The sequence below is a fragment of the Symphodus melops genome (assembly GCF_947650265.1).
Source record: "Symphodus melops genome assembly, chromosome: 19".
NCBI lineage: Eukaryota > Metazoa > Chordata > Actinopteri > Labriformes > Labridae > Symphodus > Symphodus melops.
Genome location: NC_136709.1, coordinates 17,461,075 through 17,749,432, shown reverse-complemented (window position 1 = coordinate 17,749,432; position 288,358 = coordinate 17,461,075). Strand labels below are relative to the sequence as shown.

The 288,358-nt window shown below is 41.6% G+C and overlaps 7 protein-coding genes across 12 annotated transcripts in view; 1 reads left to right on the top strand and 6 right to left on the bottom strand.

Annotated features, from left to right (window-relative positions):
* Positions 1-25,144, bottom strand: part of efna2a (ephrin-A2a) — an 80,826-nt gene extending 55,682 nt beyond the window's left edge. Inside the window, exon 1 of one of the 2 annotated variants that reach the window (XM_079370047.1) lies at positions 23,758-25,144. In XM_079370047.1, coding sequence (XP_079226173.1) covers positions 23,758-23,900 — 143 coding nt within the window. In that variant the 5' untranslated portion in view covers positions 23,901-25,144. Of the gene's footprint in view, positions 1-16,454; positions 18,295-23,757 lie in introns of those variants that run through there. The other variant, XM_079370048.1, reaches the window with a different exon arrangement.
* Positions 25,145-28,354: 3,210 nt separating this feature from the next.
* ptbp1a (polypyrimidine tract binding protein 1a) lies at positions 28,355-42,192 on the bottom strand. 4 transcript variants are annotated; one of them, XM_079370410.1, is made up of 16 exons: positions 42,080-42,192; positions 41,218-41,271; positions 40,934-40,964; positions 37,480-37,540; positions 37,142-37,314; positions 36,554-36,700; positions 36,203-36,373; positions 35,666-35,776; positions 35,348-35,528; positions 35,139-35,207; positions 34,824-34,981; positions 33,462-33,495; positions 32,325-32,417; positions 31,862-32,078; positions 31,479-31,556; positions 28,355-31,218 (listed from the first exon to the last, which is right to left on the bottom strand). In XM_079370410.1, exons 1-16 carry the CDS (start codon positions 42,085-42,087, stop codon positions 31,086-31,088), a joined length of 1,719 nt encoding a protein of 572 aa, XP_079226536.1. In that variant the 5' UTR covers positions 42,088-42,192; the 3' UTR covers positions 28,355-31,085. The 4 variants fall into 4 exon arrangements, with proteins under 4 accessions (XP_079226536.1, XP_079226535.1, XP_079226534.1 ...); XM_079370409.1 differs by having other exon boundaries at positions 35,139-35,216; positions 40,934-40,961; XM_079370408.1 differs by having other exon boundaries at positions 35,139-35,216; positions 42,080-42,190.
* Positions 42,193-48,730: 6,538 nt separating this feature from the next.
* palm1b (paralemmin 1b) lies at positions 48,731-72,980 on the bottom strand. Its single transcript, XM_079369488.1, has 6 exons — positions 72,385-72,980; positions 58,291-58,333; positions 57,636-57,716; positions 52,722-52,837; positions 52,107-52,177; positions 48,731-51,891 (listed from the first exon to the last, which is right to left on the bottom strand). The coding sequence occupies exons 2-6, from the start codon at positions 58,330-58,332 to the stop codon at positions 51,512-51,514; spliced, it is 690 nt and encodes a 229-aa protein (XP_079225614.1). The 5' UTR covers position 58,333; positions 72,385-72,980; the 3' UTR covers positions 48,731-51,511.
* Positions 72,981-85,012: 12,032 nt separating this feature from the next.
* Positions 85,013-105,423, bottom strand: plppr3a (phospholipid phosphatase related 3a). The gene is made up of 9 exons (XM_079369747.1): positions 105,341-105,423; positions 98,610-98,713; positions 98,014-98,199; positions 96,607-96,736; positions 95,557-95,752; positions 93,450-93,507; positions 91,617-91,790; positions 89,981-90,808; positions 85,013-89,194 (listed from the first exon to the last, which is right to left on the bottom strand). The coding sequence occupies exons 2-9, from the start codon at positions 98,688-98,690 to the stop codon at positions 88,133-88,135; spliced, it is 2,715 nt and encodes a 904-aa protein (XP_079225873.1). The 5' UTR covers positions 98,691-98,713; positions 105,341-105,423; the 3' UTR covers positions 85,013-88,132.
* A 3,983-nt stretch (positions 105,424-109,406) lies between these two features.
* Positions 109,407-187,476, bottom strand: LOC306840450 (glutamate receptor ionotropic, NMDA 3B-like). Its single transcript, XM_079369743.1, has 12 exons — positions 186,431-187,476; positions 145,210-145,910; positions 139,493-139,989; positions 138,012-138,283; positions 137,088-137,324; positions 133,394-133,540; positions 132,942-133,087; positions 129,241-129,356; positions 117,001-117,152; positions 115,612-115,776; positions 114,047-114,114; positions 109,407-112,796 (listed from the first exon to the last, which is right to left on the bottom strand). Exons 1-12 carry the CDS (start codon positions 186,971-186,973, stop codon positions 111,821-111,823), a joined length of 4,020 nt encoding a protein of 1,339 aa, XP_079225869.1. The 5' UTR covers positions 186,974-187,476; the 3' UTR covers positions 109,407-111,820.
* Positions 118,127-232,149, top strand: cldn11a (claudin 11a). The gene is made up of 5 exons (XM_079369752.1): positions 118,127-118,260; positions 215,944-216,061; positions 227,191-229,251; positions 229,454-229,618; positions 230,907-232,149. Exons 3-5 carry the CDS (start codon positions 229,026-229,028, stop codon positions 231,173-231,175), a joined length of 660 nt encoding a protein of 219 aa, XP_079225878.1. The 5' UTR covers positions 118,127-118,260; positions 215,944-216,061; positions 227,191-229,025; the 3' UTR covers positions 231,176-232,149.
* A 1,857-nt stretch (positions 232,150-234,006) lies between these two features.
* slc7a14a (solute carrier family 7 member 14a) lies at positions 234,007-261,560 on the bottom strand. Of its 2 annotated transcripts, none has more exons than XM_079369749.1 (10): positions 261,310-261,560; positions 247,204-247,761; positions 246,689-246,925; positions 244,393-244,610; positions 244,111-244,257; positions 242,292-242,500; positions 242,062-242,209; positions 240,828-241,323; positions 240,512-240,748; positions 234,007-239,492 (listed from the first exon to the last, which is right to left on the bottom strand). In XM_079369749.1, exons 2-10 carry the CDS (start codon positions 247,508-247,510, stop codon positions 239,194-239,196), a joined length of 2,298 nt encoding a protein of 765 aa, XP_079225875.1. In that variant the 5' UTR covers positions 247,511-247,761; positions 261,310-261,560; the 3' UTR covers positions 234,007-239,193. The 2 variants fall into 2 exon arrangements, with proteins under 2 accessions (XP_079225875.1, XP_079225874.1); XM_079369748.1 differs by lacking the exon at positions 261,310-261,560 and adding an exon at positions 260,912-261,275.
* Positions 261,561-288,358: the final 26,798 nt, after the last annotated feature.

The window sequence follows — 288,358 nt, the reverse complement described above, 5'->3', positions numbered from 1 at the left end:
ATGTCATCAAGCTACATCTTTTGTTGCATTTCATTGGGAGACTCCTGATAGCAGAAAAAAAAGACTTGTTATGATCCTTTGTCACGTCTTATTGTATCACATGTTGGTTAAGATCAAATGTTAAAATGTTTCTGAAACATGAACTGACCTTTAAATATCTGAATATTACAGCGGCATCATCTTCTGAGCGTCATGAATTTTAAAGCTATTTTCAAATGCATGGCTGTTATACAAGACTCATCTCAACTGTATTTACCATAACTTAGAAAATTCTTAAAATACAGAAGAATGTTCTCAGTACCCTTTCGATGAACTGCCTTTGGGCAGTGAGCTTTTTCAGTGGAGAAACACGACTCAGTGAGCCACACTCGAAGACGACATAAAGAGCTGCACTTCCAGAGGTAACTGTTAAATACTGCTTTGCTGTGCTACTACTCGCTCTTTTAAATATGAGAGATTTTAACTTGATGAACTTATGCTATGATGCTAACGTGTTTGTGTACCTGTGTGAATTTGCCTGGGTGTATGTAACTTAGTATTATGTGCTTTAGTTAACTCAGTATTGTTTTATAACTGTGTGGATCTTTTAACTTGCCATGGAAGTGCAGATGAAAACAAGCCAAAAGCTAAATCTGGTAATGCATCAAATAGTCCCTGTGCAAAAACGACACATGCTGATTCTGGTTGCAGGTTCTAGAAACAATTTTGCAGCTGCTTTTTATTTTCTGCATTTGCGATGTAGTGCCAGTAAGCGTCACGACATTTGTGATTGCTATGAATGTGAGCACTCTGGTAGCCCCCAGGCTAGATTTCCAATCAGGCGAGGCAAACAAGTGCCCCCACGTGCCCCTTGGCAGTGAAGAGGTCACTTTGTGAGTGGGCGAGCGAGGGGTTAATAGCATCTCGGTTTTTTTGCCCCTGAGCAGCTTAACACCATGTAGAGCTCTTTTTCTGTTGTTGCTGCTGCTGCTATCTGTCACCAGAAAAACATGGCCACATGGTACTAGTAATGTCTGCTGAGACTACCACATTAATGTTTATGACTAACATGTTTCAGATTTGCATGAACACCTGTTCTTTCCTTTTGATAACTGCATATCAGCAGGCGCTGTAATGATGTGGTTATATTCTGGGTCTCTGACAGACGCGTGCGAGTGAGATTTTGCTCGGAGACACTTTTCTTTTTTTTCCCCGTAGAAATTTAGAATTTAATTGAAATTAACCATTTAAGAATATAAAAATTAAACAGTCAAGATTTAACCTGCAGTTTTCCACCACTGACAAATTAGTCTTCCCAACATTGTTTCCTTTTTTAGGCATTTTCAATATCTTCAGACGCCTTATTGTCTTTTGCTGTTGCACAGATTGATACACGAGTTAAGAGAATTTGATTCTACCAAATATGAAAATCTATGAGGTTGAGGAGAAAATCACCCTATTGATATTTGCTGTTCTCATTTTAATAAACTTGTTATTGCAGGAGTTGGTAATATGCTGTGTTAGTATTAGTTTTTATCTTCCCCTCTCCATCCATTCTGCCTCACATCCATCGAAGTGAACGCTATAACCAGTTGAAAACACAAAATTAGCTTGGAGACGCTTTCTCCCTCCTCTGTCCTTCTTCGCTTTGCCGTCCATTAAACACAGAAACTAGGCTCTTGTGCAGCACGTGTCATTAGCCGTATTGAATAGAATCAGCCACGGTCACACGCTCTCCTTATACGCCTAAAAAAACACCCTCAAAGTAATAAAAACACCAAGATCCCAGGATAGGACGTGGGGAAAGAAGTGTTAGAGCTTTGAAATTCCAAGCATCAGGGCTGTGCTTATATCTAATGCATTTCTATCAGCAGCAGCACTTTGATGTAACTTTCCCTCTCCTCTGCCCGCCATCTATTAAACAGAGCAACAGCCGCAGCACTGAGTTACCCTAAATGAGTTTGGAGACTTTTTTTTTAATCAAAGCATCTCCCACGTGGATTCCTTCGTCCTGCTCTGTTTGCAGTTTATCAGATATTGCGCCAGCCGACTCAATCGCCACATCCAGCTACGCTAAGACGTACTGTGAAGAGCGTAGCAGCCGGCTTTTTTCTTCTTCCTCTCCCAATCTCTTTTCAAACCCACCCCCCCCCGCCCATCACTGCCCGCTGCAGCGCTCTTGCTTGCCGTCCATTAGTGTGCCGGATGTCTACAGCGGTGTGGCGGCGGCCTTAAACTGCGCATGTAAAGCCCCGCTCGCGCTAGGTTCTTTTCTTCTTGACGTGGACTCAGCTGACTGTTCCCAATGCTCACTCACCCATTAGAGGGGAAAGAGTTGATTCTCCCTCCCTCACCCTCTTGGTTTCCTCTTTTTGTCTCTCCGTGTTCTCTTCTTGGCTTGTGCCTGCAACGCTTCCTTTTTCGCTCCTTCGCTTCCCCCCCCCCGCTACATGTATTCTTGTTTCTGCCTCTCATCTTGTTCCCTCTTCTTGCTTTTGGTGGCTTATAGCTCTTCTCTTCTCCATCTACCATCTTTTCCCCCCCCCCACTGTTGCTCTACATGTCCTCTCCATTACTTTGCTCTCAGCACCTATAGCTCCCCTGTGTTCCCGCTCTTACTCTCTCCATCTCTTCCTTATCCGCATCAGCAGTTGTGGAGAAAAGTCAAAGTCATAATGCCACAATTTAAAAATACTCTTAAGAGCAGAACCCTGCACTTGAGTTTTTTCACCTGACTTCAAAAGCACATTAAGATTTTGTGCAAGGTGTCAAAGAACCTGCAGAAGCAAGTTTATGCATTAACATTTATTGTTAGAGCGAAATGAGTGGAGCTAATGTCTTTTTAAATTTCCCAATACGCTGAATATGTGAGAGTAATCAATATCATATTAAGGCCCTTGTTTAGTGTTCACTCTGTAAACGTGAATCAATAAGGACGAGTCACTAATGTACTTTTTTTCATTTTTAGGAAGCCAAACTGTTTTAAAGCAGCACTACAGCTTTTAGTACATGTCACTAAAAAAAGGGGGTAAAAGAGGCATTTTTTTGGGACTACTTTGTGCATCGTATTCATACACAAATGGTGCCGGAAATAAAATAAAGTGTCCATGTTCGGGGTAATTATGTTGAACAATGAAACAGCGTCCCTCACTGATTCCTTTAGATCCTTTCTTTAGATCAAAGTTTTTGGTTTGTTTGTAAATCAGGTTTTATATGACATTGAAAATGACAAACCGCAGCACATTTTCTTGATACTTTATAATTAAAAAAGTTCTTAAAAGCACAATATTTCCCTCCCGAATGCAAGTTAAAGAGCATTTATTAACATTTTTAAATGTTGTACTCTTCACCGCCCTGCAGCAGCCTTTACCCAGCATCCTCTCCCTTTTCTCACCTTCCTCTTCCTTGCGTCCTTTTTTCGGCCATTTCCCTCTCTTTTTTTTCCTCTGCACTTTACGCCCCTCTCTCATCCCTTCTCTCTCTCTCTCTCTTTTTTCCTCCCACTCTCTGTGCCTCGCTCTCTCTCCCTCTCTTTCCTCCCCAGAGGGAATGAGTAAGTGTATGGTTGAGTGGAGAAGAGAGGTGGGTCTTGCCCTCCCAAATTCTATTTCAGAGAAACTCGAGCTCAGAGAAGCATGTCTGCCTTCAGAGAGCAAACGCTGGCCTGCTTTTTTTCACAGTTTCATAAGCGGCACGGGAACGCACGCCACGCCGAGATAAAAAAAACGAATCCCAACACCAATAAACACGCCGAAGGAAAAAAAAACCCAACAGATGTCAAAGTTATGGCCTGAGCTCGCTGTCTTTAACCCTGCGACACGTCATTTACATAAAACGTACAAAAAAAGTCAGCAAGCAAGCATTCCCACGGCGATACATGATTTATATCAAAGCGAGGACACAAGGAGGTAAACAAGCATGTTCTCTCACACACACACACACACACACACACACACACACACACACACGTACTCAAATGACCTGTTCTTTCCACTTTGCTTCTTTGGATGAGGTTTCTCTCTTCGGCCTGACAAGAAATGGTGGCAGAAGCACACATACACCGTGCGCACACACACACACACACACACACACACACACACACACACACACACACACACACACACACACAGAGGAGTGCGGCTGGCAGAGGGGGTATGAATTATACATCTACCCTGTCTCTATGCATTAGATAGAAAAAAAAAGGAGAGACGGAGGGAGAGAAAGAGAGATGGAGGGGGAGAAGGGAAAATGGCAGTCATGTAAGAAGAAGAAAACATGTTCCAGATACATAACATGTTCTCCTGCGATGAAGAGGAGAGAAGAAAGAGAGGGGGAGGCAGAGGTTACGTCCATAAACTATCACCTTGACAGTTTGGCCTTAAGACACTCGTTTGTTTTGGGTGTGTCCTAAATGTGTGTGTTTGTGTGTGTGTGTGTGCGCGCGTGTGTGTGTTATGCACAGGTCCACAGCTGGATGTAAAAATCGCTCCCAGCAACATCTTTCTGCTGCTGTGATGCTCATTGGTTCACAGTTCAAAGAGTTCTTTCCTCTGCAGCTGGGGGATGGCACACATTCATTCTCACACACATTTAATGGTGTGTGTGTGTGTGTGTGTGTGTGTGTGTGTGTGAGAGTTGCAGGATTAACGGATTTTGGGATTTTCTTCCCCAACTCCACAAAAAATCTCCAACGTGGGTTCAGATGCGTCTGCTCGATGGAAAAATTGGTACCCAATCGTAGCTAAAACGCTTCAGGGATGGGTGTGTGTGAGTGTGTGGGTGGGTTTTTTTTTTTTGGCAAAATCATCTGTGGAGAAAACGCGGGAAGGACTTCCTCCCCGTCACTGCTCTCAGGAGAAATGCCTCAGATTTCTAAAAGAGACAGCTTCTTCGGAAAAAAATAAAATAATTTAACATGTTTCCAGATTGAGAGCAGTCCAGATTCAGCTGGCAGTCACTTACAATGCTGGCTGTTTTTTTTTAACAGGTTTTTTTCTGTTCTTTAAAACTTGGTTTGTGTTTTGATTCGATTTTTTGTTTCTTTTGTGTTTGCCTCATTAGCTTGTTTCGAGAGACTAGAGAGTCCTTTATCAGCTTCTTGTTCTTTTGTTTTGATCTCAGGCTACCAAATTGGGTTTTTTTTCCCCCCCTTTTACATCGATTCCTCAGGGCCTTGCAATTCACTTGCTACATCCATCTATAAATCCAGGAATCTCAGTGTGTGTCTGCGTTTGTTCATCGACAACCATTTATCTGATTGACGTCACACTGCGCTTGTGTATCGCTCAGGACCCAAGGGAGTGCAGTACTGATTGTGAAGTTAGGATGAGCTTAGATCTGTGGCTAAAATATTGTTTATAGTTTTGCAATGATGAAATCCTACTATAGCGTACCCTACCAGAAACACCAGGGAGTACGCGACAGTAGCCGAGTTCAATCAGCTTCGTAAAAGATTTGCTCACCGAGACATTCTGCCAGCGTTCTTTGCGTTTCGACTGGACAGGACACACCCAACGACACTTCAATTTATAACCTAAGATTAACGTTACCATATTGTTTTGCTAAGTGGACGCTATCTTTACATAATACTCTGACTTTCCATTTCACTGTAAATACTTTCCCTTTTTCCCTGCCAAGCTTTTGAATTTAAGCTAACGTTAGCTAACCGTCGTTAACAACAGCCGAATAAAACATTTGGCCCAGATGAAACCACTCGGCCAATGTTGTGTAGCTTTGTTTGTTAACATACCACTGTATTAGGTCAGTTTTGTGATTCCCCCTTGAGTAGCTGTTATTTAACGTCCATATAAACACTATCAAACTCTTTGTTTTATTTTTATTTTTAATCGTGTCTGGACACTGTTTTGTTTTGGTGCCTTGAGTTGTAATGTGAGATGACCGAGCAGTTCTAGACAGTTTATCTTTAATCTTCTTTTTGGCTTGTTTTGTTTTAATTGGTCTTATCAGCACCATGGTTAAAATAACAGTTCAGGCATGAAAAGGTTTTGTGGGACATGGGTAAAAAAAAAAAGATGAATAAATCAGTGAAACATCAGGAACGATGACCAAACATGAGTTGTCAAAGTGTAGTGAGAATGAAGTGTTTTTGTTTTATTTAAAAGCCTCTGTAAATCCTCTTGCTCTGCTATGATATAATCCAAAGACTGGGAGTAAAATGTTTTTTTATGATGCAAACTCAAACGCACCCTGCATGGTGCATCTGCATGGTAAAGAGGGGAGACTTTGCTGTATTCAGCAGTAAATTTACTTTCATTTATAAATGGCCAGCTATAATGGAATCGTCATGGTTCCATCGAGTGCTTTGCCCTGCAGTTGCACACACACACACACACACACACACTCATCCATGCATGTGCACAGGGAAACACACAGCCACAGCCAATTCAAGCACCCATATTCACATTTGAATAATTTCTTTATTTCCGCATTTTCACAGAGGAGTTAAAGTGCTTTTATTGAGGATGGAGGTGTTTTGAAAGACTCGACGGTGCTCTCTTGTATGATGGGAGTCAAGAGCGGAAAACCCTCTGAAAAATGGCAGTGGAAAAGTAGTTATCATTAAAGAATAAAAAAAATGTAAGGTAAAAGCTGGAAACCTCGCATCATTGAAACAGACGAGCATGAGGTACATGTGTAATGGAGCCAATTCAAGCTCAGCCAAGGGAACCAAAAGCATCACCTCCGTCACGTTGTCTCTTGTCAATAAAAAGGAACGACAACCGGAAACTTTTCATGTGTACGTTCTCTCCTCTCAAAACTTCTGCCTTCTTAAGGAAGTTAAAAAAAAACGCCCATGAGCGTGGCCCATGGGTGCGCACCCAGCAAGCAAGAACTACCCGCGATGGATTTGATCTGCACTGGTGGCCCTGAGCTATTTGAATTGGATTATCTCAGAACTTTCTTGGTAGGAGCATGAGTTTCTCTTCAGAATGTGAGACTTCTGACTTCTCTGCAGGCAAGTAAGTGTGGACGCAGATGGTGGCGTTTGACGTCACAGCTGAGGAACCGAGCGAGAGAAATAACAATCAAGGCCATCGACAAACACGTGGCTGGACTTTCTGCAGAGCGAGAAACCACCTTTGTCATTACTGGCTGAGTTTTTGTTTGCTAAGTAGCTCCCCAGATGCTTCTGTGTTTCAGTACAGACACACAAAAAAAGCCACTAAATAAAAGACCACTCACGCCCCATTTGTGTTCTCTTCACAGGGATGAAGCGAGCAGTGTTGTCTTTTGATTTATTATCCTGTCACCACAAAAACTACTTGCGCTACATTTACACACCATTTCCTTGTAAGACTTACAAAAGTGTTTGTTGCAGTTATTTTTCCCCCCTCATGCGGCAAACTTTTTACATGTCCTGAGATGGTGGAGAGTCCAAAGAGACATTTTTATACATCATATTTAAATGGCAAATACCATCACATGTAATGTTTCTTGGTCTTTCTCTATAAAGTTAGCATAATAAATCACGCAACAATAACCACATCACATTGAAGCCAATTGGATTTGGTCTTAAATAAAATGCTAAAATAACGCACTGTGTCGCTATATTAAAAGGTAATGTGCCAGAGAAGCTGGGTTTGAATGCTTTGAAGAGTTGATAAGAACTTATTTTATGGTGAAAAACTAAATCCACTTTTCGTACGTCTTTTCGATGAGTCAACAACCTGACAAAGGGATGCTTAAACATATCTGCTGATTATGACACTCTTTTTAAATGTGTGTTTTAATGTATTCTTATTAAAAAAAATAAAATTTAAAAAAAACTCCTTTGATTGGATTCTCCAGCCCTCAAATTTTTGGGGAAATTTTTCCCAGCAGAGGCGAAGGTCTGTTAATGATGGCGCTGCAGCTTTGGCCTTTAAATATCCTGTAAGAGAGCTGCTGACTGTGTGACATCACACAAACTCCACCAATGGTTCTCGACAGTACGGACGGCCCTCTGGGGACATCGCAGGTGCGTTTACGCTCTCCTCCCCTGCGCACCTATTTATTTTCACATCATCTAACACCTATGCAACGCCGCAGCATTATTCACACCTCCGCCCCCAGCAGACGGAGCTGACCAACAGTTACACAACAGCTACAGTAACAGTGTTCTGTTAGCGCTTCTGTAAATAAAGCCGTTACCTGCATTTCCCTGTGACGGATTAGAGGCTCGTCCTGGATTGGAAAATAGAACCTTTTGCACTTCATTGTTGAGTCTCAAGGATGAGAAAAAGTATCAGCAGTTTTTTGCCTGTGTGGAAATGTTGATGTGTTGACGCAAGGTTAAAGTGTCTACCGTAACATCAAAGAGCATTTTAAACTATCTCCTAGAACAGAATCATTACTGACTTACCGTCAGCCGCAGGCGGAGTTTTCACTTACTGTCATGCTCGTGAGCAGGTTTTTTTTTTTTTTTTTTGCTGTTTCTAGCACACAATGTAAAACACAAGGACACACACTCCATCAGAAAAAACCTGACAGCACACACTAGCACCTGATCTCTCTCACACGCTTAGTATACATACTCAATTACACACACGTGCTCAAACGCACACATGCATGCGTTACCCACCCACTCACACAAACACACCTCCTGGCCCGTGTCTAATCGACTCCCTGCAGACTTCCCACCTTGCCAATCAATAATTCATCAATCTAATCTTCAATATTGTTCTGAATCAAACATTCATGTGACAGTATGACGTGTGCTGGAGGGATTTTACTGCAGGGAAATTAAAGAAGTCGCTGCGAGCGTGCCGTGTGCGGCGTGCAGGAGGAGGGGGGAGGCGACCTACAGGAGCTGAAGGCCGAGCAAATGTGAGCGGAGGAGTCAAAGGTTGGCGTTTCTGCACGGGGCGGTTACAGATACGAGAGGACACAAAAGAGAGGGAGAGAGAGTGACTAACTATTGTGTGACTGGGCTCTCTGCTAATGGCTTTAATGAGCTCTCTGGAGTCGCAGCTCTTTAAGACGCAGAAATGCAGAGGAGCTCCACAATGGGGGCAACGAATTAAGACATGAAATGAAGTAGATGTAGGGAAGCGATTAATAGGGAATAACTTAATAGAGGTGGGGAAAGTGGCAGGGGAATGATAATGGAGAAACAAGTGCACATATGCACACTCGCACCGGTCCACACATGATGCACAAAACACACACCGGGGGTCATTCATCACCATTATTTATCGGTTTGGGAGCCGCAGATTAACGCACAGTCAACGTGGCAGCCCGCTGTAGACGCTGCGCTTGTTTTGTTTAAGCTTGACCCATTTTAGATAAACAAAACATCAATAACGCTTTCCTCAGCAAACACGCAGCCATGCACACGCATTGGGGGGGGGGGATATAGCGCTCCTGACTCTGTGCTAGAGGAAGTCAGCGCGGGTGTTTGAAGTGTGTTTGATCAAACAGAGAGTATGCAGCACCACTAGCGGATGCCACAGTCTATACTCCTCAATGCACCCAGAGACAGCCGAACACGCCTCCTGTCAATTTTTCCCTCTCTTCCTCTCCGTCTCTCTCACGCTCCTCTCTTCATCCTCATCTCACTTTTTCTCCTCCCCTTTTTTCCCTCCGTCTCTTTTTCCTCTGTCATATCCCCCCGTTTAAAAAAAAACAAACTCTTCAAACATGTTCGCGTTCGTTGCCTTAACAAATCACATAGTAATTGCCTCTGACACTAATCTCATTAAGATACATGGCTGACAGATTTTTTTTTTTCCCACAACTTTTCTTTTAACATATCCTTGTCTTAAAAAAATAAAAGAAAGGGGAATCTCCTCAGAGCCAAATTCCTTGTTAGGCAAATTTAATCACGACCGTGGAAAAACTCTAAATATATCCATTACTTCCTTCCTGCCTCTCACTTCACCTCCGGCTCTGGATGATTGGTGCCACAGTGGGCTTCATATCATTCGCTCGTGTCCCTGCTTCCACAGTAGGAAATAAGAAAAGCAGACATTTGCGGCTTCTGCAGACGGCTGAAAAGGTTGCCTTCTCCGGTAAGAATTCACAATCTACTGGTTGCAATAGCTAATAAGGATGTCAACACAAAGCACCGGTGAAGAACAGAGCCCTCCTGCAGCTCCTTCAGTAATCAGCGGTGAGAGGAGGTGGATGAGGAGCGAGCAGCGGAGGGGGGGGGGGGGAAGCCGGGAGAGGCGAGGAGCCCTGCAGTTGCTTCAGAAGTACACACGAGGCGAGGAAAAATTTGCCAGCCTTTGATTAGGCTCTTCAAAACGATGTGAGGATCTTTATTTCTCCCCGAGTCAACACAAGCGCACACACCTGAGACACGCTTAGGCACCCGCGCACGGGCAAAGGAATACAAAGGCACACATACGGGATCTCCACACACATTTGGCAGACGGGTACGTATGAAGAGCCCAAAAGTGTAAAAAGAGAACAGGACACAACAGAGGAAATGAACTGATGTTGTGACATAACACCTCTCTGTGGCTGTGTGGACTAATCTCATCAGTGGAGAATCTGCTCATATTCCACATCCAGTCAAAGAGGAGACAGAACTAATAATGTTCTCACATCTCCTCTCTTCTCCGTCATGGAGAGGCGGCAGAGGGGAGAGAGGAAGAATCTTAATAGAGTGCTCTGATTCTCTTCCTTTATAAGAAGAGAGATGAGGGAGTTTAGGGGGAGTTAAGGGGTTGTTTTGGGGCTAGAACAGCAAAGAGGAGGTGACTCATCATGCTTCTTTTTATCCGTGAACTCATTTATAATCACGGCGTCTTTGAAACCGCCGTCTTCACCATCGTTCCTCAATGATTACTGTTGTCGACATCATCTCCATCCTCATTATGACCGTGTAACAGTAAACTACAGAGCCGCCACTTAAACAGCGACGAGGAGTTTCTAAGTTTCCCTCTTGCTCCAATCATCATCGTCCTCATCGTCTCCATAACAGCAGTCCAATCACTTGTCATATTCATCGTCTCCAACAGCAACGCTGTCATCGTAACTGCTGCTTTTTAACGATCCCTGTCATTGCTGTTTTTTTTTTTTTTTAAATGTATGAGCAGGTTCCACTCTTCATCCTCCTCGTCCTCATCACTGCCATCATCACGATCCTCGTCGTCTTCAGTCAATATCTATGACGACGAATTTCACGGTGCAAACAGTGATTGATGATGACATGCACTGAGTTGATGAAGTTAACTGGTGTCGCAGTGCTACGTACTCAGCACTTCTTCTCTGATATGTGGCGAACAGTTGAGGATTTTTTTTTCTGCATTATTTTTTTTATAATCTAAATACATTTCTGATCACCTGATCGAGTTAACTTCATCAGCACCCACAAACTGATCCTTGGATTTCTTTATATAACTTCATCCCACGTGTTGGACAAAGTAGCGCACAATACTCTTGTCACTAGAAGCAATATGCAAAGTTTTGTGTGACCAGAAAAACAGAAAATAAAGTTCATATTTGGGGGAATTTGAAGTTAGTTTTAAAATACTTTTGAAAGGATTTTCTCCATCTCTCTCTTACCCTGATTTCTGACTCTACCCACTCTCTTATCTCTGCAACAAATGCACAAAAAGCCAGAAATAAATCTTTAGAATAAATAATTAAATAACCATAATATTAACTTTGATTTTATTAGTTTTGAATAATACTTTGAACATAGATTCAGGACGAAGACAAAACTGCTGTTAAAATCAAAATGACATTCATCGTTACAGTCACATACACAAAGCTTTCTTTATTAGAGCTCTCTGAATCATCGCCATCTTTATAACTGAGGACCTATTCATCAGTATTCTCATCATCCCAGTCTAATGACATTAATCATCAATTTAATCCCTGTTAATGTCATCTTCAGTATTGGCTCCATCCTCGTGTTGATTTCTGCCCGTTTTAATGTGCCATTGACAATGAGGGAAACCTCGATGTCCTTTGGAGAATAAATAAAGGTTTGAATTGAATCCGAGATATCATTCATTTCCTCTCAATGTCCTCTGATACAGAACACCACCTTCATAATCATCATCATCATTTCTGGTGTTTTTATTACAGTGGTTAAAATCAATTCATTCATATTTTTCATAAATGGTAAACAGAGACAAAAGTCGAATGTGCAAATCAAATAATAAACAAACAGCATTAACCTAACAGAAACTGTTGTTAGTTAGATCTTATTTTGAAAATATTAGCTGTGAGGGGAAAAATCAATACAGCATAGCATCGAGATATTTTTCATGCCGGTATTATTTCGATTCAAGTATATTTTTATTACATCAACAACAATGCTTGGTGTCATTGCTGAAGGGGGTGCACAATTAATTCTGAACAAGTTTCATTGTTACTGCAGTTGTTCAGTCGTCCAAACATGTTAGTGTTCAGTTAACTTGTAATATATATTGCAATATATTGTATCGCAATTCTGAACATCGCAAAATGTTTAAAATCACAACGTTGTATTGTGATGAAATCGCATCGTGATTTTAGTATTGTTTTATCGGGACTCAAGTATCGTGATATATCGTGACTCAAGTATGTTGACGATATCGCATCGTGGCTATATCATATCGTGATGATATCATATCGTGATGATATCGTGTCGTGGCTACATCATATCGTGATGATATCGTGTCGTGATGATATTGCATCGTGGGGCCTCTGGTGATCTTGTGTATTCTGTTTTTTTTATTCAATTATTAGTTTTATTATACTTAAAGACACATTTTCCTCCATATTTGGACGATCATTGTCCTCTAACACTCTATCCATCCCCTTCATCACCACTGCCATCGTCGTCACCATCATGATCATGAGCATTAATATAATCAACATTGAATCATAAACATTGACATGGCCCTCACACTCCTTCTTATAATCACTGTCAGCAGCCGCCTCATCAAAACTGTAATTACTATCGTTATGTTCCCCGCTGTTCTCATTATCCAGTCATCATCCTCATCAAAATCATCATCATCATCATCATCGTCATCGTCATGAGCATCATTAGCATCATCATCTCGATTCACTCTTATTTTATTAGTGTAAATAAACAGATGAGGTGTTTGGGTTTTTGGGTTTTTTTTTTTAAAGTAAGGATGCTTTGGGGATATGAGCTGGTTTGAAACTTCAAGTCTTACAGCAGAAACAAATCAAACAGCATTGTTAATAAATCTGCAGGGAAACTCACAAAGGCAGCAGATATTACAGAGTATAACTCAGACGGAGAAAACTGACAATAGTTGTCCCTCCATGAGTTCGAGATTCCTCCTTTAGGATAGTGCTGGTCTTTAGTTCCTGAGGCTCACAGCATCCTGGACAAGACCACATGAGCTATTACACCTGCACTGAATGGAATGGATCTGTACCTGTCATGAATCTGTAGTGTATGTGATGTGGGGAGTTAATTTATGTGTTTGCCATGTGACTGCGCTGAGATTGATGACATGTTCCCAGCCTAGATTGCGGACATTGGTGACAGATTCTATCACCTCTGCTGCCATCAGTATCACCTTCATCATATCGGAACGATCAATATCATCGCCTCTGTCATCGTCATATCCTCTCATCCTCTCTGTCTGCAGGCGCATCAGATTAGACTCCGGTTTTCTAATAAAAAGCCCTCTGAGTCTCGCTCACAGTCAGACCCCAGGTGAGGATTATTCTGCGGGTTAGACGCTCTGATAAAATTACACTCTAAAGCAGAAGGTGGATACATATGGATACCTGGGAGAGAGTCGTATAGGAGTCAACGTGCTGAGTTCGTTAGCACCGTCTGTAGCAGGCTGATTTAAACTGCGACAAAATCACAAGAGTGCAGCAACAGCTGTTGGTTCTGCCTTATTATGTCCCATTAGCATAGTGTTAAAATGAGGGGTTTGTTTGCAGATGCTCCATCCTGGATGAAACCAAGGTAGCGGGGCGTCCATAGCTGGCTGCGATTTAGACGATTTCTGCCTGGCTTGTCTGATGGATTACAATGCAAATGACTCACTCGCTGCTTCTTTTGTTTGACTTTCCACTCCCACTGTTTGAAAATCTACCGGGGATTCTTTTTTTTTTTTTTTTGGATGAAGATGAAAAACTGGCTTTCATTATTGCTCCAACGCATGCACACATGCAAAGTAACACACGCGCACACACACACACACACTCAAGCCAAGGGTGTTGTGATGCTATTGTGTAGTCTGACGGGGAGAAACACAAACCTATTGTTCATAAATACATACACAAATTTGGTTGTTTGCAGAAAAAGAAAAAAAACACGGCGTGAAAGTTTGCGAGGTCACCAATTCATCGAGTTTAAGTCTCACCTGATGCCAAGTGGAAATCAGAAAGGTTGGCGCATCCGCATCCATCCGTCACATCCTCCCAAATCTTCACTTCGTCTACTTTAAATGCCAACTTTTCTCATTCTGAAAGCTGCGAGCGCCAGAGGGCATCTTTAACATCGGGCGCCTCGCTAAAGGCCAGTGTTTCCTGTGTAATACCAGCCCCCTGACATTCACCTGCTGGGACCATCCAACCATGTGCTTATCTGCTCTCTCTCCCATTACAACGCTGCATGTCTGCCCTCAAACTTCAAGAAGTTAGCGTCCTTCAATTTCCACCTAATTTCTCTTTCATTTCCATTCCCTTCCCCAAACCTCTCATCTTGTGTCTTTTTTTTTTTTTGCCTCGTCTCTGTAATACTCTCAACTTTTTGTCCTTCTTCATATTCATGCTCCCAGTGTCCCTAATCCTTCAAGTAGATCTCTCCATATTCCTTCACATTTTATGTCTTTTTTTTTTTTTCCCCCGGTCTCCAGGGGCAAGTCCGAGGCGTAGCCAGACAGAAGAGTATGTGTTATTATCAGCCTCCAGCTGGTCTATATGAAGACTGAGCGGCTGGGCTCCCATCAGAGCATCACACAGGCAGAACTGAAAGAGTCCTATTCTCTTTTTTGGGCAGCTAACACAATCAGCACAACCAGCCGGGACCTGAGGAAAAGTATTAGAGGGGAGCGGAAACAAGGATGGAGCACGAATGACAATGCCTATTGTTTGCTATGTATTGAGTGCAGCCCGGCATCTTTCATATTCTGGACTTGTATCTGCCTATTTTGTCCACTCTTATTCATTCTTTCATCCAGTCCGTTGGCCCCTCCGTCTCTTCTAAAGACCCGCAGCTGGCTGACTTTCTCCATCTCCTGGCTCCAACTGTTTTATCTTCCTCTCTCTCCTTCATTAAAACAACAACTCCGCGGATCTCCCCCAGGTTGTTTCGAAGCACTTACATCACCATCACTGCCATAGTCATTACCATCAACAAACCTCATTAGTGCGAGGGAGCAACACTGCAGCGTAAGTCTTTAAACCTGCACCTCTCTGCATGAACAATCAAAAATGTGGAGGGACGTTAAGTAAACATTTCAGATAGCATTACAGATTCAGTGCCATGCTGCAGACATACTAGAGATCACTGCACTCCTCCGGGCAGATCCAATGATGACGATATTTTGCAGCTCGCACAGACACTCTAAGGGAAGGACTGAAAACTCAAAACATGGCACCCATCTAAAAAATGCATGTGAGGGGAGCTGGAAGGGATGAATTTTTTGGCAAGCATGTAGGCAAAAAAAAAAAATTAAGACAAGGATTATGACTCTAAACCTCAGCCTTAAAAACAAAAGAATAATATTCTTAAGTAAATGAGCAAAGATGTCAGCACCATAGAGACGTGAAAGAATCAGGTGGGATATACAGTATATGAAGCTGAATTGTCACCACAAGGTCAAAAATAAAAAAAGCAAAGGAAAAACATGTCACAGATGAAAATAATAAAGCACAACTTTTCTTCAATCCATTTTCAATACTAGGAATACAATGATTGTGTATATCTATGTACTTTTCTATATGTGTTTATTTCTATTCAAAAGAAACTAATGAGGCAAAAATAAGCTATAAAACCTCATATGGCATCTTTTTTTCTCCCTAAAGAAAGGGCCCATGATGAAACAAGGCGGCGTATATGTAACGCATGTTGTGTGCAGTAGTTTCCCCTACATGTGAGATCATATTTGTAAGCATTTAACAACACTTGGACCGCTTTAGATGCTTTCAAATGTCAACAATATTCACATTTTATTTCTAAAATAGAACATCGGAAACACCCAGAAAAAGAAGATGGATCCGGCAAAGTTTCTAAGTTCGTGACGGGTTATTATTTCCTGGTAGAGACATTCCCGTGGGCATCGAATGATTGACAGCCAGGAGAAGAGGAACTTATGCAGCAGTCATTTGAGAATGTTTAACTCCGGGAGAGCCGAAATAATAACACAAGAGACAAAAATATGCTTGTGAAAATTAAGTTCAGTTTCTTTAGAATGCCATAATATATATATTTTTTTTGTTGAGAGTAGCTGAAAACTCAAGTCAACTTTAAAAGTTCTACTGGTTTGTTGAGGTCTCGGACTGAAATGAATGCACTTATATCAACTTAATTAACTTACTTGTTTGTTCTGTAGCATGACAACAGCACTAAAGGCACATCCCTCGCTGCACAACTCAAGCCGACATCTTTCAAGCACATTATTTGTTTGCCAGTTGCAGCATGTTGTCAAAGCACAGGTGTAATTAATCACACTAACAAAGCTGAGCCTGTGAGTCACAGAGCCTGCCTCTGCACCTGAATGGAATGCCGCCATCGTTAGTGTAATCAGCTACACCGGTGCTGGGACAAATCTAGGATTATTTGTCGCTTTATTTGACCAAAAATCTAATTAAAGATACCCGACTAAGAAATGCAAAAGAAGAGAATTTTCACATGACAAAGTACCCAAGAATGATACACAGCTAAAAAGACCTTTACACCATGTGAGTGTGACCGTGCAAACAGTTAATATTGCAATCAAGTACCATCAGATACAATCAGAGGCGCTGCTTGTCAACAGGCAAGGCAGGCAACTGCTTGGGGCCCCAGGTCAGTAAGGGCCCCCCCCCAACGGCTACCAAAATTTAAACCACAGCATAGAGAGACTGGGGACCCTCAATGCCCTGGAGGTGCTTAGAACATTTGACATTGCGCACACTATTCGACCTCTCCAAACATGGGCATTAGAACACCACACAACAGTTTAAACTAACATTTTTTTGTCCTTTAAGATCGAGCCAAATACTTAGTGAAATATGTATATATGTAGTGAAATGAGATCGGCCATTTTCAATATTGCAGTATTTTCCTATTTCAAAACATAAATAACTTATTTTATGTGCTGCATTTTTAATTGCTGCAAAAAAGTGTTTCATCACACACATCATTATACTGCTTGTTTTCGCTCTTAATAAATATATAATGAATCAAACACAAAGAGAATAAAGCTTCTTTGGTCAAAAATAACAGGCGTTAATCCTGTTTTGAATTGCATGTGTAATTAAAAGCGGCTGGCGGTGTATTTAATATCAGCAGACAAACTGTTCCGCTCTAACGCCCCTGAACATTTCATTGACCCCCACCTGCCAATCACCGCATTGAATCTGCTGATGACTAAAATCAGCTGCATTAGATCCCGTTATGTAACTGTCACTCCTGCAGAGCTGGGAGAAATCATTTGCATCGTAGGAGCCTTGACTTTAATTACTCATTTTCACATCAATGTGAGACGCTGAGCATGATAACTCCTGAGACTGCTTCCTCTCAGCATGAACCTCAGCAGTACTGACATCCTAAACAAACATACACCGTCCAATCATGTGGGTCATGGCGGGAACGCATCACCCTTGATGTACAGCAGCTTTATGTATATATGGGAAGAAAGAAGAAGCCCGAGGCAGTGGGCAAAGTTCAGACTCCTGGACAAGGAAAAACATGCTAACCAAATCCCCACAGGATAAGAAAGAGAGAGAGGGAGAGAGAGAGAGAGAGGGAGGAGGGGGAGAAAGGATGCCAGAGAGGGGAGATAAGAGAAAGTGGACAGTGGAAGATGAGAGCTTGATAGGGAGACACAAAGACAGAGGAGGGGAGGAAGACGGATGAGGAGAGAGCGAGACACAGAGAAGGGTGGAGTGGGTGGCGTTGGTGTTGCTGTGGAAGATGGATTTAACCCAGGGGCAGGTTTGAGTCTGACAAACTGTCAGTAACTGAGCGGGGGTGACTACAAGTCTACATGTAAATGGAATGCAAATCTGAGTGCGTGTGTCTGAATGTGTGCGGTAGGAACGAGGAAGTGCTAGTGACAACACGCATCACGCGGCGCCACAGGGGACGCGACGGGAACACGGCGTGTGTGTAGGTTGACGTGCAAGGACCCCCGTTGTGCGTTAGAACAGCGTGTGTGCGCGTACACGTGCACGTGTGCGTGCGTGTGCGATCAGAAACTTTGGTGCAGCAGTCTATGCACTGTGCATATGCACGAGTGTGTGGGTGCTCCGCGCGTCAGTCACTGCTCCCCCTCCAAAGGCTGTGTGTGGGTGCATGCGCGTCTCCAAGGAGATAGACTCCGTCCCCTAGAATGAGGGTGTCGTCAACCATCAGCGCTCCTCGCTGACATGAGGAGTTCCTCAAAGACACAGAGATGAAGAGAGACGGAGAACAAAGAAGAAAAGGAAAGAGAAAAGTCTTTTGAAGGATAAACCATGGGATTAGATAAGGTGCTCCTTCTGGACCATTGAGCCACTTTGTGTGTGTGTGTGTGTGTGTGTGTGTTTGAGGGTGTGTGTGTGTGGACGAGAGCCCATTGCTCTGAGCACATTAGCTGCTCGGGGTGAACAAAGCCCCCTCACCTGCAGGCTTTATAAAACGGGCCCGAGAGCCAGAAGGGGGCTCAGTGTGTGTGCGTGCATGTGTGTGTGTGTGCTGGCCAAAATGATGGGTTTTTATTCAATAGAGAGCCAGTCTGGGTGCGTGTGTCCCATATTTGGCTTCCACTGACTGTGTTTGTGTGTAAAAAGAGAGTAAATAGAAAAATGGAGGCTGCATAACCTCGTATTGAATGAACAGCCGCTCTGGTTCTATGTGATTGGGTGTAATAGTTGTGACCTAAATCTCGCTTCCACTGGCGTGTGCGTCCATTCATACATGTGTGTTCCTCATATATTCCTTCCTGCTTGTGACTTAATCCGTTTATGTGCGTCTGGGAGATTTTCAGATCCTGTTTTTTTCTCACGTTGTAGTTTTGGTGTGATAATGCGCGTTGTGGTACTTGGTTGACTGTTCCCGGCACCACGTATCTCATCGCAACAGGAGAACGGACAACACGTCGAGTGTGTGTTTGCACTGCGCCCCGCCGTGACCGAAAGTGGCCGAAGCGGTTTGAATTGGATTATCTCATACATTTTCTATTATCCAGGAAGACCTTGAAAGTGATAGACCCCTGCTGAGAGCCGGAGCCTTTCGTATAAAAGGGTTTGGCCAATTTGTTATGTGCCTTCTCTCTCAAGTCAGAACATTTGTTTAACTCACTTTATTTACCGCGACTTATCGAGGTCAGATTTGTTGAGATCAAGGCGTTGCTCAACAAACACCCCCCCCCCCCCCCAAAAAAAAAAGGTAGACCATGTCTATGTGTATATTAATTAATCCCAATCCAATGTATGCAATGGAAAAATAGAGGAGGCAAGATGAGGCAGGAAGCAGGGAAGACAAACACTCAGAAACAATCGAGAGAAGTCGAAAGTATCGGAAAAATATTGAGCATCCTCGAACATACAAGCACATTTCCCCAGAATTGCGTCAGACTTTCCGTGTCTCGCAAGTTGCCAGATAAAGTTTCACCTTTCTTTGCCGAGATTTTGAGATACCAGTTTCTGAAACTTTAACTGTCACTCCAGTATGATGGGGGGAAATAAAATTTTTATTTGAGTTCAGTTTGGAACAGCTTCTAAGTCAGAGGTCAATAGATTCTTTTTCTGAGTTATAGGCACATCCAGAACACTGCTGTGGAAATGTTCGGTATTTTGTGCTCTAAGCCTAAAAACCAAAAACTACAGCCTGTGCACGGCTGGACACATCTAGAGCCAATCGAGAAAAGGTGACCATTTTGGGAATTCTTGCAGGTTCATTTTCTACATCCCACAGATACACAAACTCTGATGTCAATAAGTTTCAGGAAAAGGACTAAGCCTCTTTTCACTAACTCTTCTTCTCCATAGAAGGTAAATCACAGGGAGAGTAGAAAGCATCACCAGTATCCAACCTTGGGTTCGGTGAGTCTCCAGTCATGGAATATGAAAAATAATAATTTATATCCACCAACGCAACCCAACCTTAAACAGCCTTTATCCAATCCTTCTTGAATCCTTTCACCTATCTCAATGAACTACCTTTCATAAAAAGGCACACACTGCCAGGGCTTTGTGAGGAAGCGTTCATTTTGAATCTTGTTTCTGGCCAATCGGCAAATGTCCAGTATTTACTCTCCTGTTTTTAGTCTCCACCACTCCCGAGGGAAATATCTGGCTCTCAAGCTGCCAAATGCTGCACTGTGTTGGCCAGTTAGTCGATAACTTCGTCCCTCTGCAGTTTGGGACTTGACAGGTAGCGTACAGTGTGTTTGTCTCTGCTGAAGACTACACTGGGGCGAGTGGTGAGAGTGAAAAACAAAGATGTGAAAGGACATGATGCCTTTATAGTAGCAGGTATTTCTTTTAAGAGTTACGATTGGGTTTCAAGCACACAACAAATGGAAACTGGAGCATTGGATAACTACATACATACACATGAGCTAGGTTAAATGGATGATTTTTTATGTCTTTTAATGAAATGACACACCGAAGCGCTCTAGGACTTTAAAACATGGAAAGAGCCTGCATTATTTCTGCTCCCATTTCACAAGTGTTCTCACATATTCTTTCACTTGTCTTCTTTTACTTGTCACAGTCCCGTCTTTGAAAAGAAAAAGAAAAAAAAAAGAAATTCTCTTTTTGGCAGGGGGAACAAAACAGTGACTGATTATCAATCCTACAAATTCTACAAAGTCACTTGCACACTTGTGACCTTGCACAGAAAGTCCTTCTGAAGTTGTTTGATTCAGAGCAAACTTTTGATGGGCACAAGTACAACACATACTGATCGCTCAATACAAGCTGTGTGCTTGATGTTGTGTGATCAATTAAGACAAACAGCTGTTCGTTGTTAGCAGCTGTTTGTGTCATTTCGTTGCCTCGGAAATTTCCCTACAAGAATATAATACATTAAGCACCATTCAGGCTCACTACAACAGGTTCACTCTGTAGTGTAAGTGTGATGGTTGGGGGTGTTTATAATGTTAGGACTAAAGCAAAATAGGTGAACAAATCAATAGAAAAACATTCAATTGTACAAATACTTGAGTGAACAGGATGAACATTTCTTAAAGCCTGATTCATAGCATTTGGTGTAGATTTTTTTTTCTGTGTTTTCATCAAAGGAGTTGCTAAGATCTTGGGATGGGATGAGGCAACATCACGACATTTATGTCAGTTATGAAAACGGCATGATTAAATGATAAAACTGGTTGAAAACAACCTCACAAAAAAAACACAAGTTATATTTTATACAGGTCTTTCTTTGCACAGTGAAATTGCGTGCATGCCGAAGTCCAGATGGTACACCATATATAGTGAGTCAAGCTAACCAAGATGAATAAGTTGTTCCGAAAGCAAACGAGGCCAACAGGTAATACAAGTAAGGTAAGGTCATCCTAATATGATACAGCAATATCCAATTTTTACAATTATCAAAATTGTAGGAAATCTGAGAATGATTAAACCATAAAGGGAGATAGTAGGATGTTTTATTGTGTATTTTTTTTTTTTGTACATGTACTCCCCCAATGGTAAACTGTACATCTGGTTTGGTTCTGCCTGGACAAATCAGGAAGTTCTTTCACTGCCCATCGTTTGACTACACTTCACACACTCAGCTGTTTTCCTGATAAAACCTTTAAACTTTGACTTTGCTGAGATTTTTTAAAACTCATGTCACTGTCTGTGTGGATTCATTTGTTTTTTTTCTTCATTGCTGTTTTGATGCTAATTCCTCCAAAACTTCAATCTGGCAAATCGTTTACGATCATTTCTTCTTCCCAGTACGTTTGTTTATCCGTCTGATCTCCTGACTGCTCGCTTTTTCGACCCTGCTGGACTTCTTTTGGCAATTTCACAGCATTCATAAATCACAGCGAGCGACTGGGCGAATACAATCTTACTATTATTATGGCTCAAACATGGTAAATAGAACCCTGAGCAGCAATAAAACCAGAATCCGCCGATTAATTTTACATGAGCAGGGTTGATTTTAGTGTCTGGTGTTTGGTGAGCTGGTTTCCTAACAAACTTACTCCATCCTTGAGGTTTATGAAGAGAATTAGATGAACGTTTAGAAATGAACGTTGTTAGTGGCAGGTCCTCAGAAGTGCAGCAGGACGGAGTTATATATGTGTGTGTTTGTGTGTGCAGAAAGAATTCACAGCATGAGCACCGACAGTGCCAGGGTCTAACAGGGGGAACCAACCTCGCAGGAGCTCCAGAGCCTAGATTCATTGCTTTAGCAGCAATGCATTTTTGATGTGCCCCCTTTAGTTTCAAGTTCTCCATACAACGCTGACGGAATAACAGCGCCCCCAGCATCCGTCCATATAGCTTAAATTTATCCGATGACGTTTGCAATGTGTAGGTGTGTGTGTTTGATATTGTGCGTTTGATAGTGTGTGTGTGTGTGTGTGTGCGAGAGTGTGTTTGTGTGTATATGTATGTAAGGAGCACAGAGACGAAAAGAAAGACCAAAAGAGAGAAACAGCGAGAAAGAGAGAAAATGTTCCCCCCTGCCTGTTAAATATTTGAGAAGCCTTCTGTGGAAAAGTGATGCAGTCAGAGACGGGCCTGTAAGCTGTGTGTGTGTGTGTGTGTGTATGTGTGCGCAGTGTTTGGTTGAGGCAGAGAGAGAGACAGGGCTGTTAGTTTGGACTAATTCAGCCGTGAGCGAGTGAGAGGGAGCACTTTCACTGTTTATTTATCTACCTGGGAGAGAGAGAGAAAAGGGAGGGGGGGGGGGAGAAGAAGAAGAGGAAGGGGTGGGAGACGGAAAGGAAGAGAAAGAGAGAGAGAAGCTGGCCAGGTTGTCACAAACCATTAGACAGACGGGCCCAGTGTGCTCTGCCCCATGTCAATGAGTGAGGCCCGGCTAAAGACAAGAGTGTGTGTTGTTTTGTGTGTGTTAATGTGTGTGTGTGAAGCCTGTATGTGCATGTTTATGCTTCCCCTTTGTTTATTTATGGATGTGGGTTTTAGCACAATTGCTTGTATTTGACAGAGTAATAATGCACACTTGTGTTTCCTGGCATGAGAGGCCGATATTAGTAAAGAGAAAAGGTAATGGCTGTGTGTGTGTGTGTGTGTGTGTGTGTGTGTGTGTGTGTGTGTGTGTGAGTGAGAGAAGGAGACAGGGAGAGTGAGAGCGAGAGTAAATCTCTAGACACTGATGAGAAGAGGAGGCAGGATGCCCTCATTGTCTGAGACAAAAGAAGCTCCCTGTGCCACAGAACAACATATCCACTGTGGTTTACTTATGATTTACTCGCACACTTCCACTTGGGTCTGTGTGTCTAAAGGTGCGCATGTACAACAAACAAACAAAAAACAATCAGCGACAACACCGTTCAAACCTGAAGAGGACACACTGTAAGCAAAGATTGATGTGAAGAGGCAGCACGTGCAAAAACAATGTGTGTGCTTCAGATTCCATGCTCTCAGTGTTTATTAGCATGAGAACCATTATGTCAGACAGGTAGATAAACAATGTTCAAGCACACTTTAATAATTAATCTGAGAAAAACTTACTTGGGGTTGGAGCTGTTCCAGTACACAGCGTGTCTGTCAAAGATGATCTTCTCCTCTGCCCACACGGACACCCAGGACAGGATGGTCAGCAGCACCACCTCCATCGCACACCTCTGCCCGAGCTGGCACAACATCATAGACATCCAGGAGGGGAATCTCTCCTTCTCTCGCTGTCACTCAGTGTTTGTCGCTGTTGCTGGAGCTGCTGCTGCTGTAGAAATCCTCTCTAGATCATCAATGCCCGTCTGCGCGTCTTTGGACAAATCGGGTCGGCGGTTCATGGATCGTTAACTGGCTTAATGCGCGTTCTGATAACCCCGAGGCTGTTTCAAGTCATAATGGATGACTCGAATTTACTTACAAACTCCCGTCAGCCGCGGCCGGATCAGAAGGGGGGTTCACATGTTATTTAAAAACGATTCGTCGGCGGGATGCTGCGAGTACGACTCCTCTGCAAGGGTCCGAAACTTTTCTCCCATTACGCACAGGGATATCGATGCGCCACCGGAATAATGTCCCCTCTGTCTCCAAAAAGAGGACAAATATAATTGCAATCCAGAATCACCCGAGGCTTGTAGAACTGTCCTTTATTTCGTTGCACATCAGCAGTCGCGAGAAAACGTCAAAATCGGCCGTCATATTTGTTTACCCAGATTCGTGTTCAGCCTGGCGCACGCTTTGTTCCGCTCTTCTCGCACCTCAAAATCTCCCCACAGCCTAAAATTGCCCTATATAACAATTTTCCTTACTATAGTTCACAGAAAATACATCCCAGGTAGATAGGCGCGCTCCTGTCCTTTAATTTTTAGTCCAAAGTTGCCAGACAATAACAAGCGCGAGACGGGAGCATCCTCCTCCTCCTCCTCACACACACTGTACCACGAGCTCTCACAGCATCTCAACTTGGTGCTCCCTCCGCTGTCTCTGGCTTTAATCCAATGTGACTCCAGCCGCGGTGCGCCCTCGCTCTCTGTGCGTCACGCTGGTGTCAGCGCAGCCGGGGGGAGCTGCTGATCAGCACAGCTTTTAACCGAATTCCGGTGCAATCTCTACCTATGGCTGCAAAGACACTCACTGGCACCCTTATTCGGTCTAAGGACCACCCCACCACCACCACCACAACAACATAACACACCACCCCCCCTCCTCTTTTCCTCTCCCTCTCTATCTCGCGCTCGCTTTTACTTTCTGTGCGGGCGGGGTTTGCAGCCGTGCCGTGCCGCGCCGCCTCTGGGGACACGGGGCTGGCTGACTCACTGCGTCCCGGTGATACACAAACCGAGGATGTATGGAGGAAAGCCTCGAATCAGAAAAGGACATTTTTCATTCTGGAAAGTTAACCTTCCATTTTGTTGACTTGAATTTACTCAAAACCGAAACAAGCGGATGATTTATTGAGGGGTTCTCAAAGAGGCATGCAACTGTAAATAAAGCGCGTCTTTAGGAGCGTTTAGCACAACCATCTGTTCGACTGGAGGCGGTTTAGAAGCATCGCATCTGAACATGTAAAGCACCCATAAAGTTCACGAGCTTGTTTGAAAGCCACGGCCTGATGGATGGCCTCCGAGAGAGGGGAGCGCGAGGAGGGGCCGTCTGATGGATCGCTGGAACAGTGGAGTCATTTTCCATCAGTGTCCATTAGGCCCAAAGGGCACGCGTAGGCAGCACAGAGTCTAAAACCTGTGAGCCATGAACCCTCTGGATAGCTCTGTCTGACAGAGCGATGCCACCCTTGCTGACTTTGTGCTAAGAGTGTCAGCAGACTGTTTTGCACAAACGCATATCCATCTTGACATGTGTGGTATTTGGGCTCAGCACCGACGGAGGACAAAGTGCTCCATGGATCATCCCATGTGTCAATAACCTCTCCTATAATGAGGATCTCAACACCATGGGAATTGATTTAAGGAAATTATTTGCAACAACCTCGTTTGCATTCTTTAAAAGGCAATTAAAAGTGTGAGCAAGCAAAACAATCCATAGAGATCGGAGGACTTTCTGCAGTGTACAAACACACAACACATGGCAGTTTTTAAAAATCAATTCGACTTGTAACGATCCAAACAGACTGCAGTTATAATCTTAAACTGCTGCGCCATCTTTCACTTCTCATTGTGCCTCTCGGTTGGATCCTTTATGCAAAGTGTCCTAGTTTTTTTGCTTTGCCCTGCTCTGCCTGCAAAGTAATGCCTGTAATTTGGGCTGCGTGAATTCAGGCAGGGAGAGAACTCATGCACCCCCATAACCCAAATACAGCTGCATGTTGTCCGCCTCTGTGGATGAATTATTCAACATCTGTCTGAGGCGTGCATATGTAAACAGGTGGATAGTCTGCGGATGACTCCCCCCCCCCCATTTTTTTAAGGAGAGTCACTGTAGACCATAGACGCATCGTTCTCTTCAGCTTCAGCCTTCATCTCTGCTGCGTCACTCAGAAAGGGAGTCTAAATCTCGTGTGAACTGTGCAGACTGCACATGATTGGATGTATTCATTTATAAAAGGCCTTTTAAGTGAACCTCAATCTAAAACGAATTTGGCTGTAAGAGTATGGAGGAAAGCCTCATTTAAAGGGTGTAACATCATGCGTGTTGAAGCTGGTCTCGTCTCTGATTCATCACGTTGACTCTGCACATAAAGACATGAACTAGAAACATTATCTCACAGCTCTAGATTTTATAATACGAAATAATTAATGTCTTCAATCTGCCGACTAAAAAAAAAAAAAGGCAAATCTGTCAGAACAGACATTTTTCTGAGGCTAATGTTGGGATCAAACATGACACAAAGTATACACCAGACCGTCCCTTGCACCATTTGACCCCTGGGGTTTCCATTTGTGAGTGTGGCCTTGTGCGTTTTGGGGGCATTTTGCTTGATTAGAGGCCGCAGCGCTAATGGAAATAAATGTTCCCAGATGTGGAAGGATCGCAACCTCACATGGTTTCATTTAGTCCCCCTTTTGCGCAGAGAGCGCTGGAGGACGCCAAGCTCTTCCCAAGGGTCTGGAAACAAATGCCAGAAAAGGAGGTGGAGTATGGTGACATGCACGACATATTGAAATGGTTATAGAAACAATTGGAAGTGACATTTTGGATGACGTAACGGAGCGAAGCATGTACAGAATTGCATCTTTCTTTGGTGTCAAATAACTTTTGGATTAGAGCAGTTTAGGAGGATGTTTGTGTGTCCCTGATGGACTGCTAGTGCCAACTAGTTCTTTACCTTTAAAACGTCTCAACAGATTAATAATTTGTGTGCAGTTGACTTCTTAAACGTGATATAACCCAAAACACATCACAAATCTATGTTTGGATCGTTTTACTTTGAGTTATCCTTCCACCCAATTATGCAATCTCTTTGCATTTCAGTGTATTCCACAGAGGACGCCGTGTAGACTGCTCCCTGCTCTAAATTACTCTTGGTGCAGAGCAAGATACTAAAGAAGCTGCAAGTAAACAAGAGTCTGAGGAATCAAAGCAGCATCAAAGCCTCCAGTTGCTGCCATTGAGTTTCCCTGACTTGTAGAGACACACTGAAGATGTTTAAAGAGGATGCCTGAAGATAACTTTCTAAGGTGACTGTTCTGAAACCTGAAGGGAAACATTCAAATGAAGTATCTGCTTTTAGAATCCAACAGCGTGCCGTTATCCAGCACGTAGGATGCAGGTATCTGTCATTTCTACGACCTTCAAGCACTCGTGCTTATGCCAAGGAACAGGAGAACAAACAAGTGCCTTTACTCTGGTATTCACGCTCAGTTGGAGCACACCACATTCAAAAACCACACTTTGAAAGCCACTGGGTTTATGTGACAGACATCCAGCACGACTCTGCCACAAATACAGACAGCAGTGGACTCGTTCTCCTTTTCTGTCATTTGTGCCTCCCTGTAAAGTCGGGGAAGATCTGAGGTTAATCCCCTCTGCAGCTCTGTAAGGAAGTCGAAGAAAGAAGGAAAAAAAAGGGTATAATGCCAGAAAGCCCAAGGAGGCACTTGAGATTAAGCCACTAACTATTGACTTTGTGTGAGTGGCAGGTAAAGTCACCTCTGCTCAAGCGTTTGATTGCCAGCAGAGAGCAAGACCTCCCCCTAGTGGTGCAGTAGATGTACAGCTAGTCTGTCATGAAGGTTTGTTTCACACAACCTCAGGAAGCAATGCCAGTTTCCCCCATGAACATGCTTGGGTTTTATCTTCATTATTCGTCACACGCCATACAGGTACTTGGTTTCCACGGCAACCTGGCTCTCCTTCTAAAGACAGACCTGCTAAACCGAAAAAGGTCAAAGAAGATCACAGAGGGTTTTTCCAGCATCATCGAGAACGGCAAGTATCCGGCGCTGCATATCAAATGAACAATCCGCCCCGCCATCGACATGGCAGCAGTTTCATCGAGGGATGGAGCAGAGCTCAGATGAGCAGTCAAGTTTCAGATGGGATGAGTGCAGAGTGGGGGAAATACAGTGAAAGAAATAAAAACAAAAACCCACCAGGAGTAAACAGGATGGGAAAAGTGGAAAATGTTACAAAGTGTTACCTGTTAAAGAGCAGTAGTGTCACAGCAAAGAGGAAGAGACAGAAACCAAATGAGGCCAGATGAAAGAAGGAACAAACTAAAGATTTATTGAAGGCAGCAGAAGATGCAAGAGACAAGAACAGAATGGCAAAGGGGGTGTTGGGGGTGGGGGGGCACATACAGAGACTTTGTGTGTTCAGATAGTTTAATGTCTTTGAGTTACAAAAGGATTGTTTCTGTTTTTACAGCTCCCACGAGCCTAATAGGTCTGCATTGTTTTATCAAAATATACATGTTTTGAACTTAAAGTGGAAATAATCCAAATGAATTTGTGGTACAAAAACATGAATATGTACAACCATCAACCCAACTTCATACAATAACCCCACCCCACCCCCGATAAAAAAGGCGAGAAAATAAAAGCTTTTAACAAAAATGGAAAGGCATATAAACTACAGTCAACATCACAGCTAGGACTGTGGTTCCATAAGTGTCCTTTCTAAGGCGATCGCTACCAAAGTAGGCTCTTTGTAAAGTCAAACAAAACGGGCAACAGTTTACAGTAAAGGTTGAAACTACAAGAGATTTCAAATTCATGTGACTTTTGTCATCTGACTGGGGAAAAAAAAAAAAAAAAAAAAAAAAGACAAAACGTGTTTGTGGAATAGCAGGAATGTTGGGGAGGGGGAGAAACATCACAACACATCATAACAGCGGGGGTAGAAGATACTTTGGTCCTTAACAGCAATAACCGTCTGTAGCTACATGAAGCTTCGTTACACCATGCATAACAATCTTTTACAAAAATAGAGACAGAGCTCGTCTGCATCTGGTCCAAAACTACAGTGGTCGAGGTTGTGGAAACTGGTGCTTGAGGCACGCAGGAATGTGACGATGTTTAAGACTTCAGCGTGATGGTGCCAACTTGGACCTATCATTGAGGAAAAGTGCACTAAAGAACCTGACTGTGGCACAGCTAGGCAGACTGGGAGTGGGCGAGGGCTTCTCTCATCTTGATCTCAAGCAAAAAAAAACAACATAAAACTGGGTTGTTGTTTTTTTTTTTAGGCAAAGTCAAAGGCTGTTGGTACTTTGTGTTGACAAATGCCTCCAAGCTGCCCTCTCACAGGTCGGGTTACCTGAATAAAAATGAAATAAAGGCATCTTTTCAGACAGGTCAGATGCACCTGAATGAGAGGTAAACAAAGTCCACTGACAGGGGCCAGAGAGTGTTTCAGCCTCGCACTATAAAAACGTAAGGAGTCAAGGCACTGTGATAAAAATCAAACCCAGCCACTACATACAGGCATCAGTTAAGCGTAGAAGTGATACACATGTAAATGCTAACATTTAAAGAAACGATAAATGAATATATGTGTCCACATATAGATGAACATAATATGGTTAAATGAGGCCCCCCCCATCACCATTATCCCTCCTGAGAGAGAACTTAATGGAGGTGAGTGGGGACTGTAAGACAGGAGGGCTGGATCCAGCTCAACTCGTGCCACAAAACAGCTAACAGAGCTACACCACCTAGTAAAAATATAAGGCATCTAACTGACTTACATTCATAGTTTCTACATACATAAAACAGGGAATATATGCATACAAAGCTAATGATACAATTTTGTGATCTTAAGGGAAAACTGAATATTGATGACCCTCATCCTGTGTTCCTACAATGCTGGTACATACCAAAGATATTGGGGGGGGGGGGCATTTAAAGAGCCATGTCCTGTCCAAATTAAGCCAGAGCGATGCTCTAGGCCACACAGTTGGGGCAGAGTAAGGCACAAGACTGTATATAAAGGCATTGAAAGAAAACTGTCCTTATTGAGTAACTTCAGATAGTGGTATGGATCCCCCAAAGCAAAAAGGCGCATGTGTTGCCAGAGAGAAAACAAATCTAAAATGGAAACTAAGGAAATAAAATGCTGTGAGCCAAAACAAAATATTTTTGTGTAAAACCGTTTCTAACTGGCCAAACAGGTTCAGAGTGGCATTTGAAAAAAAAGAAAGAAAGAAAAACAGGCACACAGATATATCCACAACTATCATAGTACAAGGAATGCTGAAGTGTGTCTGGTATGGATGTGATTCATCCATCGAAGCATACATCCATGGTGGAGGGTGTCTTTTCTTACATTTTTTTCTTGTGAAGCGATTTGGTCTAAAGTGACTGTTCATCGGCTGCCTGTACTCGCCCTCCGAAGTGATAACAAGGTTCATTGCAGAATGCTGCCCCTTCCCTAAGACCCCACCTGAAACCATATACTGGTTGTGATTTAATTAGGCTGGTTAACAAAGAACTACAGAGACTACTAACCGATGAGAAACGCGCTTGCTTTGATTGCCCTAACCGATTCCTGAGTAGAGTAAGGGCTCTTTTTGTGCTACCTTTAAAGTCAAACAGATCAATGTAATCACCAGGTTAAGACAACGCTCTGCAGAAACTGTCTGATATTAAGGTTGGTGCAACAACGCAAAGTCTGATGACTGAAAGAAAAATACCATCAATTTAGCAGGGCCAGACAAAAACTACTCTCTTATTAATAACGAGGGACAGAAGCTTGAATTTGATTTATAAACAATTTGAAACCCAGAAATCAAATATCTCTATTTATTTTACACCAACGGCTAATACTTATCACTTTAAAAGTAGGATGTAAGTAAGAGTCGAGTTCAGGGGAGCAACATCTACAAAGAACCACAGCCATAAATATGTGATGGTGGCCGTTTCCACTGAAGGCAAACTTGACTAAAGTAGCATTCAGGTGGCAGCCGGCTTGGAGGGAGAAAGAGAAGGCACTCAGATGGTGGACTTGGAGAAGGACACTCGAAGGTGGTGGTTCTCTCCCAGGTCGTGGTTGTGGAACTCGATGAGGGACTCAATCGCCTCCTCCACTGAGCCCATCTGGATCAGGGCCATCTTGCGGTCCTTTCTGTTCAGTTAAAAGAAACATTTTGTGTTTTCAAAAAGTCAAAACGCCACCTAGGTATGAGAGGGTGGCATACAAATTTGTCACAATGTACTTGAGGAGTAAAGTGAAGAACATTCAGACGGCTTTTAGTATTGAAAAGCACTTAATGGGAAGGAAAAGTCAAAGAGGGAGGCTGTCATTTCTTCTGAAGAAAGACGAATTTATCAAACCAAAAAGGATATTTAAAAAAAAAAACTGAGCACAACTGGAACGACACTTACTGAAAGAATTTGAAGGCTTTGACTGTTGCTCCTGAGCTGGCAAAAAGTCTCCTGAGGTCATCCTCCACCACAGAAGGCCTGAAAGCAGAGAGGAAAACCGAGAGTCAATAAGAAGCACTTCTGAGGGTTTACAAAGCCTGTACTTAACAGCAGATCTGAGTCTGGTATGGAGAAACAACACACGGAGGACATCATTAAATGTAAAACCCTTTGACATGCACCTTTAGAGTTGCATTATTTAGAGAATACTGCTACAGCTACGTAATCCCAGGCACTTCATAAAAAAAAATGACTCAGGACTACAAAGCAAAAAAAAAAAAAAAAAGTTTAAGAGTGCAAACGCTGCCAGGGAATGAAAATGAGCGTCTTGAGGCAGCACTCACGGTATGTTGGAGAGGTGGAGTGTTGCAGAGGGTGGGAAGATGTTGGAGTAGTTTTTGGAGCCGGGCTTCTTGAAGCGATGCAGCGGGGAGTTGCTGTAATCCTTGGTGAGGCCCTGGTCCTCGTGGCCTTCTCTGGGCAGCTGCACGGTGGTGTGTTTGGAAAACGTCACGCGCATGTCTCTGCCGTGAAGACGCTGGCCGCTCAGGTGGCTCATAGCTGAGAGAAAACCAGGACAGGTCAACATCTGTCTTCCAAACTAGACTCACCAATGATACGGTTTGCTTCTGCTCAGTTGAGGCACAAGAACAAGATTTGAAACCTAGGTACACAGTGAGGTAAAATAATGTGAACAGAATAAAGGAATAATGTGAAGAGGATAAAGGAACATGGTAGATCAAGGCTTGGCTTCTTATTGGCTATTAGAAGAGCCAACGATGCTTTGTAGAGCCGGCGTGTAGCTACCTAGCTGTGCCTGAGTGCTGTCAGACATCTGGATCAGGGCATTCTCCTTTTTATTGAACAGGATCTTCACTCTCATCACGTCGCCATACACACCTGAAGAGGAAGAGGAGGGTGTCACAATAAGAGCGCAGCATGGAAGACCTCGACCTTAACAGGAGCTACACAACCAATCACAGCAACGAAAACAGTTTCACTTATCAAATCTAGGACACAGATACAGACGCTAAATGAATACTGTCAGATAATTAAGTCATTGTCAGGCTCGTCTATTTATTTAATGTTCAGTGGACTCGCTTAAAATCAATTCTACAGGAGCCTTTCTACAAAACAATTACATAGGAGATGATTGCTACAATGGGTATGCTTGGTGGGGTGGTGGTGTGGGGAGGGGTGATCTAAAGGCATAAATCAAACTGTAGTATTGATTAAAGTTGATTATTTAACTAAGTTGAGGGCCTGAGACAGAGAGAGAGACATGCAGGGATAAACTGAACATGCACATACCTACATTAGAGTAACTGAGACAAACTGTCGAAACATAATGATATGGTGACATAATCCAAGGATATGTCAACTCATCCACACTAACAAAGCAGCAGCATTTCATTTATGTACTGTTAAGTGACTTGGGGCACCCGCTCATAAAAAAATAAAAAAAGGAAATGATGAATTTTTATGGTTTAAAATTGGACCATGCAAAACCAAATCAAGTGTTGACTTTTATCCTGCTCCTCGGGGGTGAAGCTTTAGTATTTAGGTTGGCTTCTCGCCTCATCCCTGAACAAAATGATCCCCATATTTCCATTTAGTGAGGCACTATTTCCGTTGGGCGCTCTTTGAAGATGAAAAACTGCAAATGTTTTTTTTTCCGCCTATGGATGTTTAAATGTTAATGAAATGCTGCGGCTTCGTGAGGCATTCTCACCTTACTTTCCTCACACAAACCCACAACAACCAAAAAAGCTCATACAAACCCCCAAACAAAGACACCCCCACCCCTCATTGCCCTGTAGGCTGATGACGAGACATCAGTGGTTAAAAAAAAAAACAAAGCCAACAACATGAGACAAGACATGCCCACCTTGCGAGGTAACAGTAGTAATAAATAAAAAAAGAGATGAAAGGATGATAACGTACCGAAAAGAATAAAGAGGCAGTGTGGCGTAACGCTCTTTAGAGACAGCAGGGGGAGCAGCGGGGCAGGGGGCCAAAGGGGGATAGGGTACAGGGGACAGGGGAAAAGAGACGGAGCGGAGTGGAGGACAGTGGAGTGGAGTCGGGACATGTCCGCAGGCCACAGGCAGCGAGGTCCACAGGAAGGCCACAGTACCATGGAGGAAGGAGAGGCATGAGGGACAGAGAGAATGAAGAGAGGACAAGAAGAGGAGGAGAAGAGTCAAACAGCATGAGAAAGGTAGAAGAGGAGGAAAGAAAGAAGAGAGTGGAAGATCATATGATGGCAAAAAAATAAATAAAAAAAATAAAAAGGTTGCGTATGTTGCATATTTGAATTTGTGGGTGGAATCCAAATTGGGGGAAAATGAATGATGGAGAAAAAGGGTGGGTGTATGGAGGGGTTGTAGTTGTGGTTACAGAGGAATGGCGGGGGAGGGAGGGGGGGAGAGGAGGAGAGAAGGAACAATTGGTGGTGGGGCGTGCAGTCAGTTGGCAAGAGTTGGGATGAGGGGTTGTTTTTAAAACACAAAAAGAGGGAGAGGGGGACAGAGAAAGGAGAGAGAGAAAAGGAGGTAAAAAAACAAGGTCAGTATACACAAAGAAATGTAGTGCTTCAGACAGTAGAACTGGCTAAATTAAAATGCACTGTCACTATGGGAACACTAGGAGAAAAAGAAGAGAAACAAAAGATTAACAATGAAAATACAGAAAAAGGCAGAGACAATATGTACTTTTAAATTACACGCTACGTTGTTCTGAATTACTTGATCATGATAAAACAATCTGAATATCAGTTACAATAACCCTAAAAGCTACGCTAAAAAGTTAACATGCTGAACGTTACAACTACACAGCTACACAGAGTGTGACAGACTACTTAAACCTCCTGAAGACCCTGATTACAGACATGGTGTTTTTCTTTCAAAGTATCTAATAAAAAGTAATATTGTCTCTCCAACAACTCAAGAATGATTTCAACTAATGGACAAAAATGAAGATATGAAATGGTAAGTTTTAAAAAAAGAAGTTAGTGTTTTGAATAAACTTAAAATTCACAGTGAGCAAAGTGGCAGGTCAGAAATGCAGCAGGTTTGGTCAAACACAGAGAGGGCCTGGAAGAGAAAGGTTTGGACTTGATGACCCCCCCCTTTTAGATTCTAAACTTTGCTAAGAGGACTCTTAGTTGTCTGATCTAGACCTGATTGGATATTTTGGGGCAAAAACACAGGAACCCGTGAACAAAGGGATTCATGAACCACAGTGTAACATTTTATGTTTTATCAGCACAGTACAGATTTCTGTGAACCGAGCATGCTTACTGACCTCAGGGTTCAGATTGCTGACCAGTAAGACATTGTTTCCCGCAGAGGGAGCGAGTCCAGACAGGCCGAGCCGGCTAGCTGCTGCTGCTGCGGCCGCCATGCTTCCGTGGCTCATACCAAGGGAAGCCAGGGCACTGGGCATACCAGGCATGGACAGACCTAAGAGGAACAAAATAATCATCGTGTTTCACATTTTCAGGACAAGATGACGGGGAAATACACGAGTCAGCGCAAAGGCTCATTAGTTTCCATACATGCAGACGTCTGAAGACAGGAAACAGGGATCATTTTAATGGCGAGAGAGAGTTGTACTAACCTGTCTGCTGGATAGCAAAGGTTGGTGGAAAGGTATGAGCTCCACCATACGGAGAAGCTGAGATTAGGCCTGGAGCAGCTGGGACAGGAGCAAACAAACAAATTAAAAACATGTGTAAGCGGTGCTTAAAGAAAAACTCCACTATGAGTAAATCGACATGTTTACCATGTGATGAAAAAAGCTTGACTTAAATGATGTCTCATTCTCACCAAATGCAGCAGCTGCCATGCTCTGGTGGTCAATGGAAGGCTGTGAATCTGCAGTTGGGAGGTCTGGTCGGGTGTAATCCCTGCTCTTATCATTGTTGTACTTGACATTGAGGCTGGTGAGCTTGGAGAAGCTGATTCTCAGCGTACAGCAGGCATTGTAAATGTTCTGCCCATCCAGAGACTAATAAGAAGAAGCCATTGTTTTACAGGGGTAATTGAACTGGAAATGTCATGATGCGCACAACAATATGTTTTAGTAAAAAGGAAACAACATTTGACTGAGAGCTTGGCACCAATAATTTGTTTTACACGTCTTACCAGTTTGGCATGCTGAGCAGTCATGCCGTCGGCATACTGGATCAAAGCCTGGAACTGGTTGTTCTTAGTGAATGTGATGATCTTCAGCACAGTGCCGAACTTCGAGAATATCTGGAGGGAAGAAGGCATGATCAGAGATACCACAAGACCCTTGTAGAAAAAAATAACACTAATTGATATCCTCTTAAAACAAGATTCAATTACATGTTTTTGTAGCATTACCAGAATCATCACGCAAAAAAAAAAAAATCTAATAAATACAAGCAGACAAATTTATTGATAAAATAAGTGAAAGGAGGAAAAAGACATTAATGCAACAACATCCAAATAATAATTTGTATAAAAATAAAGAAAAAGAAAATGGAGCCTGGAGCAGACTGTACTGTGCATCAGTTTTAAACAGTCTGTATGGCAGTTCACATGATACAGCCCAGCTCCACAGTCCACTCATTTGAATAATAGAGAAGCAGAACGTCATAGTTTATCAAAACAAATGAACTGGTGAAGTCACTCAGACACATTACAAACTGTCTGTACCTGGTGTAGTACGTCCAAGGTGACAGGGTAGAAGAGGTTTTCCACGATCACTCTGAGGACAGGACTTTGGCTGATAGCACCACTGAGGCTACTGACGTCTGCAGGAATGGCCATGCTTCCCATCCCTCCTCCGTGAAGTGCATTGACCGCCTGCAGAGCTGCCTGGGCACGCTACACAGAAAGGATGACAGTGTATTTCACTTCCTTGTTAAAGGTTTCTCTGGTTTTTTTTTTTAGTATTTGCAACCAAATTTTTGAACACAAACGTTACATTGCTCCGTTGAGGTGTCAAATTAAATGTAGGTCAAGAAGAATTATAGCTTGGGTGTATGCATGAACACACACTCTTACCACTTGGTTGGGGGAGTTGTCCGTCTTGAGCTCCTTATGGGTCGAGTACTGCATATAAATGGGGTGGTTTCTGATGACAGGAGTGACAGAGGAGTAGTAGCTCACCATCGTCTGTGCACACTCCTCGCTGTTCAGTTCCAAGAACGCCTGCAGGAGGGGATTAGCAAATTGTCACATTTATTTCTCAAATCACGTATGCTTAGATGCCAAACACAGGCAATATTTAATAAGCTGTCCCATTAACTTATCAGACCTGTAGTCGGCCCTTTAAATCACGGCCTATTTCAGTGCCAGTTAGTATTCACTGCCCATCACAGTTTAATTTAACATATTCATAGATTTTTACACGGTGCTTGTGGTAATAAAAAACCAAGGAGATAATGAAGACATTCAAAGAAATTACACTGCATACGTCTCTCGGACATTTCATTAAGTCCACCTTCTATACTACAAGGATGTAACAATAGAGTCATTGTTGTTATCGGGTCAGGACTGAGGGCTGGAAGCTGATCCTCTTTCCCACGTCTTCTCCCAGCAGAGGCAGTCACACAGGTTTGGTGAGGTGACCTGTGTGCATGTTATCCTTACCTGGTTCTTTCCTTTCAGCATCAGCAGATTAGTGACCTTCCCAAAGGGCAGTCCCAGTCCAATAACCTCCGCCTCGTTTATGTCGTTGGGCAGCTTGCGGACGTGGACCACGCGTGATGGAACACCGGGACTGCGGACGTCACCTTTGAATTTTTTGCTGTCGTTGCCATTGGCTGCAGAGGAAAACAGAAGCAGATACAATCAGGGAGGGAACAGAAGGCTCTGGTTCGTCTTGAATAATGGATTGATCACCGTGGCAACACAAACAACACAGACACGACAAGCACTTCAATAAAAGAGGATGCTACCCCCCCTCCCCTCCATGGCAACAGCCCTACCTGAGCTCATGATATAGGGCCCGTTGGATATGCAGGAAGAAAAGAGTTCGTCGGATCCCCTCTGTAGAAAGAGAGAAAACAATGGTTCACTTTAGTGCTTTCACCAACGAGGGCACAGCATGGCAGGTGGAGAGCTTGGCTCTCATATTACAGAACCATTGTGTGATAAGCAGGAAGTAATCTGATAACCAAAAGAGGATTGTGCAAACACGCTTGAGGAGAACTCCACCTTCCCCACCAGCAGGAATAAAGTGAACACACTTTTAAGAACCCATTTTTTACTGTTCCCCAACAGCAATGTCCAGTTTAAAGCCTTAAAGCCACAGATGGGCCATTATTTCTGACTTGAGCCCATGTGCTAAGTTATCATTCTTCACACTTCATGAACAGCGACTGTTCAGATTTAAGCTCAGAAGACAGCAGTATAAGCTTATCTCACCAGCAGCTGTCAGTCAGTACAACCCATCTTCTCATAATTCTGTATTAGGAGGCTGGATAACAGTCTGAAGCCCTCTGCATAGGGAGGGAGACAAGATTGGGATACATCCAGCCCACACTAGTTCACTGTCTGCCGTCTATCTCGCTCTCTATGACTGGTAGATTTAAAATGCTTTTCCAAGGCTGTGTGTGTTTGTGGATGTGGGAAATGAAGTATAGCAGTCACAAGAAGTGGCTCAGCAGTCTAAGCTCTACAACACTCTACAATGGAGGTCCTGTTCTGGCTGAGACTAGCGGCATTGTTATATGGCAGCGCACACACATATGGAGCCCTAAGGACTCTCTGGGAGTTGAAGAGCCTTGGAGCACTTTTAAAACAACCGGTCATGCAGGTTTGTAAGCATTCTTCTCTACCTTGCGAGACTTGGCCTTTATATCTGTAAGATGGTCACTATTCAGGGGTTGTTTCGAGTCAGGCTGCAAAATCTTTTGATAAAAAGCTGGGTTAATTATTCTGACAGCAAATGTTTAGTGGAGGTACAGAGTTAGTGGCTCAGAGACCACCACACGGTTAGCAGTAGTATAAACTACCCTTTGACTTCCAGATGGTGGAGCTTAGACAGCCTCACTCTCACTCTTGAGGCCCAAACAAACAGGGTCTGCTATCTCAATTCAGGAACTTAAAGTAACAACACACACTCCTACATTTTTTAATTAAGGATTGAGGAGCAGGGTTGCATACCATTTATAATCTGAGTGCAGACATGACAGGAGAAATGACGAAAAATGATTAAAATAGACTACAACATCCAAAGGTATGTATGCAGAAGAGAGTTTATGAGGGGGGAAATGGGATTGGGCTGTTTGTTCACATTAGTGTCAGAGCAGAGGAAAGCTTTTGCATTAATATTAACAGTAAGGAGAGTGACTCTGTGGATAGCGGAAGGAAAACATAAGGGTCCACATGTTTCCTTGATAAAAGTGCAGGGGCCACATGCAAGCCATGAGAAATGAAGGAAGTGGCTCCAGCCTGACTCAATGCTCGTGGGCGGGCTGTGTCACATTATCAGTCAGCAGACCAACTCAAAACAGGAAGAGCAGAAAGATCAGGCCTGCTTCCAGGGTTTCGCTAAACTTCCTCCTGGGGACTGATGGTTACTGTTCTACGGCAAGACTTGCTTTCTCTCTTCTCTCCCTCCCACTCCCTTCTTCCTCATTCTAATAATAACCACATAACTAAGGCTGTATACAGTGCAGAGCAGGGAACACCAACTCACATGCAGAACAGAGGACTGTGTAAAAACTGACTGAAGAATATTCCTATAGCTCTGGGAGTATGGCAGGGAATGTAGAGCAAAAACAAAGGGAAACATTTTAGAGCCAGTGGAAGAAAAGCAGCTTATAAATGGTTTGTTAGTTGACTCCTACACAGTGCAAAACCTGTTTTTCCATCACAAACCCACTAAATGTGTATTGACTCGCTCACATCCTTTGTTTGCACAGGACGTAACAGTATAATAGTAGCCTTCAGGATACGATGACACGTTGGCCGACATACTAAGAATGGGTCGCAGCTTCCTCTCACACACAATGGCCTCAATGAGCGAACGTTTAAGGGCTTTAGAATCATTTGCAAAGCATCAAATTAAGGGAAAGGATACATATACATATAAAAATACATGTTAAAAAAGTTGTTATTTGTGAACATTTACACATGTGTTGTTGACTCTGTTGCAGGGATTGTTGGGTGGTAATGACGATGGGAAAGCACAAAGGAAAAGAGTACAGGTAGAGACATGCTCTTTTTCTCACTGTGATCTGCCAGTGTAGGGGGGCAGGGAGCTGTGCCTCTCTGGGGGGGATGGAGGGGGGAAGATTGGAATGTGACCGCGGAATGCCAGACGCTCTGCCCAGACGGAATAATTACAGATTCCAGCAAAGCAGCTCTCCACAACTCAGCATCATTATTATTGCAGCACATTAAAATCACAAAACAAGTTTAAAAGAAAAAAGATGCCTGCAGGAGTTTCATCTTGTGAACCGATCAACACCCAATAAACCAAACTGTTGAAAACACAGTCCTTGTTGATTTTAATGGAGGGGGTGGTGGGGTGTGTCCCTGTTATGGGCGTGTGTGAGAGAGCTTGTTTAAACAGCAATAAGGACTTTGGTCGGATGGATGAGGACAGTTACGGGAGGATGGTTACAGCCCTTAGTTCAATTACTCCACCTACACATAGCTGCCCCAGGCCCTGTAACCAAGGATGACTTCTTAAAGAGGCATTTTTATTGGGTACGTGAGTGAACAACCAGCACTTTGCCAAAAACAAATGTGCAGCATTTTAAACAAGTGTGCACACAGAATAGGACTTGCATTCCTTTCACAAAAGCTAACAGCAACTACTCCACTACTAGAAATGGTAAAACCACATTCATGCAATAAAGATTAACATTGTACTAATTTTTTTGACCGGTACAAGTAGTCTGGTGATAGAAGTAAGTCTGCATAAAAAGGATCAAGGCTGTACATTCCAGTACAGCCAGCGGGCTATTAAAGAACACACACAAAATAAGGAAGGAAGTTTCTTTTCCCAACAGTCTCACAAACCAACAAAAGACAGGAAAAAAATAATAAAACCCTCTGTTTGATGGTCTAACCATTGCCACTTAAAATAACAAATATTCCTTCTTGACAGTCTTAATAGTGGGTGCCACTTCTATGAACTGACCATTTGATTGTATATTGTGACTCTTTAAAGGAGAAACAGTCTGCAACTTCTAACTCTACATGTGAGAAATGGTTTGGCAGCGGTTCTGTAATTACACAGGAAGCTGAAGCAATCTGACAAGCTAGGATATTCAAGCATCTGACTTTTTTTCTGTTGCAAGTTGAAGTTAATCTTCTCAAAACTATTTTGACATCGATGTTTAGTAACTTAGAAATGTTAACATTCGCATCACCTCTGAAACATTGACAAGTCACAACAAACTTCAAGAAGACTTAAGTGTTGCCTACCTTTGTGCCAACTGATATGTCATGGACACTGCTGTGAAAAGAAGGAAAAGTTCATTAATACCAAAGAAAATTTATCCATTTCAATACTGTAAAGCACTGTGCGCATTCAGGAAGCTTACAGTCCTCACAAAATGACTCGTGTTAAAGCTCAAAGCAAATTTAACTCGCTTCCTCATTTGGGGAGAAGACTATATAAGATGCTTTTAAAAAATCAGAAATATCCATGACATTTAAAAAAAAACTCAATCTCACGTCAATCATGCATAAAAATACAAAATACTTACTCAATTTCAGGGACGTAGCCGGATCCCAGAGGGTACAATTCAGCGTCTAGGCGGCTGAAAAGGATTGAAAATAAAGAGATATTTTAGTAGGAAACCTGACGAAATAAAAATGTAGAATAGCAAATTCACTAAAAAGTATCGCAAAATTATTTCGAGGCAACGTTAAAGCTCCATCGGAAGTCGCAGAAAACCATCAAAGTCGGATGATCAAAACAGAAAAGTCCACTCGCGAAATACGATCTACGAACGAAACTAAACACTATTGTGTGTCCTACCCTGTATAGATAACCCGGGACGAAGACGTCTCTTAATTCAATCAACATGAAATGTTCAGGCCAGACATCTTCAACATGGCCCTGTGCAAATCCGCTGCCGACGAGTGAATGCGGAAATGAGACACGTTGCTTTAGCCAGCGCTCGAGCTCCCGTGAAAACCAAGTTACCAAGGTACAGTTAGCAACACTTAACTAGTGTCTACGTTAGCAAGAGAACAAGTATCGGTACCATTTTACAAAGAAAAACAAGAAAGTGGTCGAATATGTGAAAACATTAAGTTACAATATGTCTAACGTTAGTTCGGTTGTTGTAAAATGATGATTAAAAAATGTCCGTTCAAACGGTTCGCAAAAAAATGTTCGCTAGCAGACTAGCCGCTGCTAGTTAGCTTACCTCCTAACTGTTGCATGTTTTGATGAAAAAACAAATGTTTCTAAACTTTCCCGTTCAAACGCCAAACCGCTAATAAAATCACAAGGCCTCAACAACAAAAAGTCTACCGACGTGTTAAGATAGGACTACCCGTTGCTGTGAGTCTTTTTCTCGTTAAATTAAGTCTTAAAGAGTGTTTCTTTTTCACACTTACCCGTCCATTGCACAAGAAAAAAACTGCAGGTCTGAAACGAAGGTAGGGCGGCAGACTTGCTTGATTTTTTCTTACAAAATGGCTGAACACACGGAGGCGAGCGCTGATTAGTCCAGGGACTTTCAAGAGCCAAAAAAGAGGCGGGGACAAGCTTAAACTCGAGTCGTGATTGGACAAGACGGCTATCATTTTGTGAACTAAGAAGGCCGCGGCAAATTTCCAGTGCATCGTATTAAATGGTAAATACTGTCCCCCCCACCCCCCCCAAATGTGATGAAACGTTTTAACCACAGAGGGGACTAAGTCAATACCAGGTGGGCTCTTAGAAACCATAGAAAAAGTGATGTATCGTATTCAACAAACATGCTGTAAAATTTAGGGAGGAACAACAGGTAGAAAGTGGCTGTAGGTAGCCTAATGCTGTGGTTCCTGAAGTGGGGGTCGCGAGACACTGAAAGAGGAGTCCGCGAGATTCCTTCTAAAAACATAAACATGTAAAATAGAATTTCCACTATCCACTTTTTGGATGTGCCCAAAAAATGTAATGCCTTTGACCACCTCCAGAGACTTGAATTTCCCTCGGGATGAATAAAGTATGTATCTCTCTCTCTCTCTCTCTCTCTCTCTCTCTCTCTCTCTCTCTCTCTCTCTCTCTCTCTCTCTCCTGGCTGTTTATCATCTGCTGGAGTATACCCACTTCTTTGCACCTCTACACCTATAGATAAATTCTTGTATCCAGTTAATACCATGTCATGTAAATTCTTTTGCTGGCCATTGTATGAAATGATGCTGAGCTCCTTTACTGTACACAGAAGTCTCATGCTGGATCTAAATCTAGGAGACTTAAATCAGAAATTGAAAAAAGTCCCCTACTCAGACAGAAACATGGCCACAGTGACTTATATTCACTGTGTTTAGTGACTGATTTTAAGCTTTATAGACAAGCGAGAACTAACACATTTGTGTATATATATATATATATATATATATATATATATATATATATATATATATATATATATATATATATATACATACATATGGAGTATGAAGGGGCATCATGGAGTATGTTGGCTCTAAAGTTTGCCTCCCGTGTAGCCTAATGTTGGAGTCAAGCCAAGGACCCCCATATAGTTCTCATCCTCCGACGGGGCCCCCTCCAGCATATTTTCATAAACTCCTTTGATGTTACGATTGCAAGTATACAGTTATGAATACTAAACTCCTTAAAAAGGTTTCTTTATTTTATTAACACTTAGAAATATGTCATTCATGTCTTTCCTGTAAACAGTCTTTTATAAGTATATTCTGTCCCACCATTACAAACATGTTAACAGTAAACATTTTGATTTCAATTTTTCTCCCTTGTAAGTCATTGTTTATCAGTTGTAGTTTTGTTGTGTTATTTTATGATATTTTCATGGAAGAAGGCCACACGTTTGAATATGCAGTGATCAATAACATCTAAAAAGGCATGAATAAAAATTGTATTTAAAGTAATATTAGGTTAATTTTTATTTTTGTTCCAGTTAGCTTTTGGTGTGCTGCAACAACACAATCAAGATGCTTTTAATCCTGATACTGAGACACTGTCAGCACAGTTGATTAAATCAGGAAAACAGATCCTGCAGAAAACTTTATTGTCATGTTTGTAGCAACAAATACGGTTGATAAGCAAGGCAACATCTTTACATCCAGCTTTACATAAACTGTTGAAAGTTCATTTTAGCTCAGTTAATCATTACATATTAAAGTTACCAAGCAGGGATGTGTGTTCACCCAAACCACCTTAAATTATTCATTAACAGTTGAACATGTGTTTTTAAAGGGAATGAGCTGGTATCCTCACCATGTTTTCACCTGTGGGATAGGTATTGTTAACTAAATAATCAGTGAGTGAAGTCTGTGGAGCTTAGAGAATGTGTCAAGCGTTGCAAGTCTTTCTTCAGCTGCACTTTCACTACCCCACCCCACAAAGCTTCTCTGACTTTTCTAATTGATTCAATGAAGAAGAAGGTGATGGGGGGGGGGGGGGGGGGGGTGAAACTCCTGCAGTTCTCTGAATTAGCAGCTTGTGGTATTGGTAGTGAGCACGCTGCAGATTAGGGTTAAAGAGCATCAGAAACGATTGTGTCTATGTTTCCTATGAAGAAAAAAAGTGAATGAAACTATATTTATGGGGAAAGTACATTTTAATGTTTCATAACCATGTATATTTTTGGTTTCATACTGTGCTAAATAAAGCTTAAACTTTAGAAACTTATGACTGAAGGTAATTACTGTTAGCTGTTGCCATAGCAACAATTCGATTTAGCTGTGCGTTTCGCAGGGCTGAGGATTACTTTATTTTTGTTGACATGAAAACATCGTCCTCTGTGTTGTTTCCAATGAATCTAGAGTTCACTGGTAGAATCCATGAAGAAAGGCTTTCCTTCTGTGCCTCCGTGTGTGTGTGTGTGTGTGTGTGTGTGTGTGTCTGTGGGAATGTGGAAAAGCATTGTCACGGGTGTGACCTAAAAACAGCACACAACATATTCTGTGTCCTGCGATGTGGAACACTGATGCCCCTTCTATTATATTCTCCCAACACAGAACATGTATCTCCCAATTAGATAAGCCACATTCATAGTGGGCTGGCGAGAGTTGTTGAGGTTATTTACAGGCAGCCCTGGCAAGTATGTGTGTATGTTTCACCTCCATCTGATGAATGCATTACCCAGAAACCCTTGAGGCCTTATTTTGAAGGCCTGAACACAATTTGGAAGGCTGAGTTTTTAGTTTTTTTGATAATGATGAATTTTAAAATTTAGATCTCAGGACTGATATTTATGAGAAGTACATTATATTGTACATGTGTACTTATCTCCCCCCCCCACACACACATCCTCCCCAGCTGCAGGTGGACAACAAAACAAACTCTGCTTTTGTTTTTACGACAATGGCTGCGTCTAAAAATGAATACTTTGGTACCCAATGTGACCTGAGTGTTTAATATGAGCCGACATCATAGTTTGCAACTTTCTGTATGCGAGAAATAACCGCCTTGATTGAAGCATACTGGTAATACTCAACTGCCCCACCCACAATGCATTGCAGCAATTCAGAGCACCCAACTAGAGACTTAAAATAAAAGTTCCATTTTAAAAGGTTTTTTAATTTAATAATTTAATTTGAAAGGTTACCACATAAAATTGAATCAACGACGTAGTTGTAATATTGTAATAGTAATGAACGTTGCATGTTGTTGTGCATGTCAAATATTGGTCCCTTATTTTAGTCGTCTGTGATGCTCACAGGCAGGGACGTTATACAAACGGTCAGGTTCAATGCAGTATGTGTTTTTAGACACAGCCTATTTCTTTGTATACACAGGTGCTGCAGCAGCAACATCTGCAGTTTTAAGTAGCTGCAGCTTGGATGGCTACCCATTGCATTCCTGGAAAGATGAACAATGAAGATGAGGAGAAGGAGCAGGAAGAAGAAATGAATGAAATGACGGAGGAAGAATCTGAGGAGGACTCCTCTGAGAGTGATGGAGAGACAGAGGAGACAGACGACACAGCGGGATGGGGGTCCAAGAGTGGGATTTGCTGGTCCCCCAACAATTCAGAGACGTTCCAGTACAAACCTGGGCCCACTTGTTTGACCCCAGGGCCGACTAATTACGCCCTTTCTCAAATCAGCACCATCCAGTCCGCCTTTGACTTGTTTCTGACAGATGATATCATGAAGCTCATCCTCACAATGACAAACCTGCAGGGGAGACGATCCAGGAAAGACTGGAGGGACATTGATGTCACGGACCTCCAAGCATTCATCGGCTTGCTCATCCTCTGCGGTGTGTACCGCTCCCACAAGGAAAGCCTGAGCAGCTTGTGGTATGACCAAACCGGACGGGCAATCTTCCGGGCCACGTTGTCAATTAAAAAAATTTAAGCTTATCGGGTCCACCATCACATTTGATGACAAGCTGACGAGGTCAACGGAGAGAAGCCTGGACAAGTTGGCTGCTGTCCGGGCGTTATGGGAAAAGTGGACCACTCGCCTCCCCATGCTTTTCAACCCGGGCCGGGACGTTTGTGTCGATGAGCTATTTGTGGCATTTAAAGGCGACTGCAAGTTTGGCCAATACGTGCCACAAAAAAAAGTGCCAGGTATGGCATCACAATCTGGGTCACCTGTGATGTTGAAACATCTTACGCCTGGAGGATGCAGGTGTGCACGGGCAAAGAGAATGCTTCTAAGGTTGGCCAAGGGAAGCAGGTGGCTCTAGATATGCTGGAAGGGCTCCGGGGCCACACTGTCACCTGTGATGAATTTTTCACGTCACTTGCCTTGTCCGAGGAGCTGCTGCAGAAGAGGGAAATTGGTCTGGTTGGGACCATCCACAAAAACGACACGGGGCTTCCCCCACGCCTGCTCGAGGTACTGCAGCGTGCAGTCTTCTCCTCAGTCTTCGCCTTCACCAAAACACACACACACTCGTGTCATGCATCCCGAGGCGGGGGAAACATGCACTCCTGCTCAGCTCCAAACACCGGGCCCCAGAAGTCAAAGCAGGGAGAACGCCAGTGATCGTCACAGACTTCAACAGCTGTAAGGGGGCTGTAGACCGCCTCTGTAAGGTATGTCGCATTACGCATCAATAATTCAAATAATGTCAATAAATTCTCATGCTGAATTGATGTGCTCATCTGGGATATATCACATTTATTGCATTTCTATAAAGAATGGAATGAAGAAGATAGTCCTCATTTGAGCGTGTGTGTGCCTATCTTCTTCCTCATTTCTGTTTGATGAGGAATGTATAAGAATTTATTCTTTTTTTCTGTCCTTTTGTTGCAGTTTGTAGGTACATACAGCTGCCGCATGAAGACCGCTTACTGGCCCACGGTGATATTTCATAACATCATTGATGTCTCTGCATTCAACGCGTTTGTGCTGTGGACTGCAGTGGATGCTTCAGGTCAAGATAAACCTCACCAGTGGAGGGGTTTCCTCGAGGAGCTGGGGAAATCCCTTGTGGCCCCTCAGATCGCCAGAAGACGCCGTCTTCCCCACGCTCCAGTCTCTGCTGCCATGGTGGAAGCTGCGCAGCAACCGCCGGACGTGCTAGACGAGCTAGCCCCGGTCGAGCCCTGCGAAAAAAAATGAAAGCAGTGCAATTTTTGCCAGGACAGAAAAATAACTTCCAACGTCTGCTACAAATGTGAAAAGCACATTTGCAAGAAGCACACGGCCTTAGTTTGCGTCTCCTGCTTCACCTGAACACCCTCTGACACATGGTAAATGGACTTGAGCTTGTATAGCGCTTGAAGATGAAGAAATGTAAGTGTAATATTCAGGGTAAGTTTATAAAAACAAGTGGGGTATTATGTAATCAAACTACAGTTTAAAATGTATTCATGATCAGGATTGCTCTCGGAACTCCATCAAAGTGGGAAAAAACATCTTTTTGTTTTTTTAAGTGATCTTTTTTTCTCCCAAGAAGTTGCCCAATGAACCGTTTTATGGAAGGTACTCTAGGAGATAAATGCCCCTCCATCTTTGTCTCTTTATTTACTCCCATCCCCTCACTTTACTTTACACAATTCAACACGTTGGTCTACATTCAAACAGCGTTAACTTCCAATACAGTGAATATGTGCCCTCTAGTGGTATGTTTGGGGTATTGCAATTTAGAGCCCCCCCCAAAGGGAAGTCAAATTTATGCTCAAGATTCCTTTAGCTACTTGTGAAGTTGTTCACTAATTCATGTTCTTACAGTCACATTTCACTCCTGAAGCGATCATACAGTATATAATGTATTAAAAGTGGTCCATTAAACCAAAATTCTAGCCTCATAATTTTTTTGCTGTTCTGTTTATTGTATAACTTAAAACAAACAACACTGGCAGGTTCTCACTACTGCTCATGAGGGAACACAACATATTTGAGGTGGAACTATTGTATTGTACCCTAGTTTTCCTTCTTCATATAAACCTTGAAGTGTCTTACCAAAGTATCTTACTTTTACTTTCACTGACCAATCTCTCAAAGCATCTGCAACTTTGATCCATCACATTTTTCTCTATGCATAGGGTTGGGGTACAGTTTCCTTTTTTTTTTTTCAATTTCTCAATGCTGGATCTCTGTACACTCAGGAACATCTTCTCACAGGAGTTTTTAAAGTAGTTTTTATTCAGCCAACTTGTTTACATTGTTATATGTATACGAATCAATCAGCATGTTTCCAAGTTGGTAATTCCTGAACATTTATAATAACAAATGCTTTTTGTTAAAATTTGAACCTAAAACCTAAAGAACATATTCAAAAGATGTTTTACCAAGTTTGCAATTCGATTCTCACCACTAGGGGGAGCCACAGCTGTGATAACTTGTATTTTAAAAACTGCTTTGCATTCAATCCTGTCTCTGCAAGACATACACCCATGGGTCAGTCTTTTTACTAGCATTTTGAAAGTATAGGTTTAATTTTTATTTTTACTTACCAATGGCAGGTCTTCTCCCCAGAGGTTTTTTTCCCCCTCCCAGCTTTGACTTCCATAAAATGAGAGGCCACTGCCCAAACACACATTAGAGCTTATGAGTGTGTGTATAGTCACAGAATGTGTACACTCTGTCGATTAAATTAACACGTCTCTGACTGGCTGTAAACAAACAGTAGTTTTATTCGAGATTAAACATTGAGACAACCACAGAATAGATGAACAGGCATTGGTCTAACACAAGGTTGCTTTTTCTGCTGCTGCCCCAGAGACCCACTAGTTAGCATAGCTTAGGCTCAACACGTGTACAATGTGTACAGATGTATACCTATAAAGATGCACACATATATACATGTGTATAAACAGTACATTAACACATAGACTGTCAGTTTAGTCTCCTGCATAAAGTTTGTATCCTGGCAAAAAATTAGTCTTCCAGTAGTCGAGTATTTTAAAGACGCCAACAGAAATGTGCAGTTATATCGTCTATTGTCTGAGCTGCATTTCTATAAAATGATTGCTATATTCTAGCATTGTTAAGTAGTATCAGGAGATTAGAAGGCAGTGGGTCATTGTGACCAGGAGCAGAGCAAGAAAAGCCCCGGCCTAAAAATGGCGGCAGACAGACAAGTCCAACCAACTGAACCTGACAAAGGCACCAACAATACACAGATGGAGTCATCTTTTTTTTAAAAATACACACATCGAATACAATATACTGCCTTGCAAAGAGGCCATAGGAAAGAAACAAAAACATGAGAGTCAATATAAGAAACAAAGTTGCGAGTTGTACAATTACATTTGAACTGCACATATGGAAAGCATAGGCTATATATCATCGGTCCACGCCTGCTGACCTCCCTGTGGAATGTAAGAAGGGATCATTTCTCTGGTGGTAAATGCAGGCAGGACTTGAGAGAATGCATCTGGCACTAAAGGTTGCAATAGACTCTCTTATCAACAAGTGTATGCAGGAGGCAGTATATTCCCACAATCCCCCCCGTGAGTAAGACAAGAGGGAATGAGTTGAAAAGAAAAATAGTTGGTGGATGGAGTGCGTCAGACGAGAGTGGATTAGCACCAACTTCACAGGTTTTTGGACGACGTGTTTCTCCGAGCATAGAAGGTGGGGCTGTGTGCGTTTGGTGATGAGGTTATAAAAGCGTGATAATGAGACAAAGGTGATGGTGAAGGGTGAGTCAGAGACATGGACGAGCCTGGGGACAGCTGAAGCATTGATGTCTTAGCATCACTATCATCGATCATAGCACAACCTGATCTGTCTGCCAAATGAGTGGGGAGACACGGGCCAAAATGTATCTCAATAGGCCTCCTGGGATTGGATTTGCTATTGTAGACCTGCAAAATTGTCTTGCAAGCCAACTCTACAGTTAAGAATGGTGACTATAAAGCTGTGTTTACTGGACATGACTACATTCGTTTTCTCTTTAGGATTTTTTTCTTCCTGAACTGTAAATCTATTCAAGTGCTATGAGACCCAGGACTACAAAGAGGCAGGGGTTAAACTGGGAGCAAGCAGAACAGAAACCAGTAGCCGACCAACAACACACAGTGAAATTACAGTATCATCAGATTTTATTTGGTTCATAAAGAGACAAAAAAAGCTTTGATCTTTTTTCCTTTTTTTTTCACGGTGAGCTAAGCACGCCCGCCTCTTCTTCTTCATCTATGGTGGAACGAATCCCAATTTAACCCCTGGATTTTACATTCATGTGAACGTGAATTAGCGTAGAATAAAAAGACCTGACAAGTGACAAGACGGTCCAAACAGTTGCAAGGCTTCATGCAGTGCTACCTCATAAGATTTACATTAGTTCTACTGTTGAGAGAACATAAAATATTTGAAGCATTTCCAACGCTTGTGGAACGGTTTTTGCGTGACTCTAATGACCATAAACTAAGTGTCTCCATCTTATTGAAAAAATACAAACGTTGTGATCTCCATGTACACGTTACATATAGTATCTATGAGAAGCTAATGCAATATGCACACAGCTCTACTTAGCCTCTTAATCTCTGTGCTGCAGATGTTTTGAAAACTTTAAAAGCACATTTCTAACACTGCCGATTCTATTGAGTGTTGCTGATTTGTGTGACTAAAGATAGAAGCACATGAGTCGAAAGAAAGCACGGACACATTGTTATGATTGTAACGCAAATCTGGAAGTGCTTTACAAGCTAACATGCAGTTAATGATTGGAGGTGATATCGAGAACCCGAAACAATAAATACCTTGTATAAAACATAATTTCATATCAATATATTAAAATACTATTTAAAATAATATCTTAGACAATATTGCAATATGAAATTGACCGATAAATAGTTGGTAGGCCTACACAGAGAAATATAGAGATATATTTAAGTGTCTGTGTCCTTCATAGTTTGATGTTTTGACTTAAATGATTTGACGTTTCCAGATTTGCTCCAGAGGGCAGCGGTACAATCCAGAGAGCTAATACATTTTCTTTTTTTTCCCAACAATAATAACAATGAACTTACAGTACACAGTCCCATAATAAAGATATACATACTGAATACAATATAAATGTCAAGACAGAAAAATAGAAAAATATCAATAGAAATCATAAGTCAAATACATATCAGAGAAAGTATACAGAGTAAAGTGTACTTATGAGTCTCTGTGGTTCTTGTTGTTGTTGTTGCTGGAGCTCATCTTGGCTCTCATTGTTGGTATATTGGCTGTGTAACTGTACTTTTGTTATCTTATTCCAGTCCTGACATACACGCGTACTCCCACACAACACAAAGTAAAACACATCTGCAAATACAGACACATGCAATGGCGCACATGCCTGCACTGGAACAGGTGTGCAATCACCCAAACACACACGCACACTCCCACACACACACTCCCACACACACACACACACACACACACACACACACACACACACGCCCCTCACATGACCGTGCAGCATTTGCAGGTCTGTTTCTTCTCCTTTTCCTTCTCGGCTTCCTCTCCGCCTCCGTTGGCTTTTTCTTTCTCCGCCATGCTCCCGTTCGGTGGAGCCTGCTCGTCTGTGGCCGCCTCCCCTCCCGCTTTCCCCTCCCCATCCTCGATGACGACAAACTCGGCCTTCACGTTGCCGTCCACGCCTTCCATCCCCAGGGCGGCGCGGTTCTCCTGCTCCTCCTCCACGGTCTTGTAACCCATGAACACAAGGGTGACGGGGTTGTCGGCGCTGGCTTGGTCCGGACTAGGACCCAGCAGTTTGGCCTCGATCCCTGTCACCTCTCTCTTTGGGGTCTGCCCAGACGACTGCACTACCCCATTCTCACCTACAGGGGGCACCAGAGCATCATTGAGAAGTGCAAAAGGAAAGAGGGTGAGCAGAGAGACAAAGAAAGAAACAATGTTTTAATGACCTCCTCCGGAAAAGTAAAAATTTAATAGAGCAAATGAAGAGGCCATTAATATCTTGCTCTCTCCTTCTGACGAAGGTGTTGTCATGGTTTCCTATGTCATCATTTGTTGCCATGGGTACTCCACCTACCTCCATTTTCTTTGGCCACACCCTTTTTGGCTGGAGCGTCTGTCTCCAGTTCTTCAATCTCTTGCTCAAGCCTGCCCCAGAAACACATACAAGCGTACATAAATCATTTAAATGTGTCATTTCTCTGCATCACATCGACTATTATAGATATGAGAACACTTTAAAGTACATAAACAGTAAAAAAAAAAAGTAATATTCCTTTTAACATTACATTGAGCTGACTGTGTTAGCCACATGAACCTTTGCAAATTTGTAGTTTTTATGGTGAATATGGCATCTTTGGGTGGATTTGGAACTCTGACATGTCGAGAGTAAATACAGATTTATTACTACTGTACCATAAATCACATTTCTGTGGTCTCACTGTCTTGTCGAAAATCACGTTTCTTGAGATTTGTAAAGAAAATTGTCAATCAAACAATATTACATTACTTGTAGCTCAATGTTAGCACACATGGCCTCATCCGCCCTGTGTGCTCACTGTGCCACACTCAGTGTCGTCTGGGGCACCACAACACTTCTAATCCATCATTAATGTAGTCACAGCTTGAAGAACGAGAGAGCATGTCTACACAAACATCCGACCCATTCTGTTTCAGGTTTGTATTTGCTGACCTGAGGATGACCTGCTCCAGAAGTTTGGTCTTCACCTCGTCCTCATGCAGACGCTTCTGAGTCTCCTCCTCTGCTGGGGCGCCGTCTAACAACCAGCGCTCCCTCAACGCCTTTGACTGCAGGAGGGGAATTTAAAAAAAAAGAAAAATGACCAGTCAGCGCAGAGAGTTTCTTTCCTCTATGAACTCATTAAAATGTCAGTGTACATCGTGCTTGTAAATCGTAAAAAGGAGAACACATTTCATGATCATCGCCCCATGTGTTCAGTGTAAAAGCCCGGAGTAGACCTTTGATCGTGCTTCATTAGCAGAACGTCCCAAAATGCCACACATTCCCCCCCCCCACTCGCTTTGCTCCCTTGGACACCAGTGTAACTCTTTGTGATGTGATTAGTGGCACTTTCACTGAGAACAACAAGCCCTTTAGCTAATCTAGAACATTAAAATCCACCAGTGTGAGCGTCCAGCACGCCCCTGCTGACTGCTGCCACTCACTGATTCTGTCAAATTCTTCCGCTGCGGCCAACTCGTTGTTGCCAAGTGGACTGTGGCAACCGGCCAAATCATCAAGGCCTCTGGCACGGAGCAGAAATCTCCAAACTGAGATATCGTTCTCCCATTATACTCAATTGTGCATGTGATTGCAAATCGAGATAAGTCACTGAAAGATAAACAACAAACTGGTTCTAATCTCAGGCCACATCACAGAAAAAATGTGACTGTGACTAAATCCACTGATTCGAAATCACAGGACAAGATAACCACAGCAACATGAGGGAATAACATGTATGCATGTTGTGCTGCTGGAGATACTTCACTTTTACAGTTTCCTTCCCTGCCACTCTTTTTTTTTTTTTAAATATCTTTCTACTCCATGTTTATTTCCTCTGTCAAGCTCTGTATTCTTATCTTGACTCCCCGTCCACATTCCCTCCTGCAGATAAGCTAATATCAAAGCAAATACTTGGCATGCTTTGAGGTAAATATAACAGTGTGTCTTCCTCGCAGCTGTTAGAGCGTGCAGTGAAAGAGAACTCAGCGTGGCCGTATGGAAAAGTGCTCGAAAACGCTTTTTGCTTTTTTCCCTGCTTGGACTGAAAATCTGGACCTGTGCTTGATGTGAATTCTTCAGCAGTGATGCAACAAGAATTTGTCCAGCAAAACCCCCTTTTTTTTTTCTCCCCCCCCCCCCCCCCCCCCCCCCCCCCCCCCCCCCCCCATCTGACTCGCCCCTTCCCCGCTCTCGTACGCATCTCTATAAAGTTCATGAACTTCTGGTTTGGGAATGTTACTTTGACTGAGACTTTAAATGTCAGGCTGTTTTTGCCCCCATCTCACTTTATCTCTTGCAATCTGTTGACCATCCCTTGTGCTGTCTCAACTCCTGCTTTCCCCATTGAGTCATTGAGCTCCAGACATCCAGAGCTTTACAGCACACACTCACACACACACACACATTCACACAGTGTAATTCAACACTCTTCTTACTCCAGCCCTGCGTGCTCTCCTGGGCCCTGAGTCTAACCCTGTTTTCTCTCCCTCTCTACTCACTACTAAATCTTGCTCACTCTCTCGCCACACCCTACTTACCCCGACGCCTGACATCACTTAATGTACCCACTAATGCATACGCAATCACGCAAGCATGCCGCAAACACACACCCTAACACACACACACACACACACACACACACAGTGTGTGCGCCGACAGTCGTAAAGCTGGACGCTGGAGCTATGTCTCTCTCCATTGTTCTTTCGAGTAAAAGCTGCTAACGTAAGCTAGCAGACAATGGGCGGAATTGTGACACTGGCGCACACACACACACACACACACACACACACACACACACACACACGCACACACATGCACACCCAAAACAAAATGAACTGACCAGCTGTAGGGAGAAGGACTTATTCCCAAATTAACCTGGCATCTTTCCCTTTACAAAGTGTCATCTGTTTTCCCTGAATAGACATTCATTCCTTGAAAAAGTGAAATCCTGTTTCCCGAAAAATAAAAATATCACGTTTTTCCATCATATTATCAACTCTTACCAAACTGCTGAATCAGCATTTTGAATAACTCAAATGAGTGGTGATTATTAAAAAAAATAAAAAAAACATCATAAGGAGCTTATTTACTGACTTGCCATTATACAGATGAGCAGATAAACAGCAGCGTCACATCTGTTTGGTGAATACTAAACTCGAGCCAGTAGGTGCTAGGATTAGCTTGGCGATACACAAACAGCTAGCCTAGCTCTGTCCAAAGGAAACAGGAATAACATCTGGCCCTAACGTCCATAAAAAAACAATCTTTTGTTTTGACATCGGAGTATTTGTGCTGACATGTTTCTGATTAGTGCTGAATGCTCTCTTCTATAAAGACATCGAATTCAGAGTGTAGCATTAAAAAAAGATGTTTAAGTTTGCACTCTTATTATAACCTTCTACAAAGAATAGCAATGATAAGTCATTACATAATGGACTGCTAATATTCACATACTCCTGTATAAACGGTGTTTTATTGAAACACCGTGAGATGTTGACATTTCAAGGTTCTAATTGAGACCTCAAGCTGCTGTGTGTGTAATGATATCTGCCCTTGCTTGCTAATTAAAGACATAACTCCTACTAATGCTCACTGTGTTAACGCCATGTTACATCATCTCAGTACTCTGTTACAGTGTGGCTGTGTGTGTGTTTGTGTTTATCATCCAGCATTAGCGGGCAGGTAAACTCTTATAAAAATGTGGCGCGTAAGCGAGACATTTATTGGGTTTTCCACATGAACGCCGTCTGTGGAATAAGCCGTAGATGCTGCGGTTTGCACAAAGAGCTTTCTAATGCTCCTGTACAGCGTGATTACACTTCCCCTCAGTGCGCGCGCGCGCGCGTGTGTGTGTGTGTGTGTGTGTGCATGAGACGAAAGTGGGGTGCGGCGGGTCTAAGAGCTGTTTCCTGTTGGTGGGAGTGGGACAAAAATCTGTTTCCTCTGCCAAAGCCCTCCTCATTGTCTGAGGCTTCTGTGTTCTTCTATGAAGCACCGCGCACACACACACACACACACACACACACACACAAGTGACACACACGAGAACACGTACAGATACACACTTACAAAGGTTTGCTCTGAGAATAGAAAAAGTGGGAGAGCATGCGAGGGTAATGACACAGGTCACGGGCACCCGCCTGCACGAGCTTGTACACACCGCAACCTTTTCTCGTATCTGTGACCTGCTGGATTGTCCGGTGCTGAAATAGCTTTGATAGTGCTGACACATACGCTGACAAAAGCTTTGGCTCTGATATAATGCGTGTGTGTGTGTGTGTGTGTGTGTGTGTGTGTATGATCAGCATGTGGAGGAGCTGTTGGTGTTATCTGCCGTCCGTTCTGAACATTCCGTGACAGCAGCGGTTAGGGAGTGTGTGTGTGTGTGTGTGTGTGTGTGTGTGTGTGTGTGTGTGTGTGTGTGTGTGTGTGTGTGTGTGTGTGTGTGTGTGTGTGTGAGTGTGTGTGTGTGTGTGAGTGTGTGTGTGTGTGTGTGTGTATGTGTGTGTGTGTGTGTATTTGAAAGGAATTGTTTGATTTTTTGATTTTGCTGTTCGGGAGTGTAAAACCACTGACATGTCAACTATAATTCCTGAAAACACCGACGTGCTTGTGTCAAGCTCCGGTAATAGAAAGGGAGCGGTTTGTTCTGGGTTCAGGTTGCTCTTGGAGAGAATTGTATTCATGAAAACATCTTGATGTCAGCAGAGGGAGGAGGGTTTGAGCCCATCATAAACAAGGTGGAATGAAGGTGTTCTCAGAAGATGTTTCAGCCCGGGCTACGGGCAAATATTTAGAAATGCCCACATCGTCTATGGCAGCAGTGAAGGTACAGCTAAGATGATTTGAAGTGATCCAGATTATTCTTCCTCTCGGTCACGTATAAAAAAAAGTTCCTTTCTCTATTGGACAGGAGAGCTGAAGGGAATAAGGAAGTGTTGGAAGGAGAGAACTTGGGGCAGCGTGCAGCGAAGGGCCGAAGGTCGGATTCGAACCCGATGTCGCTGTGATGCGGACTCTAGCCTCTGTACAAGGGGATGCACAACCTGAGTACCGATCTGGACTGTTTATTCAAGAAATGACACAGCACTGGGTGCCAACATTTTTTTTTGCGTGTTTGTGTCATGTGCTCTTTTAAAGGGACTGCCTCTTACATCTGAGCGTAAAGAATGGAAACATGTACCTGGCATCTGTTTGAACGAGGACTGATGAGTTTGTGTTACCAGTAAAAAAACAAAACAGGTTTGAACATTTGTTTCCTCCTCTTCAGATCCTTGTGTTGTACTCACTCTCAGATGTACGCTGCTTTGGACAAAAGCGTCTGCTAAATGACTCGTGGAACTGGAAGCTGACCACATGAGGGATCAAAGGTTTTTAGTTGGTGAAACGCCCACTATAGAAAGTGGGCTGAGGAGCAGCAGGGGACATGGCATCAATTAATAACACGTTTGTAATAAACGTTTGTTAAATTCAATCCATTCCTAATTTTTTACCTTCTAATATACTGAAATCACGTTTTTATTAAGACGTAAAGTAAATGTGGCTTGTAACACATGTAATGACACTTTTTGATAACAAATTAGACATGAGGGTTTTTGCAATGTAAAAGTAGCTGCTTCAATAACAAATAGAGGCTGCAGTATAATGAAAAAAAAGCATCCAAACCACTGTGACTGAAATAAAACGTCATTAACCTTCTGGCATCTAAAGTGTGTAAGAAAACACTCAAACAGCTTTCACACTATTTAGACGTTACGTTTTCAAATAGCCTATAACACTAACAGCCGTCCCTTAAGTACACCAGTGCAAACAGGGTGGAAGTGTTCTTATTGAGTATTTATGGGAAGGTGGGCGTGTGCAGACCTTGAGATGCTGGAGTTGCCGTCGGTCATCATCCAGCTGCCTCCTCTTGTTTTCAATCTCTGTCTGCTTCTTCCTTTTCTCCTGTAGGAACACACACACACACACACACACACACACACACACACACACACACACATTATGATGACTGTGCAGATGCAAACAATAAATTCAGTTATGAATCACCACAACGTGCCCATGAAGTTCATATTTTGTCCAAATGACATTTTGAATCCAGACATTAAATGAATTGAACTTCTCTATTATACAAAGGAAGTTGACATAAGATGAATGGAATTGGAGATTTATTGAAATATTTGGGGTTTTTTGTCAACCGCAGCCTTGACATTGTGCGTCTAAAAGTCAAATTGAGATGACGAAGTGGAAAGAATGGAGAGAGAGAGAAAGAGAGACAGGAAGGAGAGACACAAAGAGACGCACAGACAGACCAGCATAAAAAGTGCAGTGAGCTGTAGCTACTACATTAGCCCTCCCTGTCCTCTAATGGGTGAAGGAGATGGGATTTAAAAGGTTGAGTCGTTAAGACGGGGCGGTCAGACCCTGACAAGCTGCAATGATTTGTTGTTTCTACGGCCATCAGTGTGGCCTGATGTGCCCTCTGGAGAAAGACAAGTGTGTGTGTATGAAAGTTACTCACAGCGATGGCCTGGAGTCTCTCCTCTTGTGACACCTCAGCCATCCTGAATGACAGAAAGAGACGGACAGAGATGGTTATAATCACACTAACATCAGACATTACACCTGGTGACAAACAACTTTCCTTCAACGCAGCGTTCACTGCACATTTACCTTCCAACGACTTCCCAGCGGCCGAGGTTAAATGTCTGTCTGCTTGCACTAAATCAGTGTCTCTTTCCTGTCAGCCACAGTCAGCATGGGCATGCTAATGTGCGAGTGGGACGCTGCTGGAGATTCCTGCTCTAATGCTTTCCAGATCTGAGCTACAGGATGCAGGACGGACGGAAGCAGAGATGAAGCAACAGTGGAGGGACTTTAACTCAACAAAGACGGGACAAAACTATCTCAGTGTTACTGTCCCTTACGTAAACTTTCTACAGAGAATTACTGAATTACTTGCCAGTGTGGAAAATCTTTCATGGCCTTTGACATAAGTCTTCCAAAAAAAATAATAAGACAAGAAACAAAGATTGGAATATTATCTGAAATGATTTCTTTTCTTTAAGAGGATTTTCAAAGAATTCTTCCCTTAAGGGTGTCATATTCATTCCAGCTACAAAGAGGGCTTTTACTGAGAAGTGCTCATAGTCTCTGAATGAGGGCTGTGTGCTGTAGAAGAGTCCTGATCCACTGCATGGAGCTATCCACACATTTTTACAGTAGTCATGAAAAGCTGTCTTTTAAAACTAAATCACAGTATTCTCCTGTAAAAGTTCAGATTTGATTGGAAGTAAGCAACTTGAAATTTCTTTTCGAGCGCAAACCTCAAAAATATATTTATAATCGAAGCTTTTTATTGGCCAACGAGAGCTAATAATACCGTTCACCTTAACCGAGTCCTGGGATTTGATTCAAAGTCCAGAATCCGCTCTTGAGTTTTTTTCTTTTTTTTTTGGACCTTTTTTTGGACCTTTATTTCAAGAATTTATAAAAAAAGCGTCCTATTTTCATTTACATAACACAAGAATAGTAAAGTATTTTTAATCTTTTTGTTTTTTAATTTAGTGTGTAGTTTAGTTTTTTTTTCAATTAGTGATACAAGACAGTCCAGTTCTAGTGAGAGACAAATGTGAGGATGTGAAAATGTGTGTTAACATTTAAGACCGTAGAAACAAGACAAAACAGAGACCACAACACTATTTGTGAAGTACCACTCCTCTGCCGCTCTGATGGCATTATTTTCTCTTCATTAAAATAACTCTGGCTTTTGTTTGATGAATGTTTCGTAAAAAAAAAAAAAAAAAAGGTATCGCTACCTCCTGACTGGAGGCGGCAAATGCAGCACAAAAAGTGGACTCATCATCTTCGCAGCAGCGTGCCTTTTTTTTTTTTTTACAGCCTGAAGTGAAACCATCACAACACACATATGGGGCTTTTCATTCCTCCGCCCTGGCCCATCAAAACTCTTACAAAAGAGCAATGACACATCGACTCTACATCTCTCCACACCCACCTCTTCTCCACTTCCAGTACAACGTGTTAAAAACACGGTTGATTGTTGATCTTGTTTCTCTCCATGAATGTCCAGCACACTCACCATCACTGTTTAAATTAGCTTGCATCACTTCTAATATGTTCTCACAAATATCGTTTAAAAAAATAAAAAAATCAATAAAAAAATCAATAGAGTCTCATATCTTGGTTTCGCTGCGGGTGTTTGTCTGATTGCTCAACTTTTTATTTCCCCGTACAAAGACGTGACATGCAACAACACTGGCTCCTCTCAGTACATTAAGAGGCATGCTATTTGAGGTCGCGCTCGTGTTCGCTGGGGCCCAATCACAGAAGCTGCAGGACCAAAACCTCAGGCGTGTTCTGTAACATGCACACGCATACATTCAAACACCACACTGCGACTCTCACTCAGCTACCACAACATCACATGGAAGAGCCTTTAGAAACAGTTAAACCACTATCATCTGATCGTCCCCCTGAAACACACACATGAATAAACACACACACACACACACACACACACACACACACACACACACACACACACACACACACACACACACACACTGCATTGTCTAGACACATTCTTTCTAATTTACGCCTCTGATCCAACACAAACAGGAGTGATAAAACATTTGGAGATGGAGGGAAATCAAGGCAGCTAAAAGGCAAAACTCGACATAAAATGATAAATGTACTTTTTAAAGTTGTATCATGTAACCTCGTTCCCTTCCCTCGAGAGTGGAGGCAAGGCAGCGATCCGACTTCACTTCATCTGGATCAGTTCATCAGTGGTATGAGCGAGAGCTGGAAGCAGCAGTGAGCAGAAATGAGGCAGCACACACCCACAGCACAGCTACGCCTGCAGGAAGGTGCATGGAGACTTGAGGTATGGATGCAACTACAGCTTAAAAAAAACAACAACAACTGCATACCATTGTAAGCCAACAAACTTACTCAACTTTAAAGTTAACTCTGCCTTTCTCAAACACAATCAAATAAATATATATATAGATATTAAAAAGTGTTCAAGCAAATTCATCTTGATTCAAAGTGAGAAAATCCTTAGTCGTAATTATCCAGATAGCGCTTTGTTGTTTTACATCAATTTCTAGCTTGCAAACACCAAAAATGACTTTTAATAAAACCTTCCAAACAGAATGTCCCACTTAACTGCAGGACATAATAATCCTGTGAGAGCAGAGTTCAGATCGAAAGGGAGCCGCTTTACGCGGTTCGCTCCTTGGACGCCATGCTTCGGAGGTTTTCTGGACACGCCCAAATGGGAGGAGACTCTGGGGTAGAACCAGAGGTCACTGTATTATTTATCTCGTTTGACCTTGGAGTCCTTCGGAATCCCCCAGGAGGAGAGCGAAGTCTGCGTTGACTTCCTGCGCTTTCTGCCACCTCGACTCGAACACAGATAAACTGAATAAAGTAGACGGGTGGCTGGCTCAGGTTAAATAGGCTAAGAATCGTCACAAAGTCGAGTCTGACTGTTCGTTATTAGTTTTGAAAACGGTACTAAACTCTTGCTAATCTCTGGAAAGTCAAACAGTTCTGATTCTGCAGCAGGTTACGTGGAGACAGAATCTATTAGCAGAGAAAGCCTTTGAGATCAAATGTACAAAGCAGAGCTGTAGTATAAGAGGAGTTCACACGGCTCTGTGTTGCTCTGAGAAGTAAACAAGTGAACAAATGATCCAGTTCAAGCTAAAGTTAAAAGCAGATGGACAAACTGGAGGTTAAATGGCTGATCCTTCTTTCAAACGGCAGCGGCAGTAGCTCAGTCTGTAGGGACTTGGGTTGGGAACCGGAGGGTCGCCGGTTCAAGTCCCGGCACGGACCAAGTCCGGAAACTGGTCTGGTAACTGGAGAGGTGCCAGTCCATTTCCTGAGCACTGTCGAGGTGCCCCTGAGCAAGGCACCGAACCCCAAAACTGCTCTGGAGCGCTCGCTGTGGGCAGCCCCCTCACTCTGAGACCTCTCCATTAATGCATGTCACTAGAACCCTGTTTGTGCATGAGTGTGTATCTCGGCCTATGTGTGTGTTAGACAGAGTGTAAAAAAAACCGAATTTCCCCTCGTGGGATTAATAAAGTGTAAATTAAATTAAATTAAATTAAAAAAACCTGAAGTAAAAAAAAAAACCTCCTCTCCAACCTTGATGCTGCAGCTGTGATTCATTTTTTCAGATGCACTAGAAGGAAAAAAAAAAAAAAAAGTCCACCTTGTCAGTACATCCTCACACTCTGTCCTGCTGCCGCTCTCATAAATTATGTACAAAACATAGCGATAGGGGAGTCGGCTCACAGACGGTCATTAGATGTCGGAGATAGAGAAATAAGATAGAGATCTGCAGGCGCTCGCAGGCCAGCGAAAACAAACTGAGACGGATAAATATACCACATGTAAGTAAGTCTATACTGCCAGCAACAGACAAACAAGCTAATACAAGAGACGCAGGCAGGTGCACGGCACAAGAAGTGGAGGAAACGGACTAATGACCGGCCGTATTCCCAGTTGGGTGCAGTGCTGCTGTAGCATTTCCAGGAACACATTAACCGCCCGCATAGAGCACCAGCTTCCTCTTCTAATAGCATCTTGCACATAGTCCTCCGGCACCAGAAGTCACACTCTTTATCGGCACTAAAACAGCCTGAAAGTGATGACCTTAATCTCTAATATTGAGCTAAATGAATAATAATCCTGCAGCGTTAAGGGATAACGTGTTGATGCAGAAATCCCCAATTTGAACTTTAAAGTCTTATATTCAAGGGAATCACGCCGTTTTCCTTTCGCCCAATAGATAAGATGCACCCTTGTGCAACATTGTTCTGCGAGCTTCTGTTTTAGAGAGCAGCCAATCATCTTTCAGTTAGCAAACTAGCATTCTTGCTGTGTGAAAAGCAACACTTTTGAAACTTTTAAAGCCTGCTTTTTTTTTTTTTTTTGCAAAGGAACTGAGTTTGTTGCATTGAAACGTTCTGAGAGGTTGGTTGGAGAAACGCTTGAATTCTCCGCCACTAAGTCTCTGAGAGCAAACGGTCAGCGAGTACACTGTACATAACTGCACACGAGACAAGTGGCACTGTGACACCCATGGGCCTGCCATCTTTTAGTCTGTCGGTACTGTACGATCTCACCACGTGTCCGTCACCAATAATCTGGGATTATCTTCAACCAAACGCCGCAGAGGCCTCGAGTTAGACACGCTACCGTATCCTGATCCTTCCTCCCACGCTAACACACACACACACACACACACACACACTCTGACGCACAGATTTCTGTCAAGCTTGTTTGTTTTAGTTTTCAGCATCTGTGCTTAATTAAATAGTAAACACTTCAACGCACAATGCTGGAACGGATCTAACACCTACAACATTGTAGCCATCTGGGCTGCCCTCTTTGCTTGACTGATGAGAACGATGTAAAGAAAAGTACAAATACAGAACAAGACATGTTCACGACGACAAACTTAAAGCAACATTTCCATTGAGACAGTTTCAAAAGTTAATTTATGGCACAGTAACTTCCAACAGGAAAAACGGTGTGTTCCCAAAGTGGAAATTTTACTGCACAACGTGACTTTGACTTTGGCTCGTATGGATCACGCACAAGCCTTCAGTTATGAAAAGAAGCCAGTTATCCTGCATCTGTACAGAGGGCTGCAGAGAGAGGCTGAGGTCCAGAGGACAGAAGAGGACAGTGACGGATGAAGCCATGAAGAGAAAAGGAGAGAAGCAGAGTGCACATCCCTGCAGATATTATTCAGAACAGATCGGGCCGATGCGTTTGGCTGCGTTGTTGTCGGTGTCCTCGCTGTCTCAACTTCACCAGCTGCAGAAAAGGTCAAACCGGGAAGTGGGAAATTCCCAGTTCCCAGTTGGGAAGTGTCAACTGGAACGCCCCCTGAAGTCGTATTTACTAGTCGGAGTAAATTTAGTTGCCTGATTTAGAATCCAACATGGCGGCTACGTGCGTCGACCGTACGTTAAAGCTGTAACTGTATGTTTGTTCGCCGCTTGTTCCTGTTTTTGTGTGATCAAATCAATCACACCTACCGTATCACGCAGGTTGTGTTGTTTTTGTGCACAAACCATCATGTAGTGTGTCGTTAACATCTGGTATCTGCTAACAAAACAAAGGTAATCCTGGAGGTGGCCATGTTGCCGTCCGCCCACGGGCCCTTGGTGAATGTTATCGTCGGCTGTGATGAGACACTTTGCGAAAATGTTCAAGGGGCCGAGCAGGTAAAAGTCCAGAAAACAAGTGGAATGAAAATTCTGTTGCGTGTGTTTTCACGTGCGTCCCGGCCCAGAAACTTTGAGACGTTTAAAAAAATGTCTACATTACGCCTGATTTAAAGCAGACGGCTACAGACAGGCTGAGAGACGTGATCTTTAACTTCGAAGGATTCGTTGACAACGGCGAACAGAATATCACAAGCCTTATCCTGTGTGCTGCTAAAAGGACAGGTTGCAGACATTCAAAGAGAGAATCAAACTAATCGAACACATTTGGTGTCACGCTTCAACAAACAGCCTCTCGCGCCGTTCAAAATGTGGCGTGCACATTCTAATAAAGCTCATTTGTGATCGAGTCCTTTTTGCCTGCTGAAAAGGAAAATGTGTTCGCTCAGGTGTCGACTCAGAACAGCAAGAAAGCTTTTTCACTGATATTCTGCAGCGTTAATGAACATCCTCAGCGCTCACGCTGACAGATGTGTGGAAACGAGATGACACTCAGAGAAATGAGGAAATAGAGAAGGTTAAGGGCAGGGTAAATGACTTAATGCGGACTATTTAAAGCCCACATGCAAACAAGAAACTCGTTATTTTTCAGGCTATTTTTGAATGAAATGGATGGATGCATACACACACACAGAGAAAAAACATACACAGACAAAATAACACCGTCTGACGCCGAAGCGCTGCCTCTTCAAAAAGAATGATGATTGTGAAAATGACTCTCGAGTTTAATGACCCAGAACCTGCTTTAGAAAACTGAGAGAGTCTGCAAGAGGAAAACTAATCTCCAACCCCGTTCACGCTCGCTGTGCTGGAGAGGCACTTCTTTCTCCATCGCTCTACTCCCCACTTCCACAGCTTCCTTCCTCCAGGCCAAAAGGACAACAATGCTCCTCCCTGCGTTTCTGCCCCGGCCACACACACACACACACACACACACAACACATACTCAAACCACACCAGCACACACACACCCCAAATTCTCCACGAACACACCGGCGGCTCGGCATCTTTTCTATCCGAGGCTGGCGCTACACAATTTCTGACAAATACTGCGGTGCCAATAAAAACTGGAGGAAGTCCGCTGAGGTCACATGTTAGTGTTCCAAGGTCAGAGGGTTAAAAAGTCCTTTCCCTCAAGAGGTCGCTCATAAATAACAGGCCTGTCAGAAGAGAGGAGCGTGACATACTGAGCATGCATTCATTCTCAGCAGACAAATGAGCAGCCACACACAGACCGGGACTCGCGTGGTGCGATGAGTCGGTCACAGAGGAGTGAAAGTCACCTCGGATATCTTACTTCTCCAAGTGGAAGAGTGACATGGTAATAAGCTGAGGTCTTCAGTCTGTGGGTCAAGATTCTTTTTAAAATGTTCACCTCAACGCGAGTTCACAAGAGCGGCGTGATCACTTATCACAATATCTGATTCATGAAAGAATCAAAATGCTCCTGAAAAAGGGTCACATGCAGAATTCCTGACTCACTGCAATCTGGTCTCATTTTCCTTTTTAACTCTTGACGACTTCCTCTGATGTCAGACGTTTTCCCGCTATCTTCCTCTTTTCTTTTTTTATCCCCGTCAACTTCTTCTTTGGTCAATCGACTTGTGTTCTCGTTAGCATCCTTCTCACTCTGAGGAGTGATGAACTGAAACAAAACGTCTACATGTGTTACAGCAGGTGATTCAATAACTATCAGCTCTGTCAGGGTACACCTTTGGATATAGAAGGGTTTTTTTTCCAGAGATAAATATTTCTCAGAGGATTTGCATTGGACAGAATAAAGAAGCAGGGACGAACATGTACTTTCATTTTCTCCATTCAACGCATGTGCAGACTTTAAGGCCATACTAACAGACTGTTGCTGGCTGTTTTCTGGATCAACTTATTTACTTTTCTTCTTAACTTGATTTTAACTGTCTTCCCACTTTTACGCTGTTAGCTCGACGTCGCTGTAAATGAGGGAAACCTCAGTGTCTTTCACTTGACTAAACAAAGAAAATCAGAATGTGTGTAAGAAAACGCTTAACTCACAATAAAGAAGCAGCAACTAGGAGGTAATTCAGGAAACTTGTAGTTAATGACACTAAAGTTGTAAAGTTAAAACCGAAATAAGTGCTCCATTTAAAAAAAGAAGTAAAGTGTCAAACTACCACGAACACACATGCTAATCAGCATCCTGGTGCTGTTCCTTCTCATTCCGTGTAGACTTTCCTTACGCATTAAACGCTACTTTTAAAATGGATTATCCTCAGTCTGCACACGCCTTAGCATGTAACTCCAATTTCCTGACTGTTAGCTTTGTAGTCCAGAACAGCTGGATAACCATGGTGACATCATAATGGCAATTTATCCAAGATCAAACATCTGCTCTCACAAGCTCAGAGGCCGAGTTTGGCTGTCTATCGAGTCCGCGTGGGTGTGAAATATCAGTGTGCTGGAGGTTTGTGTTGTGTTGTGTGGATGTTTTGAAATCTTTTAGAAGACTTGGTTTGACTTTTAGAACAGAATCAACCTGCACGACATCACCTTTAAACTTGTTTGTTTTTCTGTGGGCTCAGTTCCTACTTCCTCCTCCTGACTTTAAAGTCACGAAACTTTGAGCCGCTCAATCATGCGTCGTCTGGCTTCTTTTGAAGGCAAAAGCTTTTCTGAACTGACTCACTTGAAGGGTGTCATCAAGGAGAGGGTGTCAACGTGATAATCTTTCAAATGATGTGTATAGCAGCTCGCAGTCTTTCCTTGAAGGCATTCATGATGTTGCCCTCATTTCTCCCAGTTACAGACAGCACTCCTATCTTTCTAGTATTACAGAGTTTCAGACACCCTTAATCAGTCCATGGGCAGGACTTCTTCCTCTACCTTTACCTTATTGTTTTTTTGTTTTTTATACCTTCAGTCGCTGTTCTCATCGGCCTTCCAGACACTTCTTTTTCTTTCCCTCTTCGACAACACTAAGCTCAGAAGACATCCCAAATGTGTCTCTGCTCTCTGTGAGGATTCCTCAGGATCGACCCGGCCTCCTGCTCAGCTTTCCTCCACTTCACCACACTCTGCCTTTATCACTTCCACAACGACAAACCCCTCCAGTCACTCGCCATCCTTGTCAAAAGCACAGGCTCTGCTTGTAGATCGATGACAGATCTGTACACTGATAGGTCTGCTCTGCGTGGTAAGAAAGCTTGGAGATGGAGCACTGAGGGAACGCTGCTTTTCAAAATCATGCTAGTTTTTGATAATTACCAACCCTGCCTTTAAAGAGATGCCAACGATAAAATACATTTTCGTGAATCTTGGGGAAATTTTTTTTAGACTCCAGGAAAATTTCATGAAATGTGCCATATGGTTTATTATCATATTTTATTGCATCATGTTGAAAGAGTCTTTTATTTAATTTAGGACAAAACACCAGGTTACATCTGGGAGTTTTCATAGAAGGGCTCCAGAAAGAGTTCATCTCCAGGCAACTGCTTGCCTCAAAATTGCAATGTGAGAGCAACTGAATGTTTTTTTTTCTTTTCTTTTCACAATGCATCCTTTGTAGAAGTGTTCTCATGCTGAACAGAATCTGCCCCTGTCTATGGATACCACTTCGGCAGTCAATCACCTGATTGTTGGCTGATTGCGAACATGTAGCCCAACAATGCGACACATGCTTCACTGTGTCTCCAGTCATCGAGGTTAACTGTATTTTCAAGAAGTAGAACATGTGGATTCCTATCAGTTCATTTTAAATGCTACCTTAATCCTTAGTCTGCATCTTTCTGTGGAAACAATTATCAGCATCAAGTCAAACTGCTGACAGCTTTGCTTTTATGTTTAGAGGCAGTCAATTTCTATAGTATCCTGCTGTCCTCGTGCACTCTCTGGTCAATCAGCAAACTCCATATAGCCTGAAAATAGGAAGCCTATTGGACCTGCATTATTGGAGCAGCCTCTCACTGTTTACACAGGAACCATTAGGCCTTCCCCTATGGCAAGATCCCAATCCCCACTTACATCCCTCAAGAGGCTCCGGAACTGGTTATGCTAAGTATGTTTGTCCAATATCATCCTGTGCAATCTCATTCTGGATTATTGTCTAAAAAAAAGAAAAAAGAAAAAAAAACAAGTGGACAAGACCTCATATTCATTCTCCACAGTCAGCCTTAAACCACATGTGAATGTGTGCGTGCGTGCGTGTGTGTGTGTGTGCGAGTGTGTGTGTGTGTGTGTGGTATTAAGCTCAGGTTATCTACAGTGCAAAAAGATGGATGGTCCCACTCTGCTTCTTATCAATAGAACTTTTGATACAATCTATGCAACAAAACTGGTGATCATCATATGAGCGCCAGTGTGTGTTTGTGTGTTTGTGTGTGTTTTTCAGGAGGGCTGCATAAAACTCACACAAACGCACAAACACGTATTCCTGAGCACAATTTCCTCTGAGATTAAAATGACTTAGAGTCTAAAAATGACAAGACGGACTATCTGCTGGGAAGAGAGTGAAAAAAACAAATCCTCTTTCGCCTTATCTGTCATGACAAAGCAGCAAGGAGGGGGGTTGTAATGAGAGATAGTCAGACAAAAAAAAAAAAAAGGAAAGAAATGTGACTTTCCAGGAAGAAAAAACGAGGCCGAGAATAATGGAAAGAGAGAAAAAAAAACAACTTTGAGGTGGAAAGGGTAAGGTGGATTGCATCACATTATCAAATCATATCTCAGGTCTCTACACTCTGTCCAGATGTTTCTACTTATCAATGTGAATACAAACTGAGCTAAGCTTTCATTTCTCTCTTTTACTCGACAATACCACCTTTGAGCACAGCACAAAACAGTAACTGTAAGGGCTTCTGTAATGTGTGACATTCATTTTCCTCGACTAGCATACCGCTGTGATTTTATAACCACTGCATAAATGGTTTCTTAATGACAGCAGGGTCAGCGAGGGTAATTAGAAATATCCATCACTCAAGGCCCACTGGCTCAGGGGCAGGGTGGGAAACCCTGTGGTGTTGTACCGACCACTTTTGCTGAAATGTTAGCAAATTGCAATCATGCTAAAGGAGAGGGAGTGCTTTATTAAAAATGAAATAGAAGTTGTTTTGCTCTCTTAAGCAGTTACCCAACACCCCAGCACTTTTCATTAAGCCTACATTAACTGCTTCTGTTTATGGCACCGGGAACAGTACCTTTACAGCATTCATAAAACACGACCTCACATTCGATCATCTTTACAGTTATGGAGCAACATTAGCTTGTATTTGAAGAAGGGCACGACCTTCACAATGGAAGTCATTTATGTGTTTCAGTCTTTGCCAACTCCTAAAAGAGGGGAACAATGGGATTACATTGCTAGTAACTCTTTCTGTCTGTAAGCTAGCCTTGTTCGGCTAACAAATGGTGGTTCTATTGTGAGGCGCTCTTAACAGGAAAGTCATGTCCAAGTTGATTAAATGCCATTTTAAATTCAGACTAGATGGATAGTGGCTAACGTTAGCAGTGATGGCTTACCAGTGCTCTGGTCAAGTACATGCTAGTTTAACCTGACACAGCCTATATACAACTTTGTGTCCATGTTCCTGATACAAACACTGCCAAACGGTTCCGTGCTATAAGATGCAATCTGTCCACTGTGCTGGTTAACATCCTGGTTGTAGAGCTTTATGACAGTATGGCAGTAGCCATTAACTGGAGCTAAAGCTCTTACGATGGTCGGGCAGCTGCTTAGACACGACATCAAACAGTCACAAAGGGCCTAAACTGATAAAGATATAAATGAAGAGTTTAGCATACTGTTAATCCTGCCAAATAGCGAGGGTGTAGATGTTAAATCAACCGCTCAGTGTGGAAACAATCCTGATAAGATTTGCGATACTTTAGCTCAAAGAGATTTGAAATCAGTAAAACCAAAACAAAAGACTGAAAAATGCTAAATCTGATTCTCTACGGCTTTTTTGGACCGGCAAACCCTTTTCACATACAACTAGTGCTACGATCAATTGCTAATGTAAAGATATTGATTAGACCCCTTCCACTGATGAGTTAATGGCATGTATGTGGGTTATCATGTAGGGACAACACAGCAATTTCTCTTTGTCCTTTACTCATGTACGCTTAGTTTAGTAGGGCAGTTGAGTGTTCTTTCCTGGCCACAGTTTTACACTTTCACTCCAAGCAGCGGCTCAATAAGCAGTTTTCCTACAGACTTGCTCATTGAGGATTTCTGTCTGAGCACCTTGGACTTTGGATCTGACTGACTGAAAGGCATTTGACTGTACAGGCAGTTGGTAGTATAAAGTGCTGTTCCACATTTCACAGTTTTTTAACATGACAGGTTAAGATTTAGATACATGATTGTTCAGTTACCAGCTTGTTTCCACTATCTGAATAGTTGAAAGCAGAGCCATCCCAGTGCCCAGCCAGCAAGAACAGATGAAAGTCATCAACACACAAAACACACACACACACACACACACACACCTTTTTATCTTTTTTGTCTCTCATTCTTGCAAAGACTAACTAAAAAAAAAACCACACCCAAAAGCTGCCCAAATGCAAACATACACACTGAGAAGCACACAATAGCTCACACTCAAAAATGTAGCTGTCCAGAGTCATGATGCTGGATGACGATTGGTTGGACAAGACAAGTGCTGTCAGCTCTACTGGGAGTCGCTGACACAACACAGAGCAGCCGAGCGGATATAGAGCCCTCTGCTCACACACCCTGCCAGGCTGAGGCCTGACATGGACTCAACATGTCTCGCTCATACAATAAAATAACAGAAAAGTGTTATTACAGCCATGGTTATAATTATTCATTTGGCACTTTCATTCACTCAGAGATCTGCATTCATGGTGGTCGACAAGGACACATTCAAGGAACTGATTTCTTGGCCCTGACCCTTCTTATTATTGACTCTTGATTTTGAACTTTGACAAAAGCACAAAATACATCATTCCTTGTTTATCAAAAACCTCTGAATACTTTTCATCATTAACACTCTTATTCACATTTTCTCTGTCCCCTCTGACAGAAACCACACTTAATTGAAAAGTGTTTCCAGGATTCAAACAGGTGTTACTGGAACTAGTTAGGAAAAAAAACAACAACAACAAAGAGTCGATGTCCTGCCCTGACTTCGAGGACTCAATGGGCGTGTTGTGTTTACGGACTCCTTGCTATCATCAGGAACTCGATGGCATCTGCAACGAGGATGTGGTCCACGACAGTCTTGCTGGTTTACAAGGAACAATGGACATGAGACCAAACAAAAACACAAGCTTTTGTCTTGTTGAGTCTCTTACCTGCTGGGATCAAACATTATCACAAAAAAAACTGAACGAGGAGGTGTTGGTCCTATAGTGACATTGTTCTATTCAGAGACAGGAATAGCCACAGAAAACAGTTCACACACACACGCACACGCATGCACACACACACACACACACACACACACAAGCCTACGTGATATTCTGACAGCACAGAGGAGCCAGACTCCATCACCATTAGCAACCTGAGCTGTAATTCATTTCAGCCCGTCAGGGATGCACAGACTCATCCAGTGGTATCCTAAACCTCACTGCCTGGTACACTGCACACACTGTGTAAATTCCAGAAAGGAGTATGTAATGGCCATGGCCTTTTTCAGCTCATGCGCGCCATGTTGGAGCAGACTGCTCATATCACAACACACAGGAGTACCCTGTTACTCTCCTCCACAGCCTGTAGCCTGTCAGCATCTCTCCCCCCCCCAGCCAGCGACAGTCATGCACGGCTGGGCGCCACTGCGAATCCACCGTCAAGAGTAAAAACCTCCGGAAACACTCTCCCCGGCTAAACAGATCGATATTACATGATGGACCATCAAAGTCATTCGCGTAAACATGTCGTCCCGTTACACCTGTCTCCTAGGATGTCTCACAGCTTCAAAGTAGCCTACAGGCCTCAGCTGTTTTAAATAGAAGCTGTTGACATGACATAATAATGCAGCTATTTTGTTGTCTTTAATTCCTCTCAAACGTGCGCGTGACTTTGATGTCAGCTCTTGATTTTGAATACGCTCCTTTAAGGACGCTGCGCCTCTTGTGATACTAGTTGTAACCCAGTTAAAGCAACCCTGGTGTTAGTACAGTGATGAATTAACCATAGGGATATTTTAGGGCAGTATGTTTTCCTTTTTTTTTTTTTTGGTCTGGTATCCATCCCTCTATCCTGCTCTGCAACCTCTCCAGACCGACGCAAAGGATGCAACAGAGGCTGGATGCTTTCAAAAATGCGCTGCTGTGGGGAAAAAAATCCCCCCAAAACAGGTCAGATAGAAAAAAAGAAAACAGCTCACTGTAAATCACGATTTACTCACTTGCAGATCCCTGTCGCTTCCCGCCACGGACGTCTTCCACACAGGGGTGTCTCCTTGTTTATTTCTGAACGTCAATTCGCAATATTCTTTCCACCCCTTCCCTCCTCTTCTTCTTCTCCTCCTCCTCCTCCTCTCCCTCCTCCTCTTCGGCTGCTTCTTCGTCTTTTGGCTGGCACCCCTTCTGTTGTTGTCGAGGTGATGCCGTGGGCAGCACGAGCGCTCAGCCCGACAATGATGTGAGAGAAATGGCCTCCTCGCGAGCGCAAAACGACGCGCGACAGCAGGAATCTCATGGGCGATGGGGCGTCGTCTGAAGCAGGTTGAAGTGTAGTTTGGGTGAGAGAGAGAGGGAGTCAGAGTGGTATGTGAAGGGGAGTGGGAGAGAGGGGGGGGAAAGGATACGCCTCCCTGCCTGGTTGAGATAAAGGGGGCCCTGGCTGCGCGCGGTGGCTGACTGAGATACAGGTCCAAGTCTGGCTCTCCTCCAGCGTTATCATATGACGTCCAAGGAACCAAGCTGTCTGCTTCAGGGCTGCAGAGGAGCCGTCGACATGCTGCCTTCAATTCATCACATCCAACTCTACCAGAGGAGAAAGGGGCCGTTCTTTCACTTTTATTTTTTTTCGCACCACTACCCCATCTAGTGGCCAAAAGACTTTATGTCAAGACTCCACAAAGATATGTTTTCAGCCTGTTACGTAAATAAAGTCCAGCTCTGAGGTAGAAGCAGGGATTTGAAAGAGGGATTATCCGTCCTGGGTTTTTTTTTTATCCAGTCAAACATTCATTAAATGTCACAGTGATTTAGGAATATGAACATATTTCGACTACTTTCGAGTCGACTATAGTTGTCTGACCCAAATCATTCCAAAACATCTGGATCCTCAGTTTAAGCAAAAATATGCCGCACCTTCGCTGAGTATCCAGCAGGTGGGGCTCGTGCTCAGGATATATTTATTTGTCAGTCTGGTTTGCTGTGCAGAAAATCTTTTATGTCTGCCAATTTATTGCTGATGGTTGAGCCAAGATGTTGTTGTTTTTGAGCGTTCAACAAGATTTGTACTTTTTCCTTGAGTAGAGGCAGAACAAAAGCAGAGGTTCGTAAATATAACCAACAGCTGGAGTCCAGAAACACATGCCTTTTCTGAACTTGAAAAAAATACTAGCCATCCATGTTTGAATATGGTGGTTGGGAAGACCCAGGGTACAACATCATGATTTGTTGACCTTTCTTAAAGAATTTTGTTTTGCTGTCTTTTTTACAGTAAAGCATGAAGCAGCAATTTCTTTTTTTGTGTTGTTTGGGACATCAAGAAAATCCCAAACGTGAACGGCTTTCAAGAAAAACATCTCATTTCACATCGCCCTGTGCAAATCTGTGCACAGGGCGGTGCACAAAAAATATTTACATGGAGCATGATAGTCTATCTTTGGGAGCAGAAAATGAACACTGACGTCACCATAGAGAAACTACCAGAAAAAATGAAAAGAGCATCACTCTTTATGATACATCCTTGCTTGTCTACAGAGTAATCTGTTTTTTGTTTCTTCTATCCCATCCATTTATCCCCTATCACATCATTTTTTTTGCCTCCTTTTTCTTTCCTCGATACCTTTTTAATTCCTTTTCTTACACTCCCACCTTGTGCTTTGTTTGGAAAGCCAAGTCTGGAGGGGGGGCGTGGGTGGCATAGGCCCCATTTAAAATCTTAAACCCAATTTATACCTCTGAGTGGAATCTACAACATAGTATACGCCAGAGGTATGCGTATAGAAGCGAAGAAGTTTACGTTCATAGCCTGACGTGCACCTCAACGAGCCAACAAACTGGGTTGCAATGTATTTTCTGCGTATACAACATTTCACCTCCACTGTTTTCAAGATTTTGCAGAAAGTAGAAGGACCCAAGCTAGTATAATCATCTGCAACTCAGTTTTTCTACCAGCTCTCGCTCCACTCTCTGTCACTATGGTTTCCTGTACACAACTTGCAGAGAAAGTGGCAGAGCTGTAAATTGGAGATGTACGGTAACAGGCACAGACATCACACTGCCTACCAATGTGTAGGGTTCCTGTGTCTGTTTAGTTTTGCAGAAGACACACCAACAAGTATGAAATGTTCACGATTGCATATGCCACTACGCAGAGCAGCTATGGCGAAGATTCAAGGCAGAAGTATAAACTGAGCTTTATTGGCCAACATTGCCATAATCCTCACCTATGTGTGTCCCCCTGCATGATCAGAGGCTAGACTACGAAGTTAAATCCACTGAAGTCCAAATTCTCTGGTTTCAAATAGAATAGATAGATAGATAGATAGATAGATAGATAGATAGATAGATAGATAGATAGATAGATAGATAGATAGATAGATAGATAGATAGATAGATAGATAGATAGATAGATAGATAGATAGATAGATAGATAGATAGATACTTTATTGATCCCGAAGGAAATTCAAGTATAGAAGTATTTGTGGCGATTTCTATCAGCGTTTTCTTTTGGTACATTGTCCCAGATGTTTAGGAGACACGTTGTTCTCTTTTTGGAAGATTACAATAAAATGACTTTGGCCTTGTTGTTAAAAAAAAAAAAAACAGACTGCTCTTTGCATGGGGGCATTGGAGTATATACAGTATGTGGGAGCTTTTTGCATGCATGATGTGGTCACTGTAGAGAAAACTAAACCATGACGGCCCTCTTTTAAAACGAGGTGCAGGTCTCAACCACGTAAAAACCTGAAGGTGTGATTAAGTGGGGTTATTTTAGGGAGTTCCCTGAGTGGAATCAAACTGGCTGACACTCTGAAACCAAAAATGGATCAGTGGCAGGCATCGCCATGAGATCTAGAAAAAGGTGTAGAGGCAGTGGCTAAGCAGATTTCAGGGAATAAGAAGGATGTGAACCTGCTATGAAAGATAAACTCCTTGCTCTCTGTGTCTTCTCACTTTCCGCACATCATGTCGCTCATCTCTATCTGTCATTCTGGCCATATTAACTGCAGATTTGGCTGCATGCGCATGCATACACGCATATCCATCAGGGAGGAGGGTTATGTCAAAGAAGCACCACCTCTCTTGTGGCGTTTGTGTGTATCTGTCATGACATCACAATAAACTCTGCTGACAGATGAGGGTCAGGCATGTTTCGGAGATGAAATCTTTAAAAAAGCATTTTTCTCCTTGGCAAACAGAAGGCGTGAAGGGGAGGAAGCCCGCTCAGACTCAATCGGAAAAAGAAAGTGGCTTTTCACAAGCGAAACATCTCAGTTTGTACGTGACATGAAACTGAATTCGGAGCGTTTTTATGGCATCATGGGTGCACATCTTCATGTGATCCTGTATGCAAACATGTGCACAAGAAGGAGGTTTTTTTTTTGTTTTTTTTTTTAAAAACGTGTTTATTTGTGTGTGTGTGTTTGCAGAGGATGACTTCGAGCCCTCGAAACCCTCGGGGCCAGCTCAGCACTTGGCTTCTTATCTCTCTCTCAGAACCTCCGTCATGAATAAACATCGCCTGAATAAAAATTACCCAAAATGAAAATAACTGAGTGGAATTTGGAGAGGCGGGTGTAAATCCACAGCAGGGGAGGGGAGAGGAGTGTTGGGGAAGTGAATGGATAAGAGGGTAAGAAGGGGGGCGAGAAGGGGTGAGGGAGCTGAGAGGCAGATGGAGGCCTGGGGGAGATGGAGTATTAAGAGTTCCCTCCAACCTCGAGTACCGTCGGTGCACAAGGCTAGAAAAAAAAAAAAAAAACATTTCAATTTTTCTCTTTAGTCTTTTAGTCTACCGCAGTCTCTGTCTCGCAATGCATGCTTGTTTTAAATGTCATTTTATCTCTCTGTGGGTTTCTGTAGATGCTTTTGTGTTCCCCCTCTGTCATGCTATTGTGTGTGTGTGTGTAGGAGTTTGGAGAATTTTCTTTACTTTTTTGTTGTTTTCCTTTAGTTTGTAATGAGCTGTTCCACTGGAGCACATGAAAAGAAAATGTTCCTCCCAGACCCTGTTTTAACTGTCGAATTTGCATCATTCATTCAGTCTTCCTTCTTATTTTTACTTTGTTCCTCCCTCCCACTGCACGAAAACAGTGCAACCATAAAGCGGACATAAATAATAGAAGATGAACAGTATTTTTGTTTCATGATGCTTCTTCTTAATCTGCCTCTGTCCTTTTAAATCCCCACACAAATGCACATCGCTGTAAATCCACACGGGAATAATGAGGGTCATGCAGTGGAAATGTGTGAGCGGATGTGTCGGCCTCATTATTAGGTGGAATCATTAGTTACACATACTGTCACTGTCCCGCCTCTACACACACACACACACACACACACACACACACACACACACACACACACACACACACGCACACACACACACACACACACACGCACACACACACACACACACACACACACACACACACACACACACACACACACACACACACACACGCACGCACGCACACACACACACACACACACACACACACACACACACACACACACACACACGGCATCATTTTTGGCTCGTTCTCTTTATCATTACCATTCTGTGTCTCCATCGCACTCCTCCTTCAACCTTCCCCCTGCTTGGTGCTGGATCTAGTTGGCATCAGATGTGACAGTGTGTTAATCGGTGGCTGTTATGCAGGTCAGCAAGTATCCTGGCGGAGCCAGTGATCCATTCATAGGCTCAGCTGGGAGCCACAGTGGACTGGCAGCACTTTTATCACCGGGTTTCATCCAGAGAGCCACTTGAAAACTTGATGATGCCCCATTCAATGTGTGATTTCTTTTTCCCTATGTTCTATGTTCCCTCTAGTCCTCAAGACAGTCCCCCTTTTTGTTTCCTTACCTTGCCACCTCACACTTTTAAGCTTTCCATATATCACTCTTCATGTACATCAGTTCTTGTTTACTGACTCATCCGTCTTCTGATGCTTTCACCTTTCTATCCATTTCACACCTCGTCTTTTTTTTTTGCCTATTTGCTTCATTCCTTGAAATGTTTTGCATCCCCTTTCTATCATTATTATTTTCTTGTGCTCTCTTTGCAGATGCTATTAGCTGGCCTGGATGGCTTTGGCCCCTCTTGAACTCTACTTGGCCAACCTAGGTGCCACCCCATCAACCTATCATTTGGCCACAGGCTGTATAAATCCAGGACTTAGTCCTAGGGATGTCACCTTATGTTGTCTGAAAAGGAGAGAGGAAGTCCAAAGAGGACAGTTGCCATATTGGAAATGCTGTCTCCACTTCCTTACTTCTGATCAGTCTAAAACTGGAAAAGAGATGGAGCTGAGGTTGAACTCAAAGGCTCATTTATGCTTCCTTTATGTATGAAAATAGTTACATACATTTGAAACAATACAACCCTCATAACTCTCTCGCGTCATTTACATTAGGATTGATGTTAACAACGCTGTCTTGCACAGATCTCCTCCACCGCCGTCCATCTGATGTTCAGTTCCCGTCAGATCCCAACTAGACCTGTTGTAGTGGCCTGTCTCTGTGCAAACGTAGCATCATATATATGTTTATAATTCAACCAACTCACACAACCTTGCCCTAAAATGTTCCTCCAACTTCCAAAACATTCTTCTTTGTGTTTTGCTCGTCTGTCTTTGACTGCTTGATACTGAGTGTCCATGAGCACACATACAGAAAACAAGCCCTGTGTTAAGTTAGCACCATTATTTTTGCCATACATGGTCTAAAAAGTCCCCTGCCTAATTCTTTATTCTCCTGCTTCTCCCTGCCCTCCTCTTCACATTCTTGTTTGCTCTCTTCCTCTTCCTTCCTTGCCTCACTCCTTCCTTAAATGACTTCTGTGTTCTAATCATTTAATTATGTCCACTCCTTTATTTCTATTTCTTCTCTGTTCTTCTTGACACCCTGATTCCCTCCATTAATCCTCTTTAAGTCTTCTCTCCACTCTTTTCACCCCGCCAAGCATCACACGTTATTTATTTATTCCTTTATTCTTAAGTCTGTGCATTCTTGTCTTTGTCTCTTGTTCCTTTAGTCCTGTCCTCCCTCCCGCCCTCTTTTGATGCTCCCATTTTTTTTTGTCCTTGTAGCTGTTAAGTCTCTGCCCATGAAAGTCCTTTACGAGTCAAATTGCTTGTATGTGTAACCGTACAAGCCCAAAAAATACATTCTGTTTTTCCTCTCTTTCTCTTTGTGTACACTGCAGATCATCTTCTTCTTTTTTTTTTCCCAAACGATTCATACATTTCTCTTCAGATTGTCAGTCTCTGATCTCAACATACCTCCTCCATTATGACACAGTGACGAGATGTAGGATGACTAACATGATCAGAAACACTGTGAAACAGGCAGGCACACTTAGACCCAATTAAACACATTTAGATTTACCCTTTGTCTGTGCTCCCCTGCTTGTAGCTGATATAAAATAGGATGGATCACAAGCACAAGTGCAGAGCGCTCTAATTTACTTATTAAATTGATAATCCCAAGCCGACTGATTTAGACTGGATGGGTGTGTCTTTTTTTAAAAATGTCATTCTGGGTTATTTGCACTGGTTAAGCACTCCTGCAAGCTACAGTATATATATATATACATGTTTGGACATGCAGATTTGATAAATTGCACTCTGATTTTGGCATGGTTGTGTGCAGTGGTGCCGAGTTGGCTAAATGTCTGTAATTTGTGTGTATAATGCAGCATCATTTCCCTCAGTAAACATCTTCACCGTGGTGGTGAGAGGACTGAAAGTGGGTCAGGAGGCTGTAAGAGAGCAGGATCCTCTGCCAACAGCGACCAAAGAAGACTCTGACATGTCTGACAGTTTTTCCTGGCAAGGAAAGACATTTAGGAATTTGATCAGATGTACAGCAGTAGGGGTAAGACGGCACAGAAGGAGAATTCAAGCGGAAAGATGCATACCAACATGAATCCATCTGGAATCAGCAGAAACCTGAGGACACAATCGTATCACAGTGAAATAGTCTCGTACTATATTGTGGCAATATTAAACATTTTGCAGTATTGCCTTGAAAACCTGCTATTCCTAACTTTTTTATCAACTTCAAGTGATTTCCCCACAGGAGAAGAAAAAAAAATCTCAAGATTTGTTTTTTTCAATATCACAAAATCTCATTCCATCACTTTGAATTGCAGAAAATGATGATTGTCAAGCAGATATACTGTGGGTTGTTGTGCAAAATCCAACTTGTGCAACACTGTAATGCAACACAACAATGAAAATTAAATACTAATGCACTGCTTACCTTAACAAAATAAAACATGAAAAATAATCATTTCTATCTTTTTCATACCAAAAAGTCAAATTTGTATTTACAAAGTCATCCTGATAATTTCTTTGATTTAATATTCATACTGGATATCTATGAATTGATCCAACAATACCCACAACATATCTTGATAAGACGCTGTATGGCATCCCCCCCCCCCCCCTCCAACCCCCACCACCCTTACTGTAGTATGCACAAATGCTTACTTTGTTTCCACATTTTTAAATATTAAAAAGGAGAACACAGGGCTGCCAACAGATGCATAAAAGGGTCACACATACATAAAGTCATGTATTTACTATCGTTCTCCTTCAGACATTTACACACACGTAGTCCCAGACTCAATTATACCGGTCTGATAACTGTGTCAGTGTGTTACTACGCTTTACCAGGCCTTTGGGGTATTGAAGTCATGTACTGTAAAGTCTTACTCATGCATGTAAGGCCACAACCACATTAGCCCACTCATGCTCAAACACGCTGCACTGTACCCCCTCCTCTTATTTAGCATGTAGAAAAATGAGAACAAAAGGAGACACGAGTGTGTATTTCTGATTTATTTTTATGTGATTATGTGTCTACAGATGTTTGTCCTAATAGATTCATTTTGAGATCTGAGTTTTAGTTTGTTGTCTTGTGTTCAGGGGAATGTACAGTAGGAGTGTGTTTGGGGGTAAGGGGCTTCGGGGGTGTGCTGTTTCCCTTCCTCTGTCTTTATAGTTTTAACTCTCAGAGGGAAGCACGAGGAGACAGCAGAGCAGACACATCACATATAATTGGAGAAGCAAGGAGAAGGGGGATGAGAGACTTTCAAACTTTCCCTGCTCCGCAGAGTGTATCTTTAAGCTGTCACATGAAAGCCCTGCATCTATGCAAAGTCAACTTTTGAGGAATTTTTAGAGGCTTTCTTATTTACAGACTGTCACCCATGTATTTGATTTAGTTTGCACGGATAACTTCCATGAATTTTCAGCCATGAAGGCATCATGACCCGAGTGATGTACTGTTTATATTGGCTGTTAGTCAGTTACTACTGTGGCCAAACAAGTCATTGAAGATCATATTGAGCTTTTTACTTGTCCTTTAGCGCCAACGGTGGTCTGATGGCCTTGATGAAACTTTTAACAATTATTGAATCAAGTACAATTACCTCTCGTACGGATATTTACATCAGAATAAATCTTAATCATCTTGGTCAGCCTTCAATCTTTACTTACCCAAAAGTTTGGATTACATGCAGGTATCTTTAAAACTAGTTATATTCCAACCAATCCACTCCAGACAGTCAGGAGGGATCTGGTTTGGTTGGTTATGTTTTTCAGTCCAGACAATGAAAGTGATTTCCTGCCTTGTACTGCAGACTTGCAGACCTGCCTGGGATCAAACAGCATTTTAAATCTAAATGGCTGCATCAGAAATAAACTAAACTGAACCACAAAAACCAACGAGAGACAGGAGTCTTCAAGGACAGCAAACCATTGGTGGTGACCGAAGGCCACTGTTTACATTTACAGGCCTGAGACTAGTCAGCGACAGTATTTTCACCAACAGTTCTTCTTGTCTTGAATTCACCCCTCTGAATCCTCATCCAATGTTGTTGAACATTGTGCTTTGTTTTACAGTCACTGCAGGGTTGTTGTCAGTTGCTGTTTTCTTTACATCTGTTTCAGATTACGTGAGATCTTACATGATCACGCGTTGTTTTACTCTGAGCATATGTACCAATATTTTCTTTACTTGTAGTGGCTGTAATTATGAGATAACACTGATTGAAATGCGTAGAGATTTTTCTTCCGTGCATGATATAAGCCAATTTCTAATATCATAAGAATCTTTAAACTCATGTTGTATCTGTCCGGTTTTAGTCTTGTTTTAAAATTCCTGCTGTAAACGATCAGTTTAGGTGATAAAATCCAAAACAGAAAGCTTGTCAGGTTTTGCTGAAACCAAGATGTTGTTTAGCAGCAGTGTGGTAAATGCAAACCTATGAAAGCATCATGCTCCCAGCTGTGTTATAACAGTGTAATTGGTTGTCTTTTATGGCATTTATGACCCTCTATAACCTGCGGGTAGAAGTGACCCTCGAAAGCCTGCTGGTTACAATGTGAGCAAACAGTGTGCATTCATCTGCGTTCCTTAAAAATACATGTCTCCATTGCAAAATTTTGCCAAATAATAAGGTTGGGGATGCTCTGTTAAGTTGCCAGCTTCTCTCACAGATAGTCAGTCTTGATTTTGTTGTTGACTTTTTATTTGGGTCATGGAAAAACTGTCGATTTTGGGGGGGGGGGATACTGTCTTGGACCCCTAGGTAGAAACAAACCTTAGAAAGTCAGAGTCTGACTCAGTGAAGCAGGCTCGTAGAAATGTCAGCATTAGCCCCCAGCTGTGGAGGGAGACGTCTGACTGGCACATTTAGGCTGGTTATCTCGGGATCCGAAGGAACTCACTACAAGGTTGGTGTCTGGTGGCTCGATAAACGACCGAATTTTGAACACGGTCTAATAAACTCATCTGAGACTAAATGTAATCTCCACTGGAGTCAGGGCTGAAGATTTTAACAACCATCACACCAGGGAAATCTGAACCATCACTTTGGTCTCCCTTTTTATAACTGTCCCTTCAAGAGGCCTGTTAAGTATGGGCTCTGATACATGGTCAGAAAATGACTCTTTAAATGTTAAAAAGGTTGAAGCTTGTATTCCTGAACTTGTAGTCGATATTTTAGACACAACCTTTTAACTAGCGAGGACCATACCTCAACAATATGTGAATATTGTGAATATTTAAAGTCATCTGTTAGGCTGGTCTACGATGAACTGAAGGCCCAGCAGAGGGAGACTCCAGATTGGGGCTTCCACCTCAGGCATAATTTTACCCAAGCTGATCTCAGCATCATGACTGTACCTTGAATTAGTCCTATTTTATGCACCTTGGTATATTTGTGTGGCATTATTAGTTTTGTTTGTTTAACTGGTGTTTTAGTGCACAGTCACTGAACTAAGAGTGCTAAGATGAAAGCTGGACAGAAATAAGAATGAAGTATTCATTATGGTGGATTTTTCAGAATAACACAGTTTAGAAATAACATTAGAAGTCACATCGAGTCTTTATGTGTAACACCTATCCACACATTTTGAACTGTATTTATATCAAGTATCATTCGAGTTATTCTGTTGCAAATCATTACTTTCCACAACTTGAGATGACAAAAACAATGATGACAGAACTACATCCACAGACAGATTGACTTTGTTCTTTACTCCACGTCATGCTTTTATGACACTTACCCAGAATCAGTCGTGGACTGGTTGGAGCACAAGTCCTCCATATTGTGTTTCCTTCTCTGAAAACTGCTATTCAAATGATCCTCCAAAGATTCTCCATTCAGGAGTTGATGGCTTTGGGTATTTTAATAAAGAAAAATGAGAAAAATGAGCAGTAGCACATTTTTAGAAACAAAAGACTGACAGCCGAACATACCACGCTACATCCACTTTTTAAAAAATACTGTAGTGTCCTGTCATTTAAAAAAAACAAACAGTATACTGTTCAGGGCCTTTGTTCTGTTGCTTCAAGGTCAGCATCACAATGCATTACTAACTACAGTTCTTCAAACCGTATTGTAGTGTTGGAAACTGGCCGTAGATTAACAGCAATTGCTTACAGTGTGGACAACCAGATATTCTGTCGACATTTCCAGGAGTACTTATGTGAAAACAGCTTAGGTATAAGCAGGCTTGTCAGGGGCTTACAGGTGTGGTTTAGATGTGGTTAGTACATTAACTTCATTTCCTAAATAAATAATCATATTTGATTTTCTTTGCAGTAAAATGACCCTCTTTATTGATCAAATTGAAAGTAAAAGGATCACTGTGACCCTTTAACACCCTTAATCCCTCATTCAAGAAGCCAAGAGCTGGGGGGAGAAATCAGGTATAAGCTCCAAAGCTCCAAATCATCTTCCTCTGTTCACTGGGAGCCAATAGTTGGAAGTAGGAGAATGATTGTGACAAAGTGAGAGAGATAAAAGTCGAGCTGCAGACAAAAGGGCTTTCTGTGCCAGTTTGCAGTGGTATATCAGTCCTGGAGAGAATGTCAGCAGCTTCCCCTGGACAGCACACACACTCTCATCTCTCTCTCTCTCTCTCTCTCTCTCTCTCTCTCACACACACACACACACACACACACACACTCACATAGACACACAAACAGACATAATCATATACTCAGGCACACGGTCACAAAAATAGACACATGCATAAAGACAGCTCAGTCCGCATTTTCTGCTGCCTCCTGTGATCACACACACACACACACACACACACACACACACACACACACACACACACACTTGTTGTGCTTTCTGGGCCACCAAGTAGAAAGGGGGAGAGTAGAAAAAGAGAGAGAGAGAAAAAGAGAGAGAGAGAGAGAGAGAGCTGATGGCTTGCTTGGTGTGTGAGTCATGGACATGCTGACTGTCCTCAGGCCTCGGTACACCATCTGCACCCCCCACCGCCTGCACGGCTTTATCACACAGTTCAATGCTCCAATGCACCAAACACACATATATACACACACACACACGCATGCATGCTGAAATAAACACTCAAACAAGCATGCAGATAGAAAAAAAACACTAATGTGACTGATATTGGGGTGGACATATAACCTGGACTACATACTCCTACAGTCCACCCACACACGCGCGCACACACACACACACACACACACACACACACACGCACGCACACATCTGCAGAATCATCCACCTTAATGCAGGGTATTATTTATATCACAATGAACAAAGGGGCCTGTGTTAAGTTAGCAGAAAACATTTTGTTTTGCATTTTTGGAACAAACGAAAAAAAAAACAGGTGTCAGTTTGATGTTACATTAACATTTTGACTTTCTCAAATTGCCAGGATAAGTTTCTAAATATCAGGAACGAAGTGTGAATGTCAGGATTTTCCACAAGATTCTAAGTCTGTTCTCGACACTCGAAAAATCCCAGAAAACACAGCCGGCACATTTTCTCAAACACAAAAATTCGGATTGAATTTAATACACACACACACGTGCACACACGCAGACACACTCGCCACAGGTCATCTGGGACTGACCAACATTCTCGCAGAATTCATTACAGAAACCTGACACTAGCCTGCAGGAAAAAAGAGCAAACGTTGCATTGCAAATGTGCGTGTGCTGAATCCGTCTGGCTGAGTGCGTCTGTGTGAGAGTGCAGTATGAATGAGCATGAAGGCCTCGTAACCCAACAATCAATGGAGAGGATCCTTTTCATTAGAGTGACGGTAAAAGCTGCTTCGGCATTGACCCTGCTCATGCACTCAAGTAACACAAGGAGAACGCTCATGTAACAAGTCTTCATATTTTTTATTCAACCATGTTATCAATGTTACACAACAACACAGATAAAAAACAGTAGCCCATAAAAAAGGCCTGCGGAACAATAAGAGTATTAATAATATCCGGTAATATCAAGTAAAAGTACAGTCAGAAATGTGGGAAAGTAGGACAATAATCACCAGCACTGAAAAATGCAGCATGTCTGTTTGACTTGAAGCACAGAATTGAAAAAAAAAACACGCTCGTACACACACATGCAGCACAAACCGAACGAGCAACATTATCTATCCTCGTCTGAGGAGATCGTCTACAAAACACAACTGGTTCCATTTAACTCTCCGTCCTTCTTAGCACAACTTTACAAATCACTTCATGTTCCCTTCAGATATTTCAATGCACGGGTGAGAAGAAAAAAAAAAAAAAAAAACAACTTTTGGTGAGTCTGTATCTATAAAAAAGCGAAACGAAGTACTTGTCATTGGAATATCTTCTGATAAAAAAACGTGTATGTACGAAATGATGGACTCCAGTTAATGACTATGTACAATACAGTATAAATAGACACGAGAGGCATGGCATGTAAACATCCATTCAAAGCTTATTTCATTGGGCTGCAACTACTGATTATTTTCATTGCTAGATTATTTCTATCTATATATATATCTTAGGATGTATTGTTTTGACTTTTCATGTAAATCTTTATATGAACAGTTTGTTCTTGAGCTCCTGTCAGGAGTTTTTAAATGGGTTAGGAAAAAGTCTTGATGCCTTTTTTATGAGCCATAAAAGCAAATAAGACCATCAGCATAAAAATGTATTATTTCTATGTAATTTGACTGGCAGTCAATGGTGCCGTGGGCAAAACTTGAGCAAAACAGCTTTTTTGCTCAAACATTTATTTTTGGGCTTTAATTTGATAAGACAGTGGGTAAGAGTAAGAAAAAGGAGAGAAAGAGTGGGATGTGGGAAAGTAGCTGCGGGTAGGCTCAAAGGACTAGTCTCCATACACGGGGCGCAGCCTAACATCAGAGCATTTAGTGCAGTGGTTCTCAACTTGTCTCTGCCTAAGGAACCCCCACTAACTCTTTTACAATCATGACCCAAATTTCAAACCAATCAGATGTATTCAATGACAAATCTTAGACCTCAGATGGAACAAAACCCTGACAGAACGAGAAAAAAAAAAGAACAAGCACACCTTCGCGACATACTGAAAATGGCTTTGTGACCCACCTGTTGAGAACCACTGACCTCGCGCCCCCAAAAACAATTTTTTGTCTCATCTAAAGAAAGAAAAATTAGCTTATCTGTCTCAAAAAAAAAAAAAAAAACCTTACATACTGTATGTTCAGAACAAGAGAGCGAGCAACGAGAGAGACTTTTGCGCACGCATTTTTACACACGTTGCTGGTATTCATGGTGCTGGTTTGGACATTTACACTTAGCTTTTGTTCATACAGTATTTAAAACAACACACATCTTGGTACCACTTTCCAAAAAAGCACAGTGAAATGATTTTAATCCTGTAGAAGAAGATATCTCGATGGTGCACAAGATGAACTGGTGCTGATGATAAGAGTACAGATGGAGGATGAGGAACGTAAATATTGAGCTGTACATTTTGTAAATATTCACTCTCCCTGCAGTGCTTTATGTGTTCACAGCTGACAAAATCCAAATGTTTCCCTGAAGAATGACTTATTACAGACCTTTAAATCAAAACGAATAACAGATAACAAAGAAATGACTTCTTTACCCTGTATGAAGTATGCATGGTTAGACAGTGGTACCAAAATCTTTTAAAACGCTGACTGGTATGAAGTGACGCTGCCAGCAGAATGAGCCAGTTAGCTGCTTTGAATACGCCGTGTGCCCAAGCCACCGAGCATGTTGGTGTCAGCACTGGCTGGGCAGCTTCCCATTATCAAGGCCGTCAATGTTGTGATATGCCAGAGGGTCACATGTGAAGAGCTATGAGGGAAGAGTGTGCTCACATGGTTTGATAAACAAACGGTAATCTCCTTCGAGCTGCTTCGGGGCTCTGCAGCAGGTTTTTTCCAACACAGGAAAAAAAAAAAAAAAAAAAAAAAAAAGGACACAGACTGGCTGCCTGGCTCACTGCGCTGTGCTGCCCAATCAGCCCTCTTCATTTCGGGAGCAATTTCTCTCTTTCCATTTCAACGCCTTCCGTGTTCACAACAGTAATCCATTCAGTGACGTCTGCGTCGGGTTGCCCAACTGTTCGTGAGCCTCCGTATATCCACCCCCCCTCCTTCACACCCCGTCCAGAAGCAACACTTGGTAAGCCGTCTCTCTCTGTTAGTTTCTTTCAGATTTGTTCAGTGTCAAACACAAAATGTCCCAATCGGTTTGCTTATTCACCGGAGTTAAAGACTCTGATGCTTTTGAGGGTTTGTCCAAATGTCCTTGAACCTGTTTTTGAACTCAGCATCACAGCATTCGTCTCTGGATTCATCGCTTTTTGGGTGCTTTGGAGAGTTTTTTTTGAAGTTGGTTGCAACGCCAGATTCAACAGCTGAGTTTGAGGAGAGCTAGTATTGCCTGTAGTTGTTTTGTTTTTCTCAGTCTCACCGCGCCTCTCAAGGGGAGCTTGATTTAGCAAATCCCAGGCCGCTCATTGTGATATCTCTCTTTCAGCTGTGGCAGCTTCCACACAGTCTCACAATGAAGGAACACAAAAGGGTGTGTATGCTCAAATGTTAGGTAAACTTGGGTATTCAATCCTGACCCGCCTCTCTTTGACTCACACTTGTCTCTTGTCTTATCTTTTCTCAGTCCAGGCTGTGGAGCCGGCGCTGTGGGCAGCGTGTGTGAGCCAATCCACTGCTGAGTCTGTTCTCACCTCCCAGTGGTCCGAAACCTCAGCTTTCTTCTCATTTCTAGCTTTTTTTTTTTTTGACTGTAGCTGCGGTTCTGGATTCCAAATCTTTGAACCTTTCTGTCATATTTCAAAAGTCATACCTCCATTCACCCGCCCACAACCGCTTTTTTTGTTTTTTCATTTCCTCTCTCGGCTGCGTCTCCAGAAGTACAATCATCGATGTGACAATGATGTTCGTGATCTTTCCCCCGTCACTATAACATCCGCTCGTTCTGCATGGCCTTGTAGTAGTGCTCCTGCTCGGCGTGGCTGCGGGCAGACACAGAGGGTCTGCGAGGCAGCGTGGAGGAGCGGGACAACGCCTGGCTGTGGGTGTCCATCAGTAAGTCTGGATGAGGAGGAGGAGGGAGCATGCTGGAGCAGGACGGGTGAGGCGGAGGGGGTAGAGGAGAGGAGGACGGATGGGGATGCGGAGGTGGGGGCATTTGGCAAGAGGACGGGTGAGGAAGCAGCGGCATGTGGGAAGAGGTCGGGTGTGGCGGTGGGGGCATTTGGGAGGAAGATGAGTGAGGGGGCGGGGGCATCATTTGGGAGGAAGAGGGGTGAGGGGGCGGGGGCATCATTTGGGAGGAGGATGGATGGTGAGGTGGAAGGGGCGGAAGGGGTGGAGGGGACATCTGAGAGGACAAGTGAGGAGGGGGAGGCATGTGAGAGGAGGAGGAAGGGTGAGGAAGAGGAGGAGGCAGTGGAGTGGAGTGTGAAGTGGAGTGGGGATGGTGGGGAGGCAAGGGCGAGGAAGACGAGTGAGGAGGAGGCGGAGGGAGCGGGGAGGAGGACAGCTGAGGAGGCGGAGGCAGAGGGGAGGAGGAGGTAGGGGGAGGAGGCAGAGGCAGCTCTGCTCCTCCTTCATTGGCTGAGGAGACGCACATCGAGTCCGTTTTCACCGGAAGCGTCCTGTAGTCCCGGTACTGACTCGCATTCTCCTGTCGCTGCAGCGCCACTCTGTGTTTCTCTCCCGCCGCGTCTGCTGTCATCATGTTTCCACTGATGGTGTTCCTCCACTCCCACGGCTTGCCGTTACTGGCAGACACACGCACCACCGGATGGTGAGGGGCGTGAGCGTCGATGGTGACGATGCTCCCGCTTCCTGCGATGCTCCCCGGGTTGCTGCCGGTGCAGCTATCTCGATCTGACGGGATCCTGTAATAGGGCGATTCGGAGCAGTTGGATCCGCCTCCAGAGGAGGAGCCGCCCTCTGAGGTCTTCGTGGACACAGTGTGGGGTCCATGACCCTGCTGCTTGGACAGAGCTATCACCTGGAGGACAAGAAGATCTTTTTAGAATGTGCACAGATGCTACCAATGCTAAAAGCTATGCTCTTACAGCTGATCCAAAACAGCTAACGCCAGCGAGGCCCACTTGGTTAAAACTTTTAACTTCAATGAAATATGAATATATTTTACACTCAGAGCATTCACAACAACTGGGAGAGTGTATCTGCTGAGGAAGGGCTTAAGCACCATAGCTGCTTCTTAATGATCCTTGTCCTGGACTAAATTCCTGCTCCTCTGTGGAACGCTCTCCCCGACCAGCTGGGGGCGCCACAGTTTGTGGACGCTTTTATATGGACCCTAAACGTCCACATGCTTTTTTATTTAAATTTCCTGATATTGTCTCGCTTAATCCAAGGTCAAGGATCAGTTACTAAAGAAATCAGCGGACGTTCCTTTGTACTACATAAACCAAAATTCTGCGACTTTTAGTGACGTCAACATTGAAAAGGGGAAATGGTAATATATTTGACATTTATCACATACATAAAGTAAAATTCATCTACAACTGTAATAAGTGTTGGTAACCCTTGTGTTGGTACTTCAATCTGAAACTAATCTGTGAAATTGCGTGCACTCGAGTTGTTCCGCTTTTATTTGACCATCATATAAATCAGATGTGGGTGTAACACACACCGCCTTTGGGCCTGTCCAAACTGTACATTACAGAACTGGCTAAATGCCACTTGAAATAAAAAAAAAGACAAAGCTCCAGCTCAAGTTGTTGTAATGTTTGTCCTAATGATGATGGTTTGAAGGTGTTCTTTCTACCTGAGTGACTCTCTGCTGACTCGGCGGCTGGCCTGGTTGCATGTTTGGCACTCTGGGAGTCGACACGGCGATGGGCCCCTGTCCTGGCTCTTTCACCCTTCCTTCCTCAGTGAGCGACAGCCACTTGGCACGTGTCTTGGCGCTCTTGGGAGAAACAGGCGGAGGCCGAGTGGCTTCCTCTGGGATGTGAACTAGAGGGGGTGCCACCACCATCCTGGCTCCGGTTGGCGTGGCGATACTCTTGTTGGCTTGCACTGTAGGATATAGAGAGGAAGGCATCTCCTGGTCTCCTCCTTCTCCTCCTCCGGCTGCTGCTCCTCCTTCATCGCCCCCATCCTCCTCATCCTCATCTCGGGAGCTCTGGCTGCGGATCTCCATCGAGCGCTGCTTCCACTCTGACACCAGCTGCCGAGACCTTTGGGGGTCAAAGGGCACGTGGAAGGTCATGTGACGCTGCGTGGTGGCAGGCTCATCTGAAGGGGAGATGGGGCTATTCCCGTTTGCCACTCTTGGTAGGGTGTTGCTGAAGGTTACCATGGTTTCCTTCCCCATGGGACCTCGAGTTGCAAGTAGCTCCACATCGGCGCTCGCTCGTTTCAGGGAAGCCAGTGATGCCTTCTCCCTTCTCACCTTACTGCGAGCTCCGGAGCCAAGGCCTGCACCCAGCTCCTCCCTGCTCTCCGACACCCTGGGGGTCTTCCTGTAGAGCGAGTCATGCCCGCGCTGACTAAGCACCCTCAGGCTGTCCTTCTGCTGAGCCGGTGTCAGTCTGTGTAAAGAAAGAGCATCTTCCTCTGATGCTTTGAAGTTTCCCACGGCGAACACAGCCTGACAGCGGACAAAGGGATACACAGAGGAGAAAGAACTGAGAAGATGGAAGTAGCCTGAATGTTAAATAAAGACGGAAGCGTGATAATCTATTTTCCTTAATCTTTTATAAATTAAGGAATAACTTCATGAATAGGCATTTTTCCTTCCACCTCGTGTTTAGTCTGAGGTCAGCATGAATCCCTCTCTTCCCCTTTCTTAGAATTTATCCTTTAATGAAAGGGGGAAGTCCCCCCCCATTCTCAAAAACTGAAAGAGGAGAGAGAATAAGACTAAAAGGAAGAGGGATGTGTGGAAAATTGCTACGACAAGTTTCCTTAAATGAAGTGTGAAATTGTTCCAGAGAATTCTTATCGGATTATTCATTTTGTCTCCCTTTCCTCCGTAATAGAAAAATTCTATATATAGAGCCCACCCCACAAAAAAAAAATGCTGGGAGAGAAAATTATGGAAGCCACACGAAGAAGGGAGGTGATGAAAAAAAAAGGAGGATTTGTTTGAACACATGCTGTGAAATGGTTAGAACACAATGGGACAACTCTGTCACAGCAACAACTACAGTAAACAAGCTTATTTAAAAAAAATCTATTTATGTCATTCCCATTACGCTGCACGCTGACTGTCTGCTATTGCCTTGGGACAAAACAAATCCCTAAATACATGAATTCATGTACATGCACAAGTTTTACAAAATCCTGAAACAAGAAATCCATATTGAGAGAATTTCAGTTGCTCGTTTGGCTCTTGACCTGCGTGATTCATTTGATGCTGTTGTCACACACGCTCTAGTGCACTTTGTTTAACTCACCAGATAGACTCCGATGCCAGCTCCTATAAGGTATCCCACATAGACGTCTATCGGGTGACTGCGGTGCTGCGTGATCTGCGTCAGCCCAGCGAGGCCCGCCGCCATGCAGTAAGCGAACACCAGCAACGGCTTCAGGAGTTTGGTTGTGCTGCTGATGCTCGCATTGAAATACATCTGTGGAGAGAGGGCCAACACATCAGCTAAACATGCAGAAGACATGCAGTGAGAGGTCGTGAAGAGACACTCGGTCTCACACAGCAACAAACGTTTGACCTTTACAGAGGGAAGATTTACAGTGTACAGGTAAAAAAAGTGTTGCGTCTCTTTTGAGGAAGATTGTATAGGAGGCTAAAAAAATTGTCAGAGATCTCTGAAAATGCTGTAAACGGTACCGTCTTAACTGATGATGTGGAACTTTTTAAAGAAAGGATTGCATGCTGCATATGAGATGAACTAAGTCATTAAAATTGACAGTAGAGAGGAGAGAAGAGAGGGAGGGTCAAAGGAAGGCAGAGTGAGTATATGTATGTATACATTTTAAATTCTCTGCATGCACACTATATTTCATTTACATAAAAAGGAAGACAGCTGAGTGACAGAGAAGCCAGCTTTGCAAAAATATCCATTTTAACAAGCCTGTCCGTCTTGCATTGAGCATAGAAAGCCCTACTTTTCTTGAAGTGAGACAGTTGGTGGAGAATCTGTCAGCGGAGTGACATTTCATATACCTCTCAAATGTCTGTTTTTAGAAGAGTTTTTTTCAAACTTCAAGTAATGCAATTTCAAGTAATGTATTTCACATTGACGTTTCCCACAAAGACTGACTACAAGACATACGGTTCATGTCCCAATGTGGTAATAAAATTCTGACTTCAGGGTTTTTGATGTGCTTCTTAACTTTGCGGAGATCACAACAAATTGTTGTTTCTCCAGCTGCCAAAGCAGTTGCTTCTCTCCTCCCTTCTCGCCTTTTCTCTCATCAGAAATCTGTTTTGTGAGCTTTAATGAGCACGCTCTGCGCTCAGTGAGGCAGCAGTGATTCGGCCAGCAGCTCGCAAAAGCCACTGAGGCTAGAGGCTAGAGAGTTTGCATTTGTGTGTGTGTGTGTGTATCTGTGTGTGTGTGTGTAAGGTTGTTACCTCTAGGAAAAATGACAGTGCTACTTTGTCAAACAGTTTACAAACTGCTGCGGTCAGTACAGGACTATAGAATGGAAAAAAGTGCAACTATAACAGCGATGTAAATATAAGCACTAGAATGCAGTCTGACCCAGAACGGTTTAATGTTTAATAAAACACTTTTATCACCTGTTGGAATGGCAAAATTATTATTAGATTATGGTGTGGGTTTTCCATGATCGTGAAAATAAGATAATCTCGATCAAACAGTTACTGTGCCGCTTGCCGTGTTGTACTTGTTGTCATGTTTTAAAGGCTTTTTTGTTATATTTTGGTCACATCGTCAAAACGCAGTTGAAGTTCGATTCAATATCAATCCATTGTGATTACAATTTTTGTCGTACCTGAGCAGCCCTCCCTGAATTGATCGAAAATTGTTCAATTTGTTATTGAATTCTGGAAAACTATCCGCTGATATGCAGGTTATAATTTGAGGTTGCCACCAGCAGCGTTTGTTAAATAAAGGTAGGAGCATCCAGTCGGTTATCATGAAAACAAGTAATGAAGCAGATGAAGAATTTCATCAGCTGCATAAAACTTGTGAATTTGTAAAAGACAAGTGCCAAAACTAAATGAATCTGGACTCCTAACATTTCAAAGATCGCAGACACGGTCACAGATACATTCATGCGTATAGAACACAGGAAGTGCTTACTGAGATATAGACAGCAGCGAAGCCAGAGAGCGTTGCATGCTGGGATGGAAATGTTTTCCTGAGGGGAGAAAGGGGGAGAGTTAGGTATGAAAGAGTGAAGGCAGAGAAGAAATATGAATGTTTCCACAGAAAAAGCTGTGTGGATTCTACGTTTGGGCCTCTTTAAATAAACCTAAATAAACCTGTCACAGTTGCTGGTGTTAGTTTTGATGTCTAGTTTTAATTTGACATTGAACCTGAGTGCCTGCCTGGCTGTGTTTGTCAAACCGAGCGAGCATTATCAGATGTGAGCATTAATAAACCAACATAATACTGTGGGGCATTACTAAGAAGAAACATTAAGGGGAAGGCAAATTAGTTATTGTCAAAGCCACTCATTTAGATTTAGATCAAACCAAATCCCAAATCTTATTTAATTTCGCCTTCAGAGGCACTCTTCATTTCAGCGTGTTAATCATTGTGAAGTGTTTACTTCACACTCTTTCTTGTTTTCAGTCAGTCTTTCAAAGACCTGATAGAGAACCTTAAAAGACAAGGAACTTTTTAAAAGTTATTTAGGGCAAAGACTAGAATTACACTTAAGTTAGTTTAAGCAAAGTGTCAGGGCTAGAACTAAGCTGTGATTATTGTTTGGCATTTCTGAAAGAAACTACTGAAATAAATAGTTGAAAATCAGATTAGATGACTCGGTGTGACTCACACATTTTCCATTCAAGCTAAAGCTGGCTGGCTGTTAGCTTTCCTGATCACTAAAACTGGTCACAAAGACAAGGCTAACCAGGCTGGTGTCAACAGTAAGATGCCAACACATTGTTCACATTTTAAAACCTGTATAAAAAAACCTGTCGTGGTTGAACAAGTTGTACAGGGGTTATCAAACGTTAATACATTTTTGCAGTTACCACGACAGCCCAAATGCAAAGTGCTCATACAGTTATAATTGATTATATGATAATTAAATTATTGCTACGTGTCTTGGCTGAGCATTACGTTATGACTTCAGTTTTTCAGTATTTAAAAAAGATCTTTTTGTCAAGATTAATTATAATTTATTACTCTCTTCTATATATCCAAAGTATTGCTTCAGCTAGCAGTCAGCTAACTTTGCTTATCACACTGCTACATGCTCTGTTCGACACTGTTGTCTTGCCATTTAAAACAAAATTGGCAAAACAAAACAAAAACCTGTACGTAAAGCCAGTGCATTGTGACTTTGCAGGGAGGAACAGGGTACATTTTTTGGTCTTACATTAACCATTCAGTCTTTATTTTTTATATAAATGCAAAGCTAACTGACTGCTAGCTTGATCCTCGTACAACTAAAAGTCAAACTATTTCTTTAGAGTGTAGGAGCTGAGGCATAAAGCACTTTGCCAATATTGGTCATCAGAGTTATAGAAGTGGAAACATTTGTTCATTTGTAGTACAGGGATAATCCCCGTATCAGTTATATTTAGCTGTAATCTTTTATGTCTGCAAGCACTTAAAACGACTGTCTAATTCCCATATGCTGTAGCTTGACCTTTGTCCTTTACTCCCTGCTCTGCTGGAGAAGCTAATCTGAGCTACAGCACCTGTGATTCCAACATCTGGACACAATGAACATTTGTAAGGACATATGACGTCTTGCTGTACGAACAAACTTTAAAAGAAAATATTACAGCATATAAACAAAAAATACTCTCTTTTTGCGGCTAATCTCCCTTAATCCACTTCAAATGCTAATGAGTTTGGATGACGCCTGCCTTTTAGATTAAACAGTCCTTCAAGATAGTGATGTGAAGCAATGAAGGGCAAACTGTGCAACTACTAAAAAATAAAAATATATATTTCTGGGACTCAATTAAGTGTGATGAATTTTATAGAACATAATAGCATGTAGCACAGAAAATATACATATAAGTAAATGGTTCTATCCATTAGTACACAAAAAGGTATGCTGTATTTTGATTTCATTAAATGAGTAGACATATTGAGCTGAAGGGCCTCCATTTCAAATAAAGTGATTATTCATAGAATATACTGTCTTCAAAGGTTGTGTTTTCTGGGGTTGCAGCTTTGGATTTCAAGGCTGATTTAAATCTTTCCATGTATGTGTGTGTCTCACCTCGCCGACATGATGGCATACTGGTCTTTCCCCATACATATGTCCCGTGTGATGTAGGCGTTGTTGTCACATGACACCCCTGGCGCTGTGTAATTGGGCTGGCAGACGGTGAGGAAGAAAGGGGCGTGGTAACCGGTCGCTAACTGGATGACATCTGTCACCAAGGCTGTTGCCAAGAGACCGAACACATGAACACCTGAGGGACAGGGAGAGGGAGAGGGAGAGAGTTACAGGAGACAGATTCAGAGATGGTGAGGCAGCCTTAGTAAATGAACTAAAAAGCCCCTGGAGGGTTTCTACAAATTGAGCTGTATATTTGTGAACACCTGCAGTGAAAAACAAGGCAAGATGTTTCCTCCGACAACCTAAAGTGACACTACAAACCTTCAGCCTCTTTCATTATAAAGCTTTTTTTTGCAGACGGTTAAATTTGGCAAGGTGAATGTCTCTTTTCACTTCAAAGCTCAATGTCAGCCTCCAGATATTTCCCGTGGAGCATTATATCAAGTCTGTTTCATTTTAAGTCACCCTTCATTTAATGCATGTAATTAGCTTATTTCCAGACTCTGTAATGAAATAGTGTCGGGGGCTCAGCCGGTGAGTGGAATTACTCTCAGCCAAAACTGATTTCCATCTTAAGAACAACAGCAATTGGTTCGACATTTCCTCAGAATGTAAGCTATATGGGTATCCAAACTACGATTAATCTGGGGACTTATTATTATTCTAAAACTCTATTTTCAATTATTAATCATCCACATTTTAGATACTTAGACAGCAATATAAATGCAGAAGAGGAGATGAATGAATGTTCTTGTTTAACAAATGAAAATGTGTGATTAAAGCGAACGCAGAAGTGCTGCTTGTCAACCGGAAAAGGCAGACAACTGCATGGGGCCCCAGACCATTAGGGTGACCCTGAGGGTTGACAATTTTTTCACTACAGCAAATCATCAAAGCAATTCACTAACCATTAAAACGTTATGGATTAGAATGTAATTTTGATTCATTAAAAAAAAAAAGTCCTAAAGGATGGGTGGGTGGACGCACCGACAAAGCGTACGGTTCTGCGTAGGAAGGAATTGAAGCTGCAGCCTCCAGCGTTGATGCTGCTCTCCGACTTGGGACACGACTTGAGTTTGGATTGCATACAGTACATCAGGCCCTCCCCCATCATAATCTGTGAGGTGAGAAGAAGGTAAAAGGTGAGGCACGGGCACATTTTTTGAACTATTCTTCACTTTTTTTTTGTCTCCGAAAAAATGAGCAGGAAGGGACAGAAAGAAAAGAAGGGAAAAAAAGGTTCTGTTAGTGTTCAAATATCCATTCCTGTGATTGTGATCTACAGTGAGCGAGAGGCACGGACAGAAAATGGAAGCAAGGTGCTATTGAATAGAGATCACTTCCAATCAGAGTGACAGATGAGTGTTGGAGAGGTCTGCTCGTTTCCATGCTGCTGATGGATTATCAGTGTGAGTGTGTGAGTGTGTGTGCATTGATTTAAAAGTCCTATGCCATGTCCGATGGTGTGTATTGGAATGTCAGGTGTGTATTCATCAATGTATGCATTGATTCTGCATTTCTGAGGGGACATTGAATTCTCTTTGTGAGACTTTGAGATGTTGCACGACTGTGTATCTGTGTGATCTTCATATTTGTCTTCTTTGGTAGGATTTGTGTGCAACGCTCAGTCACACACACACACACAATCATTTATCCTCTGTGATATCAATATTATGGCTGCAACACCAATATAGGGAGATTTTGTTCTTGTAAAGCTTCATTAGTCAACACATGACTCATGGGTTTCATGTCACTCAGTGACAAGCCCACCAGGAAATTTCTGCTTTCATCAGTTTAGTTTCCTGATGAAACCCATGTAAATAAACACAGCTAAAGATGAAGATCTTTTCTAAGGAGTTGGTGGAAACCAAAATGGAGCTTAAAGCAAAGCTATCCTGAATTTACACGAAGCATTAGGTCAGCAGTTTCTCACACTTCAGTGGCTCTGTAGAAACCATTTATATCATTTCAACTTTTATTATAACCCAATATCAATATGCTGAAACCATAGGCATGTATTCCACATGACAATTTGGATGTAGCCATGTCCATATTTAAATGGTTTGTTGAACACAAACACCATCATGTAAAGGTCCATAAGTCAAGCGATATCTGAAAGACATCTAGACTTTATTTGCTGTAAAATTTGATATCCAGTCCCACGGACATTCATCAATTGAAGTGAGGAAGGGTAACATAAAAGCTCACATATCTGTGAAACAGCATTCAAAGAATTGATTCTGACAAACACTCTGTGCAAACATAAGAGAATTCAATTAACTTATTTTAATTTTACCAGGAAACATCCCTCTTGCCACACCAACAATCTGCCTCTGTGTGTGTGTGTGTGTGTGTGTGTGTGTGTGTGTGTGTGTGTGTGTGTGATTGACTTACGGATGCTGCAGGACCAGCGAAGGCCAAACTCAACAGCATCAACAGTGGGATGAGCTCATCACCCGTTTCCACGTAGGGCATGGAGAGGTCACGGTCATGGCAACGGAAGCCCACAATGGCCGGGGACAACACATCAGTCAGCTCCAGAAAGTACAGGGACACCAAAGAGGACAGGACGATGGGAAGCTACACGGGCATGCACACACACACACCCAACACACACAAATCCACAAGGACAAGGACAAAGAGTGACTAGCATTTAATATTTGCTTTGAAAGAAGTGATTCATCCACTGTTCGAGTCATCTCTTGACTTATACACACCTTCACACAAACACACAAAAGAGAAGATGATGATGATGACACCATCGTATTGTCTAATGAAAAACATTAAACTGCTTTCGGGAGAGGTCCGATGCATCCTGACACAATCAGTCCAAAAATCTGACTGTTAAAACGACTCCATACAGCAGAGAGAGTGACTCAGCTTCTGATTGATTCAGTAAATATAGTGAGTCATTTCAACCAAGCAAAAAAAAAAAAAAAAAAAAAAACTCAGATTCATCATTACATCTACCGTAATCTGTCTACACTCACCTCTACAAAATAAAAGCATGGCAGCAATGTCATGCTGTCTTTGGGCGGCTTCTTCTTGGCTCTGTTTTTGGGGGATGTCATCTTGGGGGTGGACCAGTCAGAGCCTGATGGGAAAACAGATTTGAAGAGGAGTTGGATTTTTTTATCATCAATATGTGTAAAAGCAGCCAAAAAACCCCCAAACATATTTCTGCCAGTCTTGGACTTATCTGATGAATAAAACATAGGAACAAGACGTTTTCAAAGGCTGTTTCAGGTGTAACGGTTTAATGTTGAAAAAATGAAAATGAGTAAGTTTAATGAGTAATACCTTGCAATAGGCAGCAGAAATTAAATTGTGGTCTGTGCATATTTGTAAGTGTTTCTGTTAATGTGGTGAATTAATTGTTTCACACCCATACACATGGAATAATTAAGCCCATAACTCTGCACATGCACTTTTAATAAGCCCAAAATAAGATTTCCCTACACGTTGCAGGTCATTAAGATGCCTTAGGTTTAAAAGTAGGGGTGGAAGTCGTAGGGTATTTGATACATGATTTATGGACCAAGAAAACATACTCTCTGGAGATCTGGATATAACTGATTTATTGGAAGACAATCACATGATGATGCATCGCGATATCCGATTTAGTGCTTCAGAAACGGTTAAGTGCAGGACAAATGTTGTCTGCACTGCAATTCTATTTTACCCCACCCTTATTGAAAAGTATGTTGAAGTCTACAAACAAAACAAGACTTCTTTTAAAAGGATGCTTTTTACTTCCATGAGGGAACACACTGTAAATGTATCTTCCTCACAAACACACTCGCATACGTCTCCTGCTATCAGTAACCTGAAGGCGATCAGAGGCCTCAGAGAGAAGGAAGAGCCAAGGGCCCAAATGGAAAACTAAACAGAGTTAAATATTCACATCTCTCCCTCCAGCTCCCTGTTTCTCTTCATTTTCTGCCTGTATTCCTTTCTCTGCATCTCTATCCTTTATCCATTCCTCTTCCATCTCTATCACTCAATCTCATTCTCATAACCTCTCCCGCTGTGTTCGATTTTACTTATCACTCTCTCAATCACAGTCCATCTTCTCTGCCTTCTCTCCAACACTTTTCGATTGACGTCATTTCTCTCTCCTATATGTCACATTGGTTCCTACCAGACGTTTTCTTCTGTTTGTTTGGCAAGCTGACTTTGAATATAAATGAAAAACTATTAAGATTCTGTTCTCAAAACGGCCAGCTGTGGCACTCCTTTAAGCCCTGGTGAGGAGTTTAAAGCTGAATACTGATGCCTCTAATGACCCCCCCAAAAAAAGCAAACAAGACCTTCAGATTCAAGATAAATGATTTCCATGTAGTATTTTTTACAAGCCTGTCACCCCAGCCATGTGGAAAGTGTCAAACGAGGCCTTAAACAGCAGCTACAAAAATTGCCCTTTTCAGAAATTTCTCCTGCCAAACACTGTGTTAGTCCAACTGAAACTGGACTCTCCCAAAATGACCCAAGAATGCCAAACAGACCAACAGCATAAGTGCAAAAGAAAGCTGTCTTTTTTTTTTACTGCCTTTGGATATCTCCATAAGCACAACAGATAACATGCTTCTCAGTGTTACCAAAAGTACAGTATGTAGAGAATTAACAGAGCTGTAAAGGTGTCCATGTTTGACGTACAACAAGTTTACCACTTGCTAACCTGTTTGTCAATTACTTGGTATCTGACGCAATAGGTCAAGTGGAGGAAGGTCAACTGGAGGAAGGTCCAATTGTAACTAGTTGAAAGAGGGGTACCTTAACGAAGTCGTGCTTCTGACATACTCCTCAATAAATCGATTCTTCTTCGTTGCTTCTACACTGGGACAAGTAATCCAATGAAATGACTCCACAGTATATCACAATTCAAACCTGTGCATGTAAACTTACTGAATGAGAGTTGCACTTGAGACATTTAAAATAAAGAAGAGATTTTTTTTTGTGAGAAAATGATTTACATATATACAGGACTATATGATTCACGATAAAGAGTTCAGGATACGATTCTCTCATGATTTATTTTCAGAGAATCGGGAGGTGATTTGAGCTTCTCATTGTGGGGTCGATTAAATGCTGCATCGCGTTGGTTGTGCTATTTGTGAATTTCTCTGTCTTGTTGTAATATTTGCACACAGTTTTTGTCTGGTCTGCCATCTTCTCAACTTCCACTGCCATGACAACGCCTGATTACTACAACCACACGCCTACAGCTGCTGACGCGGCACGATATTACTGCCGTGAGTAGCGATTCTAACCTTGACACATTTGAATCGATTGTTAGCTGCCTCACGATTATTCTCTACATCCCTATACAGGACACACTGTATTGTCCTACCTTGTCCATAGGGGTCGCCAAAACCAACACAACCTGAAAGTTCCCTCACAGGAGCTCTAACGTACACAATCCAGAATGTGTTTCAGCGGAGAGCTTGGTCTCCCACGTTTGTGTGTTTTCTGGTCATTTTCTACTCAGTTTCCCTTAATTTAGTCACACATCATTTACGATAAAGGCCTGCTTTAAGAAACATGAAGTGAGCCGTACTGAGGCTTCAATCCAAAACATATGGCCCTTTTACAGACCCTTCAATTGGCTTAAAGTTATCTTTTTTCTGGCTTTGCTCTCCTTTTCCCTTTTTATTCTTGCTCCATGTTATTTGCTAAGCTGTTTTTATTGCTCTCTCTCACCTGCTCGAAACCTGTCCTTCGTTCCTGTCACTCTGAAGTCTCTTTCTGCAAATCCTTCCTTACCCGCTGTCTCCACCTTACACCTTTTCCTTCTCTTGCTATCTGTCCCTCCGTGTTAACACCCGTCTCCTCTTCTCTTTCTATCTCCTTCCTCCTTTCCCTGCGCTTGTCTCTCTCTTTCTCGCTGAGATAAGAGGCCCTGACCCTGAGGCGGTCTACGGCACGGAGAATCAAAGACTTCTACGGTCTAATTTCCATGACCGCTAGAAATGAAGAGGCGAGCGGAGGAGAGGAGAGGAGGAAAGGAGACGGGAGGAAAGAGGAGCAGACAAGAGGAGAGGAGCGGTAAGGAGACGGGAGGAGAATAGGAAAGAACAGGGGACAAGATAAGCTGAGATCAAAGACGTATGGAAGTGAAATGGTACAAAAGAAGAGCAGAAGACTGTAGCTTCAGTTTGTGTACTTCTGCTAGATGTGTGCGTCTGTTAGATGTGTACATCTGATGGGGGAGGGAGGTCAGTGGGGAGGGGGTGAGGATCAGAGACAGGGGGGATATTGGGATGGATGGATTCCACTGTAGCTGAAAGCAGCTTAGGAAGACACATGGTCCTGGGTGTCACTCTCCTGGACCCTTGGTCTCAGTGACCTACTCCAGTCATCATTTAAACCTCACCCCCCCCCCCCCCAAACTCACATCACACACACAAACACACAGACTCACACAGAGAATGAGCCTTTTAGTGAAGAATAGGCCCTCGTTTATCTATCATACCAGCATTTGTCCTCTGGGGCACGACATGTGTGTGTGTGTGTGTGTGTGTGTGTGTGTGTGAGATTGCATGCGGTTTGCTGGTGCTTGCAAACATGTCGGCTGTCTTTGCACGAGAGTGTCGTTTAAGCAGTGTGCGCACATTTGGTTCGTGTGGGTTTGAACGATGGGTGTTGTATAGCCTGAGGTAGACAGCAACAGTCCGTCAGAAGGAAGGAAGATACGAGAGTCAGTGACCAGGGAAGGGGCAGAGGAGGGGCGGAGGAGGGAGGGACTGGTATAGAGTGGTAGTGCGGTGTTGTATAGCATGGTACTCCAGGCGTGTGTTTTTATTGCTTTACCTCCTTTGATTGCTTCTGTCTGGACTACTTCTATAATTATTTAGATTTATTTCTGTTACTGTTCCGACACCTTTCTAATAATCTACGAGGGGTGTTCAAATGAACCGTTTCTATGATGCTTTGCTTCTGCTATGATGCAGTGACAGAACATAATCAATTATCTCATACTGACTTTGTTTGTAGAATCTCCAGATATAGAGCTCGACCTCTATAATTTATTTATTGTGGCTTTCAATCGAAAGACGTTGAATGTAGAACGTTGACTTCTTAAGCACTTTCTAAACTCTATGAAATGGAGTTTATATTCTTGTGACCGTTTGTCTTCATTAATGAAAAAGTAGAAATTGTAGAAGTAGAAGTGAGATCGAATCAAATCGTGAGATGAGTGAAGATGTACAGCTGTAGCTTCTACCCCCTCCCCCCTTTTACTGTCTCTCCTTATTGTTTTTATTTCTTCGTGTTTCTGCCTCTAATGAAGACAGAAACACGTTCTTGCATCTTTGGTCGGAGTTTAAGTGGCAGGGTTTTTGTGTTGCTTGGGTCCTTATGATGTTTGAGTTAATTATGTTGGCCAAGCCTTCTTTCATATTTGGTTTCTTTTCTTTGTTATTTTGTATGCCTCGAAGTATGTCAAAGCACTAAACCTCTGATTTTAATGGTTCTATAACTAAAGTTAATGCCAATGCCATATATATTATTATGACACTAAAATGTTCACACCAGCAACAGATGTGAGGGAAACGTGTCAGAGCACCAGCAAAGCTGCTCGCCACACATTCTTCGAGTCTGTGACGTCTTTGGAAAAGAAAATTCTTTCTTCAAGCACCATTTGGAGAATGGTGCCTAACATGCTGATCAAAGAATGTCCTGAAGGAGTTCATTCAAGTGAAGACCCTGTGACTCAGCTGAACACCCCTCTACATCCTCATTAAATCATTCAGTGACCTCTCATGCACTGTTAAGAAGCATCGCCACTCTTTTATCCCACTTACCATCTTTACCAAAACAGACACCGTTTGAACAGACAATTAATGAGGCAACAGACAGAAAATAATCTGAAGCCATTCATCATTGATGTCATGTTGCAACTGACGCTGGCTGCACTCTAGGCAAGGATCAACGTATTTTAAAAAACGTGGGGAAACGACAGAGATGAGGACACTTTCTACCGATCTTTAACATTATAATACTCAAAATGCACACACTAGACAAAGTTGGCTGGACTGCGAGACCAAACACCCGCCATTTGTCGTCACAATTTCATAGTAGCAATATGACGGACACGAGAGCTCACACTTGCGTGATCAAACGTGAGTTCAGAGGCATCATCTGTTGGCTGTACGTGGCATGAATCCATTTTACAGCAAAACAAACAAAAAAAGGAATCAGGCTGAAATCTTGGCTGAGTAGAAGGTAAAGACACTGTGTGTTCACTGCCATGATTGTGAGCTGTAAAATGTGATTAATGACTCGTCCTAATGTATTCACACTCAATGGCTATATCCCATTGGAGGCAGTTCGATATAGTAAATATCAAATCGGTTTGAGCGGGGAGGCTCCGAGTCGACCAGGAGCAGTAAAGCAAATCAAAAGTCATACTGACAAAACACTCTTGAGAATTATTTGGACAAATAGTCGGTTAGGACAAGCCTCGAACACCTCCTACTAAAACGTATAAACCTTATTCAATAGTTGCAAACTATTTGATTTAGTCATTTCAAAGTTGCAGCTCAGCCTTTTTGTCCTCACAGTTAGAAATCCTCACATGGAGCTTTACGTTGTATTGCAATCAACATTTTTTCATTTTAATCAAGAAAATCTTATTTAGGTGAATCAATATTGACATTTGCAGTCTTACACATGAAGATTGGGGCAAAGGATTTCAACTTTTTGGATTATGGAATCTTTATAAAAAAAAAGAATGGCAATCTATTTGATCACAAAATTGTTTCGCTCAGTGTTTTGATGGGATGGGGAAAAGGATTATCTGTCCATCTGACATCAAATAGTGTTGAACAAATTAAATTATGCTGAAGGAAAAGTGAGTTCTTCTTTGAAAACCTTACAATTCTAAAGCCTCGCCATTTTAATTTGGTGACATCCAAGGCAGAAAAGCACCCAATTATATGTCAGAAGAAAATATATTCAGCCTATTAGCACACATCTAATGTATTCCAAGGTCTCTCCCTCAGGCCATTGACTAAGCATTCATCAGAAAGTAAAGTCGCTTGCTCTTTTATTGACCCCTGGCCCACAAACATGAAATTCAAAATTGCAGAATGAAGTGATCATAAAGTGCAACAGGGCAGTGTATCTATTGTCCATCCATTATTTACTCATCCATCCATCAAGCAGGAAAGTTACAGTGCTGGCTGCAGATCCACGTCCTCTGCAGGGCCCTGAGGATGCAGGGACACTACACAGAGCCATATGCTCGAGTTGATGAGGAGGAGGGTTTAAAAACACTTAGCTCATCACCTGCTTGTACACTGATGGAAACAGTTCAAACATCGTTCTGAAATGCATATAATCCTAATTGGATTAAGTCAGATAAAATGACTCCGATTGGAGGCGATGGTTGCATCTTTTCTGTTGGAAAACACGTTTTTTCTTCACATGCAATTTGCTTAACTTGCTATTTTCAGTGTTATCAGTGGAGGTTAAAGTAGCCATGCACTGAGTAAAAAAAGGAGTCGCAGTTTAAGGAGCATAATCCCGCACCCACCGGATAAATAATAACACCTTAGCTGTTACACTTCCATAATCAGAAATCACCAGATTGCGTATAAGATCATCAATTATGGAAAGGTGAAACCATGTGCTGAGGAGCGCGGAGGGATGCTGCTGGTGGATGCATGCATGCGAAGGTGGGAGAGACACCACAAAGCCGCCGGACAGCCCGAGCACTCACCTCTGTCCCGGGGGCTCCGCGAATTCACCGAGTCCCGTCGCCCCCTTCCCCCCCGGCGTGGTCGCGCGTGCTGCTCCAGTTTGGCGGTGCAGTCTCCCTCTTTTTTGTTTAATCCATCTCCATGCGTCTCCCCGAAATCCAAACACACCTTCCCCACTATTATTCTAAGATCTCTGAGTGAGGCTATTCTGGGGAGGAGGCTCGGAGAATGGGGGGGGGGGGGGGTTGGATGGGAGTAAGTGGGTAGACCAACAGAGGAGCAGGGATGGAGAGAGGACAGAGAGAGAGAGCGAAAGAGAGAGAGAGAGAGAGAGACAGGGAGAGAGAGGAGGGTTGCTGATGGTGGAAAAGTCCAATTTGCTGCACTTGCTGCTAACGCGCTCCTTTTCCTCCTCTCTTCTCTGGCTTTTGGAGAAGTGAGAGCTTCACGTGCGTCTCCTCGGTTCCTCCCCTTCACTTGCACCTGCAGGTTTTCCTATTTCCCATTGAACAAGTCACACGATCTATTTGAAATTCCAGGAAAAGAAGCTTCTTCTTTTTTTTTACGCAAAGGCATCCGTCGCACGGTTTTCGGGTACGCAGTCAGCTTCATGGCGTGCACACACAAACGCACACATACACGCACACACAAAGGCAAAGACACGGGGGCCGAGCAGGGCTGTGGAGGCGAGGGGGGTGGGGGTGCAGGGGGGAGGAGAGAGAGTGTGGGGTGTGCGCTTATACGATGGGGGGAGGAGACAGTCTAGTCCGTACACACACGCTCCCCTCTCCTCCTCTCCTTGCTGGATTCCTGTTTCGGGGCTACCGCCGAGACAAAGGGCTGGATTTTGGAATGTGCGTGTGTAAATGTGTGTGGAGTAGCTGAACGCAGCCTGCACATGTGTGCGTAAAAGCAAGGGGGGCGGGGGGTTGGAGATAACCTCTCGTCTATAATCGAGAGCCAATTTCACTGTAATTACAATATTAGCCACATCATCAGATACACCTCGAGCACCTGTAAATAGAATCACATTTGCTTGCTCTTGCCTGAACTTCTGCGTCTTTTTAAGGCATGGCGGCTCAGATTTATCAGCCTTTGTTTACTCTATCAGAGGGTGTGGCAGGTCTGACCACCGTGGTGCATTTGGATTCCCCCCGGAGGAATCGGTGCGGAGCTGGTGGACACGCGCGCGCGCTCCGTTTAAATAAGCCTATACGTATATTCACATTGAGCTCACAGACACCTCCGCGATTCACTGACTCATCACCAGTGACATTGCGGCAATTAACCTCAAAGAGGCGGCTGTATACGTTCACATCTATACGGGAGTGAGTGAGGTGTGTTTGGGGGCCTGTGGGCTACAGGAGAGCACGTGCGTGGGTGGGATGTGCTCTTTAAAGGATCTTTTTTATCTTTTCCACCCTCGGTTATCACTTCTTAATGGGGCTGATAACTGAACTTAAACGTCTAGTTAGCGCCCATATTGTTTTCTTCTTGGTTTAGAGATACCTTTTGCGTCACAATTGGAAGCCAATGCAGACGAGGCGTGATAACCTAAAGTTGTGATACATTCAGGGACACTTGCAGCAGTTATATTAATACATGTGCAAACTCATTTGAGCAGGGGGAAGTCACTTGCTGAGCAGCCTCCAATTGTTTTACATTCATTCACACATTTGCCCACGGAGCCCCTCCCTCCCTCCCTCTCCTCTCCTCTCCCCCTCTTTCTCCCTCTCTTTCAATCTCTGTCATTTGGCTCTGTGTCGCTGCTACATGAATGGGGGCGCCCCATTTAGTGTTGATCCTGTCTCCGGTTGCCAGGGAGTTTCTCTGGTTCTCATGGGGTACTCCCTTGTGTCTGACTCCCCCTCCTTTTTTCCCCTTCCAGAGCCCCCACCTAGACTCCATCACACACACACACACACACACACACACACACACACACACACACACACACACACACACACACACACACACACACACACACACACACACAGAGACACACTGCCATCCCACCAATAACACCCAAGGGTGGGTCACAGCTGGCAGCAGCTAATAAACTCATCACTCACAGTGCCTGGCTCCTATTTACCTACGAGACAAAGCAGGACAGAGACAAAGGGAGGAGGGAGGAGTACATGGAGGTGGATGAACGCTCTCTTTGCCTGCTTCCCACGGACTTCACCTTTCAGTGAGGTGAATTTGGTCACAGCTGCAGCACCTCAAAGATGCAGAAATCTCCACATTTGTATTCCTTCTTTCATACAGTTAGCGCACTATCAGCACTCTTTGCTATAAAACCCAGTTGGAGGGTAATTGATTGCCGGAAGGGTGGATGTACATTTGGGATTCTTAAGTTTGATTAAAATCCTTCTTGACTGCTGTTCACACATGTGACCCACTTACTTCATGTGAGCAAAAGGCCGGCCATCTTTGCTCAGAAATACACATGGATGTGTAGGTGTCATTGCATTGAAAGCACATGTGCATGCAACAAATAGACTTAATACTCACAAAAATGGAAAAAAAAACAAACAGACAAGAACACATTTAACTTATGAGTTGCATGAAAGCTTCTACTCAGGGAGATTTCTGCAGACAAAACAGCATGCACAATACTTGCATAGGATCCTGATTGATTTTTTTAAGCGACTCATCCCCTCCACCACGACACCTGACAGAGAGCCCATTGTTTATTTTATTACAAGGCGTATCTAAGCACGTGTGAGGGCAGAGTACATGTGATTGATTGGCTTCATCTCTGTGTGATTATCGTCACTTTATACAGTCTGGTCGATGCAGCAGTACTAAATCATCAGCATGCTTCTCCCATCTCTCTCTCTCTCTCTCTCTCTCTCTCTCCATCATCCTCTTCAAACATCCCACACGCTGTTAGCTCTCATCTGTACTGAAGAATTATATTTGCCGTATCAATTTCAATTCTCTCTTCAGGGAAGTGTCAGGTGTCATGTACACGCTCAGTTTTCTCAGCTTTTCCTCCATTTACTGTATCAGAGGATTAATGTTGCTGTGATAATGTGGTTAAAAAAGTGCACCTTGAATATTAAAGACGTGAAGATGAAATGTGTAACAATGGTTCGCTCTGGCGTGTAATCTAGGCCACTGCTTCATGTGGTGACTGAAGTGTGACTGACTGGCAAATATACAAGAGAGCATACAGACTCGGGTAGTACACGACACACATCCGAAGGTGGCCTATCATTAGCATCAAACGACTCAATAGGAGCTTTAACATCCCCAACATGAAGTCATTGTCTGCAGGTATCTGCACTCCGCATTTGTCAGCCCACAGGGAGACGTTCAAGTGCCTCTGTGTGGCTCAACGCTGCCATTACACGACAAGTTAAGCAATGCTGTTAACCCCCAGATGGAGCAGCACTTGAACGTCCTCACAAGTGGCCTCAGGAATACAGGGATTTCTTTCAGGAGTCGGGCACTTTAGTTCGATGGGACTTCAGGATTCTAGGCTTGTGTTCCCAGCAGATAGAAGTAGACGTCTCTTTTGAACATCCGTCTCACTAAGTTAAACTTGTGACACAGTGGTTCATTTTAAGGCCACCCAAGTTGAGCCAGTTTTCTGACAGGATAAACGACACAATCTCCCAGACCAAGTATCTGTGTAGGAGGCCAGGTAGGGAGGTGCCACACACCCCGTCTTCATTATAATGTTATCATCATACTATTCATTTGTCACTAATGGTAGTGATGATGATAGCAGCAACAATGATGATATAGTGGATGAATATTTGTATCATTGCTCTAACAAGTAAATATTTAAGCTTTTATTTTTTTCTCTTTATTCCTATCTTTTGTGTATTTTTTTTTTACTTCCCACTCTGATCTTCTATCCACAATCCCTCGTCCCGATCCCAACCTGACTCGACTGGAGGCCGGGATTGTCTCGTGAGAAACTTAATATAACTTTAATTCAGGTACTTTGTGATTAGACTGAAGTCATGTCAGTAATGTGACTGTCCTCAGACTGCCTATGTTCCCACATTTCCTTTTTCATAAATGTGTATCAGTGGTCGGTTTACACCCAAAATAGGAGATCATGCAAGTAAATAAGTATATAAATGTTTATTTCAAAACATGAGAATGGTCATTATGATAAAATTCAATAATATGCTGATACAATTCTTTTTTTTTAATAAGGGATAGATTGAAAAGTATTTGTTTATATATCAAGTACAACAAGCTCTTTCTCTTTGAAGAATAAAATAAAATAGATTTTTTTTTTCCTCAGACACCATGGCATGTGAACACGACCACTTCACACCACAGCGACGTTTGAAAAGTTTAAATGTACACCAGTACCACTTTGAAAGTTCGGTTTCAGTGAGAGCAGTTCAGCTGATTGGTTGGAATCAAAACTCAATCCACAAACTCTCCATAGTCCATAGCCGTGGGAAGCAGGGCTACAGCGCCCTCTGCTGTTCGGCTGAATTGTTGAATAAAAGTCCAATCCAGCCCGCCTCCGCACAGATTCTCTCTTTTCATCTCATCAATGCAGGATTTTCACATCACACACCACACTTACTCCACTTTTTTTGCCCTTAATATGATGCTTTGTGTCAGTGTAAAAGGTCAAACCGTCTATTTAAAAAAAATTATCGACTACAAAAAAAAAAAACTACGTGAACACTCACCAATCTGGGCTCACTCAGATCTGCAGAGATAGTGAATTCTAAACATCCTTACAGTGTCAATCCAGGCAAAGTACAGCCTGGTGCAATATTTGCAAGCAAGCAGACTCATGATACCTTTCCTTAGTGATGAACGTGACAAACTTTCATTCGTAATGAATGACGTGCTGACCACACTCCCAAGAAAAACATGTAACAGTTTAGGAATTTGAGACTAACATAGCAACTTTGATTTGATCTCTTTTTGTTTTACATTTCTTAACACAAACATGACACTCAGACTTTCAAATGGATCTCCTCTTTAAAATGTCATCTAAACCTACACTACAGAACATTGGAGCAGGGGGAAAGCTATTTTAACCACTGACACCCGAATACAAAACGGTGATCCATGCAGCAGTGAATGTTGCACAGATTACACTTGAATCCTAAAAAAAATAGAGTGATGGAGCAGCAACAAAAAGAACCGACCTCGGAAAGTGCAGGGATTTTCCTTAAAGGGCTAGTTTAGGATTGCACAAAGTTACAGGACGCACATGAGATTAATTGGAGGTTGAATCCAAGAAGGGGAGTCAAAACTGAAGTAAAAATAACCTGGAAATATTTCGAAACATGTTGAAGGTTAATCAAACCACCATCGTATGTTCTGACGATTGCTTCTGTCTCTTTACAAGTATATGAAGGTCAGTTGTGTACCACAGATGACACAATGCAACAGCTTTAACAGTCGGAGTGTTTCTCCTTTATAGAACTAGTTTACTTAGTAAAATGGGTGTCATATGCTAAAAATGGAACTCATCCAATCAGAGGAACATCAGTAATTAATAGCTGCTGTTAGGGAATGACTCAGTTTGATGGTAGGAGACTCGGAAGTTTGCAAAAGTTGAATCAATCAATCTTGATTAGTATCGTGTCAATTCATAACAAATGTAATCTCGAGACACTTGGAAAAAAAAAATAATCTGGTAACAGACCTTACTCATTGCTATTTTTCAAAGACCCAACGTTAATCTATCAGCACGGCACTTACCAACATTTACCAAAGTTACAGTGGAAAGAAAAGGGGCAGAAGTCTTGAGTTAAAGCAGGCTCATGAGCCAGGTTTTTAACCGAGAAGTGTTTAGTTGTTAATTTTTATGTCACTTTGGTGAGGACAATAAAAACACACACACACAAAGCTATGAGCGCGATGATGCGTTCTTTCTTTCTCATTTTTTTCAGAGCTTCTTCAGACGTTCTTCTTTTATCTTTCACATTTTTAGGAACTTATTACTTAGAATACTTACAGTGTTACATTTTCTGTAGCTTGCACTCTCTGTTCACACGGAGGATTGATGCATGTGTGTTTGTAATTAGGTGGAAGATTTCCGTCTTTTGACATTTTTGGCTTACTTGGACGTCTCTGTGCTCTGGTGGCGTGCGTCTTTCTGTGCTTGCAGGCCTTCCTCAGACGGCCTAAGATGCCTGACTTTTAAATCAGCTTTCATTGGTCAAACAGCTGTGGGTGGTGCTCCTCATATGAATTACTCCTCTTCTCCGTGATTAAGCATTATTTCCCTGGTTATTTAGAATCTTTCCTGACATTTTTACGATTCCACGGATGGTAGACTTTTACTTGTTCTTTGATTGCAGTTTAAGCTTTTAGTTTAGATTTTGAGAGAGTGTGGAGGGTGAATGTAATGAGGTTGCATTGAGTGGTGGTGTGAGTTAAACTAAACTGGGTTTCTTTAGCAAGCGTGCCCTAAACTCAACCCATTGCGACGAAGCCATCTTCCCACGGCTATGTGAGCACCACCTGTAAATCCAGCACATCAGCGTCCTCTTAAAAGACATTCAAGTTCCACTGCTTACACCTGATTGGTTGGTTATTGTCCTGTCCAAAGTGTTCAGCGTGCTCGACAGGTTAGCCTTCTGTCTGTCCAGGCTAGAAGTGTTCCGTGATTGGACAGTAACATTTCCAGAACCTTGTTGGTTGACTCGACTTCGCTCCAAACTTGTGGATGTACGTGAATGGACAGTCCTCTCTCCTGCCGGAGCGTTAACAGAGCGTAATTGGTTGGCTCTCCCTCTGTCCAAACTGTTAACTGTGTTTAATTGGCTGCTCCTGCCATGCTCCAGAGTCCCAGGGCCGCCTGATTGGTTGGCTCTCCCTGTCTGCTGATTGTTCAGGGTTTGCAGTTGGCTGGTCCTGTCTCTCTCGGGGAGTTTTGACGGAGTGGAGCTGCTTCTGTCCGTGTTAATAGTTTGTATCCTCTGCCTGTCCCTCTCTCTCTCCAGACTGGTGTCCCTGCGCACCAGTCCGCTCCTCTCCCTCTCCAGGCTGCTCTGGATCTCAGCCCTCCTGGCTAGAGCCTCCCTCAGCTGGGTCCTGAACGTCTCGATCTTCCCCTGCAGATCCTGGAGCTCCCCCTCCCACATGCTTGTCTGAGCCGCCCTGTTTCCCAGTGGAGAGAGAACCAAGCCGGAGGACGCCAGCGTAGACACCGGCCCCCCGTTAGCATGAAGGCTAATCTGCGGAGGGGAGGTGAAACTCCCCAGGCCGCCAAGCCCAAACCCTCCAAGACCGAGCCCAGGTCGGCCCACCATGCCGGGCCTGCCGCGCACAGAGGCGGTGTGCGTGCGCAGGCGGTAGCTATGTAAGGTCTCCAGGTCAAAGTGCACACGTTTCTCCTTGGGCTCATGCGATGGGGAGGAGCTGTTGGTGTCTCCGGCTGTGGTGGAAGCGTTGGGGGAGTTTGGAGGAGACCGGGGAGGAGCGTGATGCTGTTTCCTGTGCAGGGTGCAGTTCTCCGAGATACAAGAGGAGGGGCTAGTGAAAGAGAGGAGGATCACAGCAAAAGAGCACATATGCAGTGAGAAATATTTTACAACAGGATACATGAATGTATTTAGCTACAAACAAACTGAAAACACAAATACAAAGTGTATGAAAAGTACATGTTCTGAAATACGTGTTGCTGACTGTTTGAGGGATTTGTAGGCATTGGCCTCCCCTGTCTTTGTTTCTTATGGTGCTTTTCACACCAACACAAAATTCCTGAAATTCTAGAAATGTTCTCATATAGTGGAATTTTTTAAACTCTACTTTACCTGGAATATTTCCTACCAGCCCCCCTAAGTAAAAGGTGAGCTGTTATAAGAATGCAGCAGGAAATATTCAGGAAAATTCACTGGGAGCAGACACAAGGAGGTGTTGACGTTTGTATTTTTTACAACTGGCCCACGACCATAGATCCTGCCCACAGATGGCAAATCAATGAGCATGGATTAGTAAAGCCTTGGTACAGATTTTCTTCTTAGCTGAGCCATGGGGGGCTCAGTCGGTGCATGTGTGAAGAAAGAGTTTAGTTTTCCTGGCGCGCATCTTTAAAAACTGAACTTATTTTGTTCGTAACAGTACTGGAAGTTTTTAAGTCGTAAAAAAGAAAAGGATTTTTTTATTTTTCAATTGCTGTCTGTCTCTGAGTGCGTGTCTTCAAATTGTGTTCCAGACTGGTCGATCATATCTGTTATTAATCTACATTAGAGGGTCACTGCAAAGGCTATGACAAAGAAATGTTTCTCATCGCATTTAAAGAGACACACACACCATGACGGAGCGTTCTGCGGGAGCTGGTTTCTACACGGTCATAAACCTCCTCTGGTGCCTGATTCATGTTATATTTGGACCAAAGCACAGCACAGATGTTTCATTTAGACCACAGAGGGGTGTCTGAAAAAGGTAGAGTAGGGGGATAATATCTCTATCAATACCTCTTTAAAAGAAAACATTCCAGTCCAAAAGGTATTTTTCTGACACCATATGAACGCAGGGGTCAGTATAAAGTGGTCAGCTGCAGGCTGTAGTTTCACATTAATGTTAATCCGGAGCGTGCTCTCTTCTAATCTTTCTTTAAACTTGAGCTTCCCCAATATGTCGTACTAGTCTTTAAAAAAAAAAAAAAGCAAACAAATGGCTTTTTTTTTTGATGAAACAGCATCTTTCTGTACATACATAGTAAGATGTAATTAAAGCAATCACAGAATGCAGATTCCAAAATAAGTTCATAACTTCTTTACTTTTCATCAAGGCCGCTCAGCTCCTTCCCGACGTCCTCATACGTGGTGTGGAGGGCTCTGTGAATTTTCTGAAAGTAAACAAATAAAAACATGAAACTCAAGCCGCTGATTGATAATTTGAATTTTTTACGCAATCATAAGCTTGGAAATAAATCACCAGAAGTGATTTATGAAGTGAAGATTAATTTACAAGAGTGGTTATTTTAGCCAGACGACGTACAAGACTTGTAAGATTCCTCACAAATCCCAATGTGGTGCTGCTTTGAATAATCAAATCGTTCTTTTCTCCTTTAACTACAGAAGAGGTTAAGGTTTCAGTAGCTTTACACTTTTTTTTTTTTTTACATTTAAGAAGCCGGGTCCTTATGTAAGGCTGAAAAGAAATACCTTGAGTTCTAACGTATGACAATGCTTGAAGTTTTCTTGGATCTTTAAACATCTTCAGGTTTCTGAGAGAAAGGGACACTTTCTCTCTTGATGGGGTTTTATCTTCAGTGACTAACTGAGAGCTGGTCATCTCAGAGAAGCTGAGCGGCTTTGTGATGGATGCCGGAGGCTGCTTAGCAGTTGTTACCTTTTTACAAAGGATGTTGCAAACAAATATTCAGAACAATATTAACAATGAAAGTTCCACTTCCTTTTTTAAAATTTAAAAACATCAACAAGGGCGCCTTGTTTGGTAACGACTACAGAGTCATAACAACATAAAAGAGAGTCTACTGTTTTTTTTACTACTTTTTGCAAATGCACATTTAGATATGCACATTTCAGTAAGACATGCTTCCAAATCAGGGGGCTCTGAGAGGAAAAGCCAAAGAAGGCAATTTATTTTACAGTGATAAAGTAGTTCATAAAAGTTTGCCAATATGAATTTTTCATCATTTTTTAAAACAAAGCCGTTGAGGTGCTGTGAAACTGCGCCTATTCAGGAGCAGCAAAAAGTGACTCTTGGGTGCGTCTGGACTGGAGGCAAATTTGAAAAAAAAAAAAAAAAAAATTATGGATGGAGGAGATACCCGCACACCAATTCCACTGTGCTTTAAAGTCACAAAAGAGTCCACAGGCTGAGATAACGGCAAAAAAGATACTCCTTAATGAAGGCACGATAAGTGCTCACAGCTGCAAAAGGCGAACAAAAACAGCAGCAGTTTACTACTAAAGTAGTTTTTAATTCAGATTTGATTAAACAACTCATTTAAAACATGAATATTACAGAGCTTCATTATGTTTTTAGTTTCGCAGCACATAGACTGGAAAACATCAAATTTGAACTGAAACATCAAAATGTCCTTATTTCTGAGGTTTCAATTCAAATCCAATGTTATTATGAGTTTTCAACACTAGAGGGCGCATGTTACCTGCAACTAAGACTTAACTTCAGGGGTAAGGACTTCTCACTAATAAGGGTATGCTGGTGTGTGTGTGTGTGTCTGTTCTCATATGCTTGTGCACATTCATATATGAGTAATGTGAAGGTTAAAGTTGTGCTTTCATCTCTTTACTTTTCGCGTGCATTAGCATGTTCCCTCTCTCCACCACGTGCTGTACATTGTGTTTCCACTCACCTGGCTTGTGTGCAGCCAGTACTGCAGTGTGTGCGTGCGCCGGAGGCGTGGGATGACCAGGTGATAGAAGGTGTGTTCACCTGCCAAGGTCAGCAAGGCTCCACCCACCCCCATACAGAGCAGCACGAACAGGCCGGAGAAATGCTGGATCCCCATCTGTAGAGTCTGAGGGGGCGGCGACAGGGAGGAGAAAAAGAGAGGGGTGGGGTGGTAGTGGTGACACAGATTAGTATAGACTTAATATGACTGAAAAAAAAATGCACAGATTGATGATTTGTTTTGACATAATTACTATTCAGGCCACTGTGTACGAATTGATATTCAGCTTCTGTATGTCGACTTCAGCTACGTAAGCTCACAAGAATAGAATAAAGAAGAGAGGGCAAGAGCGTAAAAGACATGCCTGGAAAGAAAAGTAGAAGCAAAGTAGGAGACATGGAAAGCGTAAAGAGCTGAGAGGGGAAAGAAAACGGAGAGTGATCGCAAGAAAGAGCACTTAGCGATGCTTAATTGAGGAGCAGTTTGTTCCCATTTGGTTTGCCCACATTCTACCGGACACATTGTCTATCTCTTATGAGGTTTTCATGGGCCCGGAGGAAGTGGAAACAGACAGCAGTGAGCTTTTTCCATTGCTACTCTAATCATGTTCCCTTCACCCGGCTCATTTCTGCGCTGCCTCTGATGGCAATTAGCCCCACGCTGACTCTGCACATTCATCAGCGACAACAGTGACCTCCTTTTGCTCCCAATCCAGAGGGCGAGATCGCAGTGGCGCTAACACCCACATTGTCTGAGAGTAGCCCACTCTCTGCTGTTGTTTGGTACGAATGGTAATAACTTCCTAATGCAGGGTGAAGTTAAGGTTCTGTTTCATTCGGAGAACCCCACCACTGTGTAATTGTGTTTGTATAATATGATCCAACTTTGAAGTGGGATTTAAAAAGGCATGGCCAAAGGGAGTTGAATGTCTGGTCTGCTGACAAACAACAGATATAGATAAGCTACACACAGTGTGCTCTATCTCGAGATTCACACTTTTTATTTCTATAAAAAGGAGGGCGAGAACTCAAAGTACTTTACTTTAGCACACACACTAGACAGAAATAAGTATCTTCACTGAGACAGTACGTGCCTCTAACTCCAGTTGAGCTGAGCAAATAGGCCCGAATTTATGTGATTGTACGTCTACGTCTGGGCCTGTGTGTTCATCTGTGTGTGCGCGTGTCTGTCAGGTGTGTGTGTTTAGCTGCCAGGCAATCCTGTCAGCACCCCAAAGGGAGACTCATTTATAGGAGTACAGCTACATAAGGCTTTGCTTTACACACCAAACACGTACACACACACACACACACTACATGAACACACACTCTCCCACAACCGGTGACTTACCTCAGTGACGGCAAAGACTCGTTTCCCACAAGGCACCACCTTATACCATTTGTCATGTAGCATGTCCATGAAGCCATCAGACTTGTAGCGACTGACGAACTCAGACACGTTGCGAGTCAGAGGAGAGCCCTGGGGCAGACCGATGCCGTAGCCTGAAAGATGAGGAGAAAAACACGGATGTACAGGTTGATATAGGCGACAGGATCTGGAAGAAACAACTGTATTTGTTCTACTTCGTTGTCTAGACACTGTAGATTTTTATTATTACTAATGTCTTTCAAACTTTAATGTCAAATGTTGTATGGACTTAAAAGAAACAATAATGAGGTTATTTGTAGTTATTGATATACAGTCATAAAAATGTTACCTCAAAGTGAGTCTTTTTTGGTTCTTGTATTTTCCTGCTGTTTGCATTTTGGTTCAATTAATAGCTACTTTTATTTCCTTTTGCCTTGGATTTTTTTTTCTTTTTACATAATTGTTGAACATTGAAATTAATTGTGTGTGTGTCTCGGTATTGGCTAACGGGGATTCACATAAATGAATAAATAAATGCCAGAAGATGAAATTAGAGGAAATGGTCTTGGTGCTTCAAACCACAGTCAGTCAGCCTATAGTTAGCCAAAGAATAAAGTTGATTTATGGGTTTACTAGAATTCTATCCACTGTCCCGTCTCTTCAACGAAATTGAATGAAATGGAAATGGAAATGAAATGGTATTCATTATGGCCAATAAAAAAGTGGGCGGGGTTTACAGTTCACAGGTGCTTTAAATGTTTTGTTTACGCTGCACGCGCTGCTCGAAACTCTGCAGAAACCATGTTCCGACTTTGCAATAAAATGAACTTGAGATCATTTAGAAAGTACGACGAAGTTAAAATGAAGTTAAAGTTCAGTTAACAAGTGGCTTAATAGTTGCCTACTGCTGAAACACACAAAGCTCAATAAACCTGAAGAAGTCACCTGTCTGTTCCTCAATCATGGACGAAAGCCTACCACAGGAGATATTAAATCAAAAACTAAGCAGGTTATTTGACCTGGCAGATGAACCTTCTTGGAGGTGTCTTAACATTTGTCATGCAGGTCCGGAGGATGTTAAGGATAAAAGTCTCGTTTGCATGACCAGCGCTGTTTTTAACATGGTTTTATTGTGAAGAAAGAAAGTGAGCTGGACTGGATTACAATTAACTCCTCTCCATGTGCTGCAACTCCAAGACACGCTGCCTGCCCCCCTGTGATGGAAGCTGGCAGCATCTAAAGGTAAGATTAATCAATTTGTTTGTGCCCGCCGTGGCCGCTGGATGACAGTCAATAGACCTTTGTCTTTAATAATGAATGTGATGCGTTCACTGACAGTGCGCCCGAGTCGTTACTTTTTCAACTGAGTGGGGCTTGCTTGTTTTACAGCGGCAAATGTTTTGTTTTGCCACATTTTTGTGGACATGTGAGCTCGTGAACTGTTTGTAGTTCGTGAGGTCTGGTTCGTTTACTTTATTGGTTGGGTGAAGCCTATTCCTCAACTGAACCCTCATATACTAGACCATTACATTAGATTAGATGTTGATGCACTGGACTTTTTATTAAAGAAATGACCACAAAAATCTACATGACCAAAAGTTAAGCCACCTACAGCTTTATTTACAATGAAGATAGGCTATATCAGATTCCACTGACACAATGCATGCTAATGTATGTGCCAGCATTTGGCCATATTGGTAGTACTATTACAGTTGATTTAGGTCAGAAACAATTACAGTAGGCTACAAAAAACAAACTTACTTTATCTTTGCATTTAAGATACTCACTTTCCAATGTTTATGATAACTTTTCAGACCAAGATGCATTAGACACATTTTTTCATGACCTGCAAAACGAATATGGAAGAAGAAGCCATGCATTGATTTTACACGGCTGATGGGTATTGAGCCAATATTATTCTTATTGAGGGTGACAGATATTGGACAGAAATAAATAAACCTACATTTAATACAGCTTCTTTGTCAATATAATTATGCCTATGAAAAGTCAGTGACGTCTGCGATCCCATACACATCATATTGCAAGCTGCTAACTTACTTATCTCGAGTGCAAAGGCAATCCTTGGTGCCTGATGTTACCTTAGAAAAATAAAGAGGTGCAGCAAAGGCCGAATTTGGGGGGATTTGATTTGGCATGGTAAAAAAGAGAGAGATGCATTATTGATATGCTTCCAGGATCAATGTCAGCATTGAAGGCATCTGAAGCATAGTAAACTGTGAACACTGTCAATCTGCTTGTCTTTCCGTCAAAGCCTTCAGTGATCTCTCCCGTTCTATCGTCTGATGCAAGCCGGGTGGACCGCCATACTCAGTAAAAGGATTTGAGGTTGGGGTGTGATCAAGTTTGACTCAATACCCCATACTCCATGTATTTTACCTCACTGTGCTTCTTACATGCAGTTATGTTCCCTTGGGTCATGCACTCACTAGCTGTTGCTGCCCTCTGGTGATGTATTGGTGCAATATATATGACTTCAGCGGTAATGGAAACACTGTGTGGGAGGAGATGGTGCAGCACAACCATGTCTTCTGAGAAATGACTTAAAAGTAAAGCAAAAATGTCAGTCACGTATTTTTCATGAAACCTTTATGAAGAACGAGCATCTGGTGGAAATAGTTCCGGATATTACTCTTTCACCCGTACTCTAAATTTGTCCCTTTTCTCTTGTGTGCAGAATTACTTTTGTTAGACTTTTTTGCATTTCCTTTATACAGTATTTTGAGAGGAAGCCCTCCAGCCTGCCTGAGGAAAATTAAGAGGTACATGACACTTCATAGTAATTCAGCCATCAAATCGTAATATGACTTTTATTTTGTTTTTGGTGCAGTTTTATGACATCTTTTGACGGAAAATATTAAAATCTGAATGTGCTAAGGGAGAATACCATCCTTCTCCAGCTTTGAGTTCAGTTTTTGTCATCACACTTCCAGGTCCCCCCCCCCCGCATCAAAAATAAATGGTCCTCTCACCTACTTTGACCTCATCACCACAGCGGCCTCTTAGCTGAAAAACACTTATGGGGGTCTGTGATGCAGATCATCCACTCTATCCATGCTCGCCTCACACCCTTACCCTCTGGTTAGAAGACCTGCTTTGACAAAAAGGCCAAATAAAGGCCACTTTCACTCCATTTGCACTTGAAACTAAATTGCATCCTGACATTTGAGCGCTGATGTGTTTCACTGACAAGTTGTGGCACCTAAATAGAGCCCTGCGTATATGGCATTTTGAAGACGGATATGATGCATGAACATTGACAGATTTCTGATAAAGTTTTTTGTTTCTTGTTTAAAGTTAATAGAAACAGTTCATATTGACCACTCATTTTCGCCGTCGTGACTACGCAAAGGTCCTCGGAAGGCTTCTTCTGTGACCAGTAACATGGAAGACTAAAAAAAAGAAATAGGATCTCATTGAGCTGGAGCGGGTTTTGAGCCTCTTTACGAACTGTTACATCGCACACATCTGTCAATCATGTCAGCTACACACCTATCTATTCACCCCCCTGTAAAGTGTGTGACAGTGATGACATGAACTAATCAGAACTATACTCTCTCTTCACAGATTAAATCAGACTAATACAGGCATTAGGAAAAATGGTATCAAGAGGAAAGCTGTTTTTCTAGGGGTGCACAAGCTGTAACACCAAAAGCAATAACCTGTAACATACATATGAACGCAGCGGCAAAGTAATGATAATAAAACACAGACAGGGTGAGGAACATATTACTCCACTTATCATACTGGTGGTACTTTGACACCATACTGATGATGAAACTGTTTTAGGGTCCTTTGAATGAAGGTCTTTTACATGTTGTAGACCACTACTTAAAGCAAACATTTAAACACAGGAAAGCTAATTTCACCTTCCCAACAGCTTTTTTTTTTAAACATCTTTGAAAGGGAAGTCTTGACCTTTAAAAGATACTAATAGCGTGATACCACACAGACCCCACTCACTGCTGGCTCAGGCTATCCTCGGCTCATTAAAGCTCATTATAGCATCAGTGAGTGCTCTCTTGATCACTCTGCTCCACACACACACTCAGGCACTCACTTGTTCACTCGTTCACTTGCTCACTCACTCACTCACTCACTCACTCACTCTCTCACACACACATACACAAGCATGCTTCTCCTACTCTGTGCACACACTCCTCTGTCCTGCTTCTATTTTGACAGACAGATTGGATGGACACAGTGGGGGAAGATATCATGGATTTTTAATGTTCGACTGGCCACCACTATCTTTTAGTCCTGTTCCTTCTTGTTAACGAAAAACAAAACAGAAAAGTCTTCTTCAAGAAAGTCTTTTTAGCATTTTTCATTTGTTTTTTTAAAGAAATGTATATGATTTAATACTAATATAGACTTACATTAAAAATAGGTTTTCATAGCAGCGCATAATTAAAATTATATACATGTTATACCTGTGAAAGTCTGACATCACTCATTTTTTGAGATACTTATTACAAGTGATATATTTGAATGTGATGACTATACCTTCTGCAGGTATTGAGTGCTTCGTTGGGTGATGGTTAACAGGCAAAACAAACGAGGTGCCAATAAAATATCATGTGCAATTACCAGTTCAAACCCACTGCTGTCACAGATACAGATTTAATAGCCTCAACGATACCATCATTATACAGTCAGTAATGCAAATGATTGTTAGTCCTTCCTATTTCACTGGCTGGCACAATGGACAAATTCCAGAAAATCATTGTAATTAAATATTAAACTGTGCTTGATTTGTAGAGAGTGTTTAATCATCACTTGATTGCATTTGCTTGGGACTTCCTTATTTCCCTCCTAATAAAGGTACAGCAATGGTGTATGGAGTAATGGGACCAGACACAGCCATAAAACACCCACTAGTTACAGCAATAAAATTATATAACTTTAATGTTTTTAATTAAGTTAGTAATTCAAGTGCTCCTTTCTCCCCCTACCACTTGTTCTTTTCTTTAATTTCAAAAGCGGCACACAACTTCAAAGCTGGAGAAGAAATCTGGCTCTGCCCTCCCTTCGCTTTGAAACTGCATCTGTTTAGCATTACAGCTCACACATCTGCAGGTACAAAATGAGAGAAATCTGCCCCTCTGTTTCGAATCAAACACACCCTCTCTCAGATTTATCGTCATACACGGTCTCCTGGGGTTGTTTGTTTCATTTCATCTGTACTGCAGAGAAAGACGCAGTCATGCCAACAGCACTTTTTTTCTATGTGCTTGTGTGTGCGAGATTGAGTCAAACCTGGCAGCTGTTTGTGTGTGTTTATGTGTGTGTGTTGGCTGTCAAGGTGTGTGGGGGTTGCGGACAGAAAAAGAGAATAGCTAAGGTTCACGTTACTGTCACACTCTGCTTCCTACATGACAAAGAGTGTCTAAGCTTTCCTCCCTTTGTTCTTACCCTCTCCTTTACACTCCCCTTTCTCCTCTTTTTTTCTACCCTTTTTTTCCCCGCCGCGTGTTCTCCTTCTCATCCCTCCTTGTTCCCTGTCCGAGGTCATTTCTCTCCCACCATTGCTGCTAGTTTCTGCCTCTGTTAGTCCGCTCCTTATCTCCGTCATCCCTTCAATTCTGTTCAATTTCTGCCTGACTCCATTCTTCTCTTTATCTTCGAGCTCCTCTCCTGAGTCAATCCATCGCTTTGTCTCTGTACGTCTCCCTTCTCATTTTATTTTCCAGCAGACAGACAGTATTTTCCCCCCCCCCCTGTCATCAGCCTATCTCTGTCCACATTTCTTTAAAGCACTCAGTCAAACAGTGAAACACAAGTGGGCAGCCATTTGTCATTTGTTTTTCTTCTTTCCCCGAGGCGACCACATATTCCATCACAAGCTTCAAGCCTCGGCGCTGTCACTCAAACCCCCATCACTCCTACTCAATCACAGACACACTCCAACACATCAAGACTTATTTGAGAACACTTTATGTCGGTTCCTAAAAAAGTTTCTATCTAAATTTGAAAACGCAGGTTGAGACAGACGCTGATTTGCCATCTTATGAGCTTTTATAACTCGTGTTTCTAAACTATTACTTTTGTGTGAGATCTTTTCCCTTGGCCATCGCTTTCTTTTTTGTTTCTGTGCACTAAACAATATTTCATAATCTAACACACTTGCCTTTCATGTCCATTTCTTTGGTCTTCTATGAATTGTAATGTAAAACCCAAATCTCCCAACTGATAGCTCTAAAAATCTCTTTGAAGCTGAATTGTTAAAATAATCTTTAAAAAAAACAAACAATTGAAGTGGTTATAAGTGCATCAGTGGATTATTACCAACATTAATACTTTGTGCTTTCATCTTCGTCCTGTTTAATTAAAGTATGAACAGTTAAAGACACTGAGCTGGAGGCTAATTGGTTGGTTTTGATTTCTTTGAAGTTTTCGTTTACTGTCACCATCAAAAAGCTGTGAATCTTCGAAACGGACATCATAACACGTTGATAAAAAATAGTTATTGTCCTAACAGGAGAAAGAAGCATACCGTATTGTGTTGGATCGTATCATATTTATTGTACAGTGTCACAATAATGGGTCATCCTAGCAGGGCTGTAAGGGGAAGGATTGTATTCTAGATATATGTACACATCACTGAGGGTGAAGTTCTGTGGAGGACTTTAGCGATTGAAATAGTGTCCCGTGGACTGGGATATAGAGTCACAACTCAAGAGCCCAAAACTTGCAGTCAATCTTAATATCTTAGTTTTACTGTGGTTGTCATTTGTTGTTTTGGAAATTAAACATTGAACACACAGCCCCATGGTGTGTTCAATGGTGGCCACTACTTTTCTGAGCTCTTTTAGCCCTTCAGGCCTCTGTGCCTGTCACGTGACTGAGAGCTATGAATTATGGAATACATCAGAAATGCAATGATAGATAAAAAAATACACTTTTAGGGCTGCAAGAATCGAGTAATTAAGGGGTGATGGGTTGGTTTTTGGGTAATTTGGCGAGAGTTCAGGTTATAAACCTATCCGATTGTAGAAGAAACTGAGACAAAAACAGACTTCTGAACCTCCTCTCGACTCTGAGAGGGCATACGCCCTTTGACTGTGTTCTAAAAAATGCTGATACACACAGTAAAAAAAACAAGTCAATATCTGTGGACCTTTTCAGATATGGTGAGGTGATGCTGTGATTGCATCAGCCTCAAGCTGAATTCAGAGGTAGCTGTTATACTTTCACTGCTCAGGTGACATCTTCTTTATTTTTCTTTCTGTTTGGTCAGAGCAACAATACATTTTCTGTAGACAAAAAATTAAACACAAACACACAAACCTAGAACTAAAGTGAACACTTGCAAATACATTTTTAATGAAGGCTTATTTTACTTTGGAATTAAACTCTTATTATTATTCCCACACAGACACACTCAGACAAAAGTGCCCTACGTCACAGTCTAACCCCAGCAACCAAATCTTGTGCCAGCCTCACTTGATCTTCAGATGCGCTGTGTCTTGCTTGACTGAGCTCGTGGAGACCACTTATGCACACAGGGACACACAATAACACACGCATACAAACAAACAGCGAGTGGCTGCATGTTCAGTGGCAATATTATTAATGGGGTGTGTCTAGGCTGTCGTAAACATCTCCCAGCAGCACTCAGAGGAGACCGGCGCACAGCGACATCCCCACGTCTCTCTGCACTTAAGTAGCCTGAAGATTTCAGTAGAGCACCTTGCCTGCAGCGACTCCACAGTCCCAATTCCCTTCGTCTTTCTGTATCTCCGGACCACAAACCGCTCTATAAATCCCGCCGGCATCCTCATATGGACCAAATAACACTTCCTCTCTCTCTCTCTCTTTTCCCCCCTTCTCTCTATCTGTCCTTTCTCCTCCTCCTCCTCCCTCACTCCATCTGCTCGGGTTGAAGGTTTGTCTTGATTAGGGGACTCTGCTGGCTGGCTCTTTTATCACTTGCAGTGCAGAAAGGCGCAAACTGGCAGTGGGCAAATGAAAACCCTCTATCTCCTTCTGGTGCTCGACTCCCCTTGCTGGCCCCTTCCTCACTGGCCCTCCCTTTCTTTACCTTTGTTTTTCTTTCCCTTTCTTACTTTGTCATGTACTCTCCCTGTTTTTTTCCTCTCTGTCTGTGTTTTTAGTCTCTTACGTACATTTCATGTCTGAGCCATTTCCTGCCTTTTCTTTCACTATCATTCAAACTTATTGAGTTATTCACTCCAATCCCATCCCTGCTCATGCAGCCTGTCGGAGTGAATCGCTACGAAAGAGAGCTGTATTCCTCCCTTGCCTTTTCATGTAGACAATAAATCAAGCAGTCATCAAACTGACCCACTCTACATACCAATGAGACTGTTTTCTCATCCACAAGACCCTGAGTAATGCCACAGCGATGCCTCCTGGCTCCTTTTGTCTTATGCAGTGAAGAAAGAAGCAGATAACCTCAAGTGAACGAGAGCTGCACAGTGAGTAGGGAGTGTGGGAGTGGGGTCTTTCCGAGGCTATCCTTTGACTGACAGAGAAATGGTATCAAAGTAAGTGTTTTGTCCCACGAGGCCTTCCAAGTAACTGTTTACTGTCTCTGCATCTTTGTTTGCCTGTCCCAGAGACGGCAGGAGAAAGGAAAAGACTAAACCGAAAACAAATACACATGGAAGTACGCACACATTGGCCATTTTCCTCTGTCGTAGGTTGTGAGGCACATAAATGTAAGAAGTCAATTTCACTGCTTCTCAACCTCAACCTATCAGCAACTGAAAAGACAGAAAGAGAAAGTTTCAGGGTTTCATTTTTAATCACTGATTAGCGTCTGTTAAAACAGCTTATGTTAGTATTAACCATTGCTAACCATTGTTAGCTTGAAAATTTAGTCTTAGCTAATATTGCTTTATCCAGGAGGCCACATTATTTTATGTTTTATCTACCAATTAATTAGCTAGGAACGTAAATATTAGTTTTGTATTGTGATTTTGATATATCATAGCCTACCAGACAGCAACTTAAAGCCATTTCACTGTTTCTCAACTTGTAAGATACTTAAAAGACTAAAAGTTGGGTCTTCTGGCTTAACTAGAGGCTATAACTACACCAGTAGCTAATGTTGCTAACAGCTACTGCTTGCATTCAACTGGATAATTTAAACTAAGAAGTTAAATTTTAGCTAACATTGCATTGGCGAGGAACACATGAAGTTAAAGGGATACTTCACCCATTTGCATGAAGCTTTGTATCATTAGAAACATGGTAGTAGTGTTGAATGGTCGTGAATCCAGCCCTCATTTTGGCCTGAGACAAGAAAAATATGTTTTTCTTTGCCTGGAAGTTTTCTTCATGTGATGCAATATGACGCTTTTTGCATCACATGAAGAAAACGTTCATTATGTTAGCCCTTTAATATTATGCTAGCTAACATAATACTAACACTATCATACAGCTATACAAGCGTTAGCTAACAGTTATTAGTCTGACCATGACTAATGTTCCTCTGAGTAGGCTCTTCTCATTGTCCTTTGGGCTTAACACAAACATAATTGTCACTTCAATTTTTCCTTTGTAGGCCTTATTGTCTTTTGTACATGTTTACTTGCCTTATTTTGTGAATCACTTTGGTAAGTTCACTTTGTTTTAAACATGTGCTATAGAGATATATGGAGTTGCTTTGGCTTGACAAGTTGTTTTCATTAAAAGTATGACTATATTTCCCTCCTGATTTTCAGTGTCCATTGTTTTTTAATTTGCTTTTAAATTAAGAAGCAGTGAGCGCTAATGGACTGTCAGATAGGCCTACCCTAAGCTGATACAACAGACAACATGGAAAACAGCAGACTTAATGCCATCGTTGTAGCTCCCCACACCCTGAGGACGCAACAAAACAAAATGGCGTCAACGATGTGACAGTGGTCTACAGATGTAGCTTACTATGCATATTTTAATTTGTGTCAATGACGGGAACAAGTCCGTGTAAACTACCAGTAAACATATTGTTGCGACTAAGCTAGGTTTGGCTTAAGAGGTTAAATGCTTGATACGTCCAATAAATGTGTTCTGCCAGCGAGAATTTCACTTCAAAGTCACCTTTAGAAGTATGATTATGTGAAATGTGAATAGAACACAGTAAAAGTTGTAGTTATGGCTGGAGCCTCATTTTACTTCAGTGAACGTTAGCACTGGGCTTTTATTGGTGCAAAGAGATAATTAATTTTGACAGGTCGTCAGCTGCCTTTGTTTCTAAAAGTGACATGATTTACTCTTGTTCTGTGAAAATCCCTCTGCTCATGTATATTTATGTTAATTTGGAGCATACACGCATCACTTAAGAACCTATTTTTTAGTACTACTATTACTGCTCAATCTCATCTTCATAATAGGCATCTGTCTTATGGATCTTATGGCGCAGGTTGAGACAGAAGCTGATTTGCCGTCTTATGTGCTTTTATAACTCGTGTTTCTAAATTGTATTACTTTTGTGTGAGATCTTTTCCCTTGGCCATCGCTTAGATGGTAGAAAAAGAAGTGAGGAAAAATTCCTCCCTCTGACTGTCCGGAGATGTTTAACACATCAGATTGGTCCCAAATATCAGTGCTCTCTCACACATGTGCATATAAGCCCACTCATTATTTCAGTATTTTGCCAGAACTTGAATATAATAATCCCCTATGTGGACTATTAGCGGTCTTATTGCGGTGAGTGGCTCTGTCCATACGCCTCCTGCAGTTGGTTTGACCTGTAAGCCTTGAGTTCAAATTGTTCTGACAGGGTTTTGTTGTTAATAATAGATGGCTGAGTACTTTTTACCCTGCAGCATTAAAAGTTCATCCAGTGAATCGCTGTGTTATTCTGTCAGTCATGGAGCGGACTACAGTATTTGATCTCTTTGCTGAATTTGCTTCTTTATAATGTGTGCGTGGGTAGGTATGCATCCTCAAAGGTGTGAGTCTGAGTCTATACAAGAATGTGTGCGAGCCAGGTTTTGGTCTATACGAGGACATTATTTATTTATTTCTTAGGACAATGCACATTAATCAACATCATTGTAAATGTGCCAGTTCTAGCCAAAAGGCTAACAGCTGTTGTTCTACTCATGTGTTACGGGGACAAGTCTGTTCCTACACTCACATTTTGACTACTTAACCGACAGCTAGGGGCAAAAAGTAGGTCCTCACAAGTTCTATATTTATTTTGGGACATAAAACCAGAGCGGTATACCACAAATAATGATCATCATACCCAGGCTCTCTTTGAGTAATCAGGCTCGACGTAGTCTGAAGTTATGGTTAAAGATATGGAGTACCACAAAGCTCTTTGGTTATGAACTTTCTCCGCCATGCAAGATGGCATTAAGTGCATCATTTAATGCTTCCTCCACCACACAAAATTGAATGTTCACGGATTATCTGCTTCAGTCAGACTGGAAAAAGGAGAGGAGATGATGACACCTGTTGTAAACTGTGGACATTGCTACAGTGTGGAAGAAAAGAGGTGCGCGTTCACTCATATCTAGGTTAAAAGGTAGTTTTTCTGGTAAGTAACTTGGACCTGAAACAAAGAGGAAAGAGAATTTGGGGTCGAAGCAAACAAACAAGTGCTACTGTAACTGCCGAAACTCCTTCTGTGGCATCAAAGTTACCTCACAATTAAAAAAGTTTCCATATTCCTTTAGCTAAGGTACTTTAGTGACCACAAAGATTATTTCCAGATAATGATAAAAAATGGCACTTTAAAGCTAAAATTCTAAACATAAAGTGGTCTCCAGCATGTTATGAGTTTAAAGAAAGTTACCATGGTGATCTAGCCAGGTTAAAAAAGAGCCAGTTTAATGACGTGACAAACTCTGACTGAAGGCTCAACAGATGCTGCTTACCCTCTAATCTCCCTTTGTGGTGCACTCACGAGGCTCTTAAGAATCTAAATATTGTCTGACATGTCGGGGTTTTGGTCAAAGGAAAGTAGTGAGAGCGACTTTGACATGATGTTTCAAAAGAGTGTAACGAGGCGCTCTACAAAACAGGAAACAAGAGAAACAAAAGGACACACTCAGCAGTATGTAAAAAGTTGGAACCACATACTGTAATAAAGGGTTTTGAGAGAAAAAAAGCAGACAGATGCAAATAGGAATCTTTTTTTAAAATAGTTTCAAGGGAATGGATGTAAGTCAAATCAGGGTCTTCCCATCTGATAAAATGTGTGTTTCTCGTGTGTTTCCCGTGTGTTTGAGTGTGTTTGTGGACCTTCAATAGCGAACGGCTTCCCCACAGTGAGCAGCTTGCATTCTGCGTCGATGGAGACCTCAAAGTCCAACAGGGCTTTGTCCATGATGAAGGCATCCAGGAGAGGAGGATCTGTCCTTCACCACCGACACACACACACAAACACGCGCACACACACACACACACAATTCACAAGAGAGAGACATGCATTAATTGAAGATGGCGCACTGCAAACTTTTGAAGACCTGCAAATCAGATTAACTTCGCAAACTGACTCACACTCCTCTGACCTGTGCAGGAACTCTGTATTTAGGGCTGTCGTCCCACTCTGTCATTTAAACAGAGGATGAGATTAACTGCATTCTAATACACCGTGTAAACACATGCATCATTACCTAAACTAACAGCCTCTGTAGCGGACTGATAAGGCTTTAAACACACTGATGAAGACTTTCCTGCTTCTGCAGTATCGATCCAATTGACCCTAATTGACCCCTAATTATAGACCGTTCCTCTAAAGCTGACCTCGGCTGGCATGGGATAAGTTACAGGATTCAAGGCAAAACAACCTGCATTTAAATATATCCCTAAACACTGATGCTGGAAAAACAGATACCCAGACAGCTAAATGAAGGCACCATCTTTTCATTACACGAACATATTTGCACCCACACCCCCGGCACACACGCCAATTAAATGGCAGACAGAGCGTAAATTGTGTCATATTGGAAAAAGCATGCATGCACACACGCGCAGCCTGATGGAAAAAGTGGAACAGGCTGATCAAATTACCTGCAACTTGTTATTCAGGATGTTTACTGCTAAACAAACAAAGAGGGCTGACTTTATAAAGTCTTTGCTGTGCTGGCAAAGCAGAAAAGTCTGTTTTTTTTTTTCTGTGCCTAGACCTGTCAAGTAGGAGGCGCAGGGAGAGGAGACGGGAGAGAGACTTCTTTAGGGACTAAAGACGGGCGGAAGTTATCCGATGCCTGGCCTTGGGAATAAAGTAGCGCGCGTGTATGTGAGCATGCATGTGGCATTAAAGTGTGTAAGGGTGGCTGTAAGTTGTAAGCCTGTGTGTATATACATCCCTTAAGTCTATATATTAGTGCTCATGTGCCGCAGCATGTGTAGCCCCGGGCGTTGTGTCTCTCCAGGATCACTTTTCTTTTTCTCCTCTTAAAGATTTGAGTGCAGTATTGGGGTCAGTAGTTCTGCCAACACAGTATTTTACAGCCTCACTCTGTTCCCTTCACAGCCATGACTCCCACTTGTGCTTCTCCCCCGTCCGCAAACAATCGCTGCCTTCATCCTCCCCGCGCTCATCCTCTTTCTCTGAACAAGCGCTTTGTATCTTCGCACTCGCATCACAAAGTCAGCACATACGTTATCTCAGCATCTCTGCTGGAGTTCCACAGAGAAGCTGTGTGTATAAGAACTGATGTGGTTAGAGCTGTGAGTGTGTTTCCTGTGTGCGCCACAGTACGGCTGTGTGTTTGTGCTTGGGTACACCAGAATATATGTTTTTAATTGAAGCAGATCTGGTTTCCAGTTGTGGAGAGAAACTAAAAACCTAAAATTAATTAGATGGAGCCTTTTAAAGTCAAGCCTAGCCAGAGCTCTATTTTTAAAACAAAGCATTTGTAAATGACAATACAAAAACAATCGCAAAAGAAGTTTTTAATAAAATGAATGAACATCATCAAAATAAACTTAAAGTTACCTGATCCTAACATTACTTTATCAGCCTCTATTGTGCTGCCACAACCTTTACTTTTCTATTTTCTTCTGAGCCCACAATCATTCACTTTGGAATGAACTCCCTTTTGTGGCTATTACATTTACCACACTTCTGGAAAGGCTTTCCACAAGATTTCAGGGAGTGTTCGTGCCATATTCGTGTCCATTCAGCCAATAAACCAAGTGTGAGGTCAGCTGTTGGATGTTTGACAAGAAGCCCTGGCTCAAAATCAGGGTTTTTATTTCTCCCAAAGGTGTTCAGGTGTTGAGCTGTTGGCTCTGTGCAGGGCCAGTTCTTCCACACCAAAACTGCCCAACACATCTTTTATTACCTTAAATTACCTTCCTTAAACTGTTTGCTTTAAAATGCACATTAATATAAAATATATTGACTGATATCTTTCTTAGATATACGTCTGATCTGTAGAACTAAATAGATTTAGATATACACATGTTTTGTTTATCCCACAAATGGGAAGACAAGATGGTCAATCAACTGGAAAGTAATATTGTGCATGTACGTGCATCACTGCTTTTCACTCTGGAATGTAATCAGTTTTTAAATTATAAGACGGAGTAGTACTCTGCAGAACTAGCCTTTGTTGACATTTTCCATGGCAAATATTCTTTAAAGAATATGTTTTTATTAGGCTGTTAAAAGATATTGGATGGCCTCTTTAGTGAAAAAACCTTACCTGCACATGTTAAGGTCAAATCAAAACGTGTTGCGTTGACCACAGGAGGAACCAAAAGAGACAACCCACAATGTCCTCACAGGAGCTTTAATACCAGATGATTGTTTCCCCTTGTTCATTTGAAATGACCTCAACCACTTTTCAACACTCTAAACTACTGTAAATTTGATGTTTATAATCTTCTTAAACCGAGCCTCTGTAAATTTATTGTAGTCCTTTGTTGTATTCTTTTTTTAATCAATTATGCAACATAGTTTAAACTGCCTTTGATAATAAAACGTGTTCTATAAAAAACCTTGCCTTGCTTTCCTGCTTTCATCCGAACACAATCCCCATTCGACTCCAAATTCATACATCCATCCTCATTCTTCATTCGTCAATTTGTCCCTGACCCTCATTTATCTCTGCGTTCAGCACTTTTAATGAACAAAAATATTTTCCTCAAACAAAGGGAATTTTTACTTTTATTCTCAGTGTTCACCTCACTTTAACTTTGTTTTGAGCTGTAATAAATCCAGACAAAGACAAAGATAAAGACAAGTGATGAGTATCTGATCATATTTTTGGTCTGATGAAATGGCACACAGAGGATTCACAAAATAAGAAAACAAACAACAGTGGCTTAAACACCAGATCTCTGCAGGTGGATTAAATCAAAGGGGAAATCCCCAATTGAAGCTTATATTGAGCAATTGCCTTGTTTCTGGATAGAAAAGTCGGTTGATAGAAACATTAATAACAGTGTTCCCAAGCTGGATATGAAAACATCCAAGATTTGAATTGATAGCTACCACGGCAATTGATAAATGACTGACTTTATGAGCCTGTGGACATTTTGATTAAGACTTTAGATCCAAATCTAATTTAAGGGTGAACGACTGGGGATTCAGAGAACATGAACACATCCATGCGTAGTGTTTTTTTCTTCTTCTTCCATTCTTCACGTTCTGTGGATGCCCTCCAGATCGTCTCAAGGTGATTTCTTGAACTCTTTGCTGAACATTTTAAAATTCAAAATGAATCTTCGGTATATTAGGGAACAGTACACAGGAATTCTATTTATGGGAGGATTTTCACGAGTATATTTTTGTCTCTGATGTCTGTAAATCCGCTATGTTTGCTCTAGTTGTCACTCGACAGAATTGCTATGCACGGTGCGCTGAATACAGACAAGCACAGATAACAGATGCAAACGTGACTGGATTGTTTAGATGTGGATTCCATTTGCCTCTAAATAAGCTCTTTATACATGCATATTTGTCGCATGTATGTGTGTTTGTGTCTTACTTTAACATATGTACGCCTTCTGGGGTCGTGGGCTGGTTGTAGCGCCTCATGTAGTCGTGCATCTCCGGGAAGCTCTTCTTCATGTAATCTTCAGCGCTACTCTCCCGCACCGTCCCAAAACGGAAGCCCATGGAGGGGTGGTGCAGCTGGGAAAGTGACAGAGGAAGACGCAGGAGGCAAAACGGAGGGGGAGAGAAAGTGGCGGATGTGATAAAAGAAAGAGGGAGAGAAGAGGGATGGGAATCATGGTGGGGTTCATAAACTCCCTACAGGGTTATGGATAGGAGAAAGTGATAATCCTGCACAAATAATTCCGCTCCTTGCTCATTAGCCTGTCCTTGTGTGAGATTAGTTTGTGTGTACACATAGCTTTGGGTCTGTGCGTGTGTGTGTGTGTATGGTGAGCCAACATGTATGCAGTTGCAAGTTTGTGTCCTCGTGCGCAGTCTGACCTTGTCGTCGTGAATTCCTGAGACCTGCTCGAAGGTCTTTTCCCCCACCATGACTGCAGCTAGGTTAGCAGTATAGCTGGACAGCACCAATAAGCAGAAGATGGCCCAAAGGTTCATGAGGAAGCGCCCGGTCCAGCATTTTGGAGTCTGCAGAATGAAAAGATAATTTTTTTTAGATTATTTTCTGGGTTTATTTTGCCTCTGTATACTGCTGTGAATATAAAGGTTTATACAAAGATCAAAGAGAGGGGGAAAAAGCAGATCTGAAAGATAAGGAAAGCTAAAAATACCTAAGCTCAAAAGTGAAAATGTCACAATGTCAAGACAAAAAGGAAACAGACTGACAACATGGAGGAATACAGATAACAAAGTTGATACACAACAAGAGTAAAGGGACAAACGTGTCAGGAAATTTTCTTTCAGGTTTTGACATAAATGCAGAACCCCCCATTATCTCAACCTCCTCATCCTCGTTCTCCCCCCCCATATTCAGTTTTAACCCCTGACTAAAGGTTATCGGATTTATAACAACACAGCAGACAAGAATAGCAAATCTCACAAAGTGTGACTGTATGTGAGACACATCAGGAATATCGTGCCATGAAATTGCCTGCCTTGGGGACAGAATCCACCTGAACACTGTGCTCATTTATTCATCCTGCCAATTAAAATCCACTTAACAGAAGAAAAGAGGTGAATTTCTAGTGTTTCTAAGGCTTGAGATTAATGAGACATTAATTATACAAACAAGGTTGTAACCCATTATTACGAAGGTGTTTGGATTCTCCGCATAATGATTGGGTGAACCAGGAGAAAAGGAGGATGGCATGCACACTTAAGGCACAAATTCTTCACTAATATTGTTTTGGGCAGCTTAGAGATTGCATGTTGAATACATAATGATCAGTTTGCATTGACTGCTTCTATGTAGGTGTTTTCTTCACAAGGTTTTTTTTATTTTTTTTAATTCACATTAATTGAAGTCCTGTCCCTTTCAGTTACTCTTTTTGTCAAGCCTTTCAAGTTCCTCTTTCTATGCAGCGTTAACGATGATAAGAGAGGCATGCTAACAACTTGAATGTGTAAATAATTCCAGAGGATTTGGGTATACTGTATGGTGGTATACAAAAACAGCATTCTAATGTCAAGCATTGCCACATTTTTGCAAGCTGACATGACAACTAACGTGGCAGCTAATTATTAAGCTTGCTGTCAGTGGCAAGCTAACTATTTAGCTAACATTAGAAGAAGAAGAAGATATACTTTATGAATCCCTTTATTCATTCATGCATGGTTTCAAATTAATTTTTATTGAGACATGCTAAACACACATTGTCTGAAATAACCGATGACCCTCTGGTTCCCAATTGCTCGTTTTTATTCAAGCATGGTTGGATTTTATAAAATGATATGATGCCCTTTGTTTTGATTTAATCAAGACCAAGAGTCCATGCTCACTTAGGGTAACAACTGATCTGACTGGCAGTAGGGCAACTTAGGAGGTATTTAACCATCTACTGCAAAATTGAAACACTTAAATTGGCAATGATGGCTCTGATAAAAATATAGGGAGAGCAATGCAAAACCACCCTGTATGTGTGGGCACCAAATGCCTTGTACCATTGGTTTGTATGTGATTAAAAACAATGATTCAATCAGCAGGCTGGGGCAAATCACTATGGTAAGCTGCATGAGCTTACACAAAGCCTCATATCTTTGCCTGTTTTTAGAAAAACAATCTTTTGGTCAGTCTACAAAAGATTTTTAATATAGCAACTACCATCCTTAAGATTCAAAACAAGCTTCAGAATCCAAAGGACGATGTCACTCAGATTATGTCCCTGTGCAGTTGAAGGGGAAAATGTCGTGTACTATAATGTCATTTGAACAAAAACTCTTTCTGACATCTCATCTGACATTCTTTTTTACTTTAAAAGGCTTCTGAGGACTGACAAATATGTTTAGCAAATGTTGTGTTGTTTCGGGTTACTTTAGCTGGGTTAGCAAAAGTGCTTAACCAAATCCAATACAGAGAAGACACAGCTGCTCCATTATCTGCTGCTAGTGTCCAGGGAGAGCTTCCAGAAAGTGGGGAAATACCACACTGTGAATGAAAGAGTCTTGTGTAATGTTTAAACCAAACTTTTAATTGAACAAATTGATGAAGGTATTGTTTGTTAATGGCATTTTAATGTGCATCAAGTAAGTAAGTAATGCTAGATTACAATAAGTCGCGCCAGTGACTTGAAAAACAATAATGAGTGTTGGGATTTCCTTTGGAAAAGATTTCAAGCTTATTTCCGTTTGAGTTATTTTTTTTTTTTTTTCTTTTCAAATAAGTAAAACTAACCAAGACAATCAAGGTGACCTTATGGAAATACTTCTTATTAGCAGTCAAGCAATCCATTGAGTTGCCCACTGTCTTCCCAATGGCCTAAATAATCATGACTGTTTGGCACCGACCCAGAACACAGAGGTTAAAAGAGTTGCTCAAGGGAATTTTAACATGTCGCAACTCTGCTAATGGACAAAACCTTCAATTGACACATTTCCAGTTGCAAGGATCAAACCTGTGACCTTTCAATTATTGGAAGGTCTCTCTAATCAGTTTGCCTATGTTTAATCAACTCATTTGAACCCCGTCCTTTAGGGACTAGGTTTGAGTGTGCATTTAAAAAAGCATAATGACTTGGTGCATGCTCACGAAGCAGGGGAGGACAGATGAGAGTAATTAAAACAAATGATGTTTGAAAAATGTCATAGTACGTGCCTCGCGAAAATTTGAAAAGAAAGCACTAGTTATCATAATGATGGATTCTAGCACAGTATGATGCTGTTTAAAAAAAACCAAGTATGCGGTAAACAGTTGTTTTTCATCTCTGCTGAAATAGAGAATACGCTGTAATGTTACTGCGACATAATCAGTCAAATCTGACATTTAATATGTTAATGTTCTATATTTTTAATGGATACATTTGCCAAAGTCTTTGGATTTGTCTTGATCCCTCTTAAATGAACTCTTGCCTCATCCATTTTTTTCTTTTTCTAACCTTTGTTACCTGGCCCTCCATCTTGCCCACCCACCTGCTCTCTCCCCTTTACATCATCACCCATCTGCCCACCTCCATGTCACCCTCATTGTGTTGCTGTTCTCGTCTCTGCTTGCCCACTTACCCTTTCAACCCTCTCTTACTATCTTTCTGTCAACCCTCGTATTACCTCCTTTTGAGCCCATTTCCCAATTTGCCCTCTAACCTTTCTACCCCCCACTGGCTATCTTACACCTGCCTTCTTGTTTTCAACTTTGGTTCAGCCTACTTTAGGGAGTTAACCTCTACTCACACCCTCTTTTTCCACCTTCATCCATCCCCATCATCCTCACCATAACTCCTTCAATCTCTGTCGGCCCACTTACCCTTTCCCCTCTTCCTCCCTGTATGTGCATTATCCTCCTTGTAGCTCCCTACTTTATCACTGCCTACCTTTTTAACCTCTCCCCTATCTATCTTTCCTCCTCCCGAGCGATTTCTACCTCTTTCTCCATGCCTCTTTCCCTTCTAACCTTCTCTTTTCACTCGCCTTCACTGTTTGAGTAGATTTTCCCATAATGCAAATCCCCTCCTCCCTTTAGCTGCAATTTATTTTCCCTACCTTGCATGATGCCAATTTATCACACAGATGAGAGCTAGTTTACCTTGGTTGCGACAGTGCGTCCAAACAGTATGGCATAGCAGAGATTGAGGGCGGAGGAATAAGAGAAGACTCGCAGCCTGTTCCTGCCATGGGGTGTCATGCCGAAGGGGCTGTTCCACTCGTACAAGGTAAGGAAGAGCGCGGTGAGATGGAGCGTGACAAAAATACCCACCCACATGGACCAGTGGAGAGGCCACATAAAGGCTCCAATTGGGGCAGCAGTGTCTCTGCTACGAACCTGTTGGTGAGAAACAAAAACATTTGAAAGAAGCTGGCTTGATGCAAGCCTCAAGTTTGAAGGATCTTGTCTGTAAACTTTGTTGAGACCCTCCTGGGCATAACAAGAAAAAAATGCATAAAATGTTTTTATTATGTACTATCCATCATTTTAGAAGGGCAAGCAATCTTGATTTTCAAATAATGGAGTACTCATTTTCAAATGGAACCGAATTGTCAGATCATATTATGCACTGCAGTTTGTCAGGCACAGAGGGACATGTTAAGAAATCAAAGAATAACGGCAGCATGTTTGAGAACTCTGTGAAGACGGCTTCTCAAAATGCTTGTTAAACTCTTAAACTGCCGTTAAATTTGAACTTTCATAATTAAGGTGCACCGAAGATGTAGCAAACTAATTATTCACTGCTAATGATCTCCTATTCCTCACAAGTAGATTGGTTGAGCAGGGCAACAGGGTGAAATGAAGTGTTTGCAGACCATATCATCATACTGAAATAAAGTCAGCCAAACAGACAGAGAGAGAGAGAGAGAGAGAGAGAGAGAGACTGACATATCAAAGAAACACTGATGATTGTAATGTTGTCACAATGCAGTATATCTTCGGGACATGCCCCACGTCTTCTACCATCATTAAAATACAAACTCAGATCTCCAACAAACTAATGATGACTTGAAGCAATAGTACCAGAATGCCGAGGCTGGTGGAGTAGAATGGTGAGGTAAAATCAATGACTCTGCTCCTGGCAGAGTTGATGGAGAAAGAAGTGACGGCCATGTCGGCTGTTCCACTCAGCAGGTCCCCGACCAGCCCCGTCCAACGTCCAGTCCCACTTAATGCTCCGTACTTTCCGTCCCCCACAATGTAAAGGTCAAAGGTAAATCCCATGTCTTCAGCAAGTTTCTCCAACAAATCGATACAGTACCCATAGCAGCACCTCCTCAGGTCCTCTGGCAGGTCTGACAGGAAAGAGGAGATTATGACGTGAAATGTATCCATTCTGTCATTCATACTCAAGAGTTTTAAATAATGGGGTTTCTACAATGGGATTTAGTTCACAAATATTGACTATGGATCATTGGAAAAATTCTCATCCATCCATTTGGGAAACTTGTGTACGAGTGTTTTAAATGATCCCTGCACCAAGGCTAGGAAAATATTTTGTCAAATTAAAGTGTAACAGATTCTTGAACAGTAAGGCAAGAAAAAAGAAGTTGGCAAGATGGACACCCTATGATATAAATTCTTAAACTTTCTGCCACTTTGATTTTCCTGGCAAACCTTGTTTTGCAAACGCAGTCAATACAGATTAAGGAATATGCCAATCGCTCTTAAAACTTGGCACAAGTCTGCACTCTTTCTGCCAAGATAGAACGTGGAATGTTGAGATCAGATATTTTTTATTTACTGTATATTGAAAAGAGGTATGACTTCCTTGTTTTTTTCCAATTACATCTATACTTCTTGAAACCCTAGACACTAAATAATACATGTAGATACTTTCCTCAATGCAGATGTGTACTTCAATTCGCTGTCTTCCATTTTCCATCCTCAAACTCAATTCAAAGAAACTTTGGACGCCTTGTACTTCTCAGCTGTACAGCAGGCTTCGTGTATGATGTCCTTTGTGAGATATGTGTGTTTTTTCTTTTTCTTGTAGTTCTATTGATTTAACACCTTCAGTGCTCATCACTCATTAAACAGAGATTTGGCTTTAGACCAAAGCCCTCGACAATGAGCTGGGAATACTTCAAAACTGGACTGGCCAGCCTTGATCCCTTATTGATTTTTGCTTATAAAACCCACTTCAATCTTGAGGAGAAGCAACTGAAATGTGGCCAGTGACATAGCAATAAGGTCTAAGACTAATGACATGGGTATCTTTTAATTTTTCATCGATCTGTACTCATGAATGTCCCATGAGTTCCTGTAATAGTTCTTTACCACGATGGCCAAATAAAGTTGATCATTATACTTCAAGGACCCACTGAAGCTTTTTGAGCACTTATAGCCTTTCATTCTCCATGAACCTTGGTAGTTGGTGAAGTTAAGATAGAAAACTGTACTCTAATTCTAACAATGCTTTGTTACTCTGAGGCGCACTCACCATGGACCAACACCACATCAGCAATATCTTGTTGTAACAATAATTTAAAAGCAAAACTCACCAATGCCCTCCCATTCTGCAGCAGTAGCGTTTGGGTTATGCAGCTGGTTGAAGAGGGCATGGATTATGTCAGACCTGTTGGTTCTTGGGTCTAAGCAGAGTTGACCCGCTGGACACAATCCATCCTCATCCACCTCTCGTGTAAAGACAAATGGGTGTTCCACCAGTGTAACCACTCTCAGGCGTTGTCCCTCAACGGAAAATCCTGGCCTCCAGCGTCCTCCAATGTGACCTTCCCCCTGGCCGTCCCCTCCCCTCACCCCTGCTCCAAGACCTTGTCCCTGACTGCTTCTGAAGCCTCCCACCAGTCCCAGGATGCCTCCTTCTAACTCCAGCCTGCCTCTGGTCCACTGGCCTACGGTCACCCAGGCTGGCTGGCCAAGAGCCCCCCTCTTCAGGCTCCATACATGGAACAGCTGGGAGGAGGAGACTCGAGATAGGCCAGCCTCCACCTGGATCAGTCCTGTGGCCCCGGTGAAGGAAGTGTTGGAGAGAAACCTCAAGGGAAGAAAGAGAAATGAGACAATAAGCCTGAGAAAATAACATTTGGAATAACTGCGAGATCCATGCTGGGTTATAGCAGTTTAGAAATGTTGCCTGCAATCGCATACAACACTTAATGGGCCAAACAGAAAACCCAAAGAGAAAGCAAGGAATAGTTTAACATGATGGTGCAATGACATGGCTGGGTTGTGAAGCTTTTTTTCAGTCTAGATTCAGATGGGTAATTTCATCTCCAAGTTGTAATTAAAAGTTAATTCAGAGCAATGAGGGTCCCGTTCTATCAGCTGATCCATACAATCATTGCTATTCGTCTCACTCACCTGGTGACACCGTATTGGTCTTTACGGAGGAATGCATTAGGAAGAGCAATCCCCGTTCACACATAAATCTGCCCTGGCCTATTGAACCGTGCAGGGAATGTTGGCTCATGTCTTAGCATTTGATCATACGGACATAGTTAGGTGCTGTCTGTATGTGAAGCCATACAAGTGCTGTTTGATCATGTCTTGATTAGTCAGGAATTGTCAAGAGGTCATTGGAAATGCTATGGGGCAGGTGTTTAAATGTTAAAGTATGCAGGGATCACTGCATTCAGTATGGGTGCTGAACCGTGCAGAGACTGTTGATTATGTCTGGGTCAAGGCTAGAAATGGCAAGTTTTCCTTCCAGTTAATGGAAAAGGTTTGTAAAGCCCGAGCTTTTTTCTCAGTGGAGTAAAATCGCTTTTCTGTCTTGCCCTTGTAATATACTTTCTTTCTATCTTATTTGTCTCGTCAAGTAAAAAGCTGAATTAATGAGCACAGAAAGGAACCTGCTGCTGAAGCACTTCCTCAAAATATGGAGTATGCAATGTAACGTGAAAGCTAAATTGATCATGTGGTTCATTAACCACGTCTGAGGCTTGCCTGGACTAAACCCCTATCTTCACCAAAGAAAAAAAGACTTTATGTTTTGTGTGCTGTGCTTGTGTTTTTATTCATAATCGTCCTTTTGATTTCGTTGAACAGCATAATATAAATTCATAAACAAATTCCTCGCTCTACAGTACTTCTTCTGATTTGAGAGTCATACCCATCCAATTCTGCGTTAACTTATGTTTCCTCATCAGCAGCTCCCTCTGTCTCTGTGACCATAAAGCGGAAGTGCTATCCTTGCCTTGAGCTAAAATCACTCATGGTAATAGCTTGGCTGAATCATCATATCCCATAGACAGCAGATTCATCAAGCCAACCCACTCCAGACTCATATACTCTCCTGTGGTTGCTGCGGCTGGCCACAAAAAAATATTCACTTAGTCTTCACTTCACGTCTCTTATCTGAATAAAACTGTTGGGAGACCTTTTTGCAGTTTGTGTCATCTTTGGAATCATGTCCAGAAATAGGAACATAAGATATAAGTGGGTGATTATCCTGAGAGAAGAGCAAGGTTGTTAAAGCATGCCACACTTTAAACCAGCTTCATGTTTTAGTTCCGCGTTGTGTGCTATGTTCGGCTGCATTGGGCCAGAGGCTGCAGCTTTTAAAGAATGACTGTATGTCAAAGCAGGTTTATAAGTCAGCCCGTGGTGTCAGAGAGCGATGGCGTCCCCTCACTGACACCTGGCCTCGCTTTACTCACTCAGAGAGTAGATGTCAGCCGAGTGGCCCTTAAATGATGACTCCATAAGAGAGTCCCGGGCATGTTTCTCACTCTGTTATCTCTCCATCCCCTTTAGTTTGGAGGAAAGTTTACTCCCTCTCACTTTGTATCTCTGGGATGATACGAGGTCTGCTTGTTTCAATGCTTTTAATCTCTTCAGGGGAGATCAAATCAGCCTGGCAGCTGTGCCAAGTGAGATGGCACTGACTGACAGATCTCACTCTGATAACAACAACCCTCTATCAATTTCCCTCCCTTCTCTCCTTTTTCTCCTGCTTCACATCCTTTCCCCACACAAGATTCTTTCTTTCCGCTAGCCATTTCCTACTTCCCCTCTTTCATCTATGTATTTGTCTTTGACCACTGTCTTCTTTCTCTCTAATGTATTTGGGGGAATAAGCACCCCAGGACTTTTTTGATTCTGGACATTCAGAAGAAATACATCAAAGTGGCCAGTTTCTCATATCTTTACTCTGGCTCCCTCATACCTTCCTTACTTGCTTATATCTCGAGACATCCTCTCTCCTCCCATGCCTTCCTCGCTCTGTCCCTTGGGCATTGAACTGTTAATTGCCTTTTCCATGTGGAAGTCTCTCACTTCCTGGAGCTTTGTAAAGGCTCTCTGGAGCATTGGCATGTCTGGCTGTTGCAGGGGAGGGATAAGAATCAGAGAGCACACTGGAGGGCATGGTGTCTAACTGGACCGGTTTGAATGGTGCGATAGAGCAACCGCTTTTATCAGTCTCTCACAGGCCAGGAACAAAGGTCACTAGCACTATATTAGGGAGGACTTTATCATGAATAGTCATTTCTGATAGCATAGACTTTGTCCTAATTGAACCTCCACAGAGATTGTGACTTTCTCTGTTGTTCTGCTGAAGTTTCCCTCAGTTTGAACACATTACTCATTATTTTTTGATAAAGCTTTAGGCTCCAACTGAAACATGAATCAGAGTGTACAGTTAAAGGCTCTTTTTTGCCCCATTATGATTTTTTTTAATTCAACGTTTAATTAACCAAGAGAAAAACCCATTGACATAAAAATCTTTTTTTTTCAAGACAGTCCTGACCAAGACAGGCACGATTCTCACATTGATCATATTACTGTGTGATATTCCGCGAATTTCCAAGAAAACCTCTTTATAGGCAGTGTCAGAAGCCAATATCAATGCTGGTATCTAAAACTATAACTTTTTAAATACATGCAACATTTTATTGGCCAAGATTCAAAAGCTGTCCATGCATTTCAACCCAATCAATGTCAACATTGTCCTTATAGGACAAAAAAAGACAGAACATTGCAAGACAGTAGGCTTCATTATCTTGGGAACACTACAACATAAAAAATAAATCCATCCAACTGATGAATTATTCAGCCTGGTCCAAAGTTCTGGACTGACTGAAAGCCGGACATTGCTTTTAAGTAAGCCAAGCTTCTAGTGAAGATGAAAATGAACAATTTAATCACTTTAAATCTAATAAACTTCTTTTCAGCCTGATAATAAATGTCCATTGATATTGCTTTGTAGCTCAACTCCCACTCCACTTGATTCCGCCTCTGGCTGTCCATGCTAAATAGTTTTGGCATCCCAAGGCTTTACTTAGCTCCACTAAGAGAGAGAACACTGTGAGAATCCAACTTGTGATTATGTGGGTGGTGTTGATGATCACTCTCAGCTGGCAGGAACTTGTGTGTGTTCAATATTTGTTTTGGGCCCCACTCAAACCACAAATCCTTTTCTCACTAGTACTACACGGCAGTAAAAGTTGAAACCATACTGTTAAACCGTTGCACTGTTTAAAAAATATCCATGTCAACTTGCAAAGCGTAGATATTTGCTCTAACGTGAGTTTATGGTCTTTTCTGATGTTAATGGTGCTTCAGTGCATCTCTCAGTACCAGACACATTTGGCATTAAAGGGATTGTTATTTATGATAGAATGAAGGTTTTTTTTTTTTTTTGCTTTACAAACATGAGGATTTATTTTTTCAGCCTTAAGTGAGAGCATTTGTATTTCACTGCTTATATAGCATGCATGTACGTGTTATCATAAACAGCACCTTGACAGAGCCAGGGAAAGCTGTCAGGGGTCCTTATAAAAGCTGCAGGGATTGAAGCGGCAGCGGCAGAAGCAGCAAAGAGAAACAGGCAACACTCTGTGGTGTCAGTCTGTGAATCTGTATGCCATAAAGACCTCCTCCCACCCCCCTGTATGACAGCGCCACTCAGAAGGAAACACCCCCATGGTGCAGAGGACAGACAAGGGCAACAAACCAAAGCATACAGCGCCACAAGTAAAGCAAGCAACTTAAGAAAATATGCCAACCTGTCTATCAGAAAGCTAACAAGCTCATAGACATTTAAAGTTGTGAACAGAGAATTAAACAAGTGTTTGTCAGTGTCTTCCATAAATTACTTGGTGATTTAAATGTCTGCTCTTTCGGTAACTTTGCTGGGCATTTGTAAGTGGCTTGCAGGTTTCAGGGTTCTCATCTATTTGAGATCCATACCTGACCAAACCACTACTAATCCTATGTAGCCTAAAGCACTACACGTCTTACATTTCTGCCACTGCATACAGAAGGTGAAGGTGCTGGTCAGGGTCTGGCCTGAATCTTTTTAATTCTTTTTAAAAACTTTATTAAATTCTACATTTTTTTAACATTAATTGTTTCACCTTTAGCATGGAGTCATGGAAGAAATACTGCTCTGTGTTAATTTGTCTTTCAGGGTTTGGTTGACCCAAATTATACAAACCAATTTAAAAGTTAAGTTTCATCTAAGAGATAGTCCAATACCGTTTTCTCCTTATCCATACCAATTAGGATATCTTGACTAAAGTATTCATTTAAGTAAAACCAGCATTGGATTAGTGAATGGAAAACTCTGAGGGAGATAAACATTTGCCTACCTACATTTTGCTAGCTTTGACTGACCAGACATTTTGCTAACATTAGGGAGTGTGGTGCTAGCCTACTGTTCTTCTTGGCTGCTAAAAGGCAGTAGCTGTACAGGACAGCCATAGACAATACAAGTGCTATTTAGTGTACAGTTTGAAGAAGAAAAAAGTCAATTTTTGGGGGGCTGATATATAAAAACATCCAATAAAAATTACGTTTGATTGTTTTATTTCCTTTTTTACAGCTTTTTTTTTTAATGTGTTGGCCTATATGAGCCCTGCTGATAAATGTTTTCCTATCTGAAAATAATGTGGCATGCACTCATGTCAGCAGCCAATGTTTGTTTTGTTTGACATGCTAATACCTACACTAACGGCTTACGTAGTCAAGAGTTTTTGATTGTGCAGATTATGTCACCTACTGGAAAGGCTCTGAATTGTTTCCATGATGAAAATATCGGCAGTGTTGGAGACTTACACCGTCGATGAGATAGATCAGCGACTTGAGTTTTGGTTTAATAAAAACAACACTAACAATTACAAAGAGGAAGTGAAATAAACATCAGTATCGCAATCTGCTAAATTTTAATTTGTATCTTTATCTGCTCTGATTTTCACAATCCGATCTAGACCAATTTTCATTACTCATATATATGAACAGTGTGTGCATCTACCTGGCCAGATATTGTCCTGAAGAGGGCAGCTCATGCCTGTTCGGTTTGTCGTAACAGTTCACCATGTTCTGAACCAGTGCCAAGTCTGGCCTGACCATGGTCGCCGCAGTGACCGCACGACCAATCAACTGCAAAGCATCCCTTATGTAGAAGCTGATTGGCTTACGCCCGACCTCCCCGTAGGCCAACAGTCCAAGGGGCCCTCCGAGAGTGTGGAGCGAATCTGGAGACAAGGGATATCCCATAATCCACTGCAGTGCTGGTAGCGATGGAGCGAGGCGCTGAGCGGCCCGCAGGACAGAAGAGAGACACTCTGGGTCAGATCCCAGGAGGAGAACGGAAGAGATAGGAGAGGGGGAGCGCAGAAAACTGGTGGAGAGGATCTTCAAAGCCTCCTCTTCCCTCTGATCCTCCCTCCGCTCCTCACTGGCATCCCCTCTTCTTTCTCCGCCCCCAGAGATATGGGTCAAGTTGATGATATCCCATAAATGCCACGACGACCCACTGTGCATCTGCAGGTGAGACAGCAATCCATCACCTCCTTCCTCCCACCCAGGGCAAATCACAGCTGCTCCTCCCCAGCTGTCCTCCCCCCGGCTTCCTCTGTCCCTGTCCCCGTCTTTCCCCTGCAGGACAGCCAGTAGCAGAGTGCCCAGGGTTGATGGAGGCACACGGGCCGACATCTGCAGATGGAATTGGTTCTATGAAAGAGGACAGGAAGGAGAAGGAAGAGGTGAAAGAGAGAAAACAAAAAGTTAGACGGAACAGCAGCATAATGATTGAGGACGGGGTACAAGAGAGAGAGAGAGAGAGAGACAGAGAGAGAGAGAGAGAGAGAGAGAGAGGAGGAGGAGGAGAAACAGAAAACAAGATCAAAACAGAGATTAATAGATAAAGCCATACCCCAACACCTCGGGGCTGAATAACATACAATCACATTAAATGCAGCTTTTATGGGCGCCGGAGTGCTGCAAAACAATCCCTGTTGCTGCAATAATTCAGCACTACGATGATCACAAGCAATCCGTCACATTTGTTCATTATCTCTCCCCCTGAATAAGAAGAGTGGCGCTGATACAAACAAGGAGTCAATGATTCGCATCTAATCTGCAACATCACAGTTGGCTTGGCAAGACAACAGTAGCATCCACAGTTCATCCAGAAGCCCAGCATTTCCAAACCCCGCTGAAAACACTGGCTTGTTTCATACTGTTCCAAAGTGGATAACACTGTTGTCCTTGAATGCAGCTCACAGATGGACCTTCCTCCTCCTTCCTTTGGGGCTTCTATCCATTTTTCATCCTATCAGTGCTCCAGGCAAGGTTGAGGAGGGGGGTTGGGAGGGTTGCTTTCATATAGTGAGCCCAAAGTTAAGCTTAACGTGACTCAAGTTAAGATTCTCACAAGCTCGCCGACCTAACATGAAACATGAACTCAGTATGGCTATGAACACCCTCTGGCAAAAATGTATATGCATTTTTCATCTCCATAACATGTAGAAAAACATGTGCTTATAGTAGTTATAAAAATCGATGCCTTAAATCCATGCAGTAACATTCAGTATGCAAAGAGAAACTTGTGGAATGCACCCCTCAACACATGCTCAGGTGTCTCTGAAGACATCTAAACCAAACTTCAACAGACAAGTTAATTCAAATGGAAATATCCCACCCGGGAGTACAAAGTAAACAGAGCGACCCTCCGCCGAAAGTCCTTGAATCCCACAAGAGAATAGGAAAAAAAATATTTGAGTGAAGTCTGCAAAGACATGGATGAATTAATGCAGCATTGTCTCTTGGGAGAGGCTTGAAGGGAGAGTGGTGTGTGTGTGGGGAAAAGTAAAAATAGGCGTCTGTGTTTGAACTCAATAGGGGGCTGGAAAGATGGCGGAGGTGGAGGTGGTGGCAGGGGGTGGCACAGAAGAACAGAGATAGGAAGTAGATGCCTGCTACAGGTGTGGGTATTTTTCAGCATTTTAATGCCATGTTTTGAGGCAAACATCATGCTTATTTTGTCAAAGGACTGAGAGTTTAAAAAGTGACAAAAAAAAAAGATGAAAAGCAGAGCCCCGAGGCAGCTGCAGGAAGGAGTGTTTATAACTGCTTTCATTCTACTGGGGAAGATCAATCCAGGACATATATCGTTTAAATATTAATGGATGGCTAAATGTTAATGTATGCATCTCTCATGTTAATAACATCCACATGAAAAGGACCACAAGCTACCACATTAGACTAGTCTAAGCTGTAAATTATACTTTGAGTGGAAACAGATGGCTTGAAATCCAAAAAAAGGAATCTTGCTAAATATATCATCGTCAAATTAATCATGATCAAAATCATCAGGGATGCATATCACAGCTGTGTCAGCTTTTTTAGAGCTGGATTATTTGATTATTTCCCTTCCACAGACAATTATGTCTGGCTTTTCATTTCCTTGACTTTGAGAGAGATTCTTTTACAATTCCATTTACATTTGCGGCGTTTAGCCAGCGCTCTTATCCACAGCGACTCACAACAGTAGAATTACTTCAAGAGTGAAGACGTGAGAATAATAACAAGTGCTCCCTGTGCCATTATAGTAGTGGTATTTGTAGTCGCTGCTGTTAGGAGAGAAAGCGAATTAGAGTGAATGGAGGAGGCAGATGTGGGAGTCGTGATGTGATTCTGAAGAGATAAGGAGATTTGAGCTCTTTTCCTTAAGACATGAGTTCCAGCCCATAAGTCGGGGAAGCACTCTGCTGTTTTCTCTGTTTTGGAAAAGGACTTATTCAAAAAGTCTGTGGGCAATCGAATGTGACAAGCACCAAAGTGGACCCAATGAAAGTTAGAAAAAACACATCGCAGGAGTTATTGCCTATTACAACTGCAGTCGCTTCTTGCCATGCATTTCAGTGTTTTGGCACAATTAATTCCAGTGATATATTAGGGCAATAACTCCCAAGAGAGCATTTTCTCCTGTGCTTAAAGGTACAAGTGCAATTCAGTGAACTTTAAAAAAGTTTTTTTTTTTTCAGGAAATGTGCATTAATAACCACACAAAAAAGATAACTTAAAAGTAGTAAACAGAATCTTACAGCTCTGTTGATTGGAAAAACACTGAGTATGTGAAGCATGGGATGAAAAATGCAACGACTTCGTTCATTTTAAATGTGCTAATCTGACACAGTGCAGCAAGATCTGGCAAAACAGTGCAGAGTTGTCTGTTAAAAAAAGTGAAATAAAAAAGGGAACATGACAGTTTCCATATTTAACACCAGAACTGCTGTTGAAGATAAAATGACTGCTGCTGGCATCATTTTCCAGAGGGGTATAACTCATTCTCTTTGTCTTGCTAACAGCTTCTTTGCATGGAGGCATCTGATTAGCCCTTTTAACACTTAATCCGCTGTTAAAACGAGTCCGACACGGGTGGAAAAGTGGCTGATCGCTCACCCCTTGTACAGAAGCTGCGGTTTGGGTCAGACCTGTGGCTCCTCTCCAACATGTTATACCTATCTTTCTCTCCCTGAGACCAACTCTGTCCAATATCTATTATATCTCATAAAGGCATAAAAAGCCAAAAAAGTAATAAATAAAACAACTGCACTTCTTGGTCCAAGGTCATTTCACTCGCATGTGAGGATGAGGACAGAAATCTAGTAGTCATTGATACTGCTATAGACTAGTGTGTATCCTGTGACACAATGTTATATCAAGAGTCGTGTCACATCCTTTAAATCATATTACAGGTGCACAAAAAAACATTGATTGCCTAAAAAAGTTTAAGAATAAAACTGAATAAGAAGCCTGAATCGCAACCATGCTGAAAATGCTGTCCAAAACGTACTGTTGGTAGCTAAGTAACTGCCAAAGAGGTGGGTTTTAGGCGCCTCTTAAGCCTCCTGACAAACGGCTTTAATGTGCCACTAGCAAACACATCAGTCACAGACCTTATTATGTATGACTATTATTCTTCAATAGATCAAACCGGATGAATTATATAACACCCCCTTTTGCCATAAGGACATTAACTATTCAGACCAAAACTGTATTTTGTACCAGGCTGTATTAATCCTGTCGAAGCCTGCCTCAAGTAGACACTCGAGGAACTGTGTTTTTTTTTTTACACATTCGCACTGGCTTCATTTTTCAACACCAGAGGCACAAGACCGTGTGAATTCCCCCGACCTATTAAATATGTATAGATATTTATCTGCAGGGTTCATGCCACTTGACTATCACTAAGGACTCAGATGATCAAGGAGTCTCACTGTAATAATAACATCATTATCAATAAAAATTAATGATCCGCACCCCGACTTACAAGTAACTTAGGAAGTGTTAAAAATGACAAACCTTAGTGTAATGGAGCATGGGAAATCGGTCCTCTCTCATTAAACCTGAACATTTCTTGATATGTTCTTCTGCTTAAAACATAATACAAGTGGAATTGTTTACACCCTGCTGTTCCTATAGCCCTCTTACAGTGAGTGAGACGGGCAATAAAAAGTTAAAATGCGTTGTGTCACAGATGTGTACAAAATGTGCATATTGTGATATCATTTTTCCAGATCAAGGCATATAATGAAAACAAAACGGGACCAAGAATGCTTCCTTGTGTTATTCTTTCTTGAAATCACAAGATGCTGACACAAAACCAAGGCTGACAAAAATATTGGTTATGTAAGAGGGAGACCCAATTAGACCCACCTTTTACTTCAGTTTGCCAACAACAAGTTTCAAAAGACAATGTAAGGTGAGATAGCTCTAGGGTTGTCATTTTCAGCTGCCATTCGTATCTATTCTTATCTACCCTCTGTTCCTTTCCCATTTGTCACCAGCATTGCATTTAACGCACACTTGTTAAAGGAAAAGCTTCTTTTTGGACTTTAATAGAGCCGTTTGTCACTCATTTTCAAAACGGGCCAAACGCTCTTCAATCACACAATGACAAAATCCTACATGTAGCATCCTGAAGCATTATCAAGAACAATGAAAATCCATGTCAGTCATCACTCTAGCTTAATCCAGCCTGTCTGAAACACAAGCTGGCAACATCGCTGTTTATCCCTGTGACACACCAAAAAGAATGTATATGTGTTCATGTCTGCATCCAAGCGAGAAAGCTTCCGACAGATATTTAAGTACACTGTGGCTGCCTGAATGCGTTTGTGCTTGTTCCTGACAGCCTGTGCTGTTGCTTTGGGTCCAGGCCAACTTTGTAGTTGTCTTTATCAGACATTTGAATTTAAAATGCCATTTTTTTAACAGACCTCAGGGAACCTGAGAGGAGTTTTGATCTCTAGAGGAATGCAGCTGGTAATTTTCTTATGATGTCGCTGTCTAGACAAGATATAAAAAGGTGGCTGTTCTGTCTTGAGCTGGAAAGTTAGCAGACTATTGGCAGTTTTTAGAAACACATAGTGTGTGCGTGTGCGCGTGTGAGCAGGGAGCTGCTACAGGCTTGATCCTGTCATCCATGCTGCTATCGAAGTCCAGCTCTGCTGCTCCAGTCAGTCCTGACCCCTGCTGATGTGCGTTTTTTTTTGTTTTTTTTAAAGTACACAGATCTTTTTCAGGCCTGGTTAGGTTTTTTTCTATGATCTGCGACACATTTTCAAACTGTTAAGACCTCCAGTGAGCGTGTTTGTGTGTTTTTTTTGTTTGCACACTCTTATCTCCTTTTTCTATTCTCAGGTAAAAGCTTCATCTGCAAGCGCAAGGATATAAAGACTCTGAACTAAGGATGCAAGACAAGCACAGCTAAAAGGAATGTCAGCATTATTCAGATATGAAGTACAAAATCCATCCCCCTGTGCACACATCTGCAAATGAGGAGCTTTGAACTGAACCTCTTCTGAACAAATCCAGGGTTCCGTTTGAAGCGCCGGCCCTAAGAGTTTCATGTCCTCAAATACGTTGCATGTGCACAAATACACACAACAAAACCATCACACACAGACAGCAAACATACACACATACAACCCGCGCAAACAAACTGACACACACTCAAAGGCACCAGGGCAAGAACACACAGATCCAGTACAAACACGGCGCAGTGTGAATACTCGAGCGTAAACCCAGAGGGATCTTTGGGCAATGTGGAGTAAGCAAACCGACAGGAGTGCGTTGAATCAGAACAGGAGGTAGCAGCTCCCTGTTACTAAGCTCATTCCTTATTTAGGCCTCCATAAGTAAAGCATCGACACTTGGAAGGTTTGCAACCAAGTGCACAATGCCAAAAACAAAAAAAGGCTTCTCTGTGTAGAAAGGGGAGAACAGAGGAAACGGCAGCACCTGCAGTTTGAGAGCTTATTAAAAGCAAGTTTAAGGCGAAAAAGCAACAATCTGGAGTTCAGTGTGTGTGTGTGTGTGTGTGTGTGTGTAGGTGTGTGTGTGTAGGTGTGTGTGTGTGTGTGTGTGTGTGTTTTGGAGCATTCTGGCTGTAGAAAGAGGCTAAAGAGGCCTAAGATGTAAGCTGAATCTCTGCAAAAAGTATCTCCTCACATCCTTCCTCTACAGCTCCAGGCTCTAGATCTCTTTAACTCGCTGCAAGCTTGAAATACTGCGAGAGCACTCTGCAGCCTCACTCGGGCTCAACACTGCACTCATGAATCGTTTGCATCCAGCACAGCGCATCTGCTTCACCCAACCTCTGCCTGAGCCTGTGAATGGCTGCTTAGCTTCCCCATTCAGTCCAGAAAACAAAGCTCATGGTCGGGGCAGGATTCCAAACAGCAACACTTCACTGCACACATTCATAATTCCTCGAGGCTGTCACCAGGTGAGCCTGCATGAAGAGTGTGGGGACGATGCAGCGAAAGATAGGGGGAGAGACTGTGAATATATGTTTGGGAGGAAAGATGAAGGAGAAAGTGATAGGTGGTTTAATATCCGTATTTGTGAACGGAGGCAAAAGGTGAGGGTTTGCATGAGAATGTGCGCGTAGCAGTAAGGAGCGAGGAAGAAAAAGGAACGATTTTCTCAGCAGGGTGTTCACCTTCTATTTCACACATCTGAAAACGAAGCGTATTGTACCCTGAATGCGAGACCGAAATGTCAAAGCACATGTAGGCGATGCATCAAAAAACATGAACCCAACATAAGCAATTTAATTTAACTTGCAGCGCATAAAGGGTTTCTTATTTTAAGGAGCATCACACCCTTTTTCTAGCACACACATACTGTACAGTGGGGAATAAAGAAACAGATAAATGTGTGTAATTTTTTCGGTGACTTTTTTTGTCCAAATAAACAGGCGTGATTGAATCAGGCCAGCAGAGTTGTTTGCATAGTTAATGAAGCACGGCTCTTTAGTCCACCAGACGTTTGCTAACCGAGCTGTTTGTCGTGCTGTTGTGTAATTGTATGCAAATAGCATTGTTTAATTTTCTCCTAATTTCCTCACGTCTCCTGGCAGTAAGTGTTATATGGGTGACTTTAATCTTACTCTGCCATGCTGCTGGCTACTGCAGGCTAAGCTTTGTGTGGGAAAGAGGTTGCCACTGTTGGACACAAGTGCATGTGCAAATTCACACACACACACACACACACACACACACACACACACACACAGACGCCGAACTGCAGTAAACATACACAGGGACACACTGCAAATTACATTTTCGTGCTTACATATGCATGAAAGTATGCCACACACACTCGCACAGAAACACAACTGTGAAGCAATCAGCCACTTAACACAGCAAATGACTGTGGTTATCTAAGCATAACAGCCTGTTGGCTCACAGAACCACAGTGATAAGCAGTAAGATACACACTATTAGGCTCCACCACAGGAACGGCCACTGATAGAAAATGGGTCTAAATCTTGTTTCACAGTTAACAGCTGATGGAGATGGAGCCATTTCTCTATGACTGTCATCACTATATTAGGTATGTAAATAGTAGTCCATCCAATCCCATCCACTGCCTCCTATACAGTGATAGGGAGGAAAAGTGTGAGGGAGATTGAGGCCCATCAGGGGGGCGATGAAACAGCAGGGGCGATGTGTAAAGCACGCTTAGAATTAAGTTTGATTACAGACAAATGTCTGCTCGTAGCTGCGACAATTCGGTGACTGCAGCTGGTATATGAATATGTGAGTCCATTAAACATAAGGATCTTGTTAGTTTCCTCTGTGGTCTAGCAGCTTGGTAGAGGAGGGGGTTATACAGTAACATCGTAAAAACACAATTGTGGTCCTGAGCGATTGTGGGAAAAGCCATAAAAAGTCTTGACGGGCCATGTCTCCTCTTTCCCTCCAGGGTTTGAGTTTATGGCGATCATTTCGCGAAGGAGAGAAAATAGGATCATTTTGTACACCGCTGTCAAACCAACTGTAGCGAGCTGTGTTTGTGTTGTTGTGTTAGTATAAAGGTGCATGGTGTGGCAAAGGCAGACACACTTTTCACTGATGCAGAAAACAGATTCTGGAGTTGAATTAAAGACAGATAAAAGGAAGACACACTAATTTAATGTTCACTGATTTGAAAGTGTGAGGGCAACTCCTAAACATGTAGTTACAGTATAGAACGAAAGAGAACTGTTCTTCTTGATGGAAACCTGCTTGATTTGGGATGTCTTGCTGCTCTGAATATGCTTAATTTTATATTTTTTATATCCATGTCTCTACGATTTCTTCCTTTTCGACAGACATTTCATTCACTAGGCCTTTCTTCTTGGATTCATTCTCTGTTTGTTTTGTCTTGCCTGTCTTGCCAAGCCTTAAAGGTAGTTTATATGATAAATTCTGCCACCAGGGGTCTGTCAATCAGACAAACAAACAATGACATCAAAAGTGGCGGGGAATCACGGGAGTGATTTTGTCTGCTACCACCCCACCTCCGGATGAACACTCTCTGGGTTTACTGTATTGAAGACGAACAGGCTGAAACAGATCTGAGTAAGAGAATATGTTTAGCAGCGATGGATCCAAATATAGTTCACTTGACTTTTTCACTTTATCACTGCAGCACATACAGCAACAGTATGGCAGCTTTCAGTGGCAGCTCCCTCTTCTTTATTTAACGGTCTTTGTCCTAACATTCTCTGTTTCCATGGCAACAATAAACATGTCATGAATGAGTGTGACATGAGAAGAAGTTAGTTGGCCAAGAAAATTCAAGATTAAAGGAGTAGGAAGGAAGGGCATTTGTCATGAATTGCACTTGGTATTTGTCAAATATTTTTTCAAAGAAATCAATACCCAAGAAAAGTACAGATTCAAAAACTCAAACTTTACTTTAGTAAAATGAGACAGTAGTGGTACTTAATTTCTTTCAAACTCTCTGTGTATACATAAGTAGTTTCCCCAGAGTATAAGAGAGTCTATAAAAGCACTAGTGAGCGATGTGTGTGCGTGTGTGTGTGTGTGAGTATGTCCGTCTGAATGCCAGTGATTTACAAAGGATTTAATGGAATATTGTTCTCAGCATGGCTTCAAATTAATTTAAATGATCAAGACACAGAACACATCAACGTTTGTTTCCCCTGGAGCTCTTAAAGCAACTGAAGAATTGAAAAAAAAAAAACCTGCCGACTGCTTCTCCTGAAAACACACACACACACACACACACACACACGGACAAACACGCATACACATATTAATCGCAGTTTCCCAGACAGACTGATCACATACTCAAACCAGCCGAGTGCTTTCGGGCTTTGTACGCATGAAGAAGTTTCTGCTACACGATTTCAAGTCGCACAGCTCAATCAAGTGACATCCAGAGGGAGTTAAAACATGCAAGTGCATATCAAAGTATGCTAATGCTTCCATGCTAGGCTGTAAATGTTTGGTAAATGGAGTAATCTGGTGCACAGTGTTCACTTTCACGATCAGTTGACTTGTGATTTAATGAGCCTCTGCGGGCTCGGCGAATGTCCTGATGTCATCACTAATAATCAGACAGAGGAAACAGCAGGGGGACTGAATGTGCAGTTCTGGCCTGGTTACGCAGGTCTCCAGTCAGCCAATGTTAGTGCTGAGTGCACTGCTAGCATGGGTGAAGGCTGTCATCTCAGCACGCTGCGTCTGCGCCTCTTTTGTCAGGAGCTCCTTTGATCCCCTCAGTTTGCAGAGATACAAGCCCACAGCAGAAATATGCTGAATGGATTCATGTATCATCCTCCCGCCCTACAAACAGCCTCTGGCCCCCGCTCGCTATTTATGATCATAATAGCTGCCGTTATTTATTAAAGAGAGCTATTGTTGTCCTCGCTCTATAGACAATGTTCTTTCCTCAGCTGGGGAGAATAATATTTGTCCTTTTGCTGCGATATGAGCTGGCATACTGGATGTGATGGTGATTGATTCCAGTGTTGAACAGCGCAGAGAGGTAACAGCGGAAGGCTAATCTGAGTTATGATTGCCACTGTAATCGCATTTTCTCCCCTGACTCATCCATCTGCTCTACAGTAGCGTGTATTCTGATTACGCCGCACATCTGTCAATAACCCAAAACCGCTGCATAAAGCGGCGTCATGTTCCCGTTCCTTCTCCATCACCTTCCGCCGGTTTTCCATCACCGTGATTTTCTATAACATAACTGCTTCCCTCCTTTCCTGCGGCGCAGTTTTATCTTCCTGAGCTCGCTGGAGGTGGCGTCATGCATTTGCAGTAATCACGCCATCATGTTGGGGGTAAAATGAGCTGTATCGGGAGTTCAGGGCCCCAGCGCGGAGGCTGTCAGGGCAGCAAATAGCCTCTTGGTGGGTTGTAATTCGACCAGCAGGCAGCTGGACCAAGGCGACTGCAGCATTATTTAGTTACCGGGAGAATGATACCAACAGTTCCCCAAGTGCAGATGCAGAGTGGCGTGATGTCATTAACAGTCGGCCCACGGGAAGCGGGGCGCTGAAACTTCAGGGGGGACACATTTATTCACAACACCCCAGCGGTGCAAGCATGCCACGCCAGTAATGAGGTGTCTAGAGCTTTGGGTGCAGGGTGCGTGTCTGAATGTGTGTGATATTTAGTCTTAGGGTGTTTGTTTTCGTGTGTGTGTGTGTGTGTGTGTGTGTGTGTGTGTGTGTGTATGCGTGCTTAGAAATGTGTGACCAAACAACTCCCTAATGGAAAAGATCCCTTCGCTTCGGTCGTGTTGAATACTGAAACTCCAAAGCAGACTTCCCAGGAGTGAAATAATACACCCAGAGAGAGAGAAGTCATTTCGGAGGAGTGTGTTTGTGCGAGAGTGTGCGTCAAGCCAAGTGTGTGTGCGTGAAACTCGGGATGTGTGTGGGTTGCAGGATGGATGGGCTCGCGGTGAGTAAATGACCTGCCTTGATTCAGCCTATCAGCTGAGCTCTCCACCCAGACTCCCTGACATCCCCTTTCATCCATCTCTATAAGCGAGAGATGACGGCGAGATGAAGAGACGGAGCAGATGAATATGTGCCGTACAGTGTGAACGATTTCAAGTGCAAGAAGCGAGCATAAAGGGCTAATTAGAGATGAGGGAGGAATTTGGGAGAAAGAGTGGCGGAGACAGAAGGAGTGAACAAAAAGACGATTAGGCTTCAATCTGAATGTTGGGTAATATGTATGAAAAACTGCTGCCTGCTCACACCACAAGTGCCTCTCTAATGTGACTAAGTTCCAGTCGATTGAAGGGCCATTTGGGGTGAGTTGATTCGGGGGGGGGGGGGCACAGATGCACACTCTGTTTGGCCCCAGCCCTCTTCTGGTGCTGTGCTATAATATACAACGCAGAACCTGCAGAAGATGAGCAGTAAATGTTGGGGAAAAAGCATCAACTTCTTAAAAACAGATGACGCTTACAGTGAAAATGATTCCAGGCATGAAACTGCGGCCCATTTTAGAGCATTATCATCACAAAAATGAGTCATTTGCATACGTATTTCATAGAAAGTCATTTAACTTTTGCATGAATTTGAATTTTTTCAGTGACTTAAATCCATCAGCATGTCCATGTTGCATGCTGTTACAACCCCTGTAAAACACCCCCTCTCAGAGGGGATGGTTTTGGTATTTCTGATTTGTTCCTAGCCTCAACTTTTATCTTTTCTTCCCTTTGAAAGTCTGAAATAAATGTGCTCATAGAAAGTAATTTCAAAGGACATGAGCACTGTATTCAAAGACAAGGACATGCAGATAGAAACAAATGCAAGGGGTATGGCTACAATGAAACCCCTGCTCCTAAACCCCCCCCCCCCCCAAAAAAAACCTGCGGTGTAGTCTAGAAAGTGCTATACAAGCTTTCCATTAACAATGACAACCTATTCTTGCATTTCCAGTTCCATATGATGCATTTTGCCAGATCATAGCTCCTGACTTTCTGATTACAATCCTGTAATAATAAATCTGAGATACAGCTCAGGTTTGCCTTTTAGCAATGCTGAGTTTTTCATCCAGACACTCGGGCAAACATAAGGCACCCACCCACATAAATCTTGTGCAGCTGGGTCTGTCATTAGCTCAGTCTGCCAATAAACTGTGAATACAGTGCGCTAATGTTGTTCTAATGAATAACTTTCAAGAGAGGATTACTTGCAGAGGCTGCTGCATCGATACCTCAAGATAGATGTCGACATTTTCTGCAACAGCTACTTTTGTAATATCTATATTTAAACCTTTATTCAACCTGGAGGAGGATTTGCTGAACATGCTGAGCATGCATGTTCTTTTTGCAGAAATGCACTTGTTGATATTAGCTGCAAAGCCCAGGTAGATCACTCTCACCTTGACAGGAGAAAAAAGTGCCTTGCTCAAGGACAGGAAGTGGACATTTTCTACAGTCAGGACAGTGCGTTCACTAACAGCGGAATATTGTGGGATTCAAACCAGTGACCTTGGCTGCCAGCTGTTTGCCATGTAAGCTGCTACATTATGATTATGCATCCCTAGCACTATGTTTTTCATCAGAGCCAAAGCCACAAAACATAAACAAAAGCACCGCAGCTGTCAACTGCAGATTTCAAACTGCAGTAAAATGTCTCTCAGGAGGAAACAATTTTGTCCTGCTTCCCTTGCTTGGATAAACAGTCATATTTTTTGCAGGTTGCCTGATTATTCATTCAAAGAGAGGGAGGAGTACAGTTCACTCACGGCTTATGTTGATCAGGGTCAAACCTCTGTGGGATAAGGTTCACCGACGTGCAGAATGCTATTATAAAGCTTGTGATGTTGGTAAAGAAAGAAGCATTATACTTTCTGTTGCTGTGATAAGAAAATTGGCTCAATGCCCCAGTGGTTACTGATACTATCAAATGCCCAAAAATAAGAAAACAACTTTTTTTCATAGCTTCTCATTCTAAAGCCTCTCTAACCAAAGGACAAACCTGACACGACCGCTAATCACTGTCCCTGCCTTTTTTATTGCCGTCTGTACCGCACACTATGATCAGAAACTCTGACAGCAGAGTATATACAGTACATCCCAAAAAAGAACCACTGTTTTTTTTTGCTACACAGTTGTGTGCTCTGATCACCACATGGAAGGAGAAAGAGTGAAAGAGAAAAAGAGAGCTTCCAAATCAAGAAACTGGATGATGCTCGTTTGTATAGTCTCTCTGTGATTGGCTAGTTGTGTGCAAACTAACCCTTATTGGTTGTTTAATTCAGACTGGAACTTTTTTTTTTCTTTTTTTTAATAAATATAAAGATACAGGTGCCCACATACAGGTAGGCTGATACAAGATAAGACACCATTTCAGTTCAATATTGCTAGTGCAATGATTACCATTTAATTAACCAGACTGTATTTTAACCAGGGGAGAGTAGCTTTAAATCCAGACTTATCCAGATTTACTGATGTGTTGAACGGGATAGAGCATTGTCGCTCTCACTTACTCACTTACTTAAGGAACCCATTAAATAAACAATGTTTTTTTTTTCCCCAGGCCTAAAGTGGTGTACTTAACATGCTCTGGGGAGGATGGTAGAGATGAACGAAAAAATTCAGAAGTAACATTAAAAGAGGGTTGCTCTTTACATAGCCCCTGAGCCTCTTTTTCCTTACAGATATGCCATTAGTCACTTTGATGACTCATCCTCCATGCAGAGGTCTCATTGTTCAGCAGCAACCTTTCCCTTCAGATGTAACCTTTAAGCAGAATTAAAGGGGAGCGTATTTGGGTTTATTGACAAAAAAACACATTCAGTGTGTCATTGATATTTGTAACACCAGATTAAAAGGCATATAAAAAGAAAGCAGTTTGAGGAACTGTAATATTTCAGGTCTGTCTCATCAAATTTGACATGTTGACACATTCAGCCGGGTTTTATTGGCACTTCGGTAACTGATGTAAACATCATAGAGAGAGCCAATTAACCCACGAGGAGCCCTGTGGGCATGTTTTTGATCAACAGCTGAACAACATGTGGCAGAGAGACAAGAAAATTCACAGCATCAGTTGCAACAGCCAATGCTCCCAAAACTAAATATGTTTATGTTCCAGTGACAAGAGCTCTGGTGGCTGCAGAGGCCAGAGGTCAGGATGGTTGAATGCGTTAACAAAAAAAACCCATCAGACTGTCACACAAGGTCACAGAAGCTTGAAGTTTCTTTTAAGCCTTTATATGTGGTTTGCATTTTAGCAAAAAAAGTTGTTTATATTGTAATGAGCCCTTTAACGCAAAAAAGTTGCACTAATTCCCTCTCTTGTAAAGTAATCGACAAAGCAGATCATTTAAAGTTATTCATTATTGTCTTTTTTGTTTGTTTTTTGTTTAAATATATCACTCATCAAGCATCTTTTCTGTGGAAAATGTCTTTCTGCATCATGCAGCTCAACACTTTGACAGCTACCCCCCAAAACAACATGTCACTCTGCTCTTCATCTCCTTACACTGGCTCCCAGTTTCTGCTCGCATCAGATTTAAAACTCTGCTGCTCACTAACAAAACAGCAAAGAAAAGTGCTCCTCCGGACCTCAACTCTCTCAGTCATGGCTGCACATCCTCCGACCAACTACCGTCTCTAGCGAGACTCTTCTCCTCTGTCGCCCCCCACTGGTGGAAGAACTACAAAACTCCATTCAATCTGCTGAGTCTCTTTGCACCTTTTAAGGGAAAGCTAAAGACCCAGCTCTTTCCTGAATAGCTAAAAACGTAATGATATCAATTAATGATGATATTGTTTTGAGGCTGATTATAACTTTCAGAAACAGCTGTCCCTCTGGTTGATGATGATGTATGAACTTTAAAAAAAGGACTCTGTCTCTGTCCGATCGGACTTACAGCTGTAAGTTTGCACTTACTGGTGTTTCCTCCTCCATCCTTGCTCGTGTTTTACTTACTCAACGGTATTCCTCACTTTGGATGAAAGCCAAATGAATGCAGCAATTGTAAAAAAAAAAAAACCCAACCCAAGAACAGTTTTCAGACATTAAAAGTTACGATATAAAATAATAAATCTTGTGACTGATGTTCTCTTTTGCTTTGGTGGACCATAAGGAGGCATCAGTATACATTTCAGACTGTTTCATGACCAGCTCAAACTCCTCAAAGTAGCTTCATAATGTTTTCTTAAACCTTGCCAAAAAATAGTTGGCTAAGTTTGTTTCAGAGTTTTGGGAGCGCACTGACAAATGGTCTACTGTGGCAGAATACAAAAAGAAACAAGCTTCATTTTATTTTAGAATTTGCCCCGAGCCCATGCAAACTAAACTCCAGACACTAATAAAATAATGATTTGTAATTAATGTTTTTTTTTTGTTTTCTTTACCCCAGATGGCACATCTTCACAATGGATTTTGAAGTGGTTTTTTTCTTGTGCAGTTTGTTTGTTGAGATACTGATCCAAAAGTTGAGATAGATGCAGAACAGGTAATATTTTGGCCAAATGACTCAAAGCCAATGGGACTTGAAAACTGCAATTTGTGAAGAAGAGTAATCACTAAACCATTGGGCATTTGGCCTTTTCTTTTTTGCTCTGCAGAAAAAAATGAGTCATTAATCTGGCTCTCAGTTACCTCAGTTTCAGTATTAATTGCTGCATCAAATAAATGGGGCAGATCTCTGCGCTAGGTCCTAATCACTTATCTGCCATTAGTGCTTCTAGCCAGGGGGTTTAATTGGAGCGGCTCATAGTTGTGGAAAATAACTCGGTGTTATCTTCGACAAAGCACGAGGGTGGCCCATTTAGAGGGAAGCAACTATTGTCAGTTCAGAATAAAACAGAGATCAGGCGGTGCCTTGGTGTACATGCTTTAATGAAGAAAACAGTAGTTTATCGTTGTTTGCGTGAGTTTCTGTTCCTCTCTATTGGTGTGCATGCTTAAGGCAGCAGAGCCATATCCAGACACAATGTCAGCTCATGATAAGAGTCAGACTCGCCTCAGAGCCCAAGACCTCGTCCCTCTCCTGACAAAAACCAGCGATAACCACAGCTGTGCTCCTCAAAGATGAAGAGCTGCGAAAGAAATGGGGGGGAGAAGAGAGAAAGCAATAATCTCCTTGTAACTGCCAGCTCAGAGTTTAACACTCTGCAAAGTCACCTCCAATTTAGATTCATAAAGAAGATTGCATGCGTCAGATCTTCCTAAGTACTGGGACTTTTAGTAGCCAAGCTTAATTTCCTTAGTTGGCAAACACCTTCGCGACGTGTGATCTTTCAATTAGAGGGAGCAGCTGTGAGTCGCTGTGATTTATGTGTGTATGGAAGTGCGTTGTGCACAGGTCAGCGTTATAACAGTGGTCCACAGTACAATAATATTTGACCCTCTTATGTTCTAAATGAATGGAGAGTGATATTCAGTGATCTGTGGCTGTCCCCCCTCCTCTCTGCAGCTCCATTTTTCAGTCTCAATTAATATGAAGGGCTGCGTTCCGAGTGTTGATTGATGTTGATTGAAACATGTAAAGGGCATCGGAGAGCAATGAGATCCGGCTTAAAGGTCCACACACACACACATGCTAACACACACACACACACACACACACACACACACACACACACACACACATACTAACACACTAGGGCAACACAGATTGTCTCCACTGTGTGTGTGTGTTTTTTTTGTGTAGACCTCAGACTGTGTGCAGACCCGAGTGTGCATCCCTTTTCCACTCAGTATGCCGTAGGAGCAACACATCATTTACAGAATATCAGAGATAATCGTGTCGAGATTAACGATCGCATTTTGATTAATGTATAATGTTTAATTAACTCAACTTTAGGTCTACGGCTTCGTCAGAGGTTCCCCTGCATAGCAAACAGGCTTCTTGCTCGGTGTCAGGTTCACGGAGAGAGCGCGGAGAGAGGAAGTGCGGCAGATAAATTTCATATTAATCTCCGGGGATGATATTTGTGATCTGCCACCAGTCTCTATGAATAATTAATTCTATCCATACAAAATGAAGGATAACAGTCATGAATAGCACAAAGCAGAATGTGTTTGTTTGTACGCTTAATAGGTTTTAAGGGGTTTGTTTGATGGTGCCAGATGTGCATGTTTCTCTAAAGCCTCTAAAGTTTCTTTTGAAACAATGAAAATGCAAATGTGATAACAAATTGAAGTCTAATGAGGCATCCACAAAAATATTAAGACAAGCTCATTGGGAAATATTAGAACGCTTAGTTCCAAAGCAACTCTTTTGTAGTTTGGATCACGTCTCAAAATGTGGTGTTTATGATCCATGACATTTGACTGACGTCTCCCTAGTTTACAGAGGAACACTGTATGTGACAGTCTGCGTTGTGTTGCTTAACTATTTGAGACTGCTGAGTCAGCCTCAGAGAAATAATGGAAGGACCGCTATCTGTAAAAGATTCAATTCAGTTGGTCGCTGCATGGTGAGTAACAACATGCTGTGCTAGCCCCATCACAGCTAGCATACACGTGCAGCGGTTGAGATGCTACTCGTTTTTCAAAAAGCTAGAAATTCAAGGCTAAGTTGCCGCTTTGTTGCGTTGGCTAGCGCTGTTTTTTTTTTGTTTTTGTTTTATTGAAATCTTTTCAGATTTGAGGCTTCCTCAGCCTTTAGATGCACACGATGTCTCTTCGACACATTTGCATGCGCTGTGAAAAACTGATATTCTGCGTCTGCTATGATGTACAGTAAAACTGTGAGCACTTCCGAGTGAGCGTCCACATGCCAAAGCAGAGGAGATTATGCCAACGCTGTGCATAGTATGCATGAGCATGTTTGAGCGCATATTATGTCGGCGATTATACGCTCCTCTTTCTATCTAAGACATTTCTTTGAAGCTTAGGTTGGTGTACAAGACAAAGTAAGCGTGAAATTGACACCCAATCCTGTTGGCCGAACCACATCCACATCCAAATGAACCACTTAAACAGTCCTGGGTACGAATGTAAGCCTTTCTAGTAATAATTCATCAATATTAAACCTCGTCTTTTCAAAATGTATTACATTCTGTGGTCAGAATATGAAAGGCTACAGTGTCTTGAACGTTTTTCCTTTTGCCTCCTGTCTCCCAGCCTTTCCTCCTCCTCTTCGTGCTGCTTCCCTCTCCCAGCTGGCATGCTCTGTGCGAGTCTGATAACGTGATTTCACGCAAAAGTGAAATCCTTCACGTCTGATGTATGCATCTTTCTCTAATTCCCCCGTCAAACCCCCCAACCTTCCTCTTGCTCCCACTCCCCCCTAAACAGCCCCACCTGACATTGGTCGGGTGGCTGCTTGGAGGGAAAAGGTGCTTTTGTGGCATTGGCAGGTCAGAGATTGTGACGGAGAAATACGGTGGGGAAGAAATCAATGTCTTTGGCAGGTGTTCCTGAAAGAAAGACTGAGGGCAAGAAAAAGGTAGAGGGGGAGGCAGTGTCATTGGTAGGTACGATGTGTGTCTCTGCGGTAAATGCGAGCTCTGAAGGGTAGTGTAGCATTTGGGAGTACATTTAATATCAGATTAAGCGTCTGACAGATGAGGGAGACAGTAAGAAAGTGTGTGTATGTGTGTGCTAAACTGCACCCTTAAGAGAGATAGAAGGAGAATGAGTTTTTGAAAGATAGCCAAGAGATAAAATGACATTTACGCATCAGAACTTCACACGTCTCCCATTCCTGAACATCAGGCAGCCTGTCCTTTCCCTGGGAACGATCCGTCACCTCAGCTGGGCCCCTGAGCTCAGGAAAAAAAAAACACATGCAGATGGAGATAATGTGCCCTGAAGGGGAGAAAAAAAAGGTTCTACAGAGGAATATCTTTTCAAACTAACATGAATGAATCACTTTGTCCCCACATCGTGCCGTTTTCTGAAAGTTTCCTTTTTTGCTGTAATTTTTCACTCCACACTCAGATTTCATTCCTCCTACATCCTCCACCACTTTGCCTAAAAACCATCTTATACTGTACTCTCCTCACATTCTCCAAGCCACAACCATCCAATGCGACCACGCTCCTCTTTCCTCAAGGCTACTACAACCTCTCCTTTACGGTAGCGTGAGCAAATCGATGCATATAGGAGTTTTATGGGACCGGGGCCACTATATGATCCTTTCAGAGAGTGTGAAATGTTTTGAATGAAATATGAGGACTGTGGAGTCGGAACCACTGGTTCATTTTCTCTTTGGGTACAAAACACGAAGATACAGGAGAGCGACACAGAGTGTAATCCACCTTTTTCTGCCTGAGAAACGGGGTGACCAACCTGCTTGTTAAACATACAAACTGTGTGCATGGCATGACGGATTGGTTCGAGAAGCAAACGTATGAAAGATAAACGCGCCCATGCTCAACTCGCTGATCTGCAGCTATGTTTAACACATTTCAGATGATTCAAGACTGGGTCATAACATTTATATAATCTTAGTATGACTTTTATACGCACACAAAATACATGGTCCAATATACACCAGCTTATAAAGACGGATGTCTGATTTCTAAATCTGCCATCTTTACTCATCTTTGCTCGATCTTCAGCTCTCTCTCTCTCTCTCTCACTCTCCCTAGTTATTTAATGCACTGCCGCCGCAATATGTGTCTGAGCTATTGACTATCCATGCTCCTGCCAGAGCGATGCGATCATCTAACCGGATGCTGTTGGATGTTCCAAGGTGTCGGCAAAAAACCCAAGGTGACAGAGCCTTTGCTGTGGCTGCTCCCACTCTTTGGAACGCCCTACATGTTAATATAAGAAGTGCTGCAACCATTGAAAACTTTAAATCACTGCTTAAAACCCACCTCTTTGCTCTGGCCTTTAATACAAGCGGAGCTTGACATCTTGACATCTTTTTTTTTTTATTTTCATGCTATTTATTGTATTTTTATTGTTTTACTGTTTCCTATAGTCTTTGATCGATTGAAGGATTTCATGCATAACCCATTACCGGGCCAGGAGATAAACGTCAGTGATCATAAATACACCTGGGCGGCATGTCCAGGTGTCGTCTTCGTGTGGGAATCACTGAAGGTCAACTTTCACCATTTAACATTTCAACCCCAATCTGCTGGATTCTCTTCATTGTCAGAGACGCAGCTTGTCAACAGGCAAGGCAGGCAACTGCTTAGGGCCCTAGACCAGTAGGGGGCCCCTAAGGGCATGAGCATAAGCCGCAGCAGTGACCCAAAATGTGCACATTTTGCAACAATACAAAACCCTCCCATCTGACCAGCTCTCACTCTCTTTGCCTGCATCATTGCTGTGAAAACCAAAGTTTGTCAATTAAAGTCAACAAAGAAAAAAAGAGGGGGAATTATCAATCAGTTGGAGAGAAAACAATAAACATGAAATCAAGAAGAAGAGGAGTAATTGTCAAGACACGGCCAGGCATGATGATGATGAACGTTGGTTGGTTGGAGGGCCCCCAATGGATTTTTGCCTGGGGCCCCTTCAGACTCTCGAATCACTACTGTTAATTGTATGTGATTTCAACCCCACATCAAAATAATAAGCAAGAGGCCAGCCTTCTGAAATGATGGTAGTTGAGAACGTCCATATTTAATTATCTCATGATTGAAAGTTTGCTGGTTCGTGTGGTTAAAAGGTCTCAAAACCCAGAAGAGTGAACGATAAACTTGTTGTGCCAATCAACCAAAATAAGAGCAAAGGCACAGCAATGCTTTGATCAAAATGCTTACAACATCACGCTCACAATGAGAGTGCCAACATGGAAGTGTTTAATCTCTGTCTCAGTTTAACGTGTCAGTCTTTTACATTTGCTAATCAAGCAAGTATATGTGAGGCTAATGCAGTTTTCATAAGCTCTGCAGGTAACTGGCGCCAAACCAAAACTTCTGGGCACATTCAAAATTTTGACTTAATTATAAGAAACACATCCCAAGGGGGGCGGTAATGTTTGTACCGAATTTCTTGGCATCAGTTGAATAGATGTGAGGCTGTTGCACTTAAAAACACGAATGTCAACTTTAAAGTCTGCTTTGATTTAACCACGTTGAGTCCTTCTCAAAGTAAAAACATGACAGAGGGAGAGACAAATAGGTGGGTTTTTTTTCGCTTTTCCTGCCAAAACCCAACAGCAGATCACAATATCATTCATCAAGTCTGAAATCAAGATAGAGAATTTCTGCCTAAGTGAACGTCTGGCAGTCTGCTTTTACAAGCCAGTGAGAAGGTGGCAGGCCACTAAAAATAGCCCTGCAGCAGGGCCTCATAAATGGGCTGGATGAACAGCAAAGGGGAAAGAAAAGAAAAACACACACACACAGCCAAGTGGTGATTTCATTTCCCTACCTGTCATAGCCCAGCTAAATAACTCCGGTCAGGGTATTACAAGCTCTGGGCCTCGATGACTACCAACAGCAATCCCATACAGGTAGGAAATGAGGAGGATGAAAGGGAAGGGGGGGGAGTTAAGCGATAAGAGGGTGAGAGAGGTTAAAAAAAAAACAAATGGAGAGTAGGAGAGACAAAGAGGGAGAGGTGAAGAGGGTAGAAGAAGGCGTAAGGAAATTGAGGGGAACAGGAGAGATGGAGATACAGAGAGCGGAAAGGACAAGCCTTAATGAGAAAAAGAAGGATGGAAATGGGACAAGGAATAAGAAAAGGTGGAAGACACGGGAGGCAGCAGTCACAGTAAACACCAACACACACACACAAAGCCTCACATAGCGCGTCCCAGTGAGATTGCCTCTGACAGATGGAATTACACACTCCTATAACTCTGTAACTGTCCTGCTGGAACACACACAAAGGTGACAGTTGACTTTCTGAAGCCAGCGTTCTCTGGGCAAGGTTACATCCTCAGCAAGTTTACACTCTGTCTTTATCTCTTTCTCGCTCGCCCTCACACACACTTTTAAAAAAACACACACACACACACACACAGAAAGAGAGAGATAGGTTTATAGAAACAGGGAGAAAATAGAAATACTTTTAGTGATTCCAATCTGTGCCATATTGCACAGTGTGTGACAAACTGCAGTAGTGTCCTGCCAAGGGAAAAATAGAGAGAGAGGTGGAGGTGGAGAAATAAAAAAGGGGTGGGTGGGGTAACAAGAGAGAGAGAGAGAGAGAGAGAGATTGAAAGAGACTGCACAAAGAGAGACAATGACCAAGAGGAAGGGAAAAAAAGTAGTTTTTTGTATTTGTGCCAAGGTGGAGCAGGGACAGGACACTGTTTCATAATAAATGACAGCATTAGAGTGACCACCATTAAAATCTGTGCACACAATGGCCAAAGCAGGTATTTTACTGAAAGGAACCCCAGCCTTCCAGCCGAGGACACGAGTGCACGATCTCGCTAGAGTTAAGCTTCAAGGACACTTGATGGAAGTCGTAAAAATGAAAGATGACTCGTTGGAACGGAGTCACTGCGGAATCTCTCCCTCAACTTCTCCTCCCTCCCACTCCTGCCTCCATCTCCCCCCCCCCCTGTCTCTCTTTCTCTCTCGCTCTCCTCTGCGGACGCTTCATCCTGCCAAAACAGTGCCTCTCGCCCCGAACCCTCAGAGGAAGAGGCAGGGATAATTGAAAAAGTTCTCACACAGGGAGTTAAGTAAAGCAGATAAGGGGGGGTGGGGGGTGGGGGGTGTGGGGGGGGGTCGGTTGGAAATTTGTTTACCGCCTCGGAAGAATGTGTCTGACCTGAGGAAGAGAGGAGGAATCTGTCCTGAGAGGGAGAGAAGGCAGTAAACAGAGTGTGTGTGTGTGTGTGGTAAACAGGGAAGGGGAGGGATGAAAGCTTTATCTTATCTTCTTTAGCCATCGCTACTGTCCACTGGCTCAGAGTATAATACCCACTTATGCAAATACATCCACATCTCTGCTCCCCTGATACCGTAGAAGCTCTGACAATACAGTAACAAAGTGTGTTTGAGTGCAGGCGTGTGTGCAAATGTTGCGTCCTGTTTGTGCGCGGCTCACCAGCCCCCTTGGGTTTGTGTGTAGTTGTGTTGATGTTGTGCACTTGTGCAGGAAAATGCCAAGAAACACCCTCTCTCTTTCCGTCCCCGCAGCCATCCATCCATCCACGCCTTGCTCCCCTTCATCCCTCATTCCTCCGTGCTGCCTCCCTGCTGACATCCCTCTCCAAGTCCCACCTTCTTTTTCCCTTCCATCTTTCCTCCTTTCCTCCCTCCTTCTCTCTCTCTCTCTCTCTCTCTCCCCCCCAACCCCTTCTGTCGCTTTTGTCTTTTCACGGCCACCTCAAATGGCTCCAGATCAATCAGAGGCACTCAGCGGAGTTTGTTAGCGAGCCACCGTTGTGGGAGAATGAAGCCATGCACCCAAGGGTCTCCCGCTCCTCATAATTAAATAGCTGGAGGACTGAACGCTTTCCTCCCGAGGACCTCCTGCACTCTCCGCCGACAAACTACCTTTAGGCAATTTGTGCGGCCACCAAAAACTAATCACTTAGGCTTGTGCAATCTCAGGAATGCTCTTGAGAGAAAAAACAGCATTAATATTAGCTTTTGGAAAATATCCACTGTTAATAACTTCAGTTGGAGAAGCGGAAAATGCTGATTTTGAAAGAGTTAACCCCGTAGTTTCCTGGAGAATGGAGACAGGGATGCAGATGAAATATACAGTCAGTGGGATGGGCAGCTCGGAGTCCATGGTCTGTCAATCACAAGGTGATTTACTTGAAGCAGGAGAAGAAGTTGTGTGTGCAGCGATCAATATCTCATCCTATAAGTGCCAGGAAAGAATTACAACCGACCAGCAAGCCTTTTGCTGTGTGACCCACATATACAGTACACACATAAGAACATGCATGCTGTTTGTTTACGCACACCTGGCAGGGCTCCAACAACATTTAAACAAAACTTCCTTCCGAGCTGGATCATTTAATGTGAATTTTATTACACTCCTTACTAAAGTCAATTAGGATTTGGCTTTCAACAATTTTAACCAATTATCCTAAGTGTTACTATAGATAGAAATAACTGAAATTGGTCCAATAAAACTGATTTCATACAGTACTGTACCATCAGACTGTAATATTCCTCAGCAGGCCTTTAAGTCTGGTTTTGGTTTCACCAAGAAATGTGAAAATATTTGGCATGTTTGGGAGGAAAACTCTGATAACCTAATTGTGCGCTGCACATTTCTGTAGCTAGCTTGGAACTTCGTATGATGTCCATCGGATAAATAAAACATCAGGAGGACTGAATTGTGAACTTTTATTAGTCGAGTAGCCCAAACGCATGACTTCTGGTGTACAAGGCTACAAAATGGTGCTGTTCCTACAAGATGCTATCCATTCACTGTTCTAATTTGTGTTCCGGTAGTTTTTGTGGAAAGCAGGCCCATTAACCAGAGTGTCAGCCCAGCTGTAGCTACAGCCTCCTTGGCTAGTTGTGAGGCTGCTTTACAGTTTGTGCACAACTTGTGAATGATGCCGGAGCTACCATACAAATATTAACCATTTGTTTTACTGACAAGTGAATCTGGTGCAGAGTAGCGAGGTTGATGACTTTTAATCATTTAGGAGACTAAACTTGCATATCCCATATCCTATTGTCTTGTGTCACTTGTACGTTTGTCTTTTATTGGTAATGTGTCTTTCTCTGTTACCTACCGAGGGACAACAGATGGAGACTAGCCCTTCTGTTGTAGTCTGGCATCTTTCACAGCTGTTTATTAATATGCACTGTCCCTAACAAATAAATAAATAAATAGAAACCAGGGTGAAATAAGATAAGAAGAAGAGTAAGAATTCCAACAAATACAATTTAAAATTGAAGAAGAAAAAAAAAACAACAACAAAAAACTTGTTGTTGTTCATATACAATCACAGTTTTTCACAAACTTTTGATTATTTCAAACCGGCCATTTTACATAACAAGTCAAAGACTGGGCTGGCATACCAAAAAACCAAACGCTTCAAGACAAACAAACAAATCACAATAAACAATTTTCACGTCCAGCATTGTGACAAAAGACACACATGCACACAAACAGTCACACTGGCAGAGCAGCAGCACTGCTGGGAGAGTGTTGGCAGTCGAACCTGTGGCTGCCGTTGCCCCCGTCATGATGGGCTGATGGAGACTGACACATGAATGGACAGACCGGGAACCTCCTGCTCTATCAGGCGTCCTTTAAACACAGCACACAAGGCTGCCAATGAATGCTGCCACTGTAATACAGTTCCATTTTGAAAATTAGCACTGTTAAACAAAGTCTGGGAATGACTGCCTCTGGAAGGTCCCAAACAATGATTGCTCTGGTGAGTCATAAGCTGTGCAGAGTTTCTGCCAACAAAACAAACAAAAGTCACACCATAACTGGATAACCACAAGTGACCAGATGAGAAGCGTTGCAGCTTTCCCTTCAGGATTCACATGTGAAAACCCAACAATTTATTTAGTTGGAACACAAAACTGAACAGCATTTCAAAGCACTCAGTTTTAATTTTTATATTCCCTCTCTCGGGGAAATTTTACTTTTTCACTGCTAACAGGAGGTTTGTGCGATGAATATTCAACATTTAAGCTAACTAGTTGTGGAGTACTACATCATTATCAAGCACTATTGTGCCAGGTTTACAATCACATTTCTGCAACAGCAGTCCTTGAATTATGTTCATATAAAACCAACCAATGTTTTGTGACCATCGTGATTAGATTGCCATTTTGGAAATTAGAGATGCTTTCAGTTTTCAGAGGCATTATTTGAAGCCTGAAAAACTTGTACACCATCTTCATTAAATTCAGCATTGAAATGGGGAAAGATATGTTCTGATATTTTTAGCCGCAGAGTGTAAAAGGGAAAATGATTCTCTCAACAGACGCCAAAAAGTGAGCACTTCTTCTGTCCGTTACGTAAAGTGAAAAGGACAGGTTCTCACCCTCTCTACTGTGACAAACCATCCAAAATTGAGATGTACTCCACTTTTATACTCTATAAATCTCTCTCGGTGTTCTTCAAAAGTGAGCGGCCCTGAAGAAGATATCTCTGTCCGACCATTTCGCCCTGCTGCCCTGCCTGAAAAGGAGCGTTAGACCAACCCATTCCGGCTGAATGCCTCGCAGCCAGCTCACTCTGAAAGCGTGACACGAGAAAAAAGGAAATAAACAACCAACTCCTGGAAAAACTCAATGTGACATGTCCAGATGTTAGTCCACTCTACTGCTCATAAATATAAAAACACAGATGTTTTCCCCTAAAAAAAACAGCTACCCTTGTCCCTTCTCTTTTTCTTTAATTAAAGTATCCTCAGTGCTATGTTTTCCTCGCCTGAGGTGGAGCAGAATTATTGATTCTGCTCAGTTTTTACAGTTTCCAACCTCAACAGCAGAAACACAATATTTGTGTTCTCGTACTTTATTCCATCAACATCTTCAAACCCAAAGAATGAGCACTCAGCCTTGACTGGTTTTCATTCATCCATTGCACTTCATGCTGTTTGTCATTTTCAAACAGAAGAAATCTCAACTTTTTAATAGTCCAGATCTCAGTTGCAGAATAAATCTCTGCAATCTTGCTGTGTTCTTCAAATATCCTTTTATATGAAAGAGTCAAAGTAAATTGGGGATAGATGCAAGATTATAAATGTGACTGACCTGAATTAGAGTGAAATATTGCTCCGCTCTCTTGCGTGACTTGGCATGAGATAAGTGCGACGGGGAAGATGCTTTAGCGCTATCTGGAGGACGCTCTGTCCTCTGTTTGAAGGGCAATAAGGAAGAAAAATTGATCACATCCCGTTTTTTCCCTGTCGTGATCACACTTTTTCTTTCCTTCACTCTACGTCTCCATTTCTCTCTTGACGCGTCTTTCACTCTTCAGCTCTCGTTTTTCGTCTCCTTGTCTCATTCAACCATCCGTTACGTTCAACCCTCTCAATTTGGAATCTCTTTCTCCCTGCCACCCTCTTTCTCACAGTTGTACCATGTCTCCTTGCAGCCAATAAATAGTGTTTATGTGTTGGATGTTGTGCATATGAATATCAGATGGTCGTGATGTTTTCCTGCACTGGCAGACAGCCTGTGTTATCACTCAGGATTTATCTGTCGTTCCGCTCCGCTCTGCTTTATGGAGGCAGCTCCAACACAGAGGTCAATACAGAGAGAGAGAGAGAGAACAGAAGCAAGACTTCCCAACAAATGACAACTGCTTGTGTGTATGATGGATGCTTGCAGATACAATCTGACTGAGCGTGGGTATCCAAGCATGTGTGGGGTAGAGCTGTGAGTGTCATGTGGGAGTGTGCATGTGTGTATTTCCCTCTGTTTTGCATAAAGCTACAAAAGTGCGTGCATGATTACATCTTCAGCGATACGTCTGGGTAGTATGTGGCAGTTAGAGGAGATTACAGGTTGTGTGATAGAGGCAGTTTGTGTGCGCTGAAAATGTGTCTTCGTGGCAGAGTCTGTGAAGTGTTTTAGTCGAGACAGAAAGAAGGCGTTTGTCCTGTTTTGTGGGGTTGTCATCCACTTTACATAAGCAGTTTCAATGTCTTACCCTGTTCATACTCAGAGCCCCCATGTTCAGGAGATGAAAACTATTTGAGCTGAATGGAAAGAAGTCAAACTGAAACTAAATACAGTTTTGCAGCTGATACAGAAGTTATGTTCCCTTGTTTCAGCTTGTGTAAAAGGTACGAAGCATTAGTCTATCTATGCCAAGTAAAAGGCAGTTAAGGTACTTCAAGGTACTTAAACCCTCTATGGCCAGATTGGTGCAAGTGTTGCCATCTTCTTTTGCCTTCTCTGAGTCATAGCTCAGTTACTTTCGGCATGGTCCACTGTGCACTTTAAAAAAATAAAAAAAAATCAACTTGGAACAATTTTCAAACATGTCACAGTTATGTTTGTCAAAGAATAAAGGACGGAGACCGCACACTTGCTCCACACTTGACCGCACACTTGACCGCACACTTGTGCATTTATTATGAGCACATCCCATAATGAGTGAGTGACGTTTCTTCAGACTCACAGTTATGTTTGTCCACATTAGTATATAGAATTTGAACGGCTCATCACCGTTCAAACGTGAACTTTCCCCCAGGTTGAAATGAATGATCGAATTGTGAATAAAAAATGGCAGCTCTGTTGCGCACACACAGACATAAATCAATGTAGAAATCATGTCAAAAAGCAAATAGAAGCTCATTATAGCTCCATGATCAGCCTGATAGGTCACATCATCAGTCAATCTTAATCCCGATGCTCATTATATATGCCGTGGTTGTTTGATACTTTCTGCTTTCTTGTTTCACAGTATTAAAAGTGCGGATCAAACACAGCGCATGATTATCTTCCACTTTGATAATAGAAAGAATGACAACAAAAATCAATTTAAACGGTTTTGTGTTGCGTATCAATTTATTTTCTCATTAGCTGACGGAGGGTTTTGGTGCTGGGCATCAGTCGTCTCAATTATATTTAGTGAGGAAGGGACAGAAATTAAATTCCTAATGGTTTAAATCCAACCACATAGTTGTGGTTATTTGTTTTATATACAGTGGGGGTTAGTTGCTAACCTTGGTGGAAACTAGACCAGACTTACTTCGGGTTGATACTCTCTTCTTTACAAGGTGATCCGATATGAATCTTGATTCCCAGGCAATGATCTAATTAATTGAAAATGTATTCATTAATTTGTTTCCATTTGATTTGGTACATAACAATTAAATGCAATGCAAGTTGCTTATAGGACCCATTGTTATATTTTTACTTTATGAAATTGCGGAAAGAAGCGGGGAAACAATTCAGACAAAAAAGTATCACTTCTGATTAAACGTCTTTGAGAGTTTTACTTGTACAAGAGACAAATGGAGAGGCCTCAAACACAAACAAGATGAGAACTTTATACATAGGACAATATGTATAAAAACCAGCAACGCCTCAGTATACCAGATAACAATGTTAAAATCAGGCCAAATGTCAAAGTGTCTGTTACATGTTTACCTAAACAGGACTAAACAGACAAAAGCATTTAAATATTTAACCTTAAGCCTGGTTACTGATGTGGATTGGTCCATCTTGTTCTCAGCCTCTATTATATTTCTGCAGAGATTTTTTTTTAACTTTATAAATAAACAAGACACAGTGGAGACGTGTTCATCTTCTGCACTTTACTCTTCAAGAACTCAAAAAGAAGATTTACGTTCAAAATCTCCCCCTCTGAAATAGGAAAGTGAGCACCCTCGCTCGTCAGTTAAAATAATGATCAATATTTTTGTCGGCCCTCGATGCTGATCAAAGGTTGTGCTCAAACTGTAACACAGCCACCTGCCTCTAGTTGGCGCTGTGTGCAATAGACGAGCTGTAGTTTCAACAACAAAAGCCCGAACTTGAAGCTTAAAGCAAAGACAACTTCAGATAAAAGTATCAAACATGGTTTCATCCTCTTTTTAAAGAATGGAAAAGTGCAGTAGCTAAAGTGGGTCTTGAGTCATAGTTAATGCGTCTTTGCACGAAAAGTGCAGAGTTTTACTTCAAACAAAGTGTTGATATTTAATATTTGAAGTCTCTGATCCACAGACATCACCAGACACCTGGTGTCTCTCTCAGTAAAGCTCTAAAATTTGGACTGAGTCCAAGAGACTGACTCCACCTGAGTGTTTCACTTTCTGGCTTTAAAAGACTCCTTGGTGTCCTGGTTTGTAAGTTTAGCATCATTGCCCCAGTAAATTGCCCATAAAGCCAGAATTCTAACAGGATGGTGTTTATTTAATTCCAGATCCATTGAACTGGAGTGGAGCCACATGAGCGATATAGCTGCATCTCTACACATGTAACTGATGTAAACGATGTAACGGAGCGTGTTTGTGTGTGTACGTGAGGGGCCACCAGTGCACCGCTGTGCGTCTCCTCACAGACTGCTTTCCCCACTGTGGGCAGGTGGCTTTGAAAGCCATCCAGATGGGCTCTAAATCATCCGTGTTTTCTTGCCAACTCCCAACATAAATATCCCGGAAGTAACACAGAAGTTACCTTGGGGTCTACCATCTTTCAATCGGCTGTCTACGCCTCTCCCGCCTCTCAAATAACTCCATCTCTGACATCTTTTCTCTCTGTCACGTTCTCCCTGTCACCTCCTGCTCCCCTTTTTCGTTCTTTTATCTCTCTTTGCTTGCTCACTTTACTTTGCAGTCCTGTCCTTGGTGTTGTAATCTTTCTTTTTTGTGGTTCTTAACTTCCCTCTTTTACTTGTCTGACTGTCTAAGCTGCTGTATCACTCTGTTTCTCTTACTAACTTTTTATCCTTTACTTTTGTCTTCCCCCTTTCTGGACACTTTCCCCACCTTCTCTTCGTCACCCCTGGGTTCTTTTGATAACCTGTCGCTTTGGCACTCGCTCAGCCGTGTCCCACAGCCATCTGTTTAATCTCACATCAGCACATGTCTCTCTCACCTGTCTAGCCTTCTGCCTGCCTCTCCCGTCTGCTTGTCTTTCACCTGTGACCTATGGGACTTTCCATAGGCCCTTATGTGTGTGTTGTCTCCGAGCCTGGCCTTATCACTGAAGACCACATGGCCTAGATTTGTGGTTTTCTGGCTTTTTCTCCAATTACTACAACACACAAACACACAGTCTCGTGAGTGCACACGTCAACAACCGCTGCAGAGTCAACAGCATCAAAGAAAAGTGGAACTAACTTCGGAAGGATCCAGAAAGTTGCAAACAACATGTCAACATGTGTCTTTTCATCTTTTTGCATTTTGAATAATTTTGCATGAGAATAATCTGATCAGACAGTGTGTGTGTGTGTGTGTGTGTGTGTGTGTGTGTGTGTGTGTGTGTGTGTGTGTGTGTGTGTGTGTGTGTGTGTGTGTGTGTGTGTGTGTGTGTGTGTGTGTGTGTGTGTGTGTGTGTGTGTGTGTGTGTGTGTGTGTGTGTGTGTGTGTGTGTGTGTGTGAGAGTGTGTGCATTCACTTATCTGTACGAGTGTGCACATGCCGGTATGTGAAGGTGTTTTTTTTTTTTTTTTTCAATCACAGATAGCTCGAAGTTATCACTCACTAATCCTCTAATGAACCGGCACAGTTTAGATAAAACTGCCTCCATCAAACTCCTCCATGGAAGAGAAAGCATCAGGCTCTGGCCTTCTGTCATCCTTCCCTGCATTCCTTCAATACTCTCGTTCCCCTCCATTCCTCAACCAACCCTCCTTCCATTCCTTCAACCCCCTGATCAATCCCTCCCTTCACTGATCCTTTTTTTAATTGTGATTGGTAAATTTTTAACTCTTTCCCCGTCCCTCCTTCTCGTCTTGTTTCGTTGGATTTACCCATTTTTTTCTTTGCACCATTCTTATCTCGCCTGAGTCCTTTGTTTCTTTACTTTTTAACCTCTTTCCCCATCTAAACGTTCCTTTATTGGATGAACCTTTCCCTGTAGTGAAGTACTGAATCCTTCATGTGCTCTGTGATCTATGCTGCTCTGAACTCGTTCCTTTATATCTTTAACATCCTTCTTCACTTCCTGTTTGCCCCCTGGTTATTCCCTTTTTACTTGATCACTTCTTCCTTTTTTCCTCATCTGATATCTCCTCTCTCTCCTCTCCCTTTTGATTTTTCAACTTCCCCAAAATGTCTCTCTGTATCCATCTGTATCTGGCATAATTTCTCCTTCTTCCAGTCCATACATATAAATACCTTTCTTACTTCCTGTTCCCTCATCCAGATCTGATCAAAATCAGGTTTACCGAGTATTTGATTTATGTGCATGAAATTGGTCTTGATATCTGGTTTCACAGCTATAAACACAAGTGAAAAAAATAAGAATGATGAAGGAGCAAGGACAACAGGTCAAGAAGCCTCAAGAGATTTGAAAGTTAAAGAAATTGTAGCATTGTATTAACAGAAAATGTGCATATGATGAAGATAGTCCAATAGATGGGTGGAGACATTGAGGGCAGAAATGTTGTGATGACTCAAACTGTTTTATGTCCCGGCTGGAAGGGATCGGCCACAATCTTTCAAGCACGCCTCAAGGTCCAGGAGGGTTCCAGTCCTGAAGGGGTGGCAAATTGTAGCAAATCACCTTCTTGGTGGAGCAATTGATACGCTTCTTTGCTTCCATCCGAGTTCTTCATTTCTTACTTAATCCATCCTTCCCTTGACTAATTCATTTGTTCTTTATAACCCCTCCTCTTGTCATTAAATACATTCTCCCTTTTTTTTGCCTGCCGTGGTTTAGCCGTCATTCCATGTTCCTCAAATGATCCTGTTTTCTGATCGATACTCCCGCTAGTTTCCTTTGATTATTGGCAATAAAACCCAACGCAAAAGTCTGAAATAAATGTTTGTATATCAAGCAACAGCATCTGTACATTTTAACGATTGGATTGAGGTTTGGTTCGAATGGTCATGCTTTTTCATTGATGCTAGCTATCAGCCACTCTCGAATTAATTGTTGCCTGTTTAGGAGTGAGAAATAAACTGCTTATTGTTTTGAAATGAGATGAAGTAGAATTATGTTGCAAAGAGGCATGGTGAGTGTAAAACGTGAAAAAACAGGGCTTACACACAAAACCCATGAGTTCATGCTCATGTGCACTCCTTCAATTTTGTTTTATTATCCCACATCGCTGTTATCGCAATATTGAACATTGTCATGGCACATCACATATTTTTCTCAGTTCCTGCAGACCGAATGTACCATTTGATCTCACCGCCTGAGTTCTTCATTATTAACTTGATTATTCTTTCAATGCCAAATCTGATGGCAGTGATTGTCTCCATTGATTTCTTTATTTCCTGATTTCTTCTTTACAAACCTACTTCACTGATTTCCGATTTTCTCTATCTTGTTTTCCTTTTCTCCCCTGATCTCCCTTTTCCTTGAACCACTGACTCACTCATTCCTTTCTTCACTTGTATCTTAATTCCTTAATCTCTTCCTTGATTCTTTCTTCCTCAAACATGGCCACCCAATTCCTCTAATTTTATTGCTTTCTTCTCGTAGCATGTTCTACTATTTGAACTCTTCTGTATCCCCCCCTTCTGTACGCTGCTCCCTTTTTTCCTCCTTTCCTTCCTGACCCATCCTCCAATCATTACATCCAATGATTTATAACCCTCCCTTTCTTTCTTCGTCTCTTACTTAACCATCATGAAACTGATTTCCTTCCTCTTTTTCCTTGACACCTCAATCCCTGCTACCAGAGCCTAACCATTTTTCATGATCTTGCTTCCCTCATTCCCAAACACCCTATTCCCCTTTTTACCTCCTTGACCCCCCCCCCCCCGCCTTCTGCTTTCCCTTCCAACTTCTCTTTTTCTTCCTCAAACCCTTCTGTCTGAACTCACATCATTCTTTCCCAAACCTTTACTACCTATGGTTCTTTTCTTTGGGTTCCTTTATTTTTTCCCCCTTTCTTACACTCATCATATTATTCCCTTTCTTTTTCAAATCCTTCTTCCTTTGTTTCCTATCCCCTAAATCCTCAAAGTCTACCTTAATTCCCTCCTTGTGGTCGGACCAATTCCTCTTGCTTCCAACATGTCCAAATACTGGATTCCCAGGTTTCTATATCAATAGTTTTTTACTCTGTGATTTATCATTTTTTTCTCTTATCCTCGTCTGTCTTTTCTCTCCCATTCTCTAATTTATTTTTGCCATTCCCTCCTTAAAACCTCATTCCCAGCTTCTGGATTCCTTCTTTTTCCTGATTTCACCATCCCTTTTCCTTATTATTCTGTTCCCATATTCCTCTATCTATTCTTCCAAGTTATCCCACCAACTGGTTCCTTCTTCCCTAAGTGATCCCTCACTCCGTTATCCCTGTATACCTTCCTCAATCCCTCCATTAACTCTCTGTAATGGCAACCCATCTCTCTCTCTCTCTCTCTCTCTCTCTCTCTCTCTCTCTCTCTCTCTCTCTCTCTCTCTCTCTCTCTCTCTCTCTCTCTCTCCCTGACACATGCAGACATTCCTTTCAATTCTGCCTCATTCATGCATGACTTGTCTGCTTCGTTTACTTATTTTCTTCAGCTCTGTGGAGAAATATAAGGCGGGTTTGGAAACATTTGTTTCACCAGAGGGCTAAAACACAAACCAAACATTGGAATGCTAACTCAAACGCCACACTGAGCAGCTCAAACAGCCCCACAGTCCTTCTGGTTGATACGTCCTCCGCTCTGCTCCGTTTCTGCACTGCTCAATTAATCTGGCTCAGTCAAGACCGCACTGAACTGTCATCATAACACTAATAAAGAAAAAAGCTTTGAGCTGTTTGCATTAAGTGGCCTGCTTGTCTCAAACTGTCAGTTTGCCTGCGGCTCTGGCTCGGCACAAGTTTTTGTCCCCTCTCTTTGCACTCGTTTATTCCTCTGTGGGCTGGGCGCAAATCCCCTCATCATCCAAGAGAAAAAAAAAACCAAAGGCAGCGCGGCCTCGTAAAGTCTCATTACGCTTAATAACCTTTAGTGAGCGCTGAACAGACACTGCATATGTGTGCGTGGATGACATACATGCAGGTACAGATTTGCATGGACTTTGTGCATGTGCTTCTCTGCCTGTGTGTTTGATTGTGTGTGTTTGAATGTGTGTGTCCTCTGAGAGTAGGGCTAGCTCCGAGCCACAATGCGTCTTATTCAGCAGGGTCCCTGGATTAAAATGTAATTTCATTCAAAGTCGCAAATTGGGTTTTTTACTGTACTAATCTTCATTTTACTAAGCAGAATGAGGTATGTCATTATACAAAAAAAAGAAGCGACTTAATGAAAGAATGCAGGATGGATAGATTGCAGAGGGGAAAAGTAGTTCCCCAGCAAGACAATAAGGGTTATTTTAAATCATAAACAGTCTAAGCTTTATGAATTGTACACTACAGGACTGTATTGGAGGCTGCACTGTAGGCAAGGGATAATAAAATTAACATCAACTAATGCCGGGATTCAAAAGGAAAACAAAAAACAACAGTATGGTAACAAGTGCAAGAGGTTAAAGCAACAGGATCCAAGCAAATCAGCCTTTATACTCAGGATGTGCATACATAAGAGCAAGGTGTTGCTTAAAAAACAAGGCAGGTAGACTGTGCAATAATGACCTCATGCTCTTCATTGTAATATAACATGAAATGTGGAAATAATTGAAATACAAAGAGGAAAAAAAGAATACGAGTTTGTGGAATCGTGCTTTACGGCAGAGTGTATCTTAATATTAGCTGCAGCTGGGGCAAAAAGTGACAGTAAGTGAGCTGCATAGCTTCACTGTGAAGTGTGTCCAATAATGAATTCACACCCTACCAACTCCTCTCACCTAATCACACTCAGGAATCAGCAAAACCATTTCCCTTCTGCTCTCCCTGCTAATACATTTCCGGAATAGAAATCATGATCCACGAAATAATTTCGGTGATGTTATCACTGAATCTGGAATTGTTTGGTGAGGCCGAGCTTTGAGAAATGCTGGCTGCATTAAGGAGGACTGAGATTGCGAAAGATGTTCTTTTTCAATTAAATCCGTTGGCAGCCACGCATCAGAATTATTTTACTCCATGATGACAAATGCTGCTATTACCAACACACCCGGACACACTTCAATTCTAATATCCAGCTCATTCGATTTTTTGGGTTAATTAAGGTCATTTTGGGATTCTTTTACTAATACATCAAATAGTCCCAATTTCAGTTTTTACCCTCATTCTGCAAAAAGCCGCTGATGAACAAATCACCTTCCCAAATGTCCATTATGGCCCTGATGGGAATTAGGAGCCCATTTCCTTTTCCGTCTCCCTCCTCCCTCGTGCCTCTGTCCCTTCTTCCTCCCCTCACCTCCCCATAGCTTCTTGCCATCGATGGACGGCAGAGATTTACAGTTAGGGGTCACACAGTGGTTCTAATTAGCTTAAGTAGGTTGGGAGGAATAAGCACTTCCTCGCTGAGACGCATCACAGTGTCCCACAGCTCAGTCTGACGAAGCAGAGAGAGAGAGGCGGACGCAGACGGATATCCGACCTCTGTCGCTGTCTGACTAACTGTCCTCATGTGTGTCTGCGTCCTTTTGGTCTCCCCGTCTGAGATTTTCTAAGTATTGAAACACAGCGAGATCTTAGCAATAGATACTAAGGAGAACTTGTGTGATCTATTTATTTGGAGTTCCATTACTCTCTATCCAGGGTCCAGTCTTAGACTGCAGAAAACGATGGATGAGATGATAGCTCCCGCAAATGTGCAGCCGAAACATTTAGAGCTCCCACTACTGACAGATTACAGCATAGGTCATAAGTCGTGCTTCCTCCATGTTTACAGATGAGACAAGGGGTAAACTATGCATCAAAAAACATACCAAATACATTTTTTTTCTTGAACATCATTTCTAACCTCATGTTTAGTTCTCATCATGATGATTTATGTCTGTGTTTACTGTTCTGAGAAGTTAAGTCTTAATTAGTTATTTCATGCTTTAACAAGGCATTACATGCCATGATTGACAGTTGTGTTTTTTAAATGCAGCTCCCAGGGCGTTCTTCATCGATTAGCACGGCACTGGAGAAGCGGCGCGATGAAACATAAACACTAACAGAAAATTCACTGATTTTTTTCATCATAGCCATGAGTATCTGCTTCTAACAGATATAAGAATCAGCTCTGCTGAGCACTGTGCAAACTGTGGAAGGGATGAGACGTCAACACTGTGGCTTGAGCAGCAGAGCCCTATACTGCACAGATCCAGATCCTAATAGATATGTTAACACCTTTGACCGGATTGTTTTGGGTTCAGTGTTTTAGGGACGGCTGTTGCTCAGTTGGTAGTCATCTCTCAACAGGAAGGTTAGGGGTTCAATCCCCAGCAGCAACATGTCTGATGTGTCCTTTGGAAAGACACTAAACCCTGAATTGCTCCCACTGCTTCGTCTGTCCGTATGAATGTGTATGAATGGGGTTAGTTAGCTCTGGTCACTTTACATAGAAACCTCTGCCATCAGGGTGTGAACGGGTCGGTGGGACATGCGGTGTAAAAATGCTTTAAATAGTCTGAATACTAGAAAAGCACTCCACATTTATCTTTTTCTGCAGTGGGAGGATACATCATCCGTCTTTATGTACAGTCAATGGGTCAACACAAGGAAACATTACATCACAATTTGCAGCGGTTATGTAATTAAATCTAGAAGTCGGTCCAAGGTGATCGTTTTGTGAAATGTTACTGCATTTTAAGAGCAATTACCTCTTCACTGTGGTTTTAGCAGCAAGTCTGGTAAATGTGAGTCATCAACAAATTTGGCCAATTTAGTTTTTATTTAACCTTTATTTATCTGGGTTAGTCTCATTTACTGTAGAGCAGAGATCTCTTTGTCCAGGGAGACCTGGCCAAGAACAGCAGCAACACACAGCAACACAACTCATTCAGTACACATTTCAGAAAGTTTGGATTCAAGACTTCTCACTAAGAGTTTTAATGTCACAGTTTTTGGATTTTCACACATTTACCAATCCTTTGACCTGGAGTCCTAAAGTCTGATGCCTGTGCAGATACAGATACCTGAAAGGATATTCTATCATTTGAACAGGTAACAAAAACCACCAGTAAGATGTTCTCTTCAGATGATGTGGTTCACAAGGACTTCCCCACCAAATAAATAGTTTGAGGTTAATTACTCTGAAGCACTAGACGCTATGCTGCTAACAGAAAGTGTTATGCCTGTCAAAGCTAGCTGATATCAGAGATGTGATGGAACATCTTTGACATAAAGCCAACGATGTTGGCTGCAGATGAATTTAAAATTCAACAAGTACATAACACCGCCGCCCTGCTTCAAAATTGTTGGAACATTTTGTATTAATTTATTTAAAACCGTATTACAACTCTTATTTATGTTCAGTTCGAGCGTGACACAATGACTGTTGGACATTTTAGGAGGTTGAAATCATACGCAAGACACTTTAGTACAATGCTCACATCATGGCTCGGCAGAGTTTGTCTTCAAATCAAACACAAAGATATAAAATGAGCTGATGGTTAAAGGACATTATTGCCTTGCAAGTTTGAATTATTTCCTTGAAAGCTCCCCCCCCCCCCCCCCCTTTGATGTTCTTTGACCTTGAGGAAGTCTTTTTACCCTCTTACGGAAACTCAATCAGAATCCTATGTGCTATACGTCTTTTTTTAAATTGGTGTCAAATTGTCTTGACAGTATGAAGGAAGCATAGCAATTGTGTCCTCCTGCACACACAAGTGTGTCTGTGACTGTGAATATGTGTGTCTCTGATGTCCAGGGAGGGAATCTGCTCTAAAGAAAAAGAAACAAGGGTTTTATTCCCAACCCCCCGCAGGGAAAAAATTCTCCATGATTTCAAAAACTCTTGAGAGAAGACTGGCCTTCCAAAAACAAAAAAACCTTCCTTTTTCTGGATCAATCTGTGACGGATTTGGCAATTTCTTTGGCAGAAACATTTGTTTTGTTTCTGCATTTCTCCATCCTTCCTTCCTCTCCTCCTCTTCCTCTCAGAAGCACTCCTCCTCCCTCCTGATGCTCGAATGTAAATAGAATTTTTAATTAGAATTATATCTTCTGTTTGTGTAATTTGCTATCAGCAGAGAAGCCGGTGTACGATTCCCATGTTTGCACAGGGTAACAATTTGCCTCCCTGTTGACCCGACCCACTCGTCGCTGCCCTCTCTCTGTGTGTCGGAGGACCTGTCCCGCCTCCTGCCTGCATCCTTTTATTCCAGTTCCATTGTGAGGAGGTGCTGCTTGCTAGACAGTTAAACTGTTTACAGCTGCAGCAAACAACTTTGAAGAAAAAAAAACAAAACGGTGGATTTGATTTTTTTTAATGATAAATTGATCGGTTGCTTCTTGCGTAAAATGTCTGAAAACTGTGAAAAATAACTGAGAGGTGAAATAGGTATATTTGCAATGATAAAATGAGGAGAAAAAGGCTGTATAATCACATTTTTAGGAGATGGAATCAATCATTTTATTAATGGATCTCTTGTTGCAATAACTTACTGTTTGTATACGCAGGAACTTATGTAAGCTCCTTATTCACATCGTTTTTCGCTCGTTTCTGCTGCTGACTGATTTTTCCTCTCATGACTCCTCCGCAAGCTCGCACTGAACTCAGCACTTTGAAATCTTGAACCATGGATCGCTGGAGGTTAATTCTGCTTACCTTTTCCTCATCTTGTACACTGTCTGTTAACTTTTACCCCTCGTAGCAGCTCACCTGTTTTGTTTAGTTTTTTTCTTCTACTGCTCCCTGCGAACAAGCAGATGTTGCAGCTGCCAGATACCTTGAACACAACACCTTCTGGGAACCAAGAGCCCGACTCTGAGAGGGGAGGGGAAGCTCTCGTAAATTCAATCTACAGCTGAATTATTTTTGTGTATCACAGACATAAAAGATGAAGAAAAACAAGTTTCTGTTTCTATACGAAATGCTGTTTGACATTATTTCTATAAATGCAGAAAAGCGGATAGACAGAGAGAGAGAGAGAGACATGGCGGTTTCTGTGCCTGCTTGGCACTCTTCTGTAGCACTGAAAGGCCTCCCACAGCTCAAAAAAAAAAAAAAAAAACACTCCTCCTTCCCCAGCTCACCCTTCCCTCTCGTTCTCCCCCTCATCTCTCTCTTCCTCTCCGTCTGCTTATCTCCACACACTGCCGACACATTCGTCAAGTGGTGTGACTTCTCATTCATGCAATCCTTATTGAAATCGAAGAAGCAATCCATTGTTGACAAAGAGACGCGCCGGGACAAAGATTTTAGACTTAAACGATAGATCACTCCACCCTCTCTGTCTGTCTCTCCTGCCTGTCCCTCTAACGCTGCCTCTTAGTTCAGACTGTGTGTGTGTGTGTGTGTGTGTGTGTGTGTGTGTGTGTGTGTGTGTTTGTTTATGTGTTTGTGTGTTCTCCGGTGAACCTGTGTGAAAGTCCTGTTTACGTGCACTTTCTGTGTGTTTAAGAATGTGTGTAACAGAGATGCAGTCGGCTGCTTGGTCGGATAGAGGCGGATATGACTGGAGCTGGATTGACTGACTGGCAAGCAGCTCGACTGCTGCTGGGAATACTAACATGGCACAGGCACACACACACACACACACACACACACACACACACACATTTACTTTGCCTACAAACTCATAAACACACATAAATATAAATTGAAACACACGAACGGCACCAAACCTCTCTGTAACATCTATCAGTGTCTCAACACTTTGAATGATTCACACTGAAAGGTGCCAAAGCACAGACTTCTTCAATCAAAGATGCACCCATTCAGACAGACACACACACACACACACACACACACGCACACGCACACACACACGCACACACACACAGCAGGGGAACTTAAAGACAGAAGAAAAGAAGGAATTCACTATAAAGCACTGTAGCTGGAGGGTTCAGTCTAATGCCGAGGCAGGGCTAGACATTAAACATGCATGTGAAGGGGCCTATAGGTTCACCAGGGAAGCTCAGCTGAGATCAATGTGAACACCAGACTTCACTGGAGGACAGTTAGAGTGCAACTTAAAAATCAGACACACTTAAGAGTTTTCTGCTCGACCAATTATCCTTTCTTTTCTTTGTCTTTTCCACTTTTTATGTTCCCTATGTTCTTATTTGAGCCTGTCTACAGACAAGACTGAAGAGTAATTGCTCAAATTACCCTGGCTAAATGCACCTGTGCTTACAGGGTTTCTTTGCCTTTAGCTAGACTTAAATTCTGCCAGTTGAGATGACTTTTGTAGCAGCTCAGACGCCAAAATCCTCGCCACAGGCCAAAGGGTCAGCCAGTGGTTCATCTGCAAGAGTCAACTCTGTGATAAAGGCCCAAATGAGAAAATGTTGCACCGCAGGCTGCTGCTCATTGAAGTGCAAAGTGTGAAAAACACGAAAACAATCAAACACAGCCTTCAGTGTTTCATGTTTTCTTCCAACACTGTGCTGCTACAGGTGCATGGAGAAACCACAGTGAATCCTCACATACCTTAGTCACCAGAGGCTCTGTGTCCTCCAGGATGGAGATGAAGGGGATTTCTAGAAAAGACGAGATGAACTCCACTTGGATCAGCTCTTCCCTTGAGCGCGGGAAGGCGAGCACCGCGGACACCCCTCTGACCACCAGGTCCTGGCAGGCGCTCCGGGACAGCGACTCGGGGTCTCCTCCCGAGGGCGATCGCGCCACCATCTCCAGGGTCAGGTTGTAGGGCAGCAGAGGAGGTGTCTGGGAGGACGAGGTGGTGGTTGATGAGTCGGCTCCTCCGCTCTGGTGCCGGAGGCTAGCCAGGGCGCGGTTGAGCGCGTTTTGTATCCGTGCCGGCTGTCGGGTCGGCAAGAGTGCGCCGAGACGCACGGTGTGTCCGATCCGGGCGAGGATGTGGCAGGACTGCGGGTGCGGGAAGCAGGACTCCGGGGAGGAGGAGAAGACGGTTGCTATAAGAAGCAGCAGGATCGGTCTGGCTGAGAGGAAGAGGAGATGAGGTCTCCCCGGGGCGAGGCAGTAGGTCCAGAGTCCGGGGAGAGACACCATGCTGCAGCTCCGACACACAACAGAGGAGGACTGGGCTCTGCTCGGCGGGAGATGGCATAGCTCCCTCTTTTCTCCCGGCTCCACCGCTTTTCCTCGGACTTGATGGTTCTTTTTTTTTTTTTTTTTGCCCTGTTGTTTTTCGCTGTCGACGGTGATTTGTTGGCGTTTTGACGTCTTGCCTTTCACCTCTTCAAAGTTTCTATGTCAACAGAGAAAGACGCGCTGGTGGAAGCAGAGGAGAGATGAGCGCGCAAAGCTTAGAGCGGTCGCCCCGCTTCTGTCAGTCTCTGCTGGAGGAAGGCACACACCAGCTGTGAAGTGTGTGAGGGAGTGTGTGTGTGTGTGTGTCTTGGCGCGCGTGTGTGTATGGGTCCATGCGCCTGCCGGCCAATAATCTAACCTCTCACGGAACCTGCCTCTTGTTGAATCTTAATGAAAATTCGTGGGTAACATTTCCTTCCGCTTCTTCTCGTCCCAGACAGAATTTGCACTTCATGTTTTCACTCAGAATAAAAAACGTCGAAATATTACAGATGTTTCTTTGTAATTATTGTACAAATCTTACACAAAGGGAATCAGTCACAATAAGAAATGACTTTCATTCGATTATCTGCCTTTTAATCGAGTAAAACCTCTCAAACATTTCCACTTAAAACGTCTTAGAAATCTTTCCCCAAACACTCACATTAGGAGCATAAGAAGTATTAAAGAGCTTTAACTTTCAAGATTGATTCCCATTCAAAAAGAGGGGGAAAAATAGGATGCTTTTTCCAGATTAAACCCTGTTATAAATGGTGGCCATTTGTTTTGTGAGGTAATTGGGGAACTTTTTAAGCACCTCTGCAGCTTTGCTTGCCATGTCCCCGCCAGGTTGGCCAACACACAGCTAATAGCTTGCTGAAATCTCAATTCCCCCCCACCCCCCCAAGATTTATTCCCCACTTTCTCCCTGCCGTCCAAGTCGAACATTATCCGTTGTGTAACCACATCTTTTCAGCACCACGGACAGCGCCAGTGCCATAAAAGAGATCTACTGTGCATGCTAATTTGGCTTCATGCGAGGGACAGCACTCAGTCTGGCCTTCATTCATTCTACACTCAGTTTTTCCTCTGCCTTCTCTGATCTAATTTGCTATCGATAGAGCAGAACATCCAGTAAATCATTCTTTTCAGCCAAGTGAAATCCTGTTCTCAGGGTCCCCACACTCACTTTTTCTGATAATTCCTTGTTTGTCAGACATTTGTGAAGCTTCAAACGTCTATCTTTCCCTCTGTTTTTCTGCCTTTGCGTTTCCTTTTTTTTTTTCTGACACTCTACGGCTTTGGCGTGAGGTGATGCTCGAGGGCCATTTCAGCGTGCGGTCTGACATGAAAAGGTTGCTTTGACGTACCTGCAGATAGACTTTTCACTGCCCCACACACACACTAACATTCGCCGGCATCAACAAGTCATTTCACAGCCTGCTGGGTGACCCGGTGTGATACCAGTGCAGTTTACTGACAAATCTGATACCATGGGGCAAAAAAAAAGTGTTTTCTTACCCGGCCTCCTTTTCCTCTCCTCATGCTCCACTTGCTCCAATAGAGAAAAGATGAAAACCAACACTGTGGGCTTTGTTCTGCTGCAGAATCCAGCAGCATTAAAGTTGCATGGATTTTCACAAACACCCTCCCTCTGGTACCTGTTGAAACTGGGCACTACTTTCCAAACATATCGCTCTATGTGTTGGATACAGAATAAGCTCATTATTGGGTCAAGTCAAGTTGGTTTCTTAATCAATGTGTAGGTATCCTGCCGACAGATGGTGCAATATTCTACCAGCAACATGTCAATATTTTGTACACAAATATCTTACAAACTGTTTTTACTCTCACCATTTGATCTTATAACTCCATCGTTCTCGTGTTCCCCAACCCAGGTTTTGATTTCCCCATGCTCGTTTAGATTGCTGTGTTTTGTTATTCTAGTTTTTGAGCATTTTCTCAGATTGGTTTATTTCTAGTTTTAGGGGAGATGCTGAGAGTGATGATCCATTGCATTATTCGACCGGCACCTTCCCATCTTTTATAGTTTTGCCTACCTTCTCCTGTTCCTTTGCTTTCTTAAGTTAATTATTTGATAAAGCTTTGCATCTAAACATTTCAATTTGTGTGACTGCCCTATATATTTTGGTGTCCATGTTTTGAGCCTTAATTTATGTAGTTTGTTCTTAAGGTCGATTCTGGGATCTTTTACAGAAAAATACAATGTTAGACATAAAAAGACACAATTAACCAATTTAAACTACAAACAATTGCCAAGATCAAACACAACCACATCATTGAGAACATCTATACAGTCAGATATACAGTCCACAGTCTGCTTCCAAATCATCCAGTGAGACCAGCTCATTCAGTTTCAGCTCTTTTTGTGATGAGTTCCAAGTAAAGGAAGCAGCAAACTTAAACACCTTTTCCTCCGGTTTAGTTCTCACTTTTGGAACAGACGGAAAGAAAAGGTCCTGGGAGAAAAGAATATATATCCTTCTAACTCTTCTGACTGATGAAGATCAGGAGGTGTGAAGGAAGTAGAGCTCAGATAACACTTGAAGATGAGAATACGTCAGTGTTTAAGTCCGCTTTCTATGTGGTCAAAGTGCTCCATCCCACACTCGTCAAAAAAAGTTATACGACAGCAGTGGCATAGCAAAGTTGTACAAACCATATTTACACACTACACAGTGGAAAGAAAAAAGAATAGTCAGAAGTTAACGTGGGTAAATGTGCCATCAAAATGAAACTGAACTTTTGCTGATCATTGAAGCTAATCTGCTACCAACATGCTAACCTATTATTTGCAAGTTACTTATTTCTGTTTTTAGAATTACCCAAGCAGACTTTAAAGTAACCCAATCAGGTTACTTTTACTGCAACAGTAATTTTACAAATACAGAAACATACTCTAAGATAACTTTAGTTATAATAAGTAAGTAAGATTGCTTGACAGAAACAATTCATTATATTGGAGAAAAAAACCAGTTAATTAACAATCCTATGGTAGATTTATAAATGTGAAAAGGGCACGCTGCAGCCATCTGAAGCTTCAAAAAGGCCAAATCAACAAACTAACCGCAAAAAAAGTCCAACAGTTGGCTCACACTCAAGTCAACATTTCCCTGGAACAGAACATTTCTACTGGAGCCCAAAGGGAAGACGACAACAGCCAACCAGCTAACGCATTCTGTGCATGCCGGAGAGGACATAACTCTCCACACGAGCAGGTGGCATCGCCTGAATTTATCATTCAGTAAAATAAACTAGATATCCTTGGAACGCTCAAATGATGTAGGAGCTGTTACCAGTTTTACGTTGCTTAGCTTTCAGATAGGTGATACTGAGAATAGAGAATATGGTTGATAAAATGCACCGCATCTTAATAACACTGGGATGTTCAGAGGTTGGCGTTTTGCTCGTAGAAGAGGAAAAGAATCGGTGTTAGCACTCTTTCCTCATTATTCATCCTTTGTTCCTTTGCTTAGTCATCGAGCCAAACAGACTGATCTCTCTCGCTGTCACATTTTCACTCGGATTTAATTTGCTCAGAGAGACAAAAGCTGTGAACAGGGCATCACACAGGTCAAAGGTGTTAGACAGCCCAAAAACATAATACGACCCTGTCCCAGAGATTCATCTTGATTCTAAGTCCTTTTTTCCTCCCTAACGTTTGACTCATTTTTTACAAGTAGAATACATAGAAAAAATGTGTATCATGATCCGTTATTCAATAGCATGAGTCATACAGTATTTTAACAAAAAGAAGTGTGGCAAGCGTGCATACTTTGAGAAAATCCTTGATACTGAACATTGACCTCTAAAATATATGAGTAAAGAAAACAACTCAATTTATTTAAACCTGTTTTTAAAGGAACCACCTGTAAAGCTCGCTTTAATTTCCCTGCGAATTTTCATGCAAACAGAGCTGGCCAATTAGAGAAGAGTGGGCACGTAGGGAGGGGGGCCTTAAAGAGACAGCTGCTGAAATAACCTGTTTTAGACGGCAGCTGGTATGAGGGTTTCTACTGATGCCATTATAACATAAATGAGTGTTTTTGAGCTATACTTCTCACAAAGCTACTCAACATAATTCATGAAAGTCATTATACAAGATCTCCCTTAAATATGAAATTAGTGACAAAAGTTATTTTTGTTTTGTTTGAGGACAAGCCCCTGAACATCATGAATGAAGCCCATTAGATTAACTCTCTCTTATCATCTGTTTAGCTTGGTGTTCATGAGAAATCAATAAAAACAAAGCTCCTGATTAGAAAGAATTAATTATGTCAATTAGATCATCTGTAGACGTCTTGGGTGACAATACTCCCAGGGGCTCGACGCTGCTTTACAGAGTTTTGATTTTGATTTCTTATAATGATACAGTGCTTCTATCAATATCTTCTCTCACTGCCACCATGGAAATGTACATACCGTCTTGAAAATATCAATTCAAACGTGACAAGTTAGCAAGTCATAAGGTGCACAGTAGAAAGAAAGCTGTACAAATCTCATCCAGAATGAGGGTGAAAGTGTAAAATAAAGAATATGCATTGTTAAGTATAGACACACCTCGGGAGGCTGGTAAGTGGCTGCATGACAAACTGAAGCGTTGGGAGCTCTGGGAATACATTTTCTCTGCAGTAAGCAGAAACAGAACAGAAGAAAAGGTACATCCGGATGTAATTTTATTTTTGGGCAAGGTGACATGCTCTCACTTGTTGCCTACTTCTCCTGCATGGATATGGAGCCTGTGCTCAAGAATAGAATGATTGTAAAATTACATTTCAGGAGCACGATGTATTCCAGGAGGACGATGCTTATTAAGGCTCTCAAGAGTGTTTGCAAACTCCCCTTGGCATCCAATCACTGCACAGAGAAAGGGATGCTTGGGACACGTCCTTAGTTTGTCCCCACAGGTTGCATTCAGGTGTCCCAGATGCACACTTTATTTGTTTTTCTGTTGCCTATAAAAGGCTTCGCCCCCACGGGTGCATTTGTGTTGATTATGTACATTGTGAGGGATTAATATGGGAAACAGGATTAAGAAGACATCAGAAACCCAATTAAAGTAGCCCTTCATCTCTGCTGGCGGGGTGTGTGTCTGTCTTTCACAGTGGGAGATCCCTCCTCCTGTCCACTCATCAGCTCCTGCCCTCTGTTTCTATTTTTATACACAGGCAGAGAAATGGAGGTTAAGCGCTCAGCTCAGTGTTTGATTAGGATATTATATGATAAGGCAGCTTTTCTGTAATTACAAACAATGATACGTGTACAGTATTAACACTTACTTTGACATCGAATGGGGTTGCATAGTTTTGGGCACCTCTTCCTTTTTCGTACTCATTTTCTGTATAGTTCACATAAACAAGGCTCACGCTATCAGTAGAGAACAAAAAAAATGTGATCAAAAAAAGACAAATGTTTTTTTCACCTCTTTCCATCTTCATATCCATATATACGGACTCTGGTTCCTAAAGAGAAGAAAACACAAAGGTGCTTCAAACCTGCATTCTTTTAAAGCACCAGCAGGGGGCAACTCTAGTTGTAAATGATCCAATTGTATCAAAAAAGATAGAAAGGACTTTTCGGTAAATAAATTAATTTAATAAACATTTTTCTATGACTTTCGGTGTCACTCGCTAGTTTAGTCTTCTTTAATAAAATTGTGAGATTTTTTTTTTCGGTTCATGTTCAGATTTAAAGATGACATTGATAAGACAGCTTTTCATCATGGTCACCCGTCAAACTGTCAACAAGGACAGAGCCAGAACAAAAAGTATCCACGAACATGTCAAGACTTACGTTAATGGAGAAAAGTTAAAATGCTAAAATGTCCAACTTTAGGTTTCTAAAGATGACATGCCATCACAGTGGCTATGTCCTTCTTCTAATCAGAATGGTATTATGGGCACATGAAGTGTAAAATACACGATAAAGTAGGGTATGGTTTGGGGCTTGACTTTCCTTTGATTGACAAGTTGCTACGTATATCCAAGAATTCCTCAATAATATGCTCCCTTCTGTTTGCAAAAAGACATAATGGTGACCGGCTTCAATCTGAAAAAAAAAAAAAAAAAACCCAGCGGGTTCACAAACCAAAATATTCTCCTTTGATCGGTTTCCTCTTCGTCTCGTTCATCTCCTCGGCTCCTCCCATTTTGCCCTGCATTAACTTTCCTCCTTTTATTTCCTCTGATCTCTTCCCCCTCTCTCCAGCTCCCTTTTTTTTATTTTGTGTCTCTTTGAGGTAGACAGCAAATTTGCTATTTGCCCCCAAACATGGAACCCACACCATTAAACCACATCAATGAGTCATTCGCACTGAACCAAAACTGTAATTACACTGGTAAAAAGACTGCCGGAGAACACTGCGGTTTAGCTGAAGGGTGAGCCAACAACAACTGCCAATTTGAGTAAGGGCGAGTGCGCTTCTGTGACGGGGAACAGTCTGTCTTTGCATGTGTGCGTCTCATTGTGTGTGCGTGTGTTTGTGTGTGTGTGGATGTAATCCTAAATAATCTGGCAGTACAACCTGTGAGGTAGAACAGAGGCTGTTGAAATGCCAGCGAGCTGTGAGTTAGTATTCCTGGCAGTGCGCTAAAGGCACTAATATCACCTTTTAGCACCATGCTTGCTAACAAGGAGAAAGACACAGAGACGGAATAGGAAGAAAGGAAAGGATGAAGGGAGACAAATAATCAAGTGTAGCAGAGCTGGGAAGGTAAACAAGTGAGGAGAAGTAGGAATGTCGAGGGAAGATTTGGTGCTCCTGCGCTTCTTCTCTAGAGTTGAAGCAAATTAATGACATGACTTCATTCCTCTCAGTTCTTTTCACCCTCTGCTACCCCTGATGTACAAAGACACTGGTCTGTGGAGGGAGACTTATCTGGAAACACCAGCAGCAGCACCCTGCATGTTTATGTGTGTCTCAATGTGCCAGAATGTGTGTGTCTCTGTGTTTCAAGTGGGTTTGTGTGAACTGCATGTGGGTCTGTGAGTGAACATGTGTGCTTTGAACGTTAGCATTATCTACATGTGTGTCGCTCACATTGTGAGGCCTTTCATGTGTGGACGTGTTCAAAAGTTGCTCATGTAGCACTTAGCAGTCTTATAACATGGTTAAAGCATTATTTTCCAGTTCTTTATTTTGAGTGCAGTGGAAGAAATTATGGATTAATTTAGTTTTTATTGTTTTCACGTACTGCAACCCCAACTGTCAGTCTGATGCTTTGGCTTCTCACACCTTTGTAAAATCAGACATCTCTCGACAACTAAGGGATTTTGCTCAAACACTCATTATTCCCAGAGGCTGAAGCCTGCTACTCTTTTTATCTCTTCAGCGCCAGCAACACATCAACGTTTTTTTCATTGTTCAATGAAATAGCTCAACTTGTGCACACATGCTCCACCAACAAGCATGGTTGGTGGAACATTTGTGGCTGTGGCTCAGTTGGTAGAGTCGGTCATCTCCTAACTGGAAGGTCAGGACTTCGCTCGCCAGCTCCTGCAGTTAAATATCCGATGTGTCCTTGGGCAAGACACTTAACCCCAAGTTGCTCCTGCTGCTTCGTCAGCAGCTTTCAGATGTGCATAAATGTGATTAGTTAATACTGAATACTTTATATAGACACTTTACATTCAGTGAGTGAATGTGTAGGTGTGACCTGCGGGTGTAAAAGTGCTTTGAGTTGTCAGTCTAGTCTAGAAGAGCGCTACACAAGCTCAATACCATTTATCAGAGGCTACTGCATGGGGCCCCATACCAGGAGGGGCCCCCCAATGGCTGACAAACTTTAAACCAAAGGTTTGTGCAAATTTTGCAACAACAATCAGAGTCCTGCCTAATCGGGCCCCATCCGACAGCACTCACTCTTAATGCCCTGCTGAGTGTTGCAGCATTATTCCTGTGAAAAACAGAATGTATCAGTGAAGCAAAATGAAGAGGAGTTTTTGTAAAGGGCCCCCAAATAGACCCGAGAATCTCTGCTGCCCCAATTTACATGTCATTGTTCACAAATGATGAATCGCTTACAGTTTGGTACCGTTGCTCCAAAGCCGACACAAGAAGAACATTTCTGAATATTTTGAGTGAACTGGTCCTCACAGTCCTTTCAGACATATTTGTCACTTGTCACTATGACACTGTGCAAACACAATCTCTCCCCCGGTGACTGTGATGATGCATCAATCATAGATTTTCAATTTTTTTATTTATTATTTTTTATGCCGCTGATGTTTTCATTGTTTGAGATCTAAAAATGACGCCGATAAAGAAGAGCACCAGGTGGCTCAGTGTTTGCGACACATATCATGTAAGTGCCTCGTCCACAGTTCAATTGAGTCTGCTTTTTTTTTCTTCGCTCCATTGGTACTGAAGCACAGTTTTGCACCACAGGATGCAACAAAGAAAGGCTCTTAGGTAGTGAATTATTTCGCATCAAAACTTTTAACTATTTAATACACAAAAAAACATGAAAAATGAAGTGCAGAGTTGTGTTTAAGAGTTTTTATTGATGTATTTTTTAAAATGTAATGTAAATATTTCAAACGTCACTGAAGAATTACTGAACACTTATCTTTGCTCAGTTAATCTTGATGTGACCAGTGGGCTTCTTAATGAGTCCTCTGTTCTGTTTCAGTGTACCGCAAAGAGCTGTGGCTGATCAGCAAATCAAGTTAAGCCTGTGTCCTTTAAAAGTCCTTGGCCCTCAGGAACAAAACAAAGACTTGTACAAAGCTGCATACAAAGTGCTGCTGCACATAGGAGACCCACTGTGCAAATGAACAAACAATACAAAACAAAACAAAAAAATATTCAGAATGTTGTTTCTTGTCTGTTAAACAGATTATTCTCACTATTGCCAACCAGATATCAACGTCTCCCGGAGCCAGCTCGGTGTATGTTAAACAAATCATTTGGAATAAGAGCATCACGAACAACATGTCTCATTAGCATCTTGCCTGTAGGAGAGAAAATCATTCCAAGCAGCCTACATAAGGGGTCCTGGTGACATGATTGAATCCCCACAGCCCATTAAAACCCCCAAACTTACAAGGTAAGTTTTGGGAGCAGTACATTGCAGTTGATGCGTGAATGAAGACAAGATGGAGAGCTGACTAATGATAGGGCGGTAGCACATTCAGTCAAGGACCATCTGTGTTGGAGAGCAGCATTGATTAGCCCAAATTGTCTCCAAACATGCTGTAGGCAACACTATAGCATCCAGGAAAATATGCATGTGTGTTTCCGATGTCTCTGAGCTGGTTTGATGGGACTTGTGTGTGTGTGTGTGTGTGTGTGTGTGTGTGTGTGTGTTGTTGTAATGCGGTAAAGCACAGTTACACACATCCAAACTGAGTGTCTCTGTTTGGAAGAGAGCGGAGAAAGATGAGAAGCCAGTGTGTTATTGTTGTGTGAGCGTTTTGCATACAAATGTGTGCGCAAGCATGTGCTCGTTTTTGTGTGTGTCCGCTCAATCACCTCCCTTTGAGGCATTGCGGGTTTGTGCAGGTGACTGAGGTGAAGTGTTAATCAGGACCTCAGGCAGTGGTTTTACAGAATATGAGTTTAAATATGGAATATACAGCTAATACCCAAGTGAGAATGTATTTGCGTATTTGCATGATTGGACAGGACTGATTGATATGTGCATAATCTACTGCACTGTACATAACAATATCAGAGATTGTGTGTGTGCCAGTACACACTTGTTTTTTTTTTGTGTCTGAACTGTAGATTACACTGATTTTGTTGAGTAAGAAACAACAGCCTCCGTCCTGAGCATTAGAGAGGCCTCATTTGCCTCCAGTTTTGTTTCCTCTAAGGGTTTTCATTGACATTCAGAGAGGGAGGGTCTGGGCCCTAATTAGGTTGGCTCACACATTCCAAGATTCAACCAATCAATGGGCTGCTAATGGGCTGTCAGTCAAATGACAAGGCCTGGGACGGGTCAGGGTCGCCAGAGGAATGCCTTAATTTCTCAGCAGAATGGGACAAAATGGGCCAGATAGGAGTCCAGCCAATGAGGGCAATTATAGAAAATGATTTGGTCCGTTAGTGGGACACGGTGCATAATGAGCATGCAGGAAGGTGGAGGGGGTTACACTGCGAGCTTCTGAATCTTTTAAACTTCCCCAAGGTGGAAGTTTGGGCTTGCCTGCAGCTGTATTTTTTATTTTTTTTAACTGTGCTTCATCTTTTCTTCTTATATTTTCCCTTCTTGTCATTTGATTATCAAGATTTGTTTAGACGACACACACATACAAGCCTGTACCAATCATAAGAGCTACAATGAAAAGACGCGCATGTAGCGCCTGACATCTGCAAATGTCTTTTATCTCTCTTGATGCTCGACGGAGACACCTGTTGCTGTGCACGTAAGACTGCAAACAAACAGATGCTGCGTGTGGTGGTTCCGTGTTCCTGAACAGCTTGCTGTGCTTTGTTCTGTAATTTTCAAAACAAGAAACAAATATGGTGGCAAGGCAAAACGAGACAGAACTGCAGATTAACTTTTAAGCCCTGGATAAAAGAATTGGTCAAAATACGGGTTTAATCTGCAGAGGCGATATGTCATTTTGCTTAACAATAAGCTTCTTGTCAGGCAAAGATGAGTTTTGTGTCATCAGTAATATGACACAGAGGTTGTTCGGGTACAAACCTAACATCCGGGCTGATGACATTTATTGTATTCCTCGCTACTTTTGTCACAAACTCGATTTTATTGGACACTTAAAATCCCCATGGAGACTCCAGTCTTTGACAATTACACACCGCTGCATTATGAAAAGACAAGCTCAGTTGGAATTAAATGTTTCATTCAGTCGTGACATTGCTGGTGGGGATTGCATGACAGCCACTGAAGTATTTACTTGCAAACAAATGCACCGTTTACGAGACAAATACAGCTGTCTCAACAGTAACTTCTCATGTTTTGTTCATGTGATCAAAGAAGGCAATTAGGGTTTTTTTCGTCCCTCAACAAAAGATCGTAAGCATGTGTGATATGAAAGGAGGTGTCTATTGTGTCAAACTGAATGTTATCACTTCACTCTGCTTCCCCTCAGCTCCACGAAATGATTCAGTCTCACTGCTCCCATCTACCTCAAAGACAAAAAAAAATCCTCTTAAATTGACTGTGTTACTTGCCAAAAACAAAACTGTAGCTGGCATCTAACCAGTAGCTGTTTGTGTTGATCGTTGGGCGGGTGATGGTTTTTGTATTCATCCTTTACCGTCACAGCTCAGTGCTTTCAGTCATACAACAAACTGCAGACGGAGCACTTTCAAAATCATGCTAGTTTTTAAAAATTACCAACCCTGCCTTTAATGTTTGAAAGGCTAATTATGTTGAATGAGTGAGCATATGGATTTGTACATGAATCAAGATAAGTGAGATCGGATCAGGCATGTTTAATGGAGATCTGGAGACACATGATTCGACTTAGTGTTTGCATGTGTGTGTGGTGAATTAGTTAATGAATTTATGTAGAATTATTGCCTGGGGCTTTCCGAATAGTAATTTTTTATCGAAATGCACATCCCTGGGAGTAACAGAGCAACAGCATGGACAAAACACATATAGTAGGCAATAACCTGGAGCCTGGTGCCCCAAGGGACCTCAAGGTTTAGGTGTTACATGGTGGCCCAGGGCACTCTCCAAGGGGACGGTGGCATCGACCGAACAGCATCGACCAAATCTCCCTGCAATTTCTTTTTGAAGTCTTGACTTGAAACCCTGGATCTTCTCTCTGGTGAGATCATATGGGATCGTATGCATATATTCCTGTTGTCAGTTATTCCCCACCAATTTTTCATCATAAAATTGTTGCATGCTTGAGATTAAAGTGAAAAATATCTCTAAAGTTGTTCCATACTTATGAAATCGGAAACTTTTTCATATCAGTAAAGGTTTTTAAACTCCTGTGGCGTTAGCTTTGCCTGGTAAAAGACTTAAACGCAGCTGTAAGACAAGATAATTGAGAGCCTGGACTCTATAATATCGAAATGCGGAGCATGTGATTATAAGAATGTCATTTGGTGAGACTGGCAGGAAACTTTTACATCATTTTACAGCACATAACTGGAGGAAGCTGAAGCTTAATTAAAGCCTTCAGACTTCCATGAGATGGCAGATGGCAGAATGAATGAAAAGCTTAAGAATCACTTCCAACGTATTTATCCTCTTAAGTAAAACATTAAAAAACATGTACAGAGCAATGCTAAGAAGGAGGAGGAGTGACAAGATGCAACACTGCTTTGCTCTGCTGCTATAAGTAATGTGATCTTAATTTGGAGAAGCAGAAGCAGCAGAGGAACAGCGTGAGACGGAGTCCACAGCAATCCTGTCAGCTGCGGTTTCATTTGTGTGGGGGATAATTACACTGTTCTAAAATATTTTCAATATGATGCTCAGTGTTTGCATATTTGTTGCTCAATTTCTCACGCAGCAGCTGCAAATAATCCAGGATCCAGTCGACCAATGTGTAACGTGTGTCACTCCAATCACTTCCCCTGCGTTTTTCAAAGTTTGTATTTAGTTAGAGTCCGCTTGGACTGAAATGATCAAGTTCAGTCTTACAGAAAAGTTAGAGTTCTTGCCTTATATTTCTCAAGAAGCTTAATTTCCTGATTTCATCACCATCTTCTTCATTTCATCACCGCATTCAGGCCTTTGATCCACAATATTCTCCCATACAATCTTTGTAGATTGATTAAGCTTGTTAAGCTTTAGGACTTTTTTTTTTGTATCTTTAATATCGAAACAAATAAAGAGAAAATTGCCTTCGATCAAACTGATATCTATATACAAAATGTGTATCTGTGTTTTTTTCTCATTTCATGCCTGAGGGCTGTGTGGGATAATTACATTTTTCTGCTAATTGACTGAGTAAAAAGATTAGTTGTACCTTGCAACTGTTTCTCAGCTGCAGTTGCTGCAGAGACAGAAATATACCCGATACAGTACCTTCCCTCTGAGACAGAAGCTAAGAGCGGCAGCAAGAGGTGCAGCCTACATTAAAAACATCATGCTGTCATGGTGAGGAAGATGTACATGTTGACTTCCACAGGTTAATGTCCCTGGCTAACAGTGAGTGGTGATAATATGTAAGAGCCGTGCCCATCACTCCCATTGTCGTGGGGGAGGCTGCACTGTGCTGAGCAGGCAGTGCGAGGTGCAGGGGATTACATTAATATAGGCCACTGTGCCTCTCTCGGAGCGTTCACTGCACTTTGCAATGAGTCGAGTGAAAATGAGGACGAGGAGGAGGTAGGGAGACGGAGCTCACCTCAGAGAAGGCGCACAGGCCAGCTGGGTAATAATGAGAGGTCCTGTATGAGGCTAATATGAGCTAATCTGTGTCTTCTATGATCTATTCCAATCTAATCAGCCTCTCTTCTTGCGCAGGCCGTTTGTCATTGCATTAACAGGGGACCTGCTAATGAAGTTGACGACACACAGGCTGACTTCCTGCCCGGGACTAGTCCGATGTAATTACGCCTTCACTGAAGCAAGCCGGCGCCGTCCACCTCTTGCTACCCTCCCTCTAAATCTTCAACACCCAAACACTCCTTCTGCCTCTTTAGCATATATAAGCCATACATTTTTCTTCCCACATTCACACTACTGACTTCTCACAGACATCTTTATGTCAGGGTCAGGCAAAGGCTGTGATATTAGCCAGTAATAGTAGTCATGAACATGGCTGGATGTAGTAAATAACAGTGAATATTCTGTTGCACATTATCAGGAGTGACTGACATGCTGACTTGCAAATTTCCAGGATGCTCCGGCAATATTAAAATATTTTAGAATTTACTGTACGCTACTTTATTATGCTCTCATGTGAGTTTAAAAACATTAAAGCTAAAAGAAATAAAAACTGCTGATAAAATACAATGATTCATTCACAATCTTTTCAAACTGCAGAGACACGTTGAATGAAAGTCTTATGGAAATTGCAAATGATATTTTCATGCTGTTCTTATGTTTAAATCTAGTTGATTTGTTGTAATTGTATTGTAATGGTGCTTACTGAGCCCAAACTAAGTGTCACGGTGTTCCTCTTGTGGGACAATGAAACAGGTTTCTCTCTGTGTTGTAAAAACTGAATGTAAACACTCAAGTAGGGGAAACTCAGGATATGACACGATATGATGTAAGGCGATGGGATGTGATACGAACGGATGTGATGTGATGCAAAGTGGTGCGATATCATACCATACTGTACCATACGAAACACAGCGCACAATAACAGTAACATCCCCCAAAAAGTTACGATATCCCAGCAGAGCAATTGTGTAATAATTAATATATTTTGAGATGATCAGAAAAAATACATCTAAATAAACCCCTTCAGAAGATGAAGTACAGGGTTGATGTTTTCACTGCAGTTTGGTGTCACTTTCACCTCTTATAATTTTGCAACCTTGACATTCTGTCTGCATCTTTTATCATTCTGCCAACTTTGTGTTTAGCCAAATAACTTCCTCTCAGGTGACCTCTCATTCCAACAAAATAATCACTGTGAAGAGTCATGAAGGGGTGAAACGATGAGTCAGATTTCCAGAGAGTTCTGTTTAGAGTGCCATACTAATATTATATTAATATTAGTATGCCATATGTCTTTTTGCATATTAATAATGTAATATATAATTAATAATTGTGTCAGACCAGTCAGAATGACGATATACTGACGTATATTTTCTCCAAAGCCAAGTTACTATTCTTCGGCTGTTTGACATATTCAAAATTCTTTGAAATTCTTCTTTGTCTCGCAGCCATATTCATCTTTAATATCCCCTTTGCTGCAGTGATGTATAGCTGCTCTCCAAGGAGCAAAGACATAACTTTTCAGATGAAACAAGCTTGAAACATACAGAAAAAAAAGATAAGAGGGAAACACTGTTTTTCGGCAGCAGCATTTATTGATTCTGAACAACTTTGGGGCAACAATAAAAGGCTGTAAACCACTGACTGTGGAAGAAGAGAACATAGCCTGTGGTTTCATGAAGCCATTAAGAAAGAGCCTAAAACCTGCGAATTTTTAATGGCCATAAGGGGAGGGGAGTGGAGGGGGGGGGACAGTACTGGTCGCAGGCATTAGTCACATTTATGCAACCAGATGGGAATATAAGGCCCTTCTCTGTTGGTTCATTAAGTTAGTAAAGATTGTTCTTCTAGTTTCTTCTAATCAGCAAGTTTAAGTCTTCTTTAACCCAGTAATGCGATTTTGTAAACACATTTTAGTGAAATTTTAACAAAGCAGTGTACACATGGGGCCATGGTTTTCAGGACCCAGTCCCACCTCTTTATACACATCACGGACCGATATTTATGCAAATTCTCGAAAGGCTCAATTAATTGAATGTAAGAAAATAAATGTAAAAAAAATCACAGTATTTGAAACTCCAAAACCCCAAATTGTGCACCACAAAGACCAGCAATTTGTTCTTGTTATTTCACCAGAGGTCCTGTCCTCTGTCTGTATTTGGATGACTTGGATTCTTTTGGTTGACACAGGACGTTTCAGAGCGGGGAGCTGGTGTGTTTTCCCACAGCCAAAGACACCATGTAGGAGAGTTTAGGAGTGGATACAATTCAACAATTGGATGCAAAAACTAGGGAAAGACAGTCTTGGCTGTAGCTGCAAAGAAGAGAGAATATAAACAGAGTGAGGTGAAATGCTGAGCAGATGAAGCTTGTTCCAAAATGAGGGTGAACCTTTGGTTTGCTATTACCCGCGGATGGAGTTGTCCTGCGATTTGTTGGACAGGCAGGTGACAAAAACTGTGTCGAATCCAGAATGATGACAATCGCAGAGAAAAAGCTCTAGTTTGATTACAAGCTGCAAAGACCAATGCTACTGATTTCGTCTTTAACCAAAAAAAGTTGACTCGTTGGGCTTAAAATGTGGCGGAAAATGTTAAAATGTAAACTGAGCCAAGAAAAACTGCAGTGTCAGTCGAAGTTAACAAGCGGCATACATCACGAATAAACATTTGATCCTTGCTCAAATAAAAATGTTGGTAAGTGCAGCTTTAAAAATCCTTCATCAAGCATGGAATAGAATGTTATGACTTCAGCTATCAGTAAATGTCCTCTGTTGCTTTTTCTAAGTTAGTAGCTGTGTTTCACCTTCAACTTTATTGTATGAAATTTATTACAGCTCAAGCAGACGCCCCCGCGTTGGTCGGCCATGTTGACAAGAGCAATTACATCACAATTTGATCTGCAGACATAATAGAGTGTCATTCATGAACAGTAGACCATAAATCTGTCAAAACTTGATGACAGGGTCACTCTTTTGTCCCTCTTAATCACCAGCTCATTGAAACACTTAATCTGACTCTTTTCCTCCATCATCCCTCCATCCTTTCTTAACTTTTCCAGCAGCTCGCTTCCTTTTTACATTAATTTCTTCCCTTCGTTTTATTCCTCTCTTTCGAGCTCTTGTAACTGCTCAGACTGATTCACCCTCTTAGTATCCTTCCTCCTCACCTCCCCTCCCTTTTTCCTTCACTCTTTACTCGCCCAGGTTCTGTTAAGTCACTCATTCTTGTTCTCCCTCCCACGTTTTCTTCTCCATCTGTTCTACTTTCACCGGCTTCCGTCATCCATCCTTGTCACTTTGACTACCGCTGCCTTTTGTACTCATCCCGCCTCAAACACTGATGCCGGCTCCTCACTCCACTCCTCCTCTTGTCCCTCTGTGATACTCTCCTACCCTCATTCCCTCTAATGATACACTCTTTTACTCACCGTCTCATTTCTCTCTCCTCCCTCCCCCTCCTCACATCTATTATTCTCCCCCACTCTCTCCTTAGCTTTTTGTAACCCCCCCCCACCCCTCACACACACACACACACACACACTTTTCAACTCCTATATATTTCTCAGTGTCTCTCTCTCTTTCTTTCCATTCACTCTGAGCGATGGCTCTATTGATTCTCTCTGTGATGATATTGCCCAAGGACAACCACGGGGCAGAAAACCTCTTTAACTAACCTGAGTGAACCTCCGTTTGTGAGTGTGTGTATACATGTGTGTCGGTGTGTTTCATTATGTGTGTGTGTGTGTGTGTGTGTGTGTGTGTGTGCTTGCAACAGGGCTGTTTAACTTTTAGAAGTCATCACTAATCACATGTTAGAAAACAGCCTCTGGCCTGAGTACGTTTGTAGTTTTTAAGCCCTGCTGTGTGTCTGCAGGTATCAGTGTTTTTGTGTGAAGCCAGCAGGTGTGTGTGTGTGTTTTCAGGAGATGAAAAGTAGTGAAAAAAGAAGCCAGAAATGTTGTCCCCTAGTTTGGATAATCTCATGTTGGGGTGTGGCCGTCTCCAACTGGCATCATGGCCGCACATCAGAAGCTATCAGTCTGTGTTGGAAATAATTTCTCTCCTCTTCTCTCCAAGCTCTTGGAAATCTGTCTCCACCGTTGGCTTGCACAACAGGTGCCGTCATAGATGCAGATGCTTCTCAAGCAGCCAGATTGCTAGCAGGACTTTCCTGCAATCACACCATAAATCAACATGCACACACATATGCATGCTCACACAAGTGCAGAGACATGATACAGGAGCCTTACACACACACACACACACACACACACGCACACACACACAAATGTGCGCATACACAGATCAGGGGAGATACAGAGAGAGGATAAACTATTAAAAAGCAGAGTCTGCAAACTTTTTTTTCCCTCTTTGTGTACATTCATTTAAGGTCCGTGACATTTTGAGCTGCACAGCAGATATTTATTCAATCCGCTGAAAATGAACCTGCAGTGTTGGCTATTGTAGAGATTCCGCCTTGCGTGCAGCCATCCCGCATTAGTGCTGCAGGAGAGCTACTAGGAAGCAATTTGTTAAGGTTACAGTATTCCCCGTAAGTACAGCAGCGATGCGAGAAGCATCTCCAATGTGTCTTTCCCACTTCATCTGTATTCATTCCCCATGGGCTGCATTTAATTCAGTTATGTAATGTCTTGCTGTAAAGCAAATCTCCATGGACCTCCGAAACTCATTGAAAACATTTTGCAAATAAGCTGAGTAAGAACGACAGAACTCGTATCGTTCAAATTAACGACGTAAAACGAGAACACGCTGAGAATTTAATACACAGAGAGAAATGAGTAACAACACCGCTTGACCAGTTGTGCACGTGCATGTTCAGTTCGCCTAAAATATCTGGGGAGATTTGTTGTGATGTTTCACTTCACTTGTGATCTCGCTGCGCTCTGAGAAGCGTTCTCAACAAGTGGAGCGCTTGAATCTTCTTCTAATCCTCCAGTGTTCATCTTTACAAGGAAGAACTGTAGCTGTAGAGGCTTTGCATGATGATTTTTATTCTTAAGTCTTTGGTTGTTCACAGTCTGCAACACTCAGAGGACCACTGAGCAGCACAATTATCATTGGTTCTAGTAGTGATGGGAAATTAAAAAGCTACTAGACCACAATTAATTTTGCAACTAAATGTGTGTACAAAGAATTTGATCATTTTTCCAGTGTTAGTGAAGGAGTTTTAAAGTAAGGGAGTATTTCGTTCACCAAGGTTGGGAAAACGCTGTACAATTACATAAAACACATGGTGGAATATATCGTCCAATACAAATAAATCGTCAATGAAGCATGACCAAAACTGATGATTGATGTGTGTCTGGTGTCGATCCCGATCTTCGTGCTCACATTTTCTTTAGAAAGTCCCACAGACGGAGGTTGATGTCCGATCTACCATGTCTCTTTGCATGTCTCACATACAAACACCATTCCAACACTCGTTCTGTCTCACATGAACACAAACCTACAGCATCACCAACAAACACAAATGGCAGCGTGCACTCTCAATCATAACAAATATCTCCTGGCAGCAGGAGGTCTGCAGCCACTTCCTGCCAGCGTTTCTGTTGCTCATATATCTTTCGTGATTGGATGGGTAAGACAGATCAAACAGGCACGCTTGCTGTTGCCATGATGGCGCAATCAGGTAAAAAAAAAAAAAACGCTCAAAAGGGGGGAATTTACTAGTTGCTCGGCTCTCTCTGCGTGAATGTGTAAAATTGTTGGAGAAAAAATTTGAAACATGGCAGAAATCTTACGACTGCTAAATCGTACTGGTCAGAATCATGTAATCGGGTCATGATCAGCACTCACGCCCCCCTACTGCACAGCAAAAGAAATGCGAAATGTTGAAATTTGGCTCATCTTAACTGCTCATGCAATGAAAAAAATCGTGTTCAAATCGGCCTAAAATTGCACAGTGTATCCCCCCTGCTTTACAGTTTCTGAAGCCCTTACCCCACACTCTAACCTCTTCTGTGTTTCTAGCAATGTCTCCTGTTGGTGATTAATTCTTATTGGGGTTTTTATAACTGCACGAACATAATAAGATGACCTTTTCTCACATTCTGCCTCGCAGGGGCTGTCAACCTCCCAACACGTACAACAAATTGAATCCTTTCTACGACCTGTGTGCAACCATTCCTAACAGTACGCTTATCATTGCACGTGATACGGCACGTTGATACAGTATGAAGGTGTGCTCGTGTGCTGTTGCTTAAAGCTAAACGTGCGTGACCCGAGCCGTGTTTAATTTGTAACACCTCCCCAGATATGGTGTACAATAATTGCTCTGGATCCGCCGGCGGTTTGGCTATTTTTCCTGGATAAGATAACACAGAGCAAGGTTTAATGGAGTTCCCGCGGAGCCCGGAGAGAGAGAGAGAGAAAATGAAAGAGGAGGACGAAGGATGCGTGTGACTGAGGGAGAGACCCTTCAATCTTTACCTGATTCACGCTGTGGCCGCGCATTCACATAGAGGTGCACATATGGCCACGCATGTATGCATGGTATTACAGCACACACACACTCCGTACTAAGCTAATAATACAAAGTGAGAGTGTGCATAAATTGTAGTCAGTGGTAGCAGCTTGTCCCGTGAAGGTCAGAGCGTGGTTTCTCAGCGAGCCTGCCGCTTGACGAATCCCTGATTCCTCCATCTACATCTGTGCACGGCCCGCTTCTACTTCTCCCTCTTATTAGTTTTATGTTTTTGCTTCAGGTTCCCTTCCTTCGCATACTATCCTTTCATTCACTCGTCGTCCCCCCTTTAAGTCCTCACCCATATTCTCTCATCCTGTGCTATTCTTCCAATCTTTCATGAGTTTTCTTTGAACTGAAGCTCTTTTTTTTTCTTTTTCCTTTTTCTGCTTCTTCTTTTCTCACTCTGTGACTCTCTCCTCTGTCCTCCTCTCCTTTTTTCTTTTTCAGTCTCTCTTTGATCCACACCCAGCTTCGACAAGCCCCTCTTATTGTGAAAGGCTCTGTGATTCCCTGTCTTTCTCGTTGTCTGTCACTTCCCCACTCTCTGTCACACTCCTCTTCCTCCTGATAGCAGGAGCGTGCAGGTTTATCTTTAATGATGAAACAGAGAAGTACACAAACATGAACTGAAACTGCCTTCTCCCTCTAATCCACTCATCGCTGTCGTCCCCTCTCTCTTTACACCATCGCTGTATTTGCTTGTGTGTGTGTGTGTGTATGCCTGATCTGAGGATGCTCTGTGTGTGTCTATCAGACGCAGAGCTAATTGAGGTCATTGGTGTTGCACATGCTGAAGCAGGGAGATGGAGGGGAAAAAAAGCCCACAGCTTTGAACCTTCTCTCTGCTCAGCACACTGCCAAAAAAAATCCTCTCTCTCTCTCATCATACACTAATAACACACTCTAACACACACACTCAGGAATGCACACATGCTTAATTTTCAACCAAACAGAAGGTTTTAATCCTCGGATTTGGGTGAGACTGCTGCGTGTGTGAGTGTGTGAGTGTGTGTGTGTGTGTGTGTGTGTGTGTGTGTGTGTTTACGCTGCAGTGTGTGTGGTGTCTTTGTAAATGAAGCTGAAGGTTTGTAAGGTACCCCTCTGAGGAATGGTCTAGAAATGAAAATAAATCAGAGACTGCTACATCCTCTTTCAACCTAGGGGTGTTTCTGTCCTTTTGCTGGCGTCAATAACCACACACACACACACACACACACACTCAGAGCCACACACACAATCACACACCCACACGCAGATATCCAATAAAACCTCTACACTCCAAAGGGCTCTAGGGGCAGCTGATGGTGACTGATAACTCGCTGAAGACGGAGGGACACCGAGCTGTCAGAGTTTATTTGAAGTCCAAAAATCGGCCGGGAAAATCCCAAATGAAGCTCCCGCTCGGGAAGCACAAGCCAAGAGCTTTGTACACAGAGAATAGAAGGGGGTTCTCTTGTGTCTGTGCTGGAGCTGCACAAGTTTTGAATCCAATTTGGAATCAGAGGATTGCCTGACATACCTGACACCCCTGGGTGCTGGTCTCATGTCGGCCCATTAGTTTGTTTACCCATCAAAAATTTACAGTCTGCCAAATACTTAGCCAAGAGTCACAGTGGGGAGAGGTTAATGTGTCTTTTCCTTTAACACTTGATGAAACAAACTCATTCAGGGCAAATATCTTGGCTGAACTGCACAGTGCTCATCCTCCTGTTTATAATCTCTGACAGATTAAAACCATTACATTTCTGTCTGTTCAGTAACATGCATTATTGTATCAATTCCTTACATTACATTGGTATAAGAGTGCTTTTCTAAATGTTTTAAAACATCAAATAATGTGCACAACCTTAATTGTAATTTATTTCTGTCCTGGGATGATCATATAAAGTGTCTCTGGCCAAGAAAAGCACAGACAAAAACCTCCATGTCAATACTCAGCCTGCTCCAGATGCAACACAGATTAAAGGTCACATATTATGCTCCTTTTTAACAAGTTTAAGTAAGTCTCAGAGGTCATCAGTCAACATGTAATTGAATTTTCTTGAAAACAAATCCACTCTGATCCTGTATTTGATCATGCCTATAAACCCCTCTATTTCAGAGCTGCTCAGAACAGGCTGTTTCTGTGTCTTTAGCTTTAAATGCAAATTAGCTGTGTTTGACCACGCCCCTTTCTTAAAGGATGTGTGTCTCAGGCTTACTGGCAGTATCCCTAATTCTTTACAGTGGAAAGGCAGACTCAGAGGACAGAACAAACACCTAGCTGTGGCAACACATTTCCTGAAAGTGGAGCAGGCAAAAGATGGAAAGGACAGACTTTTTTCGTAATTGTGTGGTTGGTAGACAGAATATGGACACATATTAGTGTTAAAAAAAAAACATGGTGAAGTATATTTAGCTTGAAATAAAAGTACAGCACACAAGCTTGTATAACTTGCTGTGCACAGCAAGGTGGCTTTTATGGCTAATAAAATGCAAACTGCAACACAGAGTCCCAAAGTCCTCTTAGACAAACATAAAACAGATCACTCTGTGTATATATAGCACAAGCACATAGAGATACAAGTGCATATTTGACCCTGCTGAAGGGAAAACACAACGATTACAGTCAGGGCTGTGACACGTCTATTGTCTATATATATATATATATATATATATATATAGCTCCACATTCTTGTCAAAACATGGTTGACCCTGCCGCCAAAAAATAACCTCAAAGCTTATGAAACCAATGTCACAATGTCCTTTTTAAAATGTTCAGTCAATAATATAATCAAAATCCTATATTTATGAGGACAAACGTGTGATGATTTAGACAACGTTTGTAGAGACTGGAACTCAGCCAGATGACAAGTTGGGGGATAAAACTCCATGACAAATGTGCAACTCCTCCCTCTGATCCCACACGCCACATCTTTCGTCCGATCACGGTCCAATTATGCCTCCACTGGAAGCTCTGCAACACTTTCAGTTACTTTTTGTACATATTTCCAACACATTGTATAATATTTGATATGTATAATTTAAACAGATGAGTGTTGAGTCAATCCAAGTCTTTGAAGCTCTTTGGATGTCTGAAAGAACTCTTAATGCTTAGCAGGGTTTCTAGAAATGAAAAAAAAAGCACTTCAAATAGATGAAAAGATACATCAGTGTCCATTGACATGCATGTGTTCATGATGCATCACCTTCAGGCACTGCTGCATCATTTCTTATGTATAAGATAATTTAGCTCATTGATTAGCGGGCTGCAGTAGCAGAAAATGTGTAGCACAGGGTCACAGGCTGTGAACTACCCAAGGGCTCAGAGGAGAAACGATTTTCAACTGTTGTCGCCACAGGCGCCAGGCGCCATAAGGCACAATGATAACCATTCATCATACAAGCAAACCATTAATTATAGCTTTTCATAATTAAGCTCCGAAATGACAAGTAATGGATATTGATCTCTAAGGAGGAGAAATAGTCAACACTTTCCTCACATGACTAGCACAAAAACATCAATGTTATTTCTGAGACCAATACCATGACTAATTTAACTGTGATATAATTCGTTCTATTGTCTGCGTAGAAGTCAAGGTCAACAGTTCGGGAGCAGATGGGAGATTGTGTTGTCAGTGCTCTTGTATACACCAAATCCCTATGTATTGCTATGACAAGGCACAGTAGGTATCAATAAAGATATAATCGATTTTCAGGCATCAAGCCAGTTGGAAGATGTTTATGGTTTATTTTTACTATCACACTGAGGGATAGAATAATGGCCTGCTGGGTGTGTTTGTTTCACATTATAAACACAGGCGTTTTTCAATCTGATGGCGCCAACTCACTCAGACGAGACAGGAAAACACTGATCGCGATGGATAAAAGCAGCTTCTAATGAAAAACGTGATTCCACACCCAGCATTTCTAATTTGGAGACCGGAGATTGTGTTGTATGCATTCAAAAGTCCTTCGTGTTTCATTCATGACCCTCCCTCCATTCTGGACCCAGCTGGAGTTAAAGGGAATCAATAATCCCGCCATGGAAATTCTGACATCAAAGACAGAAATCTTTCTTAACTGTAAAGAATATAAAGTAGATATCTGCTTGACATCTTCTTTTACTATTTTTTTAAGCAATCCAATTAATTCATGCAGTTCAGAAATAGTAACAGCCACTTTCAGACGTGCTTTATCAACCCCAGACATAAATTTGCAATATTAATCACTCATATTTAATTACTCTCATTGCTCCATAAAGTTGGGTGTTGCTTAATGCTGCTGTGTTTTGTGATCCAAGGAGCTGGATGTAATTTATGACCAGTGTCACTATAGAAGATGCTGTATAGGACAGGTTTGAGCTCATCCAGCAAAGAAGTCACTTCAGGTCCTCTCTGATAATAATCCTCTCAGAATAATGACACTTGAGTCTTGGTTGAATTTGCACGGTAAATGTTATATGAAAGGGAACAAAATTTACAAGCTGTAAACAAATTTTACATGAGATCTGATTGTCCAGAAATACTATAAAAAGGAAACTTTGAATCATCTAAAAGCCATATAATTCCCTTACAGCCTTTGCTGCTCCTTTTCCTCCTGCAGTCTCAGCTCCCCATTAGATTATGAAACTCTCCTCCTCCCCTGTCCTCTACTAGAAATACAAAACAGAACAAGACAGACTGAAATATCCTTCCAAAAATAATGATGCTTCCTAAAGCTCTCTAACTCACATGTAGAAGAATGGAACTTGGGCCTGTGATTGGTTAGCTCGGTGAGGCACAAATTGCTGAAGCTTCAACTCCAAATGCCACAAAGGTGTTATTTTCCATTACTACTGTAAAGGGTTTTACAATGCTGACTCAAAATGATACTGAAGCTTCTGATTGACATACAAAGGCAAACCACACCATTAGTAACAATACTGGAAATTTCAATATTTTTTATTTCTAATTCTCCTGTTGTCACGTTGGTGTCAGGTGAAGTGAAGTGCATGCTGCAGATTCAGCCTGTTTTCACACTTCCCAGGGCCAAGGGGCTTATTAAGTGATGCACCTGGCTGTGAAAAGACAGCAGGATAAGATTGAAACTACTTTCATGTACAGGTCAAACTTGGCCCGGAGATTGAAGGTACCACTCCCTCCATGTGAGTCACTCCGAATAACACATAAACCGAAGTTCCTCACAGAAGCTGTAATCCGCGCATTGCTTGAGTAAAGAAAGCCCAGTTTGCCATTTTTATGGGGTTAGTTGTTTGAATATTCCTCGTCGAGAAGCAGTAACTGCTTTGAGTGTCACATCCCTTAAATGGGTAGTGCGATGTCTATACAGCGACATCTGTTGTTAATTTTTAATTTTACAGTGATTCAAAAGTAATTTTATGTACATTCAGGCACGGCGCCTGAAACTAGTTGGCCTTGAGAAATACTTAAGGTTTCTCAGTGAGATTTATGTGGCTAGTACTGTAGTTTGAAATGACATTAGATGTTCTTGATACTCAACTGAACTCAGCTTTATTTATATAGCTACAAACATGAATTCTGTTATCCTCCACTAACAGTTAATGTACGTTTGGTATGGAATAAGTTTTAATCGGAAAGATTAAAGATTTTTTTTTTTTTTTTTTTACGTGGTTACAAAGCAAGGACAAAGAAGATTCACATGAGTAAGTCAAAAACAACATTACATTACATTCAGGGTTTGTAACTAACAGCGTGGGTGTGTTGTGAAAGAACACAAAGCCAAAGCAGTGTTTCTTAAAAACCTGATGTTTCTGATCCTATGTACATTATGAAGTATGGCTTGTACGTCTACAGCCTAACCAGCTGTAAATCACTGCAGTTTTGTGAAATGGCTTTCGCTACCTCTTGCTCCAGTGTAGCGCCATGCTTGGTTAGGTAGAAAGTAGAAAGCCTACTAGCCACATAAATCTCACTTTCTTTCTTTCATGTGAGTGAAGAGAACACAGTAGCTTTAATCCATGAAATAGCAAATTGCGAACTCAAACATCCGAAAAAATAAAGAGTGCAAAACATACAGTTTATGAAGGTGTAATTTCACTGCCAATTAAATATTTGACACATCTGAGGGTTTTCATCTGTGACCAAGCTTGTCCTTAGCGACAGCTGTAGTCGAATCAGTTACCATTTCTTTCAGTACGTAGGAGACAGAACCAATCGATCTCAGGCAACCAGATTAAGACCACTGTGTGGATTACAGAACAACTCGTTCTGGAAAATAGAGCACTTTCTTACATTCAACATGTTTGACATGTCATGTTTTTACAGCCTTTCTCTTATGCTTTATAAATCCTCATGACGATAAGATTTGTCTAACTCTACGTCAGATTTTTAAAATGATTGCAGGCCTTTGAATTATTGTACTTTCAAGCTCCTTTCAACTTTCAAGGATAATAATTTAAACCTGTCATGAACAATCTACAGATGGGTTGAGGTTATTTCATTAATCATGTAATAATTGAATGAAGACGGAGTATAAATCTTAAGTAAAGTAATTCAGAAAAGAGAAGAGCTTTGTGCGTGTACCCCTTTAAAGAAACATGTACAGTTTACTCTCAGCTCATATCACAGGCTGGTGATCCTTGTCAAGTGGTTTGTTTTCATCAATTGTCTTAAAGGGATTGAGGCTTAAATTCCTAATTAAGTCAGTAAACATTCAGAATGATTACGTTGATCTTCATATGGGGAAACAAAGAAAGATGTTGTGTAAACACAGGGGATAATTGCTGGGGCAGCCATTTGATTATGAGTTTGAATAAGCTACTCCATTTGCTGTAATCAGCACTAATTACTAGTTCTACTTTATGTCCCTTTGGAAACAAACAAGTTACTGATGTGGATGTGAGATGTCCAACTGCATACCTGTTATTTTTCATATGAATATCATTGTTTGACCTTAGCATAAATAAATCAAATGTAATACACAATGTAGTTTATTTTCAGTCTTTGCTTATAGACACTTTTAATGTCATCATTGTCTCTTTATTAAAAGGTTTATTTTTGGGGCTTTTATGTCTTTATTGTGCCTCCTCTAGACTGTGTGATTACTGGATCGTTGTAAGTTTATTGAAAGCCCCAGAGGCGCTGCTTTTCACCCAGCAAGGCAGGCAACTGCTTGGGGCCCCAGACCATTAGGGGGTGGGCCCCTGAGGGCTCACAAACTTATCCCAAAGCAGTTGGCCAAAATGTGGAAATTTTGCAACAACAACTCCCTTTGGGGGGCCAATCTGACAGCATTCACTCTTATTGTCTCGCTGAGCTTTGCATGCATTTTTACTTTGAAAACCAAAGTTTGTCAAAGAAAGTTAACAAAGAAAAATGATAAGTTGAGTTCTCTGTTGATAGGAGAGAAAAAGGAAACAGGAAAAAAGAGAGGGAAACTGACAGACATTACATGAACGCTGGTAGGAGGGGACCCAAAATGATTTTCGCCTCGGGCCCCATCAGACTCCAGAATCACCACTGCCAAGCCCCGCTGAGTGACACAGATCACATAACCCAACCCTAACCCCTAACCCTAACCACATGTATGTATACTGCACGTGAAGGTATGGTCAATCACAGGTTGCCATGGCGGTCAGTAAAAAGGGAGCTCTATTCATAGTAACCTTCATGTGCAAAGAAAAAATGTAGATAAAGGAGCAATAGAAAAATGTTGACATGGTCATGTTTAGGGAAAAGAGGCCAAGTTGGGATGCCAGTGTTGAAAAGGGAGCTTCAGATAACTAATGTTGTTGTTAGCATACGGCTGTGACAGCTCTGGCACCTGTGTGGTCGCGCTGATGAAGGCATCATTTCAAGCTGCCTTCACATAGTGAGATAATTGTCCTTCACATATGACACTGTCAAATATCTGTCAGACCATTGTTCTGCAGCCACGACCACGGATATTGCCATGATTGATCATTCGTCTGCGATAACCCAATATCATAGAAGTCTGTACCCGTCATTAGAAAGACAGGGAAGTGAAATAAGTGGGAAATCAGGTAGAGAGAGAAAGTGGGGAATGTCAGGGGCGGGCAAGGGAACAGAAGGTCAGATTCAAACCTGGGCTTCCTGCTTTTAAACGTACGTGCAAACCAACCACTAGGCCACCCAAAGTCTAAATAAAGCTTGATTTTATTGAAGTGGGGTTATAAATCATGGAACATATCACGTCGTTTGGAGAAAATTCACACTGCAGGAGATTTGATGATACCTAAACAGCCGTAGTATAATATATGCGTGTGATCATATCTGAGTTGAGGTGCAAGTTACAGTATATGGGACTGAGCCCTTAATATGGTCAGGAAAGGATGTCTTATACAGCTGAGATAAAGTGGATCCCCGAACCTCTGAGAAAACCTCTGCACATACACAGTCCACATCAGCTCTGACCACATCGAAATGACCAAACCCACAATGCCTGTGCACATTTGAGCATATAATAATATTAGTGCACATGTGCAAACAACCAATGTTGCACATACTGAATTCCACTGTAATGCAATGATGCACATGTCCATATACTGTAGAAACGCACACACACACAGACACACATCATGGACTGCACAGACTAAGCAGCTGATGACCCTCAGGCGAGCTCCTCTTATCAGTCTAAGCTGCTCCTGGCTTAGCAAAAGGATAAGCAAAAGGAAACCACTGGAAGCAACACTTTGGATAGCTTTAGCAAAAACATTGTAATGGTGAAATTCTGCAGCCATGAATGATTAAGTCTGCTATTTCACAATATATTGTATAACTGCTTCAGTGTTAAAGATGTGGATACGAGGCTGGAGAGTTGCTGTGCGTGCGAGGTTTATGATATACAAATATATTGTAAATTGCACCCACAGGCTAATGGTGGAATATGTCCAATCACAATGACACTTTATATTATAGCCAGCTGAAAAAAAAGCAGTCAAGAGCTCCTTTCGCCCCTGAGGTTTAAGATCTTACATTGGTGCATTATGTTAGGCAAAGACAGATCAGTCAGTGGATTGAATCAGAGGAGTAAAAACTGTCCTCGAAATTCTCAGCCACTTAAACCCCACATAAGCACAACCTCGCCAAGGCATCGCAGTCATTTCAGCCACCAGCGGTGAACTCGCAAATCCCTTTTCTTCTGCCTCTTTCAGCTTAGGGCTGCGGAGCGAGCGGGAGCAGAGCGCCGGGATACATATCTGTGAGGTATTCAAACGCACATTCATGACTGGACTGAAGAAACGGCCTCTTGGGAGGTTGGTCTTCTGGCAGGTAGGGATGCGTGTGTTCATGTGTGTCCATACTGGTGCATGTGCATGTCTGTGAACACACATGCACTGAGTTTTTTTTTTTTTTTTTTGCATGTCTGTTTTCTCATGTGTTAATACTTCCAGCACAATGTGCTTTGGTGTGAGACCCCAGCGCTGCTTCCTGGTGCCTGGCTCGGCGCTGATAAGGACGCGATCCTCTCAAGACTTTAACACATTGCAAATTGAAGAGACAATTAGTGCTTTGTTGTTCTACAATCAATAAAGTTGCTTCAGCACAGTTAAAAACAGAGACACTATCAAATTAGAATGATGAAAGGTTGCTTGTTGTCACTGTGGCACTTAAACAAGTGCCTCTGTAACAGGTGTGCCAAGAAATAATTGAGCTGTCTTTAACCGCAGTGTTTTTTTTTGTTTTTTTTCCCGCTGCCATTTAGTAATTTATTTGTTTCATTTGACAGTTTGTAGCTTGATTTATCCACTGCTAGCATGAATATCAAACATTAATCTCCTGTGTTGGACAGTTAACAGTCTCTGTGAGTGTCAAAGCAGGCCACCTCGCCACACTTGTACATAAGAAGAGCACCAAGTATAGGGATTCAGAAAAACAACACAGCCCATTTGTCATCATGGTTGCACTTTATCAGATCCCAGTCCATCTTCCCCTCCTTAGAAAAACACAGATAGTACTCCCCATGTCTCCAGCTCCTGTGAGAGCCCTTCCTTCTCTTTCTCTTCTCCCCCTTCTTCTCGTCTCTTACCCTCTCCTCCACCTTTCCTCTATTTGTCTCCCCGGGCCAAGATCAAACTGTGATTTGCAAAAGTCCTTGAGAAACCCTGAATCAGACGATCGGTTGTCAGCTTTGCAGCTCTCGCGTGTCCCCCGATGATCCCAACCCCTCTATCTATCCATCCCCCCTCCTTTTACACAACTCCAACTCCACTTCTTTCCTTCCTTCTCAACTGCTCGTCAGATACTAAATCACCTCCAACAGTTGTCTCAGTCTGTGTGTGGAGGAAAAAAAGGTGAGGAGTGAGGAGGAAAAAAAGGAGAAAATTTATTAATTTTGGACAAAAACAAAAAAGAAAACCAGTAAGTTGCCGGGACACAAAAATAGGTTTCCAATTTTTTTTTTCTCACAGTTCTGCACCATGAAAAATATATACTTTTTCACAAATCATTTTTCCTGTTTAAGAAAACTTGTTTAACATTATCAATTTGTAATTGCAAACCCTGTTATTCAATCCCACAGACTTGCATTTAAACATACATTTTGAATAAGTGCAAACAAGTTTGTCTGACTGAAATCGTATAAGTCAACTTCGCAAAGAAAGTGCAATTAGGAGTCGATTAACTCTTGCATGTAAACATCTCAGTACGGCCCAAACGAGCCTACATGTTCTGTGCGTGCTCCACAGATCCCAAGTTTGGTTCTGACCTTGAAGTCAAACAAGATCAATGCATTAAAGAATCCAGAGAAGAAACCAACATGAAGGTATCAACATGGCGAATGCTAGAATGAGTTACAATTTTAGATGGAAGAGGAGAGACCGTTTGTGTTGTATTGTGTGAAGGAGTTAAACATCTTGAAGTACATGCATTGGACAGAAAACAGTTTTCCGCTAACTTGTTTTTGCATATGTTGACATAAAAGGTTAACCAGAAGATGTTCAAGTGGTATCTACTAGACAGCATATTGCCATATACAGTAGTTGAGTCAGGCAAACATCTGACAATAAATCAATCCCCCCTGGACCTTGAATACTTAGATAAAAAGAGTACATGAGCCAAAACAGCTTTTATTTACATTTTACAAAGCAGAGTCACTATAGGGGACATTTCCTGTTAAAGATCACAGCATGAATTTTTTGTTATTGAAAATCACTACGTAAACATGGCGAGGACAAAATCAGAGGCATAAGAGATTCAACTTTGTCCAACTGTGTGTGTGTGTGTGTGTGTGTGTGTGTGTGTGTGTGTGTGTGTGTGTGTGTGTGTGTGTGTGTGTGTGTGTGTGTGTGTGTGTGTGTGTGTGTGTGTGTGTGTGTGTGTGTGTGTGTGTGTGTGTGTGTGTGTGTGTGTGTGTGTGTGTGTGTGTGTAAAAGTACACAAATAATTAGTCAAAAATAAGCGATGATTGTTGATTGAGGTTGTGCAGGCAGGGCATTAAATGTATGAATATGTTTTTACACACATATTGGTTAATAATGACATCAGATGTGATCCTTGTCTGTTGACTGATATGTCACTCGTATTCAGTGAGCTACAAACTGATGTCTTATCGAAGGACTCATTCAGCCTCTATGTTTAATGACCTTAGAGCCAACACTATGGACGTTTCTGCTAATTAACGGACACAAGTAAAGAGATGAAAGAAGATGGTGACCATGTTAAATGAGTAAAAAGAAACTAAAGAAGACTATCAGAAGCAATGCTTTTTTTCCCCATTCCTGCCTTGGCCCACTGGCTTTTCATTAATTCCTCTCCTCTGCAGTCGTTTGACAAACAAGCCTTTTTGCAATGGTATTAAAGTGTAGTGAAATGTGTCATCTGTCTTTCCATGGGTTGATGTCAGCCCCACTCTCATAAGAGTTTGTCTGAAAAACGGCCTGGGGCGTGCCGGGGCTGAGCGGATGAGGGGCAGAGGGAGAGATGCGGGCCATTTTAATTTTAGGATGATGGAGACACTGCTCTGGTTTTCTTTTACTCTGAAGGGCCGAGAGCCAGATTGTATCTTTAGAGGAATAGATTAAGTTCAATGTCCCTCCTCGCAGGAGACAGGACGCTTACAGAAGTGAACAGAAACAGAGGGAAACACACGCAGGTGCCGCTGCTTGCTCAGAAATGATTGATGAGATGCGAGATCAGGGTTTCCTTTAGTGGAATTACTCAGGCCTGTCTTGAAATTACAGTACAGCAGCTCCTTGCAGGATTGTGTGTTTGCCTTGAGCCTGGTCTATTTCACGAAAGCTGGCAACTGTGTGTATGAGTGTGTGCGTTTCTAATCTGTATTTATCCAGGGAAGGTTTGCTCAGCACTAAGGCTTTTTTTTTTTGCAGTAACACGTTCACTCTCATCTAAACAGCTAGTTAAAAAAAACGTTGACTTAAAGGCGTTTTCAAGAACAATTCAGGTTATCGACTGTCAGCTCAAAACTAATGAAACAAATGGGGAATTAGCACCTGATAAATGCTCCGGGACAGTTTAATAGAATTTGTTCTGGGAGAGGAGAGTATTTACTTTTCCTTTCTTCCTGCAGATGTATCTTGTCTTGCCATCTTGTGCTGCGCTTCCCAAATTTTATTCAAAATATGACATTATGCAATCATCACAGTCACTCGGAGACAATCCTGAAGGGAGCGTGTTTTTTTTTTTTTTTGCCTGCAACTGGATGACAAACCCGTTCTGATGGTGAAGCGTGTGGTGGAAAAAGTCATTAGGATTAAAGGCCCAATCAGATGCTAATCAGCTCATCTTGGGGGACAGAACGGGGGTCTTGTTTGCCTATTACGATGTTTGAAGCTACACAAGTAAGACAGAAAGAAAGGAAGGGGTAACCATCCACACACATGCACATACTGTATCCACACACATACGCACCCACATACAAACAGCATAAGAGGGCAGGTGTACTAGATGCCCTGGCATGGCTGACTGACTGGCTGACTGGCAAGGTCACACAGATTTTGGATGAGAATGCTGGGCATCACTGAACCCAACACTGACAGGGAGAGAGGGGGGGGATGCACGTTCACACTTACAAACCACACAAGCCTGTGGGGATCTCTCTCAATCCTCCCTCTTCTTTTTTTTCCCTCTATCGCACGTACATAGACACACTGTCACATCAAGGCACAAACAAGCAAACACACACACGCAGTAATGCACAGGGGCAGAGAAGCCTCCATGATTAAATTGGTTTATTTAAGAGGGAGAAAGCGGGGTTTGCAGTCGGGGAGCAAAGGCAGATAGGGGGTAAATACATTTAAATGCATAAGTATGGTTAAGCAAACATAAGGAATGGGTGGGGTGTGCAAGTTAGAGAGAAAGCAATGAATGCATGTTTCGAACGACTGAAAATCACCATGAAATGGCTTTGACAGAAAGCACACATTTTAATTTAACATTAACAGCTGCTGGATGTATTTACTGCCTGTATGCATACTCTACAAATCCATGCTACATGTTGAAGCACATTACTCCAACATATTCACACAAGCAAACGCACAGCTAACGGTGACAGACATGCACGCTGGTGGTGAAGACTTGAGCGGTTCCCAACTGCCTCTTTGACAGGCAGCTAAACCGCATTAGCAGAAACAATGGAGCACTCAATCTCTCCAGCTTTCCCCGGAGAGTCCCGAAGAAGGGAAGCGGACAGAGAGGATGGAGATTTAGCCTAATATACGTTGGGAGGCTGGGGCTTTGGCGTGACCCTCTTCCTGTGCGCCTGTCTGTCAGCTGGTAATTGAGGAATAGCAAGGTAGGCCGGTTGCCTGAGTCAGTGGATAAGTAATGATCTTCTTGGGTCATTGACCCCCGTCCATTATAGCTAATCTAATCTGAAAAATAAATAATGAAGTTCACCTATGAGGCGATCCTGAAGTGGATCAGGACTCATGCCAAAGTGTCAGCACTCATACAAAGAAGTGTCGATTGCTGCCTCCTTAAAAGGCAGACAGAGCCATTTGATTCCCACTGACCAGACACAGCTGTTTTAAGTGCCTGAGTGTCTGAGGAATCTGTCTGTCAGGCTGCCTGTCTGTCTCTAAAGCAGTATTGATTTTTATTTGTATTTTTTACCCAACAGAGCCGTGGAACAAAATGTGAGTACAAAATTGACATGTAATGATCTCACAGATTTGTGAAGTTGACCTTGTTAGCACATGGCTGCCTTTTCTTTCTTTTTCTTTTTTTACCAAGTAGCAACTCCTGGTGTTGAATAATAAAGCCAATGAAGACGAGAAAAAGGCTGCCTCTCTTTGTGTGTGCACCTGAGGCTAGCTGTAAAAGCTAAATAATTCCCATTGTGCCCTGTAATGCCACTGGGGTCTTCAACAAAGTGAATGTCTTTATTGCTTCACAATGTACAGACGTTGTATTTTTTTATCCCACCTATTTTGAGTTTATTACACTTAAGAGTTAATCGTGCATTTGCACTATTGGGGGCATGGCTGGATTGACTGAGAGGCGAGTATGCCAGAAGACAGAAGATCTGCCTCAAGTACACAAATTTGGGTTGAGATACATTTCCAATATGGCAACTGTCATCGTTTTTAGCGCCTCTTTAGAAACCAATGGTTCATATGTCCATGTTTTATGCTGCTATTTACACTTGGGCTAGACATTCAGCGGACTAAGCATGTTTAGCTAATGCATGTCTGAGTGACATAAGTCTGATATTAATTCCTTTTAGCTCTGTTTTGGTCGACACCAACAACTGTCTTCATACCTGCGACATTCAACACTTCCCCATTTAGTAACTACTGTAACCTTATGTCTGTTCTATCTGGAGCACAGCATGTAGCATACAGTTTATCAGAGCTTTTTGTGCTGATAGCAGTTTCTTCCTCAGACTTAAAATGAGATTGATGAAAGCAATGAACCTAACAGTTAAGTTGAGGGCAATAAAACCAATGACCTGAAAGATGCTCAAATGCTTCATAAGGCTGAGGGGAACTGCACAGCTGACTGATTATTCCTTGTTGGTTCATCACTCTGAGTGTTTCCTTTCACGTTACATAGTTGCTTGACCCGTTGTTGATATAAGGATATCAATTAGTGAGGCTTTACGAAGCTCAAACATTTGTAAAGACATTCTGTCTGGCATTAAAGGAGCTGTATTCCACTTGAAGCTTTGATTATAGCATGGTGAATGGAACAGCTTACCTAACTCTGCCCTTTAAATTTGACAATTTAAGCATTTATTGTTGCACTTTAGCACCAGCCTCCTAAACCAAAACAAAGCTGTACCCTAACTTCGTGTACCGACGGAGTATGGCCATTTCTACAGCTGCTTTCCATTCAGATATATGGCCCAAAGTGGATTTGGTTCTTATTTCTTTCAGATTTTTTATTCCAAAGAAACCTTGTCTAGTCTGTCCAGTCTCTGAAAGAAAGGCACGAACCCTGAAAATAAAAAAAAAGTTATTGGTATTTTTTCGTCCTGTCCTATGGTCAGTCTGCCCGTTTTTCCCAGGGCTCCACTCTATGGCTAACATTTGTCTAAAAACACAACATAAATCTAAACAAGCAACACAAATCTTACATTTAAAAAATAGTTTTATTTTTTGTTGGTCAGAAAAAAGTCAAACCATCTCCAGCCCAACAAAGGAATATCTGAAATGATTATTATTGTATTGGCAGTTATCATACGCCTTCAGCTGGAACAGCTAATATTACCAGACTTCTTGCCTCTCTTGACTGAAAGAAATATAATTCTAAGATTTATCAGAATAAATGACTGAATTGCTGCTTCCATCTGAACCACATTGCAGCCTCTGATCTGCAGAAAGGGCTCTGCTGGGTGGTTCTAAAGCCTGGCTCAAAACTAAAGGTGACCAGGTCTCTGCAGTCAGAGCTCATGAGCTTTAAAGTTCCTGCTTGAATATTCCAGGCTTACAAAATATCTGGTATCTTTTTATTGTGACTTTATAAATTCTGATCTTTTATAAAACATTATTGCACCGTTGAGAAGAAAAATTAATTTCTTTAAATGTTGAACTGCCCCTTTAAGTAAAGTAATGTAATCTAATGGTCCCAACATGGCCTTACTTCAACTCCGTCCAGTACTGCAGAGTCTCTCATCAAGATGATTTACGACCAATGCAATGTCTCTCTCTCTTTCTCTCTCTCTCTATCGCTCTGTTCTACTGCCCAACAAATTCCCATCTCCTATATTAGATAATGCACAGCCCATCATGTAAAGAGCCATAGATTATACTATGGCTGGTGACAACAGAGGAGAAAGGGGGATGGGAGAAGGATTATAAAGAGCAGAATGATGAGGAGGCTAATTTAAGCAGTTTGAAAATGCTGGAGAGGGAGAGAAAGAAAGAGAGGGATACCGAGAAGGAGAGAGAGAATGAGTGAGTGAGATAGCCACAGAGAGAGAGAGGGGAATACCAAGAAGGAGAGAGAGAGAGAGAGAGAGAGAGAGCGAGGCAGTTAAGGCTTAATGGAAATAAGTTGATGTGCTAAGGTGCCAACTGTCAGGGACTTTTAAAATATACTTTAGCACATGTTTTTTGAGAAACAAAATGCTCTTTTCCTCATCCACTCTCCTCGCCCCTGTTACCTCCGTAAATCTCTCCGCAGCGCTAATGAACTATTATGACAAATAGTGCGAGAATATTTACCTTGTTGACAGAGGCAGTGCTCCTCAGTCCCAGAGGGCCAGACTGAGTTATATATCACCTTCTTCCTCCTCATACCTCTGTCTCCTTCCCCATTCCTGCTGTAACTCTCCTTCTCTCCCACTTAGCCATATGGAGAGTGACATGTGTATCTCTCATAAACTCCCACAGAGCGACATAGCTGTGCACCACTACTGTGTTCTGGGCAGTATATAGTTAGCAGAGCTTGTGCTGATGTATTGAGTGTAATGGCCAACAGCGTTTGTTGAGATTAATTGTTACTAATGGCTAACACAGTTAGTGCTGAGTGATGGCTGCTCCACCACAGACACACAGGAGAATTAGACACAAATCAAGTTGCGACCGGGCTCCTGCTGCAGCGACGCGCTCCGTCTGTTCTGTCATCTACACTGAAGACTAGAACATTGGCCACAAGTTAGACTCTTGCTATACTGGAGGGTTTTGTTCAAAACAGTGACAACTGTGACAGTTTGACAACCTAAATGCTCAAAATGATTGACTGTGATTTAAGTTAAGTAAGCTGTTGGGCGTACATGCCCTGTTATCTGCAGTTTGGAAAGAGTAGAACAACAACAAAAAAAGATATCACGTCTTTCGTGTTGTGAAAAAAAAAAAGAAGATGTTATGCAAAAGTTCTCATGCAAAACTCAACCAGGAAGTGTATCATGCACGCTAAACAGGTGGTAGTCAGCCTAAATGGCAACATTATCATAGGACGCAATGTGAAAAATAGATATGCACATCACGGGAGAGAAAGAGATGTTAGAGTAATCCGTCTTAATCGTGTGAGTGCGAAATCCAGACAAGATGTGCATGTTAACACCAGTCATACAGCGCAGATATAGAATCATTTACATCAGTGTAACGAAGAAGCAACTTCAATTTATTCTAGGTACATTTTTAAGAGAGGATTTAATAAACGCTCACTCAGACTTCGCGTTTTACTTGTAACAATGCCTTGCATTTAAATATAGAATCATTTTCCAATTCCAAGTTCTTCCTTTCAGAAAATGTTGTCCCTTAATTAAACAGGAGACACTTAATGAAAAACATGATCCGTTGTTTGCATGATTCCACTTTTAGAGATCAGATCATGAAATGTGTATTTCCAAATTGAATTATGAATACATAGTTTTTATCTCAACAGATCAACTTTGAATCGTTTTGACGGATAACCTCATCAGTTCGAGTCACGTCACTGCCGCATAAACAGATCTTCTTCTCATGGCGTCTGCCTCCTGTTAATCACAGAATGTGACTTGACAACTATTTGAAAAAGCACCCTGAGGCCAGGATGACTCATGCAATATGGCTGCCACTCCATCACCGGGGGGCTGACCTAAAAAGGTTCCCTTCTTCTTCCAATCTCTTAATCATTGCCCCTCTTCACCTCCTCACTCATAGCTCATCGTCTTTGACTGCACCCCCAGCTCTGATCTGGACCACTAGTCTTTACTTTGCAGAGACCGAGTGTGTCATTGCTTCACATTGCTTTCAATCGCCTGACTGACAGATTTGACAGCGTGAGCAGGAGAGGAGGCTTCTCTGCTGTGCATCCTCTCTCTCCTGCTTCACTGTGCTTCAAACTTTCTGCTGTGTTCAGACACCCATCTACCCACACCCACACAGTCTGCACGCTCCGTCGTCCCTTTTTCCCTCCCCAGGAGGGCTAAAATCCCATCATCCCTCTATGTCAGTGTCGCTGTTGCAATCCTCACCCCATTAGCATAATATTCCCATTCCCTTGCCGCCTCACTCTTCATGTATCAGACAAACTGCTCTGGGAATCATCGTGGGATTTGCCCTACTCATGCTGTCTACTTTTACAACTTCCTCCTATACACACACTCATCTATCTATCCATCCATCCATCCATCCATCATCTATCTGTCTATCTATCTGTCTATCTATCTGTCTATCTATCTATCTATCTATCTATCTATCTATCTATCCATCTATCCATCTATCCATCTATCCATCTATCCATCTATCCATCTATCCATCTATCCATCTATCCATCTATCCATCCATCCATCCATCCATCCATCCATCCATCCATCCATCCATCCATCCATCCATCCATCCATCCATCCATCCATCCATCCATCCATCTATCCATCCATCGAGAGTTGGAAAGTAATGGTTGGATAGATAAAGTGCAACACTGTGTATAAAGTGGTCGACTGGCTCCAACCACTTACGCAGTGATCTATGTTGTGTTTGTATCTAACCGCTTCTACCTTGGGTGTGACAAACACGTCTCGCTACCTGGGTCTGTGGCCAGAAGCATGTAATATATAAAGAGCTCTGTACCACTGTGGCTCAAATGGTAGAGTCGTCGCCCTCGACCGGAAGGTCAGGGTAGTTTCAACGGAGCTTTTCAATTGGTCGGAAAATTAGTAAAGGCCCCTGAGTACAGGATGAGTCATCAGTCATTTGAAACATTTAATAAGAATAGAAAAATCTGTTATATGACATATATAATATATATGATTTTTTTTAATATATATATATATATTATATATATATATTTTTTTTTATATATATATATATATATATATATATATATATATATATATATAATAGATAATATATGTGTTATATATTAACGTGGGAACACTGGATTAAAATTATGCTCCAACGCCACATATATATATATATATATATATATATATATATATAATAGATAATATATGTGTTATATATTAACGTGGGAACACTGGATTAAAATTATGCTCCAACGCCACATGAAAATTATACGATAGAGGACAACTTCACTTTGACCAAGCTGCAGAATTTTGAAGGCTTGGAAGTGACAAAGGGTTAAATATGACACAGACAGACAATCTCAGTTTGGGGCCTGCCATATACTTTAATTTTGTGTCTGATTTTTGGTTGTTTTGTTGATACCCAACATACCCCACATGCCTACTTGAATAAACTGTGGACACAAGCCTTACCCTTAGTAACAGCACAGCCAACTGCAATGAACAAAAAAAAGACATGCTGGAGTGTCAGCTGGGGCTGGTTCAAGGCCTTGAAGGCTGACCAGAGCAGTGTCAGGGGCTCCCAGATTGTGTGAGAGAGCTGCTTTCTAATTGCCTGTACTTCACTAAGTGCCTCCAGCTCTCCATCTAAGTATCTGACTGGACTCACATGTATCTGCTGCCAAAAGAGCTGGAAAACAGTACAAAGCATACATATTGATTCAGAACTGACCTCTTCTTAAATATGAGGAAGCTTCATTCAAATAACAGTACCCCCTGCAACACTTGAAGCAATAATGGATTAACCTCAGTGTTTTTACTTTAAAGCAGCTGCAGGAAATATTGGCGAAGCAATAAGAATTCAACGTGTGCCATTAATACAAGATTCGCACCAGCATTTTTTGTCTCTCTGCAACTTTTTTGTCCCGCTGATCCGTTTCATTTTTTTCCTTCTGTATGTTTTTTCCACTCAGTGCAGCTGGTTGAATTAAAAAAAAATGCAGCCCATGATAGATTTGAAAAGGTACGGTAAGGTAACACTGTTGGGAAACATCAGTGAAGTGAGAAATTGCAGGCGCTCCAGGCAAATTGCAATGACCTGAAAATACAGATACCTTAATATGAAACCGGCTTTTTCCAGATATCTGTTAAATCTATTTGTTTTTGTCCAAAACCGACCAGAAAATACCAGATGACATGCTTTTATCTGCTTAGATATTCGAAACACGTACTTTATCTGAGGGGCCAAAATGTCCCTTTCACCCAACAGTGTAAACAGGGCCCTTCCCATGACGAGACAGATAACAGGACACAGGAGCAGCGGGGCGAACATGAGAGGAAGAAGTGGGCCAAACATGCCATTACAGAGGAGTGACCTTGTGGAACTACCTGAAGAGTCTCAGTGTGTCTCTGTCCTGCTCTCAGACTGATTGCTATGCAGCTACAACGTCACTGAGCTGATGTGAGTGATGGAGGACTTAACTTCATTGAGCAAGGGCAGAGGAAAGGAAACACTACATCCCGTCTAACATCTGAAAGTCAACTGAAGGCCAATGCTGAGCTATGTCGCCCTCTGTTGGTCATTTGGATTACAGAGACTCTTAAATTATTGATTTAGGGCCATCAAGGCAAACTTGCAATTAGAAATAGTTTGACATATGGGAAAAATCCCAGGACTGTACATCACAACATACATCCCTACTGTTTGAGGTTTATACAGCCAGATAGATCTTCCTCCTGGTTTACTTTAAACAATGCTTCAGAGCCTTGAGGGGATTTTTTTTTCATTTTTATCTGAAGATTTTCCCTCTAGCCCTCAGTAACATTTCCTCCACAAGTCAAGATGAATACATATTCAGGAGAAAGATGTTCTGTTGTGATCGCCATGGACAAAGTGAAGTTCTTTACCATTGTTTTTTATCCAATTATACGTGGCAGTGAGAAGCAATAACGCATCCTGGCAGTGTTCGCTGTCATGTCCTCATTCCTCAGACCCTCCTGGAAAGTCTCAAGCTGTGAGGTGCATAGTGAACTCAGAAGATTTCAGGGACAGACTTTTCTTGAATTGTCAAGAAGCTTTCAGGAGTCAGTGTGTGGGGAAAAAAGGCTTTACAGTATGTTTTTTTGTCTTTCTGTTTCTGTTAATCATCTCACCCAGCCAGAGCCGAGAGCACCACTGCAACACAACAACACCGTAATGTATAGCAAAGCAGATTGCTTGCATACTCTGAAGGTCAATCACAGTTGTTGTGCAAAGTGTAATTAGCTTGATTAATGGCATGTACTGTCTCTATGCAGACTTTTCTTGCCTGTTTTGATCATTCTAAGTGAAATAACTAGGGAGTAAGGCTTTCAGTTGATCATATTAAAAGGACAATGAGTTAAATTGTTGCAACCTGTATTCTAGTTTTCAATTTTTACGACTTTAAACTCGGCTCTCTCATTGCAAATATTGTTCTTTTTCCACCCAACCTACAGCGGCTTTCATATTATTACTACTAACTATAATTGAGGTTATTGTTATCCCATTTAAAAGTATTTTATTCAGGATCCAGAGGAGTGTTATATTTGGGTCAAATGTAAATGAGTTACTCTTGAAGTTATAAAAAATCATAATTCAGCCAGTAGATGGCAGCAGATTTTCTTGTTAAATTTCCTCAGCTTCCATTGAATGGTCAGCCAGTCTGCTCTGGTTGTAGTCTATGAGTGAAAACATTGAAGGGGCAGTGCACAGCAATTTATTGGAGAGAAAGTAAAAGTGGGGGGTGTTGCTTTTCCCTCCCTTTTTTTCTGCCTCAAAGAATCTGGTTGGTTGTTAGTTTTCGAGTAGTTTTTTTTTCCCCCGTCACTGAACATCTGCCTATAAAGTCCTTTGATATTGTGGTAGCTTCATTCTGTGGAAGTGCACAGTGCAACTCAATTGATGGGATTACTGAATTGTGAGAGGAAAAAACTCCAGCTCTGGATTAACTTTGTGGTGGAATTCCAGTTTTGAAGTTAGATTTGACACTGTGTCATTTAAGGTTTTGTTTCATTTGTGCCGACCTAACTTAAGTTTCAAACCGTGAACCCAGAACAAGTGGTCTTTACGCACCTTTTTGTGCCATGGCAAACTCGTGTCTTCAACTGAGTGGCTTTCTCATTGGCTTCCTTGGGTGGTTGTGCATCGTGATTGCGACCTCAACCAATGACTGGGTGATTATGTGTAAATATGGTCTGAACACCTGCAAGAAGATGGATGAGCTGGGGGCAAAGGGACCCTGGGCTGAGTGCGTCATCTCCACGGGACTCTACCACTGCTTCTCATATACCCAGATCCTGGATCTACCAGGTAAATACTTTACTAAAACCTGGTTTTATTCCTTTAGAGTTCTTCATGTTGTTTTCTACTTACCCACTTGTTATGCAACCTAATCACAATATTTCTTTCCCCATTTTTTTTTTTAATCAAACTTCCCATTAAAATTGTATGTGATGGAGGACATATTTGCAGATCTCCAAAATAATATTGGTTTTCATGTTTTTCTCAATAGCTTACGTCCAGACGACTCGTGCTCTGATGGTGGCAGGGTCAATCCTAGGTCTCCCTGCAGTAATAATGTGCCTCATGTCAATGCCCTGCATCAACCTTGGCAATGAGCCCCAGAGCTCTAAGAACAAAAGGACCATCCTGGGCGGAGTGCTTATACTTATAGTTGGTAAGAAGCTCAACTTCACTCTTCACTTCACTCATAATGAATGGGAAAAATATGATTACGGGAAACAAAATACAAAGTAAATCAGAGCATGTCATATAGTTTTGCAATCACATGCAAACAACTAGACCCCTCCCAATCGTCCTTACTGTGACCTCTTCTAACCCCCACCCCAAATGCTTACAAGCTGCAGAGGGCGGAGGATGTTAAATGACTGTCTTCCTCCCGAGAGAGTTTTTTTGCACATGCACACTTCTATATTCCTGCTCCGAGAAAACCATCCCACTAGATCCAACTGCATTCCACTCCTCCACCTACTCTCCTCCACACCCTGCCGTTATCCTGAACCACATGGAAACACACTCGTTTGTCCAGTTTACTGTGCACATCTGTTACAGTAGCTGCAGAATTTTCCAACTCCTGTTGTTTCTCACGTCATTTCTGCACCTGGGTCCACTATTCCACTTTTCCACTGGCCATGTTTGTTTAGTTGTTTCCAACCTTTACGATATATTCCAAACCTTTACTAAAAATGTAAGTCCTGCCTCTGTTAATAGGGAGCACTGCAGGGTGGATTGTTATGTGATTTCAAAGCAGAATATATTACATCATTTTGTTAACTGTGTCCTCCAAATTATAAATTGTGGTACTTTCAATCCACACAGAATTTGTGGATTCAATTATTGCAAACTCTCGTGCAGTACATAAATATTGTTTAAATTTAAGGGTAGTCATACATTTGGTCTTTGTTAGCCTCAGGAGTTGATTGGCAACAAGCCATCATATACTAGATGTTTTTCTGTTAGCTGCATGGGGATTTTAGTGTTTGTCTTGACCGTGCCTCTCTTCTGAAGTTCAAAGCAAAGCTTGCTGGCAACTAATATTATTGTTCACATTCTTTCTTCCAGTCATCCCCCAGCGATCTGTATGAGGAATAAAACAAAAACAACACTAAAGAGCTTTATTTGAAAAGCTTCTGCTATTCCTTCTCTGCCTCAGACACAATTTGCCAAAGTTCTTGTTGTATTAATGTAGAAGAAATATAGGAGGAGCTTGGCGTATTCGAACTTACACTCTCCTATTAACCGTCTCATTAACTTTTCTCTTTTTACTCCGAGTAAAGTTATGTAATATGCTATAACCCTGGCTGATGTGCAACATTTTGTAATTCAATTTTGTATTCTTTATTTAATAACACTTGGTATTGTCCATTTTTTATTGTGACTTATGTGTGTTTAAAAATGATCTTTCAAAGATTATTCATCTTATTTTTTTATCTGCCTCTCTTCAGGACTGTGTGGTATTGTGTCTACCATCTGGTTCCCTATTGGTGCTCACCGGGACCAAGGCCTCATGTCATTTGGCTTCTCCCTCTTCACTGGATGGATAGGCACCGTCTTCTCCCTCCTGGGTGGGTGCATTCTTACCTGTTGCTCCTCAGATTCCTCATCCTCGTCACACTCCTACCAGGAGAACAACCGGTTCTATTACTCCAAACAGGGCGGTGGCAACCCGGCAGTGACCGCCTCAACAAATCACGCCAAGAGCGCCCATGTCTGAGATTGGAGAGTTTCTTATGCTGATTGGATGTCTAAGGGGACTGTTGCGTGTATATAGAGACATTTACAGTACATTAGCATAACACTCCAACATACACGTACACATACAAACGCAGGAGAGAAAGTCACAAAAATGCAGCAGTCATTTTTGTTGCTGCAAAGACATTGACACTCAAAGGCTGTGTTTTTCTGAGCTTTTTTTGTTGTTTGTTTGATGGATTCTTTTTAAATCAGGGCACTTATCATCCAGCCTGCTCATGTTGGGCGCGGTGTGGACTCTCCCCACTGTTACATTATTTACAGCATTGTGACAAACTGCCGCACGGCAGCCCGAGGTCTTAATCACCACAGCCCATGTGGAGATATTGATCTTTTATATTACTTCTATTTTTCTATTTAGATGCTCTCTGAAATGAAATCTTTTATGATAAATGTGTTTTTCTAATTATATAATATCATGATCTGTTGTCTGGAAAAGCACAGTGGATTAAATGTCTTAGTTAACATAGTTTATGTGCCTCTAGAGTGTTAGACTCGATTACAAACCACAGCCCTGTGTTTTATGGGTTTATGGGAAACAGTAAAATTCACACAAGAGCTATAGGGTGTCTAATCACACTTTGACATGACTGAAAGCTTTTTTTTTAGTAATATCAAGGTGAGAAAGAAAAGCAGTGTTCGTTTAACTGTCCAATTTTAAATTTTAAGATAACATTTTAGCCTAATTTACGTGTAGAGTAGCTCTTGAAAAAGTGTGTAGCTAAAAGTATGTTTCACTAATATGCACTAAATTAGTATTTTTTATATCATTTTATCTTGAGTGTGATGACTTGAATGTTCAATTTCCCAAAAGCTCTGAACACAGGTGGAACCTGATATTTACAAATCTGTGTAGCAGTATTATCTGATTATTTATTGTTTCACTGATCTGCTATTTTGTTGATTTTCTACAATAAAGTCAAATGAATTTAAACTGCTATTGTCCCTGGGAGTAAATGATCTAATATCAAACATTTGGCTGGGTTTATAGTTTAAATCTGAAATAAGCAACAGAGAGCAGGGAGAAGTGAACGTTGGAACTCATTGTGGGTATTTAGATATACACGTGTTATTTGTGAATATAAGCGGAGAGAACGTTAATTGTTTTCAGTGCATCATATAATGAGACTGTGACCTTGAAGTAAATCAGCACAGATTAGTCTCTCCCTAAAACAACTAAAACCACACTGCACCCTACTCCCCTGCCAAGCAGACAAATAAGTAGTCACGCACGCACTGACACACTGGACAATTGTGTTTCTGACTGTTTTTTCTCCTCCATCCATATCAAGGTCACTGAGTCACATCATTGCTATGACATGATACTTGGGCTACATTACGCGTTATCTCACTTTCCTCAGCTTATCTCAAGACACAAGAAGACACAAACAACCGACTGCCCTAGCTGCATATCTCCTCCTCATCTCAGTTCTGTTAGGTCTACTGTAAGTTTGTGTGTTTCCTGGCATGCCTTTGCAAGCCTTTGGGTCTGTGATAATGTGTGTGTGTATTTGGAAAGTGATGCTGTTCCAGGCACAGATCCATCCAGTCCACAGGCGGATAGTAGGAGGTTGGTGGGCAAGCAAGCTGTCCTGTAGTGCTGACAGAGGTTGGCGGTGTTAGAATATGCTAAGCTCAAATGTTGTTTTCTGCTCAGAAATTCTTTTATGTTATCAGAGAGAAACTTCAGATAATATTTTGAACTTTTTCACTTTCATATTTGTTTAGGAGGTTAAACAACAAATAGAAAAAAAGGGCAATGAAAGGAATACAGTGATTTCTTCACACGTCTGAATGCTACTCTGTTGGTAAATAAATTCATAATTGCCCCTCTGGGATCATTTCTGCATTGTAAAGGGTCCAATTCTAATTTCAATCTCCTGTATCATGGCTGCAACACGACCTAAATGTTGCCTCAATTGCTGGAACATTCCTATATTTATGCGCATAAAATACAATATTGAGACCCACAAATGAAACATTGCTCAACAGACCTTTTAGTGGACAAAGACTCTAAACACAGTTACTCGTTAAAATATGTGTTCCTCACTATGTTATTTGTATGAAGGTTGGTGGTTTTGTGACTATTTCTCGGGCTAGGCTACTTTGCAAAGAATGCTAACTTACAGTTTAGCTGCTAGCCAGCGCATGAATGTGTTTTGCTGTTCTTTCCAAGGCTTTTAGTCTCAGGAAGTGAGCTAACGTGCTATCCACCCACATAGCATTGTTGAAACATGGATGCACAATACAAATCATTACTCTTATGATAACATGTCTTATTTGGGACTCCCCTGCTGAACATTTCCTTCCAAGTCTTTGTAGACTATTGGTAAATAACACATATTAGTCTGCTTAAGCATACATAAGCTAGGAGTTCTTTCATACCATGGACTCAGCTATCTTACTGAGTTACCACAAACCTGCTAGCTAGCACAGGAATCTGTTTTTGCTAGTTCTTTCCAAATGTTAGGCTCAGGGAGATAGCTGACTTAATCTCCAACCAAATAGCATTATTAAAATATTGATGCCGGACAAAATTGACATGCTTTTGATAGCTTATCACCTTGCAATGTGTTCCTTTGCAAGTTAGCAAGTTTGAATGCTATTGGTAAAAAGTTTGTATGTTTAAGCATAAATTAGCCAATTCTTTTAAGAAATGGAAATACACTACCTTTACACAAACGGTCATATAGGGCACTATTGTAGCTAAGAATGGGCCGAACCCTATACATTTCTAGCATTCACATCGGTCAAAGTAAGACATTTTCAAATAATGACCAGGCCTGACGTTGGTATTTGCAATAAATAACTTTCATTGTTGCATGGAAGCAATAACAACAACTCAGCAAAAAAACAGTGCACCCAGGTGCAAAATAATCACATATATGGAAGAAACCATTAAAAAAAGATTACATAAAAAACAACTACATATACATATTTGTGCCAAAATATACAGAAGAAAAAAGGAATATTTATTTGTTGCAAGAGAAGCTGACCCCAACAAGTCCGACATCACTGACTGGACACTTGGCCACAGCGAACACAGAGCACAGGAAGAACATGGCACACCTTCTCTGAGACAAAATAAACAGCCGACTTTAAAAGCAATAGTGGCAATATTTGATTATGCTTTTTACCCTTAGTAGAGTTGTATTAAAATAGTTTCTGCATGTTTTCTGTATTATTCTAACTCCTAATCCTTCTACAGTCCTATTTACGCCTAGAACAACCATGTCTGAATCCTTCAAAGGAAAGGATTAACATTTATGAGTTAATGTAATTATTCTAGAGAGACTACAGTTGGTAAAAATATATTTTTATAGCTGTTTCTCCCAGGCTTTCTTATAATTTAAAAAACAAAAATAACTGAATGTAAAAGCTAATAACTACATCCAGCTCTGTTGTGCACACCTGTGAATGGGAGAGAGCTGTAGAAAAATACTTTTCTTATCGATCATTTCTCTGTCAATTTTGTACTTTTTCACTTTGATTGTCCATGCTGGACAAACAAATCTACTTTAGTCAATAAAGCTTAGACTAATACTTTGAATTTCTTAAAGAATACTTACTACTGTAGGTTTTATGAAATGATCATTGCACTGTTTACTATAGCCACTGTGAGAAAAAAAATCTATCTTCTTGTAGTGAACTAACCTTTGTAGCTTATACACAGACCCCCCCGAAAAACATTAATTCTGTTGTGTTTAAAGTGTTCACTTTTAAGAAACTTCCGTCATCTTTTTGTGAAAAGTAAACAAACTTAGTGGACTTTGGCTTGCGGAGGTTGTGATAAAGAGGAGGGAAAATACATGAGGTGGAGTTTACTGTAAGTATTTGAGGGAGGAGAACACACTGTCCCACTCACTCATGTGTTTGCTACATGTTTGACTTTCTTTTCAAACAAAGCCCTGGTTCCCGTACCTGAGGAGTGAGGAGGGTGAGGAGATTAGATTACAAAATGTGGGAGTTATCATAAATCCAGCAAGTAATCTTATTGTGGCCCATTAAATTAATTCTAACCATAACTTTCAGTTTATTTCAGCAGTGACAAACTATGTTTTCAAAGCTTATTTGGTTGTAGAACACCTGGTTAACCCTCACAGTCCCCAGGTATGAGAACTAAGCCTGCGTTCAGTCTAGTTCAGTGTTGTATTTATGTCTCATTTCAATCCGACACCACATGCAAGTACAACATTTACAGTCTGAGCCTCGTGCATGACAGCATGCTACACATTCACCAAACGGTCACATTGCGGCGCAGGTGCAGACCACGAACACACATACACACCCCCACACGTACTGTACATGCGCATACACACACACACACACACACACACTTGTGTGCATACAGACAGAGTACATAATATAGAAAGTTGACTGTACAGTCCAGTGTCAGAGGCATGGACAGGCCTGAAGTCTATGTCCTGTTTTGGCTGAGCTATGAATGCGAAGCGTTTGGATTCTTTTAGCTGAGTTTGGAGGTGAGTTGGGTGGGGAAGCTATTTAAGCTGAAAAATTATGTGGACGCGGATATAGGAGGATACAGTGCATTAATATTTCAGAATATGCTCTTTTAAACCCATATTAGATAGAAAACTGGATATTGGACAATTAAACCTTAGTTGTGTCCTACTGTACAGAGGCTGGTGTTTATGTTTGGAGAGTGTTTTGGTCAGAGCCCACATGACAAAGACATTTCTACATTGACATAAGAACTTAGTCTTTTATTTGACTTTGCTGAATAAAATATGGTGAAGATTTAAGATAAGTTAAGGAAAAGATCATCGTAACAGTTAAAGAAAAACTGTCGCCAGGACTTTTATGCAATTTTGTGACACAACAAGAATTCAATTTCCTTGTCTGAAGGCATAAAGGCTGTTTCAAATTCTTCTCCACAGCATACTGCACAAGGGTTTGTACATGGTTGAACTTGAATTTAAAAGGAAAGTCCTGCATCGATCAATTAACTTGTACGTACAGCCAGTTTGTACAATGAAGCATCTTCCAGCTTTTACAGTTCTCAAATGTTTGACGGCAGCTCTCTCTCTTTCTCTCGCTCGCTCAATTGGTATGTTCACGTTGCTTTAACAATATTTATAAAATGTCATTTAAAAATGGAAGATCTAAACTCACTATAGGTCACTCACTATACAACGTACATTTCCAGAAAAAATACTTGAATATGACTTCAGTGGTTTGTCTTTGATAGGCTTCCATAGTTCTGATTAAGGCCAGCTCCACCCATCCAATAATTGTTGTCGCCCCACTTTAAAGGTCATTAAAGGGCTTGCACTGGCAAGCTGCAGAATCGTCCAATAAGCATACATTTCTCAGGATTCTGGGCTGATATGTGTGTGTGGGTCTCACTATTTTTTCAAAGGACAATACAAATAGGCCTATTTCTACATATGGGATTTTTTTGGAGGATGTTTAAATGTGAGAGAAGCAGAGGTAGGGTGGGGAGGTTTAGCGTGGCATCTTTAGAGTTAGTGCATTAGACAAATAAGGCTTCCCTGGAAGGGACAGATGCAGCAACAGGGGGCAAGAGGACAAGGTACAAAGAGGACAATCGGGGCATACAGCAGCAGTTATTGTAGAAATGCCCCCACCCTTCACATAGTGACACAACAGAATGCTATTTGGTGTATGCCAGAATCTCTTACAGTGCCTTGAGTGCATTTATTCTTTATATGGACTCAAATCCCCTCAACTTGGCAGCATTAGTTTTTATGTCCTGCATATGGCCTCTTCAGGACCAGGATTTGATTTGATTGATTTCACAATATCAATTATCGGTGCAGCAGCAGTGTAGGTAACATGCAAAGAGTTAGACTCTACAACAGCTACATGCATATAAAACTCGAGAGGGAGGTTCATTCAGACTAGTTTGGGCTGGGGTTAAAGCAGAACTACAGGTAGGGGAGTAAATGCTCAGGTGACAAATCACAGATACAGCAGATACAGGAGCTAATGGATTGTCAGGTCGTGAACAGATTGCTGTTTCAAATCCTGACTGAAACCCAATCCAAGCTCTATCACTCTGGACTCTGAGAGGCAGCTCCCTGCTGACAGGGTATGATGATCTTCAATAGCAGGTTAAGGTGGCAGATGGAATATGGAAGAGTTCAGCTGGAAGAGTAAAGGGGAGGTGGAAGTAGAGAATATGAAGCTGTGGATAGAAGTAAAACGAAGGGGAGAGAGATGGATGAGGAGGGGGTTCATTTCAGTTCACTCAGTGGAGCAAAATTCAAATTGATCTGCAACACAATCTTTCCAATTTAGGGACTGTATGAAAATGATTCTTTCGGATAAGGGAGCTGTTTCTCACGAAAAAAAAAAAAAAAAAGTCTTTCACCTTACGAATAATTATTTTAGCTAATTATAAATAACCATTTGCATCTACTAGTGACAAAAACAAAATCAAATGAACTTTTGATAATGCGTACACTTAATATGGATTTCTATTTCTTATAACAATGATTTGCCAGGTTTGCATTTGGTTCTGGTTCTTGTTTTCTCTTTTGAATTAATTTTAAAAATAAATTTAAATCTGTGATGATAAAAATAAAAACTAAACTCACCTACTTTTATAAAAGTCAAACTACCCTACCTTTAGGTAAAAAAAAAAAATATTCTAACCATTTTCTGACCTCTTCCATCCGTTTTAACTTTGATACAGTCCCTTCTATTGTTTTCATCTCTTAAAGAGAAAATACAATTCCATGAAGAAAATTACATTTTAAAATTGAACAAAATAAAAACAAATTCTGTCCCAAAGCTTCCAAAAAAGAGCAAGAAAGCATCGACAGAGCATAATGCATGAAGAAAAGACTCCACACAAAATACGTGTTTTATCCAATAAACCAACGTTGTATCAATTTGGATTCAGCCTTTCTGTTACACAATTTACTTCCCCCTCCTCTTTGTTCACCAGTGAGCGGAATTGTGTTTGTTATACTGCACCAGAAGCTGCTCTGTCGCAGGTGGATTGATTTTGAGCGTCATGCTGGGAAAAGGAGTAGGAAGAACAAAATGAAAAAAGCTACACATACACAGTAAAACAAGCTGGAGAAAACAGTTTATATCTACACACACACCAACATGAGAAACCATGTCAAATATGGAGTTTGATTGCACATACACCCTCACACATACACAGGCAAAAATGAAAGTAGAAAACAGACACAATCAGAAACTCACATACAAATAGATGAAGGCACTATTGCAAGCAAAGTCCAAGACAGAAAACATCAACACCCTACTCCGAATCCCGTCGTGATCCCTTGGGCTAGATGTTAGGGGTCAGGGACACACAGAAATTCAGAGGCAGATAGACAGAAGATTGTTTTTCAAGAATGTTTTTGTTATTTAAGATCATGTGTTAATGATTTCATGTAAAAAAAAAAAAGAAAGAAAGAAAAAAAATCAGGCAAAAAAAGTGAGACATGTACATAGGAAATACCTTTCATCTAACTTTCCTGTCAGTGTGTCTTAAAACGGGAGTAAAAGTGCTGAATCATCTGTCCCTTGTTCATCACCTTCTCCTCTGCTGTATCCCGTAAATTCTTTAACATCAACAGTGGACTGATTGCCTTAACACAATGTTTCACAGTGCAGTTTGACACATTGTGTTTTATCTCTTGCTTGGTCTGCACTTTTCTATCTGGCCTTTCATTTTGTGTGTTGACTCCAGTAAGTGAAATATAAGCGACGAGTGACGGGACACTCATGGCCTTGACGTCCACTTTAGCTGTGTAAGCTGAACAGCCAAGCGTGGTAGAGTGAGTTCAACCAAAAACCATTCCACTGCCAAGAAACTATCTAGCCCAAGGGTTAGACTAATTAACGAATAAACACACACACACACACACACATCCATGCAGGCATGCACACACACTCACAGTCACACTACGGATCCCCTCCCTTCCCCCAGGCAGCAGACAAGGCAGTACATTCAGGGTTAACACAGAGTCAGTCCCATCAGAAATCCATCGGATCCTCCTCGGCGAGGCCGTGTTTGGCAATGGTCCTGCTTCCACCTTTAGATGGCGTCCCGTCGCTTTCGGGTTTCGCCACAGGGGGTGGTGTAAGCCCCGACCCGGCCTCTGGGGCGCCCCAGTTCTCAGTGGTAGGTGGGTAGAAATCATCATCGAAGCCACAGAAGCCTTCATCCACACCTTGATCGTAGCGCTGGTAGGTGGAGGCGTGCACTTCATTCTCTCTGGCCGTGATCTCCAGTGTACTATTCCACATGCCGTAGCCAAAGTAAATAATCACACCTGATGGGAGAAAGTGACGAATATAAAAAACAAATCTTTAGTGTCTGAGCTTACATCACTATTAAAAGAGCAGTAAAACAAATATAAAAGTACTGAAACGAGTAAAAACCTTCTGAGCTTTATACAATTCATCCCACTCTGAGTGAGTCAGAGGGATACAGCAATCCTACTCCCACAGTAAAGAATCCACCAATGTTTGTGCACAGAAAACCGCTTTGTTGGAAACCAGTCTGCATTTATCATGTTTTTAATTAATATGAAAATCTAGGGAAAAGTCACAGGACTTACATTGTTAAAGTTAATGTACATACGAATATAATTACACAGACAAATTTATTGATATGCCTTGGCCAAGACCTTTGAAGTGAACGACTATACAGTGTTCACTTATTTGTCCGGTGACGAGTGATTTCTCTGATCAAAAAGAAAATCCACTGACTGACGAAGTGGCCTCAATGAAGGTGCCTTTATCTTCTACATACAGGACCCACAAAGGTAAATTGTAACCAAATAGGGACCAACCTTGCACAATTTCTGTTTTAAAAATGGTAATACCAGCTGTATGGCCCCAATATCTACTGACCCAAAAGACAAAATCAAGCCAATGACCAGTTAAAACCCAGCTTATCAGGCAAAGCCCATGTAAACCCCACGAGAATATTTTGGCATGGCTGAAGAGAATAAATGAATAAGTCTAGATGGTTTCGGGCCAGGGACGGATATAACTAAGGGAAGATATACAAGTGAAAAAAGACTCTGTGTTATTTCAAGGAAAAGATATGGGAAAGACTTGGTAGATAACACTGGGTGCTGTGTCAATAAAACATGACTAAGCGCAAAAGTTATAAAATGTATCTCTCTTTTGTGTAAGATCAACTGAAGGGAGTCATTTTACAAGTATAAAAACAAGGTCAGTTCCCATCTGTCCTGGTCAAAAACATGGCTAGGAACTCAGTTTTACAGTTTGGCAGTAAAACACACAAAATTGAAATGTGTCATTTATCAAGGCGGTTGCTCACCCACGAGGCACCATATCGAGAAGCGTATCCAGGTGATGGCAGACAGTTTGAGCATGAGGTAGATGTTGACCAGCATGGCTGAAGCAGGTACAAATGGGACACAGGGTGCCATGTAGGGCAGCCGCTTAGGGTTTTCTGGCTGCTGGAGGATGATGATGATCAGCAGGGCAATGAAAATGATTAAGAAGATTAATAGCAGCAAAGCCCACCACCGTCCTTCAGCTATACTGCCCATTCCTGGAAGAATGATCAAGAAAGAACCAATTAGTTAGAGTATACTGTTATTCAAAGCCTGAATTAGTGTTCTTGTTCTCACCAAAAATGATGAAGGAGCAAAAAACGAAGATGGAGATGAAGAGAAGCAGCACACACACTGTAACAGTTTTTCCTGTGGCAGGAGTTGGCCTGTCCATCTTTCCAGGAAGGCCCAATCGAATCCTCAAGGTGTAATAGCGTGGTCCAATGAGCTTTTTCAACCGTCGGGTCACCCCACCCTCTGTTTCCTCTGCTTCAATACCAGTGGTCATATCCACTGTGCCATAGTTTGGATGGCTGGCAGTGTAGGCATTTTTATCTGGTTTACCTATTAGCATTTCGTTGTCCCCCAGTGAAGGCAGGTTTTTGGCTCCACAGGTATTAGTGGCTGGTCCCCCATACTCGTCTACTTCACTGGTTGGGGAACAGGCATCCTTTTCACACTCAGCCAGAACACCTTCTTTTCTCTTGTTGTTTTGCTCTTCTGAAAGGAAGTTCACAAAGCCATGGATGTCTCCCTCAGGTTGGTAACGCAACAAGAGCACACAGAGGCTGACCTGCAAATCAAGAAGTTTAGCAATTAGCTTTTTTAAAAAACACAAAAAGGGGTTTTATTGCTAATATTGACTTTCCAGTAGTGAACTGGTTCAGAGATTTGGTTGTAAACCTATAAATTTATATGCTAGATTTTTACACATTCTTTTTTTTTTTTACGACACTTTTGGCTACTTTAGTTTTCGTTCAGTCACAGAGTTTATAGGGCAGGTCAACCACTCTGATAATCAGCAACTAATTCCTGTGCTGTACTGAAGTACAACTTTCTGTGTATATTCTTGGTGTGACTGACTTCACTAAGTCCTTCTGTTTATATACTGTATGTTTACAGCTATCACATAATTCTGTATAAATCATATGTTGGAGGGATTAGCTTTCCCACCAATATCCCTCCAGCTGTGTGCAATAATTGAAAGCTCCTTTGATGCTCTGAGTGTTTTTCGACAAATCTGACATTAGCATAACTTTTGAGAAATAAATTGACTTCCTTGACAAAATGTAAGTCTCTCAGACTATAGAAGAAATCAGAGAGCTTAGTACAAAATGCTAATGTACAATTGCTTTTCGCCAAGAAAGATAGTATTGTGTAGCCACTGGCTGGCCATGACAGCACTGATAAAATACTTAATACAAATTGCTAAAACCGAGAGTGATGAATATAATGTTTCAGCTCTATTTTGTAAGTATTAATATGGTCAATGGTCTATATGGATTTTACAGCATCATTATCTACCACTCACCAGGGTATAGGCTAGAAGGGTTCCTATGGACATCATTTCTATGAGGTCTCTGAGACTGACGAGAAGGGAAAGCAGGGCAGCCAGAAAGCCGGACACCACACAAGCAACAGCAGGGGTCTCTGTGTAGGACGAAACATTGGCCAGGAACCTAAAGATAAAAATGGGATCAAGTTAAGAACACTGTTGTTTCAATCATAAAACAAAATGGATAAATAGTTGTATGGACTTGCTTAAAAAGAAGGCCGTCTCCCGCCATGGCATAGATGACCCTGGGCATGGGGAAGAGGGACCCCAGGAGGGACACAGTGAGTCCAGCAATGGAGCCAACTGCCACTATATACTTTGCAAACATACAGCCATGAATGGCAAACATCTCCATGAGTGGGGCATCAGCGTCAATTTCATTGTACGGTACCATCAGGGTCAGGATCACAGAAACCTGGATTAAAGAGGGTTAAATAGAACAGGAAATAATTAGCTGCAGCATTAAAATGTAACAATGAAGATACATTACGTTATAGAGTAACATTTAACATCACTGGAACTTTTCACCTAATTGAGTTTGAATTTGTTTGAATCACAAAACAGACCCTTATTTGACTTGCTGCTTGATGAATTAAAAGATAAACATAAATGTTCATCATATTAAGTAGCTGGTCAGCGGAAACCATGAGAAAAACAAACGAAAAAAACTGATTCAAACTAACACAAGCTAAAAGTCTTAATAAAAAGCTCCAAAATAGCTAATGGAAAGAAATTCTTGGTGAGACTTTTTTCGCGACCTCACACAGCCCAGATTACAAATAGTGCCTTTAGCATGGTGCACACTGCATCACATGAAGGACGTTCATTAGTCATGCTTCTCTATCACTGTGAGTTTGTCTGCACACTCATGTGTGAGTCTGTGCACAATTTTGATCCTCGTGTCTGACGTGTGAAATCATGCAGGGCCATCTGTCACAGAGGCCGGGCTGCAGAAGTGAGGGATTTGCATGAACAGATTGCAAAGTCGGAGGAATGATAAAAAAAAGGACTAACTCTTACAGAGAGGAAGATAGAGAGATCACTTTTCCCCCTGATCTTAAACCCTCTGACCATCCGTGCACGGGCTGTTTGACAGAGTGTGTGAATCAGTCAGAGAATACTGATATAGTGACAATCCTATGGCTAATCCTAATTAAAAGAATCCCAGTAATCTCAGTCCAAACAGCTTTCTCCAGTTCCCAATTTACCTCAATGTAAGCTAGTTTTGTATGGTCATGTGACTCCCCACTGATAACAAGGGCTTTCCCAAGAATTTGCATCACTTTTTAGTTTTTATTCCTATGCCACATCTTTAAGGGAAAGTCCTTCTCTAATGCAACTCTCCTGTTTAAACAACTCAACCAGGAAAAAGGATGTGACATGTACTGAGCTAAATAATTAAACTGATTCCTGGATCTTTGAATACCGCAGCCATGGGTTCCCCTGATGGAAGCAGAAAAAGTTATTCCAAGATGCCTCCAGAATGAGTTTGATCAAAGACAGTTACAGATGAAGAAAAGTTTAGAAAGTAGTTTTTGGAGCACGGGAGAAGGGTGATGTGGAGAAATAGATGTGACTGGAAGACGAAGAAAAAGATGAGCTATTCCGAGACAAGTAGCTGAGATTTAAAGTCGAGGCCCTCTTTGGCCCCAGGCGATGTCGAAAAATTCTCCTCGCTAATAGGTCGAGGTTACACGGTACCCATAGCAACAACCATCCAGAACAAACGTGTTAAAGTAAGGCATCTGGTAGGCTGTGCAAGCTGAATACGTAAAGATCAGAGGAAAGATACAGAACACACCCACACAGTCGGAGTGTGAGGGAAGCATCTTGGTGTTTGATCTTTCTATCCGTCTGTCAGACACCTAAAGTTTGAGGATTAACTTTCAAGGTCCTTTCGTGACAGAATTCAAAGGTTATGTAACTTGTGCTACAAGTTATGACATCCTTTCATAGCCATAAATGTAAGGTTGACTTTGACGTGTTTTTGTGAGCAGTATGTCTGTGGGGCTGAGGGTTACTTACTGAGACGTAGGCAGTGAGGCAGGTGATGAGCGAGGCAGTGATGGCGTAGGGGATGGAGGTGTTGGGACTCTTGGCCTCTTCTCCTGTTGTAGCAATGATGTCAAATCCAATGAAGGCATAGAAACAGGTGGCTGCTCCCTGCATCACCTGGAAGAAAATAAAGGAAAGAGAAACAATTAAGAGCATTGAGTTCGGACTATGTCAGCATGCTCCTCTCCCCACTTCCTGTTTGATTTAATTACTCGAGCATTAGCATGCGTGTTTGTTTCCACATGTGCGTACCCCTCCCCAGCCAAAGGGCAGGAATCTCCCCTCGTCCCAGTTCTCTCCGTTGACGAAGAACAGCCCGGCGATCATCATGAACACCCACACGATGAGGTTGATGACGTTCAGCACGTTGTTCAGGCCCAATGAGTTCTTCACTCCTAGTGCCACTATCGCCGTCACCAGCAGCGCTATCAGTAGAGCCAACAGGTCGGGATACGACTGCTCCCCTTTACCTGAGAGATAGAAGTAAGATTAGAACGCACGTGCACAGAAACAACAGACATCCAGGCATTTTTGTGATGTGTGCAATGTAGATTTGTCTGCAGAAATGAAGCTAATAGATATTTGTGCAAGGCCTGTGGTGTATAGTGACAACTTGAAGTCTCTATCATACTTCCAAATGCCCATATTCACAGTCTGAAATTACGCAAATTAGAGACATTTGAAAAGAGATTATTTTGGTCGATTAATAAGTTTTTCACAGATTTGAGGGAGCATAAACCTTGTTAGTATAAGATCTGTAAATAGTAGGAAAAAACCTCTGCTGTTGTAGCTCATGTTGTCTGAGTCTCTGGGGTCACTAGCCCCATCATTTGTCTGAATTGGTGGCACAGAGGTTTTGCTGACTTTAAGGTTCAGATATTTTTTTACTGAGCCAAAATCTACCTCCTAAGAATACAGTATAGAGCGATGCAGAGGCTGCTGCTCATTTTTTATGCATACAAGCGCTGTGCAGAGCTCTGTGAGCAGCAGCAATCTGCCTTCTTTGTCAGTATAGCACACACTGCAGAATTTGTTATTTCACTGGGCTCCATAAATACTGATGATGGGGCGGGGAACCCCTTTAAAATAATCATCTGTTTCTAAACTTTTTAGACTCTGGAAATTCTGGATTCAGATCACACCTCATATTTAAAGCTGGTCATCTTTGTCAAACCGGTGTATTCAAGAAAATAAGACCCGTTCTCAGAATGTTCTCACTTTGTCTCAGCAGTGCTTATACGATTCAGTCTACCTCAGCTAACAGGTGAGCACATATTTGCGAGAGCTGAGGTGCCATTTCTCCAGTGCTGTACAGAAACAGCAGCTGTTGATTTTTCCTCCAGCAGGAAAAAGGAAACCTGACGTTTCCGTTATGTTGTGGAACATCTGGCCATGCAGCTTATCATGTGACCACTGCCACCCTGTCTAACAGGAAGAGACTGTCAGGGTGGTGTCATCCAGATAGACGCAGCTGGCACTCACAGCAGATATCGTATTACAGCAGATTATCAGGAATTCCCCTCTTTTTACAGTTTATGTCCTGGAAAACTTTGCTACATGATTTCATTAGAAATCCAAGATATCAGGGCGGCTGGAACTGTCAATACTGACATAAACTTCACTGAGATGCTCCCTGGAAAATATCATGGGTTCAGTGATTTCCCAGATGGTGAAATTTCCTTTCCATCAGAATTTTAAACATTTACTGTCATTCAAGAAAGGCCACCCTTGGAGCTGTTGTCATTATGTCATCTGAAGGAAAGTGATGATATTTGAATCATGCTCCTGTGGAGAAAACAATGACTTTGTTACTGTATAATCACTTGTTTATTTCTTAAATAGAGTGGGACAAAAATTACAGCAGAGGGTGTCTATTATTGTTGCTTATGCTCATTATGTTGGCTGAGTTGTTTTGCTGTTGGGTTCTTATGTAGCTATAGTTTGAATAACTAATCTACAGATACTGAACCAGGCACAGCATTATGTGTGGGACTTATAGGACAAAACAATAAACAGGATTTTATGGTTGCATGAGCTCTCTTGTGTTAATTAATTTATGAATAGTCAGTGGCAGAAAAACGTTTGTAAAATGTTCACAAAATATGTGAATGTGGGAGTTTTCAAATCAAGAATTAAAAATTTATTTATCACTTTATTTTTTCGGCAACCTGTCAGGTCACATGCAATACTGCCAAGGCCCACTAGAGGGCTGATCACCAAATTTTGGGAATCAGTGCTGTACACCATTTCAGAGCTGTCAGAAACATATGCTCCATATGAAAGATTTAGCGATCAAGGATTCTGTTACTACACCAGTTTCTAAGTATTATCTGTTTCCACTCCAAAAAGAATATAGAAATTGTATGTTCACTATATTTTCGAGGTATACAGCATACATTACGATAACAGACCTCCTCGTCCTGTATCACTGGCAGATACAAACGTGTCATAGACCTGAACTAAATCTTCTTGCAAACTCCTGAAGAAAAGAAGTCAATCCTAATCTTTATGTTGAAGGGGGGAAAAAAACACATGCGTGACAACTAACCTAATCCGTTGAGCGTCCCGATGTGTGTAATCATGAAGTTGCTGATGCTGTGATTGGCCAGCGAGTCTGCCATACTACTGAGAGCTGACGCCCCGGCCGCTGTGCCAATCAGATACTCCAGGATCAAGTTCCAGCCGATGAAAAACGCCACGCACTCGCCCACCGTCACGTAGCTGTACGTGTAGGCCGACCCGGTGGTCTTAGGCACCCGCACGCCAAACTCTGCATAACACACTCCTGCAGCACACAGACACACATTCAAACACACGTATGCATTATTATCCAAGCGTAAGCCTATTGATAGCAGCATTAAGGTAGTGAGAAGATAGGCCTCGAGGATATCTCTCCCAGTATAATATCTTTGCCCTTGTTTTAATCGCACAGTTGTAAAAAGGCTTTTCATATAAATCCTAACATTGGAACAGTGATAAGAATGGTCACCTTTCTACTGTGGCCTTTCGGTGTCTAATAGTCAGAGAAAGAGAGTGTTTTAAAGCTGAAAAAAAGTGTCTCACCTGACAGAATGGAGGCCACAGCGGCAATTATAAAGGACACAATAACCCCCGGACCGGCCATCTCCTTGGCAACGAGCCCCGACACCACATACATCCCTGTCCCTACACAGCTGCCCACACCCAGAGAAACCAGGTCCACAGTGGATAACACCCGGGCCAGCTTTGTCCCATGCGAGCTTGTGCCCGAGACGGCTGAATCCAACATGGACTCCACAGGTTTGGTCCTCAATATGCGGGAGGTAAATGTCATCCACTTTGCGCCCCATTGTACCCTCCGAGGGTCCAGCTTCCCCATCAGACTGCTCATGCTGGGGGCTATAGGTCAGAGTCACAGTCAAAGGGGGGAATTTTACGAAGAAGTGTTGAATGTTCTTTTTTGGATACTTTTTCTGTTGTTTTTTTTGTTTTTTTTCTTGAGAAAAAACAATAGAAGAAGAGTTAGTCCCTTTCAGAAGAAGATATGATGTTGTGTTGTCTTCGCTTTTTGATTTTTAATCTCGTCCTGGTTTAGTGGAAGGCCTCGTTAGTTTTTCCCCACATGGTGATAGAGACCATAATCTGAAACACAAAGATGGGAGGATTTTAATTGTGTGTATATATTAACAGACCCTCAGTGCTTCTGTCACAATGCTTATTATTAAAGAACACATGCAGAGACACTGGAGCCCAACAACAAAAACATTTCACGATACATTACACAGTCAAGAGTAGCTGAATGACGCAGCAGCTAATTAGCCAACTCTGTTTCTATAGCAGCCGAGCTTGTTAGTGACGGTCATGATTTTTAAATGCTTTTTTTTAATTTTAAAAGAGGATCAGAAAGAATACACATTCTCATATAGTTCCATCACACTTTTGTCAAACAGTTCAGTGACTTAAAGCACAAGATTCAAACAATTTCTTCTCACAATGAATATGCATGTTGAAAGTGTACTTATCGGAAAAGTGTAATACTGTACATTTTACTTTACTATTTAAAACTTCACTACTTTTGACACAAACTGATTCTTTAATACTATGTTTAATATCATAACCTGTAATAACTAGATCTGACTAATTTTTGTTCTAAAAAAAAAGAATCATTCTGCCATAACTGATGCTGAAATGAATCTCTGTGTCTGAAATAAAGAAATCAAATCAAGTGAAAGATATTGACGCTAAAATTGAAAAGGTGAGAACAATGTTCCTTTGTGCCGAATAAACATGTACTCAAAACAAAACACAAACTACGGTGAATAGACAAACAAACATGCTGTTTGAGTAGATTATGTGAGCACAATGTTGACAAACTGCAGTCAGTAAAACAATGAAAATGCCAAATGTGGAGAGTTTAAGGGCACAACAATAGAAACGATAATGACCAGAGACTACAAGTGTTCAAACAGCAGAGGCTCTTTTTTATTCACAGCCTTTCAACCATGTCTTTGATGTCATAATTTATGAATAACAGCATGATAAAAAAGGTTGTTAAAAGGAAGGTATTTTGGAGTGCAGCTCACCTCTCTCTCTCTCTCTCTCTCTCTCTCTCTCTCTCTCTCTCTCTCTCTCTCTCTCTCTCTCTCTCTCTCTCTCTCTCTCTCTCTCTCTCTCTCTCTCTCTCTCTCTCTCTCTCTCTCTCTCTCTCTCTCCATTCATCCCCTTTTAACAACAAGCTCAAATTTCTAAACAAACACCCAGTCACACACAGCGCTCCCACATCGCCTCTCAACTATAAAATGAACCACTCACACGAATGATGACTGCAATTACCTGGCTGTTTAACCAGAGGACGCAGGGCTACTATTGTGGCTGCACTTAGAGTGTGAGTAAGAGCATGTGGAGAGGACCAAAAACGCTCCAGAGGTGATTTAATTTGCGTGTGAAGGTGTGTGCACTGTTCAGCGACTTAAACTGACTCACAGGTATTGTGACTATACTGTAATAAAAAGTTTATACTTTGCCTTCAGAGGAAAAAGGATGAGGAGGTTATGGCATGAAATAGATCCAGACAAACAGTGACTTAAGTGCACTCAGCTGCAGGGAGTATCTTCTTTAAAACACCATACAACATAAAAATTGCTTCTTCTTCATGTTCTCTAATGACTCCTTAGACTTTTAGAAGTTGCAGCCTTTGGTGACGTGGAAACATCATGTATACCCTCAAATCACTTCGACCTTTGGTTAAAAAGGCTTCTCATGTTTGTTGCACCCTCATCCCATCCCGGGTCCTTTCTTTATTTTTAAAGCCATGTATCCAGACAACATATTTAGCATTGCAGCAGAGTGGCTCTTCTCATTTAGTACTTGGGGTTGAGAAAGCACACTTGTATGAATAAAGGTGGGTTAGGTATGATCCAGGAGGAGGAACACGCCTAAACACATGAGCTTTTCATACATGTCAAAAAAAATGGGCTGTGGTGCCACTTACAGTTCATTGGGTCTTGTAAAAATATTTTGTCAAAAAAATCTATGAAGCGCCTTTTAAACATTTTTGATTTTGTTTTTGTCTTTAGTCTGTCATGTTTTGTACCTTCTGAGGTCCTAAAGGCACAATTTATCATTGAACAATTCTGATTAGTTAAAAAATATCTGAAATGCAGGTCGTGATTTTTCATGAGGTCGTTGGTGGTTGGTCCTGATGCAAGACCAGATAGGGAAACCAGAGGAGATGAAACAATTAGGAGGAAAGGACGAGCAGACTGAAAAAAAGCAAATCTATTTTTCATTAGAGCACCGAGCTTTGATCCTCGGGTCAGGTTTTGCCAATAAAGGTGTGAGCATGATTGTGTGTGTGTGTGTGGAGTGACCAGACAGTCCTTAAAAGCTCTAATCAGAGGGACAGAGACCTTTGCACATATCCAATCTAAAGCAGTTTAACTGGTAAACGTCTGAAAGTTGAGGCTTTGGACAGAATAGGCTCAGCTTGAGACTGTTTTAAAGTTCTGCTTCTGAGAACATAGACACACATAAGCATTTCATCATTCCACACATCAAATAACTTATTCCGGTATTTTGTTGTCCTCTTCATGAAATGTGTGACATTTTAATTATCCTTTTATTGTAAAAGGTACTTTTATCAGTCAGTCACCACCTGCCTCATGTGAGCTGTTTGAACAGTAGTAGAGCAACAAAACATCGGGGTAGCAGGTGTTCAACATGCTCCGTGATGGACAAACATTTTACTTTACTAACACTCAAAGAGCAACTGACCTTTAAAGACCCAGGGCCTGATGTGATAAAAACACAAGACAGCACACTATACAGAGTTTGAAATGAACAACGACCATTCACACACACACAAATACAGATATTGAAATATACAAATAATAGATTTTAACTGCCAAAAAACAAAAACTTCTAGAGCCAGACGTGTCTTCCTCTAAGCCATTTACCATCCTCTAAAAAAAGCTTGTTAAGTCTGAACTGTTTCTGTAATTTGTTCCAAGTAAAGGGAGCAGGAGACTTACAGTAAATGCCTTTTTTTAACTAATAAAGTAATTAAATTCACATAAACATTTGAAGATTAAATATTCATAAATATCTACTTTACAAAAGGCTGTTAATGTGGGCATCACGTAGTTTCAGGGCAAATTAAAAACAACAGCAAGAAACAGACAAATATATGTCTGCACACTTGCTTAATAGTAAATCACAACAGGTGATAACACATTTCTATTAGAGCTGTGCAAACTTGCTGCTGTTCCATATACAACTCTAATGAATTGGCTGCTGGAGACAACCTCAAGTTCAACATTTTGAAAAGCTCACTGTCCTCTGTTTTCAGGAATTAAGATCAATATCAATCCGGAGCTGAAGCCAATTTGGTAATTAGCTAAGCCTTTGCAGCTTAGCATGGCTTTGTCCAAAGTTCCTAATTGTTGTTATAGCTTTGAGGTTTCCATCATACTAGATGTGATTTAATCTTTGAGCTCAGAAGATGTTAGCCATGATAAAGTAAAAAATAAGAACTTTGTTTTGTCATTTCAGCATAATCTGACAAGCCGGGCAGGCTGTGCTAGCATCTGTGGGGGAATATTTAGCGCTGACTTGCAGTAAGAAGCTTAAAGCTGCTAAGGAGGCATTACCAAGAATTGTCAGCTAAACAACTGTGGCATAACAAAAGCTTCTTGAGTCTTGAAGACAGAACTGTGTGTTGCAAAAAATCCTTTTGTGAATACAACAAAAAGTAAAAGCATGAATCCTCAGAGTCATTTTTATGAGAGAACCAGGTCAATCATGTTGTCCATGCCTTCATTCTTTTTACTAAACCTAACTAAAAAGCTACAGATCAATCTTTCAGTTGGTCCAGTATACTATACACATAATATCACTACCTGCTATGGATGTAAATGGGCACCTCAAAAAATGACCAATCACTCTGTGATGCAATAACAAGAAAAAAGAAGAAAAAAAATGTTTCGCACTGTTGTTTATCAGATTGTTTGACTCCGATATCAGGACAGAAAAAGATAGTGCTCTCCTTGTAAGCATTAATGAAGCACCACAGCAAGGGGATGTTAGCTTCTGGGTAATTTAATAGATGTTTAATGGACACAATCAATCAGAGCATCTAGATGTGTTGTTGTGGAGAGCTGTGATGATAAGTTCGCAGTTCTTTCTACATAATGGATGGATGGACCGTTTGCAAGACTGGAATGAATGCTTCACATTTGTTTCTAACATGATCTAACGTCCTGCTCTATTTATACTGAAGTAGATTCATTATGTTCCACAAAAGCTACAGCCATCTTTGTTTTAAAATAAAACCTTATCAGTGGTGGTATTGGGTAAAAAAACACATACAATAAGTACTAGAAGAAATAAAACATGAACTTGCTGAATTGTCTTGCTCCCAGGCTGAAACAAAATAGCATTAAGAAAGAAAAAACACAGATCAATGTAAAGTAAAATTTGTGGGATCAAATAATCATCTCCCAGCATGTGAGCAATACAACTTTTTTACAATTGAAGAGCTCTAAACAAACACCCATTATCTGCTCTACAAGAGTGCTACCCTTTTATAAATCAATAGTTAAATCCCTGTCATCACAATCATCTCCAGCACCTTTAGCATCTTAGCATCAGTGTGTTTCCCCCTCCAAATGAGAGAGTTGTCAGAACATCCATCCTTGTGTCTAATCAGCCATGACTAAGCCCTTCTGTGTGTCCGCCCCGGCCTGCGTCTAAATTACTGGATGAATAATCTGATTGAGCTCTCATTTCCTTTACAATAAGAGCTGCATTGGTTTAATAAGGCTAAGAGCCCTTATGATTCACTCGAAACCAACCTGGCAACCGGCCTTTTGTTGCATGGCCCGAAGCCCAATAAAAACACAAACCTGGCAGGTAGCCCTGGCCCCGTTCTGATGGCCCACAGACAAAACAGGAAGAAGCCAACTCATCATCATTGATAGAACACCTGAGTCAGGAGAAGCTGCCTTACTTTGTGATTTTTTATCTTTCAGTCTCGCCCATCGGTATATCACTAAGTCTTTCAACTTTGGCACACTCTCAGGAAAAAGGGAAGTAAGATGCATCCGACCAACTTTGCTGCCTTGCAGTTCACCACTTTGGTCCAAAGTCATCTGTCAAATGCTAGCTTGCTGAAACCTGCATGTTAACGTGGAGGGAATCTCTATTTACCCCTTTTCTCACCTTTGTCTGTAGGTTAGGCAGAAAAGATCAAGTGAATGCTAATCAGGATAGCCAGCTAATATTAGCTGGATCGAGCTATCTTGGTGAGTGCATAGGTCAGTAGGTTTTGCTAGGTACTGGGATGGATGGATGGATAGATACCGTGTAGCCTGAAAAAGCTCCACACAGTGCCTCTTCACATTATGATTTATGAGAATGCATCTATAGAGCAATTCACAACAGAGCAGCAGTCCCTCTTCAACACAATAATGCTTTACAATCAATCAATATAACTAATAGTGTTTTGATAATAATAAAAATTTATGAACCACTACTTCCATTTGCATAGGCTTCTTTGCTATATGTACTCCGGTTCAGTCTGAAACAAACCTTACATACTTTGCAGCAGTATTATTGACATTACATCAACTCGACCACTATACGTAGTAAATCCATCCATTCAAATATTAATCCTGAAGATGAGTCCTACAGATGTCAGCAGTAATTGGCTGGTTATAAAGAAGAGTCCTAAATGTACTTTTTTCTGCCTGGATGACTTTGGCGACTGTCTTGCTGATTCGAGGTCTTGGCTGACTGGCCACAGTCTCCCTCTCTGACAAGCCTAATGAATCTAATTCCTTATTTGACACAAAAGAAAAATGGCTGTCTGCCGGGTTGATTTGGTTGTCTGACTCATCAGTTGCAGTTGAACTCCCACCGTCAGTTTGAACTGATCACAGACGCTCTTTTAATAAGAACTGTGATTTTCCAGTTAAACTGTAAGCAGACTGACTGTCTTCATTATTTTATAATTGTAGTACACTATAGTAAAGTCAAACTGTTTCCGACTGTAGGACTACAATGCTAGCGTGTGAACCAACAACCAACCAATGTTTTTAAAGAACTGACTAATTTATTGATTTATAAGAACTTGACAACAAGCAGATAAATAGGTAATAGGTTCCAGGTAAGCTGTATAAATATTACTTGTGGAAATGTTACTACTTCCTATAAAAATCGTGTTTTATGAGGTTATACCTCTAGGCACTTGGAGGTAAGAGGCATTGTCTAATGTGAATTGACACATTACTTTAAGTAAAGCACAAATGGTGCTTAGTGCTATGCTTCGAAAATCAATATGGCAAGATATCATGACATACTCCTTGTCATTGCATGTAATGATGCAAATGTTTTATTGATATGGCTGCAAATGCTGCAATGGCATTGCCTATAGTGCAGTTCAAAACTAAGGCAATAGTTGGCAGTAAAAGGAATGCTACATGATACAGTGCCAGCGAGACTAAAAGCAAAGATATGTTGGATGTCACCAAACAAAGGTAGGACTAACACAGGACAAAACAGTGATTGCCCCAAACGGTAATTTCCTTCATGTATGTCAGGGGTGCTTAGTTGAAGTTTGAGGGTGCTTCAGCTTAAATATCCTATGATAAGCCCTTCATTTGTTTCAGTAGTAGACCACAGGCGCATATACAGTACATACTGTAAATATACACTGTATTAGTGCTGTAAGGTTGTGTGAGGTTGTACAAAACTGGGACTGGAATGATTGAAACTTTGGAGAGAGAAATAAAACAAGGTTTAGACCTTGTTATAAAGTGAATCATCACATTCACAGGATTACTTTTTAGGTTTATTTAATTAAATGGAATCTAACATCCAACAGAGAAAACTTCAGCATACTAAATGGCCTTGGAACATGAACGCCACACTATCAACATGCCAGTAGATGATACTGATCAGCCTTTTTTTAAGTTGAAGGAAAGCCATGTCTTCATTTGCACCCAAATAAATGTCTGTCTACATCCAGTGTCATGTCCGTCCAAACCATCTCGTGTAATTCGTTGATTGACTATTGGAACTGACTCAATAAATACAAACAGGGACATCTCTCTGCTTCACTCGGTTGGCTTACAGACCAGTTTACTGATTTTCTGGCTGACCGGCTAGTATTTGGCTTGTTAATTATTCTCATTCCCTGCTCCAACATGTACTCTTGATTTGAAGTACAGCAATGAGAGTAAACAGAATGAAGTCATAGTAAAGTTTAAGGTTTCTCAGTGCATTATCTGCCAGAACTTTCCCAGGGAGAAGTGGATGGCGCTGGTGCCAGGCTGCTGACAAGTGCTCAGTATGACTGATCTATCTGCCGACCCAAGCTCACTCACATTTTGACCTGTCTTATCCCTATCTATCTTGCCCTGATGCAGCAAACTGGGAGCCTGAAGCTTAAGGCACATTGTATGTTACTCCAGACTGCCAGATAAATAAAAACAATAGTGTCACTGCCTCTGGCTCTGTGGCTAACCAGCCGTATCAACAACAGCTCTGTCTGTGTGCCTGAAGGCCTCTGAAAACAACAGGGTTATTCCCAACACTAAAAGACTTAACCCTATCTAAAGACTGACATGATGCTCTAATACAGTGGTCACCAACCTTTTTCATTTCCTTCTCTTCCCATCCACTCTCAGCACATAAGAAGTTTCCTTGCCACTAAATGTTTCCATACATAAATTATCTATAACACTTTTCCTGTTCGGGGTCGCAGGGGGCTGGAGTCGACTCCCAGCTGTCATTGAGCGAGCAGCGGGGTACACCCAGATCTGTTCGCCAGTCAATCACAGGGCTGACAACCAGCCACACCCACAGGCAATGTAGAGTCACCAATTAAACTAACAAACATGTGTATTAGGAGGAAAATGGGAGGAAGCTGAGGACCCAAAGAGAACCCATGCAAACTCCACACAGAGAAGCTCCTGTCCGATGGGAATCCGAACCAGGAACCTCATCGTTGTGAGCCAACAGTGCTAACCATGCACCACTGTTCTGCTTCGGTAAATGTTAAGTTATGTAAATAATTCACAAAGGATCCAGTCTTTACCTGCTCTTAATGTCAACTTTTCCTGTGAATGCGATGCTTTATTACTACAAATGTATTGGTCACCTATTGAACGTAGGTACATTTTCCTGATGACTCATTCCTTATAGGGAAACTTCAATACTTGGACTTAGTGTTGACACTTAGAGGCTATAAAGAGAGGAAATATTGCCAGTGGTTGACAGCGTTGTCTTTATCGATCTGATGAGCAAATCCCCAACCTTGCTTTGGGCAATATTATTCTTGTGTCTGAGAACTCATTCTATATAGTATCACTGCCTTAGAAGATATACAGTATTTGCCTGGTCTTTTATGATCAAGAAATTACTGTACATTTATCTTGGGTTTAGATGACTTGGAGAGCATGCATCTGTCATACAACACCCTTGCATTCTTTGTCTCTAACCTTTCTTCTTCCCAGCGAGGGATAAACTGATAAAGCCATAGAGACAGATATACCTCTTGTCTCTTTCCACAGAGTCATTCTCCTACCAGAGTTGTTGTTCCACGTATCTTGCTGGTTGTTCAAACAATCCTCTGAGAGTTGACAGTCCTTTTCATTTCATTGATTCCACCTTCACCTGTCCACCCTTTCTTCAATCTCAAGTGTATTTCCCATTCCCTCTCTGACTGTCTGTGTTTCTGTTTTTCTGTTTCTCCGTCTCTGTCTCACAGGCTGGCCTTGGACTGCTTCACTATGGCAACCAAAACTCATAGACTCAAGCATTTGTCGAACAAAACAAGTTTTTCCTTTGCCACATTACCCACTGCTTTTCCAGAATAAACTGTGCTATTCTTTTTCTCCTCGATGTGAGGTACCAATGATCAGTTGGTTTGATTTCATATTTGAAGCACACACTTGAACCCATCAGCGCTTATTTCAGCTATTTTTTTTTTCTTTCACATTGCATGAACTACAGTTTTTCTTTTATCGATGAGAGTGTGATGTGTTATCCAAGCAGTATTGTTTTCTGTTAAAGGAGAACAACATAATTAGGATAATGTGTGAAAGCTGAGAGTTTGCACAATGCACTTTTCATTGTTACCCATTTGGAAGACATTAGATTAAGAAATTGTGGTTTTCTGGCACAGCATTAACCAATTCTCGACCAATGCAATCAGCAGTTTTTGAATCTTTTAATGAATTATCAAATTTCACTATCAACTCCACAATATCACATTAAGATTCACTGCAATGTATTCATACCATTCATCTGACACAGATTTCTTCATGTTTAACCAGCAGTTAGCCTTCTGGAAGATTCAGCAGGTAGACACTGTCAACTGCTGGCTTGAACACTTCACTGTATTTAAAGGGATACTTCACCCATTTACATGAAGCTGTGTATCATTAGAAACATGGTAGTAGTATAGAATGGTAGAAACATATTTTTCTCGTCTCAGGGCAAAATGAGGGCTGGATTCACGACCATTCTATACTACTACCATGTTTCTAATGATACACAGCTTCATGTAAATGGGTGAAGTATCCCTTGATATGTGATATGTAGTTTAACATCTTTACTTTCTGTGCACCAGAATAGCCAGTAAGTTAAAAAAAGAAAAAATAACATTTTTAATAATCTAATGCTGGTCAAGTGTTTGTAAAATTCGACTCTAGACTGTTTTCTGAACCTAAGGTAAATCTGCTGTGACTTTATTTTTAAAGGAATTTAGTTGCTAGGTACATCTCCAATATAAGCTGCATTGAAAGAGCACATGCTACAAACAGACGATGTCATCAGTATAAATGTTCAAAATGCCTGTTTAGTTTGCATACTAATGCAGGATCGAATTTTGTAGGCCTAGATACATGTTGATTGCAAAATGTTGTACATTTAGATGAAAGTAACTACATGTGGACCCTTTAATGGCGCTCTGTGGAGCTATTATGCCACAACGTTAACTTTTACCACCTCTGATGCATTTGCAAAGTTTTGGGAGCTTTAAGGAATCTTAAAGATGCAGAATATTTCATTATCATTAGCTGAGAAGAAATACTAATTTACTTTTTGTATTCCATTTGGGGCTACGCACTAATTCAGACTCAGGTCCTAAAAATACCAGGTCTGGGAGGTTGATTTTGTGTTAATTTAAAATAACAATCATTTCTGTCCTTCCTTTTTCAGGAGTCAGTGTGGTGATTAACAGGTTAGATTTCTTCTGCTTCTTGTAGCTGTCTTTTTGAAGGCCACTCTAAACTGATGGCTGCACTAAAAGGAAGGGAAAGAGGCCTGTAATTGGGGATAATTGGGACAAAGCTTAGAGACAGCCAATGATTTCCTCTCAGCCAGTTTTACGGTTTGGAACTACTCTACTTCTTAATTGAGTTAATCAATGCCAACAAATGTCTCAATCTGCTTTTTTTATGGTTTTTGAAATAATTGGAGCTTATGACTTTTGAAAAGGCCGACCTACGTTGACCTCAGGATGGCAGAATCAATGAGTACAATCCATAATTATCATCTGCTCATTTCCCTTTTTTTTCGAAATTATTTTTTATAGAGAGTGCTTTAACTGACGTGAAACTACTCCCTTACCTGTGCGGACGGAACAACAGTCACAAATTTATAATAGAGATCCAATTACATTGTAATGATAATGATCAAGGCCGTCCACCTCCCACACAGAACCCCTCCAGTCTCTTCTCTCTTTGTCTCTCCCTCTCTTTTCTCTCCCTGTGGTGCTTGTTGAGCCAATAACCAGAGGAGTATGTGCTTGTGAGGGTGTGTGTGTGTGTTTGTGTGCCGCTGACACACACAAACAGAGAGACAATGCGTGTCTGTGAGTGTGAGCTTCTGATTATATTAGCCTTTATGCGCAGGCAGGTTCACTGACGTCAGTGCTCAGCAGCATCAGATAGAGAAAGGGCGGTGAGGGCCAGCCAGCCATTGATAAAAATAAAAGCTTGTGTCTGTTTGTTTGTGCTGCATCAGTCGCACCCATATTTTACAGTGTGATTTTACTTGTTACATCGCTTATTGTAAAGTATTCATCCGCCATAACAAAAATGTGTTATTGTTTTGAACTGACAAATGAACAATCAAGTCTCCTAAACACTCCATTTCCTCAAGTGTCTGTTTTGTATCTCAAACCCACACACACTAAACGCATTCACTCAGCATCTTTACCCCAGATAATGATGAATGAGACACCTGAGGCATTCTGTAAGCCTCTCCTGCACTGTAGCTTACAACTTTAAGCAGCAACAATCAATGTTTCCATACTCAAATCGAACTGTGATAACAACATGAAATCTTTGTTTCATAAGCCACAAGCATCTGCTTTAGCCTTCGGAGCCTAAAGCTGTCCCTTGCTCATTTGAGATGAGGTTGTATGAGGTTCTTGTCAACAGTCTGGGTGTTTTCCATGTGAGATGCCGCTCAGCTTTGCACCTTTATTGAGAAATCATCCAGATTGTCAGCACAGAAGCTAAGATATACATCACTGCAGATGGGGCTATTTAAAAAACTTATGGCAACATAAGTGTACACTATACTTAGAATTTGTTCAGTTCTTTACTTTGCTGTCAGAGAGACACAGTATTTTGGCACACCACATCCATGCTCCTCCACCTGCGGCACAGAGTACAAGTCAACCTGAATGTTGTCATAGTTGTCTGATAGCAATCCAACCCGTTTCTCATTAAATGGACAGAGATGACCGTTTTCTCCTCTGGGTAATACACTCACTATTGACAAGAATAAAAGCTGTAGCTTGCTGCAGAGCTAGGTCTACTTAAATGCTATATTAGCAGGAAAGTCATGCTGAAAAGCCCTCGAGCAAAGTCCAAACTACAGCACCTGGAGCTCCTTCTCTGATGTAGCCCAACATGTGACTCTGAGTCATCTGATGTGAGACCTGGATGTGTTAGGGGCTGTTTGTGTGGCTGTGAGTGTTATTGTGTGTTTGTGCGCGAGGGATATTCAGGCAGACAAACTGCTGATGCTATATTGGTCGGTTATGTAATCAAATCCTTCTATGAGTTTTATTGTTTTCCCCCTCCTAATAATCATCACTTTTCTTCCTCTTTGTCATCCATTGTTACAGCTGGAGCTAATTTAGTGAAGTTTCTTATTAGTGCAAATACATCACTTCATTTCACTGCATGTCTGGCTTTTGTGGATTTGCTGTACTGTAATAACAGTGTGATCTAAATTGAAAAAATCTACAATACTATATAACCGAGCTGGAATGGGTGTTGCAGTTTTGTCAACCAAGGGCGTACATTGCCTATTTACTTTTAAAAGCATCATTTGTTTTATTTATTGCAATTAAAAATGCAATAAAATATTGTAAAAAAAACAACAACATTTGAACACGAGCCGACAGCTTTATCATGCAAATGAAACCTGCTTGTCCCGGTCACTGGAGTGAAGTTGAAATCAATAGTCTCTATTCGCAAGCAGCTGTTTAGGTGATGCTCTGATGAGGAGTAATGTGCACCTGTTGAGCGCTGACAGGACCATCAAGCCTGAGCGTATTACCAGGCGAGCGGCTGACGGCTGTTTTCAGCACCATGGACAGCACGTCATCGCAACAGAGTATGAGTGAAGACAGAGAGGGAGAGTAAGCGAGAAAGAGAGAGAGAGAGAGAGAGAAAAGAATTAAGTAGGGGGGAGCGATAGAAAGACAAGACCTTATGGCAGAGAGAAAGAAAGAGATAAAAAAAGAGAGAGGAAGAGATCTGGCCATGTCATTAGGGATTAGCCCAGTTCTTCAGCTTGAGGCTCTCAGTGTCTGAGTGCTACTGTCCTCTCACAGATGCACACATGCTCCCTGCAGCGCAGAATGTTAACTCCATGTTTGTATAGATAGATAGATAGATAGATAGATAGATAGATAGATAGATAGATAGATAGATAGATAGATAGATAGATAGATAGATAGAAATAGTACTAACAATTCATAATATGAATTGTTCCCATTTTAGATAAAGAATAAGCCTGCGCAAGATGCTTTCTTTAGTTTGTTTGTTTTTTTTTTCTTTTATCATACTATGCTATTATTGCCTACAATAGCATGAGGACTTACACAAACACAGCACAAAGCAGGAAAAGGCCATATTTCCCCTCTTATTTCATGTGCAAAAGGACAGTAACTTTCATCAACACATTTATCTGTTTTTCCTCATTTCCCTCTTACACACCCCAAAAAGCGACACATGCTGTCACCTGCACAAACAATGAAACGTCCCACCTTCTCTAAGTCGAGTCCCAGCCGCCCCTCTGTCTCTTCCTGTACTCCTCTATAGTCCCTCCAAACGGAGCCTGCTGCAGCTCTGGTCCGATGGGAGAAGCGACACCCGCCCTAAACTCTCCTCCTTCCTTTCTCTTTCTCACGCAAAGACGCAAAGGTGTGGTGTGAGGCTACAAACAGGAGGGGACTATTTCCTCACCTCCACGAGAACGTACGGTTTTGCCCGAGTTATGCGCCATCGCTCGTGGTAAAAAAAAAAAAAAAAAACGGCACAAAGGAAGACAACACAATGAGAGAGAAGAGGGAGGGGGCAGGTGAGAAGGGAGGTGGAGTGGAAATTGAAGTAGGAGGTAACGAGCGGATGGGAGGACGAGTAAAAGTGGAGGAAAAGCACTCACTGTGGCTCGGCCGGATTAAAGGATGCCCATGTCGGATGCTGCAGTCGGTCACCAGCATCAGCAGCAGCATCTCCGGGAGCCCGCGCGCCAGGGAGGGAGGGAGGGAGGGAGGGAGTCAGTCTGATGATGTCAAACGCTTTAAATCATTCAGGAGCCCGCTGCACGACATGTGACCGCGAGACACTGTGGGTTTTTTTATTTATTATTAGTGTTATTCATCCGGTTTGTTTTTGTTATTTTTACTCGACCGTCCCGCAGACAACGAGCTGACCGGACGTCATTGTTCCAGCCCTCTCACGTGATTAATAGTGATCCAACCGTAACACGAGGATTATCACCACAATATGTCCGCAAATGTCCCTGAAATGTTCTTTGTGTAGTGGGCAATCGTACTTTTTAATCCTGAATGTTAACTGTAATCATTTTTTAAAATCCTTTTATTTTTTAATGCAAGATAGTTTAAGCAAAGAACACTTAAAGATTTTTTAATGTAAGAATAAATTAAAGTAAGTAAATAAATGTTTATTAAATTATCAGTACTAGGGGGAATAAACTGATAAGGACCAAAGCAGCTCAGCCAAAGATGAATCAAAATAATATGATAGTAACCATGAATTTGCCATGCAGGATTTCAATAGTTTTTTAAATTTGCCACACACAGATCTGCAGCAGCAAATCGTCGTAAATGATGCAAAATGGAATTTAAAAGTCAGACAGTCCATGTCTGTCAAATACAGAAATGTCACATAAAGACAGCCTTTGGATCTTTGCTGTTCATGTGACATTTCTACAGATGCATTGACCTGAGGGAGGGTCTTTTGAGCACAGTGTTGCTATTTAATGATTTGTGGCGAAATGCATACCACCAAGCAGCTACCATTCATTTCCACAGGCCTAAAGTGCTGAATTATTCAGCCTGTGCAGGCCTCTGATCAAATATTCAGCAGACAGCCGTGTTTATTTGCCATAGATATTCCATTTATGTCATCTGCTTTGTATGTGTGTGGACGTTAATGTTGCATTGGCATATTTGAGTGTTTTTAAGTGACTGTTCCGATCATCACAGCCAAATAAATAAATATATATAACACTCCTGTATGTGATCAGTTCAGTTATACACAGAAGTGAGTAATTCATAAGTTCCAGCCTCTTGCTTTTATGTGTACATTATACTTACACGATTGCTTGTGGAAGCCATCTTTGTTGCTCTTTAACTATGGCCACAAATACAGTGACATGGCCTTTTTAAAAAAATCTTATTTCATTTATTGGAGGGGGATATTTTGACTTAACTTTTGCACTTTTGAACTAACCTTTCCCCCAAAACAACGTAGAAAAAAAACAATTTCCAGGTCAGACAAACAAGCAAAGCCAGTTTGTAACATTAAATAACAGCTGTCCATAATCTTTCTGTTTTGAATACAGTCATCATGGCTGCTGCCCCGTTGTTTTATCCTGCTCACACTCACTGCTCTCTCCTTCACTACCAAATGTCAGCTACCCTGCAGTCCAGCTGCTGTGAGTGTGGGAGTTTCTGCATGTGTGTGTGTGTGTTCGGGATGAGTCACTATCATTGTGCCCTAAGCCGAGAGACAGCTGTTAGACCTAAGTGCCACTACCCATAATTCAGCACTGTTTGATGAGGTCACTAGGCTACAAGGCAGGAGTGACCCCTCATATCTGGCAGATTTAAACACACATACACACACACGCACCCTGCATCCTCACATGTCAGATTAGAGTAAGGTCAAACATTGACCACAAATTTGCCTCTACGCAACACTCTTGCTGCTTACATGCTGATATATGGATGTTTATGAGCATTCATATTGAATAACTGCTACTCAAGTATTACCTCCTGCATATGTCTCAGTCATAGAGTTATTGGATCTCATATTTCCACTGTAACTAACCCTTCTGCTCATATCTCATTATAATAAATGTTCCATACTCACAGGCTATCAAAACTCTATATCCAGCTCAATGGTCTCTCTTCCATCCATGTCAGCCTCTCTTGTACTGCTTTAACAGGCATGTATTATTCAGTACAAGCTCCAGATGTAGCCTTCCTCTCTCTCTATGCCACTCCCTGTGCCACACTGGAGGAGGAAAAATGAAAAGACAAGAGAACCTAACGACCATATTAAGGGATGGTTTTAGAGAAAAATGCAGCAATAGCATAAGAGAGGCAAAAGAGGACAGAGGAAACATACAGTCAAAAGAGATATACTGATAAACAGTGAAATACCGTAGGTTGGTAGTGAGAATGCTTGAAGGCCACTGCAGTACTGTCTTTCTTCTACCGCTCTTCACTCTGCAGGACCTGATTTAGAAAACCCTACCTTCTATCCTAGCCTGACACCAAGTAGCTCTCGTCTTAAAAGGCTGCTCAGAGGAGCGCAGAACAGTCCTTGAGGGAGTCTTGTTTTATTCATTTGAATTGAAAAATAGAGGGCCATTATCTCGTCGCAGTTTCAGGCGTCTGAGAAATCTAGAAGAATAGAATCGAGTTAGTCTCAGTGATCTGATGCTGGATTTGAGTTGCTTATAATTGGAGCAATATAAGTGTTCCTACATATTTTTATTTAGCAAATGTAGCCATCAATGTCCCATGGCATGATTTCAGAGTCGTATGACTCATTTTGACTTCTTACTCATTATTCTACTCATTATTAGTTGAGCAGTGTACACCGAGGCGCGACGACCAATCACTGCCTGATCAGCTGCAGAAGACCAGCCGTTTTTTTCTGTCTTGTTTGATATTCTGGTGTTAATACTGCACACACTATATAGCCATGTGCCGATTCCCAGACTTTTATACCTTTTTCCTGATTTTGTCTGCACAAAGAGTGACATTGAAAATCACTGTGACAACCGCAGGCTTGCGTCTTCTCCACTTTTTTCCCCTTTACTTTTGTGAGGGTCCTACGCCAAGGTCTTGAGCTGTCTCTAATTCCAGGACATGATTCTTCTATACCACCGAGGAGAGCGACATTTGCAACTTAGCAACAGGACGTGCTGGTGAGATGTGCCCTGGGACACATCATGTGTGCTGCCAGTGCAAAACAACATCATCAGTGAACACAGGCCATCAGCTTCATCTCTGTTTGTGTATGGATTAAACACAAAACAAAGAGAGCTTCAGTGATACAGGATCTTTTTTTTTAACTTCAAGCTATCTAGGCTATACTTGTTTCACCACTATTTCTAGTCTATCACCAATTCCTGGAACCAGCTATTATTTTACCCCACAGATATGAGAGTGTGTATTGTTCTTCCCATTTACTGGTGACAACAAATGATCAACATGCATTCAAATATCCTGCGATCAAATAAAGCACACAGCTGCTAACTGTATCATGGATGTATCAGAGTTTGGCACTGTATTTGAAGATCAAACTGTTTACCGATGAAAACTACAGCACATGTCGAAATGAAACCTTTTGTATCCCTCTCTAAACATTGTTAATGTTATGGTGCTGCCTGACTACCCCCTTTGAACACAGAGCAAACAAGCTGTATGAAACCCGAGCAAGGCCCATTAAAGAGCAAAACCCAGAGAGAGTCAGACCAGTCATTGGCAGCGTTGTGAGTGAATGCCAGAGTTTCTCTTTGAGGCCTGGTGGGTTTGGTCCCATGATCCTCTGCAGTTCTTTGAGCTCCACTCCAACAGGTGTGCACTCCACAGATGAGGTAATTAGCAGTAGCCTCCACTGGTGCTTTCGTGCAGCAGCTGCGCACACTTACACACACCCTAGGCCACAGCGTGCAGAGACAAACAACTCTGTAGAGCTGGACCCAAACCAGCCTCGAAGTAAGTGTGTGTGTTTAGATTTAGAACTGTGAATGTGCGTCGATCGCGTTTGTGTGCGAGTGTGTTTATATGGGGAGTGTTTCTTTCAGAGGTGATTAGCAGTGTCCTGTGCTTCCACGTGAGGAGGGAACGAGCTGGCTTCAACAGTGAGGCTGACAAATGTTTGGACTTCAATTAGCCAAGAGGAAACCAAGCCCAGCCTGTTTGCTCCTTCAAATGTTAAAGAGGTATATAGAGTGAGGGATGTTGACACAATGTCAGTATCTCATAGCACCTTTAGCAGCACATTTGTTGTAATCTATGCTTCTTATTGACTAATAGGATAGAATAAGGATCATTACCTGTTTTTACAGAAACAAGCACACAAGTGCAGGCACGTTTACCACGATACACAGACTGCACACACCTGGCAACATCCTCTGCAGGAAATGTTTGAGCTGGTCTTCTTCTTGCTGTTTCCATGTCTCTCATTCCTCTTACTTACCTTTGGCCGTCTCCTCATCATTCCTCACCCCCTGCACATTTCCAGAGAAGAAAATCGCAGATCTATGCCCACATTACATTCGCTCAATAAAAATCTGGCATCTTCATGCGGTCAGTTTTTAAAAGGTGAAAGGCCAGCTTTGTTTTCTGACACATGCTGATGAGTTCTCACACTTTTGTCAGGGACTGGGCTCTGTTATGGAGAGACATGTTAATGTGAGATAACTCGTGTGTGTGTGTGTGTTTAATTGTGTGTGTGTTGACTTTTATGTCTGCGAGGTCAGGCTTCATTATAATTGCCTTCAACATCCTGAAATGAAGATGATACGTGATACCACAGACAGCAACAGAGCACCCTTACGCACAGTAACCATGGTAACTGTTTCTGTGTCTGCATGTGCTGCCATTGAATACACGAACAGGTGTGTACGATTTGTGAGCCAACTACTGAGAGTATTAATAATCATGGTGTAGAATGTAAGTTGTTGTTTTTTGTAATGCATGTTTAATTTGCTTTACCTATGCAGTCCTATAAAAAATCAAGAAGAAACACTTCACATGGTGAATTTTCTTTCTTCATTTTTATCAGGAGTTTGGTTGTTCTCTTATCTCTCATGTAATCCTAGAAATGTATATTTCTTTTCAGCATGGATTTTTCTCCATCCTGTATCAATTCCTTACTTCAAATTCACATAATCAAGCATGAAAAATGTGCCATATGTTCATTGCTTAGGCTACTGTTGTAAAAAAAAAAATTAGCTAACAAATACATGCTTGTGCAGGAAAAAGTATTTTTCAATACACCATCTAAGTGTGTGTGTGTGTGTGTGTGTGTGTGTGTGTGTGTGTGTGTGTGGGAGAACGTGCGTGCGTGTGTGCAGGCAGGCATATACGTGTACTGTCAAGCGCCGTAATTAATCTGACTGAGACCAGGCTACAGCTTCTCCATAACAGAAATTCATTTACAGGCAGCTTATTGCTGATATGGGGATGACATTTTGCTCACGCAGCTACGCTGAGAGAGAGAGAGAGAGAGAGAGAGAGACTGAAATGAATTAAATTATTTATTCATATCCAAGTTTTAATATTTCTATAGAGCTAGCTTGAATTAAATCAACCTGCAGAGGATGAGAGATCTGGGAGTGTGTACATCTTTGTGTGCGTGTGTGTATCCACTGAAGTCACTTCCATTAGAGAGAGAAAAACTGTAATTTACCACCTTTGGGAAATTGACGCTCTCTCACATACACACACACCATACACACACATCACCATGGAGATGGGAGGCAAAGGGAGGGGCCATGTTTTGTTTTATGCAAAAAAAAAAAATGCTGATGCTTTCCCATTATCTGTTTTTCATTATCTGTTGCTGCCTCTTTCACAGGACTATCAGACACCTTTATTACTATCTACACTTTTTCAATTGCAACGTCGTCATATTCAACTTCCTCCAGTTCAACCATCTTTTTTGTGGCCAACCTTTCCCCATGCTTTCATGACTTTAAGTTAAAAATAGATTATTTTAATGAAATCTACCCAAGGCCAGCCGTGACTCACACACGTTTGAATGACGACACCATGTCGTCTGCCTCTATACACATAACACATAGACACACATTATCACGTCATTCAAAGTTCTGTTTCTTATTTAAACCCTGCTCTGACACACAATTTATCTTCTTTTTTTAAAATTTAATTTGTACATTTCAAATTGGCATCACTCAGCAGAAGTGTGTCCAAAGTCTTTCGATTAAGGTGGTTCTGACTTATGCATGGGTGGCCTTAAGTATGATATGCACACAAACACACAAATGAATATCAGTAATATAACTTTTAACACAAGATAATACAAACACTAGCTTAATTTTTTAATGAAACAAAAAGAAGATATATGTTCAATGTCCCAATTTAAAGCACTTAAAAGATCTAATACAAATTCTTGCTTATAGTTTAACTTGCAAAAATATAGATGTTGGCCCCAACGCCTTGCCAGTTAGTTCATTGCAAGTAACACAGGGTTACTTCCCTATATGGATCTGTTTTACAAAATAGATGTGCAAGTTTTAACTTACAATTTATAGTATAAAAAATAATAATATATGCAACATTAATATAAAAAAACACACACCTAATATTAGGGTTTAACAAATGGCCAATCACAGTTTAGGATTTTTGAGGTGGCCAATCAGATTTGCTCGGTGCACATGCCACCCCTGAGGACACACCCTTGACTTCCAGCCCTCGTAAACTGTCAGATTTACAGATGTACCTCAATCATAATGACCGCCAATCATTGAAAACACATTTCCCAGGCAGATGCTGCGTATGCCAGGGCCATTACATGCATTGCAACTTAGAAAAGGATGCCACGCCTCCACCTCACCACGGGGCCTCGTATATTTCTCTGTATGCTACCAGCGTTTACCTAATTTTCTAAACAAAAACTGTCTGGTGAGGAAAGTCCAAAGTATATATTCAAAGAAGAAAAGGCAGTGACCATGTCATTTATTCTAAAACTTTAGATCTTCATTCATCTCCTCCCTCAGCCGACGGGCTTTATCTGCTTAGTCTGTTTATATCTGTTTAATATCCTGTGTGGACACAAATGCACGCACACACACACACACACACACACACACACACACACACACACACTATTTATGCAGGTCGTGTGCCTGTGTCTCATATCCTGAAGAGACACTTCTGAGTTTATTTACAGATTTACAGTAGAATATGTGTGTGTGCTTTGCATTGTAATTGTATTCCTGTGTGGTCAAACTATAAAGAAAGAATCGGGTTCAAGTCAGTTGCATTTCGGCAGTAATCAGTCTTATTTCCTAAAATTAGTTAAAGCTGTGACTTGACTTTGTTTGAATTTTCAATATTAAATGATTGTGTGTCTTTGTAGTAATGTTTTAACAGTGATGTGTGTATTCTCATCCACTTATTTACAAAAAAAAAGGACAGCCTTAAGCCTGATTTAAACTTGAACAGGACACTGGGGGTAAAACTATGTGGTCATCACACTCCCTACTTCTGTTTATTACAGGCTACGTAGACACACAATGGCACACAGTTAGTGCTCACATCAATCTTTTATTGTGTCGGCAGAGTCAGTCTTCAGCAGAGATAGGCAACAGTTTATGAACTCAGCACAAATTAAAGGGACTTCTTTACCTGAGTTTTATGGGGTAATCTATTAAACACACACACACGCACAGAAAGAGAGGGACCAGTACAAGATACAAATAAAAAGTGAATGATAGAGAAGGCAGCTTACCTTGAGAAAATATTCTTTTCTTTTTTCTTTCTGGTCTCCATCGCTTTCAATCAGCTTTGGTGTGTTTCTCAAGCTCTGTCTGTCTTTTTGTTCTGTCCTTCGTACATCTTCACGTCATGACATATATGTGGCTGTTCACAAAAGTCTAACCACTCACTGTGTTAAAAGGCTCCTGGCCTTGATGAAAGTTTCTTACATGAAAAAAAATGCTGCACAATTTGTTCCCAGAGTAATTATCTATTGTTACTGTAGGGGAAAAAACAGTCAAACTAAGTTTAAGGTGAAAACAGAGAGACAAATGAAGACAAGCTTTAAATGTCTTTTTTTTATTTTAATGAAAACAATATAGTATTGGAGCTATTGTAGAATTACTGATTCATTCTTAAAAAAAAAAGGTTCGTGGGGTTAGTTAAATACAAATAAATACTTTTTTCAAGATATAAAAACTTGTTATTTGTACAAGATTTAGTAGATTCACCACATTTTTTAAAGGAGTATGGCAAACTCAAAATAAAAGAACAAACACAAAACACACTTTTGTAACAATTTAAAGATAAACTGAGCAAGAAAACAACACTGGGGTTCATTGGTACATTATATGTTTAAACATTCACAGTACTCCACCTTCCCACTAACAAGCCCCTTTGTGTTAGCACTACTTTACTTCACACATCTTCTTCCACCGCCGTACTGTATGCAGATGATGCATGCATCACCATAACCATCAAACATGTACATGCATGACCTCAACCCAAGGTTATTGGTCTATAAACCAAATCTGTTATCGCACACACAGCTGCACTATCGCACTCGTACGCTCTATTTTAACCCCTGCGATAACATCATCCCTGCACAGGTTTAAAAGTGGGCTAAGCTGAACAGGTCGAACAAGGTTCAAGGACCTTGTTTAAACACACTGATACTCAAACACACAGGCACACTGTGACACATAGAGAGGTGGGCTTATTCAACATCTGCCTCTCAGGGCTAAATCCACCCCCAGCCAGGTGCAGGAGGACAAAGAGCTGACAGGATCTCATTACAAAGAACAGAGATGTCCAGCAAACTCTCATTTTCTCCATTTCTGTTTCACCCACTGAGTATCCATTTCCCAATTGTCTCCTGTTTCTCTCCTCTGGTTAAATGTCAGCTTTTATTTTGTGTTCTTTATCCCCTGTCTCATCGAGGTAGAAAAACACGTTAATGCACCGTAAATACAGACCTGTGAGATTCGATGGAGATTTAACCAGCAAGCTAAAAAAAAAAAGGAAAACTGGAAAATCACTTCGCTGTGCTGTAAATAGGCCATAAATAAATGATGCAGCGAGATTTTCAACTGGGGGAATGGTTGGAGTGCAAGGGGAACACGACAAGTCAGACAGAAATGAAATTTTACAGCTGAGAAAATACAAAGTGTGTGCGTTCTAATTCCCATCAGAGGGAACTTATTGCTATGCAGATCCAATTGATTTAGCAGGTAGTCAAACATTCACCTACTGTAACTCCACGAGACTAACATCGCAGCATCACCTCAGCTCAGCTGTGTAATGTGATGTTGTAAAGCATGAACATGTATCACTGTGTGAGTTGGCCTTTGGGGCCTCATCAGAACTAGAAACCAAATGACTTTTGTGTCCAAGAGTCCAGGAAGGAACACTTCAGGGGAGTCCTTGAGGTGAGGGACAACACTTTTTGTTCCTATTTATTCTCATGCAACATTAAGCTCTATCTGAGATAGATTCACGTTTCCAAGCTTCTAATAACACCAACATTTAGTTCAGAAAACAGTTCAGAAAAATGTGTGAAATGTTTGGTTTGAAACTACTTTGAACGGTTTGTCTCGGAGCTGGGGATATTAGTTTGTGGAGAAACAACCGCAGCAGTTTTAAAGTCAGGAGAAAGAATTTACATAGCTTATATTTCATAAATTGAACAAAAATCAGGGGTAATAGAGTGTAATGGAAGCTCTTTTCCTCTGAATTGACTCCAGATCCAGTCCCGCTGTTGCTTCCCCATCATGGACGGCAGACTCACTAATCTAATAAACCAGTGAATTCAACCGTTTCATTGGATTATACAGCAGGAAATGATTAACATATTGGGACATGGGGTCAAGTGACAGGAGTGTGCAGGAAACATCCCCTTTTCTCGTACTACCGGTGCAAGTGTGTGTGTGTTTAGGTGTGTGTGTGTGTGTGTGTGTGTGTGTGTGTGTGTGTGTGTAATATAAAGCTAGGAAAGCCGTTTGTGAGTGAGTCACAAAGTTCTTGGAAGAACAGAAACACCACAGGGTGAACTTAGATCGAATCAGTCTTGAAATGGCCTCCATTTAAAGCAAAACCAGATGAGCGGGATCATCTTACATTGATTGAGACATGACTGTGTGAGTGTGTGCCCAACAAATGTGTGTATATCTCAATGATCTCTGCACACAAATATTGCTTTTTTTGGATAAAAAAATGTTTTTTGAGCTCCTTTTTTATTCAGGAATGAAAGTATTTAAAAACACACATTAAGACTTTAACAGACTGCACACACATGTGACTTGTCCAGTAACGTGTGTGCTCAAATTATGCACGTACATTCCTCCTTTGAACACCCATGAGATGCTGGACAAATCTAAAATGTTGGTTAGTGAAATCCCAAAAGCTTCCAGGTCAGGAATATTTGCGGTGAATACCTTTCCATAAAATGAAGTTCAGTTCAAACCAATTACTGCTGCTAAGTAAGCAACTCAAGGAACAGTCAGCCAGGAGAGTACATCCCCCCAGATTTTAGCTGACCTCTTGGCTGAAAGGTCAATGCAGGCTGAGGAATGTATTGAGAGGGGGAGAAACCAAGAACAGAAGCAACCGGTGATGTGTGTGTGTGTGTGTGTGTGTGTGTGTGTGTGTGTGTGTGTGTGCATGTGTGTGTGTCGCGGTTAGGATTTTACTAGAATAACATCTCTATTTTTCGATCTTTTAGACGCTGGACCAAGCAGCTGCATGATATACATCGTAAAAACAACGACACACAACAGAAGCCCAGCCAATATAACCATATATACACTTCAAGCACCCTCAAAAAATCCAACACACAAAAAACTGCACAATTACATGCTCCCTCACTCTCATGATCCTCCAAATAGATTTACACTCTCACACCTAAAATACTCTTCTACACTTGACACGTAAATGGACATTTAAAAAACATTAAAATACACTTGTGTGGCAGTGATACCCTTGAACACACACACAAACCCACAGGACACACACAGTAAGATAAAGCCTGCCAACTTCAGATGCTATCAGCACTGCTGAGTGTCGCACACACTGTGCAGACAAAGGAGCATTATTGGGCCGCAGCAGAAGTCTGGAACTCGTGACTTCTTATCAGGTTCACAGTATAATTTACTGGATTATGTTGAAATTGTTGGCTCAATTATTTTTGTCTTTGTGTAAGATCTGCGAAGGGAAACTTGGAGAACACAATCACACCTTTGAAATCAAGTGTTTGATTGTAGACCTTCACATTTTAGGCTCATGTGTTCTGCTGGGTTCTGTGGTTCAGCTGTGGGAACAGAAATGTGTTCATTCAGTCATATAATGTGTTATTTTTGAGATTGACAATTCAAATAATTGAAATTAAAGTCATATTTAGTGGTTAGAGGAATTTTAGTGTAAGATCCTTTGGGGATTTCAGTTCAGTAAGTCAATACGGTGTCCTCACAGATGGCAAGAAAGTGCACGAGTGAGGTGATTTATCTTTATATACAATGGGTATTGCTTTCTTAGCTGCTACTGTTCATTGGTTTCATTGTTCTGCAGACTTTGCAGCGGTTACAGAGCGAGCACATTGATTTTCAGTGAGAATATCTCTGCGCTCGTGTGTAGTCAGACTGCTGAATGTGCACATACCTGCTGGCCTCCACATTGTGATTTCTCTGTCCGATAAGAACGTGGTTAGTTTATTTAAACCATGGTAGGAAGTTCAATTTCATTACTGTGAAGAAAACACAACTCAGCAGCCCCATGAAAAAAAACTCTTGGTGCGTACTGGAGCTCAGAGATGTTTGCTATTCACACAGACATGCACAGAGGAGCTCTGCTTGACACCAAGAGAAGAGAGGTGCTGTTATAGCTGTTAATTGCTACAAGAAAAAAACATACTCATTTTAGGGGGGGGGGGAATAATAAAAACCTATGTTCAGTATATTTCTTTAATAATCCAAGAGTTTTAATATTTTTTAAAAGAAAAGAATGAATAAATTTGGAGACATTTCTGTTCAAGGTTAATGCGACCTGTGTGTTTCCCAGTCAGTGTTCCTGAGTGGGATTAATTAAGGAGTGCAACATCAGGGTGCAGAGCCAGTGGGGAGAGTCAGAAATATTCAATTCACTCACATTGGCTTAATATTGTGTTCACTCTATAACACGTAACGTTATAATACACAAGCTCCAAAACATTGAGCACATCAGAGTTTGAGTTATCCAGTAAGTGTGTGATATATTTATTATTTTTCCTCATTTTAGTGAAAGGCTCAATGTGTGTGACATTTTACACAGAAATATAGCAGAAATCCAGTTTATCCTCTGAAAATAACTCTCTGGCTGTCTACAATGAGGGTGTCACCCAAGTCCCGCTGTCTGTGATGTTTTCTGAGCCGTATCAACGCCGTGTTTACATGGATCCCCTTGCTCCCCGGCTCATGCCCTTGCATATGAAAGCTGTTTAAGTGAGGGACTAGAGAAAAGAAGACTAACACACTGTACATGATGGTAATTTTGTGTAAATTTACATGAAATGTGAAGCTACGAGCAAACTAAAGAGCGCTACCATTAGCCTGCTAGCACAACAATGCAGCTTGAGTTATTTTGGTTTCAGGCTGGTGCTCAAGGGTGGCTTCTACTTGATTAAAAAATGTGCATATTCTTCCTTTAATAAGTACAAATCCTCAACCCTGAGATCTTTGGAGCCCACCCCTATAGGAGAGTATGGACACCAGGTTGGGAACCAAAGAATAAGAGTCATATTTCTGTTGCATTGAAAATTCAAATATTCAAATTCTTTAGAGCTGTTTAGTTTGTCCCTTTGTCCCTCCTGCCATTGCACATTACAATCCAAGAAAATGAAAACATTAAAAAGAAGCTCAAAAGATGAGAGGAATGACTATGGCACAAAATAACACAAACTATGTTTGCAGTATTCGAAGAACACTGTAAAGCAGAGAATTAAAAAAGTAGAATGACTCTTCTGAATATTATTGCTAATAACTTCTTGTTCAACCTTGCTAATATTTTCATATTTAGGCCTCCATTTGAATCTACATATGTCATTATGTAAATCTTGTTCTGATTATTATTAATTATAATGTTGCATCACTAATATGAAACCAACTGTATGGGTGTGTAGTGCAACAAGGACATCGCTCAGTATTAACACAAAAGTTGTGCAATTCACATTAAACTAAATGCAGCTGCTGCACGCTCGAGGGAGTAAACAAGTAGTAAAATCCATGTACTGTTATAGGTATGACTGAGTGAGAGCAGCAGGGATTTGAAGAGATGGTAAATTTGATGGGACAGCAGAACAGATGGGATGGATCTGATTTGCCAAATGGTTTTGTTTTTTCTGGAGAGAGTGAGAGTGTGGTTTAAACACAGGGTTAACTACTGAGGGAGTAAGTGAGAGGGTAAAAGAGAAAGAGAAAGAATTTTGAGGGAAGTTATTGTTGACAGTCTTCTGAGTCTGAAGGGAGTTTTTTTTTCACTTTTTTTCACTTTATCTGATGATTAAAACAAGATATAGATCTAGATCCAATGCACATCAGAATACCACCCACACATATCAATTTTACTGGAATGACTCAGACACTGGATGTGTCTGAGCAACTAGTCAATCAACTTAAAGAACATTTCTTAAGAAGTGTTTGTGCATGTTTGGGAGTTACGGTGAATATGAGTGTTCACAGGCAGGGGTTCATTCCTTACATTTTTTTTTTTAAAGCCGCCAGACATCGGGTACGAAGAGAGGATGGACCAGGAGAAAGATTTTTTTTTAAAGTAGCGGGATGGGGAACATCATAACAAGGAAAGAGACACTGAGGCCAAAGTAAGCAGGACCACTCACCCACTTGTGAATTCTGTGTGTTTGTCTGTGCGCTCTGTCCCATGTGGGTCCTGTGCACAGTAGTGAAAAACATGTTTTGAGTTCAAGTGCTATGTTCATAGGGATGAGCGCACACACACGAACACAGACATGAGCACACACACCTAGCTCCACAAACATCGCTAGAGGATCCAGCTCCACAAACACAATCCCAGAAACGCCCGGCATGGAATGATCTCTGCGCTCCAAATCCTGACTCACTGCAACGTTATGTTCTTCAAAACAGAAACTGTTCTTCATGGTCGTAATCGTTCATAACCCAGCATGCTTCTGGATTACACTTTTTATTTGTTGGTCGCTTTAAGCTGCTTTAATACATTTTGTTCTATTTACAAGTGATCAAATTACTTTGTGGAAATTGACAAGAATCCTGGAGCCTTTTACTGCTTTTATGTCTCATTGTTTTTTTTGTTTTTTAATATTTATTCCTCTTTATGGTATCAAAAAGCAAACAAGACCATCAGGGACAAGATCAATTCTTCCATACATTGATATTTTCCCCTGCTGTCTTCAGAGGTAATTGAAAGCCACAGAGTCACAGAAGCAGATTCATCAAGAATTGCACATCGGTTATTTAAAATATAACATTCAACTTGAAAGTTCCTCATCTTTAATTTATCAATGTCAATAAACGTAACTAAGCATCTAGCATGAGGCAGTGTATCTGTGGATGAAAAGTGAAAGAGAGCTAAACCATAACTTGAACTTCATGATTAACAGCTTGTCTCCTTCACCAAGAAAATAAACATTAATTAACATTGCAAGCTCCTAAAATGATGTTAAGAATGGTCATCATACAGTTAGCTCAAAACCCCAAAAGCTTCTTTTTACCTGCCTTTGTTTTTTGTTTCGATGAGTGCAGTACACGAAGCTGCAACCTCTTTAAACAGAAATGACGTGTAACCTCAAGGTTTGTTTTTATCTTAGCACATATAGATGTTACACAAATTAATGTTAACGTCTACCCTTTCAGATGCAAATTGGGTAAGATGGTTCACCCTATAGGGTTTAAACGCAGCAGATGGCATGTGGACATTAGTGCAACAATCCTTTTCAATTTAAGTATGTTAACATCTCAAGAGACATGTTTGCAACCATTTTGCACAGCATAGTTTTACAAATTTAATTAAAATGTGTTCCATGTGAAAAGCAGTGTGTTCCCAGAGGACATCAGTCTTCTTTTAGAAAGGCAGAAAGACCCTTGACATCTTCTCATCATTCTCAATCACGCTCTCACATCTCAGAGCTCTCTTTGATTCTACTGTCTAGGTCTCTCTAAATGTCTTACATTGTCTGCAAAGGGGTCTTCTCACACACTGTTAAATTCAGTGGATGCTTTGTTGGCAGGCTGAGAACTGAGAACTCCAAAAACTTCTGTCAGAAAGGAAGATAATGTAACTGTTCTTATAAGGGAGTCATGACCATAAAACACTCTTCTACTTTTGAATTAATAGATTCTGCATTCGCCTCCTTTGAAATATTCTTGCTCTTTATACTTCCTTCCTTTTTAATCATTTTACAAAGACAGCTATGATCATTACTAGAAGAAAAAGAATTCCTTTCCTTTTTTAAATAATAGCAAGTCGACCTAATATTAATAGCTTGACCTACTGTATGGTGTCTTCATAATTTAAACTCCATTGAAGGAATTGAAACAGAAGCTGAGGACAGGGCCTCAGAAATGCAGGCATAGTTTACCTAAGATAACCCATATCTTATTTATGGGATGTGTGTGCTCAGATTAAAGTGTGGGGATCTGATTTGTAAGACTCTCAAGTCTTACAAAATTAAGTAAACTTAACACACATCCCTATTTTAAACCAACTCCTTTGGCTAATTATGTAGCTGACTTTAGCTAGCTTGTTACAGCTGATCTGTTACATTATAATCGGTTTTCAACAGTCTTGTCGTAGAGGGAATATTAATAAATATATTATTTTATAAAATAATAAAATAGGCCCATACCTACTGACCGTATACATGAGCTAATGTTATATAATATATTCTCTATTTTTTCGTTAGCTAAACCTTATCTTTAAAAAGTGAAAATCTTAACAGATCATAAAGCTGATATTTTTAACAAACAGCATTTTCAATGAACTCATCGAGCTAATTTTAGGGGAGCAGAACTCTTGCTAGCTAGCATGTTGCTAGCCAGCCGACAGCTTTATCTGCCCCGAACCAAGATTAATTGTTTCTTGTTCAGCATCACTTCATTGTTTAAGGGTTGTGTTAGCAAACCCCCAGTTTCCGTTTTGGTTACGTACACTTCTCTGCTAAGCTATTTCCTTCTTAATGTCCATGCACTGAGTTAATGCTACTTGAGTGAGCTAACGCTAATGACACTGTTTTACACAGTTTTGGACTGGGTTACTTGTGGTTGATTCGCAGTCCTCATCGGCCAAGTGACCAAGCTTAGTCTACTGTTTGGCTAAAGAAGTGTAATGTTTTTTGCTACATCTAACATGAATACATATTTAATAAAGCCATCACCACCATTTTTACATTTGTAAGTATCTAGCTTTTAACACTGCCTCTTTAGTGAATGTATTCCTGTCTCCTGTATCTGCACAAGTACCAATCCCTAATCTATGTGTGTTTTTTCTGTCTGATCTCTGTTGGACTAGTTCTTCCGGAGTGTGGGAAAAAGGATGAAATGTGATCAGGATCAGAAGACTGACCTGCCGATAAGTGAGTGTGTGGGTGTGTTTGTGTCTTAGATGGTTAAAAACAACCTCCATGGTGTTTATTATTGAACATGGAGAGGGAGAGGCTGCTTAATGACCTCATGTTCACACAGAGACACACATTCGTACTTATGTTTATTATTGGATGCAGATAGACTGGCAGCTTAACAATAGAGGGAGCAGGGGCCGCTTCCCAATCAACATGTAACCTCCAGCTTTCCCATCACAGCATTGAATGGAGACATTAGCATGCTAGTGACTGTGTGCAAACAATACAAAGCACAAGTGGCAGTGTGGCTTCATGATCAATAATGCTTCTTCCTTTCTCATTTGGAGAAACATGCTCTGCAAAACCAACCCCTCCGTTTGTGTCTGTCTCTGTTTTCATGGTTTCCAGGTTTGTTTTCTTTGACAGAGACACGAGGAAATGGTTCCAAAGAAGAAAAAAGGAAGGAAGGAGGCAAGGAAATCACTTTTTTTCATTTTTTGACATAGGTATGCATGTTGTTTTTTTTAATTTTTGGCATAGGTATGCATGTCGTTTTTTCCAATTTTATGAGATAGGTATGCATGTCGTTTTTTTTAATTTTTTGACATAGGTACGCATGTCGTTTTTTTCATTTTTTGACAGGAGTATGCATGTCGTTTTTTTTATTTTTCGACATATGTATGCATGTTGTTTATTCCAATTTTACGACATGGGTATGCATGTTGTTTTTTTTTATTTTTCGGCATAGGTATGTATGTCGTTTTTTCTAATTTTCGACATAGGTATGCATGTCGTTTTTTCCAATTTTACAACATAGGTATGCATGTTGGGTTTTTTTATTATTCGGCATAGGTAGGTATGTCGTTTTTTCCAATTTTACGACATAGGTATGCATGTTGTTTTTTTTTATTTTTCGGCATAGGTATGTATGTCGTTTTTTCCAATTTTATGAGATAGGTATGCATGTCGCTTTTTTCATTTTTTGACAGGAGTATGCATGTCGGTTTTTTTATTTTTCGACATATGTATGCATGTTGTTTATTCCAATTTTACGACATGGGTATGCATGTTGTTTTTTTTTATTTTTCGGCATAGGTATGCATGTCGTTTTTTCCAATTTTACAACATAGGTATGCATGTTGGGTTTTTTTTATTATTCGGCATAGGTAGGTATGTCGTTTTTTCCAATTTTACGACATAGGTATGCATGTTGGTTTTTTTCATTTTTTGACATAGGTATGCATGTCGTTTTTTCTAATTTTCGACATAGGTATGCATGTCGTTTTTTTCATTTTTTGACATATGTATGCATGTCGTTTTTTTCATTTTTCAACATAGGTATGCATGTCGTTTTTTCCAATTTTCGACATAGTTATGCATGTCGTTTTTTCCAATTTTCGACATAGGTATGCATGTCGTTTTTTTCATTTTTCGACAGGGGTATGCATGTCGGTTTTTTTTTTCATTTTTTGACGTAGGTATGCATGTTTTTTTCATTTTTCGACATAGGTATTTATGTTGTTTTTTTCATTTTTTGACAGGGGTATGCATGTCGTTTTTTTATATTTCAACTTAGGTATGCATGTCGTTTTTTCAAATTTTCGACATAGGTATGCATGTGGTTTTTTTCATTTTTCGACATAGGTAGGTATGTTGTTTTTTCCAATTTTCGACATAGGTATGCATGTCGTTTTTTTTCTTTTTTTTCGACATAGGTATGTATGTCGTTTTTTTCATTTTTTTCGACATAGGTATGTATGTGGTTCTTTTCATTTTTCGACAGAGATATGCATGCCAATTTTTTAATTTTTCGACATCGGTATTTATGTCGTATTTTTTATTTTTTGACATAGGTATGTATGTCGTTTTTTCGAATTTTATGACATAGGTATGCATGCCGTTTTTTGTTTTTTTTTCAGCATAGGTATGTATGTCGTTTTTTCCAATTTTCGACATAGGTATGCGTGTCGTTTTTTTCATTTTTCCAATTTTCTTCTCTTTTTTTTTTTTCCAATTTTCGACATAGGTATGCATGTCGTTTTTTAAATTTTTTGACATAGGTATGCATGTCGTTTTTTTCAATTTTCGACATAGGTATTTACGTCGTTTTTTTTAATTTTTTGACAGGGGTATGCATGTCGTTTTTTTTTTTTTCGACATAGGTATGCATGTCGTTTTTTTCCAATTTTACAACATAGGTGTGCATGTTGTTTTTTGTGATTTTTCGGCATAGGTATGTATGTCATTTTCTTCCAATTTTCGACATTGGTATGCATGTCGTTTTCTTCATTTTTCAACATAGGTATGTATGTCGCTTTTTCCAATTTTACGACATAGGTATGCATGTCGTTTTTCCAATTTTCGACATAGGTATGCATGTTTTTTTTCATTTTTCGTTGTTTTTTCCAATTTTCGACATAGGTATGCATGTCGTTTTTTTTCTTTTTTTTCGACATAGGTATGTATGTCGTTTTTTTCATTTTTCTACATAGATATGCATGCCGTTTTTTTCATTTTTCGACATAGATATGCATGCCGTTTCTTTTTTCATTTTTCGACCTAGGTATGCATGTTGTTTTTCCAATTTTCGACCTAGGTATGCATGTCGTTTTTTTTATTTTTCAACTTAGGTATGCATGCAGTTTTTTTCATTTTTCGACATAGGTATGTATGTATTTTCCAATTTTACGACATAGGTATGTATGCCGTTTTTTTTCATTTTTCGACATGGGTATGTATGTTGTTTTTTCCAATTTTACAATTCTTGCCACAGCAACAGGCAAAGCTTTAGCAAGTCTATCAGACATACCACAAGTGCATGAGGGAAGACTGGAACTGGTGCGCATTTTGCACTGGTTTTGCACATGCACAAATAATACTTTTAAATAATAAGGTCATGCAAAATTTCAATCAGAAATACTCATTATCTGCCAGGACTATGTATGCAAATTTTATTTTGAAAGCTACTGCAATGATTGTCTACAAGTCACCACAAAGAACAGAAAACTATTATAAAGAGGCCGAATTCAATGTTTTCTTTTTTCCTTTTTCTATTCTTTCTAGTACCAATATCTTTTGTGTGCACACTTTGGGGTACAGTCTCATCTGAAAAGTCTAAAACTGAGTAAAGCCAGCTTCAATGATAGTTCCAGAAATCCTACATTGTAACTCATGCAGATAAATATTAATACCTATTAAATGGGTTGGGGAATTTCACAAGGACTAGGGTCTTGTGGGAAAACTGCCCTCTCTCCCTAACAGGTGTACTCCAGATGTGAAGAGCTACTCCAATGTTTGAAGCGAAAATAGACATGAAAGATGAAACCAAGGGCATTAGAAAAAAACAATGGAGCCGAATATGGGGGATTTGGCAAGATAAGGAGGAAAAAAAGAAGGAATTATAGGCATCATGTCTGGGGATGAGAGAGAGAGAGAGAGAGAGACAGAGGTAAAAAGATGAAACAGAGAGTATGTGGGAAAATACCTGGGGAGGGGGTGTGTAGTGAATTGATTAAAAAAAAAATAGTTCCTGAGATGTTCGTTGGCCTTTTTATGTTGAAGTCATAACAAAGTGGTGGATTACTTGTGTAGTTTAATTCCAATTTAACATATAAGCAGGGTTGATTAGAAAACTAAATATTTACTATTATCATGTTGCCTCTTCTACAACACAGAAAATACCCCAAAGTAACCTTTTAAAGTCAAAAAACATTACCATGTCTGTTTCTTTTTGTGCAGCACAGTGATTTTGCTCACTTTTTTAGACATTGTGGCACCACCTGCTGTATGGAAACTAAGACTGCACGTCCACTGTTCTATAAGAAGTTATCTTTTGCTACTTTGCTATAGATTTACATACAGAACTGAAGACAGGCCTTTGGTGTGGAGATGTGGTGTGACTCTATTTTACTACCTTGGGTGAACACACACACACACACACAGGCACATAAGCAGAGACACATGTGTATGATAAAAATGCAAAAACAGCTTGTTCTGCTTTATTTTGATGTCACATTTGTCAGTCTTCTTTTCCCGCTCTTTTGGGATAAAAAATACACACACCCACACACAAAAGACTCTTCAAGAGTCACTGTAAGGTTTTTCCGCTCCCTGCGGTGGCCAGGCCTTTCTCACTATCCCCTAAGGGCAATAACCTGTGATCCAGGAGAACTGTATTCTGGGTAACGTTGTTTTCATAACCGCTCCCAGTCCTTGATCCACAAACATGGAGAAGCACAGAACATATGTACTGCATTACACATTCATTCACCCACATTTGCACACGCATTTCCCGTAACATTCGCATGTAACAAAAAATTAGAACTTAAAATAAAATGAAATTTAAAACATTTTCCAAGAATGTAAGATACTGCTTGCAAGGTAACCATTATCAAATGGCTGGAGTCCCTGAATTCTCGATTAATGAAACCTCCAAGAGAATTAAACCTCCTCTAATGTGGAAGAAAAAAAATTGTTTGAAGAATTTTTAATACAAATGTTACTTTTTTAATAAGCCGTAGCTCTGTTCCTTGTAATATCTTAAGGTTTGATTAATACCTTTTGCGAGATCTCTCGACTGTTGTTTACCGGGTGATTGGGAGAATATTTTCTTTCTCATCTTTACTCATAACTTGAGTGAGTTTAATAACCATTTATTTAGAGGTTTAGTTATTTAAACAATGTGTTGTCTCACTCCCATGCAGAGGTAGTGCCTCTAGGTCAGCATTCACAAAAACATTTTCTCATGACATTCTCTTCAGAGATGAGACAAAACAGGAGTGAGCTGTTTCCCAAACAGTCGGTGTCAAACAGGGACTTCATCAAAAAAAAAACAGAAGACAAAACCACAACACACTGGCAGAGTGTGTCTCTCTGGAGTGTCCTTGAGATTGTTAGAGCACGGAAAATAGTTGATGTACGGGGGAATCTACTCCCACACGTTCACACACCAGCTGGATTTGACACAGAGACACTGAGACACTGAGAGACACAGAATTCATTTTATTTTCGGATCTAATAAATATTTAACACATCTCAAGCCCTTTTGGCATCAGTGCTGGAGGACAACTGTCGTCACACTTCAGTATCAACTGTTTGTCTGTGTTTGTTCGAATAAAATCACATTTCCACATAAAAAAGCTACAACATGCGCATTTTAATGCTTTTTGCTGTTTTGTGGGCTAATCCTGTGACTCAAAGGTCACCAAACAATGTCTCAACCTACTTGAAAAACCCACTTGCAACACTGGAAAGTGAAACACACGCAGCTATTGTTTTTTTTATTTTTATGTAACATGCCCAGTTGTCAGCAGTTTTGGAAGTCCCTAAGAGTGGGAGGAAAGCTCATGAGACACCTTTTAGCATGAAACTATTGTGGAAGAATCCATCTCCATCACCACACCAAAAAAACCTCCCACGTTTGCCTTGATACACATCAGCATACAGACAAACAGTGAATGATCATATTCAACCAGTTAATGCTGGTAGTACTAGTGAACGCTCTAAAGGTAAAACTTCAAACCTTCAGGACTTCACTATTCAGTACCTACTGTACCAAACATTACATGTGTGCATTTCATTTTAGTTTCTATGGCTCGAATTTGAGTGTGTGAATTCATTAAAAAATTATCATCTATTCTTGGTTGATCTGTTTCACTGCCTCTTTCAAGTTTTTGATCGTTTTATGCAAATATTTGCAGCTAAATTATGTGTCTTTGTAGTTCTTTTGTGCATGTTTTCAGTCGTTTTGCATCTTGGATCTCAGTTATGTCTTTTTGCTCACTTTGGATGTTTTTTGTTCTCTTGTTTGTTTTACATCTCTTTGTAGTTGCTTTGAGCATCTTTAAAGTTGTTTTGCGTCCTTGTAGTCTTTTTAAGTTATTTATTTCCCCGTTGGGTTGTTTGGAATCTCTCTGTTGTAGTTTTTGCCTTTGTTGTTGCTAAAATATATTAAGTAAAAACTACTATACTTTACTATAGCAATATTGCTTATTGTTTTAGCAAAGCTTAATCAAATGTTAAGATAAGGCCTTGCTCAATATGACTCAAATCCTGGTTACAATGTGTCAGCAGAATAAACAAAAACTTCTTTCCTTGTTTGCCATAACAGTGAATTTGGAACTGTTTTTAAAACGCATTTCCCTGAAGCATGCTCTCATCGGCATCTGGAATTAACTTCCCTCAACAAGACGACCCCTGATGTGTAAAATGATGACAAAGCTGCATGAGGACATCACTGAAGAAGGATTCACTTTTTTATTTCTTTTAAATGATTAAAATTTGTACTCATTTTTGGGTCTTAGATTTTAGACTAAATTATTTGGTATCAAAGTATTAGTGTGGTTTAAACTCTTACTCCTGTGAAATGAAAGCATAAAAAGTTGTTTTATTCCTCAATGTTCAGATGCTGCTGCTCATCTGGTTTGAATAATGACCCACCCTAAACCCCCCGCTTCCACAAGCTCTGAACGGTTGTCTCCCACCTCCAGGCTGGAGTCATCCTCCAGATGTCGGACACAACCTTTCAACATTCCAACTAGTAGACTACTTACTGCCCTCACAAATATACACACATACACTGTAGGTCACACTCACACAAGGAGTTCAAAGCTATGCCAGAGGGGAGCAGGTGGTCAGAGACAACACGCTGCTTTTAACATGAGGTCCATCAGAGGCTGCAGCCCGAACATTTAAACTCCATTCACCCTGAAAAACAGAAGCTCCACAGACACTGTTGTATCTGATTTAAAAGTCACCATCTTTTTCTAATATTTTCACTTTTTAACGACCTGAAATTTTTATTGGTATGATTTAAAAGCTAGTTAGGCACTCTACACAACTTGAGGCCAGGTTTTTAATGGTAAATGGACTTGAGCTTGTATCGAGCTTCTCTAGTCTTATGACTACCTTAAAGCACTTCTTCACCAGAGGTCACGCCCATTCACAAACTGATGGAAGAAGTTGGTATGTAAAGTGTCTATCATTATTATTTAGTCCCATTCATACACCAAGCAGCGGGAACAACTTAACCCAATCATTCAGTTGGCGTGGCTCGATTCAATACATTGCTAACAATAGCCGTGAGCTGTCCAAGTGATCACAAGCGTATGCAGAGATGGGGGAATAAACAACTCTATTTTTCTATTTTTTCTTTTGCTCATCTGCACACTGAATGATCCATCATTTCAGGTGTTTTACAGAGAGGGGCATAAAGGAAAAAGTCGAGACAAGACTATTTGCAGCAAAACTGTCAAAATAAATCTCTTCACAACACTCCAGTCCAGATTATTTTCTTGTGAACTCATTCACTATTCTTCCACGGAAGGTGTTTGTGTCCAAGATAAGAAGAAGGCCTTCCCAGCAGCATGATTGCGGAGAAGGCAAAAATAGAACATACATGCTGAGAGCCCCGTTCTTAAATGAACACATCTGTTAGCATAACTATTTCTAAAGAGGAGCACTCCCCTCGTGCCTCTGGTCTTAATCATCATTTCACACATACAAAGACATACAGAGGAAAACATGTTTTTCTTGCCAACATTTGACATTTAATTAACCCTTCCACATTCTTCATATATGAGAAGAGTTCTTCCTTTTATGGCTTAAATATCCTTCAGAAAGGAAATTTAAAAGAAAACTTCTGAATGCACTATTGATATTCATCTAAAAGCATCTGTATAATATTGATGCCTCTTAGATTTATATGAACTCGTGTCACACACAGCATGTTCAGGCTTCTTTGAATGATGCAGGGTGGTCTGTTTTGTGACTTCATTTGATTGTCTGGTGTTATTAAGGTAAGTATTAGATGAAGTTTGGCTGACAATTGTCTAAGGAATTTTTTTCAGTCGCTAGCCAGTTAACCAATAAAACTAGCCAGCTAATGTCACTAATGTATTTGGCCATAAACTTGATAATTCAACAAAATATGAACGGCAATGTAAGCTTAGACAATCATAAATATCATAGACTTCTTATCTTGGGATCATGCGCATTTATTCAAATATTTTCATCGCAATAAACTGTATAGAACGAGGCAAAAAAATTGTCCTTGAATTGCCCCCTGGGGACAAATAAAGTTTTTTGAAGTAAATTGAATCTGCTAGCAGCCAGTTAGCATAAAAATGAGCAAAAAATGTGTCCAAACTGAGGGAGACATCGACTTCTCCATACATCTTAGTCTATCAAATGCTTGTTGTATTTGTTCTAAATGTTAATGTCTTGTGTCTTCAGTCATCACACAAACACATAAGGAAAGTCTCTGTGCTGCTCCCCTCTCAGCAGGACCGAGCAGATGAAAGACAGGACCGACCACCTCCTCCTGCCCTTCCATCAGTCCTCCAAATCCTGTCAGAGGAGGCCGTGATGAAGTGCTCTTTCTCCCCACTTTTTATTTCTGAATCTGGATTCAATAACCCCACTGATCTTCCAAAACAGTCAGACCCCCCACACACACACAGACACACAGACAAGCACAAACATATTCATCAGACACAGACTACATATAACCACACAGTTGCCTACAGACACTCGTTCATCATAGAGACAGACTGGCACAGATGCAAAAACATGCTCATAGTAGGAAAACTAATCTGACCTGGATTTGAAGTATTTTGTATTTTGAGATTTAAAAAAAGAAAGTCAAAATTAAAACTCAATCGACCTACGATAAATGCCATCCTGGAACCTGTCAGCAGTTATCTATTTACAATGTAGCTTTGATGTATAATAAATATATAAAGATTGTTGTTTTTTTTTACTCTTCTCTCAGGTTGCTGGTTGGACTGTTATCAGAGGCAACCGAAGAAACAGGAGGCTGGCTCATCAAAGTCCCTGAAAAGTTGTCAATTGCTCCCAAAGGCGTATATCCTCGTCAGATGATAACCAGTCAGATGGGTTCTGAAATGGTTCTGGTCGACTCCTTAGTATTTAATATCACTTCAAAGTGAGACAACTCAGCAAGTTGAGCACCACATTTTGCTCAGCTTTTCTGAGTTGCTGTTCAAAACTTGAACTTGGGGATCGTCGGTGGCGCAGTGGCAAGGCGCGCGATCCCATGTATTGAGGCTATAGTCCTCGCGCGCGGGCGGCCCGGGTTCGCGTCCGGCCTGTGGCCCATTTCCCGCATGTCTCTCCCCACTCTCTCTCCCTCATTTCCGACTCTATCCACCTTCCTCCCTCTATAATAAAGGCATAAAAGGCCCAAAATAAATCTTTAAAAAAAAAAAAAAACTTGAACTTGAACTTTCCATTTTGGGAACTAACTTTTACAATGATGCCACCTGAAAATGAACTCCCTGTTAAAAAATTATACAAAAGGAATTCCAAATATCCAATAGGGTACAAAAACTTGAAGCTAATCTTACTGAAATAAAGTACAAGTAGCATAGCAGTTATGCGTGTGACTGATAGGAAACAGTCAGAGGAAACTGAAGGTAGTCCTTTTTTACTTCAACCAATACACATGCTAACATAAACCACACACACACAAGCACAGTTAATCGCTTACAGTTTCAATAAAAGCACACGGTTCAAACTAATGCTTTGATCTGGTCTTTCTCCCCGTCTCATGCTGTTTGGAGACATAGGTCCTGCAGTTACATAACAGCCTTTATCTACACTTGGCGCTCTCCCAGTATTGATGTATGTAGTCTTTGTGTGTGTTTGTCCTGGACTTAGAAGTGAAGCCCTCTATACTGAAACTCTATCAAACCTCCAGTCATTCCAAACAGTTTCATGCCCTCCACACATTGGGCAGGAATCCAGGCGGCTTCACCGTCTGGATAAACAGGTATGGAGAGCCGTGGAATGGCAGATTAAACCTCTGCCAATCCCCTCCACAATCCGTGCTGCGATGTCCACATTGAGCCCTGAAAGAGTTCAGAGGATCCCAGTAAAGCACTTTTTGGGGAAAGAGGCACTGGCTGTTTCTCTGTTTGGGGCTCAGAGAGGCCTCAACAGGTTTTGGAGAACAGACGGACCACAAAGTGATTCCACCTGTCTTGTTTACCTCTGTGTGTAAGTGAGCAAGTGAGAGTATAACAGTGGGAATTATTTAAAAAAAAAAGAGAAAAAAAAAGGAATTCACTTTGAACTGGTATATATATACATTTAAGTTTGACATTTCTTTCTAAATGGAGGACCAAAATACCTCAAGCAAATCTGTTGGAGGGCCTTATGTTTCACAAAAAGCCACAACATATAAATGGCATGATTCTGAAGAGCTTAGATCAATGAACTGAGATACTTTCTGTTTGGAGTTGTCTTTTCTGATAACTATCGAACATCTGCCTTTGTAGTCAACATCCTCATCAATGTGTGTTTGTGTCTTTATCCTGTTAGCTGTAATGTCTCATCACCTCTTCCACTGCATTTCTGATTTTCACTTTAGTTATTACAAGTTGATGAGCTTTTACTGACGTAGCTTTATATAGGTAGAACAAATTATGATGCCAATATATCAAGATGGAAAGAAAACTTTAGCGGCTTCAAAGAGAAACTTCTCAGCTAGTAAATATTATGCTTCAATACCACCTACTGGACAGTTGAGGTATGACAGGTTCATCTTGTGATTGCTGATAAATATATAGTATATTTCAGTTATTTGACATGTCAAGTATCAATGTTTGCTAGTCATTGAATACCAG

Bases quoted from the DNA above. Each gene is read 5' to 3' on its own strand.
- ptbp1a (XM_079370408.1), bottom strand. The intron at 40,965-41,217 runs GTAAGTATTTTG...TTCTTTTCACAG, and splicing joins GGCTACGTCCCTGAAATTGA to CAGTGTCCATGACATATCAG. The intron at 35,777-36,202 runs GTACAGACAGTT...TCTTCCCTCCAG, and splicing joins CCTTGGACGTACTACACCAG to ATATTCTCGAAGTTCGGCAC.
- palm1b (XM_079369488.1), bottom strand. From the start codon at position 58,332: ATGGCTGAGGTGTCACAAGAGGAGAGACTCCAGGCCATCGCT. The intron at 57,717-58,290 runs GTGAGTAACTTT...GTGTTCCTACAG, and splicing joins AGAGACTCCAGGCCATCGCT to GAGAAAAGGAAGAAGCAGAC. The intron at 52,178-52,721 runs GTCAGCAAATAC...TTTCTGGGGCAG, and splicing joins CTGGAGCAGGTCATCCTCAG to GCTTGAGCAAGAGATTGAAG.
- plppr3a (XM_079369747.1), bottom strand. From the start codon at position 98,690: ATGACATCCCCCAAAAACAGAGCCAAGAAGAAGCCGCCCAAAGACAGC. The intron at 90,809-91,616 runs GTGAGTTAAACA...GTCCGCTGTCAG, and splicing joins CTGGCATCGGAGTCTATCTG to GCTGTGTTCGCCGTGGGAAA. The intron at 89,195-89,980 runs GTAGAAAGAACA...CTTGTCCTCCAG, and splicing joins GTCAGCAGAGAGTCACTCAG to GTGATAGCTCTGTCCAAGCA.
- LOC306840450 (XM_079369743.1), bottom strand. From the start codon at position 186,973: ATGGTGTCTCTCCCCGGACTCTGGACCTACTGCCTCGCCCCGGGGAGA. The intron at 138,284-139,492 runs GTGAGTTTTGCT...CTTTCCTGTCAG, and splicing joins TGCAGAATGGGAGGGCATTG to ACCTGCCAGAGGACCTGAGG. The intron at 114,115-115,611 runs GTGAGTGGAAAC...GTTTACTTTCAG, and splicing joins ACTGGCTGCACACAAGCCAG to AAAATTCACAGAGCCCTCCA.
- cldn11a (XM_079369752.1), top strand. From the start codon at position 229,026: ATGGCAAACTCGTGTCTTCAACTGAGTGGCTTTCTCATTGGCTTCCTT. The intron at 229,252-229,453 runs GTAAATACTTTA...TTTTCTCAATAG, and splicing joins CCAGATCCTGGATCTACCAG to CTTACGTCCAGACGACTCGT. The intron at 229,619-230,906 runs GTAAGAAGCTCA...GCCTCTCTTCAG, and splicing joins AGTGCTTATACTTATAGTTG to GACTGTGTGGTATTGTGTCT.
- slc7a14a (XM_079369749.1), bottom strand. From the start codon at position 247,510: ATGAGCAGTCTGATGGGGAAGCTGGACCCTCGGAGGGTACAATGGGGC. The intron at 244,611-246,688 runs GTTAGTTGTCAC...TCTATCTCTCAG, and splicing joins CGGGACGCTCAACGGATTAG to GTAAAGGGGAGCAGTCGTAT. The intron at 240,749-240,827 runs GTGAGAACAAGA...TCATTCTTCCAG, and splicing joins TTGCTCCTTCATCATTTTTG to GAATGGGCAGTATAGCTGAA.